The 288,358-nt window shown below is 40.6% G+C and overlaps 17 protein-coding genes across 22 annotated transcripts; 8 read left to right on the top strand and 9 right to left on the bottom strand.

Annotated features, from left to right (window-relative positions):
- Positions 1-2,453: 2,453 nt before the first annotated feature.
- Positions 2,454-6,754, bottom strand: LOC129103952 (synapse differentiation-inducing gene protein 1-like). Its single transcript, XM_054614601.1, has 3 exons — positions 6,329-6,754; positions 3,450-3,587; positions 2,454-2,807 (listed from the first exon to the last, which is right to left on the bottom strand). The coding sequence occupies exons 1-3, from the start codon at positions 6,752-6,754 to the stop codon at positions 2,649-2,651; spliced, it is 723 nt and encodes a 240-aa protein (XP_054470576.1). The 3' UTR covers positions 2,454-2,648.
- A 16,776-nt stretch (positions 6,755-23,530) lies between these two features.
- On the bottom strand, positions 23,531-39,021 carry LOC129103122 (RAS guanyl-releasing protein 1-like). The gene is made up of 17 exons (XM_054613414.1): positions 38,857-39,021; positions 38,082-38,257; positions 33,020-33,125; positions 31,423-31,485; positions 31,204-31,335; positions 30,353-30,506; positions 30,001-30,174; positions 29,081-29,197; positions 28,722-28,997; positions 28,230-28,310; positions 27,465-27,569; positions 27,188-27,297; positions 26,610-26,754; positions 26,416-26,452; positions 25,879-26,010; positions 24,748-25,067; positions 23,531-24,642 (listed from the first exon to the last, which is right to left on the bottom strand). The coding sequence occupies exons 1-17, from the start codon at positions 38,991-38,993 to the stop codon at positions 24,505-24,507; spliced, it is 2,403 nt and encodes an 800-aa protein (XP_054469389.1). The 5' UTR covers positions 38,994-39,021; the 3' UTR covers positions 23,531-24,504.
- Positions 39,022-41,484: 2,463 nt separating this feature from the next.
- Positions 41,485-45,879, top strand: exd1 (exonuclease 3'-5' domain containing 1). Its single transcript, XM_054614412.1, has 11 exons — positions 41,485-41,951; positions 42,094-42,162; positions 42,258-42,291; positions 42,377-42,453; positions 42,567-42,640; positions 42,806-42,892; positions 43,005-43,109; positions 43,199-43,279; positions 43,376-43,519; positions 43,605-43,796; positions 44,991-45,879. The coding sequence occupies exons 1-11, from the start codon at positions 41,822-41,824 to the stop codon at positions 45,702-45,704; spliced, it is 1,707 nt and encodes a 568-aa protein (XP_054470387.1). The 5' UTR covers positions 41,485-41,821; the 3' UTR covers positions 45,705-45,879.
- Positions 45,880-66,483: 20,604 nt separating this feature from the next.
- On the top strand, positions 66,484-73,125 carry LOC129103293 (delta-like protein 4). Its single transcript, XM_054613686.1, has 11 exons — positions 66,484-67,008; positions 67,108-67,359; positions 67,729-67,786; positions 68,255-68,518; positions 69,208-69,268; positions 69,655-69,785; positions 69,907-70,076; positions 70,336-70,555; positions 70,667-71,408; positions 71,551-71,659; positions 71,775-73,125. Exons 1-11 carry the CDS (start codon positions 66,955-66,957, stop codon positions 71,778-71,780), a joined length of 2,067 nt encoding a protein of 688 aa, XP_054469661.1. The 5' UTR covers positions 66,484-66,954; the 3' UTR covers positions 71,781-73,125.
- Positions 73,126-74,154: 1,029 nt separating this feature from the next.
- LOC129103752 (glutathione-specific gamma-glutamylcyclotransferase 1-like) lies at positions 74,155-75,812 on the top strand. The gene is made up of 3 exons (XM_054614342.1): positions 74,155-74,595; positions 74,761-74,796; positions 75,128-75,812. Exons 1-3 carry the CDS (start codon positions 74,425-74,427, stop codon positions 75,545-75,547), a joined length of 627 nt encoding a protein of 208 aa, XP_054470317.1. The 5' UTR covers positions 74,155-74,424; the 3' UTR covers positions 75,548-75,812.
- A 12,102-nt stretch (positions 75,813-87,914) lies between these two features.
- On the top strand, positions 87,915-89,006 carry LOC129103835 (rho-related GTP-binding protein RhoV-like). Its single transcript, XM_054614446.1, has 3 exons — positions 87,915-88,173; positions 88,250-88,308; positions 88,385-89,006. The coding sequence occupies exons 1-3, from the start codon at positions 88,014-88,016 to the stop codon at positions 88,832-88,834; spliced, it is 669 nt and encodes a 222-aa protein (XP_054470421.1). The 5' UTR covers positions 87,915-88,013; the 3' UTR covers positions 88,835-89,006.
- A 597-nt stretch (positions 89,007-89,603) lies between these two features.
- LOC129103726 (zinc finger FYVE domain-containing protein 1-like) lies at positions 89,604-98,859 on the top strand. The gene is made up of 11 exons (XM_054614313.1): positions 89,604-91,038; positions 91,139-91,643; positions 92,479-92,693; positions 92,960-93,066; positions 93,174-93,282; positions 93,409-93,506; positions 93,726-93,843; positions 93,973-94,143; positions 94,367-94,547; positions 94,662-94,775; positions 96,606-98,859. Exons 1-11 carry the CDS (start codon positions 90,529-90,531, stop codon positions 96,836-96,838), a joined length of 2,361 nt encoding a protein of 786 aa, XP_054470288.1. The 5' UTR covers positions 89,604-90,528; the 3' UTR covers positions 96,839-98,859.
- Positions 98,860-99,228: 369 nt separating this feature from the next.
- On the top strand, positions 99,229-115,504 carry LOC129103507 (zinc finger protein DPF3-like). Its single transcript, XM_054614007.1, has 11 exons — positions 99,229-99,260; positions 105,168-105,328; positions 105,946-106,053; positions 108,237-108,364; positions 109,020-109,115; positions 109,814-109,874; positions 110,787-110,828; positions 111,251-111,391; positions 112,011-112,124; positions 112,319-113,092; positions 113,497-115,504. The coding sequence occupies exons 1-10, from the start codon at positions 99,229-99,231 to the stop codon at positions 112,477-112,479; spliced, it is 1,044 nt and encodes a 347-aa protein (XP_054469982.1). The 3' UTR covers positions 112,480-113,092; positions 113,497-115,504.
- A 21,670-nt stretch (positions 115,505-137,174) lies between these two features.
- Positions 137,175-172,413, bottom strand: LOC129102972 (regulator of G-protein signaling 6-like). 2 transcript variants are annotated; one of them, XM_054613203.1, is made up of 17 exons: positions 172,319-172,413; positions 169,412-169,504; positions 150,006-150,105; positions 149,176-149,226; positions 148,953-149,059; positions 147,542-147,593; positions 147,036-147,100; positions 145,707-145,783; positions 144,897-144,978; positions 144,441-144,515; positions 143,593-143,694; positions 143,277-143,449; positions 142,881-143,006; positions 141,987-142,173; positions 141,028-141,117; positions 139,589-139,648; positions 137,175-139,300 (listed from the first exon to the last, which is right to left on the bottom strand). In XM_054613203.1, exons 2-17 carry the CDS (start codon positions 169,490-169,492, stop codon positions 139,250-139,252), a joined length of 1,479 nt encoding a protein of 492 aa, XP_054469178.1. In that variant the 5' UTR covers positions 169,493-169,504; positions 172,319-172,413; the 3' UTR covers positions 137,175-139,249. The 2 variants fall into 2 exon arrangements, with proteins under 2 accessions (XP_054469178.1, XP_054469179.1); XM_054613204.1 differs by lacking the exon at positions 139,589-139,648.
- A 3,286-nt stretch (positions 172,414-175,699) lies between these two features.
- LOC129103447 (signal-induced proliferation-associated 1-like protein 1) lies at positions 175,700-209,382 on the bottom strand. Of its 2 annotated transcripts, none has more exons than XM_054613924.1 (21): positions 209,208-209,382; positions 192,584-194,303; positions 192,311-192,441; positions 190,522-190,710; positions 190,226-190,400; positions 189,349-189,452; positions 188,924-189,081; positions 184,813-185,392; positions 183,464-183,738; positions 183,091-183,351; positions 182,836-182,979; positions 182,616-182,752; positions 182,414-182,496; positions 181,770-182,188; positions 180,642-180,833; positions 179,532-179,694; positions 179,178-179,379; positions 178,749-178,898; positions 178,448-178,565; positions 178,092-178,170; positions 175,700-177,677 (listed from the first exon to the last, which is right to left on the bottom strand). In XM_054613924.1, the coding sequence occupies exons 2-21, from the start codon at positions 194,043-194,045 to the stop codon at positions 177,534-177,536; spliced, it is 5,166 nt and encodes a 1,721-aa protein (XP_054469899.1). In that variant the 5' UTR covers positions 194,046-194,303; positions 209,208-209,382; the 3' UTR covers positions 175,700-177,533. The 2 variants fall into 2 exon arrangements, with proteins under 2 accessions (XP_054469899.1, XP_054469898.1); XM_054613923.1 differs by lacking the exon at positions 209,208-209,382 and adding an exon at positions 209,041-209,097.
- A 2,089-nt stretch (positions 209,383-211,471) lies between these two features.
- gpx2 (glutathione peroxidase 2) lies at positions 211,472-212,573 on the bottom strand. The gene is made up of 2 exons (XM_054613677.1): positions 212,352-212,573; positions 211,472-211,825 (listed from the first exon to the last, which is right to left on the bottom strand). The coding sequence occupies exons 1-2, from the start codon at positions 212,571-212,573 to the stop codon at positions 211,472-211,474; spliced, it is 576 nt and encodes a 191-aa protein (XP_054469652.1).
- A 645-nt stretch (positions 212,574-213,218) lies between these two features.
- Positions 213,219-218,562, bottom strand: LOC129103579 (ras-related protein Rab-15-like). The gene is made up of 7 exons (XM_054614109.1): positions 218,379-218,562; positions 215,885-215,945; positions 215,731-215,791; positions 215,574-215,651; positions 215,363-215,452; positions 214,388-214,453; positions 213,219-214,263 (listed from the first exon to the last, which is right to left on the bottom strand). The coding sequence occupies exons 1-7, from the start codon at positions 218,500-218,502 to the stop codon at positions 214,102-214,104; spliced, it is 642 nt and encodes a 213-aa protein (XP_054470084.1). The 5' UTR covers positions 218,503-218,562; the 3' UTR covers positions 213,219-214,101.
- Positions 218,563-219,907: 1,345 nt separating this feature from the next.
- Positions 219,908-224,969, bottom strand: LOC129103251 (protein max-like). 4 transcript variants are annotated; one of them, XM_054613612.1, is made up of 4 exons: positions 224,783-224,969; positions 222,689-222,796; positions 221,374-221,512; positions 219,908-221,265 (listed from the first exon to the last, which is right to left on the bottom strand). In XM_054613612.1, the coding sequence occupies exons 1-4, from the start codon at positions 224,816-224,818 to the stop codon at positions 221,057-221,059; spliced, it is 492 nt and encodes a 163-aa protein (XP_054469587.1). In that variant the 5' UTR covers positions 224,819-224,969; the 3' UTR covers positions 219,908-221,056. The 4 variants fall into 4 exon arrangements, with proteins under 4 accessions (XP_054469587.1, XP_054469589.1, XP_054469588.1 ...); XM_054613614.1 differs by having other exon boundaries at positions 219,908-221,241; XM_054613613.1 differs by having other exon boundaries at positions 221,374-221,497.
- A 1,783-nt stretch (positions 224,970-226,752) lies between these two features.
- On the top strand, positions 226,753-231,880 carry LOC129103859 (hepatic sodium/bile acid cotransporter-like). The gene is made up of 6 exons (XM_054614480.1): positions 226,753-226,830; positions 228,814-229,250; positions 229,371-229,575; positions 230,024-230,202; positions 230,957-231,156; positions 231,605-231,880. The coding sequence occupies exons 2-6, from the start codon at positions 228,862-228,864 to the stop codon at positions 231,664-231,666; spliced, it is 1,035 nt and encodes a 344-aa protein (XP_054470455.1). The 5' UTR covers positions 226,753-226,830; positions 228,814-228,861; the 3' UTR covers positions 231,667-231,880.
- Positions 231,881-232,119: 239 nt separating this feature from the next.
- Positions 232,120-238,840, bottom strand: LOC129103508 (sushi domain-containing protein 4-like). The gene is made up of 10 exons (XM_054614008.1): positions 238,616-238,840; positions 237,895-238,028; positions 236,853-237,044; positions 236,422-236,613; positions 235,850-236,041; positions 234,625-234,816; positions 234,247-234,441; positions 234,027-234,159; positions 233,527-233,921; positions 232,120-233,446 (listed from the first exon to the last, which is right to left on the bottom strand). The coding sequence occupies exons 2-10, from the start codon at positions 238,010-238,012 to the stop codon at positions 233,421-233,423; spliced, it is 1,635 nt and encodes a 544-aa protein (XP_054469983.1). The 5' UTR covers positions 238,013-238,028; positions 238,616-238,840; the 3' UTR covers positions 232,120-233,420.
- Positions 238,841-239,019: 179 nt separating this feature from the next.
- fsip1 (fibrous sheath interacting protein 1) lies at positions 239,020-265,585 on the top strand. Its single transcript, XM_054614589.1, has 10 exons — positions 239,020-239,163; positions 239,257-239,326; positions 239,408-239,577; positions 239,686-239,767; positions 239,873-239,962; positions 240,518-240,657; positions 240,897-241,016; positions 243,636-243,797; positions 256,547-256,699; positions 265,322-265,585. The coding sequence occupies exons 1-10, from the start codon at positions 239,020-239,022 to the stop codon at positions 265,427-265,429; spliced, it is 1,239 nt and encodes a 412-aa protein (XP_054470564.1). The 3' UTR covers positions 265,430-265,585.
- A 2,797-nt stretch (positions 265,586-268,382) lies between these two features.
- LOC129103143 (thrombospondin-1-like) lies at positions 268,383-277,184 on the bottom strand. Its single transcript, XM_054613445.1, has 22 exons — positions 277,044-277,184; positions 276,860-276,943; positions 276,013-276,572; positions 275,816-275,894; positions 275,615-275,704; positions 275,405-275,514; positions 274,942-275,067; positions 274,419-274,515; positions 274,155-274,322; positions 273,884-274,060; positions 273,614-273,787; positions 273,244-273,524; positions 272,941-273,159; positions 272,724-272,831; positions 272,167-272,326; positions 271,938-272,056; positions 271,325-271,559; positions 270,949-271,176; positions 270,590-270,861; positions 270,397-270,494; positions 270,152-270,291; positions 268,383-270,056 (listed from the first exon to the last, which is right to left on the bottom strand). The coding sequence occupies exons 2-22, from the start codon at positions 276,921-276,923 to the stop codon at positions 270,049-270,051; spliced, it is 3,513 nt and encodes a 1,170-aa protein (XP_054469420.1). The 5' UTR covers positions 276,924-276,943; positions 277,044-277,184; the 3' UTR covers positions 268,383-270,048.
- Between the last annotated feature and the right edge of the window lie 11,174 nt (positions 277,185-288,358).

The raw sequence follows: 288,358 nt of genomic DNA, 5'->3' as shown, positions 1-288,358 counted from the left end.
TTTGTATTTCCACTGCCTTTCAGATTCTTTCTATTTTGTTTCAGCCCATTCATCTTGTTTCTCAGCTTAGTTCTGTGTGCGAGACTGATTCATTTTCTTGTTTTCTTTTTGTCATCTGCTAGATGTGACAGGTTGGGGTATGACTCGACAAAAAACAGACTGTTGGTTAAATTTAGATTCAAGGATTATATTTAGAAACTCGTTAGGGGTTTATATTTCCTTTCAAACAAAGACCTGCGTTGCCCACATTAAAAGTGCACTAACATCCGTAATGATATATTTGCAGATTTTTGCAGAAGTTCAGATTCAACCTGCTGCTGCCTCTTGGAAAGTTTTTATTCATGTGGGGGTGGATGACTAATAAAATCAGTTTGCTTCTGGTGATCTGAGCTAGCTATAGATTCTGTGTGTGTGTATGTGTGTGTGGGGGCGAGCAGGCGTGGGTGAAGCTCCCTATCTATTGTGGGAGAGAAAACACATGCAGCACAGCACTCGCTCACTGAGTGAGCCCACTTCAGCACCCCATACAGCTCCCATTGATGAGAGCGTCACTTTCGCCCCCGTCTAGCCCATCGAGCCACATTTCATGCATTATAGACTTGCTTTAAGAGAAGCTGCAAAAGAGGAGGCAGACACATATAAGAGAGGTCAGGCTGTGCAAGCTTTGCTGTAAAACTTTCTTACCTTGCCATCTGCTCCATTTATTCTGGTACAGTGAATGATGGGGTTTAAAGGTGTATTGGACATTTTCTCCCCTGCTTCTTGAGCTCAGTATGTGGCCGATGCTGTCTGCAAGTTGAGCCTGAAGGGCGTTCAATGTTTAGGACACTTTGGCTCTGGAGGCCCATGTTCTGATGAGATGCCAGGTGGGGCAAGAGAACGCAACGCGCATGATGGTCGTTCCAAGTCCCGGAGTGGAATAAAGTCTCATTTTGTTTCGACATTCTGACTTTAGAGAGCAGACATTGTTGCTGATACTCACAAGCAGTCTGGCAGATAAAGTCACCTCAAGACACCGCTAGACAGTGAGCGATGCCAAAGACGGTGAAGAGCCATGGCAGTTACAGCAGAGGCTTGTGCCAGCAGTAGGAAATTGTCAATATAATGGTCCTTGGTTGACAATACGCTCTGACAGGCTACTCTAGTCACACAATCCATGTCTGGTTCACTGGCTCCTGATGTACTACCACAGTCTTAGTTGAGCCCCTTCAGCAACCGAGGCCTTCATGTTCCAAACTAACTGTATGTATTATAAACTGGATGTTTTATCTAACATGATTACCTATATAAAAGTGGATTTTGCTGCAATATTGTTAAATACTATCAAATTGTTACTGGGTAGTTAAATGTGCATGTTTATGCTACCAATTGTTGAAGCAGAAACTAAGACATCTCAATTAAATTCAATTAATTTATACCTTACTGTGAGTTATTAGTTTCACCTGTCTTTCCTTATTTTTAGTTTACCTGTTCAACTGTTTATTCCCTACTTGAAACTAACTATTTCAACTTTTTATCCATTATTACTTTTAGATAACTATTTAAACTTTTTTATCCATTATTACTTTTAGATAACTATTTAAACTTTTTATCCATTGTTAGTTTTAGATAACTATTCCAACTGGTTACACATCTTACATTTCAGGTATTTAGCAGTTATATTTAGTTAATTAGCTAAACATAGTTTTTATAATTTATTACTTGAAACAAACCATTTCAACAGTTTTGCTATCCAATTCTCTACTTGTTTGCTAACGGGTTTAAACACTCTCAATGACAACAGATCAGTCAGTTTGTTACACCTGCCTTTGGTTCACAGATTCTATTTTCTGTTGATTAGTTGAGCTTTCCACTCAGCCCCTGGCGACTGCAGGAGTATCCCCTAAAGTGAAAGCACCCCGTGTTGCAGTGCCAAAGAAACAATGAATAAGAGATGAGAGACAGAGCAGATGATGTTTCATTATTCATGCCAAATGTATTTATTGACTCTATTTACGGTACACAATAAACACAAATAACTCTCTTGTCCACCGCTCAGCAACTTTGTGTACACTTTTTTTCTCTTTGTATTTAAGGTCCACTTCTCTCTGTTTACTGACGGGATCAATTTCCGACATATTCTTTGAATAAACAATCACATAAAAGCACACTGGCTTAATGTTTTTTTCCAAGAAATTAATTTACAAAGTGGACAATATACAACCTGCAATAGTGTTGGCAGAGAATACAGCTACTATAAAGGTAAAATGAAACTGCTGTAAACGACTAATGTGGTAAAAGGTAGGTAGTTCTTTACTGCTATGTTTTAACATATTAGTACAGCACAGTCTTTGTGGAGGAGGTGTCATCCTTCTCAGCTTGACGTGGTGGAATACCTTGGTGGGAGTGTTGTTTCCCAGAAAGATTCAGTCCGGATCAATATGCAGTCCAAGTAACACTCCATCCACGCATCTTGTTTTTTTTCTTCCTTTCTCTGTCTTTTTGGTTTAGTCTTTTCTCTTCATAGAGCTTCTTTTTTTCTGCAGACAGCCAGGCAGCAGCACAGACACGCGCCTTCAGGAGAGGTGTCCGACCTCGTCTTTTCCCTTCCTCCCATCTGGATTCCTCTTTCTCTCTATCTCCCCTACCAAAACGAGCCGGTCCCAGTGCTATACGTGTCCAGGCTTGGACAGGTAGGCTATGAGGGCCACCACCACCCCCACATACATCCCTGTTCCAATGGTGATGGAAAGAGCGGCCAGGAATAGGGCTCTTCTGGAGCTCATTCCTGCTCTGGAGAAGTCTCCCTTAGAGATGGCCTTGCCTGTCTGACAAAACAAAGCAGAGAGTGAAATGAGCTTACTCATCAGCACAGAGTGGGTGAGTAGGTGTTAAGCCACAGTCAAAAGAGAGAAAACAAGAAATCCACTTTGGGAGCCATTAGTTACCATGGCAATTAGGTCATTATCCCTCTGACAGTGACAAATGTGTTATTTGGGTGTTTTGGTTTCCTATCAAAAAAATAAGTCTGGCCTTTATTTATTCTACTGACGCATTATATTCTGTCCGATATAATTGTCTCTGCAATTATTGTGGAAGATGTCGCAAAACCATTAAGATGTGCTGTGCTTTGCTTGAGGTTGCAGGAAGATACTGACAGTAGACTCAGGTCACAGCTATGGATGCAACCACTTAAAAATAATGTAATAAAAGTGCACTGCTGACACATACATACTGCAGACCGAAAAACTTCAATGTTAATGGTTTCCTAAAGTGAATACAGATGACTGACAAGTGCTCCGAACTTGCTGAATTTACGTAGTCAATCATCTGAAACAACTGCAAAGGAGGGTCACAGGCAGGAAAATGGGCTGTGGTAGCACTTGTCTGAGTGCTTGTGCTCGCTGACCTTAAATAGAATGCAGTGTAATCAGAGTTAATGACGGGCTCGAGGTCTCTGGGCCTTTTACCTTGTGAGAGTAGTAAAAGGCAACGATGCCCAAGGGCCAGAAGCAGCAGAGCATGGAGAAGATGGCTAGGCCCAGGTAGTCCCGAGGGGGCAGCACAAAGAAGTTGTCTTCACTCTCACTGTCACTGGAGCTGTCACTCTGGAAGACAGTGGGTTGATGAAGAATAATTAAATGTCAGAAAACGAGAAGATGATGCACTTTTTACATGACTGCTTGTACTTCCTAACACAATTTGTGAGACAATCAACACAATGATAAAAATGAGACAAATGGTGAGTGCAGTGATCTTGAGACTGACATCTAAATAATAATGAGGTAAGGGTGACATGTGAGGATAGTCGGATGTTCTTTAAACATGTTCATAGTGGTGTAGCTTGACAACTCCTGCCCCCCCCCAAGGCCAGTGTATCTGCCCTTGTTCCACTACCACCCAGGACATGATGTGCTCAGCCAGCCAGAAAGGATTTGGTGCCTCTGTCAACACCCATGAGCGGGCTGACAGATAACACGGGATTAACGGATTGTTCCATCATTGCAAAGTGACAGGGGAAACAGCAAGAAGGCCGTTTCATTTATGTGCTAAATTGCTTCTACAGCACGAGAGACCTCCACCGTGTCCTCAATACACCAGGCGTCTTATGAGGCAGCAAGTGTCCAACAGGTTCTCAATACTGTGTCTCCATACCCAGGGCCACAAGGGCTGAGTGGGTTAATGAATGATGGATTCGAATGCCACTCAGACTACATCGGCCCAACGCGTCTGCAGCGAGGATGGCAAGGCGACTGCATGGGTGACCTTTAAGTGTTGCTGTTCTCCTCTCGGCTGTCCCAGAGACGTAGTGGATGTTTGTCTAAATAAATAGCCCCCATAAGGAGCGAGTTTTATTTGTTCGTCTTGCAGCCTGCAGGGATCAATCAAAGCAGGGAAAGAGAAGGCACAAAATGAAAATCAATATGTAAGGCAGGAACGGAACCAGCCATTTTAGAGGTAATTAAAGAACAGTCAGGGAGGCGTGCGGAGAAGAAAGGAGCCGTACTCGAGTGCTGTGGACCAAGTTTTTTAGCATGTGCACAATTTTCCTTCCTGGCTTCTAATCTGATCTACATTTACCAAACACAATTTTCCTTCCTGGCTTCTAATCTGATCTACATTTACCAAACTACAGAATCTGATTTAATTATTTTGTGCTATTTTCAGGACGTTTCCGTGTAGACACCTTAGGGGCTACAGGCAAGTGGAGGATAGCAGTGCTGTACTATCCAAACAGTTTCAGCTACCTTCGCCAAGAGAAGATTACGAAGCTCCCTGTTATCTGTTTTATGAACACTGTCCACCTGGACAGCCGGGTGTGATCCATCAAAACAGCAGCTGGTCATAACATAATCTGACATCACATGAATAAACCGGTGGGTACAAACAGCAGTAATCTGCTTTTTATCTTTGTAGCAAGACCTGATTACAGTTCTGAGTGACTGGTGTATTCAGTCCTACTGACACCGAGTCCGGCCGGCTGGGGACACACTCCCAGTCTGGTCTGATGCCAGTATAGCTGATGGGCCGCCTTGGAGAACCCAGTGCCTTTAACAACCCTGTCACTGCGCTCTCCAAGGCCTCGTTAGAGTCTGGAGGGGACATTCGGCTCCACTGACCCACAGTGGCATCACCCACGCGCTCTTGTTACTCTATTACCTGCAATTTATATTTTCTCTGTCACACAGATGTCAACTGCTGATGAAAACTAGCTGTAGTTTCTTGCAGTAACAGGTGCAGACTCTATATCCTGGAATTTTGGCATGTATTATTTTGTGTCTCCATAGCTGGAAAAGTCCTCTGAATGTTAGATTGTCACTGTTTGTTTGTGTTTTCATGATTCACATGAATCCTAGCGCACACACACACACACACACACACACACACACACACACACACACACACACACACACACACACACACACACACACACACACACACACAACACAGGAGGGGAAAGAGAAGAAACGCAGGAGCTGAGCAAAAAGTCTCATATTCCAGCTGCAAGCCCGACTTTCATCCGAGCACTGTTCATCAGATTAATTCTTTCGCTTCAGGCTCACCTGCTCCTACAGCCAAGCATCAGCGGAGTCCTGCCTAATACCCTCACAGCACAACATTACTTATGCCGTTAATGGCAGTCGCTGCTGCGTCTCTATCTATCTGCCAGGCCTCCGAGTGAAAAGAGCCGGCTCGATCATCAGCCCAGTTAGGGTGCTATACTTCTTCCTCTGCCAGCACGGAGCCCTGGGTACTTCACAAGTGTCCCTGGATGAAATTAGATTTTTACCACTTCTGAAATGACTTTGCTCTTCTCCTGTCACACTTTTCTTTGGAGAGTGAAGTCCTAAAAAAGCAATAGCCTGGAAAGATAAACTAAGATGTGTCATTTTCTTAGAATGTAATTATTTTAAAAAAGGTGTACAATTATTCTGCACTAGATCTGAAAGACTCCAGCAAATTGACAATTTAGAGAGAAGAAATGAGAGAAATGAGCATGAATCATACTCTGTCTATTAGAATGGTAAAGGGAATAATAAGCATCCCTATTCACACCATGGCTCACTTTCTGCTGAAAGATGTCCCTGTCAGTTACAGTATGACTAAGTGTTAACTCCTTTTAATTTCAATCTCTAAACACAGCTAAATGACTCTTACTTCCATCAATTTGCTCTTTAACCGGTGGTGTTACAGTAATTATTCCCATTTAGCATGTAGCAGGGGTGATAAACTTGTATAATCATGTATAAGGCCCAGTATACCAGGCACCTTCTCGTAATAAAATACCACTAAAGCATTGCAAACTGCCACATATGCAGAAAACGTATAACTTGGTGTGCCCTCTGACCTCATACTCAGGACCCTGCTCCTCCTCCACCTCGTACGACACAGTCTGGATCTTTGCATCATTCTCTCCTTGCGTGCTGTCCAGAGGGTTTTCTGCAGAAACTCCATCCAACACCGTGTCCTTACTCTCTGTGAAAGTTGTTTCAAAGCTCTCGCTCTTGGAGTCCTTGCTGTGAAGGCTCACGTCGTCTTTGTACAGGATAAAGTTGGGCCCGTAGAAGGCCTCCACAGCCAGATGCAGGGATTTGGCGTCCAGGAACTGTTGAGTTTTATGCTCGCTGTTAGTCCCAGTGTAATAGTAGCCAATGAGGCTGTCCTGATAAGGCTGGCTTGGGTAGTCACACTGGTAACCCTGGTAGTCATTTTGCACCACTTGTCGGCTGGTTTTGTCTAGCAGGGGGTTCTGGAGCTCACTGAGGCTTTCCATGATGGCAGGTTCAAATGTCTAGTGGATCAGAGGATGAAGTCCAAAAAAGATTTGCCAGTCTGGGAGCTAGAGAGATAAGTTAATTACAATTAAATAGGATTCATAAAAACTTTAAAAGCAATAAATGACCATCCGTTCAGTTAAACCAGGGCACATTCAGTCAGACCAGCCATTGGGTTTTTAGTATTGTAATAATATAGAACATGAATTCAGTACGGGAAAGATTTTCTCTTGCTTTGGAATCAGCATTCCTCTCACAAGCTCTCACCAGTCTGGGCCATAAAATCACCATCTGCTGTATGTTCAACTGTTGCATCTCACACCCTCGGATGCAAACATTTAGAGAAAAAATATCTTCCACATGTCACAGCTGCCTAAATGAAACCCAGGGAAAGTGCATCCGGCTGTACTTTGCATTGCACACTGATTACTGTGGCTGTCTGAACTGGTCTTTCTTAGTCCTCCTGAATGTTTTTAATGAGTGGAAGATCAGTATAAAATTAGTGGAAAATCAGTATAAAATTAACGTTTATGGAAAAAAAACCAACAACAACACACTGCCAGGAGAGGCAGTCACTAAGGCAACACATCAGCCAATGAGAGGCTGAGGGATCTGAGCATGTCCAGATTTGAGACAGCAAATACAATACTTTGTTTTACAAATCCAGCACCAATAGTCAGATCCTTTGGGCCCAAAAAAGACTTCATCAATCAAAGTAATCGTTCATCCTATGTGTTAGGATGAAATAAGGTGAAAGCCACAGAGGCGACTGAATCATACTTTGGTATTATAGAAAGCCATTTCAGTGTGAAATGAGCCACAGGGTGGAAATAGACAAGAAAACATAGAGGCTTTTCACACATTAGAAAACAGAGGGCCTGATTTATGAGGTTTGGGAGGCGATTGAGTTGCACAGACCTGAACACAAACAACCTGGGCTGGGCAAAATGAAATGCCATCTAGTGCAACATTAGCCTCAAGGATTATATCAATGCCTCTGACAGAGTCTAAACAAACACTATAAAATAGGAACCCTCACAAAGCTGATATTTATTATTATAATGAGTATTGCATTTGTTTGCATATATTATTCGGCATTGACTTCCTGGCCCACAGAGAAGACTTGCAGCAGACCTCTGGCCTCTGTGACCCCTAGAGAACAAAAGCTCATGCATTCAGTAGGTTTCAGAGCTGTTAAGAGCGGAGAAGCGAGAATAATGTGGGCCAGTGGCTGAATCTGAGCCCACACACACCAAAGACTCTGTGTCTTCAACACTGTGTCCTGCGGTCTCCAATCTCACATGCTTCTGAGGCTGAGCCACTCTCCAGATAACAGGGAATTCCATTACACACCACATTAGACAACAAAAACCACATCCCACATCCACAAATAATTCATCTCACACCATGAAGATGTGCACTTAGCACATGTGAGTGTGTGCTGGACTCCACAATTATTAATGACCATGAGCTATACTCTATCTGCTTTCTCTGTCTACCACAGTGTATTCATATATGTCATATATATCGCTCTCTCTCTCTCTCTCACTCTCACTCACACACACAAAATCACAATTTTCAATATTTTGATGACATCACACCTTTTTTTTTTTAACCTCGTCAAATTTAAAGTACTTGATTTTCAAATTTCATATAAATGATCATGAGGGAAATCTTAATATTTCCAAACCCTTTTTGCCCGTTTCCATTAAAGCGAGATCTCCATATCTACTCTGGAATAATAGGCGAAGAACATTATTTGGATACTAGTAGCTTAACATCTCCGAAAATCATCTTACCTGTGGTGGAAAATCCTCCCTCAGCTTTGCTCAGCATCGTTCCTCGGCGCAACTGAGTCGAGACGGACGGACCCACCTTTCTACTTCACCTCATCAGGTGATCCTGCCATCGCAGCTCCACGTTTGCCATCCGATTAAAAGGAAGTTATTCCGTGTGTGTGAGAATGGACTTTGCTCGCTGAGCGCCGCCTGCCATGGCACCGCTGCTGCTGCGTCTGGCAGGTAGATCTTTACGCACAAGTATCACACTGAGCCCGGGCTCCAAAACAACTCCGGCAGAGGCTGAGCTGACTCCAGCCGACTGATTGGCTGCGTGATGCGCGCTGCAAACTCTACTAGTGACCACGGATTTGACATTTCCTTACTGGAACCACTTTGCCTGGGCGTCCTCCCCCCAGAGGTGCTGTTTAGCCTCCTTGCATGAGCAGTGAGTCCTTTGGAAACAGGTTGTTAGCCCACTGAAATATACTTCAGATCACACGAGCCAGCAATCCCACTCTGCAGACTCATAAGATTTGTGTCCTTGAGTTACTGCATTGCTTGTTTTACTGGCACAACTACGTCGTAAGCTCTTTGAGTGTTGTTATTCCCCTCTGAGAACGCCCACAAAATGTAGGAAACGCAAAAAAAAACAACACAAAATCTTTTTTTATAAAGCTTTTTTCTGCTGCATGAATTTCAGGATTCTCCTTCATCGCATAATTTTAGATTCTATTGTTGTTTTTCCAAAAATGTGCCAATTTACCTTCATTTTCTTGCTGATGTCACTGAATGGGCTCCGAATAGCTCAGGGGTAAGCCACTATTAAATTCATTGCACATTTATATTTGATTAATATTTTAAACAAATCCCATGCATTTATCATGAGCCTGCCAATTTGGTGGAGCCTTTAACCCCACTCTGCTAAGCTGCTTATGATTCCATGCCACGATTTATCATTGTAAACACTGTTTACATAACATTAGTATGGATGTATTTCCCATGCAAGCAAATGGGTGACATGCGAGATCCAAACAGCAAAACTAAGACTAATTCATTTGGATCCCACTGGAGGATAATTATGACATAACTACAGTATTTACAGAGACACGGTCTGTGGTTTGGACTCATGTAAAAACACACTAAAATCAGGGCTTATCACAGGCTGTAATGCTATGCCAAAAACTAAAAGACTAATATATAGCCACTGAATACGGGGCACATATCTTATTCAGAAGGAGCACTCTGTTCCACAGGCCCATAAAAATGTCTGGAGTTAATAATGTGCAAGCCCAGGCTCTGTCACTTTCACTGGGAGATGCATTAAGGTGCTGATGGACACTTTATGGGGGAAACATGGAGCTGAATTTATAAGACTGGGCATACACGAGCTGCGTCTCTCCCAGAGTCACCTTGTGTTCACATGCGTGAGGCGATGTGGCATAACCGCCTGGCCGTCTCCATGATGGATACCTCTACCTCAGGAGATGAGTATATTAGAAGAGGGGGTGGGGAGTGAGACCAGAATCTGTAACCACTTGTCCATTACTCTTCTGTCTTACTCTCTCTCCATCAGTGCTCACAGCAGCATTCAGGGTAACATTTTCTAATGAAGATCTGTGTGAAAATGGCACAGGAACATCTGCGACACATCCAAATCTAGAATGAGGCACCATGATGATGAAACCAGAATAACCCAGTGGTGCCACATTAAGCATAATTTGGGAAAAGGGAGGATTTCTCCTTGGACCAGGCTTTTGCCAGCCTTCTGTATGGACTGTGAATATTTATGGTCCTCGTTGTGCCCCTTTCTTCTGCTCCATTTTCCACTCTATATTTAGGCACGGTGTCACTACATAGCAGATGCACAATTTGTCAAGCATTTTCTCCCCAGAGTCTTGTAATTTCAAGAAACAAAAAGATAATTAGAGCTGCGAATGCAGGTGTTCATGTGCAGTTGATTGACAACCAGCAACACTAAATCAGAAAATGTTTTTACAGTAACCTCTTATTGACTTTCCTCCACCCCTGTTTGATATGGAAGCCAACTCCTGACACCATGAACTTTCCTGATGCCCATTAACCAGCTTTAATCATTTAAACACTTTTGGGAATTAATCACCCTAATCCGATTGGCAGAGAAAGTATCAAACCACTTAATTTGATCTGGCCTAGCCGGCTTTTGCGGAGAATGGGGAGATTTAAGCAGCTTTTCCCACAAGGCCCTTGTGTGCATTAAACATTGTAACAAGGCGTATGCCAATAGAGCACCTCTGACCTGCCAGAACAGTCCATGGGCTGTAGAAATGCACAATTAAATCAGTCTGGATACTTGGAAATTCACATTTGCAGCACAGTTTAGACTTCTTTTAACATCAAAAGGAGTCAACCAATCCATACATCTGTGGTTATTTTTATATGATAAACAGTTTTTCTGCTGCTAGTGTTCATTACAGACATCAGGTGTTGAATCCTTTTGGCCAAAGAGGTCAGCTCGTAGGAAACAGTGGGACTCCAGTCCCTGCGGTGACAGGTTCAGGTGCAAGAGCAGGAGGACGGGTGGCAGTAACAGAAGCCCGAGCTTCTTCCAGACCTGGAGGCATACTGCAAGCCTTGAACTAAAAACTCACAGTTGGACAAAAAGCACAGATAAATACTGCCTCCCATTCACCACCTGACTCAGGGTACAATGAGCTGGCCAGGAAGCAGATGACAGCGTCATGTCCTGTTGTGGGCAGAGGGAGAGTATGTAAATTAGAGTTGGTGATTAATAAGATAGTAGGTAGGTGGGGAAATAAATAACAAATCCAGCTGAACGCCTTCAGGCAGTGAATATTTTTCTATCAAAAGAGCAAATTGAGCTTAAGAGCCGGCATGCACAACAAAAGCCCTTTTTTTAAAGCTCATTTTCTTTACCGTAAACGCTGCAGAGAGCCATATTACAGTTACAATTATTTGTTAAGGTCTGATAGTAAGCCAGGCGATCTGGATAGCATTAAAGTAAATTGATTTATTGCCCTCTTACATCCAGAGAAAATGAAAATGAGTTTGACTCCCACAGTAGGTTGTCATAATAAAAAACATAATAGTCGGTGAATGCCAACATTATGAGAAGCAATTCCATTAAAGTGTTAGAAAGTTGCACAGTATGTGACTTTTCAAGGTTCTTCCACAAATGTCCAATCAGAATATTAACAGTATGTGTCTGGAAGTTTGCCCACGTCTGTGTGTCGGTGCAGGAGGAATGGATGTGTGGGGGAGTCCCGAGGGACCAGCAGAGGCTTTTTGGCTTTGCGATTATCTAACACACAAATGCAATATGTGTCGAATTAGTTGAAAGTGCTCCATCAGGAGGGGAGAGGTCGGAGTCTCGGACACAAGCACCACTTTGTGGCTCTACCCCTCTCCTATAAACACATATCCCTTTAGCAGTGCATGGAAAATGCAAAGTGTGCAACTTGGGAGATGATCCAGTCTGGAGTTGCAGTAGTTAACGTCAATCATAATTGGGCCTCCTCCTACAGAAGGAAAGTGAACGAGGACAGTGGGGAGCTTCTCATCTTCACACAGCGTTCCACTCTAGAGAAACGCTGCGTGCAGATTAATGGCATCCTCCGTGGCGAGATTTGAAAACTTCCATTAATGGAACACCAATGATAATTTATTTGGACAGCCGAGCTGCTTCTCTGTGAATAATGAAGTGGCCTCGGGATCATTAATATGATGGATTCCCTCTAATGTAGGGATGCTGTGCCAGTAGTCCTAGCTGTAAAAATAAAAGATATACTAGCTGTGTACATTGTTTGTGTTATTGATTTGACACGGTGTCTCACTTTAAGGGGATTGAAGAGTTTTTTTAATAAATAATACCTCAGAGGATTACCATTTGAAACAATAATAGTCCTCATGAACACACATTAATCCTATATGCAGGTATGCCAGGTGATGAGTCAGTCGGGCATGACAGTCTGCTGTGCGACTTGCAGGGATATGGTTTTATTCATAGTCTATCCCATCATTCCAAAAAGAAGAACTAACAATTAAATGTGCCCCACGCTGCCAGAGCTACCATCCCTGATGTATCATGGGACCAGCCAACATATGTCAGAGCTCCCTGCTCTAAGATTTTCCATTAAACCTATTAAAGCATCTATTAAACAGCAGAGCATTATGCTTTCAATATTTTGAGCCAAACAGAGCAGAGACGAAGCCAGATTTCCCCTTCAGTCTGTGGTTGTGGGACTGCTGTGGAAGGCTTATAAATAGGTAATGGTATAGGAGCTGCTGCAGGTTAAGCAGGGGAGCTCGCTGAGGGCCGGGGTGACTCATTGCCCTGTCTCTTTGCATCATGTCAGTAACCTGGAGTCTGCACCTGCCACTGGTACCCCCTACCACCACCTCCAAACCACAGACTCACACACACAAATAAGAGCCTCTTGGACTATACAAATATTTCTCCCAATTTATTAAAGTCCCTATAATCAATATTTTTATAATTACAATGAATTAAATGATATCATGTAATGTGAACTGAGTCAGTCTTAGTGACAAAACCATAAAGAATGATTTGCTTTGTAGTTCCCCTAAGCACTAATTAGCGTCTTTCAATTGTTTTGTTTCATTCTCATTGAGTCAAATTGATCTCAGAGAAGCTATAGAACCCACTCTATGCACCAACCATAGTAGAGCTTTTTGCAGCTAAAGGGTCAGACATTTGATGCAGAGTTGATGCAGACCAAAACAGAGCGAGGGAATATTGGAATATTAGACTCAATAAAGGTGCGAGACTCAGAGGATTAATATAGCAGCAAACAACCATTGAAAACCATATTCTGCGGAAACAAAAAACTAATTATTTTATTTCATGAAACTTGCATTATGTAAGAACGTAAAACTCCTCATCTGCCTCCCCCTCTGTTTTGAATCAATAGCCACACATTCACCAATGTTCCCCTTTAATGTTCTTCTCTGAGCTGTAATTTCAGGTGGGTTTATTATCTGAGCCTCGACGGCTGCCGTTTGTGCCCTTATTTGAAAAGCTATTTTTAGTGCACACTGCCACAGTGGCTGATGTTGTGCCTAATAAACAATACAGGAGACCCTGGGATTCCTATGGGTGCCAAAAGGTCAGGAAGGACTACTTGTTTCTGTGCCATTCTGCCTGTCGTTTTCAAAAGCCTCTAATGGACCCAAAGGAGTCTTTCCACGCTGACGGAACAAACTGGACATGATTAAAGCACTGCAAAAATCTATGATGCCCTGCCACACGATCGTTTTCTGTGTCAATTGCCGCTCACAACTGCTACGCAGGATATGTGTTGACTTGGACAGCCTTTCAAGAGAATCAATGCTCACATGTGTAAACCCCTGGGAGGGTAGTGATCATCAATATGTAAGATAAGGAAAGATTTCTGTAGCTGCTCATCTGTTCCAGCACTCTGGCCCAAGGCTCTTTATATGACCAGTCCGCTCTGCCAAATCAGTCTGGTCATCCATCCTTGCACAGCTGTCTGCTGCAATAGAGTCATCCTCCTGTCTCATATTTTTCAACCCTAAATTGTCATGACGTTTTCTTATTTCATGACAGCAATTCCCATGCTCAGTAACATAGGAGAATACCGATACAGTTCGTAGAAAGCCATGAAACAGGTGATGAGATCAACATGACAGTTGCTGGGGAAAAAACCCACCATGTGCGAAAATGTCTGTGTGAGAATGGTTATGAAATATTCTCCATGAGCTGATCTGACTATGGATGATTCTTGACAACATTGACATCGCTTTCCCTTGTTAGGCTGAATAATAGATGCCTAGCTATGTATAATTCATCTGAAATGCAATATTTGTGGACTTTTTTTTATGAGTTCAAGGTTGGAGTTTCTCAGCCGCTGTTGTGTTATTTTTTTTCACCATTAAGAAAGACTGAGGCTATCTGCAGGATGTAGGCCACCTGAGAACATCACAACCACAATTGGAGCATTGTCTAAAATTAAAAAAACTTTCACGCTTGTGCCATGAATACATGCACAAAATATCGACCCCCTAAACATATTCACAAGGTTCATGACAAACTAATTATGTCTTCAGAGATGCTGGACATTGACAGAAACTAAGTCAGTTTAACACTGGGGACTGCTGGAAGTATACATATTTTATTGGCATATCCATATTTTATTGAAGCGCTCATTATGTTGAGTGATGGCTGGGATGGAGATTTAATCAGGTCCTTTTTAATCTCTCATTCATTTCATAATGACCTATTTCTCATTTGACATTGAGTCAGAGGTGGACGAGCTGTTTTACTGAAAACTGTCAGCAAGAAAGTTTCTTGTAGATTTCCACTGCAAGCTAGAAGTGAAAACCTGATGGAATATACTGATGTTTTTATTGACAGCAGCATTACCCTAGGACTTGCCTCTTCATTTCAAGGACTGAAATTGAATAGAGACGAGACAAATATCAAGATGTCTTAGTCGGATAATTTTTTTATTTGGCGCAAACTGAAAATATAAGTTAAACTACACTGTTTTATGCCTGATGTCTGATTTGATCCTTTTTCACATAACTTACACCAAGAGTATACAGCCAGGTGAGGCCCTTTTTGAGCTTTACTTATTTAAGCTAATTGCTAATGCCAGTGAGCTTACAACAACACTTCTAACATGTTTATGTTTACAATGCTCACCTGCGTTCTGCACACACTGCAAGAGCACATTTACGATCACATTATGCGGCCAGATAGCAATAGCCTGCCTATGGTGCGTGCATAAACGTGTTGTTAACTTAAAGTTCATCACTTTTGATTGTGATCCTGATTCTGATTTAGGGGTGTGAAAATATTCTCACCCTAAACCAAACATGTCATTAATTTTGCACATACTTTATTCAGTTGTACCGCAAGTATCACAGGTTAAAAATGTTGCGCTTACAGTGGTGCTCAATGAAAAGTTAAGGGATCAACAAAGTCAATGCAACTCATCTTCATTGGGACAAATACCAAATTTCATGGCAATCCATCCAATAGTTGTCAAGACATTTCACTCAAAATCATAAATGTCAGCCTCATGGTGTTACTATAAAAAGTTATCACCTAAGAAGCAGTGTATCATTCTCTTCGAACAATAAATGTTAACTGAAAAACTGTACCAATCCACCCTGCAGATGTTGAGATATTTCACTGAAAATAATTGAAAACTTTGACCTGTTAGTAACACTAGAAGAAAAGTCAGGGGATCACCAAATACATAAGGTTTCATGCCATCCATAGGACCACACTGTTAATACAATAACAATTGGTTGGTAAAATAATGTACATGTAAACCTCCATTTCACTTCTGTATACCTATCTTAATGAGTGAGCCAATATAATATGATCTGGTGCTGTATTTACACTTCATGTGCTATAAAGAGATTAGCACAAGTTAAACATTAACAAATGAAACTTACAGCATGACAAATAGAGTAGCTTCCTCCTACAAGGTGTGTTGTGTGGTATTCTATAAAAGGTATGACAGTTTCTTAAAATAGGTTGGCGATGTGACACCGAAGGCAACCATGGTTACCAAGTATGAGGAAGGGGGAGGGTGTATCTGTAGAGGAAACATATGGGTTATCTTTGTTAGTAGCCTAAAGCTAAATCACTATAGAAAATGCCTGGAGATTTTTCAATATTTTCTATACGACCAGTGAATGGTATATAATGTGTATGAGCATGTGCATACATCCAGATTTGAAGCAATAAACCTTTGCATATTGTCACAGCAGAGTGTGATTATATAACAATTAAAGCCACTAAATTGCTCTGTGTCATGTCAAGGTTCCTGTAACTGCAGACTTGCTCGCCAAGTTAAACTGGCAAGCAAATAAGTGAGAAACAGGAAATCACATAGTCATGCAGGGAAGAGCCACATTTTCATTGGAAGAGTTTGATTTTTTTGCAGTTTGCTTTGGTTAAAACAAGATTAAAAAATATTAATATTAATATGTTATTGTTTTTTTTTAAATCAACATCATTTGCAAGTAGAAATCTCCCCACCGCAGGTATGACTGTTATGATATTTTTTGCTGGATGTTCTCAAATTGTGCTGTTCATATGTTTGTTTACACCACTAACCAAACAACACTTGATCTCAGATCCACAATAAAAGAGGACAAATAAGTCTATTATTTATCAACAGTACACTCTATTCCGGCAACATCTGTTTTTTAGACATCTCTCAAAAGGTAATAACTTGTACCGAACGATAAAGCAGAATTAAAACGCATACTGGGGTTATTAGAACTGTAGTAAACAACATAGGTTCATAATGTGTTGGAAATGTTAAAAAGTAAATGTCTACAGATGAGAGCTATCTAAAAATATATTGCATGTAGTTGGAAAGTGACTATCCAGTGTTGTCTGTAGCGATTTCTCAAATGATACTCTGGACTGTGGCGGCTGCACTGTGACCTTGTTTTTGCTCATTATTTCTGTTATTTCTTCTCTCCCTGTCCACTTCCCACTCCACTTTTAACTGTAAGGAACTCTTGCAAGTAATTGCAACACTGCTCACAATGCTCAAGTCCAAAATAGCACACCTTAGATATGGTTTTGTGCAGCCTGCTATTAAAAATTTACTGGACAACAACTAAAAGTACTGCGGATTGTATATGCCCACATATCCATACTCCTCAAAATACCCACAACTTCCAGAGTCAACATGGTCTGTCGCTCGAAGTGTGCATCATATTGCAGTGCTCGCTGATTCCACTGGGACATGAGAGTTTGAGGCTTTCTGTCATGACAGGAGTGAAGGCGATGTGATGTATAAATGAAGAGCTGTGGCTGCACAGGTCGGAGCTGTCTACTCACATTATCAGATGGCTTCTTCCTCTCATGAAGTCTGCGAGGCTCGGGTAAGGTCAGGAGGCAGATGTATTTCTGGACCTTGTGGCTCGATCGAAAGATTGTGAACGTCTCCCTGACCAGAGCGGTCATTACCTTGGTGCAGCAGTTTCACAAAAATGGCGTGCAGTAAAGGTATGCCTCTGTTTCGTCTGTTGTCCAATCTATTCCAATTTTAAACATCGAAAGTCAAAACAGGACCACCTTTCACATCCCATTATCCTGTTCTGAAGGAAGTGGCTACAATGCTAATGGTCACTCTCCAGGGACACCTGCAGGGTGGAAAGCCTTCAATCACATTAATCCGAACAGTTGGCCGCTCCCTGTGGGTTGGCTGCTCACAGATGGTGTAGAGTTGTATGTGATGTGTTAAACTTCTCTCAAATTGACCCGAATTAAGCTGTGCCTTCAGATTACTGACTCCAGGGATCAGCAAGGTGATCATTAATGATTACAGTAAAAAATAATGGTTGGATGTCAGTCAACTAATTAAACAATACTACAGGTAAATGTCTAGTGTCTATGGGACAATTTTTTCTTAAAACTTGTTAAATATCCAAATGATTCATCCATCCAAATTGTTTGACTTTTTGGGAATCTTATTGTATTTCTTGCCAGGAGGTAGACGATTGATACCACTTTTCCCTCTGGGAGTGGTATCGATCTTCTCAACTCTTGATAGATGGGATACAAGACATACAAGTCTCCTGTTATCTCCTGAACAGTAAGTAGCTGTAAGTAGACAAATGTTTTGCTCACGTACCTCATTGTGAATTAAATTTGCTGTCAGTACAAATTAGCAATTAAATCAAAGCAGCTAGTTCTTGAAAAGAAATTGTGCCAGATTACAAACCTGTTTTTCATCATTAACTGATCACAGAGCTTCAATTTTTCACTTGAAGCTGTCTGACCTTCAAAGAGAATACAGAGTTGAGGTTGAGGAAGGAATGATAGAACCATCTCTACGTCTGACCTTTTCAGTGATGTATTGCTGCTAAGCATTAAGTGATATCAATGGTTTCATGTCCTTATGATGTGCCAAGTACATATGTCAGTGTGCCTGCCTCCAGGCATTTCAGGTAGAATGTGCCAGACACAAGGACATGTCCTTATGTCCAGGGTCATTGGAGAAAGCAACAGAGGATGGCGGACCAACAGCAACTAGCAGACACTCAAACAGCATGCTGGCCTCCATTAAAGCCCTGAGGCTATTTCATGCAGCCATTACGGGGGTGTGTGACTGATGGTGTGAGTAAATGGACACTCACACTATCGCTTTGTGCTATTGCTGCAAAGAACAACGTATCATTATACATGGATGCACCGCTCAAGCAAACTGAAGCTCCATTTAACAAATTATCAGCACTTGAGCAGAGTGATTGTTTTTTCAAAAGCCCTGAAATCTGAGATTGATACGATTTGATTATGGCATTAACGCACCATGTGCTGGAATGAATATCACAAGGTCATTGAGGTTCCTGGTTTAAAAGGTAAATCAAATACCTGGAAATATTGGCCCACTCCAAACAAGGGCCTAATTAAAGAATGAATCCATCAGGGACACATAACAGCATTCCATACGCAGCTTGCTTCAAGTGTGTATCCTGTCTCTAATAGTATAGTGTTTCATCTAATTTGAATTTTCACTTTTTATAGAGGCACAGTCAGTGGACATGCAGCAGTTATTAGAGATGATCCATTGTAAGTGCCATCATTCTGGGCACGATGTATTAATGTAAAAGTCATTGCTCCGGTTATTACATCTGTCCTCACAGTTTTTATTTTCTGTCTACTTCAATGAAATCCACAATGAATCGGCTCTTGCTGGAACGCTATATATTGGAGCAAATAATGCCTGTTTGGAGATACACTGTGCAATCATACCGGCTGGAGTATGCAAACAAGGTGCAGCAGCTGCAGATGTCTTGCCTCAAGGAAAACAATGAAGTCCTTCCAGAAACAGAGAAATATATGAGAATAGAATTAATTCAATGTTGAAGTCCTCTTATTAACAGTGCATGACTTGGCAAAACGTGAAAGACGAAATCTTAAAGCTTTTACATCATTTTTAGTTCACTACTTTGGACTGAAATATCTCAACAGCCATTGGATGGATTTCTATTCAATTTTGTACATGTGTTCATGCTCCCCGAGGATGATTCCTACTGACTTTGGTGATCCCCTGACTGATCCCCTGAATATTTTGGTTTATGAGCAACTATCTGTAAAACTATTGGCATTCCCAGTTTGTGTTTAATGCTAATTAGCAAATGTTAGCATATTTACATGATATGCTCAAGTCAAGTAGCTAAACTAAGATGGTGAAAAGTACACATTATACCTGCTAAACATCAGCATGTTAACATTGACTTTTAGAGCATGTTAGCATGCAGATGTTAGTGTTCAGCTCAAACCACCCCTGCTGGTGTGCCCGTAGACGTCTTTGTTATATGCACATTACAGAGCATTAGCAATTTTAAGCTTATTGTTCAGCTGTCCCGTCCATAACCTCACTGTGAAAAGCTCTAAAAAAACAACTGTATCTAGACTGCTCAGCACCACACAGCAAACAGACACAGTTAGCAACTAGATAGTGAACATAGCAAAGCATTTAGTCGCTAAAAAGCCAAATTTCTCTCAAGAGTTGGTAGAGATCAAAAGCAGTGCTAAAACCAGAGTGAGTATTGGATTGCTGGTTTAATTATAGTCCATACTGTAGACCTAGTATTTCTTTTTTCTCGTATTCATTCTATTATACTTTCTGCAGTTCTTATATAAAAAGTAAAAATAGCTGTGATTAAACTGTTTTTGTAGCACCTCAATATGTATTAGTCAAATAAAGATCAAATAATCTAATAACCACTGGTTTTAATGTTTTAAATAATATAAAAAGTTACATTTTAAATTGTTGTGTTTAATAGTGTATCATTCTTTATTGAGGATTCTGCAAGGCATGAACACACAAGTGTTAGAAAACAAGCCGTCCACCATACCACCACGGCAATTTCTGATTTCACTGATCTGTAAACTCGTTCTTTTTTTGTGCTGGTGTAAGCAGCAGACTGTGGTTCCTATTAGGTGGGGTGGCGGAGTCCAACTGTGTCCCACTGCTTGGTGGAAACAGGAGATGGGTAGTTTAGAGGTTTCAGATCCAGTCCGGCTCAGACAGGTTTGCTCTGTGTTACTCATCATCATCATCATGAATTCTCACTGGGGTTTAACTCACTCTCCTCCTACTACTTCCTCCCCTCCTTGCTTTATATCTGCTCCTTTGCTGCAATGCTTTGCATCACTTTCCTTGATCTTGGCAATGTGTTGTTTCAGAGGGTTCTGCTGATCGTGGAAAGCGCTCCGGTTGCTCCAGCACCGCAGCATCTGCTCCTCTATCAGCTCTTTTCTCTTCAGTTTTTCTTCTTTTCCTCACCCACCCATTTCCTTTTTCATCTATACATCTTCCTCTTCTGCAATCTGTCTTTGCAGTTTTGTGCTGTTACATAGCATATAGCCGTCAGTTCTAATCATGAGTGAGTACTTTCCATCAAATGCCATAATGTGATGTGGCATCTTCATGATGAACAACTTCTTTGCTAAATACCACATAAAATATGAAACAAGATACTTTGACAATCTGCTCTTCAATGCAACTCAAATGTAGAAAAATGTTCACCTGAGACATTTAGAGCTGGTTTTCTGTTTATTCTGCCATCACTTTCCACTAAAATACACCTTGAGGAGCAATAACAGAGAGTCAATCATAAATCATTATGAAAACTGCACCGAATTGCATATTAACATATAGCTTACATTATCTCAACAACATGTAACTCCAAGCCGTATACAGTGTCCCTTCACATGATGTGAATTATTCATAGTAAGACTAACAAGTCACAGGAACAAACAGTCAGACTCTGACAGCACACACAAACAACCCTAAATAAGGGATGTGTTTTTGTGAGTGTTATTAAGTATGCTTCTTTGTGTCCAGCCAATATATGCCCTAGCCAAACCCAATGGGGAGCCGTTACTACAAGAAGGGAAGTTTCATTTGGTAAGCCAGCAAGAGGAATATTGAGAAGACACTAAATTGGATATTTACAGGATATATGTGTCTGAGCCCATAGATTGCTTTATGGGTGTACACAGCCTTATTGTGAGGAATTCAAAGCCAGGAATGTCAGCTGATGTTTCTCTGTTGATACTTTCCCAGTAAGTGTTGCCCTCAAATTCATTACCCTCTTATCAGCTTCAGGCGTTGCCTCTTCTCTCTCTATTCTGCATTTAGAGGCTGATATGAGTGGATTTATTCTGTATTATGAAGCAAAAACTACATGATTGTTAAAGGCCAAAGAAGAGACACAGCTGAGCAATGATGTTCCTGCTGGCAACTCCTGTACAGCCCTTCTCTTGTTACACACCTCCGCTATCATCAAGGTTAATTAAAAATTTTCACCATGGCTTCACACCGTTTTCAAGCCACCTCCGGAAAATTTCCACAAATTGTGTCTTTCTCTCTTCTCCCTCCATCTCCACTGCAGTGTCTCCCTCTGCTCTCCCACAAGGGTCCTTTGGCCATCGTTCGAACTTAATGAACTCAGTTTAATAATCAAAGGGAATTAGTGGAGTTCGGCAGTGGCGTTGCCGTTTCCTGCAGGCGTTGTTGCGCTGTGCTCTTCCTTGTGTTCGAAATGAGCGTGTGTTAAATGTGTTGTGTTCTTATTGTGTTCCCTGTGTCCCACACTGCTATCAGGAGGACATAATGGGATGTTCCACATCTTTCCCTAATTAGTTTCAGAGTGTGTTCATTAGACTTAGCAGATTTAGTTAACTTATGGCTATCTCACAATGGCCCAATTCCCCCAAGTACACTGATATCTAGGTGATAAATCATCTGTCTGCACACTATAATGAGGCAGACTCTGTCATAGTTTGCTCTCAATGTATGGAGACCTGAGTTATGCACGATCAGTAAGCCCACATATGTTTTTCAATTTCCGTCTGGCTTAAATGCACCACAATTAAAGTTGTTTACATTCTCTGTTGGGTTTGCAAATGGATTTTTAGACTGATATATTTATCTTTATGATGACTATATTTAACATGACAGGGTACATTCCTCCTTTAAAGCTTGTTTTGTAGCCCTGATGGATAAAAAGCAGCCTTTGCTGGTGCATCGTCCCTCGAGTTTAACACATGGTCTCACTGTCACTTTCTCTCAGCCAGCCATGATATTGGAAATTATTCAGCATTAGTGTGCACAGAGCCTGGTAGACTTGGGGTGTTACTCCCTTTCAGTGGGGGGTGTCACATTCAAATAGAAGTAAATTAGCTGTCACCAAGGCTTGGATTGGGAGCTGCAGCTATGCCTCAGAGACGATCCTTGTTCACCGGGTCTCTGCTCACTGCCAAGTCGATGCAAGGCAACAAGTCATTATAGCTCCAAGAAATAAAGAAGCACAATATAATTTGAGTCAAATGGCTTTCGTTACCCAAGGATGATTTACCACAAAAGACATGCACATACTGAGTCACAGCACTGGTGTAAATTCACCTGCTGTGTGCTTAAAGAAAGCTGAAGGATTACGTACTCCAACGGAAGACAGTTGCCCTCTCATTATCTACGGGCCAACGTTATGTGTGGGGAGCTGTACTCATTACCAGCAGCAATGCCCAAGGGTCAGGGCAGATTCGCACAGTCTCCAGACAACAGAGTGACAAAGCCTGTCTTTTACGGAATATGTCTCGCAAATTCGCCAGTCCACCATTTCATAGATATAAACAGAACAATAAACTGATGATGATTCTTAAATATATCTCTTAACTTGCCTCTTATGAAACACTGCTTTCCTAATCTTGAATTTACAAGATGTTTTTTATAGTATGGAAAGTGGAGAAAATTATCCAATTTTTTTGCTCTTTAATTTGATAAAAGTGCCTACTGTTAAAACACAGATTAGAGTGCAACATTTATAGAAGAAACCTAGAGAGTCTGAAAACTCAATAAAAGTCAATAATCATCAGCAAGACCCTGAAGAAATCTAATGAGGCTTTAGTGCCCCCCAGTGGTCAAACTGAGTAACACAAGCAATGATTTTATATAGAATACAGTATTTATTATCACAATAAGAGAACAATACTGAGAGAAAGGATGAGCCTTGACTTAATTGAGCTGGCACTATGTATACTTTGTATTTACAGATCATTACACGCATTACAAACACATGTAGCTTGACTCACAGTACAACATTCCCACCACGGGCCACAAAACAATAAGGTAACATGGCTCCACAATGAAAATAAAAAGTCAGTCAGTAAGATGCCAAGTAACACACACAAGCATAAATAGTTTCACTGAAAGTACCAGTATGCTGTACAAAATGCTCATTTCTGTCACTCCCTACATGACCTGTGTAGTGTTTGAAACAATAAATATCAACAATATTAACCTTCATTCTACTGCTATAATCAGTGGGCCCTTGTGTTTGATAATAATAATAATAATGATGATGCACCTTTGATAATCACAAAAGACGTCTTGTTTTCCTCCGATTTCCATTTTATGTTTAACATAAATATATAGTCTCATTATTGATCAAGAACTGATCAAACACATTTTGCGCTATTTTAAAATACTGCACTCCTTCATTCAATATTTCTTTTCTATGTTTACCTTAAACATAGGGAACTCCTTTTCAGCTCCTAATGGCTCACTAAAAAATAATGCTCATCGCAACAGTCATTCTTCTGTAAACTGTACAGCACAGTAGAAGGGCTCCTTCACCCAACTTGAAACTTCTTTAAATATTACACAACAGTATTGTTATGACATTTTCTGCACTATGTATGTCAAAAAGGTTCTTTACCTTGTTATTGGTGATGGCTTTTAAGTTTGACTGTATAGCATTAGCATTTTTGACTAGCTATGTGCATTATATCCTACTTTACACCACCTTAAGCCAAAATTTGTTGGGTCAGACTTGTAAAATACTTGCCCTGTCATGACCAATAACTTATTGGATCCAGATTTATACATGCTGCCATAAGGGGGCAGCAGCAGTCTCCCTTGAGGAGGTCCCGTGTAAGTGTGTGTCTAGGAGGAGGAGGAGTCCTCCTCCACAGGATGGAGAGCGTGCCTCTTGAGCAGTGTCTTTAGTTTCTCCACCTCCCGCTCTGCCACCTTCAGCTTCCTACGTAGTGTCACATTGGCTTTCTGGAGCCTCTGGTTCTCCTGCAAAAGACACAAGAAGATTTGTATTATGTATAGTAACTGTGGTGCATCTAAGGACTGTGCCTTTTGTTAGGAGGAAAAATGAAACTTGGTCCTGACACTCACTGATTCCAGAGATTCATAGGTGGGTTTGTTCTCATCATCTGGCTCTTTAGGCTTTTGTGCAACAGATGCTCTGTTTTCCCACTTGGCACAGTGTCTTCTCTGGGGCACCGGGCTGGGACATGAGGTGAGTGTGGGTGTCAGTGGGACCAGAAGAGAAGGCTGAAGGCAGCTGGCCTCAGGGCCTGTAGAGGGCAGTTGGAGTCCTTCTGTCTGGGTGGCACTATGGACCCTCCGAGGCCTCGAATAGGAGGGGTCTGGTGATTCTGGGCTCCAGTCTTTGCTGTCATCTGGCGGGTAGGGGAAAGGACATTCTTCCGAACCTGGAGACAGGGGCAATATCAGTAAATATTTGAAATGAGACAAATGGAAAATGCAGATTGTTATCATGACTTACTGAATGTGTCCACCCTTTTTTTTTAAAAATCCTTTTATCAGAATAATGTCTTAAATAATAATAAGCTCAATAGATCAAAGCAATCAACGGCCACAAAAAAATGACTCAATTCAGTATGTACTGAAACACAAGCCAAATAAACCATATGCCAAAATAGCACGTCACAAAGACTCATTTGAAGAGGGGCTGTGTTAATAAAGCCCCCGTGTTTTTAACATGGTTAGTGTCTTGGTGTGTCAATCCTCCCTCAGTAAAATCGAAAGTTATTCTGTTCTGAATATAGTAGCTTTCTCATGGCAGGTGGGAAGCTTCAGTATTACTGTAAGTGAAACCGTTCCTAATGACAGCTGGAGGGAATTCACCCTGACAGTAGACCCTGTGCTCGAGACTTGTTTTATTTAAGCTGCAGCACACTGAAGTGAAATCATGTAAATTCTGACTTTTATTGTTTTCTGTACAGTGTTCCGGGCAGTGGTTACAGGAAATAAACATACTTAGTTGATGAACATGTGCCCTAACTCTCAGCCACCAGATGGCACCTGTCATAAGGACTCACTTATTGCCGCCATGTTACATGCATGTTTATAGTCTTCACAGGTGAGAGTCGGGTGAGAGTCGGCATCTGTGGGAACTTGTGTAAAATGAATGTATTTGTTTTGACTGTGTGTGTGTGTGTGTGTGTGTGTCAGTCAATGGGACTGTTTATGCAGATAATTAATCAAATCACTCAAACCCACCCTCTGAGGTGCCTGTGGTGACAGGGGTTGAGCTCGGTGTTGGACTGTCGATGGCGTTGGTCACTTTGGCATTCTTCTTGCACTCAAACGCCACCTGGTCCTTGCACTGCTTGTGGCAGTTCATCCCGCAGTCTGAGCAAGCCAAAGAATGCACAACATGTCAGAACAGGAACTAGCGTTAGTCTTACATCTACAAACTGACTTCTACTGTCTTTTCTTTGAACACCATCTCTGCTGCAAATGCAACTCTCAGACCTTTGCATGCTTACCGTCAGGCAAACAAATAGCTCTCAGATCTATTGAAGGACGGGGAGGGGAAAAAAACTGTGGTTCTAGCTGCAGATTTCTTTTTTTTTTTTTTTTTTTTTTTTCATGTTCTGCAAGGCTCAGCTAGCTGTGTGTAACACAGAAAACCACACTGCACCATCTTAAGATAGCTCCTCCTCACCTGCTCCCCACAAGACAATATGTGCACCTAATTTTTAAGCCTGATACTGACTGACTTTTTGGGGGGGTAAAAGATATAATTATAATCACCTTTGCATCTGTAGCCTTGCTTGATGACACCCCACAACTGTGAAAAACAATATGAAGAACGTTTTCACAGGACTGTAGCAAAAGCAAAACTAAAAACAACATTACACATTGGAGGAGAATTTTCTTTGGCTGTGACATAGCAGTTAAGCAGTTTTCATTATTTCACCATAAATTGAGTTTTTGTAGTGACTTACAAATCCTGAGCAGTTGTCACAGAAGGTTGGTTTCATGTAAGTGGTCTCCTGGAAGTTGTGGACAAAGCCAAGACCCAGTTTGGAGCAGATGACACTTGCCCGCATGAAATAGGCTGTGATCTCCTCTCTGCTGATGAGGCCTTCCCTGGACAATCACAACACAAACACAGTGTAACTTAGAAACTGAGCTGTATATGAGCAGTATTTATGGGAATCAGATTGTGTCTTAACTTCATATCTTAATGTTTGGTAATGTGTGATCTGATTTATTTGTCTGCACCCTCCTCTGCTACATGTGTTGAATACTTAACCACTTTGTCATTGTGTCATGTGAAAATATAACCATCAACTATGTTTTTTTATTACGTTTAAGTCTAAATTAGAGTTCACCTGATATTCTGTTGGTTCTTCTGGACAAGTGTGAGAAATAAAACAGTGAATATTTAGTGGTTGGTGTTATGGTTAGTTCAGCAGCATTTTTATGTTTCCTGTTGCTACACTCATCACTACAAATACCCCTCTCTTCTGAATTCACAAATGAGCTCAGAGCGTGTGCGTAACCTGTCAAACAAGCTCACTTCTCTTTGTCCATGACACAGAAGGAAAACGGAAAGCTAGCTGCAATTTTCTCAAATTCCTCTTGAGAGATGAAGCCGTTCTCGTCGTGATCGTAGTTCTTAAACACGGACTGTGAAAGACAAGAGGCAAACATCATTGTTGCTTGACTGTTAGGGCACAATAGCTGTAAGAGCAGGCTGTCAAAGTGGTAGCATCCAGAAGAATAGTAAAAAAAATTGATTATGGTTATATAACAGAATTGCTGAGTAGCTACAATTGAAAAGAGGAAGTACTTACATCCACCATTCTCTGCACATGTTTGCTGATGGTTCGGGGATCGGGTTTGGGAGCCACTCCTGGTGCCCAGTCCACAACCACTGAAGGTCTAGAGGGGGTGGCTGGCTGATAGAAAAATGAATAAGTCATTAAATAAACAAGCCTGAGTACGCTGATAAACATATAAAATATTATCTGAGCCATTCTGTTACACTAAATCTATAAATGTCCTTCAGAAGCAGAAGCAATGCTGGCAAACTATTCTTTTAAAAAATGAGTAATGCTTTGAAATACATTTATGTATTTCGCCATTTTAGGAAATCATTTTCTTTCTTGCAGAGAGTCAACTGAAAATATTGATACTGCTCTCATGTTTGTAAATATGTAGCTGTAGCCAGCAGCCGGTTAGCTTAGCTTAGCATAAAGAATGGACAATCGGAAAAGAGCTAGCCTTGCTCTGTCAAAGTTTTACACTTTGATTTTTATAAGGAATATACATAGGAGATATTCCATGTTAATTGGTGAGCATTAGAGCTGCTGGTACTTGGATTTTGTTACCTTTGGACAGAGACAGGCAAGCCGTTTTCCCCTGTTTCCAGTCTTAAGCTCAGCTAAGCTAAACAGTTGCTGGCATTACTTTTGTTTTAATTTTAATTTTTTTATTTTTAGTTGACAGGCTACTTTCCAGAATTTGGGCTAAGCTATCTGGTAGCTTCATATTTAGCAAACAATCTAAAGTGGTACCAATCTTTTCATCTTGGCTGGTAAACAGCTTCTATAACTCACAGGTGCTTTACAGTTCCTTGGTTCCCTGGTGTAGGACAGTTCATAGATCTCATCCTCAGTGTAGTAAAGGTCCAAGGACAGCTGGAGGGAATGAGAGAACACATGTTAGCACATGGGAGGTTGACAGAAAAAGTAAGAGCTCTCTGTATATCTAGATTTTTGTCCTCGAAACATGTTTTGCTGATGGCAATATTAGGTCACAGGGTAACAATTATCTATTCATGGCCATTCTGTCGTTCAAGTATGATTAAAGCACTGCACACAGATGGCACAACAATATAGCAATCTGAACTCTCTCTCATTCACACTCAGTTCGTCACCCACACACTCATAGATCATAGACTCTCATCACACCCACACAAGCGCGGACAATCCACATGCTGTAACGGGCTCATTTGCATCTGTGCTTTCGTTCAATTTAGTGAATCACATGAAGCTACATATCAGTTTGAAAATAATCAAAATGCAAAGTTGCATTGAGCAGTGCACTACCGTCAACAGATGGACCAGGTCCTTGTTCACGTCCAGCATGGGAGGGATTTGCTGGAGCTGGATCAGGTCATTAATGTGGCTGTAGAGTGCCTGGAGCTTCTGGACATTCACCTTGTTGTCCTCCACATAGTCTGACATGGCCTCGTTGACCGAAATCAGATCTTTGAGGTGAACGCCCAGAATAGGGATTTTAAAACTAGTACACCTGTTGTAAGCTTGTCTATAGTTGTCATAGTTTCTGCAGGAGGACAGCAGGTCTGTCATCTCATTCAGTACCTGGGGAGTGAATAGATTTCTTTTTGTGAGGATGTTTTGAATCTAAATATGAACTGGATCTTATCTTGGTAAGTGTCATTTACCTTGGTGACCTCACTCGGTACATGTGAGGTGGTGTCCTTCAGTCTGGAGATCGAGCTGTGACAAAGCCCTCCCACCACCGCCATTAGTGTGTTGTAATTGTGCCTGAGATGGAGATTCTGGTGGACGCACACAAAAAAGCACACATATCAGTCCATCCGCACACACACATAAACACGCACAATTAAACTTGTTCCAGGTAGCCCTGGTTATATAATCCACAACACTGCAGTTACATAAGCCACTTAAATTGTTGGGCTTTTCTTGCTGTGATCTGATATCTCACTCTTTTTTGGAAGTGCTTTCCCCTCCTCTTTTCAGTTGTCTTAATTTGAGCTGTCACTGGAGCATTATGGTGTGAAATTCGTTTCCACACCCATGGGTTCTGAGGTTGACAGCAGTGAGCAGCAGCAGACTGGTGCATTAGTGTAACCGTGCAAGAGGTCCTCCAGAGTACAAGCCTGCCTAACTGCTCCCTTGCCAGTGCATTGCTTCTCAGCAGGTCGCAGGCAGCTTAACATTGGAGTGGTTTTAGAGGCAAGTTTTACACTCACAAGTCATTTCTGTCTTTTCCACTTCCAAAACTTCATCTGTGTCGAAGTGTGTTACACTTGACAACTCCATTAGTTTGCATTCAGTTAATAATTTTCTATTGGGAAAATCTTAGGATACGCTAAAAGCCTGCAGCAGAGCTGTTGAGAATCCTAACCAGCTCTCAGTGAATATGCATTATGCAACTGCCAATTATGTAGCATCTATAGTGCTGTTCAGAATATGACAATAGGCTGTCCTTAGTTGGATTAAGTGCATGAACAATAGCACGTAGATGATAGCAAAGAGGAAATGTGTTAAAGTTACATTGTCTGCTAAACCAGGAACAGAAAGTGCAAGAGTAGTAGTGAGAGGTTGATTAAACCACTACCTTTGCCACGTGGATAAACTTGGTGAAAACCTCAGCTCTCAGCTGAGCTGTCGGCCTGCTCAGCACCATCAGTTGAACCCACTGGGAGATACCATTACACAGGGCGATGGAACGCTCCATCACGGGGATGTCCTTCATGCAGCAGCTTCTAATGTAATTCTGATAGTCTACAAACTGACAGAGAGAAGAGCATAAACTGCTGCACGGAAACTGCAAGGCATTCACCCGTGGAGAGGAAATACTTACTGGTTTTCAGTTCACAGAGATGCATGTCAAATAAACAAATCATCAACATGATGACAACAATGATGAGCCATATATAGTTGAATAGTATTTTAGTGTGTATACTCACTGATATCCTGCAGAAAGACTTGAATTCCAGGAAGGTGAGATGCTCAGCCAGCTCAAAGGGCTCCAGGTGATCAAAAAGAAGAGAGACCTTCCTTTTTTTACTGCTGTTAGCTTTGATCTTCTGGCTGGCCTTCCACGACCAGTCCCGTTCATTTCTAGAACACACCATCGAACATGCGCAGCAACATTTACAATCAGAAAAGGTTAACGATAAGCATGACTTCATAAATTGTAAAATTCCAGCTTTAGACGTTGTTGTGTTTATCAGTACAGTCTATGTTAATGTGCCGGGGAATTTCTAATTCTTTTTAAATGATAGTCAAGAAGCAAATACTTCCAAAATTCCCAATATGCTGAATTGTATATACATTTTGGAAATAACTATGCAGTTTGGATTTAAATATTCAAAAAGTTATTTCAACAATGGTGTTTCTGTGGTAATAACATCTCAAATGAGAATATATATAAATATATCATATACATTTTGTTCTATTATAGTAAATTGAATGTCCCTGAGTTTTTGGTAAGATATTGAAGACATTGCCTTGGGATCTGGGAAATTGTGATGGACAATTTCCTGACATTTTATAGACTAAAGGATCAATTGATTAATTGAAAAAAGAATGGGCAGATTAACCGATGATTGTTAGCTGCAGCCCAAATAGTCAAGTGTGGCATATAGAAGACAGAAATGTGTATGTGATGTCAAACTGCGTGAAAGCTACATGAGCAGCCTCAAAGTCATACTGTTCTAAGTTCAAAGTCTGTATTGAGAATCGTGACTGAACAAACCACTGAGTGTCGTGTAGACCTAATGTCTCAGTTACCAGCTGGTCAGAGATTAACACTTACATCCATTTGGTCTCGAGTAGAGAGCAAAGATGCTCCTGTCCCTGCTCTCTGATCAGCTCCCGAAACTGGTCCAGGCTGTCTGGCAAGCTGTGGTGCAACCGGAACATCATCCAGAATTCCTGTGTCCAATACCTGCAAGGCAGAGATGATGCCATGAGACTGATACAGAATATACAAATAAAGTTAAACTCGTACAGTAAGTCATTGTGTTAAACTTACCTGATGAGGTAGCATATCCTCTGGCACTCTGTTGGCTGTTCATTGTCCAGCGCTGTTTTGAATGTAAGGGCTTTGGTTAAGGAGCTGATTTGGACTTATCGTGATTAGCAACCTAAGTAAAGATTGGCTTTATTATCTGAAAGTTAAAGCTGGGATTCACATCAGGTGTCAGTAGCGTTTAAGTCTTTACAACACTTTTGTTTTGGTGAAAATAGCTTGTCGGTAAATCGGTGGATCATTGAAATTGTACAACACAGGTACGTTTTGAGTAAACAATGAACATATGTGTATTTGGACAGCGGGGGTTCTTTCGTACAAACAACTCATTAATAAAAACTGCAGCAACTAAAGCAAAAGGCGAACAGAAGTGGCATTTGGTAATGTGGGAGGAGGCGACTACATGAAGCAAAACTCTGATGAGCATCACTGAATGAATCATTCTGGCACACAGAAGTAAGTGAATAACAAAAAGTACAAAGTGAACACACAATCAATGCCTCATATACTGTCGAGCAGCGGTTGATTAATGTGCATTGTTTAGTGGTCGGACTCTGACGATGTATTTATCAAAGCGCATGAGAATATTATTATTTAACATGGTCGCTCCTGCTTCCGTTTTGCACACGTTTACCACAAAAACACTGTCCTGTCAATTTATATATAGTACACACACAAAAGCATTTCCTTATTATACTAAGCAGCTCTTATGAACAGACTGAAGCTATAGCTTTCAATTGGCAGAAATCCGCTTGAAATGATGCATATAAAAAGGCTAATTGCGTCATGGGAGCAGAAGATCTGCCCACGCAATCCCAAGGCCAGACTGCGATGAAGGCTGTTAATGGCCCCTGTGTCTCTTCCCTCATCCTTACCCACACACTGAATTTATTTGATGTATCCTTTTGGGTCTTCGGCTCAGAACGAGAGGGTTAAAAATAGCAGAGGGGCATTCGGCGTTGCATGCTCTGACGTGGGTTTGTGTGAGCGGGGCCTCTTTAAGCAATAGAGGGTCTGTGTTTATATATAGTTGAAGAGGACCTGAATGTGAAAAAGGCAGAGGTAATTAACACCTGAAACCCAGAGGCTGCTCACCGGGGCCAGTAGGCTCCTCTGAGAGGCTTAGTGACGACACTGCTGTTTTTCGTGAATGGAAGCCTAGATTACAGGCCCTTCACTCAAGTCATAACACTACCAAAAAAAAAACATGCTTATTTTCAAGATGTGAAGTGGGGAAAATGAAACGGACAGAAACATACAATTTAAAGGGATCACATACGTGATGGTAATAGACTCCCTGTTATTGAATGCATGAGATGCAGGGCCAAGAGTGAAGGGAATTTACACAGACAGAAATGTAAAAGGTCTACAGCAACTGACAGCAGGAGTAAACATGAGCTGCCATCACATTTTACACTGACAGCTACAGGCTCCATCGTAAGCCAAGTACAAGTTTGATTGCCAGTTGCTGTTGACAACAGAGCTAGTGATCTGATCCCGAAGTTACATTTTGTACTCAAAATTGGCCAGTGCATTGTTTGAATCATCTGTCTGTTTGAGATAGCGGTTACAGCTTTATGTCAGACTGTTTGAAGGATATAGAGTGGTGAGTTTGTCCAGCAGATCACAGGAGGAGATGTGGATACGATGCATGGTCAGGGTGATGTTCAACAGGTGGCTGCTTCCACACACAGCACCATCAGAGTCTGCAAGACAAAATGCACAGACTTAAATTTACCCTCATTGCTACAAAGTGGAGAGAAACAAAACACCTTATGCAAGTCAACATGTCATCCTCTGAAAATAAAAGTTGCATCAGAGGTGATACAAGGTTTCCGTTTAGGTGGTATGACACATCACATTTGTGTTTAACTTTACTTTAAAGCCATCATTGCTCTGCTTTTACAAAGTAAATTGGTTTATATGAAATTCAAGAAACATGAATCAATGTAGAAAAGAACAGACTAAGCAGTCAACTTTGAAGAGGATAAGGACGGTGAAATTCTATGTCATTCTCTTTGCCAATAATTCTTATGTCACAAATATATACTTTCATTTTTAAGAATGGCTGAATACATATTCCTTAAACACTTTTTAGCAAAAATTACTCAAACAGGAGTAAATAGTATTTTTGTTTAGCACTACTTTCAGGTGAGGATTAATCCAAAATTGCTGCTCTATTGAGTATGTTGTGATAATAAGAACATATAGTATATTACAGCCTTATCCTTCAATTACTATTTTCTAAATGAAAGGCAATGATGGGTGGACCACTCTTTGCAAATAAACCAATGTCTATGGATGCAGTGCTGGATAGATTATTCTAGATAATTCCTTTGATTACAAATGTCTTTATTATGATCCTTTACTCTGAATAACCCTCAAGCATTACTTGTGAAAACCATGACATAAAGATGTTCCCATCATTGAACAACAGAGGGTTAGGTAAACCTGCTAAAACACCAACTGAATCATACACTGTAACACATTTTGTCATACTATCCAACACAAACGACATTTGTGAAGATTTGCCTCTTCCTCTGATTGTGTGAACCTCTGCAGCACGCTAGTCTCACTACCTTTTTTTCGCTTCCTTTTTCCTCGTGTATATCTCACTTCCTCCCATTGTGACCAGACCACCTTTTCTTATCTCAGTTGTATGATGCTAGGTTACAGCTGACATCTTTAGACCCATGGAGTTATAAACTCTCTTGTCAACCACTTTAAAAAATGAGCCTACATGTACAAAATATTACATAACATCACAATGCTAGGTCCGACCTTTAATTGCAGAAAACACATTTTTCCTGCCCACTTAAGCATAGCAAAACACCACTTATCCCTAAAACCAATGCTACATGCAGTGAATTAGCAATAAAGAAGAAGAGGATTTAATACAATCTTGAAAATAATATCTATAAATCATGGTACATTTTAGGCTGTTTACATCTCCCTTCGACAATCTGTAGAGAATGAAAACATTGTGCTGAAAATGTGTGAGTTCTCAAGCTGAGAATTGTTTCCCTTTAAGCTGTACCAGTATCTTGACACCATCAAGGACATCAGGCATCTGTGGACCCACTTTTAAACCATATCACCTTGGAAATACCTCGGACGCCATGGCAACATGTTTTCTAATCTTTGTTATCTGTAAGCAACTCACCACTCCAGCTGCAGCTGACTAATCTAGCCCTCATATCCTGCATGGGGTGTGTTTCTGTTTGTAACACGCAGCCTCTACCAGCCAAAGCCAGTGAATATCAATTACCTCAACGGTCTAGTCAATAAGAGAGGAAAAAAGAATAAGCGTGAGAAAATTGCGAGCAATTACAATAGCATGGCTGGTAAAGTACTAAAGCTTTGATGCAAATAAGACATATGTATAGAAAGCAACACCCATCTATTCTTCTTGACATTCGTGTTAAACTCAGGTGAAATCCTTTTTTACTAAAATGATCAGCTCACACTCTTATTTTAGTTCACACTCTGGATATAGGTATCAGGTTTGAACCAGCCAAAGTAAGACCTATGGCAAATGCACAACAGGAAATCATGACTCTCCATCAAGTAAACAATTGCTCCATCCTATTTTCACAACTTTCCAACCGCTAACCCTCCCTGTGCAGGGTTAATTGCAGGAGGAAATCCCCACTCTACTGTCTGTTCCTGAATGGAAAATTAGGAAAGCTGCTGCCCGCTATACTGGAACTGTGTGATACTGTATGGTGATAAACACAGCCAAGGGCACGCAGCGCCGGGCCCACTTTTAAGGTTATCTTACACATTCATCAGTGGCTCCAAACCTGCATGTCGCTTTTCCTTGTTTTGACAGAGACTATCAGACTGGATGGTCCTTTTGTTTTAGAGGATTGCAAATCAGATGCAGGATGATGATTATGTCTCTGTACTCTGAACAAACAACTCCAAAATGATCAGGACCCACAGTAACTTTATGGACTATGTTTTGAATTTAAACTTTTGAGCAGTGATGTCCTGTAACTGGTACTTGCACAACAGGGATTATCTCTGCAGTTGATCATTTTATTGAATAGAATTTCATGATTTAACTTTAAAAATATGTTTATATATAGAAGAGTGTGTGAAAACTAGTTAGCAAGCAAGCAAGGAAGTAATCTAAAAGCAATGGATAAATGTAAAAAAAATGAATTATAGCTAAAATAAATGGATAAACAGTTGAAATAGTTAGCCTAAAGTAATGGATAATATGGCTTGAATAGATAAAAGAAATAGACAAATGGTTGATGACTACCCCATAGACATCTGACTTATGCGTTATATTGATGCTCTTCTTGGACTATTATACCTGTACATTGTTTTGGAAATCCTGCACAAAACTGTACAGCTCTCTCATTCGTAAAAGAAAAGGTATATTGTACATATTACACTTATACACTACATACTAGAGTTAAATTGTACAATTGTTGTTGTAGTACATTACATTACATTACATTACAGTCATTTAGCAGACACTTTTATCCAAAGCGACTTACAGGAAGTGTATTCAACATAGGTATTCAAGAGAACTACTAGTCACCAGAAGTCATAAGTGCATCTCCTTTCTTAAACAAGCATCTGAAAGCATAAACCAGAGCAAAAGTATAGTGCAGAAGCAAATTACTACGAAAACAATAATTGCAACAAACTAATACGAATACAATAAGTGCAACGAACTAATGCGAATGCAATCAGTGCTACGAGGAAGGCTCAGGGTTTAGTATTATTCATAGTAACTATCACATATTTTTATTGTAATTTATCTATTCTATATTTATGTTCTTGACTTTTGCAGTACTTTGCCTGTATTTTTTCTTTCCTCTTATTATATTTTTTGAAAGAACCAAACAAATAATTAAGTTGGCAACAAACCTCATTCTGATTCTGAAATAGTTAGCTAGAAGAAATTATTAAATGCTTAAACAACCAACTTCTCCTACTCCAAGTGGTAGAAGTACGAATGCAAACATTGACAATTCAATTGTATAAGAAAGTTATTGAAACTTACTATTATATTTACTTATATATCAATAATTGTTCAATGAAATCCACTGCAAAATCACTTCAAATGAACACATTTGGAACATGATAGGGGGAGATGATGGAGTTGTTCATCGAACATGTCCGTTTGAAAAAGAAGGTTGGGAACCACTGCTTTAGAGGTCGAGGGCTTTCTATATGGCCAACAGAATAGTTCTCCATGTTAGAATCATATGGTTTAATGTCCTACATATTTTATAAATGATATCTAACAAATCAGTTGAAATACGAATTACCTGTCAAATTAAATGTAATATATATCAATTTAAAGTCGACATTGGGCATGTTCAGAGCATGCACTGTGGTCAAGAGAGAGTGATGATGTCAACAGCTATTGATCCACACCTCACAGTGCTCTGCATTTCAAAGGCTGGTCAGCATCTGAGGACCACTGCTAGGGGAGCTGACCTTTCGGCTCAGCCAGGCTTGAAGCTGCCATCAGGTAATCCTTCAAATAGCTCTTACGTGCACTCTCACATTTGAAAAGGTGGCAGGGCTAGTGGACCTTAGGGGTTCGCCTGTGATGTGGGCCAGGAGGAGCAGGACTATGTTCCATTTTATCAGGAGAAGCTGTTCAAGGAAAACCCCATTCATAACACTGTACTCAGTGAGATGCCATCTTGAGCATGTGCGTGTGGATCTCACATTTTGAAGGGTTTTTTGTTGTTGTTCAGAGCATGCATGATACTGCACTACTGGGTTCCTTAACTCTTCTTCTTCTGACTAATTCAGTTCCTTTCGTCAATCTGAAATGAGCAGCAGGCTGTCATTACTGCCCGCTTTTACCTCTCCACAGATAAATGTAGTTATGGGATGTCATTTTATGTGCAGCCCATTGTAACGCCTCTCCATTGCTCTTGCTCCATTTGTGTAACCAAGCAACGGCAATTTGAAAGCGTGTCTCTGCAGAGACGCAATCACCATAACTCTGGGAGCACTCCTGACAACTTGATGAAGCCAATGATCATTGCTTGATTGATCCAGCTACAGCCCACTCAATCACTGCTGCTCTTTTTCTTTTTAAAATATCTTGCATTCAGTAAAATAATGACAATGACAAATACAGTGCAGTCTACGACTTTAGTAACATAAGAAATATATGATACACGTAATCATCCAATACTGTTTTCCTCAAAATGTTAAAATGACATGAGGCAGAAATAAACTAAATCTGACTGGCAAGCATCCATAGGATGGTTTTCATCTTTAAAAAGTAAAACCCTACATAAAAAAACTGTATATTCAGCTGTGTTAAGAAAATCCATTTCACTTTCAAATGCCTACTCCATTTTTTTTTTTAGAGGCCTGTCTAAACTTGTTGGAGTTTTGCAGCCAGGAAATGCAGGAAAAAAGGTGGGTAAAACATAGACTTCTAAGGAACAACAACAGCATGTGATCACTCATAAACTAAGACTTATTGTTTCCCAATAACAGAGACAAGTACTGCAGAAAAGCATGAGTCAACTTAGACAAAACATTCACAAAAGACTTCAGTGTCACACAAACACAGACCACACGCACACCAGTGCTCATGCTTTGCATCTCAATGCAGTATTCCACCAATTCAAACCCAACACTGGTGGCATGGCAGGTCAGCATTAACTCACCAAAGCACTGCAGACAAGCCTGGATGAGGTCCTCCCAGCTCCCCCCTTTGGTGAGGGGACCCAGGGACATCATTGATTTTGTAGGGGCGGTTTGGGCTGGGCTGGGTTTGTGGAACCTGTGAGGGCGGCCTGGAGGAGAAACTCTAGACTTGGAGCTGCATCCTGGAGTCGCTCTCCTTTGAGAAACACCAACACAAGAAGAGTGAGGGGGAGGAGGGGACAGGAGGGCTTGCTGCAATGAAAGTCTATGTGTACACGTGTTTCAAGCCATAATCTTGTGAGACCACAGATGATGACACACAAAACGATCTGTGCAGTTGTCACAAGAAATTGCAGCCATTGTTTGAGTTTAAGAACACCCCTGGAATGTAGCTATTCATTGTTCTCATTTCCTTCCTTTAACTTGGGGGAAATACCGGTTGATTGCGGACATCCAGTTCAAAATGTTGAGTGACCGGTAAACAAGACGGAATTTGTTCGAAACATATACAGTTTAGGTGCAGCAGGTCAGAAAAGTAACACCGGTTTATATTTAAGAACCTGTGCGTAAAGTAGTGGGTAGCCTAACGTTAGTTGTTCACGCATCGTTTAGGCACAGATTTAAAAAGAAACGATTGTTTATTTACCACTGATTACAGTCACTAACCAAACCCTGATAACTGATACAATCACGTTAGTGTCGAATATGTACGCACATTTCCGCAAAAACCACACAAGAAGCTCCACTCCAAAAAAAAAAAAAAAAAAAAAAACACGAATAGATCATCTGACTTACGCATCGTCCTTTCCCTTTTCGTCCGACGTTATACTTTCGCTTTGGTTGTTTTCTTTTGATTGGCATCCCATGGCGAGGTACTGGGCGACGAGCGGCTGAACTAGGCTGTCCATCTGTGTTCTCCTCGATGGGAGCATTTCATCGCTCTGCTCGGCTCAGTGCGCCTCCGCGGTCTCAGCAGCATTGTGCTGACTAGTCAGTGAACGTTACACAATTAAGTCACCCAGCTTGCCTGTGAGTGGGCGGCCGTGGTGCCTGGCCTGTCACTCACACAGAGCGCGCTCCCTAGGCTTCTTCTTTATTTTACAACTTTTATGGAGTTAGTTTGTTCGTTTATGTGAAGAGCAAGCAAAAATAAAATGCAGTTAAATCAGTTTTCTGTCGTCTTACTCATTTGAATCTGTCAAAAAAAAAATTGGATCATAGATTTCAGGTTCCACCTTTATGTTCAACATGAAATCATATTCATAACAAAATCACTATAGGTTCACACAAAACCAAAGTCCATGTCTTTTTGGGGACAATAATAGATTTAGGAGAATCTCTGGGATGTGATCCCTCTTGTAGTTTACTAAAACGTTTTTGTTTGTTCAGACTGCAGAACAGGAACAGGGTGGACCTTCCTCTAAAGATAACAGTGGTTGTAGGTTCCATGGAGACTTTTATGAGGGATAAAGTTATTGTGACTGTAGTAGGTGGTCCGGGGATGAGGTTTCCTGAAGTCTTTCAACTGCTTTAAGAAGAGTCTTATCACACTTATCCGGGTGGAGAACAGAGCTCTGTGAGAAACATTCATGTTGATATTATGCCAATGAATAACAACACAGTAAGTCGGTGAACATTTTATAGTTAAGTGACACCTGAGGGCCTCTAAAAGATTTATTTAAGGAACCAAACATGATTATTCAGAACATTTCTTATAACTATTACAAATTCTACAACTGGTGTGTTTTGACATAATTTCTCAAATAAGTAATTATGTGCAACCACACTCGAGTTGGCACTGTGCTGCAATAGATAATGTGAAAAAAACTTTATAGGATATAATTGGAAATGCTATTAATTACAGCTTTTCTTTGACTATAAAACATCAAGTCTAAGCAACAAGGAAAGCTGTTAAATTAGCTATGGAGCTTTGCGTTTGCCCTTTTTCACTTGAATTTAACTGAGCTCAGATGGAGCAGCACACTCATAGCAAAAAATAATATAAGGTGCACACAGTCTGTGATTAAATCTGAGACAGCTCTGTGCCTCTTGCACCCCAGAGTGTCCTCCCTTTGATGAGGTGCCTCCCTGTGTGTTGTCCAAAGACCAGCAGTAGTTTGAGTTCATGAGTTTCCACAGGCAGACTGAAGTCAAGAGAATCTGTGTATTAGCAGCTGGCTACTTCTGATAAGATAGCCTGTCTGCACCCTTTTCTGTGTCAATGCTGTTATCAGACCAGTCAGTGAGGCCTTAAGCCTGCTGCCACGCGGGACGTCTAAATCTGATTTCAGTTTTTTCTGATAATATTCAAGCTCCATACTGTTGACAGACATGAAATAAAAATACAAACAATTGACAAATTGTGTATGTTTTGTATGAAGCATGGTGTCATTCATTTATTATGAATGACACCATGTCAAATTAAAAATGGAAAGAATTCTTAGGAAGTTATAATCTCTGAATAAGTGGGCAAAGTTTTTTGGTTGTTGTTTTCATGTATGTTACTATTAGACATACAGTACCAGTCAAACGTTTGGACACACCTTCTCATTCAACTACTTTGAAGAATCTAAAATATAAAACATATTCTGGTTTGTTTACCACATAATTCCATATGTGTTCCTTCATAGTTTGGATGTCTTCAATATTAATCTACAATGTAGAAAAAAAAATAAAAAAAAAATAAAGAAAAACCATTGAATGAGAAGGTGTGTCCAAACGTTTGGCTGGTACTGTATTTTCATAACATTTGCATTTATTTCAAAATATTCAAATATTTCAAATTTCAGCATGCATCAACTACAAATTATCTTTATTTGCATTTACTATTATAAAGGTAAAATATAATATTTGTTTACTCTGCACACCTGCTCATTTAACGAAGATCAGGCAACGGTTCAGGCATCAGCCCTGTGGTCAGACATTGCTGCACAATATGATACGTGGCCAATTAGTAGTCAGCCAGTCTCTGCTGCAGCCAGCTGCATAGTGATTTATGTCTCAAGGGTGTAAACTGAAATATAATTGAATGAGGATCAAGATCTTATTAGAATATATTCAACTTTTTGGGCCAAAGTGTTCCTGTTTGGAGGTTGTAACATACTGTATAGTTGAACACAGACGCATTTATAACAGTCATACTTTGTAATGTGGATGAAAATACATGACTGCTTTATAAGTTAAGGGTTTTTATCAGATTTAAAATAGTCAGATTTCTAAGAAACTAACTCAGAAGTCAGAAGAGTAAAATACCTGAGACTAACAGCAAGCAGCTCAAGAGGTGGGCTGTGACCTCCCCCTGGTGGGCGTCATGATATCGTTTGAGTCACTGACCACCTGGGAACCTACAGACCTTCCATGGTTATGGAACATTTATTGAGAAATAGATTATTCATAAGTTAAATCATTAATGTGCGGACGGTACTTACCGTAAGCCTATGGGTATTGCCTCCTCCTGCACCACCACAGACTCATATGATAGTGTGAGCCACACAGACATCATGTATGTCTTTGGTTAACCAAGGAGGAGGAAGTGAATGATGAGATTAACGAGAAGCTTTTGAACGCAGCATTGACCTTAACGCTAGAAGAAGAAGAAGAACACAAACCACGTGGATGAACCCCTGGCCCTCTGACGTCAAGTTAAATAAGTTGTGGTGGTTAATGTCAATGTAAAAACCTTCACAGCCTTATTATATTAAACCAGCAGCTAGTCTGTTCTTCATTGTTTAAAACAACTCATAACTAACACCACTTTAAAATGGCTGTGGACGACGTCCAGTTCCTGAATATCCTCAAAGGAAAACGCATCAAACTGACCCTGAAGACTTCTTCATACTTTGGCGTCGTCCAACGCATCAACCTCAATAAAACGCTCATTTTGGCGGACGGTTAGAGAAATGTCCTCCTTGTGTTTTGTGTTATTAGTATTGCATTGTGTAGTTCACTACCTGGTATGTGGAAACATTACACATTTACTACCCGTGGGCTCTCTGACGTAACCCCTGCTTTAACCTTTGTGTGTTGTTTCAGTTGTTGGAGGCAGTGATGGCTGTCCCTGTCCTGGGTCAAAAATGTTTTTCGGGCACGAGATTCTAAATGGTGAGTTCACACATGGACAGTGATATCTGAAGTGAAGCTGGACTTCAAGTTTTGACATCTGACTTTGCGTTTTTGTATGATTTTTTAATTAACAGTGGAATTTACCAATGAAGCAAACACTGGCAGTGGGTAAGTAATCAACCAGCAATGTTGTCATTGTTGTGAATGCACATTCAGCTGGCCCTTAAAGTGCAGCATGCAATGTGTTGCACAGAAACATTCACGACAACAGACTTGAAGAGCATTTAAATGTGGAAAAGTTTCAGCCGTACAGGAAGACAATCACATTGTGTGAGTATGATCATGATTTGGTGTATTTGCTTAATATTCATACTCAAAATTCAGCTTCAAATTCAAATGGAAATGATTGGCCTACGCACTATTGAGAGGTTCCTTTTTCATAGATGGTGATGAAGATGAAGAGGAGTATGTCAACTTTGTAGTCATTGATGAATTTCATGAGAAGTTTGGCTCTGCTGTAAGTAGATTTTTTACTTTCCTTTTCTCTTGCATGACTCACTTAAATTACACATTTTTCAGGAAACAAATCTATGTTGACAGAATGTAATGATGGAGACATGTCTTTACGGAGACCTGCTGTGTTTAAAAACTCTCGATAAAGTTCTGAGATCCCATCCATCAGGTGATGCACATCAAGAAGCAGCATGTGATAGGTGTGGGAGCCGATGGCGTGGAAGCATACAAGCATGGGAGACTGTGTTGGCTGCAGGTGAGAAGTTCTGCATTCTGCTGTTATGAGTCCTTCCTTCGGGGCTTTGCTCCTCTCTCTCTCTCTTCAACTAAAGAAAAAAAATTACTTTAACTGTTCTTCATTCATCTAGATTGCCACTAAAAACAAGATTTACCTGTTTGATATCCTGTTACTCGGAGCTCGGGCCTTTAAGAACGGTCTTTCCATGATCCTGGAAAATAAGCACATACTGAAGGTAAGCATTGTAAACTAGACTAGAAATATTGCTCAGTCACGATGATGATTGTTACCAAAACATCTATGTTGATTGTACATATTATTCAGGTCATTCATGACTGCAGAGCCGTTGCTGGATGTCTGACTGCTCAGTTTGGAGTAAAGCTTACCAACGTCTTTGATACGCAGGTACACGTGCAGTATTTTCGGTGGCTAACTTTCTCTCCTGTATGTTTAGTTTATCTTTTAATTATTTCCTGCGTTTTTCTTTCTGCATGTGTTTAGGTGGCAGATGTCATGTGCTTCTACTCCGAAACAGGAGATCTACTACCCGACAGAGTCAGTACTCTGCAGGAGGTGGTTAGCCTCCATCTGAAGGTGCCCTCCTCTCAACTCTTATCCCTTCAGATGAAGTCACAGCTCGCCAAGGTACAGTCCACAGTCTCATCCAAGATGTTATGTGCTGTACAGTTGCATCTGTATGTGCTGGAATCACCGGTTTGTGTCTTTACAGGAAGGAAGGGAGTTGTGGTACAAGCGGCCCTGTCCAATACCCCTGCTTAAGGTGATGGCTCTGTCAGTGATCCACCTTCAGCCCCTCAGACTGGTGCTGCTGGATACTCTTATGATAGACTACATGGCCCTGGTGGATTCATACCTCAACAGCAGCTTCTACGAACCTGATGAATTAGAGCATGTCAGCATGGTGAGTAATTCACAAACGAGCACTCTTCCAGGGCATATAGTCTGCCTTAGATTGTAAAATGTATCATTGGTATATCAATTAATCAGGTATTGTGTATTTAAAGTATTTTTCCATTTTGAAAGTTTGGCCTTGCTAGCCAATGTGTACGCTCTTATGACCAATCAAGTGAAATAAAAACATCATCTCTGTATCTAACAGGCTTTTGAAGCAGCTGTGTAATTGGCTGACTGTTACACTAGTCTGCTTCTTATTTTTCAACCCAGAGGGTTGTTGTTGTTTTTGTGGGGGGGGGGGGGGGGGGTTCTGTCCTAATGGGGTGAACCAACACGTTTGCATTCACGATTCAAACAAAAGCACAGATTATTTGCATTTCTGTACAGGTGTACAGGTAGGACTTGGCAATATATACTTATTGTGATATGATATTGCATATCCTGTTAGATTTTGGAAGTTGTAATATGGCAGAAGTGTTGTCTTTTCCTGGTTTTAAAGGCTGCATTACGATACGCAATCAATTTCAACTTACAACACTGTTCTTGCTGTTCAATTATATGCCTTTACCTACTTAGCCTTTATATCCACATTAGTGATGATTATTTACTAAGAATCTGAAAGCAACAAAAGTCAACCCTACAATACCCTCGCAATATCAATATCGAGGTAAATATATTGGTAAAAAGAATATTGTGGTGTTTGATTTTCTCCATATCGCCCAGAACTATGTACAGGTGTCTTCTGTCCCTCACTGAGATTAGTGAGATAGCTGCCGTGCATTGCTGTTATTAAAAAAAACACCTGCCGGTCTGTTTTAAAGTTTATTTCAATACAATAATCACATGCAAGTATGTACTCTGAAACAGTTTGTTGTTGTTGTTCCTCCTGTCCATACCGGCTGCCAAGAGATCCATTCCTGGCGTGATTCTCGTGCAAGTGATGGAGGAAAAAATCTAAAGGGAAAGTATGGAATTTTGCGCCAAAAACTGTTACTCTGATAGATATCCATTTGAAATACATTTTCCTGCTCAAGTCTCACATAGGCTTCAGCTGAACTATCAAAAATTGTGTTAGGAAAGGATCTCTTTACAGCCAGGATGGACGGAAAGAACAATAGCAGCAACTAAAACCTGGTTAGCTGATTGTATTGTTCCAAGACAGACATCTGTCTACAAACAGTCTACCTGTTTGCTTTCTCAGGAGAGTGTGTTAGAGTTGCCCAGAGAGCTCAGGCAGCTGGAGCAAATGCGTCGTGAGCGGCAGCAGTGGGCTGCCAGCCACTACCCTGTCACAGAACAAGGTCTGCTGGATCGCTTCAACCCGCTGACTAAGACTCCATCCCAGACCTCCCCTGCAGCAGAGGAGCACTGCCAGCAGCGAGCTACTGAGGAATCACCTTCACCAGCGGACCCTGTCCTACAAAAGTCACCCAGGAGCCCTCCAAGAGCCAACAATGTGTTGTCTGTGGATGTCTCTGCCTCCCCTGACTCAGCAGATCAGGCTCCAGTTCCAGCCACTGTATCAGAGCTCAGGAAACAAATGTCTGTCAACAGTCCCCCGTCTCTAGGTAGAGGGCGCGCAGAGATACTGATGGACACAACAGGTAGAGGAAGGCCCTTAGGGAGAGAGCAATCGTCTGTCCCAGCCTTACATGCTTTCGGAAGAGGCTTCCTTCTCCAAATATCACAAGATCAGATCCCCAGAGAGAGCATGGGGGACGTAATAAATCCTGGTAGGATGGGGGCGGCTCCTTTGGGCCTCAGCCATGCACCTGTGCAAGAAGCGACGCCCCAGCCTGCCCCCAGTGCTAATGACCTGCCAAACACTTTTGGAACATCAGGGGAACATTTTACATCAACACATGAGTCCATCTCATCTTCACTCGTACAGTCATTTAGGTCTTTCAGACATTAAAAGATGTGTTATAAAGCCATTTAAGTACAGTATTCCAGATGATGGCGGTTATAATGTTTGTTACCGAAAGTCTCCACTAGATGGCAGTAAATATTCTGTTTTGTGCAGAGGTTTGTTTAATACCAGGTGTTGGTGAAAAATCTTTAGAGGAGAAAAAGATTGTTTGGACGTTGGATGCCAGTTCACTCAAATATAATTCCATTGTTTGTGACAAAACGTGTGCCTGTCTGTTCCTTTATTTTTGTTGTATTTTATAAGCGTTTTGCCTCTAAATAATTCTCAATTTAGTCTTAGTTTAATTCAGCCTTGGTTGTTAAAAAAACTAACAACCACGACCAACAACAGCTCCCCATGCCCATTAAACTATAATGGGCCTAGCATGTTTTATTTCCAGTACAGCTTGGCTTCTGTGTTGCAGTTAATTGATTGTGAAAAACAGCGACTGGCATTGATGGATCTGCTGTTAATTGAGCAAAAACATTGTTAGCTGACGTTCCTCTTGATTACAGATGACCAAAGAAAACCATTAGACTTGGCACAGGCTGAGCAGTGATCCTGACTCTCTGCAGCCTCAGTCTGTGCTGCAGTTCAGATGTGCATGTTCACAGGTGGCCGACACCTGCCATGTCCTACAAAAGCAGATCTTATCCATCTAATTTGCGGGTTGAGGTGCCATGCAGGCTTTGAGAGAGGCACTGCACAACCTTTTTTTGCCAGGATCATCAGAGGTTGGTGCCTGGGATCAAAATGAGGCATTGACACAACAGCAGGGCATTGCTGTAGCGCCAATGGGGGGCCCCCCATATCAATCACATCTTATTGCTATGGTTATCTACATCCAGAGGCTTGGGCCTTTTCCAGAGTTTCTTAATTGAAAGCGTGAAACAGATAAAGTAGGATTTTAATTAACTGGGAGGCAGCCCTGCACAAAGCCTTGCATCTCTCTTAGCAACCGGCTCCTCCTCAGCTTCTGCTAAACACAAGCACGATGGATCCTACCCATATGCCTCCTTTAACCCTTTGAAAAGCTGTTGTTGCTCAATCTGTATGTGGGTGTGTTCAGCAGGGAACAAAAGGTTTAGCAAATTATTTCAGAGCGGATTCTGTTATCTTTGAGCTGCTGCACTCAAATCTTTCATAAGTTGCCTACCTTCCCATGTCTTTTTATGTGAACATAACTATTGACTTGCTCCGTATTTATTTATAGGATTTATTACCCAGAGAAGTCTTGCATGGTTACAGCTTGTTTTATATATCTGCGTCACTCAACAGTTAAGTTGTGGAGGAGGCTACGTGTTTCAGTGTGTTTGTGTGTGTGTGTGTGTGTGTGTGTGCGTGCGTGCGTGGGGGGGAGGTCTCTGTGGGGCTGTGGAGGACAAACTCCTGTCATTGACAACCAGATTGGGGCTCTTATTTTAGAGGACCTTGCATTTCCTCTCCGTCACAATAATGCCTTATGTGCAGCACTTCCTGTTTCTCAGGCCTGGGAGGAAGGAACAGGGAGCTTGTCACACAGTAGTCACCGCTTCCCTCCCTCCCCCCCACTCCCCCTGCTCCCAAACTTCAGACAGTGTTGTGTCCTTCAGAGGGGAAAGATGACTGCACCTTCAGCATCACAGCAGGATGCTGCCGAGCTATATTTAGACTCAAGTCGGAAAGGTAGTGCACAGACATAAACACAAACTTTAGGATGTCCAGCTGTGTTGATTTAGCATCCGAAAATGGTGGTTCAACTGTGTAAGGCCAATTATTGTTTTGACTGAGCTGTGGGAACCTTAGGGCCTGCTGTTTGCTCAAGGTGTAATGGGAATAGATCACCCATAAACAGTGATTATCACTTTTAAATATTGCACAGGTTTTCCTGTACACACAAAAGTATAGACATTTTGCTTAATTTTATTTGCTTAATAACCAGACACGTGCAAGACTGCATTATTGATTTCCTAGGCTTGTGGCACCCTTCTGACAGCACCCAAAACAAATGCATTGTGTCCTACTCTCTACTCTATCGCCTTATTTACTTTCCACCACATTACTATCATACTGCAGGGGCTCCAGTTACCGACAACACCAAAGCGACAAGGTATCCAGAACGGGTCAAATATCCTAGGCAACCCTCCCTCCTCTTGATGAGTGTTAGGCTACAGATTTGTTCATAATTAATAGGCTTTTGTTAATTATTAAGAGCGGAGAGATAATTTACAAAAAAACACTACCTTTAAATGGCACCTTGTTAGGGTTGTCATGTTGTTAGCTGGTTTGCACTCCTAAGCAAGTCATTAAAATTCATCGCTGAGTTTGCCCACTAAGTGCACATTCAGATCACGGTGCATTTCTCTGTTAATGCCGTAAGCAGTGGAAAGCTGAACACACAGTTTGACCACTGGACTGTCAATAATGAGATTGTTTGTGAGCTTTTTAAATTCATACTCATGATTGAGTCCTGCGACGTGGGCATTTCTTAGCTAATTATTTGCCTAATTTCATAGGATAGCTGCTTTAGGTGGCAGACTTGGCCAGAAGTGACCTCTTTGATTGGCTTGTTGGAAGAACTTGATATGTCGGTCTTACCCGAGTAATGCTGCACAAAGAGACAGACTGATGGGCAGTATTCAGCCATTCACAACTGTGGCACAACAAATTAGACGCGTGTCAACAAAATAATCTCGATTTCATTATTCATGTAACCACATGTAATCCCTTTGTGTTCGTGAGCCGGGAGGAATATAATCAGATATCAGGTTCCACTGTGACACTGAACTATATCCGTGCAGCCAATCTTCCATCTGTTAGGAAAAACCTATTGTTGAGTCCTGCTCAACCCCCACCCCCAACCACCACCTCTCCCTCTTTCTCTCTCTCACATTACAAAATGACCCTTTTTTACTCTCCCCTGGTCATATTCAATGAGAGAATTAATATTTAACGTGAGAAAGGCTGACCTATCCAGATGGCCTCTCAAGTATGGCAAAAATGAGAACAAAACCCGGCATCAATATTTTAGCCGGCCTTACTAACGGTATGTATGTATCCCCGCTGCCAGGAAACCCAACTCAGGAAGAGACCCCTCAATATGCACATATTTATTCAAACACATGCATACACAGATGGAGGCACACAATATGCATCTTTATGAACTGCTGCGCCATGTTTACTCAGGCAGCGTGGAGCATCGGGACCTAAAGGGCCTCTCCACAGGAACCAGCCTTATTGTGACCTTCAGCTGGGACGGGCCAGCTCAGATCGAGGATGAGTGACAGGTGAGGGTGCAGAGGAGAATGTGTTTGATGCAGCGAGAGCGGGCCTTAAGAATGCAGTCTTCAGCTGGTCGTGCTGTGCATGCATAAGTACACTATTGAACATTTTTTTTAGCCACGCTAGCAGCTCGACTAGATGGATGGCAATGTTGGACTGAAATATTTCAACAACTGTTGGATGGATTGCCATGACATTTTGGACAGACATTCATGTTCCCCTTAGCGTAAATCACAACCCCTTACTTTAACTCCAGCGCCATCATCGGCTCAAAATTTAAATTTACCCAATACTGTGTTGTTGTGACTTGACACTAGCAAAACTGCATGACGTTCCCTTCAGCCTCAGCTGTACTTTGTGCTTAGTGCTAATTAGCAATTGTTAGCATGCTAACACGTTAAGTGATTAGGGTAAATATTACCTGCTTAACATCAGCATGTTAGCCAAGTTGTCAGTGTGAGCATGTTAGCATGCTGTTGACAGCATAAGATCAAAGTAGAGCCACTAATAGGGTCGATTTTTTTTGTCTTGTTAATGGTAAATGGACTGTACTTGAATAGCGCTTTTCTAGTCTTCCGACCACTCAAAGCACTTTTACATTACCAATCATTCACCCATTCACGGCCATTCATACACTGATGACAGGAGCTACCATGCAAGGTGCCACCTGCACATCAGGACACTAACTAACATTCATACACATACATACACCGCAGGAACAGCCTGCGGGAGCAATTTGGGGTTAAATGTCTTGCCCAAGGACACATCGACATGGACTGCCAGAGCCAGGGATCGAACCACCGATCCTCTGATTGGAGGATGACCCTGCTCTCCACTGATCCACAGCCGCTTAATAACTATGTGTCTTAAGAGAGCCGAAAGTGAAGCCGAAGTATTTCAAAGATTTTGAGTTGATAGTCCATTCCTTCTCCTGTTTGTTATATAATGTGTAAAATAAGACCAGAAATGACTCGGAAGCAGGAAGAGAGAAGTTTGGATTGCATGCTCCAATACTGAATTCAAAGCAATTTCTTGTTGCAGGTAGTTGTTCAGCCACCAGAATACTCTAATACTCTGCCTGCTCTTTGTATAGAAAAGGTTTGTCCTTTCAACCACAAACTTAGCTCAGAGGGGAGAGTCTCAGGACGCAGCAGGAATTTAACCACAGAAAGTCGTCATCGCATCAGAGGAGCAGCTGAATGCTTCTGAGCATTTTGGATGTCACTTAATCAACCACAGAGTAACTGGCCATCGTCCCCGGGGCTCAGTGACTGCACCGCCATTCAGGGGAGAATATTACAAAACGATCAGGATGTTTAACGACATGTGCAATGAACATGGACATGTGTCAAGAACAAGCATGCAACTTAATGATGCATACCCACCATCATCAGTTGTTTTTTGAAAGAATGAGGGTATTAATGTTGCCGTTAATATCTTATTTTTTTTTTACTTATAAAAATGTCCATGTAGCTATGATTAATCTTCTGCAACAACATCAAGCAAAAACTCTCCTCCAGATTTTCTTGAATCGGTGGCTTTGAGAGATTTTCAGGCTTTGCTTGATTGAGAAAGGCCACTGTTGGTCAAAGGAAAAAAAGGTGTTTATTCATCAGAAAACTCTGGTTATTAGAATATTGGCAACCCCCTCAGCTACAAATGTCTTTGATTAAAAAAGATGGGAGATGGGATTAGCTTTTGGCGAGTTTGTCATAATTAAAGCCGTGTGTGTGTGTGTGTGTGTGTGTGTGTGTGTGTGTGTGTGTGTGTGTGTGTGTGTGTGTGTGTGTGTGTGTGTGTGTGTGTGTGTGTGTGTGTGTGTGTGTGTGTGTGTGTGTGTGTGTGTGTGTGTGTGTGTGTGTGTGTGTGTGTGCACAGATGAGGGGGTAGTTGCAGCCACAGGGAGGGTCTGGAAGAAGAAGGCATGGAGGGGGCTCCCTGTGGCTGACTGAATTAGTGCCCGCTGGTTTGCCCTGGCAGCTGCTCTCTGAGCCTGGCACACTGACAGCCTGGCACTGTGGTGGTGTGTTGTCAGGGCCAACCAGCAGACTGTTGTGGAGGCGGTAACGTCAGGCCCACCAAACACAAACTCTTTTACCATAGAAGGCTTTGTCTTCCAACCATACTTGTTATGGCAATATCATTGGATTAGTATGAGATTAAGTTGGGTAATTAAAAAGGGCAAATTACAATCATGTCACAAGGGAAAATGTAAATGTCATCCTGAACCGGTTATGAGATTTAGCCATGATGAAAAATGTGACCATTATGCTTTTTTAAGGAGCGTTCCAAAATAGTCAGGTGTCACATTCACTGTGCTGTGCTTTGTCCCATTGCCTGAAGTTTAGACCGTGTCTGTGTGATTCACTTAAGTGAAATTCAATTTAACTTAAACCGCTTTGTCAGGAGTGCTCAACAAAAGCCCTAAATGATAAATTAAATGTGATACACAGAGCAATGCCATCTGTTTTAACACATACTTGTTACTGCACGAACATAAAACCACCTTGTCAACAGTAAGCATTTCATGGATTCATGGAGCCTTATATGATGATGATGATGATGATGATGATGAGACATTTTTGATGCCTTTTTAAATTACTGAAATGTTTTAAACATAAAATATGTACAATATTTTAATCTAAAGTGTCATGCCTGAGATATTAAAATAATAAGCCATTTATCCCCGCTATTTCCTCACCATTGTAGTGACATACTGAAAGTGTCATCATGTGTCTGCTGCTGACTGCAAAAGGGTGTTTATTGAATCATAAACAACCTTGTGTAGAGGGTGTCACTGGTGGGATTTGGGTAGATTCTGGGCCCGGCTGGGCCTGCCTTGGCCCAGATGCAGCATCTTCTGTCCAGGCATGGCACAGGGATATCTGTGGGGCCCAAGCACACCAGCTGCTATCTCCGTGTCACAGACAGCTATATCTGAATATTCATACAAAGCGTGGATTAATGTGTGGTTGTTTGGCCCCACATGGCACGCCGTCGAACTGGCCAAAGTGTGAAAATGCCCCAAAAAAGTAATAGGTGTAAAAGCACGACATCCACTATAGAGTTAATGGAAAACTCCTACAAACCCTGAACCTAACCTCTGGCTTAGAGAGAGGGACAGGATCACAGGAGCATTGTGGGGTGGATCATGGTTGATCAGGTCCACACAGCAACAAAACACTCTATACAGAATCTATACAGTTCAAAAACACATTTTAGCCTCTGTGGCATGTTTGCTCGTTACTTATGTTTATATTTTGGCCATTTCATGTCGGGCTTTGGGAGGGCCGGAGAGCAGCTGCCCATCTTCTTAACCAGTGGCTACTCCTGGGGCTGTAATGCCTCGGTCCAACTTCTCCACATTCAAAGCAATGGCAACCTTGGCCTTCTTTGAGATTTGTTTTGGAGGGAGTTTAGGTGGGTGGTTGGTCAAATAATCTGCTGGCTGACTGCAATAGAATCTGTGAATGTGTATTAGTGAGTGTTTGGAGACCGGAGTATAAAATGAGCAGATGGTCTTTACTTCTCTGCTTGAATAGCTGGAGTGAACCAGTGGGCACATGGAGGGAGATTTGTGGGTAAACTGTTTTACCTCCCCTCTCTTTGTGTTGTAATGGGGAAGGCAAAATGGTTGCTAACTGCTGACGGACAATAGCCCGGCCCTAATGAGAGAGAGAGAGAGAGAGAGAGAGAGAGAGAGAGAGAGAGAGAGAGAGAGAGAGAGAGAGAGAGAGAGAGAGAGAGAGAGAGAGAGAGAGAGAGAGAGAGAGAGAGAGAGAGAGAGAGAGAGAGAGAGAGAGAGAGAGAGAGAGAGAGAGAGAGAGAGAGAGAGAGAGAGAGAGAGAGAGAGAGAGATTTTGGTGCTGCTGGTATAATGAGGATGAAGTGGGGCAGCTAATTATTGCAACCATCAGTATCCGAGCCAGACGATCCAATATTTCACGTCCCACATAATGCAATACAATTGTTGTTATTGTCCACTACTTTCTAATTCACCATTCAAATATTGTTTGTCTTTGAATCACAGAATGTAAGATGGCATACTGTGTGAAGGAAGATGTAGCTACTCGTTAACTAACTCGTCACTACAGTGAGCAGTCTACTGTATGTTAATCCATCACAGGATAGTAAAACCATTAGGTGACTGGGTATATAGTTTATTTGTTCAGGCATGTGTGCTACAGCCCTTATCTGCTGTCTGGCCCCATGCTGACCCTGAGAACCTGTTAGACACAATACCGGTAACACAAATTGTAAAACCCGCTGGTCGTGAACCCCTCTATTCTTACTGGCGAGGATCTTTGTGGCCGCCATGTTTGTCTGGTGGATGTCTTGGTGATTTATGGAGGAAATGGTGTGTGGGTGTTCCTCTCATTCTACCCATTTGCCCCACAGCTGGATCCCTTTCTGTCTTTCAAGCACATCAGAAATTATTTTTACACTCAATTAAAAGCCGTGCTTTTTAATGAGCCACCATTTTATTGCAAATCTCTTTATTTTGTTTTCACTGTGCTGAATTCCATTTTTCTATTGTAATTGCTCTCTAAAATGAGCTTGATTTTGATGATTAACCATCGGTTGATTACAGAGTGGGTTATATCCTTGAATAAGCAGTATGCACTCTCATCAACAACAAGGTCGCAGTGATTGCTGGATCAATGCCTAGGCATAATCAAACTGGATGGTGGTGATTGTCCTTGCAGAGTGGGTGCAACACATAAACGCAACATTTAAAAAGCAACAGGGGAAACATAAATGAGCTTTTTGGATATTAAGTATAGACTAAGGGGAGACAATCACTTTGCATGACAACAAGGCAAAATAACATTTTACACAGAATTATATTCTAAAACATTTATTTGACTCACTTTAATGACTTCAAATGCTTGAACTGTATCAGTTTCATGTGTAAAAACAGTCATCTCTGATGTTGGATGCATTATCATGGGGCAACATTTAGAATCACGCTGATTTTTTTTATTTTTATTAATTCATAGAACTAGTTCGAGTTGACTACCTCCATGAGAAGTTAGGGCTTTTTAGACTCCGGAGGCCACTTTTTTCATTCTCTCGTACGTAGAATAAATACTTTATATTGTGTAAATAAAGATAAGAGCCACATGCTATTTCATCTATTGAAATTTATGGTTGCAGAGTGTGGGTGTAACAGAGCTCACAGAGCCCTAAAAGGAGACATTTTTGCAGAGGCTCACAGTTTCCCATCAAGCCTGTGCGTTTGCTCTCGTGGCAGCAGGCAGGGCCAGAGCACTTTCCCGTCATAATGAGGGCTCCAGAGGAAAAAGAGAAACAAAATGGTTTCCAGGTTTTACTTTAATCTGAAGAGGGAAGGGAAGGGGGGGAAGTGGCGGGGGGGGGGCACAGGTAGCTCCGTCAGAGAGACGCAGGACTGTGGGAAACCCGGAGAGGGTCACAGTGATATGATTCATATAAGAAAGTTCTTCACTGCCTCATCCTGCACAGACACACACACACACACACACACACACACACACACACACACACACACACACACACACACACACACACACTGAGCACACATTTACTGCATTTCGTATAAATGAACATATTTCACTACTCAGAGTATCAGTCGTACATGAGTCTTTCATGCATTATTCTCAGGTTGTCAACCAGAGGCAGCCATTAGAACAATGAGCATTGTGATGTCTGACAGTGACATACCCCCGCAATTCTATGAGTTACACCGGGGGATGACACCCATACTGGGGGGAAATGGGTGTAGAGAAGGAAGGGAAATGACACAATGTCCAAATTTCATTGTGTAACAGGGAGAACCACAGCAGGGGTCCTGAGTTTTCAGTAAGTTTCATGTCAGCGGGGTTTTTATAGCGTTGTGACATCATTGTATTCATACTTCCCTTTTCTCAGGTTTATACCGTAGAGATAGATGTATGTCTAAATGTATTCAATTAATCACTTCTAAAAGGCATGTTCTTAACACGATATCATTTTAACTTCAATTCAGCATACTCAGCAGGCCAGCTCGTCCAGCCGGAGTCCCACATTGTCCCACGACTTATTGTCTGAGGAGGAGCCACGCTGTCTACAGAGGGTCCCATTCTCTTTTGTGCCCTGATAGGTTTTCCAGCAGCAGCATAGAATAAGGAGTCACTCTCTCCCACAGGACAAACAGGAACCAGCCTGAATGTGGCCCCGATGCTTATCTGTTTTTCTCATGACCACTGTCTTTGCTTTGGGAATATAATGCCCCAATTGCTATATTGATAGTCCTTCCATTTAGACTGTTTAACTCAGAGCCTATAAAGCAAGAAAAATAATAAAGAAAAAGTTTTGGGGAAATATGCTTTATTTTTTATTAGAAGATTTAGCCGTGTCCCATTGTGGCAGGCTGCTAGCTAGTGTTAGCTTCATATTTAGCATACTGTACAGACACGTGAACAGTATCATTCTCATTCAACTCTTTTGGGCGTTTTTACCAAAATACTTTCCTATTTTTTTAAAATCTGTGAACAACCAGGTGATGAAATGTAGAAAAGGCACCAACATTTCACAATGGCCAAGCTCGATATTTATCAAATTTGCAATATGTACTTTATCGAGATTTTGCACCTGCAGTGCTCGTGATATCTGTCCAGATCTAAAGCTTACAAAACATCCACCTCACACACTTAGGAAACTAGCAGTCCGGATCCATTTGAATTTGTTTGTTTCTCAAACAGATCCACCTGCAGCAAAAGAGTAAAAGAAAAACAACAAATGTTTTGCGGGTTACAAGTGTTTGTCCTGCATCACACAAATCCTCACCAGCTCTAATGTTCTCATCCTGCCATCTTCCCCTGCAGAATACTTGGTGCCATGGTAACAGTTTTTTAAGAAGATTGATGATGGGACAAAATTGAAATGGCTGGATGGAGCAGAGAGTGACCATCGCCTGCCATCAAGACTTACAAGGGACATTCTGTCTTTAACGGTAAGTTAAGTTTATTTTCTATGAATGTAGACAACAATGTTTTACTGAGTCATGATTCACTGAGCTGGTTGAGATATGACAATTTGTATACTGTCCTTGCTTCAGATAAGGGTTTGTCTCGACTATCTTCATATAGTATGGAGATGAAACATGGGGATTTAGCCACATTCCAGACCGAGTCCAACAAGGTTATTTTTATGGCATTTTATTTGCTTTTAATTGACAGTAGAGAGTGACAGGCATCATGGGAGAAAGACTCAAACTGAGGACATCAAGGTTATATGGTGACTGCTAGACAAATAAAAATACAAGTGAAAGCCAAAGTAGATTAGAAAAGAGCCAAGAAGTACTGGATCCAGAATACAGTATTTATCTGTTGATGAGCTTTGATTTGTAGTGATTTTCAAGCCCTGAAGGGTTCATTTTTGGGCATAAGGAAATCAAGAGATGCATAGCTAAACAAATGCACACTCATTCCAAATGAGGCATGCAGTATTTGTTCCTGTACAAAAATGGAAGCACTGATACATTGTGACATAATTCAAGCAAACATGCTTGGCTTTGCATAAACAATCAAAGCTAGAGAACAATCCACTCTCTTATAAGGGAGGCACTTCCTGCTTATTTCCTCTACACTTGCAGGAATACTGTTATTTTACAGCGGGGGAAGTTGTTTTGTACGGAATCATAGTCATTTTTCACGGTCCTCATGACTGCCATGGTCCCCTTTTCCCTTGCCTTGCAACGTTTGGCTATCAAAGTAATTTTGTAAAACTGTTACTTTTTTGGCCTTATATCAAAAGGCGTGTGAGGTTCTGTGTGTATCAGGGGCTGAACTCAAGGTTGTGTGCTTAAGTTAGCTGGTTCCCAGCATAGTTCAGCCTGGCATGAGGTAGCGGGGAGCGACCCAGCTGCGAACAGGACCTCATGTGTGACCTGCCCTGGCTGTCCAGGGGGAATGACTACAGGCATATAGTTTCGGGTGGGGGGTGGTTCCCATCTCACAGCTAAGGGCATGCTGATGTTGCGGTCCTACTTTCCAGCATGTTTTTATTTTGTAATCCTCTGACAAGCGTGACTCTTCAGAGACCTTTAATCCTGGGTCCCTCTCTGCTCACTGTCAATCTCGGCATCCCCGGCGGTCATTCCTATCCATGGGAAAATTGGTTGTGAAAGTAGGACTCCCAGAGGGGATGGTACAGGGTAGAATGTGACATCACAGTGACGCCAGAAATGCATAGTTTGCAGTTAAAAAATTCCCTGCTGCACTTAAACTGGGGGTGGTTTGACGTTACTGTGGTCATTTTCGTAAAAGGATTAGACTCTATGCCAGCCTTTGGCTCCCTGTATGGACAGGCCATGTGCTCCTAGGGAGTAGAAGGATGTGTCGACTCTCCCTGGAATAGGTCACTGCAGCAGGACCTTGATGATATAGGTGAGAGCAAAAGGGCTGATTAAGGGCCAGGATGTGCGTGAGACATCCTCTGATGTTCAGGAATTCCCTCATTAAAGAGGGTCATGTTGATGCTCAGTAGGACTCAGGCTGCGGAATAAACAGGGGAGGTTCCTCCAGCAACTTCAAATAAACACACATTTTATTCAATCAACATGGAAGTGGTTGTCAAAAGTTTACATTTCTTAAATGTACCATTTCCTTTGTGGTAGGCCATATCCATATATCACAACCTCTCACTGTAGATCATCTTGTCACATAAAGTGATAAATATGGAAATGCCATGGCATTGGCATGGCGTCAAGCATTCTGAGTAAAGCTTCAAATTAGAAAAATTCTTCCAGTTGGCCGATAGTTAAACGTTGTAGATAAAAACAATTTTTTAATAGCCTGAATTGCAGCAATTACAGAGACCATTAACATATCTGTTCAGTGTACGGTTCAGTGCTGGGGCCACATCAGGGCCCTGATTTTGTTGTTGTTTCTTTCCCTTTCCTGGCTCCCCCCCTTCTCATGTCTGACAAATCGTTTCCAGCTAATTTACGATGGTCAAACTGCAGGAGAACAATACCCCGTGGACGTAACACGCCGCAAGCTCTACCACATGTCCCAGAGAAGAGCGAGGTGCTCGCAGGAAACACTTGCTGAGATAACAAGATAGTAAGGAAAGCAGGGCCACTGAAAGGCCATGCAGAGAGTTGGAGGGTGGACTGAGTGTGGAAGAAAATGTCCATCGAGAGGGTCTCGCTTTAGACTGACCATAATAATGCACACGTCCTTAACCCTAAACAGTGAAAAGGATGTACAGTCTAGATACCGCTTTACTGAATCATAACCTAGCTGATTGAGAAATTAATTTCTGGATATTGTCCTTGCTTTAACGAGTCACTTGGCTGACCATCAGAGTCTGTGACGTCTGACCAGCTAAAGCCATGCCAGGACAGATAGATCTCCACCAACATGATGGGACAGCTAAGTTACGCCCCTAACAACCAAGCAGAGAGCCACTGCCGTTCGGGTGCATGTCTGTCTCTGTCTCACACACACAATGCTCAGCCGTGCCTCCTGGTGAGAATAAACATTTAATAAAAACAGTTTAGATGCGCATCTGCAGAGGTTGATTACATGTATTTAGCTTAGATAATCATTTTTGGATCTCTCGTGCACTATAATTACAGACAGCACCTGTGCCTGGCCCACCTGCAGTCGTTTCCACAAATGCCAAGCAGCAATTTAACTGTAATTATATCAACGGGGGAAAAAAAGGAAACGTTCAGCAGCAATACAACTCAACAACTTTACTATTAAAATGCCGCTGTGTGGAGAGGAAAAGCACTGTCTCAACAGGATTCCTGGAATAATCAACCTCCAGCAACCGGTGCATGAAAACATTTAAAAACCATTACCCCCCCAGGCGGATCAGTGTGTAAATCTTGCCAGCTGGGTTAGGGTTGAGCAATACAGGTGACACGGAGGACAGCGGGATCAAGGTTATCAGTCAGGCTAATTGATGAGTTTACTTGTTTTCTCTGAGCCTAAGTATAGGCATGAGGAGGAAAAGGAAGACAGTCTTCAAGGCTGCCATGTTTGTGTTGTGAGGACAGAAGTGAGAGGTCAAGCAGAGCTTTGAGCTTTTAGCTTTTTAAACCGATCCCTCTGTTTGTCAGTGAGCTCCAGGTAACGTTTCTACTCTACACAATCATTCTGGTGGGAAAGGAGAAACAGGGAAGTGGCAAGCCCTCTTAAGATCAATGAATGTGGTGGAAAAGGGAGTGGCCCAGGGTAGCCAATAGTGGCCGGGCGACAGGGAGCCGCGGGGAGATAACGTAAACAAGGAAACCACCTGATGTGAGCAGGGTCAGATAAATGCTCGGCCCTCCGCACAGGCAGGTGCTTCCTGAGTCCTGCTCTCTCAATCAGTTGAGTATAATTCATAACATGACGGCAAGGTTTAGGACCAACCCACAATCACTGCCTGTCGTCTTCACACCAGAGCTAAAGGCAAACACTCAGGGACAGTAAAAAGCAGAGTGCTTTGAGATTCACTATAGTGATGACAATCATTCAGGCAGTAAAGATAAGAGCAGCTTGCTGTCACTAGGATAACATACAGTGCATATGGGTAAACGTGTTTTGCAGGGGTCTGTGTCTGCAGATAAAGGCCTTTCACCTTTTAAAAGGGGCAGTCAGGTGAAAACTGCAAACTGCAGAGACAATCTGTGTTTCCAGCTCCAGATACAAATCCTGACCTACTGAGAATATCTCTTCAAATACAAGCTCACCTCTCCTACTGCTCTCTTTCCTTCTCTTTCTTTTCTTTTCAGCTTTGCTGGTTGGTCTGGGATTGTTTTGTGCTGTCCAATGAGGAAGGAAGTCGGTGTGAGAAAGTGCCTGTTTTTTTGGGACCAACAGGAATTGGCCTCATCACAAGCGGTTCCTTTTTTTGCTGCTGGAACAATGCACTGGCGTCACACCCCTCGACTGGACCTCGGCATTTCACATGGAAAAATGTTCCCAGAATTCCGCTCCCAGGCTCAGGGTAAGGCTGAGGATGGGGCGAGGGTGAGAGGGCGGGAGGTGGAGGGTGGAGGGTAACGGCTGTTAGGGGAGCGAGTGACAGAAAGTGACCAGTCACTTGTCACTACCACAACCAGGGAAAGTAAAGTTCAACGAAGAAGGCAAAGAAATCATTAACCACTTATGGTCCATCACAGAATCTCAAATTACATTCTAGCTTTAGCTTTTCAATGTAACCCTACAAAATACGTTTATGATCACTACCGTAGTCTCACGAACATTTTCCTACTGTCTCCTCCTTAAATTACATGACACATTAGCAGACCTGACCATGTAGCGTCAAGGCAGGGTCTGACCACACAGAGGCTCAGTGCTTAGTATTGTGTGACATGTCAGCTGAATGTACCACAGCACTACTCCATAGTACTCTAGTACACTAGTACTCAATAGACTGAGTGCTTGTTAGCCTGTTAGCCTGTGGATACTATTCCTGCTGGCTGCGAACTTTGTCGAGACTAGCGGTTGCAGTTTGGTTGATAGGTAGACAACCTTTAATTGCATTATTGATTTAAATATTCTTATCATCTCCGGAGTAGCACTGCTGAGATACATTGTCATTTCCTTTATGGCAAAACATAACTTTGACATGACGGTATTGGGTGCTTCCATAGACTTGAAAACACACACAACTACTACAAACTACATAACTCTATGTAATCTGGTTGATATCACAGTATTGCACTTAGCTGATTTTTTGCTCTGTTTCAACAGCGTAGGGCTGCAAAACAAACAACATAGCCCCCGTTAAAATGTGCTGGGTCTGCACTTGTACTATCAGTGTCATTCATCACCCCGGCTAATAAATCATCACGTAGTGTATGAGAACATAAACTCTGAACAGAAAGATTAATATGCATGGGGCGGTTAACAATTCATCTAAATCCATTAGAAGTGCTCCAAAGAAAACATCAAAAATCCATATGTGTGCATCGAGGAGCGGCATAACGAGCATCGCTGTGTCACCACGCCATGAGGGATCACTCCTCTTACACATTCATTTTCCACACTTTTTTCCTCATAAGGAAGAAATGTGAGCATTGCGCAGTGGGATGCATTTTTTTGAAAGGAGTGAATATTAAAAGTATGACATCCATCCTGTTAGTGTGATCTTGAGAGCACAGAGTTCTTGAGAGATGTCAAACATTGGACAGAGACATGAAAATTGACCATGAGAGCCAAGTCAGCGGGGTAACAACTGGGGCAACTTGGGACTTGCAGGGTCAAGTTGGAACAACACTCCACGGCTATTAGGCCTGGCAGCAAGGGAGCTCCTCCTGGGCAACAGGGCCAACTTCAGGCCGAATGCATCAGCGTTTCAGTTCGCTGGTTAGACTCTGTGAGAACATATTCATCACTACAAACACGCAGCCCTTCAACACAGTCTCATCTAAAATCCAACCTCAATGAGCCTTTACTAGACAAACAGGCTGCAGCAGACTCCTCACCACCGGGCACCCACTGAGAGAATTAATCAAACCCCATCCAGTCAGCAGTCCCTGTTGTCTCAGTACGAGGGTGGCTAAGCATGGAGAGAGTTCTAAGTGATGTTAAACATGGCATGAATCCCATTCACTCGCTCATTGGCTGCAGGAACACAAACTAACCGTGGAATCGTAAACATCTTCCATATGTGCGCTACACTGCTGTTAATATCATGACCAGGCCTCAGGTTGACTTGGGTAACAATCCATCTACACAATAAGGATTTGCATCTGCTGTTTGTCCTGTAGAGTGGAGATGAGTTTGTGTGTATGTACACAGTGAGCAGTTACGATGTCATCTGCAGTTCAGCTGGCTAAATGGAATACAAACAAAAGGTCACATTTCACGCAGATGACTCTTGGTAGGGCAAGGAAAATTGGTTACGTGAGAGCCCTCTCACCTTAATATACACACATCCTCATGCATTACTCTAAAACATAACAGTCCCACACACAACGGCAGCAGAGCAAAGTCCCAAGAATATCTGCTTCCCAAGAAGCAAGGAAGCTGCTCGGGCATAGACCAAATGGAAAAGGGACAAATAGGAATTTCAAATCGTCAAAGGAAATAACAACAGAACCTCCGAAAATACCTCTAGATCCGTCTCCATAAATAAACAATAATATAGTGTAGTGTGCTGTACAGGTCATGGGCCCATGGTTAGGAAGTGGAGGGGGGGAAAAGCAGATAAGAGATTAATAAGTCTCTGGATAATTAAACCAGAATCACAGGCTCTTATCACACCAAATCACAGCATCTAACAGCATGGCTAAGGTGAAATTACTCTTATCATGTTGATGTTGTTCAGTGATTATGTTGAATTTCCCCTGTGGTAACACTTAGGCCAAAATCTTTGCAACTTTGAAGATTAGTATTGGCTATTACTTTGATGAAAATATCCCCTGATTCACAAAGCCAGGAAACTTCATATAAAAGACAATTAAAAGGAGCTATTTCAAACTCTCCTGTGGTGCATCTGTGCTGGCAAAACCACTTGAGGGCACAGAGATCCCACTTTGCTGCACATAAAGGGATTGCACCTGTTCACACCAAACGCTAACGGGTAGATTAGTGTGTGAATTGCGGGTTATTGTGGCTTGAGGGGTTCATAGTCTCAGGCTGGTCTTCCTGATAGGCTAACCGGTGTGGGTTTTAACAGCCCTCTTCACACCAGCACGCTCTTCCATCTCCGCCATTTATCTCTTTCCTTTTCCTGCTGTGAGGTTTTGTCTTGTGTGAAGCAAAGATGCTTTGACTCTGGCGAGGGAGGATTTCCTCAAGGCTACAGTAGCTTCTTCCACACACACAAATAGCCTGGTAATCACTCAAGAGCTTGCTCGGGCACAAAAACATGTTTGGCTTTCATGCCTGGGAGTGTCCTTCACGTTTTTATTTTCTAAGTGCAACACAAACTGCAGCAACAGGGGGAGAATAACAGAAAAACAGTGTAAAATGTAAGTGAATCTTATAAAATGTAGAAGGACATGACAGCAGGACATGACATCATTCTGCTAGAATGACAGATGTGGGCATGCCTACGGCCCCTGCTGATGTCCATGTGTCAAAGGTGGAGCTGGTCTGTTAGGATCAATATCAAGTATTGAAGGGGTGGTTGGGGTATTCGCAGCCTCTGCCTGGTTTGAGCGAGGTATGTGCTGCTGTCTGTTGGCACACTGGCACACAGACAGCTGTTACACACATGGCCTCAGATCACCCGGGCCTGAAAACTTGTGTTGAGCTATAAAATATGTCGCAGGCATAAATGATAACCTGATCCTACCGCCCACTCTCCTCAGTCTCTTTACTCAGGTGAAGTGACGCCTACGTGCATCGTGACCTGGTGTCAGTGACCAAAGTGTGTTGTTGGTTGCATTGTAAGGGTAGAAGAGTGCCGACATGGCTGTGTTTTGTCAACAGAATAGCAAGAGGGTGGCTGGAAAGTTCCACAATAGACCAGGACTCTTCTTAGAAGGCTACCTTAATGTCAGGGTGTCTGATGTCAGCTGAAGGTTTGAAGGTTTAAACTGAGTGCAAACAGACGGCAATGTGAGAAATCACTTTGAGGTCCAACAGTGACAAATTTGATAAATATGCCTCATATTGTCAAAATGTTTTCTCCTTGACAGCAACATTAAATTCTATATTTAATCATTGGCTAAAGCATGTCAAGTTTTCTAGAAATTCTCTTTACACCCTGAACTTCCACACACACATTTCAACAATTTGTCTGTAACAAATAATCCCCCCCCCAAAAAAAAGCTATGGAGAAACAGCGTTTGTGTATCTGAAGGCAGTATTAAGTTAACACAGGGCAGCACGGTGCTGTGAGGGAAGAACACCACCCCTTGCCTTTCTAATTGCGGCAGCAGGTGATTTCTCCTCCCAGGGCGACATGCTCAGATGCCTCAGATCCATTGGCAGTGCACATCAAAAGCCCCATTGATTGGCTGGACAGATTGGGGCGTAGAGATCAAATGCCCTGTAAAGAAGTGTTAAACTGCTCTGCATTAAACAGGGCAGATTTCTGGACTAAAAGGGGCCATCTGTTAGCACTGTAGCTAATTTCCCATTGCACTCGCCCAGATTGTTGATGCTATAGGATCAGTGGCCAGACACCATCCAAATCAGGCCATGAGGAGGGCAGATAAAAATAAGAACAAGTTCTGCCCAGTTTGACTGCATCTAAGGAGCAGCACAGTTGTGACATTTAATAACATAAAACAATGTTTTCACCTATGAGAGAATGTCAGTTGACTTTTCACTCGTGTCATCAGGTTTACTGTTTTTGTCACACTCTGTCCAGTACAAATTAACAGTAAATATGATATAAATAAGTATCAACAGTAAACTGATGTTTTAATTAATCGCTTACATTTGGAAAAAGCCCAGTCCCAGATTGAAAAGAGCCAAGCATAACCCTGAATGGATTAAATTAGTAATATTTTTATTAATGAGAGTTCAAACATCTTGTTTATATCTATAATTTATAAACACTGCTGAAAAGGGGAGCTTTCCTTGGAACAAACATTAGTCTGCCAAAGAATCAAACAACTGCATCAGGAACCTTCTTCTTAATAGCAACTTGCTGAACAAGTCCAAATGCACTTTCATACCTCTTCATTTCCCAATCAAAATGTTATTTTTGGGGTTTGGATGCCAGCTGTAAAGCTATCTAACGATCAGCTTTATAAAACACTGTCAGAAAGAAAAATGATGTCCTATACAAAGCTGAGATAAACTCTGGTGGGCCGATGTCTGTTTCCAAGGCTGTATAGAGCAACACGGCAGAAAAGAGCTTTTTATGTTATTGTTTGAATTGGCCAAGAGCAAATACAATTAAAATAAAAAGATAGATCAAATCTGAAAATGTATATTTAAATGTTGATAAAGCCTGATGTGTACATTCCCGGAAAGGTGCTTCAAGCCAGTGTTTTCCTTCATGCTGCACCAAGAAGATCCAATCCGAGCATCACTGCTTGTTCAGCACAGTCCAAAGCTTTACAAGGAATTGTAACCTGAGCTACAGTTAGGATACCTTAACCATGGTCCATCAAATATTAAAACAAATGGATGTTTTGATGTGTATGAAGGGAGGACAGGAGCACCCTTGCACTATACACTTGTCTCTACAAAAGAGATTGATGGGGCTCCAGAGTCCAGTGCAGTCATATAAACTAGTGAGATCTCTCATATATAAGTGCATTGAAGTCCATCTTTTGCTTAACACAGAACAGCAGTACAGGATTAAACCACTGAACAGGGCTGCACTGGTCGTCCACAGGATCTGTGTGTGATTCAATCAATGGTGGGAACGCCAAATGCTTCAATACAGCAGAGCTTTGAGATGTCCGGGCCTCTTACTCACACTGCTCCACACTCAATAGTCCATTGTCTCTGCCCCTAAAGTGGAACTTCAAACCTATAAGTCAAAGGTGGGGGGTTTGAGATGAAGTCATCTCGGCAGGAGCGCTGTTCAGCCAGACACCTTCATGGCCAGGGAACAGGTCCTGAATCCTGTTCCCTCACTGTAAATCCTCCCAGACAAGTTGAGCTGTTGCAGGGGTGATAAAGGTAACAATGCCTGTGCCCAGCATGAGTTTCATGTGATAAAAATGTATATGGCATTTGGATTTATTTGCTTAGCAGCCTCTATATACTGTTTTGAGTTCATTTTCATTTCCCTCTTGGAACAATTATACATACAGATGAAAGGAGAAGAAGTTTTTTTTCAAATGGCTCTCGTGTTCGTTAGATCAATAAACAGTGTTACCCTACATGTAGGATACAATCTCAGCTTCAATTTATACAAATGTGCTTTGAATTGAGGGCATTATTAGTTTTGATGCTAAACAAAGTGCCTGAACAGCTGGGTGCTTGCACTTGTTATGGTCTTTTTTATTAAGCATAATAAGCAAAGTAAAATAGATGTTCTCTCTTCCTTTCCTTCTATATGCAACACAGTTTGTGTGTGTGTATGTGTGTCCTCAAAGAAGCTTTCTAAATTACTAAAACTATCCAATTATTTAAAAAAACATAATAATGAAGTCTGTTTGGGGCATGTGTGGCAGATCTGTAAATATGTCCGAAAGAAACATTCATATTAGTTTAAAATATATACACTAGGTATTGGACGGACCATCTTAGCTCATTTATGCGCCAGATTGTTTTTTTAAACGCGGGTTCCTCATCTGATTTATGAGTGAGACAATGTGTTTGCAATAAGAGTCCATTGCGTCCGTGCGCGTAAATACGCACAAATAATCTGTGATACCTCAAGAATTTATTTTTGTTTTTCCTACAGTTTAGTCTTCTATTGAGCCCATGCTATTGGTAGCCAAATGTGAATTTGTTGACCTTGTTGCCCTATTCTAGGTTTTAAGTTACCTTATATTTATTTTACATTATGTTTTTTTTTGCAATATACTGTATTTACTTTTTTTTTTTTCTTTCTGAACCAGTTGAGGCGAAAGAGCATCTCCAAAATGACAATGAACGATGGAGATCTTCTAAGCAAAAAAGAAGAGTGGAGAGGACAGGGGGCGGTGTTTATTGACTGACGGAGGCAGTAATGGCACCACACTGCGGTATATAAGCTGGGAGGGACGTCAAACAGCCCTCACTGGGAGTCACTATGCGCTGATGCTCCGACACATGCTCGCATCACTGTCGGCAACACAAGTCTCGCATCAGCACAGCAAACTCAAAGCACGTCTGACCGGCACGATGGATGGGCAACATAAAGACCGCAGACAGACTCACTTGTGGATATTGACGTTACTGATATGTGTCTAACCTCTAGCACTGGATAACTCGTTTTTTTTTTTAAACTTCTTCTTCTGGATACGGATTGTGGAGCTGGATCTCTTCCTACAGGCTGTGCAAGAAGGATTATATTTATTCTGCTTACTTTATTTGTCTTCACTGCGTTTTCGCCATCACCACTTGGAATAGGAGCGTTTTGTTGGAGGACAAACTGATTTTTTAAGGATACGCACATCAAATTCTAAAGAATGGCCGTTTGGTTCACCCTTGTCCTCGCAATTGTTGTAACTTCATTTACTCAGGTAGCCTGTTTTCCTTTATCTTTTCATATTGGGAAATGATTATTTTTTAGAAACAAGCGTTGCATTATTCTGTTGTGCTCACTTTTTATATCCTTTTAGGTTCTGGGATCAGGTGTGTTCGAGATAGATCTCCATCACTTTCAGAATACTAAAGGTTTGCTGGCAAATGGACTTAGTTGCAGCACGACTGGCTGCAGGACTTATTTCAGGGTTTGTTTGAAGAACTTCCAGACGGTGGTGTCTCCTGGAGACTGTTTATTTGGCAAAGTCACCACACCTGTTCTGGGCACAGACTCCTTCAGCATCCAGCAGAACGCGAGGCTGCGTCTGCCGCTGAACTTCACCTGGCCGGTAAGAGCACCTGCCGTTTGTCCTAATGGCTATCAACACTCTAATGTGCTGAAACCAATCACATTTGCACAAACTAAATTCAAAATTATAATTTAATTAATAAGTAATTAATTAAATAAAAGGGAAAAAAAAACTGCCATTAACAAAAACTACAACATATATATATATATATATAAATAATAATAATAATAAATATTTTCAGTTTTGAATCTTTGTGGAAAATTAAAGTGAAAAAATACCATTTTATAATGTTTGAACCCTTACATCAGTATTTCATAGAAACAAAGTGAAATACAATACCCATTATTTTTTTGTATATTTGTAAATTTGTCTTTTTTGGTAACGTTTATTTCCTCATTATTTCCACAGGGTGCTTTCTCGTTAGTTATTGAAGCCTGGTATTCTCCTGCAGCGGACCGACCTGGAGGTGAGGAAACGTGCACTGCTTCCACCACCAGAGGGAGACATTCCTTGTGTAGCTTAACTGACTAAACTATTCCACATTGCATCAATAACCCTCACTAAACGTTCTGGCAAAGGCATCTGGCATATTCCACGTCACGGATGCGTGTGTGCTAGGATACCCTAAGAGTCACACGACAATTCTTCACAATCAAATCTCTCCAACACAATTGCACTTCCCTTGTTTTATTTTTGGCATGCATGGGAAAGTGTACAGGCTTGAGGGAGAATATGAAGCCTTGCCAAAAAAAAAAATCCCATGACAGCCTTTTTCCTGGATTTTACACCTTTTTTGTTAGGTCCCTCATAATGGTAGAGGAAGAGGACATGTCTGTGTGCAGATTGTGTTTATGTTACATAAATCACTAAAGGAATAACAACTGTTTCTGCTTTAAATGAATCATTATTAATCTGATGTTCTGTTCCCTCACAGATACCACCAACCCTGAATTCTTGATTAGTTCTTTTGACATCCAAAGACAGTTGGGAATAGGGCATGAGTGGTCCCAGGAAGTGCCGAGGAGGAATCAGACGGAGCTAAGGTACTCATACCGGTTCATCTGCAATGAACATTACTACGGGGACACTTGTTCCAAAATATGCGCTCCGAGAGACGACCATTTTGGCCACTACACCTGCAAGCCTGACGGGCAAATAGCCTGTCTGCCGGGATGGAAGGGAGCATACTGCCAAGAACGTAAGCAAGAGTAAAGACACCATATGGACACTTCCTTTCCTTTGTTTGTGAGAAAAGGTCACAGGTCGCAGATTTTAGGCGTCATTGCTCCATAAGGGAGTACAATTAAGACGCAGGTCTACTGAACAACCATGCAAAGTCATATGTGCCTATTGTACATTTCAATAGGCCTGAATGACGTGTAGAGCCGTCACAGTCTTAATGACCTGTTACGTCATCACAGGTGTGTTTTGTTTGTTAGAGAGGAGCTGTTAGGGTGACATGTGACGACACAGAGCACGCTCTCTCTCTCTCCGGCGCGTGCGGTTTAATCCAGGGGCGGTGGTCGCCCAGCAGCGCGCGCGCCGGGGTTAATCGCGGCATTATCGGCCGCCACGCGCCGCTAAATTGCGGGCTCTATTGTTAAAGAGCGGCGCGGGGCAGCAGCTGCACGCGGGGCTCGAACTGCCCGCCGGTAACAATGGGACAGCTGTCCTGCTTCTTAGAGAACAAGCATCTGCTCCGCACCAACCAGCCGTTTAACACCATAAAACCACACATACAGCACAGAGCAGGCGTGTTTATCAGTGACACGTTCAGGGAACAAGTTTTAGTGTGCGACAAAAAAAACCAAAACCATTTAAAAGTCTTTATTAGGAGCTTGTTGTAATTGCTAAATTATAAACCTAAATGTGCTTGTTTTATTTCAGCAATCTGTCTCGAGGGGTGCAACGAAAGGAATGGAAACTGCACATTACCTGGAGAGTGCAAGTGAGTATTCACTTATGGATATTCATAAAAGACAATAATAAACTTTTACGACAATAAAAGACAATAATAAACATTTACAATGAATGCAGAAATAATAAACCGTTGAATAATCTATCCGTGCCTAATTATGTAACAAAAGGGTAACATTGTATTTTATTTTAAAATGCATTTATTTGTCTTTTCAGTTTTAAATAATCTCTAGGATTATCTCTATGATAATGACATAGAGGATCAATAGATTACAGTGTGCAAATAAAGTCTTTTTTTCATTAGGTATTCGCCATGAGTGTGCTAAAGAGGCAATGAGTAGGCCTACCAGGGCAGAACATGAGTGTTCATTTGTGTGTGAGCCAACCTTCATGTTGTCCTGTTTTATGTGTGCACAGATGCCGAGAGGGCTGGCAGGGACTCTTTTGTGATGTGTGTAAACTCCATCCATCCTGTAAACATGGTACCTGTAAAGAGCCTTGGCGGTGCAACTGCAAGGAGGGCTGGGGAGGCATCTTTTGTGACCAAGGTGTGTGACTACTTCTTTGTACTCAGTAAATAAAAGAGTGCTGCTTCAAATGTGGTGCCTTTTTTTTTTTGTTGTTGGTACCATTACAAACGTTTTCATCCATTTGTTTGGTTTTTTGCAGATCTGAACTACTGCACCCATCACAAACCCTGTGCCAACGGGGCCACGTGCATGAACACAGGCCAGGGCAGTTACACCTGCACCTGCATGCCTGGCTTCAACGGGGTTAACTGTGACTTGGAGGTCAGGGAGTGTGACAGCCAGCCCTGTCGCAATGGAGGCCACTGCCTGGTGAGTCCGGAAGTCTCTCTCCCTCCTTTCCCACAACACAGGCTTTCCTGTTTTTGTTTTTGCCTCACTCTATCTGCTAGTCCAGGAGGATGCTATCGATTGTCAAGTCAGTAGATGACCCAGTTCACAGAGTGTGTACTGTAAATAGAATTCAAACTAAGGATAATGGGGTTCGTCGGGGCAGTCGTGAACAGGATGTGATAAAGAAAACATCTGACAGGGAGCTTTTTGATAAACTTTATATCTTTTTCCTCTGCAGGACTCTAAGAACGGCTATAGGTGTGCGTGTCCACAGGGGTTTGAAGGGACACACTGTGAACACAGGATGCTGACTTGCGCAGATACACCCTGCTTTCACGGTGGCAAATGCAGAGAGAGGAATAATGGAAACACTTATATATGCGAGTGTCCAGCAGGCTACACTGGACTTAACTGTGAGAGGAAAGTGGACAAATGTACCTCACTGCAATGCACCAATGGTAATAAATCATTCTCTCTACATGAAAACCATTCTTCTCTTTCAGTTTATTTGTTTAAGAAATAATCTGAATATGAGGGAGGCTTCTATAATATTGTTTTGTGTTGAATAGGTGGACATTGTGTGATAAACGGTAACCTCCGACTGTGCAGCTGTCGCTCAGGCTTCGCAGGTCTGCGCTGTGAGATCAACATCAACGAGTGTGCCAGGAACCCCTGTGCAAACGGCTCCACCTGCATAGACCGCATCAACGACTACACCTGCACCTGCCCCCCAGGGTACACGGGCCGCCACTGCGACAAGTCAACCGACCGCTGTGCCTCCCAGCCCTGCCTGAATGGTGGGACCTGCACCACTGAAGCCAAAGGCCAGCCTACCTGCATCTGCCCTGCCCATTACAGCGGCACCCAGTGCCAGTCCAGCGACGTGCCTTTATCAAACACTTCCAGCCCCCACATAGGCTGGGAGTCGGGGGACCAGTTAAGCTTGGCAGCCATCTGCTTTGGCGTAGGCCTGGTGGCTGTTCTGGTGCTTCTCTGCATGGTAGTGGTATTAATACGTCACGTCAAGAAGCAGAGAAACAAGGAGCAGGACTCAGAGACCATGAACAACCTCTCCAAGGTTGACTTTCAGAGAGAGAACCTCATCTCTACTCTAGAGCTCAAGAACACCAATAAAAAGGTGGATTTGGAGGTGGACAGTCCCAGGGAAAAGACTAATCACAAATATATCAACCACTACCACCTGGACTATAAAACCTCCATGGGGTACAAGGATGAACTGTCCCTTTTGGACAAAGATGAAAACTGTGAAAAGACAATAGAAGAAAAAAAGCATTTGAGTCGAATGTATAGGTAAGGAGTTCAATTATTCTATTATTTATGTTTGTGTGGCTGTGTGGAGGTTTTTTTTTTACCAGTAAGATTTGAATATGATGATTAGAAAATAAATTCACTGACGATAATCTAACTAACATGGCATCTCTTCACTCCACAGAGAAAGGCCAGAGTGTAGAATATCAACAATATGTTCCTCCAGAGATTCAATGTACCAGTCTGTCTTTGTACTAGCAGAGGAGAAAAACGAATGCATCATTGCTACCGAGGTAAGTTTATTTCATAGTGAATACATTTTTTTTTTCTTTTCGTTAGAGCATGACCTTTACTATTAACAAGACCACATTTGAGTCATTAAGCTTTTTCAATCTTCTTCTTTTTCAGGTATAATAAATGGAAATTAATATTTACTGTTAACGTTGGATTTCTTGTGGACTGTTTACAAGCGTGGAGATACTGGGATTTATTTAAATGCAAGTTGCTGCTCTTGAAAACTTGATAACTGGAAGGAGCCGGTGTGCTCCTCGAAATCAAAAGAACTGAAGCTACTAATCTCGGTGAGAATGTAAAGACTGTAAAGACTACAATCAATCAGCAAATCTTACTTGTGGATGCGCCTTCAATGTTTTTGACACAAACCCTTGTTTGCCTCGTCCAAGTTCATCAGAAGGGCAACATGCCAAGATGTTTATGCCTGTGTGTTGATTAGAGGACTATCTAGACGTTCTTCTCTCCACCTTATTGCAGTAATCAGCAATCAACAAATCAACTTGCTGCCAACAAGCCTGTGGAAGGAGCAAGCCTTTTCCAATTTTTTTGTGGCCTGCAATGTGCTATGCAAACAAATCAGCATTGAGCTTAATCAGAAAGGGACAAAAAACTACTGAAAACGGTTCATTTTTGAAGGATATAGGGTTATCAATTTGTAAATAAATTTTTGTATGAAGAATGTATGCAGCCTAGATCACAAAGCCTTATATATGTGTATAAAACCTTGTGCCCCGCCTTATCTTGAGTACTTTGCACAGCAATATGAATATATGAGATCAAAAGATGCAATATGCTATAGTGCCATGCAGGGAAACTCATGATTTGGCCTTGTTTGACCTTATGCAAAGAAATACATGAAGTGACTATCGTACCAAGGACGCCTTCAAAGGAAATTACTGAACCGTTGACGTAATTTTGTAAGATTAGTATTTCATTAGTAATTTAAGCATATGAAGCACTGATCATTCTCCTTCTGTGTTTTATAAGATTATTTTGTATATACTGTATATTTATATGTTGAGATTAGAAGTATGGATTGTACATCTGTTTTTAAGTTGATGCCCAGAAAAAAGGTGAATTTATTTTTAAAGTGTCGTTGGTGTTTTATTTGTATTATTTTTTTGTTATAAAAAGAAACAATGAACACATATCTGGTACACTGTTGGTTTGTGAGTCCTCGATGGTCGAGTGTACTTGTGGTTGAATAGAGATCCTAATTTAAATGTTGAAATCATCTAGAAACTTTATTTGTGTCAGCCGCCGTCGAGGTGGCTTCATTGTCTATAAACATAGTCATATTTGGCCTCTTAGCATTTCTAATGATTGTCCACGACGTCTGTATCAGTGTGCTGTTAAATCATTGTGCTAGCAGGAGGAAATAGGCTAAAAAACTAAAAAATATATATATTTACAAAAAAACATCTGTAAATGAAAATAAAGAGTCCTTTTTGTCTTTCTACCGTAAGTAACTGCTTTTGTATTTTTGAACATCGCCGTGAAACAAAGCAGACTAGATATGATCTATGGTGATAAACTATCTCTTATGGCTGCGAGCTGAAAGGGGGAGGGGATGGAGAGAGATGTGAGGACCCTTAAAAAAAACTCGACATATGCCTGCACATAGGTCAATGAGGAAATCTGCATATGCCCTTTCACTACTGAGCACAGCCATCAGAGGCCCCTCAACCCAGTCGCTGCCAAGCCCCAATGAGGCAGACAACCATAACAACCCAGTTAATGACACTGCCACTTTGAACATCTTACATTTTATTCACCTGAACTCCTGCAGATAATATTAAAGCATTGGTTTTAAGTCTCAAGAGTGGAGCGATGTCTGTCACTACCACTTGGGGGCAGTGAGCTTTGTGTGAAGTTCCAAGAACTAGTTTCTTTCAGAACCTTACTTATCAAATACCAAGCAGAGCAAATGACAGGCAGAGGACAAGTGATCTCAGTTCAGCCTGTGCTGGCACAGTAGTGTGCTAGACCTGAGCAGAACACGGACACATAATGAGCTTAAGAGAGCACGTACATAACAATCTCAGCTATTTATAGGTAATGTGATTACCATCTGGACTATCACTAACTGCTTGAAGCTTAACAATGTTTTTAATGAATAAAATAAGTGTGACAAATCAAGCTTATATGGCTTTGACCATGATGTGAAAAATTAAAAAAAAAAAAAAAAAAAAAAAAAAAAAAATCAGTGTCATGTCACATATGAAAGAAAAAAGAAAGAATTCAGTACATTTAGTGACCGGATTTTAATTCCTCTGTTCAAACTGGAAACTTTTTTTTCTACATTTACAGTAAGGGCAGCAGCCAATAGGGGTTGAAGAAAATATGGGCTTTACCAAATGTACTAGTAAGCGCTGCTATGAAGGGCTCCAAGTAAAAGCATCCTGATTGGTTTATCCGTTAGCTAAGCCCGCCTCTCCGGCGATTTAATTGGTCGAAACCATCTCTCTCTGACGTGCTCTGAACAACAAATACACGTGTTTGTACATCAGCAAAAGAAACGCACAGTGTGTCCAAACGGTGTTTCTGACGATGACAATATAATAGACTCGACGCTTTCTCTAAAACTGCACTAAGATTTGGGAATATCTGCATTCAGCACTTTATAATAGCGACTCTCAGATGTGTTGGAATGTATAGGACGATAGAAAAGAGAAAGGAAACAGAGAAGAGCAGCTACTTGTTGACAGCAGTAGCCACATAGAAGCACTTGTCTCGTTTTTCCAACGCAGCCCAAGAGACTACAATGAAACCTCAGGACATTATGAAAGAAAAGAGCAACCTGTGGATATTTGGATATGGCTCCTTGGTGTGGAAACCTGATTTTGCATACAAGAGGAGCAAAGTGGGCTTCATCAGAGGATACAAAAGGCGCTTCTGGCATGGAGATACTTTTTATCGAGGGGACAAGGAAAAGGTGAGATTTCTTGCCAAAAGACTGGTCTCTAACATTGATTTACAATTATATTGTTTTGCCCTCCAACTGATTCAAATATTTTCTGATCATTTTAGTTGTTTATTTTTTCAGTTTTCTGTTTATCTTGTATTGTTTTTTCATTGCCCCTCTCCTTGCTCTCCACAGCCAGGTAGAGTGGCCACACTGGTGGAGGATCAGGAGGTAAGTGTTAAACTGTTATGTATAACTGTTAGCTACATCCAGTGCTGCTGTGGAAAGATGTGTAAACCCATAACCTTAACCTTTCCTCAAGAGAGCTTTTCCTTATACCATTCACAACAGTGTGATACAACATGCATCCTACTATCACTACTCCTGTGATTTTTTTCTATAAAGTTGTGTCATTAAACATTTATACCAAGTTTAAAAGGTACCTCCCAGCTGTGAATGAACTAATGAATTAACTTGTATATGTTTTACTTGACATGTATAACCATTACATACGGTATTTGTTCAACCATTAACATTCCTCCTCCCCTTGTTTTCCCTACAGTCTTGCACATGGGGAGTGGCATACGAGGTGACTGACTACCAGATTGAAGAGTCCCTTCAGTACCTGAATATGAGAGAGGTTGTACTTGGGGGTTACATAACAGAGATGGTGGATTTCATCCCTAAGGAGAAGGGTCAGAGTGCTCTCTTGGCCCTCGTCTACATCGCTACTTCTGACAACCCCATCTACCTCGGCCCGGCCTCAGACAAGGAGATTGCTGCCCAGATTGCCACCTGTAGAGGGAACACGGGCCACAATATCGAATACCTGGTCCGCCTGGCAGAATTCATGAGGCTCTATTGTCCCGAGGTAGAGGATGAGCATCTCTTCTCTATTGAGGCGGCTGTTCTGAACACTTTTCACGACTGCGGAGGGATCAGACCCCCTGACCAAACGTGCCTTCTGCTGGGAGTTACATAAACAACTCCATAAGGCACTCCATCATACTTTATCGTACAATTGTTAATGTTCTTATACTGGGTGAAAGGGAAATTAGTTATTTTTGACTTGCTTTCAAGGAGAATAAAGCAGTGGTGACAAGTTCTGTGGCCTAATTTTTTAGGTCGTAACAAAACCTTACAGAGTTATGACCTTTTGAACTTCTTACTTGAAGTTTTTCAATGGTTGAAGACAGAAAATTTGTACTGTGTATATTCAAACATTCTAATAAAAACACTGAAATCTGCATGAAGCGAATGGTGTTTCTTTTTTGCGTGGCTCATGCTCCGCCCACCACTTGAACAAGTCTCCTATATGTTATGGTTTGCAGTCGAATGCCTTGCCTCATGCTCCCTCATTACATGGCTGAGGAATGTACAGCTGTAGGCTCTCAGAAGAAATGCTGACTGTTCCTGTTAACTGCACAGACCTACCAGCTTTTATATATATTTTACACTGCATTGTTTACATGCTTTTTTCTGGATGTTTTGTAAACAACAACAGAGTCCATGTTGATAGAAAATTAAAAAAGCCAGAAGCTCATCGGGGGGGGGGACATTCACACCAGAATAAATAGTTTCCACATATTTTGTCCGATACAGTTTTTGAGTTAATGTCACAACAAGCAGGCTATACAAACATTTTTCTTTGCCTTAACATCTTAAAGTCAGCCAGGCACAGTGGTGGGTCCGTTTTTTAAAAACTCCTGTTGTGCAACCAAGCATTCCTCAAACACATAAAACTTTACTTTAAAATCCCAAAGTTATCAGATACAACAAATATGCATGCAAACATCTGGAATATTTGCATTTGATGTAATGGTGATCCCAGAAATCAAGCATAAATCATGCACCACTTGTCATGAGTACTATCTAGTTGTGCTGGTGTTGACAGAAATCTGTGTAATAAGAGTAGAAGCAGCTAGCTATAGAAGAAACCACGAACCATGGACGACAGGCAGAGAGTATAAGGGCTGAGCTGGGAGGTGGGGGCAGATAGGATTTATTTATCTGTCTGGACTTTAATCAAGTTGCATAACATGTGCACATGCCACATGTCAGACTTTAAAAAAAAAAATAGTTCCAACCATGGACAAACATGCCCACTCTTTAAGCCCACATATATGTGGCTCTGTGGCTCACTCTTCTACTTTTGTAGAAATCATCCCGGAACTAGGTCAAAGGTTTGATATTTGAGAGAGCCCGGGAACATACAGATCAACAAGAGCTGCCACGTACAAACACGTACTGATGAAAGACATGGACAGAAAGTCTCAGAAAGTATCCTGTCATTGCTTAACTAAAGCACTATGTCCAGTGGTTTTCCTTTTCCAGGAAACAGTGATAAAACTGATACATCACAGAACAGTTTATGGCCCCTGCTGATGCTAAATCAGCACTGAAAATCTGTTTTCTGCCCAAAGCAAATCACACCGAGTTCTTTGTGCCGTCTGAGACACAGTGTTTTGTTTTCGAAAACTAATGAGTTCCAGACAGACAGCAATGAGTCAACAACACCCATGTTGGACTCTGGCTTCAGACAACATGACAAGGTATGATGTGGTGCATGTTGTGCAAAACATAATTATCTGACTCAGTGCATTTGATGTACTGTTTGACTCTTTGCCAAAGCCTACATTGTATTTGTTCTCTCTCATTTATTTGTTGTTGCTTCTTTTTCTGAGTCACCAGTAAGATAATTCACCAATCTCATCTCGGATTTGCTATTAAAAAAAGTCTCTGGTTTAACAATACTGTTAACTTGATGTTAAATTCTTTTAATTTGATTAGTTTTAAACAGTCCCTATATTGCAATACCAAGGCCAATCATCTCTCCACCCACACATCTTGGTACACTTTAAAGGCTGTTTTAAATGTGGTTATGAAGTCAGAGACAAGCAGTTATTTTTCTACTTGCAATGAAAGTTAAATTATGTTGCATTAGAGCATTTTGATTTACAGCTCAGTCGAACACTTCTCATTTGGAGTTATAACAATAAAGATAAGTAAATCAATAACGGCCCTTACCACACTGTTAGGGCTCTTTGGAGACGTGCAGAGGGAATATGAAACCCTTAGGTCACCAAGTTAGAGGATGCTCTTTCAGAAAGAGAGGAGCAAAACATTTCCCCATTACTATATCTATTATTTGTGCAGCAGCATTGAATATACTCTGAAACCACATAAAATATCACCATATTCTATTGACATCAAATTAAAATGTACAATACATCTACATGGATGCACTCTCCTCCTAATCACCCCTAATCAATATCATCACCCTTCCTGAGGTCACTTGCTCTCCAGGAAAAGATGTCAGCCATTATACTCTGAACAAAACGCACACTGATTACACACACAATACCTCAATGTGGAGGTTGAGGTCATGTCCTGAGGATGTGCGTTTGGCCTATCACGACCCAGAATAGTGGTCACACTTCCCCAAAAACGTTATTCCTACTGATGCATTTCGGAGCTCCCACCTGCATGCTAATGTGTACCTAGCCTGAACCCTGACCCCTGACCTTGGCTTGGTCAGTGCAGGGCTGAAGGTCACCCTGGAAGTGTGTGTTAAAGAGAAAGTGATTGTGCCACTAATGGAGTCCATCCGCTTTAGAGCCCTATCCCTCTTGTATTGGGAGGTCAGCTCTGTCTGCTGAGGGTCACCTTACCCCTCGTTGGGTTTCTGCCAGTGGACATGAGTGCTGTGCGGTCAGGGAGGCCACTTCACCACAAGAGGAAGACCGTCCATTAAAAAGGCACAAACAATGGCTAATGATTTGGCATTAAACCATATGCCTTCTCTGAAACCTCTATCAGTCATCAAAACAGAAACAGAAACTAATGGTCCTTAATATTTTATACATTTTACTTGAAGGGGTTGCTTTGGAAACCCTTATCTGGACCCTATTTTCCCATGTTTTTGTGTCTAAGTGTTGCCATAGAGACTTTTATAGTGGGAAAAACAAGCACTTTTAGTAGACATAAATTGACGATGAGGAATTGCCCCGAGTGATTACATTACAGCTTGTTTATTCCGGCTAAATACTGGACAGAATTCAAAACTGGTTGTCACCCGTGGTCACTTAGACATAAAAACACAGGAATATAGGTTGAAAAATACCAAAGTTATCCTTTGTGCTTTCTGACTGGTATATCAAACGACCGAATCTGGATTGTGGTTTGAGTCGTGAGCTGCTGCTCATCTTGTTTGACAAAGAATACAGATTAGTCTCATCCATCATCCTGCTATAATAAACACCATTCTTTAATCCATTCATCATCTGCAGTGGTTGATGTAAAAACTGTTTATTCTCATTCAAACAGAACATGACTCACACCCACTGGATCTTTTAATACAATCTGTTTGGAGCAGGACTGGGGTTGAACCAGGCTTGACAAAATTAAATCTCAAGCCAGAGAGCTGCCTCCTGCTTCATTAACCTGCTCTCTCCCCAAGGAATAGCACTTTTCCTGCTCTTAATTAAATTTCCTTAATCTCTTTTACACTCAAACCCACCACAGCTGCCTGCCCCTGGCCGAGGGGTGTCAGGCCTTGAGGGGAAATTAATCTGCAAGATCATCTGAGTGAACTTTTCATAATTTTTAACTTGAAACACAAGTATTTTAAAATTGTACAAATTCTATGTTTTATTGTCGAACATGTGCTGAATCTTCGTTGCTCTGTTGGGAATTATAAATAGTAAAATACCATGTAGTATGCCAAAATTAACACTCACAGTTGCATGTGATCTGTATGTTATTTTTATCTGTGTGTTTGGATCCACATGGTCTAAAGAATCCTCTTCAGAGATGTTAAAGCAATACGAAACTGCGTTGTTGAAATGCTTTTTGCCATATTGGACATTGTTCCCAGTGTTTTATTAGGAGGCTAAGCTTCTACGCTATGTTTGCATTCTTAGTTGTGTTAGCGTGTTTCGCTAATTCGCTAATAAGCACTAAACAATCAATCACATAGTTATCCAGACAATTTACTTCATCATCATCATCTGCAAACTGCAATGAGGCATATAAGCAAATTCTAGTCCAACTATTTCTTTAAATTCAAACTTCCTCGGATGCTGTCGTGACCAAAATAGTGGCAGCTTCTTAAGCCAGTGTGTAGCATTCATCAGGGAAATATTCGTGTGGCAGGGCCGCATACTTTGAGATTTTCCCAGGGGTTTATCATTTATTAAAAGCATTTGAGCTGACAATGGCATTAAGGGAGGGAGAGGTATCATTGTCTGCCTTGCAGGAATGCCGTAAAACATATTAGTCCAACTCAGTTAGTATGCAAACCTCTTTTGCTTCTGCAGATGGCTGAGCATGAGCATCCACAGGTGCAGAATGTGTTGTTCAGTGTTGGCCTGCTTCACTTTGGCAGCATGCATGGCAGCAACCAGAGTAGTTATTTCACGATGTGAAACCAAATAAACCTTGTGCGGTATTCTTTGTCAAGGCACAACAATTGGGTGAAGCAGGTGGGTTTTTCCAGTGCCAAGGGAAGTGCCACAGTGACATTTGGCAAACAACCACCCACAACTGAGGATGGAGCCTGTTTTCTTCCCCCTCCAGTAACATTTTGAAGTCCTATTTGTTCTTTATTCATCTCCTTAATCAGTCAGTTCATATGTTTTTTCTTTTAATTGTAAGCCAAAATAAGGGAGTAAAATAGTAGAACTAGTGAAAATACAATGACCTAGTAGTGGAGTGGTCACACTCTGTGCAGAGAGAGACAGGTGCTTGTTTTGGTAAAAACAGCAACCTTGTTTGCATTGTAGCCCGTGCCACAGAATGATTGGCCAACTTTTTTCTATCTTGATGTCAAAACATGCCATAAATAAAATGATTGCACAATAATTCCCCTCAAAAGGCCAAACCAGAACTGGGTAGAGACATTGGCAGCTGCTAAATATAGACAGTGAAAGCAAGGGAACAACCAGGATGTCATGAAACTCTGAGGGAATATTAAGAGGTGTGGTTTACTTCTTATTTTTAAGTTGTAAATGCCATACATGCCTCATGCCCTACATTTGATAGATTATCTAAGACAGTCATTCCTAAAGACTAGGTCAGGACCCACAGGTGGGTCACAGGATATTTTATTTGGGTCGCCAAATAATTTAGCGAAATTTCTTCTATAGTCTTTTATCTAACATTTATATTTGCAGTACACCTTTGAGCCACATGAGGGAACCTGAATGTTCATATGGTTCTGATGTTTGTAGCCTACTTGTGAATCTAAAACAAAAGGCTGGCATCCATTCTGTTTGTTTCGCTGATGACAGACAATACAAATAATAAGTTGCCTGTTAATTCCCCCAAATGCATTTATTTGGTCTCATTTATAAAGTATTTAACATGCATATGTTTTCCATAGCAGATGCATTAAACACTGTTGTGATTCATCAAACATATGTATCTCTTTCAAGATAATATATAATGTGATGTAGAAATTACAGTAAAATGGTAAAGTACATTCAATTACACAAATTTGCTGTTCCCACAATTTAAGACAAGGCCTGTTATGTATTGGGTCATGGTGGTTTTTCATGGTGTGAGTACCCAGAAAATAGTTTGGGAAACACTGATCTAAGGTTGTTTATTTCACTTTAAAATGAATGTAAGCTAGAGTAGAAAAGGGAAAGTGGGAATAGAGCTGTGTTTTAGCGGAGAAGGCCTTTAGTGGTAGTAATACAGATGAGGGACGAGGCTCCAGCGCCCCCTGCAGATACAAGCTGTATTTGGAAAGCAAGCACAATTTAGAAGTTACACTTTCTTACCTACTGCTTGACATTTCCCTCCTTAGATGACCCTGACATTATGAGGACTCTAAGCTCTCAGGTACTCTGACTCACTTTCTCAGCCTGAATCAAAAGGCCCTTGAGATTTCCTGCCATTTTTCTCTGGAGTGTTTTCTCTCAAAGAGCAGGAAAGGCCGCTCTGTTTCCCACACACTCACAGAGGTTGGATATCAATGCCATTTTACAGTTTTACCACTGCAGCGCACAATCAAGCAGCTGCAGAGTCATTGTGAGAGTCTCACAGACTTTGTGCTCGAAAATCACACAAGTAATGATGCCGGTGTGTGTCTTTCAGAGGGAATAGTCTTTGCTACTTTTTTTAAAATAGCCTCTATCTGCTTGTGAATGTCTTTTAGCACTGAATGTAAGAGCAGGTTATTTTGTTAAAACACAATCTGTGTTCTCACTTCATTTGTTGTTTCATTTGAGTCCCTTCAGACTGAGAATTTTACCATCAGAGCCTTTAATCTTCTGCCCACTCCCTCTCTCTGGAACTTTGTGTTAAAATCTAGTTACTCTCATGCAATAAAAAGGCACTTTTGTAATCAATGAATTAACGATCCTATCAACATAACCCTGAAGAAATGTTTGTGTTGACGAACATAAACTTAGCTTTTCAATCACTTTTTCGTTTATCTTCAGTCTTAGTCAAATGCTTTCTTAAGTGTGTAATGGCAAGTAATGATGCTTTGTGTTTGTTTGGAAAGTTTTATCCCTTTGAAAAGATTGTGTTCTCATGTTAATCAGCCAATTGCGGCAGAGTTTCCTGTTTAAATTGATTCTAATCGGGCTCTGCAAGAACATATGCTGCTGTGTGGATTGATGTGGAGCCAATTGAAACTAAAAAGAAGAAGAAAACACAGATGCTTCAAAGGCCAAAGGGTGAGAGCCCTGGAGATATTGTTATCAGTTCCCTGGAATGCATGGGATCAAACATGCTGATGTGAATTTGCATTTGTACTTGGAATCATCTTATCTTGAACAGCTTCCAAAGAAAAATGTATTTGATTCTTGTAATGCCATGTATTTTTTCATGTAGCAAGCTTTTTATTGAAACTATAACACTTCTCTTGCAGAATGTACAATAAATAAAATGACAAAAACAAATCACAGCATCACATCTGATAATCTGACCTGGAAAAAATTATACGGTCAGGTTTTTCCATGTAATGTCAGTCAGCATAACAGAATTGTATTGTCACAAGCTATGTGTGACCTCGACAAAAGGTGATGAAGTATTTAAGATAACAATGTCCTGATAGAAGAGATTACAAATAGCTCCACACAACTAAAACATGAGATGTTGTGAAAATTATACAGGTATGCAAAGACGCGTAAACATTATTTGTGGAAATCCACACTGTTATTACTCAGTTTGGTGAAAAAAACAACCCAGAGCCGGGAATGCAGTTTACTTAATTTTTTATTTGCTGCAGAAATTATAGCTTTGGGAAACCACTAATTTTTAGTTTTAATTTGATCTGCATTCTACTTATTGATAGGCTTAACAACATTCGACTAACTATAATTATTATTATTAATGGAAAGCTCCAACATTTTGAGAAATAAGATTTCTTGCTAAGAGAAGAAAAAAGATTGAACTACTACTGAGCTTAGCTTAACATAAAGACTTGAAACAGTCCTTTTGCTTCACTCTAATCACTCAATCATTCAATATAATTTTTATTATTATTTGAATTGATGAACAAAACATAAGACCGAAATCCAATGTGACTGGAAAGGTTATTTCTGTGGGTGGTTCGATCAGATCTGATTGGCAGTGGCCTGACAACATATGCAAACAAATCCATAACACATTTTGTCACATTTTGATTAACGTGGAGCACAGCATGATATGATATCACTTTGTCCAAACTAGCCCTAACCTCTTAAAACCAGTGAGTAGGCCACAGATAAAACAGTACATACATACATCTCATGTGAAATAACCAAAACTGTGACAACTTTGGCAGAAATGTAATATCGTTCATGCAGCATCCCATTGCACATCGTTGGAAGGCTATTGAGAAAATACATTTCAGAGCTTTAAATGTGTTTTCAATCAATTTATGTATTAATTTAATGGTCAGACACTTGTTTGACTGTTTTGCATCAGGGCCACTGTATATCCCATGAGGCATGGAGGACAGACTCCCTGTGATGCTTTTCTGGAGGGTAAAGTAGGATTAGTCCGCTGCTTCTGGACCCCTGCCAGGGTTTAATGGAGCAGGAGTAACTAAATTGACAGGTCTGCTCGCTGGCCAACAAAAGCCCAAAAACGCTTAGGCTTTACTTAGAAATTGGGACATGCTTACTTACTCTAAGCTGGTTCAGATCAAAATGCTAAAAAAAATGGTGATGATATTAATTCAGATTAACTGCAAATGCTCTTATCCAACTAAAAAAGGCAAGGCATGTATATCCTCATTCACACGATGGCATGATTCACAGATGTAGTTTATGCTTTCCTGAAATAACTGGCTACAAGTCAAGAATGCGGACCACAGGGGTCAGCCGAGAGGTAGGGCAGGGTTGGGGGAGATCCTCACAGGTCTGAATTCCCATGAATCACTTGGTGCAGTGACTATAAGGTGCTAGAATTCGAGTTGTCCTGGGAAGGGTGTGGTATCTTGCTGCTAGTAAACTGGAGAGCTTTGCGGTGGTACGACTTTCTCATAACGCAGACACCCCATGCATCAAACCAGTGCTTTGGGCAATATGAAACAATGGTATGCATTTTTAGCCCAAGGCTGAAATAGCTCAAACGGCTAATGAGTGGATGGATTGCTATCAAATCTGGTACAGGCATTTATGGTCCTCAGATGATGAATCTTAATGACCTTGGTGATACCTTTTCCTATAGCAGCACGATATAGTTTATATTGTCGTTATTTCTCAAGTTTCAACAACTATCATTAATTTGTAGTTTTTCAATAAATTAAATAAAACATTCATAGTCACCTTGGGATGAAATGCTAGGACTCATCTAGTGCCATCAAGTCAAAATTTGTATTTGTCGAAATACTTTGGTAAAAACCTGAAAAACTAATGATATTCTCATCAGCTTGAGTTTATCAGCACTTTGTGTTTAGTACTAATTAGCAAATATTAGCATTATAACACGCTAAACAAAGATGGTGAATAGGTAAACATTAAACCCGCTGAACAGTAGCATGTTAGCTCTGCCATTGTGAGCATGTTAGCTTGCTAACATTTGCATTTACTACTACTACAGCCTCACAGAGCCGCTAGCCTGGCTAAAGACCCTTCTTTTTGCTCTGATTGCATACTGTTTACATCTAAATTGTGAAACTTGTTTGGAAAATATGTCATTTTCAGTTGCCCATTTCATGTTAAGGAATATTTACTGGCAGAACATACAAAATAAATGTCTTTGTGCATCAGTAAAGGGGTAAAAAATACTAAAACTGAGTGCATATCCTCAATGAACACAAAACAAGTGAATCCACCACAGTCTATGTTTTGTGTCAAATTCAACCAAGCAGGTCAGGTCCCTTGACATCAGGATGCAAACAGTATCACAGAGATTATGTCAAATATATATTTAGCAAGTGACAGTGTGTCCCAGCCGTGACCCTAAAGTCACACCTAGGAACTAAAGAAGACGGGGGAATGATTTCCATTATGAGAGGTCTCAGTGTGATGGAAGCACCCATCCTGCTCTAATCCTCACCACTTAAGAGCCTAGCCAATATCTACTTAAAGACACATTATGCAGGAAATGTTATGCAAATGGTTTGTTTATTGCTCCATCTCCGTGTCAGCCACTTGTTTTGTGCCCTGTCTACAGTGTGCCGTGCTGATCTCTGGCTTAGGGAGGAGCATAATCTTTTAACACCTATATGGCAGATTTCTCTATTGTTGTCAGATTTAAGATACACCAGGAATTTGAAACAATAGTTAGGTTTACTTTTTACCAACCAGATAAATAGTTCAGGGAAACAAGAGGGGCATTTGAGTTTATGTTATTCTGGCATTAATTCATGAGTCAGTCAACATGAGAGAAATTCATTTTCATGCGTGCTGTGTGTATTCTGGGGGCCTCCGTAATCTGCACACATTGAGTGACACTTACTAAGCAGATTACCTCTATAAATGTATGTCAGGCTGCATTTCTGCATGTCTTGTCATGCAGAGAGAGAGAGCGTGAGAATGCAGAACCAAAACAGGTTTATAGTAGCATCCCAATTGACACTGAGCCACTGTTAATTTCATGAGAACGCTGCTGACATCTGCTGCAAAGGTTAAGATACATGCAAACACATTTGCGTTTAGTAGCACGGTGTCTTTGTTTGCATTTGTAGCACTGAAGAGCAGCTTACTAGTTGATCTATGATGATAAAAGTGGCTGTTACAGGAAATATAATCTTTGGATGTGGAGATATTTAAAGACCGTTTCCTGTGTTTGACATTTACCTTGGCTTAAGGAACACAAGCATTGTGACTCACAGCTGCCAGAGGTGTAGCATGGGAGCCGAGCTGGCAACATGACGTGTGTTAAGGGGGGGGACCAGATGTTGTCTTCCTACCATGGGGAATAAACTCTATCACTCACAGCGCAGGTGGTGGGAAAAGGGGTAGAGAAAGGGAGAAAAGAACGAGTGAGCAAGAACCAACGGCAAACAGGAAGCAGAGACCTTACAACACAATGCACACAGAGTTTCCTGCAGGCTCAGACAGATAAGGAACAACACATTGTTTAAAGCTGTATTTTCACCCACAAATGTATACTGATCTCTAAAACCACATTGTACCTTGCTCTTACAGTTCTTCTGCACTACAACTGTGATAATGAGCATTTTGAGTCTTTTAATGTTTACACTCAGCTCTAATATCTCAAAACGATATAACTGCAGTACTGAGTTTAATGAAGGCAAAATACAGTAGGAGAATGTTTAGTTACCATTATAAACATTGCTATTAATATCATTATGACGATTAAAGCCTGCTTCATAAGGTCAGGGGGCAGACACAAGGATTGCTGTCCAGTGATGATCTGAAGGCTTGTTCATTAGCATCATTACCTTCTCATTTATTATCTTCATGAGCACAATCAGAATTCCTACACATTTGCACCAAATGCAGTTCCAGGCAAAAGAGGCAGTACAACTTGGAGTACCCACCTAATAATGTCAAACAATTAATAAGTTAAGATCTACATCAAAAATAACAGTGCAATATCAGCAAGAATGCCAGTAAAGCTGTCTGTACATATATATAAACAGGGTGTATACCTGAATATAACATACATAGCTTATTCTGGACTGTATTGAGGTGTGACTGCCTGAAAAAGAACAATTAATTCACCTCCAGTCTAACACGTCTACTTGTACATTGTGTGCTGCACTAGCCATTACACCTAATGATACATTGCAAATTATCATTAGTTATTATTATTATTAAGATTGTATTATTAGTATACTTTTGCAGCCTAAACCACAAGTGAATGTTTGATGGTGTGATTGAGGGGATTTTATTTTCAGTTAAGTTGGAATATTATTTGGGTGTATTCATGAACCCAGTCACCCTGAAAGAGACAGGATGAAACATGGCACATGCAGTTTCTGCCATAAACTGCAGCTGGTGACAGTCTAACAATGCCCCCTCAGCTGTACCCTTTACCCCTTTTACACATGAGAATGAAGCTGCCTCCAGAAAATTTAATTTATAGATTAGAAACACATGAACAACAAACCAAGTCAGGGAAAAAAAAAAAGGGATACCAAAGTCACTGAGGTGTGATATGACAGGGAGCAGATCAATCTTGAAAGCTGCGCCAACAATTAATAGAATTAATTAAGAAATTAAAATCTGGTCTTTTGTGAAAGATGGCAATTCTCTGTCCCACTTGAAGTCCCCAAAAATACACTATACATTAAACACAAATAATCAACAATGTGTCTGATTTACCGGGTAAACTCGGAAAGTAGTAATCTGTTCATAGCAAACTGAAAGCAGCGTCACGATGGAGCACAAGGTGGACGACAACATCCAAAAGCCAATTCTGGGACAACACCTCCCTCTATGGTCCAATAATGGCATTACACTCAATTGGTGAATACATTTAGTAGGCTGCATTAATAAACGACGAGACTGCGCGAGGCAGAAGCAAATAAAGAAGCAGCACGAGCTGTGAAATAATAACACAGTAGCCAGAAAATAACTTTTTCCAATTCCTTAAACTACAAAGTTATTAACAGCAGAATATGTATACAATATAGATATAAATACATACTTACTTGAGTTAACTTAAAATATTCTTATATCTTTTGAAAATATTAACATTAGACTATTACGCCTAATAATATTCTCTCCTGTGACAGTCCGAGTTGTCTATAACTCACTGTCGGTACATACAGCTGACTTTACCAGCGGTCAGACCCGTCACGTCTCGGTGGGAGTGACTATGTTAACCAGCATCAAATGGAAACAGACTAACTGCTGGGGTATCACTCATTTGATTGGATGCCTTTGTTCTTTCAAATCGAGGTGTCCTCTCTCCTTTACAGTCACCAACGGGCCCCTGGGGGAGAAGACATCTTTTACAGTAATGCTGCACTCCTGCTTGGACTTTGAAACTGCTGGGGAAATGGAGTAGCCTCATTATATATATAAGGAAAGATGGCCTGTCAGAGACATGATGGACCAAACAGGCAGAGGGAAGAGCTGAGCTGCATGCTGGTTGGTGATGGAGCTGTGGGGAAGACGAGCATGATTATCAGTTACATCTTCAATGGATACAACAACGAGTACAGACAAACAGCTTTCGATGTTTTCACTGGTGAGTGAAGGTTATTCTTTAAAGGTTAAAGCCTGCTTGACTCAGCAATAAAAACTGGTTTCTATTTGACTTACAGGTTTGGTTCGTGTGAATGGCATCCCAACTCGTATCAAACTGATAGATACTGCTGGACAGGTAAATGTTCCACACCACAATGTGATTTATATTCAAGAAAAGCTAGTTCCTTATCTCTCATTCATTTATCTGACAGGAGGAGTTTGGCCATCTTCGCTCTCTGTGCTATGCACATGTGGACGTCTTCGTTCTCTGCTTCAGCTTGGTGAACCCTGTCTCCTTCGACAACATCACCTCCAAATGGATCCCACAGATCAGAGCGGGCAACCCAACATCTCCCATCCTTCTGGTTGGAACTCAGTCAGACCTTCTCCACAATGTGGACATCCTTATTCATCTGGACCAGCGGAGCGCCAAACCAGTGCACTTCAGCCGGGCCAGAGGGCTGGCACACAAGATCAGAGCTCATGGCTATGTGGAGTGTTCTGCTCTTACACAACACAACCTCAAAGATGTGTTTGACTCTGCTATATTTGCTGCCATCAAGCACAAGCACTCAGGAAAAACGTCTAAAAAGCTCAGCCTGCTCAAACGTGTCAAGACTTTTTGTGATTGTGGATGGAGGAAAATCTTCAGATTCATCTAATACGGGGTCAAATAATGGATGAATGAATTGTGAACTTTGCTCAGTGGATCCTGTCTGTTTGGGGAGTCTTTGACGTATTTTCTTTCAAATATTTCTCCACAGAATGTGAATTGTGCAATGAACCAACATAATGTATGATCCTTGACAACCTGCATTGAAATGTGACAATCTTTATCCAAAACTCATTGCAATGAGTAGGCTACATTTTCTGTTCTTTTTTTAAGTCTTCTCTGTCCTTTCATTCATGTTTGATTTCTTGCTGTTGTTCATATTTGTGTGTGTGTGTTAAAGGTTTGCAATAAATGCACTATGCAACCAAATATTTAATTGCCCGTTGCTGTGTGTCTTTTAATTGGATTGATTAGAAAACATACAGTCTGAAGACCCTGCATCGGAAGGCAGCCTGCTGTTAGTGAAGAAATGGAGGGAAAACACAAAGTGTCATTTAAGACAAATGGTCACCTGCTGATACTTTGAAGTGCTACTTTACAAGACAAAAGCCATTTAAATCCATCCTCTGTTTGAAAGCTTATTCTCAGGCATGTTTGAGCACAGTTACTTTTAAAACAGCCACCCACTTGGACATTTCTCTGATAACATAATGATCAAAGATGTACAAGTTCAATTCTTTGACAAGTTTCCTTTTTTTTTTATGAGCGCATGAAAGCAATTTCGTCAGCTGCGCAGAAAGCGTCTAACAGAACTACGTTTCCCATCATGCAACGCGCGTCGCCCTGCCGTGCCCCTGTGACTGGAAATAATCTGATCAGCTGATCTGACCTGGCAACAAAATAACATAGCTAGAGAAATCAGCAGGGGAGGGGGCCGGAGAACAAAACAATGACACTGCTCTGGAGGACTGAAACACAGGGACACTTTGAGAATACTTTTAAAACGGAATAGCGCGGATTTCTCTCCCGGTTTAAAGCCAAACAGCCCGCTGATACCCGAGCCTCTGGCATCGACCGGGTTGTTTTTGTTGTTGTGTTGTTGCAGCTCTCTGGACACACTTGAGGCTATCTGTTCGTGTGCACTGGCTTGCTGGCCCGCTAATTACAGCTTTGTTTGTGTGCAAAAAGTTAAAACTATCCAGTGCAACCAGCTGGTCCTTAGATGATTTAATGACAGATTGTATCAGAGTTTTACTGCGGGTCCTTTTACCAGCTAGCCTGTTAGCCTCAACATTTGCACATTCATCCTTCAGGGAGAGCTCATTGTCTCGGTCGGTACTGTATACCTGTAAAGCTACATGCTAATGTTGTACCTGTGGAGTTTTGTTGGTTAACCTTCCTTGTAACTTATGCAGTGCTGCAGCTCAATGCTAACTTTGGTTCATGAGCTGTTAGTGGTAAAAACACCTCTTGTGTAACTCAAGGAGACAGCTGTCTGCTCTTCATTGCCTCACTATCTGTTGCACTAAACAACATTGTTGATTGCATTGTAAGTGTTTGAAATCCATGCTTTTATAAATAGTGTTATTTTTGAGAGATAGTTGTTAGAGTCAGTGTATCACCAGCCCTGTTACCATGCAGCTGTTGTAAGTTCATTTTGTTGTTGTTGTTGTTGTTGTTGTTGTTGTTGTTGTTGTTGTGTGTTGCACAATTTTCATTAACGCCTATTGGAAATAGCTGGTACTGTTTTAAAGCTGTTACAATAAGCACTGCTCTGTTTTCAAGTTTACCGCGTAAGAAACGATGAGTGGGCATGGCTCGTCTTCAGAAAAGGGAGTTAATACTAGCCTGATATGTCAAGAGAGTTATGCCTGTGGTGGCTCGGAGGAGGCTGCATTTGAGTGCGTTGAATGCAAAAGCTTGCAGTGCGTTCGTTGTGAGCTCGAGCTCCACAGCCAGGAGCGTCTGAAGAACCATGAGCGGGTTCAGATAGGACCTGGGCATGTCCCTTACTGTGACAACTGTAAAGGAGGTAATGGAGACAATGGCAAACGCCATAGATCTGTGGTCCGCTGCCAGAACTGCAAAGTTAACTTGTGCCAAGACTGCCAGAAACGCACCCACAGCGGAGGCAACAAGAAGAAACACCAGCTCATATCTTATCCTCCACCACCCAAACCTGCTGAGGTCAACCCTGCCCCGATCTCTGTACCGCCCGCTGTCCAAATAACCGATGAGACCAAATCTCTGAGGGCAAAACTTCTGGAGAAGATTTTCAGTTTTCTCTTGGTTGATGAGAATGAAGAAATGCAGGTGAGTTGTGCAAGAGTCACACTTGTCATGTATAGGAACAGAATCAAAATAAGTAAACAAATAACCAAATGTTCACTTCAAAATTCTTGTTTCTCCAAAGATAAAAGATGAATCTTCATTTGTAAAGAGCCTCAGCTGTAACCCTGACCAGCTGCTGAAGGTGGTGTCCATCTTTGGCAACACAGGAGAGGGCAAATCTCACACCCTGAACCACGCATTCTTCATGGGCAGAGAGGTGTTCAAAACTTCTCCCACACAAGAGTCCTGTACGGTGGGTGTATGGGCCGCGTTTGACCCCTTCCGTAAAGTAGTAGTAATTGACACAGAGGGGCTGCTTGGGAACAGCTCCAAACAGGGCCAGAGAACCCGTCTCTTGCTCAAGGTGCTCGCTATCTCCGACCTCATCATCTATCGCACCCACACTGACCGACTCCACGATGACCTCTTCAAGTTCCTCGGGGATGCCTCGGATGCTTACTTGAAGCATTTCACAAAGGAACTGAAAGCCACAACAGCCCGCTGTGGCCTGGATGTCCCTCTGTCCACCTTGGGCCCTGCGGTGGTCATCTTCCATGAAACAGTCCACACTAAGCTGCTTGGTTCAGGTAAAATATCTAAACACTTCTGTTCCTCTCAGGTCACAAGAGTAATGGGTGGAGTGTCATTACTTCATCGGTTACACATTTATTAGACGAGTCAGAGCTGTAAACAACATTTAATTGGAAAACACCCAATAAAACAATACTTTGTGACTCATCACTGTAAGGGATGAGGCTTTATAAGGTTTAAGCTATGCAGATAATTACAGCTTTGGAAAATGTTAGTGTACAGCCCGTTTTAAGGTCACTTGAGCTAGCAATCTGCATTCAAACTTCTTGTGAAATTTGGAAACACTTCTTTTTTGTGCTAAAAAAAAAAGCTGTGCATAGTGTATGAAGTCAGAAATGTCACATATTTATAGTTAGCACTTGACACTTGAAAGGCAATGGCAGTTTTTGTATATTATGTTTCAGTCCAGTTGCTACAACTCATACTTTACATAGCTGTCAACCATTTTCCAATTTATACAATTCACTACAATTTAAATGTAGTCACTGCTTATGAGGGAGAAAAAACACATTCAAAATATGGTAGGACTTGGGGGGTAAAGTGCAAATGATTTCTAGTATCTAAAATATGATAGAACATTGATATGAGCCTTCAAAACATGTATTTGCTCATAGATTTTCCTAAGTATGTGTTTTCTGGGAGTGGTGGCTGATGCTGCAACATTCTTGACACTTAAATATTTAATTTAATAATTTTCTCTCACATATCATAATTGGTACATTAAGCACAGTATTCTAAGAATTGTGTTATGTATCTGACGCAAATGCTGATTATCTACTGTACATTCTGATAACAGTCTATAGTGACCCCTCTGTCTGTGTTTTGTTTTAGATAAGTCATCTGAGTCAGTAGACCGGCTGTTGACGGAGCGCTTCAAGAAGCTCTCCCGTTTCCCAGAGGCCTTCAGCTCTGTACAGTACTGGGGCACGCAGACTCTCAACCCGCCGACTGACTTCCGTGGCCTGCAGAATAAACTGGAGCAGCTCCTGGATAACAACGCCACCCGTTCCCCACGCACCCCTGTGGTCATCTTCAAAGCCCTGCAGGTAGAGTTCAACCATCAGCCAGCTTCCGGCCTGCTTCGGACTGGCTGGTTGTTGTTATAAAGCCAGCGTTGAACTGAACTGACGCATCATTTGCTGATAAACTGTTTCCTAAGTTCAGATACAGATGTATTTCAATCAGCACAGCTCTGTTACTGTTTATTAAATGCATTAGTTGTTTCTATCCATATCACAGTGTGAGGTAGAGGTGAAATACTTTGTTTCGTCCGGCTCTACCTTATTTCGGCTGTACCTTGATTCTCTTACAGGCATTGAGTGAGCGCTTTAATGGAGAAATTACAGGTGAACTTGTAGCACATAGCTGCTTCTTTCCTGATGAGTACTTCACCTGCTCCAGCATGTGCCTCAGCTGTCGGTAAGAACCTTCCTCCCTTTAAAAAAGAAGTCTAACAACTATAACTTCTTCTTCAATCCCTTGCCTTTCTTATTGTTAAACATTCTGGTGTTTTACTTTTGTCCCAGATCTGGCTGCAAGAACAGCATGAACCACTTAGAGGAAGGAGTGTGCCACGAGGCAAAGCATCGTTGTCGTTATTCTATTCAGTATGATAATCGCATTTACACCTGCAAGGTAAGCGCAATTGTTCACCTATATACTTTAGCTTGATCAAATTCGTCTCTCTATACCACTGACTGTGTAATTACTCTTGTTCCATGACCGATGAGTTTAAAGTCATTGTGTGGCGCATCATTTTAGGCTTGCTATGAAGGGGGGAAGGAAGTGATAGTTGTCCCTAAGACCTCAGCTTCCTCAGACTCTCCATGGATGGGCCTCGCCAAATACGCCTGGTCTGGGTGAGTAGCGGCTGAATTACCTGCAGGGTAATATATTACAAGGCTTCACATAGGCTTATGTTACCTTTTACGGAGCCTAATTTTAGCTCTGTTGTCCAAACTCTGACCTAAAATCTAATTTTTCTATTCAGTTAACTTACATTTTCAAGTAATACCACAGCTATTTACATTTAAATTTTCACAGAGACTTTTACATTTATGTGTCTGCTCTATGTTTAGGTACGTCATTGAATGCCCCAACTGTGGAGTAATCTATCGGAGCCGTCAATACTGGTATGGGAACCAGGACCCTGTGGATACAGTGGTCCGCACAGAGATCCAGCATGTATGGCCAGGGGTAAGAGAAACAAGCTATTTGATTTATTATTATGCTGCCTTAACTGTCTGTAATAATACAGATCTAGAATTATGTCTAGAGGCAACCATTTATCTACTTATGCAGTAAAAACCTGTCTGCTTTTTGCAGTCGGATGGCTTTTTAAAGGACAATAGCAATGCAGCGCAGCGTCTTCTGGATGGAGTCAATCTAGTGGCCCAGTCTGTGTCAGAGCTCAGTGTCAAGCCTGCCAAGGCTGTCACCTCTTGGCTGACAGATCAAATCGCCCCATCCTACTGGAAACCCAACTCCCTCATCTTGGTGAGTGACACACAGCCCGCCCTCTGCCACCCGCCACCAACAGCCAAGTCAACACTTTTGCGTCCAGAGCTATGTTTACTGTCTGTGGTGATCTTTGCCTATTACGCAATATATGTTTGCATGTCAAAATATAAATCATAGATAGACACAGATTGCGTCCTCTTCCCTCTAGCTCTCGGTCAATAACAGCTTCTGTTGTTATTGTTTTTTTTTCTTGTATAAGGTGTGCCATAAGTGTCAAACAGTCTTCCAGGACAACGACACCAAGCATCACTGCCGTGCCTGTGGAGAGGGCTTCTGCGACGGCTGCTCTGCCAAAGCTGCACCCGTCCCTGAGAGAGGCTGGGGTCTTGCCCCTGTCCGAGTCTGTGACGTCTGCTATGAACAGAGAGCTTCATACGCAGGTACACGCTCTCCCAATAATGTCAAATGTTATTGGTCTTTCCTCTTTTGTTTGCTATGCAGCCAAGTAACATTTGGTGGAGCGGGGCTTGAGCAAATATATTTTCTCTATGCAGAGCTGCTTGAGGCAGAGCTCGAGGAGGAAGAAGGTGGAACCCTGGCCAGGAAGGTTGGGGAAGCAGTCACCAACACTTTTGGGGTTGTGGTCACTGCTATTGACATCCCACTTGGTGAGTGTTGCCATTATTACTAACATAAATAATGACCCAGTAAATGTGAGTCAATGGATACAATGCCCTCTGGTGGCAGAGGTGTAACCTGCTTATTTACAGTAAGAAAGAAAAGCATAGAGGCCTTGTTTCTAGTTTGAACTCTCAAATATGTTATGCAGGAGTCTGACCGGCAAAGCCTCCATTATAAGGATTATAGGATGCCCGGATGGCCTAATAGAGCTTGTACAATTACTAAAAGCTCACCATCCAAACAGGGGGAATTGGTTCCCATCAAGCCTAGTGTGCTCTACGGCTTCAACATTATGTATTTTTGAGTAGACTCAGATGAGTGACTGAAATTTTATGTTTTAACAAAGATTCAAATACGGAATTTGCATTTGTTTGTAACTTATTCCTGCCTATAAAAGTTTTTATGGACTCCAAATTTAAAATCCTCCCACACACATGCTCGCTACAGAAGCTTAAACTGCCTTTGACAATCTCTTGTTGAAATGCTTTAATATAGAGGTGCTCTGCTACCTAATGTTTAACATTTCAGTTCTTCTATTTATTGTTTAGTCTTACTGGAAAGGTGAGAGAGATAATCAGTTACCTTGTTTATTTGGTTTCTTTTTCTGCCAAAAACCTTTGCTGTATATTTCTTGGATCAATCATATGAATGAATGCACAAATGTCTAGGGTGCACTTTGGTCCAACCTCTTTTATAACAGCTTATATGACGGGTTTCTGTCAAGATAATCCAAAATGTGTTTTAGATTGAGAAAACTGGCTCTGCTGCACAGGAAGAGATAGCAAAGACTTGGCGAGAATAAATGCTGTTCTCACTCAAATACACAGTACAAGTCATATCCCCTATTTTCACTTCAGATTGTTGTTTTAAGCATATCTTCAACATACTGAGAGAATATAATTATTTCATTGAAAGCATTAGCTGTAAGATTATCAATGTCTATTGTGCTGCTACATAAGCCAGCTGTAGAACTATATTGACTGGTAAAAGCCAAATATTCTTCAGAGCAAGGTCTGCGCCAATAGCAGCAAAAAATACTTACTTCCAAATCTTGTTTCAAAGTTTCCATGGATACCCCAACTAAGACAGATAAGGCTTGAGGTTATGGTGCACTTTAAACAGTATTGAGGAAAAAATAGGCATTGATAAATCTTAAGTTTAGCAATGGTAACTGTGAATTTAACAGTCTGGTATTTTAATTTCAGTATGTGAATTACTTTCAAATTAAAGGATTGGCTCAACTTTTTGGGAAATTTATATTTTTGGGGGAGGTTATGTTCCAAATTCCAGAATGCTGGACTTCTGGAATTTCTTGGCCTGGAGCATTTGCCAAGCAACCAGCAGAGATTCCAGGAAGTCATTGCTTCCTGCCAAGAAAAAGGCCCAGGACATTACCCCCCGTAAAACCACAACTTACTGCTCTTACACTTTAGTTTTTGTACAGATAAACAAAAAAGATATGATGTTCATTACTTAGCTCATCAAGGTTATTCATCAATGCCCTTTAGCAGTAAATATAATGTTGGTCTACAGTATCCTTTGGAGAGAGTTAGGCTCGCAGTTCACTTCTGTGTCCAGTATTCATGCTAAGCTCACCTAATAGACGTGACAGTGTTATTTATCTTCTCAGCAAGGAAGTGAATAAGTATATTTCCAAAATGATTGCGCTGTTCCTTTTAAGGACTATAAAGCACTATAAAGTTCAGAGTGACTTAAAGTTACTACCATGTGTTTTGCAAATATAAAAGTGCTACCTTATACTAATCTGATACCTGCTTCTGTATGTGTGTGTACTTATGTTACGTGTTACCCCTTAGGCCTAGTGAAAGATGCCGCTCGTCCTGCCTACTGGGTGCCTGACCAGGACATCCTGTCCTGCCACAACTGCCAGCGCGAGTTCATTGCCAAGCTGTCCAAGCACCACTGCCGTGCCTGTGGCCAAGGAGTGTGTGACGACTGCTCCGCGGAGCGTCGGTCGGTTCCGTCGCGGGGCTGGGACCACCCTGTGCGCGTTTGCACCAGCTGCAACCAGAAAACTGGAGAACTTTAACAGGGAAGGCCTTCCTTCCTCAGAGCACTGGAGAGAACCACTCACTCACTCAGCTCGCAGTCTGTCACTGCTTTACCTCCGTTAATCTAATGGTTCTGTCTTGTTTCTGTGGAAAGGAAGTATTTAGGCATACATATAGGACGTTTAGCAGAGTTCCTGTGGCCTTTGTAGAACAGCCGGAACACGTGAGTTACTTGACTGAGTGTGAAATGTACATGTCCACTCTGATTATTCAGAGTGAATATTTTGATTCTCATTGACACAAGTCCCTAATTTTACGTTAAATAAGGCTGTTGAGCTATTTTTCTACTATCAGAAAATATATAAAAAAATGTATCATTTAAAGAGTATTAGTTAGTTGAGAACCCTCTGGGGTTGGTGTTATTCGTTTCTTATTATTGAGCATTGTTCTTTGATGTCGCACGTGTAATGGCAAGAGTTATTTTATATCCATGCAGGTATAACTGCAGGTCCCATTGCATGCTGCATTGCAACATTTTAGTTTTTGCACTAAGCCTTTTTCAGCTGTTATAGGCTGTTGCTTACCATGGCCAAAATCCAGATATCCAGATGATCAACTAGTCTGTCCCAAACTGAGCTGAAATCTACCACAGTAGGTCTAGATTGTGGATATCTGATGTGCCAAATATCATTCAGGTCACTGTGTCTGCGCTGGTATAATGTTTAGTTTTTATCATGTTGTTGGTTGTATGAAAACATAGAACTATGTGGGACATTTGAAACGTTAAAAATTATTTATGTATTAAAGATAAAAAGAAAACATATTAACACTCTGGCATGCATGACAGTCTGAGAGATCCATGGCCTTTTACTTGTTCAGAGGATGGTCTCTGAATAAACCTCACAATCTCTTTTACCAAGTGGCAATTCAGTGTATCCATGTTATAAAAATGTATGTATTTCATGTTCAAATTGGTTTTCTTGACACCTCGATTTTAATTGTTTTTTAAATATTTACAGTTGTTTGTTTGTATGGACATTGTTTTGCAGAACTAAAGAATATTCAAAATTGTCTACAAACCAGCATTACATGTTACACTCACGCCAAGGACAACACATTTTAGTTTTAGCTCTTCACAGCTTGTTTTTCCGTTATTATAGCTCCGTTATTGATGATGTATATTTTCCTTTTCTGGTTTTTGTTTGACATTAATTACTGTATGGATATTTATAGACTTTGTAGCGACTGTATACAAACCACTCTTTCCCCCCTTTTTGTCATTTGTCTTTAAGCATTACACAGAAAAATTGATGCTTAGTTGTGGCAATGATAAGAAACGGAACCATATTTAGTGACTGAAAGCTTTATATGTGGATATAATTCAAAGCACAAGGTGATGCCTTTAACACATATGCTTGTATTTGGTGTTAAAAATTTGAAAAAAAAAGGGTCGATTGTAAGCTTTGTAGATAAAGTGAATTCTCCCTTTGCTCCTAGCTTTGAACTCTTTGGGTCTGATGAAAAAATGTTTTGTCTGCCTTGTCTAAAAGTAGATTTATTTGTCTGAATGTTGCATCACACACACACACACACACACACACACCCTCCTTGGAGTTGCTAATGTTGCACAGTAAAGAATAGGAAATACATAATTTCACATTACTTGTGCTGGAGTTCATTCCCGTGCAAAATGTTATCTTGCGATGACCAGTTTTTTTTCTTGATTAGGTTGGATGCTATCATCGACACTCACCTACAGACTACAAATCAAGCAGGAATGATTGATACAATTTATGAAATGTTGTGTGGATACTAAACTGATGGAAGATTTGCATAAGATTAAAGTTGTATTGGCTCCCATCTGTCAAAAAAAAAAAGATCTGGAATTGCCTCTTTGTCTTTAGTGTTTGTCTGTGTGTTTAAATATGCTTGTGTCGAACCACTTACTGTACTGTATGTGGGAGGAATAGATTGTGTGCACGGCTGTGTATTATGAGCTTTGCTTCCACTCCTTTCCAACACTGCCGCTTCAGATAAAGTGAGGGAACAACTATTTGCTTGGTGCTTATTGATGATGATAAATGATTTAGAATTATTTTAATAAATAATTAAACACAAGCTTCCATGTTGATATTCTGTGCCACTTGCACTGCATGTTTTCAGTACGCCAGGAGGGGAATTTCACTTGATACATATCCAAGCTCCTGTAAGGGTCTCTTTAAAAGTGCTGTTATTCAGTTGTGTACAATACAAATACAAGGGAAAACCCTTTAAAATAATTTTGACAGTTTACCCCATGAGGCCACGCCCCGTTCGCGTATGCTGCAAATGTATTGGTCCACGATTTCACCCCGAGCTCTGATTGGTCCATTCCCCTAGGTTTCCCTCAGAACTGCAAGACGCCGATATTGCGTTACATTGTAGCAAAATGGCGGCTGTCATTCAGAATCCACTAAAAGCGTAAGTAATTAAAGACATTTAGGAAATTGTGATGAATTAGTTTGTTGCCAACTTGTACCTTAAAACTGTCCGTGCGTGCGTGTGTTTTTCAGCCGTGTGCATGTGACAGATTAAGCTGTCCAAATTCATTTTTGTGTACTTCTTGCACGGCAAAGTAGCCTCGCATAGTTCTTTTATTCCACAGGATTTTTATTTAGTGCTTTTTTTTTTTTACATTTAGTCTTAAACATGTGCGTCTGGCTGTCTGGCATATCGACTGCATTAGAGGACCTTTTCCTCCGCACGGCTCCAACCCCAGAGATTGTCGTCTTTCCTGGGCTGTGCATGTATTTCTAAACTGTCGACAGCGTGCCTCTGCGCTGCACAGGATCACTAAAAGCTGCTTTTCTTGGTGCTCGGTCGGGCTGAGCACAGGGGGAAATATCATCTGACATTCCGAAAGTCCTTTATAGTTGGTGTGAATTGTCGACATGTCAACTTTGGCTCCTCCGAGCGCAGACGTGGTCAGGACCCGGTAAAGCAAAGGGAGGAGGCATTTTGTATTTGCATGCTTGCTGGACGAAATGGGACTAAAGTGACAGCGATCTGAGTCCGTCGTTGGGAGCAGTCTTGTCACTCTTGTGCTCGGATAGCCTGTGCTTTAGTCGTTTCCATCCTTCAACTTCAAAGAAATGCTCCACCTTTTTCTCCATTTCCCCTTTGTTCTGCTGTATCCACTCGTTACCATTTCACTGTAAGCCTCCTGCTTCTTGTCGTGTATATATAGTTTATATTTGCAGTGGTAATGTGTGCCTTTTGTTGACGTGCACATCCAGTTGGACGTGACTAAAGCATTCAGCATGTACTGGTGTGTTATCATCATCATCATCATCATCATCATCATCATCGCGGCTCTTCGGGACTGTGGAGGCAGAGCAGGCGCTCCACTGCGCCTTTAAGTGGAGGAGTGCTGGAGATTAGCTGGGTCCAGGATCCTGGGCCCATCTGTCAGAGAGATGCTCCGACAGAGAGGAAGTGTTGGGCACAAGCAGGAGAACCATCTGCTCCTCCATAGAGGTACCCTGGCACCTCAGTGGACTGTGAGCAGGAGGAGTGGACCACACATCACTGGCACTGTTATCCATTGTTATTATGACATGGTTACCACATAGGGAAACATAAATAATTATTTTTTTAAAAACCTGATTATCCACTTTAAACTCCTTTTATTTCCATTGGACCATTGCATTTTTCTGCAGAGGATAATCTTGCACATGTCCAGTTCGGAGATGAGTTACTCATAATAATAATGTAACTGAACATTGTCTTTAGCAAGACAACCTCGCAGCTGCACCCTCATTGCATGATGCTCTGGATGGTGGTTAATGCAAAATGTCTGTTGAATCTGTGTTTTTTTAACATTAGTTGACGGCACTTTTCATGCAATGGCTTGCCTCGCAGTTTCATTGGGAATTGCCCCAATACAATCACAGTATTCCTCCCTCTGTTGGCACCTGAACAGCTCAGTGAAGCACTTGATGTTGAAGTGCTCGATGTAAATGTAAGATTAGCAGGATTATTATTGAAAAGGACATTTCCATTATTGCATTGTTGGACTATTTCCCCCTCTTGTGTCCCAACAAGCTTCAGCGCACGTCTGCTGTCAAGCTGCTGTTTCATCTCAGCCACGCTTTAGCATTCTGATGTGGAATGTCTCCTTGCTATAAACTGTGCTTAATGAAGTGTTTCAATGTGCTATAATTAGCTTCTGTCTCGGGTTTCTGACTTCATTTCACACGTTTGTCAGATTATAATTAGTCACACTTGACACTAATTGGATGTCGCTCCCATGGACCATTTTGACCTTTTTTTTTTTTTTTTTGTATTAAGATGATTCACTTCAGGGAAATGAAACGCTGGTTTGACTTTGTTGTAGAGTGGCGGATGAAGCTGCGGCGTGCAAGCCTGTGCACGCCTGTGTGAGGTCTGTCCCTCCTATGAGCATGGGAGGACAGTAATCTCCCGAATCTGCTGATTAAAATGGAGCCGGAATATTTGATTAAAAAAAGAGGCTCACAAAGCTGCTCATTAAAATTTTAGCCACAGCTGGACTTGGACACATCTTCCAGCAACAGCTCTCCTGACATTACATCGGCGAGCTCCTTCCTCATTCTACAGCTACCTTGTCATTGGCGCTGAGTAGACTTTGAGTGGAAAAAAGTCAAATTCCTTGTATATGTACAAAAGCTGATTCTGATACTGACTTTGAGTGAGTTGGGGCTGCTGTTTATTGGCCCTGCAGTGTGGAGGTGTATGGTCTGGTTTTACTCCTGCCCTCAACCAGACTCTGTTGTTCTGATTGGTGTAATCAGCGGTTGTTGTCAGGATGCAGTCGCTCTGACGGCCCTCCTCCTCCTCCTCCTCCTCCTCCCCCTCTCTTGTTATGTGGTGGCTCTAGCTTCCTGTGAAGGAGCAGTGCACCTGCAAATTTGAGAAACCTCCTGAAGAGAGCTGGAGGGACTGAAGTTGTGTTTGTAGGTTCAATTTTTATTCTTATTTATTCTTCACGTCAGTCATATCTCTGGAGTGCTGCTGGACCATTTTGAAGTAGACACTGGAGTTTATTCACGTCTGTCATGATCACTTTGCCTCTCTGAGCTATTCTCGTGCAAAGTAAAGTTTGTCGTCAGATATGCAAAATTAGTGTTGACACATGCTCACATTACAGACGCAGCCATGTGACACAACGAACCGTTGACAGGAACACGCTGATAGCGGAGGCCCCACTGGCCACAAGAGTTGCTTTTGTTCTTCACCCTTATGCACACACACACACACACACTCACCTTCTCTGCTCAACTGGAAGATATTGAGGAGGTGTACATACACATACACATACCTCTGAGGCACCTTTTGAAGCCCTAAAACACATGGGAGTGTTTCTAGTGCAATTTGCCACCTCCAGGCAGAGCAACATTTTACAGGATACTTATGATTTATTACAGCTTGAGTCTTGTATTTTAAATATCAGTTTCGGGGGACTGGATTCACAAAAGTAGTTGTGATCTGGGAACACAGGGAAATCACGAGAAAAATGTCAATGGTGCAAGATATGAGCATTCAAGCAATCAGACAGTTTGTACACGTTGCCAAGATATTATCTAAACCTCTGGTTCTCGACCTGGGAGTATGGACCCCTCATGTGGTTGCAAGATGTATTTAAGGGGTTGATTAGCAAAAGAGGGAAGAAGACTAATATATATTTCTGTTGCACAATGTTCTGCGGATTTCTTCGTTTTTGATCGTTCTCCAATCTTTTAATTTTTTTCCCTTTTAAATTACATTTTACTTCTTGTGAAAAAATGCTTAATTTGCAATTGGCGATGACGGTTTGAAAGTCAACATTGTTTTGTTTTAAGGGGTCAAAAAGGGTCCCCTGATCCAAACCACTGGATTTGAAAGTGAAACTGAAAGAGAGTTCACTTGAAATGATGGTCATAATCCTTCATGGTACAGGAAATGGTGTGCATGCACATCTGTAGCAAGTACAGTAGGTCAAAGTGAACCAGGAAGCTGGTCTGTAAACCTTGATGGATGTTTACAGCAGACAGTTTGAGTGATAACTTCACTGTTTGCCTTTGTTTTCATCTGCAAGATTGTCAGATTGCTTGTGTTTTTTTGACTCAAAAAACAGGAACATGTGTCACAAAACAGACAGGAGGGGAGAAGTTATTTGCCGACATAGGTGCGTGCGTGTGAGACACACTCTCTCCTCTCCTGTGTTGTTGGATGTGTGGGTCTCGTCACTCATTGCCAGTGTCAGAAAGATCTCTCACCAAAGCCAGTGCACCTGCTGCTCGGGGCAGCTGTGATGGAAAGCATGTGGATGCAGAGCAGACAGAACCCTCCAGAAGACTTTCACCACTTATTTGTTCTCCCCTCACTCCCTTCCAACCATTCCCCGCACATTTCATATGAGACAGATCTTCATTCTCTTTTGTTTTGCTCAACTCGGGTAATCTCAAAGTCAAGAGATTCTTGGCACTTTACGGTGTGTACCCTTTCAGCGTCCACTTTTACAGCTGGTCTGCTTTTAGTAAACTGATATGTCACACTGCGTCTCATTAAAGCTGCGTATTGATATCAGGGAATAGCACTGAAGCAAACAGGTTAGTTTGATGGGGATTCACTGTTGGAAATGACAGACCACAAAATTGTACAGATTAAGATGTTTTCATTATTTATTATGAGCCAAACTCTTATCTTTAAAATAAATCCTTGAGCAGGCTACTTGTGAAGATGTCCGACATAGGAACTTGTGTATTCAGCATTGTGGCCAATCTGTTTTGAGTAAATCCCTGTGTGATTCCTGTTGTAAAAATTCCTATGTCTATAGGGGGGAGAAGTGCCGGTACATCTCAGAAACTGCAGGGCAACATCAGAAGGCAGAGTGTAGTATTGATATGATTATTAACTACAATAAAGCTACTATCTCAGTATGATTGTAACACAAGGAAGGAAAAACAGAGTCCCGTATTGTGAGTCATGATCTGCTTGTTTGCTTTTAACCTCCCTTTATCACCATGTTGCCTTTTTGAACCCTGTCGTGTTTTTATTTTCTTCTTTCCATCATCTTTCTCACACCTTTCCACCGCTCCCTGCACTCGCTCTGTACCTGTGAGTGTTTACTGTTCTCAGTCACACTGACACGAAGCCCTCTCTTTCCCAGAAGCCTCAGACACTGTGTCTTTGTCTGAACTGCAGAGCAGTGGGCTTTGTGCAGGACAGCATTCCTAACATGGCCGTTCGTCTGCTGGCCGTTGTCTCATCAAGGGGTAGAGGTGAAGACGGAGAGAGGGAGAGACAGTGGGACCTGAAAGACGCTGACAAATTAGGCTCCTGCCTCCTCCACCTCTAGTTTTAAGATTCCAGGCTTGACTTGCAGCCCGCAGCTCATTAAGTTTCAGTTCAAAATGGCGTTCTTCTTAATGTAATTGAGAACACGTGGAGGAACTTCATTATGTGGCTGTGGACATGTTCATACCAGGAGAACAAGTAGCTCTAATTTGCCCTGCTGCCCCTGTGATATAACAGCAGACTGTAGAAATCACATACAAAGTACCTTGCCATGATTTCAGAGTTGCAGCATTTACCCCCATCTTTGATGTAGTCAAATTAGAACCTGCCCTTGTGCTAGGCACTCTACTGAGATTAATTAAGTAGGCTAATTACCATACCAGGCGTGTGGCAGCGATTGAGGGCTTGAATGTGAAATACCCCCCCATTTCACTCTGAATATTAACATTGAAGCCCTGAGGGACTGCCAAAATCTCAGTGGCGCTAAGAAAAGTGGAACTAAAGTGGGAGAGTCTTGGCTGCTTGCTGATCGGAACAGTGACTTTGTATCAGACACCAGATTCTATGTTTCTGTAGTGTAACTCAGTCAGTGCCATCGTAGCTCACAGCCTATCTAGAATCAGATCAGACAAAGAGCCCACAGCGGTAATAATATGTTTAACCTCAGGAGTGGCGTTGTAACTGGGTTGCATTGTTTATTTCTTTCCACAAATTCTTCCCCGATGGCACGATGTAAGAGGAGAGAGAAGCTCAGCTGTCGGTTTGAGGCTTGCATTGAACAAGGCTGATTAGAAGTTTGAGCAGACGTTAACGGCATTATTTGGGCTGAGAAGTATTTCTAAGGGATACAAATCTTGTAGCTGCGTCTGACTCAGCTCACTGATTTAATGATCTGTAAGCAGCAAAGCAGCAGGCCATTATCGAGGCGGCATACATGCATACGTGATAAAAGGGCTCATCTGCACATCAGAGATTCTGAATGTGATCATATTATGGTACTTCAAAACCACTGTGTCAACCTCACTGCCAGTATCACTGACCTCTGGTGTTAATGTCACCCCCCCCCCGCAGGTTGGGTGACCAGTTCTACAAGGACGCCATTGAGCAGTGCCGCAGTTACAATGCTCGCCTGTGTGCTGAACGCAGCGTCCGCCTGCCATTCCTGGACTCACAAACCGGCGTGGCCCAGAACAACTGCTACATCTGGATGGAACGACATCACCGCAGCCCCGGTGGGTAAACACACGCATGCGTAAGGGGTTAAGAGTGTTTTTTGTCCAATAAGCTTATAAAAATGATGTCTTCATCTGCATTATCTAAAGCTATTGACTAGGGTCGCAAATAATTATTTTCATTATTGATTAATCTGGTGATTACTTTTTTTTTAAATTAATCAGTCAATCATTTTGGTAATTCAGTATTAGATAATAGTAGATCCTCAAAATTTTAACAAAGCCCAATGTGACATCTTCAAACTGCTCAATTTGTTCAACCGACAGTCCAAACCCAAAAGATATTCAGTCCAAAATCACAATAAAACTAATTAATCATTTGGAAGGCAATTATGTTCAAGCGGCCTCTGTATAAATCTCAGTTATGCCTGAGAAATAAAAAAATTGTCAAACTTAATACAGATATCTCCCCTACAAAACAAATAAAAAAAAATCAACAGTCATAGTGACAATTTTACTCGAAGATGTGAGGATCTTCCCCTCTTTTTTTTCTTCTTTCTGATCTGTAATGCGTGATCAGGTGTTTCTACATTGCAAAGATCCTATAACTTTTTAAATTATCAATGTGTTTCAGCTCAAACTGTGTTGTCGGCATGTTTACAACTGTTATTGTACAGGGGTCGCAGCCGGGCAGATGTACACGTACCCCGCCCGCTGCTGGAGGAAGAAGAGACGGCTGCACAACACCACGGATCCGCGCCTGGGCATCTACGGTCTCAAGCTCGGTAAGAGCCTGTAGCCTCTTCTCCCCTAACTCCCCCGTCTCCCATCCACATCCACCACCTCCTTCAGCTCATGTGATGATCTGGAATAATCTGGCTCAGAGCCTGTGGTCAGCGCACTGAGCAGAACAGGCTGCCTGTCATTTTTCAGAAGATGAAATGTGTCTGTGTTCATCCTGGCTGGTAAACTTGTTTTGTGAGAAGTAGAACATGTAATTAGATTTGCCACTGCTGGGAGCAGCGAGACACAGTTTGTCCACTGCAGACACTATTTAATAAATGTTATGGAATGAAGTTTGGCCCTCTCTGGCTGCCACTTTAAACCACTCACTCAACACATTTACCCTCTCCTCTATACTCTCTCTCTATCTTATTTTCTCCATAGCACCTCCCTCGCTGATTGGTTTTGTCTCTTTTACTCTGACAACTCTTTCATCCCTCCATCCCTCCCCGTACTGTGCAATGCATTCCGTGTCTGGTTTCTGAGTGGTACTGATCCCGAGCTCAAGAAAATGGTCCATTCTGTCCCCAAGGCTTGCAAACCCACTGGGATGTTGCACTATCCATAGGAATGACCAGGAAAGAGGAGATGATCTCACACAGAGTCATTGTTACATATTTTACAAGATTGAGAAATGGATTGTGTTATGATAGAAATCTCCATGATCGTGACGCTTTTGTTCAAAATTATTGTCTGCATATCACGGTGGTAAGACAAATGTTCGGAAATTTGAGAAAATAAGAAAGATGGAGCGGGCCTGGAAAGAGAAATCAAGCTTGTGAGACAGCATGTGAACCGAGCCTTTGTTTCCCAAACACATCCCACTGTAGCCCATTGTTTTCCACTGAGCTCATGCTGAATAAGACCGCTCCGCTGTCCCTTCCCTTCTCCAGCAACAGTGGATTGAATGTGCTGTCTGCCAGTGCCCAGCGGAGGGGAACCATACCCTGATTTAACCTGGCGTCTCTTATGTGGAGCACGTTTTGCAGCTGGCCAGAGGTGGCCAGCACAGGGCAGCAGCCAGAGTCTGTCTCGCTGGCTCGGCAGGCTAACTGATGGTGTGCTAGAGACGGGGGCTGCATGCAGAATCAGCTCCCTGCTGCAGGCTGCTGCCGGCTCTATTTTTAGCCCCCCAGCTCCCATGGGTTGGGAGGGGGGGGGTCTGTCTCGTCGCGGAGAGTTGAAAGTCAACGTGTGCAGACACAATGGTGTGGGGCTGCCTCCGCATGGTGGAGGGGGCCCATGTTAAAGGAGCTTGTTGTATCTGCTGCTCACGCCTATCTCCTATATCTCTTACCTATGCAGTCTTCTGTCGCTTCAGCACTTCATGTTCAATATTCTGCAAAAGTCTCTCCGGTGGGCGCAGTGGTAAGATGAAGGGCTGATAGAAAGCTGGAGTCAGGGGGCTTTGAAGTGTGTCCTCTTTTCAAACACCCACAAAGATACTGGATGATCGTGAAGCTGTCTGTGGAGAAGAGATTGTGTAAATAAGATCTGCAGATCTGACTGACTGTCAAAGCTTTTGTTTGCTCTGCTTTGTCTGCTCAACCTGCCTGCTTCCTACACTGTTTGTTTGAATCCTCAGATGAACTGTAGGAGGAGATATCTGCATGATGTGTTCAGGTTAAAGCGATAAGCCACTTAACTACATTGTACCTCAGAGATTCCTGTAGACAAAGTCAGCCTAATGTCTGCATAGTGCAGCATCACTGAGAGCTCTCCAATGACGATGCATTCTCTTTCAGGATGAAAGTAGTCATTCTTTCAGTAATATAGTGCTATTAAAATAGTTGTGAGGATGCATTTTGTTTCAGGCAAAAAAGGTTGACAGCCACTCTAACAAACAAAGGCTTCAGCAATTTGCCACATGCTTTTATTAGGTCTACTTTGAGTGGAAGAGAAGAGACATAATGCAAATGAATGCGGATAGAAAGCTGCTCACACATTTCAGAGACTTAAGCGCCGATGCTTCTTGCCACAATTACAGTTCTTGATGGTGACGAAGGGGAAGAAACAGCAAGCTAGAGTACTGTAATATATCGCAGCTTTGGGATCATTTGCGATATACAGACTCCATTGCTGTGATTTTATACCTGTGGAAGTGAACAATAGACATGTGTTTGCATGACCTTAAAGAACATGGTTTTGATGATTCATCATGTTGCCTGTTTTTGTCTTTGTGCAGACGGCGGCCTCGTGTCCAAGGACGCCTTGCCCACCCAGAGCACCACGCTGGAGGCTCTGCTACGAGGAGAGGGTCTAGAAAAGAGGAACAACTCTAAGAACGACGAGGAGAGCCTGCTAGAGATCCAGGTGAGTTCAGTGAGACAGGTCGTCTTAGGCGCTCGCTGTATGTGTGCACATCTTTGTGTTTGCCAAACGTTTAAACTGTAAATCACTCAAGTGATTGGGGGGCCTGGCACTGAGAGTGGAGTGTCGCGCCCCAACTGGTTGTCAAGGCAACTTGTCCAGTTTTTTTTTCCAGCAGACCTGCAGGGCTCGTTAGCTGACTGCTGTCTCACTGCGAGGCATTTTGGGCGATTATTATACATGGTAACGATAATAAGATATGCCCACATGATGATGTGTTCAGTAGCTCTGTGGTTACCACTGCTGCTCTCTGTTGTTTGTCATATCCAAACACAGTTTACAAAAAGGACAGACAGAAAGACGGGTCTTGAGATGAATGACTCATCTCTACTCTCGAGACAAAGAATTCATTTTTATAACTGCATGCTCCTGGTAATAAACAAAAAACTGCAATAAAGAAATAATTCTGGTCCTTTTTAAGTATGATCTGTCCGCATTTCAGCATGTGTCAAAAACACAGATGGTGTGAAGAACTCTAACAAAATGAATTGATCTTTCCTCTCTGTTGTTGCTGATCAGTGTTTTTTCCGGCAAACTGGTGCTTTAATCAGAGCTGAGTGTTGAAATGGTTTCTCCTCTCTCTGTCTCTCGGCCTCAGAGGGTTCTGGAGGCAGACGCAGCAGAAGATGCTTTCAATGATGATGACGACTATGAGGTGGACACTCCCAAGAGGAGACATCGGGGCAAAGGAAGAGTAAGTGCCCACATTACCCGATGTGTCTTGAACTCCGGTTTACTGTAACATGAACAGTAGTCAGGGCTCCACTGGAGGTTTAAGTATAATTGCATTATCAGACAGTTAATTGAACCGTTTAGTTTCTTTATGAAACATATGTACATATACATAAGTAGTGGCTGTATTATACATACCTGCGAAGCTGCATCTAATATGTGCACATTAAAAGCTCTTTGCATACATTTCTTTATCGGTTAAATGTTGGTAGAGCGCACTAGAGGTGAAATAATTTGAGTTTTTGTCTATATGTCAAATATCCACAACTGATGTAGAAGAGAATGGAGACCTTTTGATGCAGTTGGAGTTTTTATTAATGTTTGTGCATGCTGCAAATAGGGCTCTTATTTAAATAATTTATTATTATTATTATTATTATTATTATTATTATTATTATTATTCAGTGGGTTTTATTTTCAGTTATGTTATGTATTCTATTTCTTATTTTATCAAGTGTGATTTATTTTCCATCTTATTTTCCCCGTTTATATGTTACTATTATATCTATCTTCCGTTATTCTGAAGCATTTTGTTTTATATTTCTTGTTGAAAGGTACTATACAAATATAGATGATGATGATGATGATGATTATTATTGTTTTTATGATGCATATTGTTATAGTCATAATGCTAATTATATAATGACCCTTTTTCCTCAGGGTCGGGGTTCAGGCCGCAAGAAGGCAGATATGGATGACGACAAGCCATATGTCTGTGACAGTAAGTAGATATGAATTCTGAAGCATGAGGTTTGTTCTTGTGTCATATCCTTTTTAATTGGTAAATGTGAAATGCTGAGATTACAATGTGAGTTTCTGTATAATCTGCTGATTTCACAGGCAAATCGTCTTAGTTTGAAATATACTGTATCAAAGCAAAATCTACTTTTGATTTTGTAATATTTTGGAGCAAATTTCCTTATCAGCTCTTCCTAAAGTCAGTTCCCTCTTGATTGGATCTAAAAGGAGGTTTTCTTGTCCATATTCAAAAAAATAGTAAAAGCACTTACTTTTTATGGCAAACTGTACTCCGACATTTTATGACTTTTTTTGTTTATTTTGACACACCATTCTATGACTACTAATACTAATATTTTTGACATATACTGTGACATACTATTCAATTACTTTTTATGATATTTTAATGACCTATTATACTGACCTGTTTTTTCGACATACTACTACTTTTTTATGACCTATTACACATTACTTTTTATGACTTTCTTATGAGATATTATACTATGACTTTTTTACATTTTAATGACATACTATTAAGCATATTTTTTTATTAAGAACCTGTTCTAAAAGAGACCCATTGTCTGATTTGTCTTCTTACTTTTCAGCTTTGTACTGTAGGTTTATATGTATAGAATATCCACAGATCACAGTCACAGCTTCTGTTGTCAGAAAGTCAAACCACTGTTACTCAATCACCAACTGTTTTTTTTTGATGGAACCAAAGGATGAAACAAGGTGAACTAGTGTCACTGTAGTCTTGAGTATTCCTGCACATGCAAGATGTATGTGGGAACTCCAGGAAGGGGGTATTGGATGTTGTGACTCGTCTTGAAAGACTCGTACTCATGCTGTTTTCACTTTCTCTCTTCTTTGCTTGCTGTTTTCTCTGTTTCAGACAGATACAAACAAAAGCAGAACTCGAAATCTTCGGCTTCAGGTACCTAGATTTGTTTCCTTTTTTGACTGTATTTCTTTCTGGATATTTGTTTATATAGATTGTTGAGTGGTAGTGTCACAAGTGCTGTGATTTATGATTTAGCCCCATTATTATCTTACTTTTCTCCAGCTGAAAAGTGCCCTCTGGGCTGTTAAACTGAGACATGGTTATTAAGTTGTTTGTGTTTTATTTGACTGGCTATTATAATCCGGTCCTAAATTGCTCACTTTTTCGCGTCAGAAGGAGAGAAGTGAACTTCATTAGACCCTTTGAGTTATGTTGCTTTATAACTAAAGCCATTGACACTTTTTTTTCCAAACACCAATCCTGCACTTAAAATTGCTGTGTTGCCTAACACATTTTTAGATACTGAAATGCAACCAGTCGTAGGAGTAGGACTGAAAATCTGCCCTCTGTTTCAGTCAGTGCGAAGCGCTACAGGAACCGTACAGGACTAAGCTACCACTACACCCATTCCCACCTTGCAGAGGAGGGCAGAGCCGGAGAACGAAGCTCAGTGGCGTCTAAATCCCCCTCTGCACAACAGACTGACAGACACAAGCGTAAGATGTCAAACTGCTGCAACTGTACTGAATCATAATTGGTTTCATCAAACAAACCATCACTCATCATTACATACCATATGTCTCTCCCATTAGATTGCTCCACTCTAATGCTGTGCTGACTGTTGCCATTTCATATACGAAGTTTGATATGAATGCTTTGTCATATTTTAAGTTTGACTCGTGATTAGTTTGATTAGATTTTGACTTTTTTAAATAATGATTTTATATTAAACGTTTTTTTGAGGGGCATTTTGCCTTTTCATTGATTGTATAGATACAACAAAAGGGCATTCGTATAATTTCGACCAGGTATTATAAATCAAAGAGATCAACCTGAGGCCAATCCAAGGACACCAAAGCCATGTCCACATAATTGTTAAATCAAGAAGCACAAACCAGAACAATACTGGACAAAAGTCAATTAGAAAACATTTTATAATGAAATCAATTTTAAAAAATCAACAAAATACAAATGTATATCTACACAAATGATGCTTAAAATAATTATGCTTTTGTAGTGATACCAGAATACTAGTATTTTATTGAAAAAGTTTGACATGCTCAGCCATACTCAACTGGAAAATCAACTGTCCCTAAAACTTAAACTTTTCCTTAGGTCCAAAGGGTTCAGGTGGGACCAGTATTCCCAACAACTACTGTAATAAATGCCAGGGCTCAATCAAGAAAATGGGTAAATCTGCGTCTCCCTACTCAACTTGCCAATGCAAAAGTAAGTCCTCCAAAGAATATTATAAATAAAATACATGTTTTTGTCCAAAATGATACTTCAATGTGTATTGATTGGTAGAATCAGATTGTAATGTATGATGGGAAGAAATGGATGGTCTTGCTTCATGATGCTGCTCTGGCTTGTTGTCCATCACCTGTGCACTGACTCTGTTCCTCTGCCCTCCTGTCTGCCAGCTGACTGTGTAGAAGAGAAGGAAGATGGAACTTTTACTGGAGCAGAGGAGCTGTTCGGCACCACCTCGGAGAGCGACACCTCTACCTTTCACGGCTTTGAGGATGATGAGCTGGAAGAGCCCGCCACGAACAGCAACGGAATATCCAACAGACACAGATAGAGTGAACCGTTCAGATCTAAAGAGACATTTTTTTTATATGGATTAACCTCTGGCAAAAATCTGCTGCTTCTTTTTCAATGTTTTTTGTTTGCAGAAAGCACAAAGTGATAATTTCAGGACAGAAATGCAAGTGGTATTTTATCTACTGAACATTGTTGAATAATTTATGAACACCTTTTTTTATATATAAATATATATATATATTAACTTTCAAGGCTATGAACGACTGTCAGTGTTTCTTGACAAGTGACTTGGTCTCTTTGCAAAACAGAAGATGGAATGGGATTTTTGTTCCCGTCACTGGAGCGGAAGGAGCATTCACGTTATGAACAAAAAACACTGGAGAAATTTGAACAATTTAAAATAAGGCATAAATGATACATTTGGGAGATGATTGAATGTCATTGCAGACCCATACTTGAGCTACTTGGTGTTTTTGAATCAGTAGTGGCGGTGACTATGAAGGTCTCTGCTTCTGCTCTAACTCTGGATTAAACTTGTGTGAAAATGAAGGAACCAATGAAAGGACTGCCACAGGCCTCTGGACATGCTTGGAGATGAAGAAATCTTTAAATATAGTTTTTACAGATATGGAGGACTAAATTAATGAAAGGTAAGCAACAGGTTTTTTTCCTGTTATAAATCTAAGAAATTCTTCAGATGCTTGATTAGAATATATTTCATTATGTCTATATTCATTGTATATACATTAGACAGTCAGACAGATTTAGTGTAATTTGGATTCGCAAATGAAAATGACTAAATCTCCTGCACCATTCTCATGTTAAGTTAGGGGTGGAAATGTTGGACTCTGTTGGTCCAAACTAAATTATTTTAACAAATACAGGATTCTTCTTCTAAACATCAGCCTGTTAGAATGAGTATGTTGGCATGCTGATGTTAGCAGTTGGCTGAAAGCACCTCCTGGCATATGTACAGCCTCACCTTATGACTGTTTATTCTTTTTCAGACATACCAAGTGTGAGTCTAACCCATATGGTCTGTTCTATACCGTAGGAGCACCCAGCACATTGGTATGTGGCCCAAAGGTGGGGATGACCAGTGAAGAAGAGGATAAAACTCTGGAAAAACTAATGAGCCTTCATGTCCCTTCTGATTTGGGCTGAAAATAACTGACTGAAACAGATGAACAGACATCCACCACTTCTACAGGCCATGTGGCTTAATTGAAGCAACTGGTCCCTTGATATGTATTGATCCCTTCTGAACATTTGAAATGTGAGTAGATCCAGCTTCATTTCATCACTTTCTGCACTGTGCTGGAGCTCCACTGAGCTATGGGAACACTAAAGGCCAGACCTTCGGACTGTTTGTGCCCAACTGGTACATTTGGGGCCCCGCGGCCAACCCTGCCCACTCCTGCTCTGTGACTGTGTGTCTGCCGTGTGATCCGATGTGACACTAAGACGTCATTATCCCCATCACTGTGCCAGCCTGCCGCTCTGCACTGGAAACCAGCTCTGACAGCCATGACCCTCCAACCTGATTGGACCAGTGATCCCCTGACCCCAAGCCATAAACATGGTGCTCAAATCCACCACTATTACATGCAGACCTCTGGACTACTGTATTAATACCCTGACATGGACACAAAGGTTTTTATCTTTCTGCCTCTGTCCCTCTGTCTGTTTTTGCTCTCTATTTCCCAGGCCTACTTGATCTCATTCAGACTCGAATGCGTCGCAGTAATTTAGCTCTTTTTTTTTTTTTTTTTTGCCTCTTTTCTCTGTTGTATAATATTTCTATGTTTTGATCTCTTAAAAGTTTTATTAGTATGACTTCTTGGGTTTGTTCAGACTGTATTGATACCTCTGTCCTGATCAGGTGCACAATAGCCACAACTACTCAGGCATCCTTCATTTCCTCTGCTGTTGATTGTTCAGCAACTTAGTCCTGATTCATGTGATTGTATTCAGTTGGCAAGGAGGGACAATAACGCCACACCAGGATCCCATTTTAATCAACTCCTACGAGGGATTTTGGATGCTGCAGTCTCATGCTATAGGAAAACACTGCAATAACAAGCTTCAACTTTGTCCGGTCTCTGCTGATTTTACCTGGTGTCACACTCGCCATGTAATGTTCCGTTTGAAATCTACTGTCTCAGCAGACTGAGTGACGGCAGTGAGAATCATCTCAGAGTCATTTCAAAACAATATTGTTGCTAGAGAGACATAACTCTGCACAGATCCACATACTTAGTGAGAAGAAAACAGTAAATCAACGTTATGTGACATTTCCGTTGAGTGCTTTAGAGGGCCTAATTGCTTTATGACATTTAGAAGGTGCTTGCAGTACTATATCAAAAAGCCTTTTAGGTCCATAGGTTGCACACACTGTGTAAGAGGTCTGTGTCTTTCCAAGTGGTCATTCAGTATCGCTACAATGTAATAATAGCCACTCCGTTTTTGAAGTTTACCATTAATCCTATGTGTCTGGTGTGACTTGCGAAAATGTTTGCGCATTCAAACCATCTTTCTTCACTTCCCTCAGGGACCCTTCACACAACAGTTTATCTCCTCTGGACAAAGAATGGATCTGAGACTTCTCAATTATCTTGTCTTCTCTTGTATGTGGTGTTTTTCACAATGAAATGGGTCATTGTGTCTTTTATCTTCCAAAGTCATGCCAGTAAGTGAAAGCATGTGCTCATCAATCATAACCTGCTTAATGTTACCTGCCGTATATGAACAGGCCTATAGTGTGGTGCAGTTCTGAACAATAGGAGAAGCTCCTAAATGCAAAAGTCAGTGATGTCTGCTTCGAACTATGTGTTACCAATCATTGAATAGCCTGTATACCTCGTCAAAGACACAGCAATAGGCCCCGATACTCTTGTCAAAGCCTGCGGGGGGTGGAGAGGGAGGATCGGGTTGGAACGGAGCCAAGAGGAGATGAAATGGACATGACTGGGCGTTTGTTTCATCTTCAGCTGTAAATACGAGTTGAAATGGAGAGAATGAAGAAGTCTTTGTTTGTTAAACTATTTTTATTGTTCTGAAAAAATAAAGAAAAATAATAAAGAATGAATGGTAATGTTCTATGCTGTTTTTGACAAAGACCAGGGGACGTTTTGGGAATGCGGCTGATAGACAGAAGAATCCCAGATTATATCCTAGGATCAATAGGTTGGAGTGACCCTCAGACTATGAGCAGACAGAGAGGGGGGGGAAAGCCCCACTTGAGTTTGTGAGAGGAGAAGTACAAAGAACGACTAAAAGGGGCTCCAGCACAACAAGCTCTTATTGATCTTTAGTTACTGCTTAAGAAATCACAAGTAAGTCATGTATGAGTAATATAGTCTTCCTGCAGAGAGACATTTACTATTGACATCATATAGGATCTGAAAGTTAACTGCAAGTATAAGAGAGGAAGGGAGGGAACATCCACTTGGGCTCAAAGATGAACTGTTTAGATTCACTCACAAAATATGTTCTAGACAATTTAATACAAATAATCATTTAAATGATAAAGTGATGACATTTTCCGCAGACATGGATCTAGACTCCAGCTTGACCGGTTGGTGGAGGCATACAACTGCGAATCTGTGACATTTGAACATTTATTTTTATTATTGAATAAAATGAAATTATTATTTTATGTATTTTCAACATGCTTTTTACTTTTCATGACACATAATACTATGACTTTTTTCGACATACTATACTATAACTTTTTATGACTTTTTCGACATACTATACTATGACTTTTTTCGACATACTATACCATGGATTTTTTCATGACTTTTAACGACATACTATACCATGGCTTTTTTTTTTTTTACACATACTATAATATTACTTTTCTATGACTTTTTTCGACATACTATACTATGACTTTTTTAGGACTATTTTTTAAGACATACTATACTATGACTTTTTTTCGACATACTATACTATGACTTTTTTATTACTTTACGACATACTATACGATGACTTTTTACGACATACTATACTATGACTTTTTTTTACGCATACCGTACTATTACTTTTTTCGACATACTATACTATGACTTTTTTTATGACTTTTTTCGACATACAGTACTATGGCTTTTTTATGACTTTTAACGACATACTATACAATGGCTTTTTTTTACACATACCATACTATTACTTTTTTATGACTTTTTACGACATACTATACTATGAATTTTTTATGACTTTTCGACATACTATACTTTTCTGACTATACTTTTTATGACTTTTTTTTACTATGACATACTATACTATGACTTTTTTATGACTTTTTACAACATACTATACTATGATTTTTTTATGACTTTTTTCGATATACTATACTATGACTTTTTTCATGACTTCGACATTATACTATGACTTTTTTATGACTTTTTCGACATACTATACCATGGCTTTTTTTTTACACATACCATACTATTAATTTTTTATGACTTTTTACGACATACTATACTATGACTTTTTTATGACTTTTTTCGACATACTATACTTTTTTATGACTTTTTCGATATACTATACTATGTCATACTTTTATGAATTTCTTCAACATACTATACTATGACTTTTTTATGACTTCTTTCGACATACTATACTGTGACTTTTTCATGACTTTTTACGACATACTATACTATGACTTTTTACGACCTACTATACAATGACTTTTTTATGACTTTTTTCGACATACTATACTATGACTTTTTTGTGACTTTTTTCGACATACTATACTATGACTTTTTACGACCTACTATACTATGACTTTTTTACGACTTTTTACGACATACTATACTGACTTTTTTCGACATAGTATACTATGACTTTTTTCAAAATACTATACAATTACTTTTTTATGACTTTTTTCGACATACTATACTATGACTTTTTTACTATACATACATACTATACTATGACTTTTCTATGACTTTTTACGGCATACTATACTATGACTTCTTTTATGAATTTCTTCGACGTACTATACTATGACTTTTTTGTGACTTTTTTCGACATACTATACTATGACTTTTTACGACATACTATACAATGACTTTTTTATGACTTTTTTCGACATACTATACTATGACTTTTTTGTGACTTTTTTCGACATACTATACTATGACTTTTCTATGACTTTTTTTGACATACTATACTATGACTTTTTTATTTTTTCGACATAATATACTATGGCTTTTTTTTATGACTTAACGACATACTATACCATGGATTTTTTTACACACTATTACTTTTTTATGACATACTATTAATTTTTTATGACTTTTTATACATACGGCATACTATACAATGACTTTTTTATGAATTTCTTCGACATACTATACTATACTTTTTTATGACTTTTTCATGACTTTTTATGACATACTATACCATGACTTTTTACGACATACTATCCAATGACTTTTTTATGACTTTTTTCGACATACTATACTATGACTTTTTTGTGACTTTTTTCGACATACTATACTATGACTTTTTTATGACTTTTTTCGACATACTATACTATGACTTTTTTTTTTTCGACATACTATACTATGACATACTATTTTTTCAAAATACTATACAATTACTTTTTTATGACTTTTTTTGACATACTATACTATGACTTTTCTATGACTTTTTTCAACATACTATACTATGACTTTTTTATTTTTTCGACATACTATACTATGACTTTTCTATGACTTTTTTCGACATACTATACATACTTTTTATGATACGACATACTATATGACTTTTTTATGACTTTTTCGACATACTATACTATGACTTTTTTATGAATTTTTTCGACATACTATACTATGACTTTTTTATGACTTTTTCGACATATTATACTATGACTTTTTACGACCTACAATACAATGACTTTTTTATGACTTTTTTCGACATACTATACTATGACTTTTTTGTGACTTTTTTCGACATACTATACTATGACTTTTTTATGACTTTTTTTACGACATACTATACGATGACTTTTTTATCGAAATACTATACTATGACTTTTTTATGACATTTTTTCGACATACTATACTATTGACTATGACTTTTTTTTCTATGACTTTTTTCGACATACTATACTATGACTTCTTTTATGAATTTCTTCGACATACTATACTATGACTTTTTTATGACTTAAGTTTTCGACATATTATACTGTGACTTTTTATGACTTTTTACGACATACTATATAATGACTTTTTTATGACTTTTTTCGACATACTATACTATGACTTTTTTGACTTTTTTCGACATACTATACTATGACTTTTTTTGACATACTATACTATGACTTTTTTATGACTTTTTACGACATACTATACTATGACTTTTTTTGACATACTATACTATGACTTTTTTATTACTTTTTTCGACATACTATACTATGACTTTTATGACTTTTAACGACATACTATACCATGGCTTTTTTTACACATACCATACTATTAATTTTATATGACTTTTTTTTTACATACTACTTTTTACTATTTTTTTGACTTTTTTGGACATACTATACTATGACTTTTTTATGACTTTTTACGACATACTATACCATGACTTTTTACGACATACTATCCAAAGACTTTTTTATGACTTTTTTCGACATACTATACTATGACTTTTTATGACTTTTTTCGACATGCTATACAATGACTTTTTTATGACTTTTTTTTCGACATACTATATACACTTTTCATGACTTTTTTATGACTTTTTCGACATACTATACTATGTCTTTTTTTATGACTTTTTTCGACATACTATACTATGGCTTTTTTTATGACTTAACGACATACTATACCATGGCTTTTTTTTACACATACTATACTATTACTTTTTTTATGACTTTTTTCGACATTCAATATTATGATCTTTTTCGACATACAATACTATGATCTTTTTCGACATACTATACTATGAATTTTTTGAAACTTTTTTTTCGACATACAGAAAAGCACCTCAAACCCACTGTGAAGTATGGTGGCGGATCTTTGATGTTGTGGGGCTGTTTTTCTTCCAAAGGCCCTGGACATCTTGGTAGGATACATGGTATCATGGACTCCATCAAATAAAAGCAGATAAACCCCATAGAAAATCTGTGGGATGAGCTGACGAGGAGAGTCCACAAGCGTCGACCTCGGAATGTGAAGGATCTGGAGAGATTCTGCATGGAGGAATGGTCTCAGATCCAGTGCCATGTGTTCACCAACCTCATCACGCATTATAGGAGAAGACTCAGAGCTGTTATCTTGGCAAAGGGAGGCTGCACAAAATATTAAATGAAGAGGTGCCAATAATTGTGGCACATATATTTTTGAGAAAAATATTTGTTTCGTGATAAGAATTTAATGTTTCTTTCAATTATGTTACTTCAGTTAAAGGTTAGATTGTTGTGTATATTTTGAATGAAATATCATGAGAATAAACAATTAAGACATTTTTTCGCATCTCGTTTTATTCATTTTTACTAAAGGGTGCTAATAATTATGTAGGGCACTGTACTATACTATGACATTTTTATGACTTTTTTCGACATACTATACTATGACTTTTTACGACATACTATAGAATTACTTTTTTATAACTTTTTTCGACATACTATACTGTGACTTTTTTCATGACTTTTTTCGACATACTATACTATGGCTTTTTTTATGACTTAACGACATACTATACTATGACCTTTTTTTTTTACTTTTTTCGACATACTATACTATGACCTTTTTTTCAACATACTACACTTAGGCTTTATTCGACATACTATACAATGACTTTTTTATGACTTTATTCAAAAGGGTGGCTGTGGCACGCCAAGTAGAGCGCTCATCCCGTAACCACGAGGTTGGTGGTTCGAATCCCTCTTCAGTCAACATGCAGAGGTGTCCTTGAGCGAGACACCTAACCCCCAGTTGCTCCCACTGCTCCTCTGTGATGGGTTGAATGCAGATAATTGTAATTTGTCATTGTTGGACTAATGAAGGCTTCATTAATATTAACATACTATACTATGACTTTTTTAAGGCTTTTTTCGACATACTATACTATGACTTTTTTATGACTTTTTTCGACATACTATACTTAGGCTTTCTTCAACATACTATACTATGACTTTTTTCAACATAATATACTATGACTTTTTTTGACTTTTTTCGACATACTATACTATGACCTTTTTTTTGACTTTTTTCGACATACTATACTATGACATTTTCATATCTTTTTTCAACATACTGTACTTAGGCTTTCTTCAACATACTATACTATGACTTTTTTTTTTCAACATACTATACTATGACTTTTTTTGACTTTTTTCAACATACTATACTATACATTTTATGACCTTTTTTTCAACATACTTTACTTTTTCAACATACTATACTATGACATTTTCATATCTTTTTTCAACATACTGTACTTAGGCTTTCTTCAACATACTATACTATGACTTTTTTCAACATACTATACTATGACTTTTTTTGACTTTTTTCATACATACTATACTATGACTTTTTTTGACTATACTTTTTTCAACATACTATACTATGACATTTTCATATCTTTTTTCAACATACTGTACTTAGGCTTTCTTCAACATACTATACTGACTTTTTTCAACATACTATACTATGACTTTTTTTGACTTTTTTCAACATACTATACTATGACATTTTATATCTTTTTTCAACATACTATACTTAGGCTTTCTTCAACATACTATACTGACTATTTTTTTTTTCAACATACTATACTATGACTTTTTTTTTTTATGACTTTTTTGACATACTATACTATGACCTTTTTATGACTTTTTTTCAACATACTATACTTAGGCTTTCTTCAACATACTATACTATGACTTTTTTCGACATACTATACTATGACCTTTTTATGACTTTTTTTCAACATACTATACTTAGGCTTTCTTCAACATACTATACTATGACCTTTTTATGACTTTTTTTCAACATACTATACTTAGGCTTTCTTCAACATACTATACTATGACTTTTTTATGACTTTATTCGACATACTATACTATGACCTTTTTTTTTTGACTTTTTTTCGACATACTATACTATGACTTTTTTCAACATACAATACTATGACTTTTTTATGACTTTTTTCAACATACTATACTATGACTTTTTTATGACTTTTTTCAACATACTATACTATGACCTTTTTTTCTACTTTTTCGACATACTATACTATGACATTTTATGACTTTTTTCAACATACTATACTTAGGCTTTTTCAACATACTATACTATGACTTTTTCAACATACTATACTATGACTTTTTTTGACTTTTTTCGACATAATATACTATGACTTTTTTTGACTTTTTTTCGACATACTATACTATGACCTTTTTATGACTTTTTTTCAACATACTATACTTAGGCTTTCTTCAACATACTATACTATGACTTCTTTCAACATACTATACTGTGACTTTTTTTGACTTTTTTGGACATACTATACTATGACCTTTTTTTTTAACTTTTTTCGACATACTATACTATGACCTTTTTATGACTTTTTTCGACATACTATACTAAGACCTTTTTATGACTTTTTTTCAACATACTATACTTAGGCTTTCTTCAACATACTATACTATGACTTTTTTATGACTTTTTTCGACATACTATACTATGACTTTTTCTGACTTTTTTCGACATACTATACTATGACTTTTTTATGACTTTTTTCAACATACTATAATGACTTTTTATGACTTTTTTTTTACTATGACTTTTTTACTTTTTCAACATACTATACTATGACTTTTTTTGACATACTATACTATGACCTTTTTTTTTTTTACTTTTTTCGACATACTATACTATGACCTTTTTTTCAACATACTACACTTAGGCTTTATTCGACATACTATACTATGACTTTTTTATGAATTTATTCAAAAGGGTGGCTGAGGCACGCCAGGTAGAGCGCTCATCCCGTAACCACGAGGTTGGTGGTTCGAGCCCCTCTTCTGTCAACATGCAGAGGTGTCCTTGAGTGAGACACCAAACCCCCAGTTGCTCCCCAGGCATCCCACTGCTCCTCTGTGATGGGTTGAATGCAGATATTTGTCATTGTTGGACTAATGAAGGCTTCATTAATATTAACTATACTATGACTTTTTTAAGGCTTTTTTCGACATACTATACTATGATGACATTTTTTACTTTTTTTTCAACATACTATACTATGACTTCTTTCAACATACTATACTGTGACTTTTTTTGACTTTTTTCGACTTACTATACTATGACTTTTTTTTAACTTTTTCGACATACTATACTGTGACTTTTTTTGACTTTTTTCGACATACTATACTATGACCTTTTTATGACTTTTTTCGACATACTATACTTAGGCTTTCTTCAACATACTATACTATGACTTTTTTATGACTTTTTTCAACATACTATACTATGACCTATTTTTTTTTACTTTTTTCGACATACTATACTATGACCTATACTATGACTTTTTTTTTTTTTTTTACTTTTTTCGACATACTATACTATGACCTTTTTTTCAACATACTACACTTAGGCTTTATTCGACATACTATACTATGACTTTTTTATGAATTTATTCAAAAGGGTGGCTGAGGCACGCCAGGTAGAGCGCTCATCCCGTAACCACGAGGTTGGTGGTTCGAACCCCTCTTCTGTCAACATGCAGAGGTGTCCTTGAGTGAGACACCTAACCCCCAGTTGCTCCCCAGGCATCCCACTGCTCCTCTGTGATGGGTTAAATGCAGATAATTGTAATTTGTCATTGTTGGACTAATGAAGGCTTCATTAATATTAACATACTATACTATGACTTTTTTAAGGCTTTTTTCGACATACTATACGATGACATTTTTTACTTTTTACATACTATATTTTTTTCGACATACTATACTATGACCTTTTTATGAATTTTTCGACATTCTATACTATGACCTTTTTATGACTTTTTTTCAACATACTATACTTAGGCTTTCTTCAACATACTATACTATGACTTTTTTCAACATAATATACTATGACTTTTTTCGACTTTTTTCGACATACTATACTATGACTTTTTTTTGACTTTTTTCGACATACTATACTATGACATTTTCATATCTTTTTTCAACATACTGTACTTAGGCTTTCTTCAACATACTATACTATGACTTTTTTCAACATACTATACTATGACTTTTTTTGACTTTTTTCGACATACTATACTATGACTTTTTTATGACTTTTTTTGACATACTATACTATGACCATTTTATGACTTTTTTCAACATACTATACTTACTTAGGCTTTCTTCAACATACTATACTATGACTTCTTTCAACATACTATACTGTGACTTTTTTTGACTTTTTTCGACTTACTATACTATGACCTTTTTTTTTTTTATAACTTTTTTTTCGACATACTATACTATGACCTTTTTATGACTTTTTTCAACATACTATACTATAACCTTTTTTATGACTTTTTTTCAACATACTATACTTACGCTTTCTTCAACATACTATACTATTACTTTTTTCAACATACTATACTATGACTTTTTTTTAGACTTTTTTCGACATACTATACTATGACCTTTTTTTTTTTTTTTTTACTTTTTTCGACACACTATACTATGACCTTTTTTTCAACATACTACACTTAGGCTTTATTTGACATACTATACTATGACTTTTTTATGATTTTATTCAAAAGGGTGGCTGAGGCACGCCAGGTAGAGCGCTCATCCCGTAACCACGAGGTTGGTGGTTCGAACCCCTCTTCTGTCAACATGCAGAGGTGTCCTTGAGTGAGACACCTAACCCCCAGTTGCTCCCCAGGCATCCCACTGCTCCTCTGTGATGGGTTAAATGCAGATAATTGTAGTTTGTCATTGTTGGACTAATGAAGGCTTCATTAATATTAACATACTATACTATGACTTTTTTAAGGCTTTTTTCGACATACTATACTATGACATTTTTTACTTTTTTTCGACATACTATACTATGACCTTTTTATGAATTTTTCGACATTCTATACTATGACCTTTTTATGACTTTTTTTCAACATACTATACTTAGGCTTTCTTCAACATACTATACTATGACTTTTTCAACATAATATACTATGACTTTTTTTTTTGACATACTATACTATTTTTCGACATACTATACTATGACCCTTTTTTCAACATATCTTTTTTCAACATACTATACTTAGGCTTTCTTCAACATACTATACTATGACTTTTTTCAACATACTATACTATGACTTTTTTATGACTTTTTTTGACATACTATACTATGACCATTTTACCTTTTTAGGACTTTTTTTTCAACATACTATACTTACATACTTTCTTCAACATACTATACTATGACTTTTTCAACATACTATACTATGACTTTTTTTGACTTTTTTTCGACATACTATACTATGACCTATTTTTTTTAACATTTTTTCGACATACTATACTATGACCTTTTTATGACTTTTCTTCAACATACTATAATATGACCTTTTTATGACTTTTTTTCAACATACTATACTTAGGCTTTTTCAACATACTATACTATGACTTTTTTCAACATAATATACTATGACTTTTTTTGACTTTTTTTCGACATACTATACTATGACTTTTTTTGACTTTTTTTTCGACATACTATACTATGACCTTTTTATGACTTTTTTTTCAACATACTATACTTAGGCTTTCTTCAACATACTATACTATGACTTCTTTCAACATACTATACTGTGACTTTTTTTGACTTTTTTTTCGACTTACTATACTATGACCTTTTTTTTTTTAACTTTTTTCGACATACTATACTATGACCTTTTTTTTTTACTTTTTTCGACATACTATACTATGACATTTTCATATCTTTTTTCAACATACTGTACTTAGGCTTTCTTCAACATACTATACTATGACTTTTTTCAACATACTATACTATGACTTTTTTTGACTTTTTTCGACATACTATACTATGACCTTTTTTTTTTTAACTTTTTTCGACATACTATACTATGACCTTTTTATGACTTTTTTCGACATACTATACTATGACCTTTTTATGACTTTTTTCAACATACTATACTTAGGCTTTCTTCAACATACTATACTATGACTTTTTTCAACATAATATACTATGACTTTTTTTTTGACTTTTTTCGACATACTATACTATGACATAATTTTTTTTTTTTGACTTTTTTCGACATACTATACTATGACCTTTTTATGACTTTTTTTCAACATACTATACTTAGGCTTTCTTCAACATACTATACTATGACTTCTTTCAACATACTATACTGTGACTTTTTTTGACTTTTTTCGACTTACTATACTACTATGACCTTTTTTTTAACTTTTTTCGACATACTATACTATGACCTTTTTATGACTTTTTTCGACATACTATACTATAACCTTTTTATGACTTTTTTTCAACATACTATACTTAGGCTTTCTTCAACATACTATACTATGACTTTTTTATGACTTTTTTCGACATACTATACTATGACTTTTTTTTTTGACTTTTTTCGACATACTATACTATGACCTTTTTTTTTTTTTTTTTTTTACTTTTTTCGACATACTATACTATGACCTTTTTTTCAACATACTACACTTAGGCTTTATTCGACATACTATACTATGACTTTTTTATGAATTTATTCAAAAGGGTGGCTGAGGCACGCCAGGTAGAGCGCTCATCCCGTAACCACGAGGTTGGTGGTTCGAACCCCTCTTCTGTCAACATGCAGAGGTGTCCTTGAGTGAGACACCTAACCCCCAGTTGCTCCCCAGGCATCCCACTGCTCCTCTGTGATGGGTTAAATGCAGATAATTAATTTGTCATTGTTGGACTAATGAAGGCTTCATTAATATTAACATACTATACTATGACTTTTTTAAGGCTTTTTTCGACATACTATACGATGACATTTTTTACTTTTTTCGACATACTATACTATGACCTTTTTATGAATTTTTCGACATTCTATACTATGACCTTTTTATGACTTTTTTCAACATACTATACTTAGGCTTTCTTCAACATACTATACTATGACTTTTTCAACAACATATATATACTATGACTTTTTTTTAACTTTTTTCGACATACTATACTATGACATTTTCATATCTTTTTTCAACATACTGTACTTAGGCTTTCTTCAACATACTATACTATGACTTTTTTCAACATTTTACTATGACTTTTTTTTTTTTTCGACATACTATACTATGACTTTTTTATGACTTTTTTTGACATACTATACTATGACCATTTTATGACTTTTTTTTCAACATACTATACTTAGGCTTTCTTCAACATACTATACTATGACTTCTTTCAACATACTATACTGTGACTTTTTTTGACTTTTTTCGACATACTATACTATGACCTTTTTTTTTAACTTTTTTCGACATACTATACTATGACCTTTTTATGACTTTTTTCGACATACTATACTATGACCTTTTTTATTTTTTTCAACATACTATACTTTTTTCAACATACTATACTTGACTTTTTCAACATACTATACTATGACTTTTTTCAACATACTATACTATGACTTTTTTGACTTTTTTCGACATACTATACTATGACCTTTTTATGACTTTTTTTCAACATACTATACTATGACCTTTTTATGACTTTTTTTCAACATACTATACTTAGGCTTTCTTCAACATACTATACTATGACTTCTTTCAACATACTATACTGTGACTTTTTTTGACTTTTTTCGACTTACTATACTATGACCTTTTTTTTAACTTTTTTCGACATACTATACTATGACCTTTTTATGACTTTTTTCGACATACTATACTATACCTTTTTATGACTTTTTTCAACATACTATACTATATACTATACTTAGGCTTTCTTCAACATACTATACTATGACTTTTTTTTTATGACTTTTTTCAACATACTATACTATGACCTTTTTTTTTTTACTTTTTTCGACATACTATACTATGACCTTTTTTTTTTTTTACTTTTTCGACATACTATACTATGACCTTTTTTTCAACATACTACACTTAGGCTTTATTCGACATACTATACTATGACTTTTTTATGAATTTATTCAAAAGGGTGGCTGAGGCACGCCAGGTAGAGCGCTCATCCCGTAACCACGAGGTTGGTGGTTCGAACCCCTCTTCTGTCAACATGCAGAGGTGTCCTTGAGTGAGACACCTAACCCCCAGTTGCTCCCCAGGCATCCCACTGCTCCTCTGTGATGGGTTAAATGCAGATAATTGTAATTTGTCATTGTTGGCTTCATTAATATTAACATACTATAATGAAGGCTTCATTAATATTAACATACTATACTATGACCTTTTTATGAATTTTTCGACATACTATACTATGACCTTTTTATGACTTTTTTTCAACATACTATACTTAGGCTTTCTTCAACATACTATACTATGACTTTTTTCAACATAATATACTATGACTTTTTTCGACTTTTTTCGACATACTATACTATGACTTTTTTTTGACTTTTTTCGACATACTATACTATGACACTTTTTTTATGACATTTTTAGGCTTTTTCAACATACTATACTTAGGCTTTCTTCAACATACTATACTATGACTTTTTTCAACATACTATACTATGACTTTTTTTGACTTTTTTCGACATACTATACTATGACCTTTTTTTTTAACTTTTTTCGACATACTATACTATGACCTTTTTATGACTTTTTTTTTTCGACATACTATACTATGACCTTTTTATGACTTTTTTCAACATACTATACTTAGGCTTTCTTCAACATACTATACTATGACTTTTTTCAACATACTATACTATGACTTTTTTTTTGACTTTTTTTATACTATGACTTTTTTTTTTTTCGACATACTATACTATGACTTTTTTTGACTTTTTTCGACATACTATACTATGACCTTTTTATGACTTTTTTTCAACATACTATACTTAGGCTTTCTTCAACATACTATACTATGACTTTTTCAACATACTATACTGTGACTTTTTTTGACTTTTTTCGACATACTATACTATGACTTTTTTTTAACTTTTTTCGACATACTATACTATGACCTTTTTATGACTTTTTTTCGACATACTATACTATGACCTTTTTATGACTTTTTTTTCAACATACTATACTTAGGCTTTCTTCAACATACTATACTATGACTTTTTTATGACTTTTTTCAACATACTATACTATGACCTTTTTTTTTACTTTTTTCGACATACTATACTATGACCTTTTTTTTTTTACTTTTTTCGACATACTATACTATGACCTTTTTTTCAACATACTACACTTAGGCTTTATTCGACATACTATACTATGACTTTTTTATGAATTTATTCAAAAGGGTGGCTGAGGCACGCCAGGTAGAGCGCTCATCCCGTAACCACGAGGTTGGTGGTTCGAACCCCTCTTCTGTCAACATGCAGAGGTGTCCTTGAGTGAGACACCTAACCCCCAGTTGCTCCCCAGGCATCCCACTGCTCCTCTGTGATGGGTTAAATGCAGATAATTGTAATTTGTCATTGTTGGACTAATGAAGGCTTCATTAATATTAACATACTATACTATGACTTTTTTAAGGCTTTTTTCGACATACTATACGATGACATTTTTTACTTTTTTCGACATACTATACTATGACCTTTTTATGAATTTTTCGACATTCTATACTATGACCTTTTTATGACTTTTTTTCAACATACTATACTTAGGCTTTCTTCAACATACTATACTATGACTTTTTCAACATAATATACTATGACTTTTTTTTTACTTTTTTCGACATACTATACTATGCCCTTTTTTTTTTACTTTTTTCGACATACTATACTATGACATTTTCATATCTTTTTTCAACATACTGTACTTAGGCTTTCTTCAACATACTATACTATGACTTTTTTCAACATACTATACTATGACTTTTTTATGACTTTTTTTCGACATACTATACTATGACTTTTTTATGACTTTTTTCGACATACTATACTATGACCTTTTTATGACTTTTTTTCAACATACTATACTTAGGCTTTCTTCAACATACTATACTATGACTTCTTTCAACATACTATACTGTGACTTTTTTTGACTTTTTTCGACATACTATACTATGACCTTTTTTTTTAACTTTTTTCGACATACTATACTATGACCTTTTTATGACTTTTTTCGACATACTATACTATGACCTTTTTATGACTTTTTTTCAACATACTATACTTAGGCTTTCTTCAACATACTATACTATGACTTTTTTTTCTTGACAACATACTATACTATGACTTTTTTTTTATGACTTTTTTTTTTTTTTCAACATACTATACTATGACTATTATTTTTGACTTTTTCGACATACTATACTATTTTTGACTTTTTTTACTATACTATGACCTTTTTTTTTTTTACTTTTTTCGACATACTATACTATGACCTTTTTTTCAACATACTACACTTAGGCTTTATTCGACATACTATACTATGACTTTTTTATGAATTTTTTACTATTATTCAAAAGGGTGGCTGAGACACGCCAGGTAGAGCGCTCATCCCGTAACCACGAGGTTGGTGGTTCGAACCCCTCTTCTGTCAACATGCAGAGGTGTCCTTGAGTGAGACACCTAACCCCCAGTTGCTCCCCAGGCATCCCACTGCTCCTCTGTGATGGGTTAAATGCAGATAATTGTAATTTGTCATTATTGGACTTTTGAAGGCTTCATTAATATTAACATACTATACTATGACTTTTTTAAGGCTTTTTTCGACATACTATACGATGACATTTTTTACTTTTTTCGACATACTATACTATGACCTTTTTATGAATTTTTCGACATTCTATACTATGACCTTTTTATGACTTTTTTTCAACATACTATACTTAGGCTTTCTTCAACATACTATACTATGACTTTTTCAACATAATATACTATGACTTTTTTTGACTTTTTTTTCGACATACTATACTATGCCCTTTTTTTTTGACTTTTTTCGACATACTATACTATGACATTTTCATATCTTTTTTCAACATACTGTACTTAGGCTTTCTTCAACATACTATACTATGACTTTTTTCAACATACTATACTATGACTTTTTTTGACTTTTTTCGACATACTATACTATGACTTTTTTATGACTTTTTTTGACATACTATACTATGACCATTTTATGACTTTTTTTTCAACATACTATACTTAGGCTTTCTTCAACATACTATACTATGACTTCTTTCAACATACTATACTGTGACTTTTTTTGACTTTTTTCGACATACTATACTATGACCTTTTTTTTAACTTTTTTCGACATACTATACTATGACCTTTTTATGACTTTTTTCGACATACTATACTATGACCTTTTTATGACTTTTTTTCAACATACTATACTTAGGCTTTCTTCAACATACTATACTATGACTTTTTTCAACATAATATACTATGACTTTTTTTTAATATACTATGACTTTTTTTCGACTTTTTTCGACATACTATACTATGACTTTTTTTTGACTTTTTTCGACATACTATACTATGACCTTTTTATGACTTTTTTTTCAACATACTATACTTAGGCTTTCTTCAACATACTATACTATGACTTCTTTCAACATACTATACTGTGACTTTTTTTGACTTTTTTCGACTTACTATACTATGACCTTTTTTTTAACTTTTTTCGACATACTATACTATGACCTTTTTATGACTTTTTTCGACATACTATACTATAACCTTTTTATGACTTTTTTTCAACATACTATACTTAGGCTTTCTTCAACATACTATACTATGACTTTTTTATGACTTTTTTCAACATACTATACTATGACCTTTTTTTTTTACTTTTTTCGACATACTATACTATGACCTTTTTTTTTTTTTTTTTACTTTTTTCGACATACTATACTATGACCTTTTTTTCAACATACTACACTTAGGCTTTATTCGACATACTATACTATGACTTTTTTATGAATTTATTCAAAAGGGTGGCTGAGGCACGCCAGGTAGAGCGCTCATCCCGTAACCACGAGGTTGGTGGTTCGAACCCCTCTTCTGTCAACATGCAGAGGTGTCCTTGAGTGAGACACCTAACCCCCAGTTGCTCCCCAGGCATCCCACTGCTCCTCTGTGATGGGTTAAATGCAGATAATTGTAATTTGTCATTGTTGGACTAATGAAGGCTTCATTAATATTAACATACTATACTATGACTTTTTTAAGGCTTTTTTCGACATACTATACGATGACATTTTTTACTTTTTTCGACATACTATACTATGACCTTTTTATGAATTTTTCGACATTCTATACTATGACCTTTTTATGACTTTTTTTCAACATACTATACTTAGGCTTTCTTCAACATACTATACTATGACTTTTTCAACATAATATACTATGACTTTTTTTTTACTTTTTTCGACATACTATACTATGCCCTTTTTTTTGACTTTTTTCGACATACTATACTATGACATTTTCATATCTTTTTTCAACATACTGTACTTAGGCTTTCTTCAACATACTATACTATGACTTTTTTCAACATACTATACTATGACTTTTTTTGACTTTTTTCGACATACTATACTATGACTTTTTTATGACTTTTTTTGACATACTATACTATGACCATTTTATGACTTTTTTTTCAACATACTATACTTAGGCTTTCTTCAACATACTATACTATGACTTCTTTCAACATACTATACTGTGACTTTTTTTTTGACTTTTTTTTTTGACTTTTTTCGACATACTATACTATGACTTTTTTGACTTTTTTTTATACTTGACTTTTTTCGACATACTATACTATGACCTTTTTATGACTTTTTTCGACATACTATACTATGACCTTTTTATGACTTTTTTTCAACATACTATACTTAGGCTTTCTTCAACATACTATACTATGACTTTTTTCAACATAATATACTATGACTTTTTTCGACTTTTTTCGACATACTATACTATGACTTTTTTTTGACTTTTTTCGACATACTATACTATGACCTTTTTATGACTTTTTTTCAACATACTATACTTAGGCTTTCTTCAACATACTATACTATGACTTCTTTCAACATACTATACTGTGACTTTTTTTGACTTTTTTCGACTTACTATACTATGACCTTTTTTTTTACTTTTTTCGACATACTATACTATGACCTTTTTATGACTTTTTTCGACATACTATACTATAACCTTTTTATGACTTTTTTTCAACATACTATACTTAGGCTTTCTTCAACATACTATACTATGACTTTTTTATGACTTTTTTCAACATACTATACTATGACCTTTTTTTTTACTATGACATACTATACTATGATTTTTTTTTTTTTTTCGACATACTATACTATGACCTTTTTATGACTTTTTTTTCAACATACTATACTTAGGCTTTCTTCAACATACTATACTATGACTTCTTTCAACATACTATACTGTGACTTTTTTTGACTTTTTTCGACATACTATACTATGACCTTTTTTTTTACTATGACCTTTTTTTAACTTTTTTTCGACATACTATACTATGACCTTTTTATGACTTTTTTCAACATACTATACTATGACTTTTTTTTTGACTTTTTTTTTTCGACATACTATACTATGACCTTAATTTTTTGACTTTTTTCGACATACTATACTATGACCTTTTTATGACTTTTTTTCAACATACTATACTTAGGCTTTCTTCAACATACTATACTATGACTTCTTTCAACATACTATACTGTGACTTTTTTTGACTTTTTTCGACTTACTATACTATGACCTTTTTTTTAACTTTTTTCGACATACTATACTATGACCTTTTTATGACTTTTTTCGACATACTATACTATAACCTTTTTATGACTTTTTTTCAACATACTATACTTAGGCTTTCTTCAACATACTATACTATGACTTTTTTATGACTTTTTTCAACATACTATACTATGACTTTTTTTTTTTTTACTTTTTTCAACATACTATATTATGACCTTTTTTTTTACTTTTTTCGACATACTATACTATGACCTTTTTATGACTTTTTTTTCGACATACATACTATGACTTTTTATGACTTTTTTCAACATACTATACTATGACTTTCTTCAACATACTATACTATGACTTCTTTCAACATACTATACTGTGACTTTTTTTGACTTTTTTCGACTTACTATACTATGACCTTTTTTTTAACTTTTTCGACATACTATACTATGACCTTTTATGACTTTTTTCGACATACTATACTATAACCTTTTTATGACTTTTTTTCAACATACTATACTTAGGCTTTCTTCAACATACTATACTATGACTTTTTTATGACTTTTTTCAACATACTATACTATGACCTTTTTTTTTTACTTTTTTCGACATACTATACTATGACCTTTTTTTCAACATACTACACTTAGGCTTTATTCGACATACTATACTATGACTTTTTTATGAATTTATTCAAAAGGGTGGCTGAGGCACGCCAGGTAGAGCGCTCATCCCGTAACCACGAGGTTGGTGGTTCGAACCCCTCTTCTGTCAACATGCAGAGGTGTCCTTGAGTGAGACACCTAACCCCCAGTTGCTCCCCAGGCATCCCACTGCTCCTCTGTGATGGGTTAAATGCAGATAATTGTAATTTGTCATTGTTGGACTAATGAAGGCTTCATTAATATTAATATTAACATACTATACGATGACATTTTTTTTGACTTTTTTCGACATACTATACTATGACCTTTTTTTTGACTTTTTTCGACATACTATACTATGACATTTTCATATCTTTTTTCAACATACTGTACTTAGGCTTTCTTCAACATACTATACTATGACTTTTTTTTTACTTTTTTCGACATACTATACTATGACCTTTTTATGACTTTTCTTCAACATACTATACTATGACCTTTTTTTTTTAACTTTTTTCGACATACTATCCTATGACTTTTTTCGACATACTATACTATGACTTTTTTATGACTTTTTTCGACACACTATACTATGACTTTTTTATGACTTTTTTGACATACTATACTATGACTTTTTTTATGACTTTTTCGACATACTATACTATGACTTTTTTCGACATACTATACTATGACTTTTTTATGACTTTTTTCGACACACTATACTATGACTTTTTTCAACATACTATACTATGACTTTTTTTCTGACTTTTTTACGACATACTATACTATGACTTTTTTCTGACTTTTTCGACATACCATACTATTACTTTTTAGTAGTACTCCTCCGAGGCCGCAGAGTCTGGATCTTCAGTCGGGTGGGTGGAGCGGGTCTGGAGGAAGGGTTCCTCGGCCCCGGACGACCAAGCTTCACTGTCTGACTTGGGGGCCTCCTGGATGTTTCTGGCCGGGGTCTTTGTCCTGGAGGGCTGGTCCGGGTGCTGTCGAAGGAAGTCTGCGATGAATCGATGGTCATAAATGTGACGAGCAGGGACCCATGACGTCTCCTCAGGACCGTATCCTTCCCAGTCCACCAGGTATTGAATGCCCCGACCCCAGCGGCGAGAGCGAAGCAGGCGATGGATGGTGTAGACAGGTCCTCCTTAGATGAGATGAGGAGGCAGAGGAGGAGGAGCAGCTGGCATCAAGGGGCTCTCCCGGACTGGTTTCACCTTGGAGACATGGAACGTGGGATGGATGCGCATGGACCTGGGAAGCTTGAGACTTATTGCCACCGGGTTGAGTACTATGACTTTTTTATGACTTGTTTCGTCGTACTATACTATGGCTTTTTTAATCTTTTTTTTCGACATACTATATTATGACTTTTCATGACACACAACACTATGACTTTTTTCGACATACTATACTATGGCTTTTTTAAACTTTTTTTTCGACATACTATATTATGACTTTTCATGACACACAATACTATGACATTTTTCGACATACTATACTATGACTTTTTTATGACTTTTTACGACATACAATACTATGACTTTTTTGAATTTTTTCGACATACTATACTGTGACTTTTCATGACACACAATATTATGACTTTTTTCGACATACTATACTATGACTTTTTTTATGACTTTTTTTGACACACTATACTATTACTTTTTTATGGCTTTTTTTGACATACTATACTCTGACTTTTTTTTATGACTTTTTATGACATACTATACTATGACTTTTTTCGACATACCATACTGTTACTTTTTTTATGACTTTTTTTGACATACTATACTATGACTTTTTTATGACTTTTTTCGACGTACTATACTATGACTTTTTTCATCACACTATACTATGACTTTTTTATGACTTTTTTCATCGTACTATACTATGACGTTTTTTAAACTTTTTTTTCGACATACTATATTATCACTGTTCATGACACACAGTACTATGACATTTTTTGACATACTATACTATGACTTTTTTTATGACTTTTTCGACATACTATACTATGACTTTTTTTATGACTTTTTTCGACATACTATACAATGACTTTTTTATGACTTTTTTTGACATACCATACTATGACTTTTTTTTGACTTTTTTCGACATACTATACTATGACTTTTTTTCTGACTTTTTACGACATACTATACTATGACTTTTTTTTGACTTTTTTCGACATACTATACTATGACTTTTATGAATTTTTTCGTCGTACTATACTATGGCTTTTTTAAACTTTTTTTTCGACATACTCAACATAAAACAAAAAGTTCGGAAATTTGTGTTTGGTAGATTATTTCTCTGTTGTAACAATGCTTCTTGGCAATACATTTTATACCGTTGGAAAGCCTGTTCATTTCCCTTTTAAAGGTAAGGAACATGCATTTGTGGGATGAGCAGCACAGCTGAGTATGTGGGTTGCGCTCATGTAAAATTTGCCAAATCTTCTCTGCTAATGCAAAACTCCAGTTCCAGTGCAGGTGTATGACTTTTTTATTTTTTTACTTTTCCATTTTTTCGCTATACTATGAATTTTGTGACTTTTTTCAACATGCTTTACTATGACTTTTTCATGATTTGATTTGTTACATACTCTATGACTTTTTATGAAACTTTCACATACTATCCTATGACCTTTGTATGCATTTGTTGGCTGTCCTAAAGAATGCCATTTTCATGACTTTTTTCAAAATACTATATATATATATAATGTCAGTATTGTATGTCATAAAATTACAAAAAAGGGCCATTAAAATGTTTTAAAAAGCCATCATAAAACTGTAATTAGAAAAGTTATAGTATAGTATATCATTAAAAAGTGGCAGTAGATTATGTCATAAAATGTCATAGTTTAGTATGTTTAGTAAGGTACCAGTATAGTGTGTCATAACAAATATGTATCAATAAACTCATGCAATTAGAGACAACAAAAACTAACTAAGAATACATCCCCACTAATTTGACAACACATGGCCAGCTTTTAGGTAAAATGCTGCAAATAGAGAAAACACAACTTAAAAATACACCAGATCTGTTGTCATCTGAGGAGACACATTTGGCTTCTTTTGTTTCATGACATAGAACAGCAAACACCAACAACAGATTGGCACAGAGGAGACAGGTCAAGAGTTTTTTATTATTTGGTACCCATGAATAGATAGCAGGTGCTTGAGTGTTTTGGAGTGCCAGTAGTCATATTGCTGATTGAGAAACTAAAAGCACAAAATGCCCTGAATATGTAACATGCATAGTAATGTGCCTATATTATAATAAAGTGTGCTTTTGGATAAGGAAGTTTAGCCAATTTACAACTACAATGCACCCTGTACATAGTCATTGTGTTTGTGCTGAGAATAATATTTGGTACATCGACTCAAGTTAAGCATCTCTCTACCTTATAATCAAGAGGTTATTGGTTTGTGATAATAACTAATATGACCTGTACAGTTCATTGCAACGGGTCTAATAGAAAATAATAGGTGATACACTCATCAGTCACTGGCCTCATGGGGGAGCAAGGGACCGACCTCTCCTCATACCAAGCGCTTTCTGTCTGTGTAAGAAGTTTGAAGCCACAGTGGTCCACAGTAACCTTAACGTTCGGTGTGCGGCGCCCATGACAGTTCAAGTATTGTTCCCAGTTGCATTTCAGGGCTTTTATGTCCGTTTGCTGAGGGGTGTTGCTTCAGTTCAGGGCTATTCCTTGTCTGTTTGTTGTCTTTGGAGAGTCAAACCATCTTTCCCCAAATTCGTTATGGTCCAATAACATGCACCATTTTCCACATAGTCATTAAAACACATGACAATTATTCGATGTAGAGTAACAGTATACAATTTGTCAAACAGAAGTGGGCAGGTTTCATTGTTTTGAAAAAAACAAAAGATGAGATATTCATGCAGGAAATAAGCAACAAAACATTAATGATCCCATATTGGGCTGCAGGCCTTGTAATACTGTATATCCGTCATCGGAGAACAATTAGGTTTGACATCATGATGTCTGTTAATACAAACACAGTTTAATACAGTCTTGTAACACTCAGTTGCTGGTCCTGTGGTTTAACCACCACTAGATGGACCCATGGCACTGGAAACTTTTAAAGCTACACTATGGTGGAAGCCGAAAAAGCATTTGTGACTAAAGTAAAAGCTCAAACAGCTGGGATTGACACAACCATAGGGGCCATGTTTGTGTTTTAAGCTTCTCAGTTATTCATACAGACTTTTGGTATTTACTAATTTGACTGTGCAGCCTGAAATGTTTGGTAGTTGGAGGGTGAAAGTTCAGTAAAACCAACTTGCCAACTGGAGTAAATTACTCTTTCCATAAGTCTCATTACAAAGCACTGTTGTACAAACAACAAATCCTCAACAAAGACATGTGGATGAAACATGCAACGGTGCAGTGTGAATGCTACATTAAGCCCTTATGCCAGATTTTGGAATGTAATGAAGCATGAACAGTTATAGTTTTAAAAGTCTATATTGTAGATGTTGTTAAATATGACTTCTGGGAAAAAACGTTGCATTCCTGATTACTGCCAATACACAATTTAAATGATATGTCATGTGCTTTATAATAAACAGATATAATAGGAATTTTAAGGATATAAAAAGGATATATTTCCCCCCCCAAAAAAGGTGGTCTCGCACATAATTTATTGCTGGCTGCCTTGTGAGTACAGAGACATTTGTGAAATACTGTAGATTTGTGTCTATTGATATGCCTCTTAAACCTCCTTGGCCCCGGCTGTTTAGGAAAACTAGTCAATTAATTGCAAATGCTGTGGCAGATAGCTTTTAAATGTAGTTTTTAATCAAAGAATATTGGTGCAACAACACAGATGTGCTTTTAATATCCAATAAACATGTATATAAAAATGAAATGAAAACAATATAAACTTTAACAAACAGCCTAACAACTAAATTGCTGATAAAGTGATCAAAAGAGGGCAGCCCTAGTCTGAATGTGCTTATTCTGTACGCTGCATGCCATGTGGTGTGTTTTGGCTAAAGTTCCCCTTGTCAGCAATGTCTTTTCCTCAGTGGTTTTGTTTGGGTTGTTCACCCTGGCAGGCCCAATGCTGCACTACTAGTATGGCAGCAGTCCTCGGAGAAGTGTATGAGAGCATCCACAGCAGCCTCGTCCAGCCCAGCTCCACTGTCTGTGGCCCTGCCGAGGCCCCTGTGTAGCGGTAGCCCCTCCAACAGGGTCTGGCTTTGTCAGGATGACTGCATCAGGCCTGTTAGTCGCTTTCCTGTCAATGACTTGCCCTAGAAGGTCAATTAAAACAAAAACACATTTCTGGACTGAGATGCTGAAAGTACAAGTACCTAATAAATCACAGAAAAATCCCCACCAACAAGGTGCTCTTTTATCTAAAATGCTTGGTTGGAACCATTCATGTGACTAGCGTGTTATCTTTTTCACAAAATACACATCCTATTACAGGTGTAAAGAGCCATAATGGAGTGTAATGTGGTTATCGTTGCAAAAGCCACTGATAGTGAACCAGCCAGTGTGGTTTGTGATATGAACAGCCCCAGCTCCAAATGACTTACCACACTGCGCGTGAACTTCTCCAAGGAGGTGCGGCGGCCCTGTTCAGTGTCTGCTGGCTGCTGTTTTGGGAGGGGGGAAGCAGGGTGAGTGTTTGGGTCAGGTACGGGTGTTGAGGGGGAGGTCAGGGGGTGATGTAGTTAGTAAGGGAAAAAAGGGGCCAAGCATTGCAAAAATGAGGGCAGAGGACAATGCGGTATTTTTTTAGGAAATTGAGTTGGGGTCAGTGACAGGCCAGCAGAAGGAGCAGTGTCCAAACGGGAGGGCAGAAAGGCTAGCATGAACAGAGGCAGCTGTGATTTGCTGAAAAAACCCATATTACACAATAACAGCTAAATGACTGCTAATTGTTTAGCCGTGCAAGTCCTATACATAGCACACAGATAGCACAGAAAGCACACAGGAGGTAGAAATTATACCATAAAGCTAACAAAATCACCATCACTACAACATTAGGCTGCATCTGTCACGCACATATACTTTACTCTTCTGACTGCTTATGTTCTATTTACAGCATGACTGTTGTCCCTCCTTTATACAGCGGTTTGCCTGTGTTTGGCATATGATGTAATGTTTTTGAGACTGTTCCCTTGACATTTTACATAATTTAGCAGTTTCCTTGCACCTGCATTTTAGGCACAGTAGTTTTGCCTTTAATGGGCTCTGTTAGTAGCCTCATGACAATATCAAACTGCAGAATGCCATACCTTGTTAAGAACTACCAAATTACAATAGAATGAACCACCTTTGTAGCATTAAAGTGTGATCAGATTACCTTAAAGTGCAAGTCCTTCAATTGCTTTTCCCATGAATATCTCAAAATGAACTAACAAGTAGAAGAAGAAGTATCCAGATATTTTACTCACTACTACTTACTAAAGATCTGAGTAAAAGTAAAAGTCGTACATTTTAAATTTTAAGCAGTATTAGCATCAACATATGCTCAAAGTATCAGAGGTTAAAGTGGCAATTTTTGAGGCGACGCAATGTCCAGCGTAATAGTACATAGTTAATAAACTTTGAATTCTATTAAACATTCCAGAGTCAGTGCTTCTATATCTATACATTTATATCAGAGATTTTTAGAGTAACTTTTGTTCTCAGTTAATTTATAGTGTATGATAAGCTTCACAGTGATGGACTGTTTCAGAGCAATGGCACACGGGATGTGACTGGCTGAGAGAGTATTAAATAATTATCACACCTCTGATATATATATATTTACACTTCTCCCAGCCCTTTTGCGCTTTGTGCTGCTGCAAATATATGAACCAATCAAAAGCGTAGGACTTGCTGTTACTGACTAAATGCATAAAATAGATATGAACCTGAAATATCTTTTAAATCGGTAAAATAATCAAAACAATATGAGAAATGCAATAAGAGCGACAAATTTCAGTAAAAAGTAAAGGTGACAAAGGGGTCAGTCAGTGCAGCTCACCTTCTTTCTGGCTAACAGGAGATCTTGGTAGATGTTGGATCGCAAAAAGCGTGCATAGCTGTCACTTTTCATTAGCTTGAATATGTGCTCCTGCAATAGAAAGAAAAACTGATGAGTGTGTGTTGGCCCAGGACAAAAGGGAGTGTAAAGGGAAAAATTAAGAGAAGTGCAGAGTAATAAAGGAAGTCGGATTATGGTGGTGCAACGCATGCATGTGTGATTCAGAGTTGGTGATGCAAACTGAGCGAGCTAACTTGAACAGCAGAGTCCTGAAAGACACAGCTGAGTAATATTCTGCCAGTGAGAGACGTTCCACATCACACATCCCCAGACCATTTTGAACCAGAGGAATTCATGGTGAACCAACCTATTCATGGCATTACTCGCCTTATTAGGCCCTGGCACAAACACACTCGAGTCATTCTCTCCTCTCTCTTTCTGTTCCTCCTTGAACTCTCATTCATTCACTTGTGTAACATGAGTGGGGTGGAAGGGTTCAGTGTTTCCTTGGGCAAGTGGATGGTAGAGGAAATCAATGGCTTTAGTGTGTGTGTGTGTGTGTGTGTGTGTGTGTGTGTGTGTGTGTGTGTGTGTGTGTGTGTGTGTGTGTGTGAGCTTATACGTATGATATATATATATATATATATATATATATATATATATATATATATATATATATATATATATATAAAAAAGATAAAAGAAAAAAAAAATATATATCTTTGTGAAAGCTACAGTTTCAGCGGTCTTTACGTGCCACTAAATCTCTTTCTAGAAGTAATTTAGTGGTGCGATAGTGGTAAGCAGAAGTATTGGCTGTAACTATGTGCACAGGCACAGGTGTGTGGTCAGTCTATGTGTCTGGAGTTTATTCAGACTTGTGTTAGTGTGTGTCCATGCGTGTGTGATCATGGATAGTTATGTGAATTCATCCATGAGGAAGAAACAACACGGTCCACCTGAGCGTCCTCGTAGCTGTATCTGCCAGGGTCTTTGAGGTTCTGGCTGGTGCGCTCGAAGCTGTGAGAGTCCAGGTTGATGGAGCTCGGCGCGCCCTCGGCCAGAAACTCCTGCCAGATCTCCTGTGCCCTGGTGGACACTTCCTGGAGCGGCCGCCGTTTCAGATCCTGCACTGCTAACCAGAACCTACAACAGCAACACATCTAATCAATAACTACTTCCCCGAAATATGAGATAGTGTATGAAAAAATGAAAGTCCAGCTGCCTGTCTTGTTATATTCACCCTTATGCTGACGATGCCCTTTATTGTGATTACTTATTATCGTATTAATTAGCATATTTATGAAATATGAATATTTCTATAATATACAGTATACATAATATGCATGTTTAACATTTTTACTTGCATTAAATTAGTGTCTGCATATATACAAATTTGATAAGATTTCCCTTTCCATAATATACAAGGTTTTATATGTAAAATCATTTATATGCAAAGTAATGGTAAAATGTAGTGGAGCAGAAGTACAAAGTACATAAAAAGGAAATACTCAAGTACAGTAAATACTCAAGTACAGTAAATACTCAAGTACAGTACTTCAAAACTGTACTATGTTACTTGATTAAATGTGGTTGCCTACACTGTGGATGGTATTAAAAGCATCTGTGTATCTGAAAATATGAAGGAGTTATAGTTATCATAAAAACCTTAGTATCTATTCAGAAAGATGCCCAAAATCTAATTAGATCATCAACTTTCTAGTATTGTTTAGTTAATATATTGCATCATTAGTGACACATTTCACAGACAAGTAATCATGTGATTCATTGTTAATATAAAAATAATGATTATAGCCACTTTAAGAAAGGCATAGGTAAAATGTCATTCTCACTTCAGGTTCTCTGAGCTGAACTCTGACTCGAGGAACTTCAGGAACTGGTCTCGTCCTGCTGGATCTTTCAACGCCTCCTCCAGAGAGAAGCCCCATTTCTTCACACGCTGCTGGCTGGGGTCACGACTGCTCAGAATAAAACAGATTAGAAAGAACAGAATAAAATGGGTCATGTTTCGTCATGGTGTACATAGAGCAGAGGCCAGAATGTCACAGTAAACCTTTGGGAATGACAGCAATAATTCTCATTTAAGACAAGATAGAAACAGACAGATCCCTCCTTTAGTTATAAGCACCGAGACCTCTACGCTTCACCTGACCTCAGCATTGGTTTAGTCATCATCAGTCTCCTGTGAACTCTCACCTTACATCCCAACATGGCCCCTCCAGCCTCACCTTGCCTCAAACTCCCAGAAGGTAATGTCATCACTGATCCAGGGGTTCGAAGGCTCAATGGCCGACACAAAGGGGTCATATTCCATGAACTGCTCTGTGTAGCTCATCAGACTGTCAGCCACTTTGGAAACCTTCATACAGTGTCGGTCCAGTTGGATGTTCAAGAAGCTAATCTGATGGAGAGGGAGAAAGAATAATGAGGAAGCTAAATAAGGTAACAGCTCATCAGTCCGCGTCGCCGACTGTCATTATGATGGATGGTGGAGGCGGACTGGTGGTAATGACCTATGGAGAAGACTTTCACAGCGTGATTTACCTCCTTCTGAACGTCCTCTCTGGTGGTCTTCCTGGTCGGCTGGGAGCTGATGTGGATGGGACTTGGCTGGCTCTGGCCGTCATCTGGAACCCCATAGACCGACTGAAGAAGTCAAGAGACATGTTGTTTTGTTTTGATGCCTTTGTTGTTGTTTTGATAAACCATGACAGATCAGGGACTCTAGATAGTAGTTTGATGAATGTCAGGTCATTATTGTGATCATGGCTTCGGTTTTGAGTTTGGGAATTGGGGGCCTGAAGAGGAGATTTGATTTATATTTACACACAGATCACACATATGGTGGGTTTGAAGAATCCGTTGAGTCTTTGGATCTTAAGATTTGTTTCGCTTTTATACACAAAAATGTGTGTATTTTTTGTAATTATTTGAAGTACATTATAAATACCTTTAAGGGAAATAATCATTAGTATATATAAATGTTCTGTAAATAATTGTATGTTTTATACATATTATAAAGTATGATTTTTGTTAACATTCAAAAGTAAATCAAAAACATATATACAAACATTGTCATTTGATATTCTTTTAAAAAATATGATTATTTTTTATTATAAAACGACAAAAATCAGATTTTTTTTTGCCTTGTAATAAAAATATTTGTATAGTTAATTGTGAAGATTATTTTAGATGTTTGGCATTTTGTAAGACCGGAAAGTCAACAAAAATAGTTTTTATATAGATTTATATAACATATACATATATATCAATACAGATACAGATACATATTCTTCAAAAAAAAAAAGTAAACACTGTGGAATAGGGCCTTGAAGCATTTAGGGAGATACAATTTACACAAAATATAATTGAGTAGTTTTTTCTCTCCTCACCTTTTTTACCCTGTGTGGGTTCCTCTCTCTCCGGCACTTGCGGATGTCCATCTCTGTGGTGTTGACACAGCCTGGCTGTGGGAGGCGACAGGAGACAGAGCATGTTCCGAGGTCAGATAATGGTGTTTCTCCAGCATGCATTGTCTGCGCCTTTCCTGCTCACACAATATGAGGCTGTTTTTCTATTCAGCAATGCCACACTCACAAAAGGCTTGTATGCAAAGTGACTGGCACCAAATATGACTCTGCTACCAACAACAAAACAGGGCTCTCAGCTGAAGAGTGTGTGGAGCTGAATCTGCTCTTTTCAGGCTTTAAATGCTAAAATTGTCCACCCACAATAAAAGGCCTCTTTTTCTTTATCTCTTCTTTGTTCATTTCCATTTTTACACTGTTGCAGCATCTGACCTCCCTTTCATTTATTTTCCTTTTGTCATGACGCTGGCACTAACTCACCACTGGTCGATGGACGTCCCAGAATGCCCTCTCCTGGCTGTCCAGGATCTTTCTATCTGCCTTGTCCTTCTTCCTGTCAATCCTGTCAACGAAAGAAACAGGCCACTTATATACAGAACACATACCTCTGAAATATCAGGTCAAACACAATGAATCAGGCCCTGTAATTTAGTCACACACTCTCACAAACACACACACACATAGCCAGCCACATACATTTTTATACCAGTTACAGGGCAGACTAGGGAGCAGAAAGCTAGTGTGTGGGTCTTGAACTGTTTGCAGGCCACACAAAGTGCCAGGTTTTGCCGCTGGTGGGGCCAAGCTTTTACATAACTGACATTTACTGATCGTCCCTCGCCTCGCTGTTTGTACAAAACGGGCCAATACACAATGAGAAGATTTTTGTAGACAGGAGAAGAAGGCTCTTTCCTTCCAGAAAAGTTACATGAGACATTAATGGTGTACTTACAAATGCAAACCACCAGATGGAAGTCTTACTAAGAGATAGAAGTTAAAAGGAATTGTGTTTGTTTAATTCCATAGGGGGATGCTTGATGTATTTAAACGCATGTAACCCTGCAGTCAAAGCATGGCATGAAAACAGAGCAACTAACACTGCAAACTGAAGCATTTTCTCTTCCTAGGGGAAATAAAACTGGAATTATGCATGTAGCAAAAGGTTAGAATGAATGTATAAACCTGATTGAATCAACATCTCTCTATTTCCTGGTGTAAGTGTGTCACGTTACTAGACTCTGACGTCAAGAGGGAATGTGTTCTGGCTCACACATACACTCATCTACTCACTTGACTTGAGCCTCAGCTTGCATGAAGATAAATTCCCACTTCCGGGCGAAAGCCCTCTGCAGCCGGGCAAGGTTTTCCTGGGGGAACCAATCAGACACGGCATTAGGGGAGCAGGTCATTTGAATTCAAGGCCTTTATATGATTACGTTATCCATTTACTGTAATGGCCACAGCAACCATGACTTTGGATTACCTTTGCTGCCACTCTCACTAAGGTGTGAGCTGCTGAGCTGCTGATACCACACAGTATTTGGAGTTTCACACATACTGTAGGTATCGTTTAGGTATACACAATTACTCATTTAATCAGTGCGCATTTTTGGACATATGTTATTTCTTACTGAGAGTTAAATGAGAACATTGAGACCGCTCTTGTGTCTGTACTCTAAATATGAAGCTACAGCAAAGTGCCGGTTAGTTTAGCTTAGCATAAAAAGGAAATGGGGAAACAGCTAGCCTGGTTTTGTCCAAAGGAAGGAAAACTCACCTACCAATACCTTTAAAGCTCCCTTATTACCATGTTATATCTCATTGGTTTAATCTGTACAAAAAAGTCACATTTTTTGTTATCTCTGATGTGAGACCAAGCAGATAACAACAAGCAATGGCCGTGGCTCATAACACAAACCCAGGACTTAATTGAGTGTAACTGATCACATGATACATTTTGCTTGAGTAAAAGAGATGAAAGCTCTTTAAAACTCCATAATATACTCATATTAAAGCTCCCTATCAATTTGCATATCCTTAATAACACCACTCAAACAAGCATCTGTCAAATATACAGCACATGACCTCATTACAAAGACAGAAAAAATTCAGTACAAACTATCAGGCATGTTAACAGTGAGAGCAATGAGGCCGGGAGGCAAAAAATGACCTGAATAGATGTGGAAGGAAGTCTACTGGACAATAGTTGCAGAGTAAATTAGAATATGAAAGTGCAGTGTATTGCTATTGTGGGGCATTACTCTACAGCAAGAGTAATGCCCCTCTTGAGACGGTATTGATCTGCTGATGCAAAGCAGGCCTATAGATATGTATATTTGGGTCCAGTAAATGACTGCATTGTAGTCTGCCAAATGGTGCTCTTAAAAAAAAGAAAAAATTTCCCTTTGACAGATTTCTCTAGTCTATAATTCGATAATGGATTTTTGCTTGGATGAATGGATTTTGTCATTTCACGGCCCCAGAGGACACAGTTACAGATCTTTTGTTTTCCAGCCATGTGAAAGAAAACAGGAAATTCAGAGTGTCATCATATCATGGTCTCTGCACAATGAACTGAGAGCTTCCTGGCAATCGCTAAACAAAAAACAGTGTACTTACAGCCTCATAGTCAGCCAGCTCAAGCCTGGCCTTATTCTGCATGGTGCGCTTGCACAGGTAAATGGCTGGAAGGGGGGGAAAGGGAGAAATAGAGACATGTGAAGAGGGTAATAGAGTTAGCAAGATAGGTTGTCTTTTTTTAACTGAGGTCCCAACTGTGTGAACCAAAAGTAATGAATGTTTTGCTTCAGCAGACAGGCCATGTGTTGTCTTCGGAAATTACCAGCCTCAAGTCAATGCCATGCAGAGAGCCGGAGATGTGGTCATATCAGTGACCATCACTTTATTTTGTTTGGGTAATCTTATACCACAGGAGTCTCTGTTGTGGGGGTTCCTCGGGCCAGATATATATTACAGGGAATGATCCATGTGGATCAATCCTCAACAGTGTCAACAACAGATCTACAGTGTGAATTGTGTATGAGAGAGAGAACTGAAAAGCATTAGTAAGATCTTACTGGTTTGGAGAGAGAGAAGAAAGACATTTGAGACAGTGTTTGACTCACCATAGTCTGTGTTCTCAGGCTCCCAACAGTTTGAAGGCCAGAAGTATGGAGACTGATGAAAACAGAAGGGAATGAAACAGATAATCTAGGCAAATAATCAGATTGATCTTCTTTTCTTGCCATAAGTGTCTAGATAAACAATAATGTTCTCCAATATGATCGTTGGAATCTCATCTCTCCCATCACCCACGCTCCCTCTGCACGTCCACACAAATTCAAAAGAAGACTCATTGCTTCACGATGAGTCTTGACGTCCGCATGCTGCACATAACTATCTGGGGAGCAATGATAGCTATATTCTCTCTATCCATATTTAATTGTCTATTGCAACTGATATTACACATTCAAAGTTCATTCCCAAGTCCATTAATAATGAATCACTCACATATATCATGCATTCTTAATAACAGGACAGAATTAGAAGTTGGTGATACTCAACCACATATTTCATTCCCATTATTACTCATAACGGTAATTAGCATAAGAGCAAATGGCTGACGCTGATGAATGTGCTTGTTTGAGTGTAATGAACAAAAAGGTTAACATGCATGCTCATTAGCACTATAAACCTCAGAGAGGATAAAGTTGAAATATAAGACTTCACTGCATTCACAAAAAAAGCAAATTTGTAGACAGTTTTCATTAAATATGGGTTTCCCTCATAATAGTATCTATTTAAAGAGTAGCAAACAACTAAATCCTCTGCCATCACGCCTTATAGCACAGATTTGGAGGCCAGCCAATGCATTTCAAATGCACCGTGGACTCCTTTCACATGTACTGATGACGTGGGCCTGTTGCATCACGACAACATCAGAGGGAATATTTTTAGCCCTCGCTGAATGAGCAAGTGTGACACACGCTGCCCTCCCTCTGCAGCCACAATAATGGCTTTTAATCTTGAGCAATAGAGGTGAAGATAAATGCATACAGAGGTAGATTGAGGAGGAGGAGCAGGGGAAAGATGGTGACAGCGAAAAGTGCAGAGCCAGTGTGCAGCCGGCTCAGTGCTTCTCATAGGGGAGTTTGCCCTGTGTAGCTGGCCTGGATTAAAATGCTAATGGCCCAGTCACAGTAATGAATCATGGTGGTGCCCGTTAGCAATCAGAGGGACCTGTCAAAGTTCATGCTGGATCAGATGGAGCAAAGAAAAAAAACACTCCTCTAACAAGCTGCACGGCCGGCCCGTAGGCCCTGTTCTGCTGCCCACCTCCTGCTCTGACGCAGCGTCCAGCAGGGATATACAGTATCGACCTTGGTGTGGTGAGTAATAGGCTTAGCAGGGATTTCTCTCATTAGCATCACACAATAAACATATCCCTCTGATAAACTACCATCATCTCTTTATTCTATATATACGGGCCTCACCACATATCATATAAGGATACACCCATAGTGGAGCTTCCTGTACCTGAAAGCGATAAAGGGTTCCATCATCTTTAAGTGTCAGGACGTGGTCAGAGATCGGGAAGATGTAGCCATGGGCAGCGATAAGACTCCCAACGTGGATGGCTTCAGCTGTGGACATGAGAGAAAGCCCACAGATGGGAGGGGGTGCATTTGAAAAATTGCCTTCCTCTTCAATTGAGCTCTAATGTGCTTACATGTAAGGACAGACTTCTCAGCAAGCTTACCTGGATCCTCAATGGAGAGGTTTTTCATCAGCCACTGAACAATGTCCGCCCCTGGCATTCAGAGAAGGACTTTGGTTAGAAGTGGCATCATAGTTCTACATGATCAATGGTTTTTTGGACAAAGGCTGCAAACACAAATGAGCTATGAGGAAGTCTTCGTGATTCATCTCTGTTGAAAGCTGTGTGTCAAAGCTGAGTAGGTGTCTGAATATAATATAATGTTAACAGGTTTGCAGTCGTGTCTCTCTCTCTGCTCTTGGACAGCACAATATTTGGCCCGTCTTTGTGCATTGGCAGAGGCTGCTGAGAAAGCACAAGAGGCCATTGGGCCTGGGGGAGCCATGTGAAGCAGTGACTCCGACATAACCTTTGGGAGAGCTGCAGTGACCTCGCCGTCCAACACTGGTGACTCATGTCATACACAAGCACACACATACACAAACTCACGAAGGACCAAGTGCATACACACAGATGGATAAAGACACAAAGGAGAAGTAGAAAAGTGGGACAGGAGCAGCGTCTCAGTTGCCTCAGTGGCTTAAGTCTTCATCTGCTTCCATCTGTAGAAGCAGCATTTTAAATGAGCCCAAAAGGTCATATTTGCTTGACTGAACCTGACTTGTAAGTTTTTTTTACAAACAACAAAACAAACACACACAAACACAAAATCATCATCACATCAAGTAAGTCAAGCTCTTATTAAGGAAAAAACACACAAGGAACTGCAGCATATGTAAATGTACAATCATTTACTTTGCATTTACAGACGCAGCCATATACAGTAAACAGGAATGTCCACTCCATACAGGCCTACACACACAAACACTAACCTGACACCACACTGGGGATCTTGGAGAGGAAGCTTTTGACAGTCCGGATGGCTACACCTCCTGCTTTCTCATCTTGTATTCTTGTAACAATGTCTTCAATCTGTGGAGAGGCCAGAGGGTGAATGTGTTAGAGAGTCAAACAAAGAAAGAAAAATAAATCACATTATATTTTCTACAGCAGCCATTTCAAATGCCTCTAACTACACAACTGGGGTTATAGTGCTTTTTTATTTTTGGAATTAAATATCCAGTGTAAGGATATTTTTACTCCTTTTTAATCATAACAGGAGCTACTTAAAGTCAAACGTTTGATAAAGGATTGAGTTAAAGCTGCATCAACTGAAATTGTGCACACTTGTGTATAGCAGAACAACCTGTATACCCATTATTTACTTTTTATCACTTATCAATAGTTGCTAAAAACATTTTTTTTAAAAGGTCTGCGCGCTCCGCTTGACCTTCTAGTACTCTGTTGGTTCATTACTATGAGTAAGACCTTTCACAGTAAACCAAGTCATCTGATCCATTATTAACATAGAAAAATGAATTAGTGCAGCTTTAAATTCAGATTTTGTAAAAGTCTCATATAACATATGCAGTTTTGATAGTAATCTAAATTGACGCTCTGTGGAAAGCACTTTATAAAACTCAGACCTTAAAGATAGAAGGTTCACTAGATTGAATAGTTTACTGATGCGCGCGCACACGCACACGCACACACACACACACACACACACACACACACACACACACACACACACACACACACACACACACACACACACACACACACACACACACACACACACACACACACACACACACACACACACACACGCATACAATCTGTAACAAGGGCTTCAGTCAGAAGCTTTGGCCAATTGAAAAAGCCTGTCACAGCCATTCCCCAGAGGCAGAGATAAACATCACACCTCCGACGCAGCCAGAGCCGCAAACACATCACACATCAGCCACCTAAAATTAGGCTCTGCACAGCACAGCCTGCCACTACACAGGGGAGAGCACATACAGTAAACAAGCGAACATCCAGTCACTCAAGGATATGGACACACCTGCAGAAACACACACATACATAAAATCCATATACAGTCTTGAGTCCTTAACACACATACAGAAACAGGTTACTTGTTTTAAACAAGTCATTTGACAGGTTGTTTATAAAGCATACTGGTAAGCAGTCAGGTCAGGTCCTGTATTGATTTGTGAAGTCAATGCTCTTTTGTAGAAATTTTGCACACTTGCACAGCCAGCCATATGCAGTACAGTAGCCAGCTACTAAATTCTTTATTGCTCCCTAAGCATCTGTCTAGTAAGTAAGCACACTCAGATGCAAGTACGTGTACACACTCACTGCTACAGTATGACAAAGCTGATTAGGTGAATTTCAAGGGTTTAACTCACAGGCTCGGCACACTCCAGATTTTAAAAATCCTTTTCTCTTTTTCATCCAAACCACGATACATAGTGTGTCCATCACTTTGTTCCAAACTGAATCTCTACAACTACTGGATGGATTGGCATGGACTTTTGTATGAACATCTTTGGTCACCACAGGATCAATAGATACAGTTTGATAGATCTCATCAACATGTCCAATATGGATTCGGGTTTTCAAGCCTTTGTGTCAAATCTGTATATCACTGTAAAATAGGTTTGCGCTAGCATTTACATACAGTCTCTTATAATTTTTCCATTCTTAATATACAATATTGTCCCCAACCTATTTCTTGATATACTTTAGTTCTGCAACATTTTGTAGCTTTATCACCAAAACATTGAAAACATCTATTGGAAAAGTGGATAATAAGGGAGAGAGAGAATCAGAAGTGGAGACTAGTGCAGCATGCTACAGCACATTTACTAAACCCCCATTACAATCAAAGGTAATCATCTTCCCTGACAAAGCCTTAAATGGATGATTAATACATGCGCGCCCATAAATCTACAACAAAACACCCATATGCATATGGATGTAATAACACACACAATGCAGAGTAGAGAGGAGGGAGAGAGCACTGTGTGACAAGACAATTACCAATCTTTCACTATAAGCTTGAGAGAGTGTCTTGGAATTAAATATTGAACATCCACTATGGAGAATTACTGCCTCAACTCTTATTGATAAATCTCTCACAGTCTGGGAGGGCAGGAGGAGATTTTGAACAGAGCCTCGGTATTTTAGGTCTGCTTTCGCCTTCATGTGAGCATAAACAGTTCTACATGAGCACAAACAGGGGCACGACAGATTAGCACCGACACATCACAATCTTTCCTTTGAAGACAAACCTTCCAAGAAAAACAACAGGGAAAAAGCTTTGAAATCAGCTCGGTGTGACCGAGGAATCCTCAGATCCCCTGAGACAAAGCAACATGCAAATGATTAAGTTCTTTTGTTCTCATGTAATAATGGACCTTGGACTGGAAATAGCAGTATGGAAAGAAGAATTCATTATCTCCCTATAGGAAGAAAGCACACAAGAAGTACTTGGCACAGCTACAGAAATTGCCCATCGTATCTCCTGGATGTACAAGCTAATGGTGTTTGTAGCTTGGTGTCGAGTGTTTTTAAAGGGATGAAAAATTTCTGCTAGCATGCGATAACAGCACTTTGGCCTTCTCCACCAAGCTCTATAAATGATTATCAGGAGAACACTTGTGTATCTTGCCACTGTATGTTTGCATTTGCTGCACACGTACACATACATGGCTGTGTCTGTGTGTGTTTGTGCTGTTCATATTATCTTTTATGGCTTTGAGGGCAGCACTAGCACTCTGTATGGTACATGTAGGAGGGTAAAGGTGTAGGGAGAATGTGAGGGAACAGCTAGAGGTGAATACCATCAACTGAAGCCATCAGTTAATAAAAAGCATTTACTCTACATTGATGTCAGGGAAGGCCTGCACGCTCTAATGTCTAAAACAAGATCATTACTTCCTGTTACATGCTTTTGTAATTGGGTTAACTTAATGAAGTGAGATAAAAACCTAAATGAGAGCGTCAGCGACATAAATAACCATCAAGTAAATGCGACATGTTGAACTAAGCGCGGAAGCATGCAATACTCCTACTAATTGAAACCACGGACCTTTTTTTTCCAAAAATGGCCAGAGATGAAGCTATTAAAAACTGTCCCAGTCTTCAGAAATGAGACAGCTGCTAAAAGATGTATCAGGCGGTAATAGCGCCATTAATGATTCAGCAGTCATCAGTGGGGCTCAGGCACACTTGTCATTGTGGAAAGACATTCGGGTCTGTGAGGAAAACGAGTGACGTCCAGTAAGAGCTGGAAAAGTTTTCAAGTTAGCCAAGTCATTCTCAAACACATGAAGTAATCATGTTTTCTGGTGTGTAAACACTTTGTTTGAAATGTACCCAAGAGTCATGTATTTATCATTATAACAGAACATCCTACTCCATATTCATATAATAGAGCATAACAACAACACAACCACATTTGCATTAGGACTGTATTATTTTATGCATAATGCTATTATAAATGAGAGCATCTAGCTGGATTTCACTGCTCAGTGGCAATACAGCAGCAGCATGACATAATAATCCTAATATTACAGAAGAAGAAGAAGGCATTCTTCTCATTATTTAAATCTGGAAAAAAATGAATAACTATATTAGGAGACAATTCTAAATAAGCCTCAAGTACTACAGTGACATTCAAAATTATTTCCAATTACTGGATTAACATGTATTTTATCTACAGATTCTGCACTGTAATCCTCTAGGGGCTGATCATGGCAGTCAGACATGTTGGAGGCTATTGTACTGCAGACCTGAACTAGGAGCTCCTGCTTCACACAGAGTCCTTTGCTGTCCTTCCCTCCACTGCAGCTTCATCTCTCACATGATCTAAGGTGAAGACTATGTTAGCCTCCACGCTGACATCCTCTGAATTTAAAAAACAAATTTAAACAAATTCACTATAAGTATACAAACATCATAATGCCTATATTTGAGAGACACCCTTAGGCAGCTGATTTTAAGTCTGACTGGATGTAGCACTCGACCTTTAATTTGGAGAAACAGCAGACTATTTATGCTATCATTATTGTTTCTTTATCATCCCTTAAGCTGCTACTGTACTTTACAGTATGTCAGTTGCTTCGCAGTTACAGTGTCAATTAACATAAACGTAGACGAACTTTTCTGCATTGCCCTCCCTCATATTAACTGCTTTGTATGTTTTTAAGTCCTACCTTGCATCAAAACACCATTATATTGAACACTTTGGTTCTGTATATTGTTGGATGTCTTACTGCTGCATAGCACTGTCCAGCCAGACTTTGAGTCTGTTCCTTCACACTGAGCTCATTGTCTAATAGAGCAGTAGCCTTCCCAATGCATGCTCACACCTTTAGTGTGTTGTCATAAGCACCGCCTTTTGCAGTATTTATTTTTCGAGATACTTGTGGGCTACTAGGACACCATCAGCATAGTAGCCTTCCTTGGCAGTAAGCCAGTAGCCTTCTCCTTTGTTTCATATGTACATATTGTTCCCTCTAACTTCTGACTCATTTTCTGACATTTTTGCATACGTATTCTTATAGACAACAAGGGAAGGGAAGGAAATTGTTTGAAATCTAACAAATTGAAGATACTTTCTTATCAAGTGACATTTTATTTCTATAAAAAAAAAATGCTTCAGCTTTCTGTGTATTACTACATTCCAAAAACATATTTCTCTCATTTAATTCTTCCTTTAAACAATCAAGGGCACATATCACAACAAAAATCTGGTGTTATATCTAGTTGATGAAGTCCTTATCATTGCCAATAAAATCACGTTGAGGTCTCATCAAAATTCTAATCTCAAATTCTCATCATTCACTTGTACCCCCATTTACAAAAAGGACACACGCCTCATTCTTCTTAATAATACTAATATGTTCAGGTTTAATGCTTATTTTGTCTTCAGGCCACTTAACTCTGCACATTTGAGTTAATGCTCACACTTGTACTCAATTTGATAATGTAATGACTGCAAAACACAAAGCAATCGCATATTTACTCATTGCACACATTCTGTCCTGTCATATAACTAACCGGTTATTATGGGTAACTTCTCCAAAGCACACAACCTGTCACACAACACTTTTTTTGAGTGCCATTTTGACCTCTGCGCCATGCCGTGCTCATAATTAAGTGAGATCCAGCTGGTGTGTGCTGCCCTGGGGAACGAGGTGAGAATAAAGCCTGCTGGAGAGAGAATATCCGTTTCTTCTCTCTCTCCGTCTCTCCACCCCACTGCCACCACTATCCAACTCTCTAAGCATGCCAAGTCATGATGAGGAAGATGCGAGAGCCTCTCAGCTGGATCTGACACACCGGGGACAGACAATCCCGCGCAAGGAGCAACACAGCAGACTGGAAAAGCCCTGCCAACTGAGCGTGATAGTCGGAAACTTATACTGCTCTGAAGAACTGTGAATGAATCACACACTTGCACATACTCGATCACACACTGACACGTAACCACAGTCATGTGTGTAGCATGTGCGTATAAAACACACTCACAAAGATGCTTCAAAGCTCTTGGGGTCACCATCAAGAACAAATCACCTGCTACATCTAATATTGCATTTCAGTGAGGCACTGACTTTTTTCTGAAAGAGACATATTCACTTATCCATCTCACCTCCAAATTGCCATCTCCACAGGAATGCCCTGCAGGGAAAGGCTTTTCTCTTCTGCAATAAACAACTCTTTTCCCATTATGTCCTGTTGCTGAAAGAAAATGGCTTTTACACTCCAGTGAAGCCATTTTCCCTTTTGCCAATACCTTTCATGTGTAATCCCTGTAATCATTAGTGGCGGTGGATTTTGAATGCACTAAGATTAATTGTTTGAACGTGGAGAAAAGGAATCCTCTTCACCTGCAATCTAGGCTCCCTGGGTAACATCAATTCGCCTGCTGAAGGTTAAATGTATGCTAGAGCACGTCTTGGTATTGTTCTGCTAAATGGCTCCTTTAGGGTTCCCTCAAGGGTGAGGTAACACATTGAGAGCATTAGGAATCAATGCATTTCCTCTCAGTAAACTTTTAAACAAGCCATTGGAGCCATTATTCCTGCGAACCAGCCCCCACAATTAAGTCACAACTTTCAGTTAAACTCTTTCCTTAGGTCAGGTGTTGCCCTGTGGATTCATGTGTAATTTAATCACATACCAGGCATTAGCTGTCTCTTTAGCTCAAGTGACAACAACACAAAAGAGACCCTGTCCTGACAAAGAGACCCGGAGGTACAGGACTGAACGAAGAGTCCAATTAGCTGCTGCTTCATTTCCCGACCAGCTGGAGGCCCCTCAGGGAAACAGGCCGACATCCAGCAAAAGTCCAACTGTGCTGCTGCGCTTCACTTTGAACCGAACACACCCATGTGTTGGGACGGAGAGTGTTGATGAGGATGGTTCTCACTTGTTCGGGCCAGTTGAAGATCCCTTATGGTAACTGATGTGGGTGGGAGGTGGAGATTTTGGAGATGAGATAGGTCGGTTAGCGCGTGTAAGCTTTAAATTCTCCATCTCCACGGCAACGCAGTGGCGAGAAGAGCCAAGCAATTAAAAGTTTGTAAAGTTTCTCCGGCATGGGCAGGAAGCCAGATTGAGTAAATTACAATTACAGATTGTGCTCTTTGGATGGAAGGGATACTCTTGGTATCAGTGCTTTCTGACCTTCTCTTTTTTCCTTTTTTTAAAAGGGGATTAATAAACTCTCTTCATGCCCCCCAAATTAAAAGGAGATACTGAAAATCAAAGCTTTCGAGTTGGCACAATTTTGCGATCAAAATATAGATGTAAACTCTGCTAAGCTAACACTGGCTATACTCAAGAGAAAATAAGCCTACTCACAAATCGCAGTGACTCACCAGGTCACCTTTCTGTTGATGAGACTCAAGGAGGACAGAAAAAGATCATGTCCACTCTTGTGAATGTCTGTTGTTAGATACTCCACGGGTTGCTAAGGGCCTGAGTGCAGGGAAAACAGGAGTCGGCTGCTTCTAGAACAGATAGTCCACTCTCAAACAAAGTGGTCTGTGCAGATACAGAGGCGACTTTTAAAAGAGACACCATCTGAAATGAAGGGGCATCAGCAGCCACACATTCAACTGGCTGCTTTTACAGGCCGGTTTTGCTCTGCCGATAATGAATCTGCTTTTATTACACGTCAAAAATGAACCCGAGCTACAACAAGTCAGAAAAGGTCATTTGCTCCGGGGAGAGAGAATCACATTACCTGCATTTCACTCCTCTGCAAGATTTACCTCAGAGATCATTTATGAACAGTAATTTACATGCAGGGAAGGTACTCTCACTGCAAACACCTCTCACACCATCTGCATTTTGAGTGCCTGTGGGACTCTGTAAAGGTTTGGATCCTAATAAGGTTCAGTATCCTTACAGCCACTAGTCTGTAATTAGGGAAGAAAAGGAAAGGACAGCTATTGGCATGTGGAGTTATGAAAAACAACAGAGACGAAGAGGTGAGATGCGACAGCTCGGTGTGAAGAAAGTGAGCAAATTGTTCGGTGCAAAAAGCATCTGCTGCTTTCTTCCTGATTGTCAGTTTTCAAGTAGTTCTTTCCAGAGAGGGTTTTCTATCATTTATCAGCTTTTTTTCCTCTCAGTCACAGAAGGAAATATAAGCCTTGCCTCTAAGTCACAGCATGAACACTGTTATGCAAGACAGGGGTAAGCTGCTAAAATGTAAAAGTGGAAATCGACAATGGTGTGACAGTGTTGGGTGAGTGGCGATGGATAACACTGTGCTATTCTGAGGATGTGGGTGAGGATGCTCACCGCTAAGAGCCCCTATGGGGGGCCTCAGACTGGGCACAATTATGTCTGCTGCTGCCAATTTAGGAGCTCAGTGGCTCATAGAAGCTACTCTTACACAAAGGTGATACTGAATTATTGCTCAGTTTCAATATTTTCCACTTTCTTGATTTATCTTAATTTTGGCTTCATATCTGGGACACCGCACCAGCTAATCATTTTATAATACCTGCAGGAGATTGGTTTGAGGTGGTAAAACCTCGGGACCATCTGTCTGTCTTTGATGTTGGCATCGTCCCCTGCCAATCCCATTCCTTAAGGCCTGCTGGTTAATTAGGTTACAGAGGAGAGAGGAGAGGAGGCGTCATCAAGCCTGGGTTTGCCTCGACCCTCACTGGACCCACAAGCCTGTTCTTGATGTTTGAGACACAGGAGACAGTCTCTGACATAGCATAGTTGAGACATCTCCAAGGAGAGGATGGAAAGGAGAGGAGAGGAGAGGAGAGGAGGGGTCGACAGCATACGTCTTTTTTTTACACCAGATTCTAGCAGATTCTACATTCTACATCTTCATTGTGTCCTTCTTATTGAAACGCTGATGCATGACACTTGATAGGCCTGATGCGACCACAAAAGACATGCAGCCAGTATCTGAGGAGCTTATTTGAGATGACAAGATCTGATCTCTAGTAACAGTAAAATGTAAGTGGTGGGCAGGTCTCCCCAATTTGCACTCAGCCCCATCCATTACAACACGTGCAGATGGTTCTCTAGTCTGTCATTAGTGATTTGTTGAATGGGTAATGTGTGTACGTGTGTGTGTAGCATGTAGAGGCACTTCACAACCAAATGATGCGTCACATCATAATCCGCTTAGCCAAGTGTTATATACAGGAATGATTTGTTTGTTCTTTTTCATGTCATCATTCTATAACACCATCTGCTTCTAATTCCTCTCTCCCCATCTCTCTCTCTCTCACACACACACACACACACACACACACACACACACACACACACACACACACACACACACACACACACACACACACACACACACACACACACACACACACACACACACACACACACACACACACTCGTGTAGCGGTATGTTTCAATCCTCTGTTCATTTCATGCCTCATCTCAAAATGATACTGTTCCTCATTTGCTCCTATGCCCACAAGCGATCAGTGAGTAAGAGTGGACCTTGACCTTTCAAGATGCATGGATTTCCTGTCATGGCTCCTGGTATGTAAAAGGGTTTTTATAGCACCGCTGTGTATCATTAAGCTCCATTCCCTCCACCGTCCTTTCCACCGTGGTAGGACTGTCACTGACATACTGCTACAATTGCAGACCTTGCATACGTATTACCTGTGTTGGTTCTCCCCCATGAGTATGGGAATGCTGACAGGCTTATAGGGGCAAGACATGTTACTGTGACAACAGAGGGACTAAGTGAAAAGGGCTGTGAAAGAGAGAGGAGGCGTGGTGGAGAACAGGGGGGGGAACGTGCCTCTGGTCTTTCAAAGATCTTAGGAAACTCACACAAGCTGAGGCTGCAGTCAGACAGCAAGCAGCACGTTCGCCAACAGCTCTGTGTGTAATAAGGAGCACAATCAGGATATTTTTCTTGGAGCATTATTTCAGGTCTGGTGAGGCGCTGTTAAAACCACTCTGTTCTCGCTGGGTGACAGATTTCCAATGCCAGCAATAAAGCCTTGTTACTTCTTACTTGCAGGTACAGGTAATGAAATTTTGGCAGCTGGGCAGACATGTGGAGGGAAAACCTCGTCTCACAATGCCACAGGGCAACAGTTAGCGCCACACACTTGTAATGTGCTTTACCGCCCTCAGTCCCAGCGGGGTTGACTCCTTTTCTTTATAGGGACCTGCAGAGAACATGTCAGCAGTGCTCTCCCTCACACGCCACTCGTCCAATTTCTATCCTCTAATCGTCTTTTAATGAAGCAGTTTGAGGCCTGAGGTGGCCTAGGGAAGCTCCTACACTTGCATCAAAGGCAAAAAACTGTGTTTCAGAGCTGAATTACCTTAAAAGCTGATTGACTGACTGAATGATAGAATCAATACAAACTAAAGCAAGAGCACTACAGTATGTGTTTTAAGGCATCAAATCCTTACTCACAGCTGATTGATTATCTATAATGTCGACAGACCATCTTCAGTGCTGGCTAATGCATTGCCAGGAAGCAACCAAATTTGTTCATAAATCTTTTATTCTTTCACCTCAGGGGAGTCAAAAATGAACCATCTATTATGCCCGAAAAGCTATAATTTGCAACGTAACCAGCACCCCCCCCTAGAAGTATTGAATAAGCTTCCTAGAAAAGGGACTGGCCATGCTTTGTGATCTAATATCCTCTCAACATATTTCAAAGTGAAGTGAAGTGAAGTGTGCTTTTCTGTTTTCATTCCCGGCTGTATGCTATCTGTGCGTGACAGTTGGCTGTAATTTAAGGGTTTGTGAAGGCAATCTGCAGAGCCACACCTGCTTTGGGACTTTGCACATCAGAAATGACTAGTTATTTCCTCCACAACTGCAACTGCTAAAAGCACTTCTTGGACCTGAGTGTGGGATAGTCCTATCATAACCTATGAATGAAATATCATACAGAAAGAATAACTAAAAGAATGCCTGCAGAAAAAGAGAGAGAATGGGAAAATATATTAAATTCATTGTCTCACCACAGCAGGGAGGTTTGCAGTCTTCTAAAATCTTTAAAATGATGTCTGTTTTTGAAAAGCCAGGACACTCTTGACCTTGTATTATTTAGACAAAATTCAACAAAGCACAAGACATTGATTTCAGAAAGGTCCATGACCTCTTTTATAGAAAGACTTAGCATCTGTTTACTGTCCTTCCTTTATAATTAATGGATAGTGACGTGCAAAAAAATCCTGATAAAAACTAAAACCTTTTTTTTCCTATTGAGGCTGAATGTCATACTTTAGCTCAAGAGCGACTGTGGAAATCTGATGTCTGCACAGCACAGATGATGAACAAAGGCATTAAAACGTGGGTCTTACAGGTAAAACACGAGACTGGTGTAAGCCGATAGAGGAGGTTAGTGTGGGGGCGGACGCTCTGCTGGTGAATAATACATTTCTCATAGTTGTAGGTAAGGTGTACTGAAGAAGAGACATCACTATTATTCAGTGTTTATAAAAAAAAAAAACATGAACCAATGACAAATTAATATACCTCCTCAGAGTCAGTGCATTGTGCTGACTGAAAATTCTGATTTCGGGGACAGCCCTAGCAGTATTCACACCCACAGCCTACACTGGAAACAAATCACACATTTATGAATGTGCATTTGCTCCTTGCTGTGCCTCCGAAGCGTGGGAATAACCATGTTAGCCTCCTCTCGTGTTACCACCCCACTGCAGCATCGTCACCGCCTCACTCTCACTGTTGCCTGAGCCCGATCAATTCTGATTACTACAAGCTTAAAAAGCCCCCTACTCCCTTCCTACTGTCATTTCCGTCAGTGAGGACCAATTTCCATTTAAGATTCAAAGCTCGGTGTATTGGAGTGTCTAAATAAATTAGTATCATGTTGCCTGACACGTGTAAGGAGGAAGATGGGATTAATAAAGGTCTGCCCGCTTTGGTCTAAGATATAAGATACTTGGTTCAGAGGATTCTCTCATGTGACATCTGAACAAACTGTATTTAGGCTAAACATATGTGTAAATTGCTAATAGAGCTTGCCTTTAGACCAACGAGTAAGAGCAAGTTCAAGTTCTATCATGCCAAGCTTAAAAAGAGTCCAAGTTCAGCATTACTCGTCACTTAGGCTTTCCTCTCACTCAGTATGATGAAAGTAATCACGGCTTTGTTATGGATGTGGCCTCTACTTTATGAGTTATTGACAGAGCAATTTAGTGGAAAGGGGAGTAGGCACACATCAAGGTCTCCCACAAGGACATATCTATTATTTTCAAGCCGAGGAGGAAGAAAGAGGAGAATCTGCCACTGATTATCTAACTCACTCACATTATGTCAAATAGTCCAGCCTCAGTGACCTCACAAATTCAGTATGAAATCTCCCTGCGCACCAGAGGATGACACTGTCACTTTTGACAAATGGGTTGCTTTGTGACTGAGGCTGTGATTAAACCAGACAAACACACAAGGACACCTCAGTCATTTGTCCAATTAATTTTTTCTAAAGGTTGGGGAGTTGTAGTGACAGTGTCCAACTTAACTGAGGGGCCCCAAGAGGCAAAGATACAGAGCCGGGGTGGTCTGAAGTGAACTGAGGTTGGGGATGTGGTCTTGGGGGGGTGCAGGTCCATGCTCTGGAGGGAGGCCAAATGGTCTGGTCTCTCCTCCCAGGGCTGTTTAGTCAGACCAACTGGCCATAGTGATTAACATTTGGGGCCTGCATGATTCATCTTCGCTTCAGCCTCGACCCAGAGACAATAACATGGAGTCACACCACTCCGGCTACAGACACTCCATCATTACCTCTGGTTCAACAGTGCACCGATGACACTCTGTCCCTCTCTGTCTGTCTCCCACTCATCTGAGTCAGACCTTCTATTTTAAGGGCAACTCATTCCTACCTATCAGATGTGGCTATTAACAATTCAAACTGGAGCGTTGGCGGATCATGCTGCGATTACTGTACATTTGTAAGGTTGTTGGTCAGCGTATTTAATTGACGAGCTTCTTTGTGTGACAAGCTGCTCTATTATGCTCTTTGTCTTTTTCAGAGGTAATCAAAAACCATTTGAATGTCACGTATGAATTTGTGTTATTTTTCATTCTGAAGACTTCTCTTAGTTAGAGTAGAGAGAGAGAGTGGTGTAATGAGGCACCCAAAGATTAAAATATAAAGTCTCTTGTAATCGTGCAAGCGCCACGCCGCTTTTGTTCTTCAGAGAACCATACGTCATCGGCTGTATTTAGCATATTGAGGACATTCTCATCGCTGTCTGTTCTGCCAAACCGAGGACAAAATGTACCATCAACAAAAAAGAAACTGTCAGCAGTGACAAAATGCTCCTTTTTCTTTGATTAGCGGTGTAGTCAGAGGGAAAATGGGACATGAGGAGGAGCACTTCTACACAGGATCCCCGGAGGTTTGAACAAGTCGGGGTTAAAGTTGCTGCTGAAATTGAAGCATGAAGAAGATAGAGTTGTAAAAGAAGAAGAGTGGCGCAGTTTCCAGAGGCAGGGACAAAATCTGACCCATATCATGGTCCTGTAGTTAGACACAGGCATGCCTCTGAAAAGTGTCACTTAGTTTTCACTAAATGTGGGAACTCTGAGGTTCATTATCTCTCATCCTATTTCTTTTTAATGCTCCTTTAAAGTTGTTACTTTACAGGATAAAGCAACCATCTGCTCCGCTGTCCTTAATGCTCAATCAACTATTACATTTTCATCAGCCGAATTGAGTAGAAGCAGACTTGTGGCTTATTCTGAGCATACCCTGCACGTACATATGATTTGGTTAGCCACTTTAATGACCTGTGCTCATCAGCCTTGAATGCTACTGCACCCTTGAAAACTAGATCAGTTCACAAAGTTAATCCATCTCCGTGGCTTAATGACGCAACACCATCCGCTAAAAAATTAAATAAATAAAGAGGGCAGAAAAGCTTAATACAATTTCAAAGTAAACCTCCTGTAAATAAGCTTTTGACAATATTAAAGGTGTGTATTAGAAAGGGGTTGAAGGTGCATAACTCGAATATGTCTTTAACATTAAATCATAACAAAAAGTTGTTAATATTCTTTACTAAGAAGATCAGTCCTGGAAAGTATTAATGCCTTTTGCTTTGATACAGTTCATTTCAAGCTTTACAACAACATTCAGCCAGATGGTGATGCCATTATAATTGACTGCCTCGTGCACTTTGGGCTTAATTCTACTTTTTTAAAATAGAATTTAAGATAAGTGCCGTGCAGGTATCTATATCTATTGTCTCTGTGTCACTGTGAATGCATCTTTTTAAAAAGTGTGACAAAACCATATGGGACTGTAAGAGCTTGTTCTCTTTTTACATCCTATTTTTTACTAATACAGTGTGTCAGCACAACCACAGGGCTGCTGTCTGTCCAGCGAGTCGCTGCTGTCAGACTGTCAAGAGTTTCACCCCAAGGCACCAAGGACCAGCAGCTTTTTAACACACTAACGTCAGAGCTGATTCCAATAACCCATTAGTATTTACTGTATGTGATGACACAAGAGTTTACTGTTTATTAGCATTATCTACAACAGTTTACCTGGACACCAGTTTCCTATCTGATGCTATTACAAAACCCGAAGACGGTTAATGGAAAAATTATCCGATGTGGAAATCCTCTCCAAGTCAATTGCTGTAATTGTGTCCATATTTCTAGTATTTCATATAATCCGCTCTGTAGGGGTGCGGTGGGCTCCTTCAGTGTCCTGAAGAGATGCCAAGAGCCAAGCACAGAAGGAGGCATTTAAGGTGGTCTCCATCCCTAGTGTGATTCCAAGCAGCCTCTTCAGCATGCGATAAGTGGGAGGCTCAGGGGGGTTTGGACGGCATTTAGAAGCGGGACACAGTGGTGCCAACCACAAAGCTCCCTATTAACATCGCCCTACGCATGCATATGCAGCTTTACACTTCAGTCCCAATACGAAGCACAGTAACACTGGCTGCATTATTAAATGTGCTCATTTAAGAGCACACTGTCAGCTATGTGCAAACAGGGAGGGAGACCAGGAGAGGCCACTGGCACAGGAAGGACTTTCCTTACTGGAGAAAAGCCTTTTATTTCAGTCACAGTGATTCTCTATGGAGGAGGTCAATAATCACACAGTCTGCAGGCTGCCAAAACACTCTGAATTATTATCCAATTATGATTTTTTTTTCAGTGGGCTCCAGGATTTTCATGTGTTCGTTCTTCTGCTCAACTCGAGAGAAGAGACAGGCCAACACATTAAACAATTGGTTATGTAAGAGCTTTACACTGTTACTGTTGTATTATCTTATTGACCCAACTTTGAAAGCAACCCACACTGGCACTTAGCATAAAGGCACACAGGCTTCAGCGTGACCCTGATAGCCCATACCAGCGCGTCAGATAAAGACTCCCATGATGCAAGAGGAGACGGTGTTAAAACTGTCATACATGATAAAGCACTGGAAGGACCTGTCCTTATAGCAGTATCCAGAGCGTTCGGCTGGACTGCGTTATCTTAAGTGCACACAGGAACAGCAAGTAGTGGCCCATAGACACCTTGGATGGAGGTTAGACTTAAAAGAGGAGAGCTATACCCTCCATGCGCCCCAGGGGCACTTCAGAGAGAGGAGAGAGTGTGACTCATAGAGGCAGCAAGAGAAAGACAGGCAGTCAATACTCCTTCTGGACAGCAGAACTAGAGCAACGCAGTCCGATCTGCACTTTAAACCAAACCAGCTTCCAGTCCCTGCTGTGGTAGGCGAATGGATGATATGGGAAGTTGCTGTAAACAGTAATTTCATCTTCTCTTTTCACTCAAGGGAGACTCTCTCCCTGGCAGTGTGATTGCTGTAATTTTATACATATTTCCAGTATGTCCAGATCATCCGCATTGTAGGAGGAGTGGGGAACTCCCTCTGTGTCCTGTCTTTAAATCATCCTAAACCCAGCCAGCTGACAGTCACTGGTGCAGACAGTGAGAGAGCTTAAGGCTGGCATTGACAGTAATTTCTTCTTCCCCCATCAATCAGGCTAGGTTATTTTCTAAATCTATCCAGTCTGAAGGAATAACACAGGTGTGATGATAACACTATCATGTATCACAGCTTTCTAATGGTCATGCAAATATGAATTCAAAGATCTGTCCAACTGCCTTAGAAACTGTGTTTTGCTACGGCATTAAAAGCCATCTTTTCTTTATATCCTTTGTTTTTTTCCCCCTTAAGCTATCCTCTCAACATTAAGAGGCACATATAGATAAAAACAGGTGATGACGAAAAAAAAAATATGCAGGATATCAATAAATGAATGGGGGGATATGATCAGATATTTTCCAAAGGTGGAATGCTTGAAATGAGCTTCAATTATTAATTAGCAAAGAGCAGAAGAAAGGAAGGAAAAAGGAAATGGTGGGGGGACAAAAAAAAAGAGGAAAGGTATTAAAAAACAAAACAGCAGCTCTGTGTAGTTGTATTTAGCCAAAGCGTTGCTTTGAACTAAATGCTTATATCAGACTATCGACTGCAATCTTGCATGGTGGCTTGCTGCTATCAGTGTGGGTGAATAAGAGGCGGGTTGTTGAGCTCTTAAAAAAAATATACTTTATAAATACAGTAATTTACCATTAAACGATGACACGGCACGGTTGAAAAAAACCCACTTTCTGCAACCTTCATAAAGTAGAAAGGAGATGCCTGCCACTGTCAGAGGAGCGCCAAACTAATTAGTATTCATCCCTTGATGACTATTCTTATAAGTAGAAATTTCATGGCAAAAAAATATTCCCTGTACCGTTTAATCTTACAGATGGAGATTTTAGAGCACCACGCTTTACCAGTGGAGAAAATTACCAGTGTATTAAGCTAGAACATGACGCAGCTGCAACTCTCAACCAATCTGTACTCTCTGCTAATAGAGTGCCAAAGCTTACACACACCCAAAGGCCACTGGCACCAAGTAGTGCCTTTGAACTTCCTAGCATGGTACATTACTGATATTTACCCATTAATGGCTCCTAACACTCATCTGGATAAAGGTTTTGTGTGATGGTACCACTATGGCTTTAATACCCGCCTTCAGGTAGGAGTTGACTGCCAAGAATTATCCAACCAAAGATTTAATAAAAAATATGAAGAGGTGGTTCAACAGGAATCCTTAACTCTCCGTGGGTAGGACGGGAGTGCTTTGGTCCCTCGGCATCAATTAACTACGTGTGTCAAAAACTAGGCAGCCATCACAGCCCCCAAGTTACAGAGGGGAAAAAGGGGAAGACACACAAACACACTCAGGAGAGAGAGATGTTAGCTATCAATAGTTTGTGAGCTTTACCCCAACAGAGCAGTAAAGTGGACTCTCTCCTTAAGCTTAATTGCATTTCCCAGCACAGTAGCGCTTCTCATCAATGGTTTGAGTCTCTATTTTGTGTGTCTCTTGGTGCCAATCCAATTCCGCTACCATTCCATATTCTGTCTGCTAAGCACGCCAAACATAGCAAGAAAAAATTACAACAACCAGTACGGGCAGTGTGCATTAAAGCGGCATAAAGCTTGTGTTTGAGTTCCTGTGTGTGTGCATTTACAGTATGTGTGCAGCCTACTTCTGTTAGACTAAAAGTTCTCGAGGCAATAAGACATCCTGCAGTTATTGGATTGCTTTGCTTCACTTCCTCTTTTCGTGGGAGGAGAGAGACAGAGCAACATAGTACTGCAGCACCTACACTGCATGGACGGAGACAACCTCCTCCCCTCCCAGGCACTCAGCCTCTCTAACTGCTAAATACATCACATTCACCTTTATCTAACTGCCTACACAGTTAACTTAACAGTTTAGCAACAGATATGGCCATATAAGTGAAGGTGCTTTAACCCTTACTCTCCATACATTTCACAAAGCTGCTGCCCACACATTGAAATATTTGTATTGCTCTGCTAAAACTACACTAGCCTTTTGCTCCTTGGAATAAGGTGCTGACGTCCTCCAGCTGACAGGGGCTCGGGCCTTTGGGGATGAAGCTGCCAGTGTTTTCCCAGGCGGCTGAGCATATTGGTGGCCATCTGCCCCTCTGCAAGCAGCGCCTTCACACTGCGCCAGCCTGCCCACCCACAGAGTCCAGGGGCCATGGACGCTCTGCCCTCAAAGACCCAGCACCCCTCTATCGCTTGGCCTCTGACATCTTCAGCTACTGATTGGCACCCAGGTAAAATATATAAAACTAAATTAAGACCCTATACTAAGACAAATATTAAGTCTCAAAATTATATTATTGTATAATATTGTTTCATTGCATGTGAAAAATGCCTTTGCTTAACAAGCTACTTCCTCAGCTTTAATCCTCAAAAGCTTCAAATAAAAAATTAAAAAATCGCATTTTGGAAAAAGGAAGGGGCAGATAAAGCCTGTCACTCTCAGAATCATCTGTCTGTTGTCACTGCGTATGACTAAAACATGAAATGATGTATATTTCCTCAGGCAGCATTCTGACAAGCAAAATCTAGCCTCTTAAATGTGTTGCCTCCAGGCATGTGTAGCGTTACATAATAAAGCTCTGCCATGATATCTATGAAGATACCCAGTTTTACATCGGACTACACAACGTTCTCTCTGCAGCGTGACAGCTTCTTAAAATACATGGAGGATAATGACGAAATTGAATAAACAATGAACTAGACACTTACAGACCCACATGCAGTACACAAATACTTTTGACAGCAATGTGACGGCTGTCATAAAATCCTGGCTTCAAAGAGAAAAGACATTTCTTCTCATGACGGTCATAATTCTTACATGATTATAGGTTATCACACCTGGCAGAGACTTAAAGTGACTGGAAATGCCCACTGCTACCTAAAGGTAGAGTAATCTTCAGTGGACAAGTGAATTATTGCTGGCAAAGCACTTTCGCTACCTTTTAAGCAGCCAACTGCTGTCAACTCTGTTCAGAGTACATAATCACAGTAGCATCATTACCAGAAGTAGCGTGAGAGATTTATAAAGGTTCTGATGTCCAAAAAGTCCTGACAGTTTTTTTCCGTGAGCTGCAGACTTGAGGTGTTCATTACAAAGATGGGGTTTTGCAGGAAATTCTTCAAGTTGCCACCAAGCCCTAAACTCCGCGGTGGCACATGGTTAACGACAAGCATGAAAGAGACATTTTACCACTGACGCAGCCGCTGTCAACAATTATTTCACATCCTGTCTCGCCCATCTCTCCACTAATCTGTTTATAAATGGACAATCATTAGGAGCAGGATGAAACAACAGATTTGGGACAGTGGGACAGGATCTGTCAACTGCGGCCTGCTTATGGAACACTTTTTTACCCTAATCAAGACAGCAGGCTCGGGGATAGCAGCGGATCCCGGGGTTTAAGTCTGATCAAAAGAAGCTTTTTTTTTTTTTTCAAAGTGGGCTGTCAGAGGACTGGCAGAGAAATAATGAGCTATTCGTCGGTTGAGGAGGAATAACCACCCCCTCATTGGTCGTTCCCAATGCCGGCCCTCGAGAACCAGCTTCTTCCCCTCAGCCGAACATCCACGTAATTAGCCACCAATACTGCTCACCCTCTCCTATCAAGCAGCAGCTATTGAAATGTAGGCACCTCTGGGACGAGGTAATTACCCTTGACACTGAGAGGACCTCTCACTGCCCAAACCCCTCACTGATGGGACTGACAGCTTATTAAAACATTGGAGGGCTGAATGTTTGCCAGACGAGTGATAGTACAGTACAGCGGAAGGAAGAAGGTCCTGAGAGAGAGGCCTCCTGACAGTTGAGTGTCCGGTAGATAAGAACCGACACGCACCAGTGGGCTGTCAGGAGCCTGTCTACGGGTAATTTCTTGCAGCGAATGTTTCTCCATTAATATAAGCCAGATACTGTAGCGCACACACACATAGTCAGCCTTACCTTTCTGTAGACGATCATATTGGGGGAGTCCTCCTCTGAATCAGTGGTGCCCACTGCCTGGTCTTTGGACCCCTCCGCCATTTTCAATCAGTCCTGCCAAAGAAACAGATAACCCACATCACCACAGCATCCACTGGACTAAGGAAGAACCCAAAATGACGACTCGATAAACATCAGTCAGCATTTCTATTGCCCCCTCAACACCAAAATTCCTCCAGTTTATTATCGTCATGACATTCAGCTGCCAAAAAGTATGCTGCTGTCTCAGAAAGGAGACGCCTGTCAGTGTGGACAGATAAGAGAGCTAAGGTAGGCTGATGCAAGCTGAATATTAACTAAGCTGCAAAGTCAAACCTTGAACATATAAAACAGCAGTGATTCCCAACCATGCATACCTGTGGGGCTCTTCTGCATTTACCATGAAAGACTGTGGAGTAGCTCCTGAACACATGCAATTTAGTGGGAAAAGGTGTTAGCATGAGCAGAGAGGTCAAAACAGTTACTATTAGAGAAATGGTTAATTAGATAAATAGAATTAATAGATACAAAGTTGAAATATAGATGAAAGTAAGGGAAGATGTTTGAAACAGTAAGCTAAAAGTAATGGATAACTATTGCAATAGCTTAAGCAGGGTTGGATAAATACAAATCTAGATGTAATAGCTAAACTTAACTGGATAAATGTAATAGTTAAATAAAGGTAAGGGATAAATGCTTGAAACGTCTGCCACTCCACATGATAGTAGTCCAAATGCAGACTTGACCACATTGACAGTTAAATTGTATGACAAAATCTTTGCAACAGTATCCACTTTGATATAATCAAAAGTGTAAAATAACGTCCAATTAGAAATCAGTTCAACTGAAATCAGGTTGGGCACATCTGCAGTGCAGTATCAGCTCAGGGAGTCAGGAAGGCAGTAATTATGTATAAAGCACAGATGTTTGCCGACAACACAAAGTCAATGTGGCCTTGAGGAGATGAGTCATCTTTCTTTAAAAAAAAAAACCCAACCCACTGAGGTGATACTGATAGTTTAAAGGTGGTCAATGTGAGCCACTACGTTGATGTTTGTATGTTATGCGTTAGTAGGTGTGGACTACATTGGCTGCAATCATATGATGGTTACCTCAAATCTGCCAGCCTGAGTGTAACGCGACACGGAGCTACAGTGGATAGTGACTTGCTCAACGTGCCAAAAGTTGCAGATTGATTGATGGATGGTTTTATGATATTGCTGGTATGAATTGGTTGGTATACGTTTATGTAAGCATATGCCATATTTTGTTTAACAGGAAGAAAAGATTATAGTATTTTGCTACAGAAATACAAAGAAATCGATTTTTTGCATATATTGTTTAATAGGTGCACAATATGGCATATTTCATTTAATCTAAATTTTAAGGGATTTATTTACAACCCGGACAAAGTCCCCATCCCTTTCTCTTGGCTGTCACCCCTCTCCCTCCCTTCCTCCCTAACTCTCTCAGGAGAATTAATTCTGCTTAACTAAGGATTTCCATAACCTACACTGACGACTGGGCTTCAACAAGCCCCCTTAGCCCCGTCTACCCTTTGCCATCGAAGGCTCCTGTGTGTATTAAATGGGTTAAACCTTTCATTAGTCCTTTAATCGTGCTGAGGAGAGAGGGTGAGGGGGTGGATTACACAGTTCGACACATTCATAAATTTTCAGTACTTAAAAACACAAAGTGCGGGAGGATAAAGCTGCCAGGGAAAAAAAAATAATAATCACATGGCTCACTGGGCCTCACTTTTTACTGTAACAGCTATTTGTGTTTGAAAGAACTATGATGAGTTATTTAGGGGAGAAAGCACTGAGGACTGAGATAGTACTTCACGACAGGCACACATGAGCGGGCACAATATGAAACCTTCATACATTAACTGAATTAGTAACACTGCGTCTTGCCGAGGGGCAGCCTCTAGCAAAGGGATTTGGAGTAGTTGAATTATGTAATTGTAGGCGTGCAATGTGACAAGTCTGAACAACTGCAAATAATGGCTCTGGTGGAGAGAGGGGAAAATTGAAATTGTTAAAATTCAGCATACCAGCAGCTTGAACAACAGCAGAGGTGTACCGTAAGGTGGCTTTGTCACCATAGTTGAACACTTTAATCTATTAAAGCACAGAGCATGGTGATGCGTATGAGTGAATAAGTAATCATCCGCTCTCGCCTTACTGTTTGTTATTGCCACCAGAAGTGCGGAGTGCAGCACTCCCCACTGGCTAACACGTCTGTGCTCTTTTTAGAGTCTGAGCACATTAGACAGCTAATCTTTGCGTCCGTCTCAAGGGCCGTATAGAAATGCAGGCAGTATGGATTGCGTGGCACCTGCTTAAAGAAAACAATAGCAAGCCAATAGATCCCTTGTGGACAGGAAGCTAGAAAACAACTTCCTCACAATTGGGTTGCTAAAGCATACACATTAAACTCCATAGAGAGGTGGAGAGATGTTAATTGAAAACTTGTGTCATAGTGTAACGGACAAAATACTGACAGTTGCTTAAAGGCAGCCAGAGAGCAATAACACGCCCCCTTGTGCAGTGCATGTAATTGTCTTTGCACATGCACAACCTCAAATCCAAGCAAACACCAATTTATGAGGAGACAAACACAAAAGGACACTGTACACATATTCAAAGGGCAGAACCCCCCCACCGCAAGGGCTCGAATAAACAAGCCAATCGACACCCAGCCAACTGAAACAAACTGAATAAACTGCCAAAGAGTTCACACATTAAAAACAAACCGTGCTCCAGTTACACTGAGAACCACACTGTGAGTCCCAAAAAATGTTAAATCTCAGCAGGCGAACAGCCTAGTGCAATGCAACATCGTTCCGTGACACTTGACAGTTTGCATTACTGAAGCATTCATTACCTTAGAAACAAAATAATGCCTCGTCCACTCTGCTCCCCCGGTTGGCTCCCCCTTAGCAACAAGCAGCAGGCAGGTTCATGGTATAATTGGCAAAGGGGGAAGAGAAGGGGATGAAGAAGACAGGGTGATGAAAGCAGTGAAGCAGCGAGAGAAAGGGGAGAGAGAGAGAGAGAGAGAGAAGGGGAGAGAGAGAAGCTGGCTGGTCACTGCAGTATTCCTCTATTCCTCCTCCTCTTCTTCTTCTTCTCTCTTCACAAGTCCTGCCTTGCCCCGGCAGTTCAGGAGATCCTCACATGTGTGCATCTCGTTCATCCTCCCTCTCCCTCTGTCTGCATGTGCTTGAGCCTGAGCGAGAGCGAGAGCAAAAGAGTGAGTGTGTGTGTGTGTGTGTGTGTGTGTGTGTGTGTGTGTGTGTGTGTGTGTGTGTGTGTGTGTGTGTGTGTGTGTGTGTGTGTGTGTGTGTGTGTGTGTGTGTAAGAGAGAGGGAGAAAGGGAGAGATGGGGGGAGATTCTGTGCAACAGAGAGCAGATCAAGTTGAAAAAGGGGGAGGGATGAAGGAATTAGAGAGAATATAAAGAGGAAAATAGAGGGAGGAGAGAGACAGACACAGCGAGGTGTGTGTGTGTGTGTGTGTGTGTGTGTGTGTGTGTGTGTGTGTGTGTGTGTGTGTGTGTGTGTGTGTGTCTGTGAGAGCAGTGGATACACAGCATAGAGGAAAGGAGGACAGAGAGATGCACACTGCAGCAGCGCCCACTGATGCTGAAAATGAGAAACATTTCATTAGGAGGATATTGAAATGCTAATATAAAAACAAGTTGCTTTTTCTGAGCACAGACGCTGATGCAGGCTATAAATATATATCCCAGACTCTTTGAGCAGGCAACCTCAGAAATAACACTTTTCAATTTTCCATTTAAAAGCTTGTACATCTATTCACATTACTATAAGTTCCATTTTTGTGCTTGAGGATGTGAAACATGCACTCTATTTCCGTCTCCAGCTTCTCCCCTCTTGCATGTCTATGTTCTTCTCCTTCCATCGTTTCATGGAAGCTCTGGAGTCAGTCAAGCTTAAATGGCAAACTCCAACGAATGAACCTTTTTTTTTTTTCTACAATAAATGAGATCCCAAAAGCCCCCAAGCAGGATACTCCAGAAATACATGGCATGTACAATTTGTGAATGCATGCATGCAGAGCGAACACACAAATACAGATGTTTGTGTTGACAGAACCAGTTCACCAGTTATCAGATAACTCTCCTGCTTGCTATTCTCCACCATGTGTTCTTCTCTCTTTCAGGAGTGTGCTGGTATCTTAGCAAAGGTCCTCGCTCTAAAGCCCCCTCTTTAGTGCTTTTGAAAATATTTGCGGCGCTTCAAATAATCCTCACACACAAAAAAGACCTTGAATGAACAGGATTTTTATCAAGCCAAAAGAGAAGAAAAAGCCCAATTTCCTTCAGGTCAAAGCAGATGAAGTTACAAAATTCAAAACTGCTGTTCTCGGTAAATGTGGGAAACTGAGGTCACATACCCGCGTGAGTGGCGGCGTGCCCATTAGAATGTGAAACCGTTCGTCGGCCCACGGTCCTGACCCCACACATTCCTCGAATACTTTTCAGGAGGAAAGAGCAGGGACTGTTTATCATATCGCACCATTCCCCATATGGTTAGAGCTCTGCTATCACAACTGCACGTAGGCTACACCTCACATGTACCATATTGCAATAGGACATCACCACCCATCCCCCCTGATTACAACGAGCCACACGCATGACCAACACTTCAGTGACCTGCATACCTTACTGTCCCATGAGCTGCTCCGGCATTAAGGAATACCATCATTAACAACGTGACAGACGGACAGACGGACAGACGGGCAGACAGACAGGCAGACAGGCAGGGCCTTCTCTAATCTGTTATACGGGGGCAGCCCTGCTATAATCTGCATTAATGCTAAATTATTGAGCGGCCTGTTCACAGCTTCACCACTGTGGGAGAGCAACTCTTTGCACACCTGACATATGGAGGTATTCTTTATTAAGGGAATATATGAGTTTACAACTTTTCAAGTCTGTTTAACGACAGTGATCACATGTGCATTTGTAATGACAGAGATATTCAGATAGTCAGGGACCACCTTTTGACACGTTTTGAGATGAGAGGAGGGACATAAACTCCACATTCTTCATTCTGTGCAGAAAGTGAAGTTCAGTCAAAGTTAATATGAAGCGTCAGCGGTCTAAATGATATCTTATTAATATAATATCCCCTCTTTTTGGCCATGCTGGAAGCGTGGCTCCAGGGACAGCAATGGGTCAGTCAGCGGAAATACCTCATTAACTGTTGGATGATTGCCATTGAAACTCGCAACAGACATCCCAGGCCCGTAGAGGATACATTCAAATTCACCATTATCGAGCTGAAATTGAAAAACAATTGTAATGCCCAAATACCTCAGCAAAACGTTGTATTTAGTGCCAACTAGCAAAATAATCAGAATGACAACAGGCTAAACCTACAGTCTATGGCCTAAAATAACATGGTAAATACTATCATTGTGTTAGCATTGTCACTGTGAGCATGTTGGCATGTTGAAGACATGCTAATTTGTTTATCTTCCTCCTATGGAGCCCATTAAGAAAACACTGTGGGGGACTGAAATGAGGATTAATCCAACTATGGGTCTAACATAAACTTTGACAAATGCATTATTTGCACATAACTAGGAATATAGATTTGCCCCACATCTCTTCCATTGGATTCAACCAAAAATGGATCCACTTGGACAGTAGGTGCACAGTCTAGCTACCAACACCTCCATCAATGTAGCCTGCATGTGTTCCTGTGTGTATTATTTCAAGGCAGACGTGTCAGCCAATTGGCTCCAAATAAAAAATAAAAAAAACAGCTTTGCAGCAGAGGAGCCATAACTCTGCAAGACATCACACTCCAGTAATTTCTTGGGAACCATTATCGTTTATGTCTTCACATTGGCGTCTTAGAGGTTATCCTCATCCATCAATCTGTCTGATCGAGTCCCGTCTGTGTCAGGGAGACCACCTTGTGTAATCATAATCATGCCTAAGTGGAATAACAGCAGCTCTGTGTTGACCACAATACAACAGGCAGTCACCTCCTGCCAGGCCACTGACAGATATCCATTTACTCCAGAACTCACCTCAAATGTCCCGAGAGGTGACATTACTTCCTGTTTTTGTCTTTGAGGGTTTTTCTTTGGGGGTGGGGGGTGGTGGTCTGTTTTGAAATAAATATTAAATCGTGTCTGAATCACATTATATTTGCCATGCCAAAAAAGACCACTCTGTGAGGCAAAGTGTAATTCAACAAAATATCTTTAATAGATATAAACATTTTTTTTTACACATCACAGCTCAATGGAAAGGATCACATGCTGTCACACATGTTCATAATGAAGGTGGCAGGGGCCGGTCTGCTGTGCTAAGGGCCTGTGACTCATTCGTCTCGAGTCCGGCTCATGGTCTTTGTCCTGTCTTATGTCTTTGTCCTGTCCTGTCTTATGTCTTTGTCCTGTCTCCCCCCTGTTTATCTTCCATATAGCGCCTTTCATTCGCCACTCTATCCCAGCCAATAAAGCAGAAATACATAAAAAATAATCTTAAAAAATAAGACTGAAGGTGCAAATTCTGATGAATATCAAACTCTCCTTATATACAGTTGCACAGTATCTGAGTAGAAAAGTAACAGTTATGAGGCTTAAATAAGGACTTTCTGGGGTTATCTACAGACCAAATTCAGGTCTGGTTTACAAGCAGATTTAAACACTACAGAAAAACTCTGTAGCTGGAATTTTAGGATTTACACATTATCTTACTATGGAATCATATACTTAACAGTACCGATTTATTCTATTGAGAGAATAAGGATCAGATTGAGGCATTGAAGCATGCTATGGATGGAGGGCATGTTGTCAACACTAGGTGGCGCTTTCAATCAATCCACTGCATAAACTGATAGACATAACAAAATTTAGTATTTTGGATCCAAAAAGTAGCTTTCTCCAGTTTAAAACTCTGTTTTTGTCTATATCTATATATATATATAGATCTATATAGATCTATATATACACACACTGTCATATAGGAGACTGGCCATTATAAGTACATGCAGATCTCTGACTGCATATGACTGTTTTCTTTTCTTGGCAAACATCTTTGTCATAAATACTCTACATATATCAAGGGCAGAGGTGAGAAAATAAATGTTAACATCATATATTTACAATAATCTGAATAAATGACACTGAACGGAACATATTGTTCTCTGATTTTACAATACATATTCTTTTCATCAGCTTGTGACCAGTAGTCCTTTACAAGTATTACTTTCTTTTAACCCTCTAGAAGTTAAACATTTGATACACTTCTTATTACAGTGCATAGGCATTACAGACTTGACCTTACAGTGTTTACAGTTATGTGCTATGCAGAGGGCCTGTCTGTCTCGGTCTGTCTGTGTCTACCTACCTACACTGCTTCCCAGAAAGCATAGTGTCTTATAGGGGACAACGTCTCCCACCATCCCAAATAGCTTTTTTCTTTTGGTTAGTAATACAAAATAATCAGTGTTATCACTGAATTGGGGAAATTGATAATTTACAACACACGGTCACTTAATTCTTAGAAAGTGTAAAGCTCTATCAGAGAAATATAAGACTATTTTCACCAACTCAATGAGAGGAACACATTTTAAATTGTGTTGGGGCTTTTTAATTGGAAATCTGTTCGCTTGTAATTAGGTTTGCTGGGGAGATAAATGGGGACAGTGACTTTAAATCCCTCTAGGTTAGTTTCGACATCTTGCTGTCTCTGACATGCAGGGGTACCAAGAATTCATTAGAATAGACACAAAACATCATATTTGTGAAATTCTAAGAAGGGGAGTGCATGCTGATCAAAACGGACACACAGTGGCACCACTGCTCTCTTTCCTCTATTCCCCTGTTCTTTATCCAAAGTCTTTCATGGTGATCCTACCATAGATCCACAAGGCTGATAATGGATGATGTGTAAGTCCATGTTGGCACTGGTTTGTGAAAGCTTGAGAGTAAACGTTCATGTTGAGAGTTTTTATAAGTAGTTCTGTTGTGGGTGCAGCACTGAACAACCAAGTTTCAGATTAGCTTGAGTAGTGGTCAAACTCCTAAGGTAGAGCAGTCTGCAGCTGTGTGCATCAGTTCATGTCGATGGTGTTAAAGACCCACTCTGTGAACTTCTTGAGCTTGGCTGAGGCGCTGTAGGACTCCTCCAGGAGACGCTGATTGTCCTCTCGCAGGCTCTGGATCTGTACCTGCAGTGACGCCTTGGCATCCTTCTCCTGGTGGCGACAAAGATGTGTGTGAGCAGTGTGATCTTAGGTTTGACTCGGTTCAACAACAGACTTACGGGTTCCCACTTTTGATGTGATTTTATTTCATCAACAGTGTTTGAGTACGAAATTGGCAAGAAGATTATTCAAGTTATTCAAAGCTTCTCAGTTCTACACTGGCTCATAACAAAACCATGTATGGAAAACAACATTATAAGAAATGAAAAAAACAAGCTTTGAAAATGCAATGTCTTTCATCTTGTTTTTCACTAAAGCTGTCTATAGTTAAACAGCTGCTTGATATATACTTATTGTATGTTAAAGCCACATTTATCTGGATTTTGACATTAAAATAATTAAATCTGATTTATCACATCTTGTCAGTCTAAGTCTGTGTCTCACTCTTATTGAAAGATGACTCACTTTCTTCAAGTCCTCCTGTAGCACTTTCACCATCGACTCCAGCTGGCTGACCTTCCCCATCAGGCAGGCCGGGGTCTCCCTGAGGAAAAGGACAACCAGGACATTAGCTGGAACGAACACTGAAACATCAGAGTGACTTAAAACTGCGACACAATCATTTTCAAGTCCTGTGGAGGTTTAATTTATACACTATAGTTAATGATTTTACTGTTTAGTATGGAGTGAACCAGAACGGAGGACTAATTAGTGATATCAGCTGCTGTAGGGTTTCACCGGAGTGAGATCTACAGGGTCTTCCATGGCACAATGCTGGACACCAGTGGATTAACACTGGTCCCAGGCCATGAGCATCTTACCCAGGCGAGGGTTGTCTCAGCGGGGCTGCCTGAGGCTCAGCCTGCTGGGGGCTGGTGGCTGCTGCACTCTCAGCCATGGAGCTCTCCTCTTGGGCTGCAAGGAAGACCAGCCTCTGCTCTGAATTAAAAAAAGAGAAAGAAGACGTATTATTAGACTTGGAAAAGGAACAAACGGAACAGACTAACACTGCCCTCTTCTGGTGAGGATCAAGATAGCAGTTGGCCACACCTACCACTGAAAAGTAATATCAGTCATTAACCTTCACTTCCAGAATTAAATTAAAACCCAACGTGTGCCTACCCTCAAATGCCTTGGCAGCGTCTACGAGGTGGGCCCAGTCCAGCGGGCCATCTGCCCCAGAGTCAGGGAGTGGCATGAGGACAGCGTCCTGTAGCTGCTGCCTCTTCCTCTCCAGCTCCAGGTCTGACATCTCCGGGGCTGAAAGGTCTCCTGTGAAGAAGAAACAGCCAAGTTAAACATAGTGGTAAGAAAATAGAGACATTTTGCAGACAACAGTGATGCTACATTCAAAGTGAGATTGTAGGTGATATCTAGTCTTTGGAGGTGTCTATTTTAAGTTTTTGGAGATTTAGTTTAAAAATCTTATTTACTATGTATTGCAAATCATATTATCCAACTTCATTACTTTTCAAACTACAAACAAAGATTCACAAAAGTATGCATCACACTGCCATCTCCTCTATGATCAACTACAAACTGAACATTCACCCAGGGATTTGTGTGATGCCCGCCGGGTTGGTCCATGGCGAGCAGTGGGTGAGCGGGGTATGGTGGAGCAGCTGAACAGAAGGTCAGTAGGCGTGTCGCGCTGTCCACCGGAGGACGGCTCCCTCTGCCCGCTGTAAATACTCTCATCTGACAGGGTTCTCTGGAGGGAGCGACGAGTGGGCGGAGGGCCCGGAAACAACGGCTTCAGAAAGGAATGGAAACAAGCAAGTGAAAGGACACAGGTAAAACAACGTGAAAATATTCTGCAAATGCACCGTTTTAATTGGTCAGGAATCACCGTACTACGTTGCTAGCATCAGTATGGACAATTAGCCCACAGGCTTTTGTCAGTACCTTCTCTTCACTTGTAGTAGGTGGAGGGCTGTCAAGTGTGATGAGCTTCTTCAAGTCTTCTTCTAGGCTGGACTTGGCAGTGTGCCGCTGGGGCGACTGGGAGCCCCGGAGATTGGCCCGGAGCTGCGGCTGACCACCGAGCAGACCATCACTCTGGTGCCGTCTGGAGACAAAAGTAAGATTTAACTCAGAGAGATACCTCTTAAATCCAAATAACAAACAATGCTGTATATAGCAAATCAGTTAGCAAAGGTGATTGAGGTGATGGCCAGGAACAAATTAAAAGCATTCCTGTAATCAAAGGTCAGCTGTTCAAATTCTCAGACTGGATGGGAATCCACCACTGCACGGTGGTGCACTGTCGCCTCACAGCAAGAGGGGCCCGGGTTCAATTCCCGGGCTAGACAACCTTCTGTGTGGAGTTTGCATGTTCTCCCCGTGTCAGCGTGGGTTCTCTCCGGGTTCTCCGGCTTCCTCCCACAGTCCAAAGACATGCAGGTTAGGTTAATTGATGACTCTAAATTGCCCGTAGGTGTGAATGTGAGCGTGAGTGGTTGTCTGTCTATATATGTCTGCCCTGTGATAGGCTGGCGACCTGTCCAGGGTGTACCCTGCCTTCGCCCATTGACAGCTGGGATCGGCTCCAGCACCCCCGCGACCCTTAACTGGATAAGCGGTAACGGAAGATGGATGGATGGGAATCTGTGAATGATAATGAGCTGCTAAACTATTCTCTACGGTGTTAAAATGGCCTTGACAAGACACTTAACCACTAAATTGCTTCACACTGAATATCTTTGGTTTGATGAACAGCTGTAAAGTGTGAAAACAGCCGTTGCCACAAACCACAAATGATGCAATCGCCCTTTGGGCCACACAATGAGACATATCCTGCCTTGAATGAATGATAAAGGGTTTATTATGTCTAGTCACACTTCTCTGGGAACCAAAACATTTTGCTTAAAAAAACAAAACAGCTACACCACATGGTGGCGTTGTTGGCCAAACTATAAAAGTATTATGTGAGCAGTCAGTGAGAAATAATATACCAGCACTGAATGATCATTTTGTCAACATGCAGCATTGCAGGGGACACGGTTTCCATCTTACTTGCGAGTGCTGCCAAAGTCCACAGAGTTGACGGTTCCCCCAGGTTTCCTCCATCCAATCAGGTACTTCGAGGTCGCTCCTTGACGAGGGTAGAAACTCTTGCTGCCCGGTGATGTAGGTGAGGTGGCTGCAGCAGCCACCTCGTCTTGCCCCTGGTCCATGGGACTCCCTGAGTTTCCAGAACTGAGTGTGCTGGAGAAAAAGGGAGGGAGGTGAGACAAACTATTAGACTATTTATGTTAGTTTTTTAGTGATTAATTATATTTTGCCTTGCTTCAGTAAGCATGATTGATGAAGCTCCAATATCTTTTTATTTGGCTGAAATTTAATTCCCCCAGATGGACACTTTCCTCCTAGTTCAAACTGTCATAAAATTTTAGCAGTTGCATGTAGACTTTTTGCGTATATAAACAAAAGATAACAGATTTTCTTGAAAACCATAAGTCAACCTGCTACCTCTGCAGATGGAGTCGACTGATAACTTTAAATAAAAAAAATAGGACACAGTGTCTTTTCACTTCAAATAACATTTATCCATACTTTAAAAATAAAAGCTTGAATTTTGAAACAGCAGGTTTTGTGTGTGCTGGCGCGCCTGTACGTGCACATACTAGAAAACAATGCTGCCAATGTACAGGTCTGGTGGAGCTGAGTTATTTCTGGCTGAGTGAAGAGGAGACGGAGGAAAGCTTTAGTTGATTCAAAAGGAAGTGGGATTTAGAAGAGGGGGAACAGTGCTGAGCTCACAGTCTGCATTTCTAGCAACTTCAAGCACTTCCTTTATATCATGGATACCAGGAGAGGGAGATACATGCAAATGCAACACACACACACACACACACACACACACACACACACACACACACACACACACACACACACACACACACACACACACACACACACACACACACACACACACACACACACACACACACACACACACACAGTTATTTCATTCTCTCTCCCTCTATCTAATGCCAAACCGCAGAGCTTTGGACTTTTGCATTCGGGGGAGGTACAAGATATGTGTGGACTACAATAAATCATTCTGTTTAATGAAACATCAATGCAGGGATACAAATGCCTTAGCTGCCTACAGCTGACTCAGACAGAACAGAAGCACACCTGGAGTGGGAGGCGGCATCACTCTGACTGTAAGGAACACTATCAGGTACTAGTGGAAAGGCCGATGGAGTCTTCGCTGGGATCTCACTGTCTCCGATGGCGACAAGAGAGTCTGGGGTTGGAGGTGAAGAGTCTGTGGCCGTCTGGCTGCCTGCTGTGTCATCCTGCCATGGGCTTTTGTCTTTGGCCCTGAAGGCACCAGTGGAAGAAGCTGTGCTGCTCTGTGTGGCGGTGAAGGAGGTGGCATCGATGCCGCTGTCAGTGGAGGTGCCCTGCAGGTAGCCGTTGAGCTCGAGATCGCTCCGCACTCCTGAACGGGAGCCGACTTCGTACCACTTCTCGTCGCTGTGGGCGGAGCTGGAGGCGTTGCTCGAGAGTGTGTTGCTGCTAGACTGGCTGGATGAATACGGAGCGTCCGGCTATTCAGAGATGAGAAATCAAATCAGCATTTTCCCAGTTTATACAGTACATATTTCATATATTCACTATTATTACGATTTTTCAAGCTTACTCCACTGTCATTATTTAAAGACTGTACACATGTAGCTCTTACTCAAAAGAGCCTTCTCTATCAACTCATAACTTGCCATCACATAGGAGCAGGAAATTTGCTTACAGTATTGTGCTTATTGATTACGGCTCACCTTAGTGCTTTTGTTTGGAGACAGGTGGCTGCCCTGCTCTGATGACTGGAGTCGAGGAATCACAGCTTTGGAAACCACTGTGTCTATGGAAGGGAAAGACTTATCGGTAATGAGTTCTGTTGAGAAGTGGCAGCAAAGAAAAAGTCATGTAACATTTAATGCCATTACTAATGCTGAGACCAGAGTTTGGAGTTCCTCTCACCTGCACTGGTTTTGTCCCTCTCCCCAGTTCGGGTCCATCCAACACCAGAGCTAGAGCACGCTTTGATCCCATTGACCCCCTCACCTGCCACCTGCCGCACAGATGACACAGGGGACTGGCGGCCGTTGTTATTAAACCTAAAGGGGAGATAAGGAAGGTCAGCTATGTTGCCAGGCAGTGCGGCAGGCCAATTTAGCATGTGGGGTGCAGAAAAACTTACCCATCAGGCATAGATTTCTGCCTCCACTGGTTGGAGCTCATGGCATCCGTATAGGGGAGGCTGGAAGGAGAGTTTGTGTTGTGCATTGTGCGGCCCATCACAATGGAGCAGGCCATGGCGTAGTTGTCGTTCCCTGGGGAGTATCTGTGACGACACATAAGTATGTCATTAAAGACTATCTGTGGACTGCAAGCAGGCAGATTTGTGCTCAGTGTTTCTGAGAGTTTCATAACAGCATTATATCTATTTTGTGACCTTTTGGGGTTGATGGGTCGTCCGTCACTGGACACACTTCGGGGAATAGCAGCAGAGTTGCGGTCACTGAAGTCTGAAGGTGGGGCCTTGATCAGTGTTCCCGCTGAGCCAGCAGCGCGTGTTTGAGGGCTGGATGAGGTGCGTGGCCACTTGGTATTGTTGTTGTTGGTGGGGCGGAAAGGGAACTTTAACTCATAGGGCATGCCCTCCTTGTGGTTCTTGTAGTCCACCAGCGGCATGTGGTAGATCTCTGAGCAGCCTCTGTTGGCACATGAGGTATTCACAGTCAGAATGGGACAGCCTCAAAAAGCCACAGACAACTGCATTTAGCAGAGTGTCTCTCACATCTATAGATCATATACTTCCACTCTACCTGCGTGGTGTGGAGTCCTCATGTGGGGGGATGATAACCACCTTGACAGTGACAGAGGTTCTGAGCAGGTCGATCATCTGCTCGTGAGACAGCGAGGCCACCGACACCTTGCAAATCTCCACCAATCGGCTGCCCTGCCTGAGCCCAGCCTGCCAAGCATAGCCGTAGGGCTCCACCTCTGCAACAATTCCCTCAAAGTTAACATGAAAGCCCAGCTGGCCCAGGGCATTACGGCGCAGGGTCATCTCTGTGGTCTGACTGCCCTTGGTCAACAGCTACAGAACAGAGTGAGGGAGGGAGTGGAGGTGTAGAGGGACAAATCAGAGACAGAGTAGAATACATGCATGATGTATTAAACAATTTACTAAGTTTGTCTTTTGCAGATAAACTAATAAACCTTCTTCAAAGCAACCACATCTTTTAAGATGCATCTGACACTAGCTTTAATCCCACCCCAGCTGAGGCACACATTTCAGTCACATACTTTGAATACCAAGCACTGAAATTAAATTATTCGGTACACGCCCATGATAGCTGACTACCATTAGACACCCTGTCTAGCTCTTCCTCAACCTATGGGCAGTTAACTGAGAAGTAAATAGTAGTAAGTACACGGAATAGAAAATAGTAAAAATAGCAGCAAATCACAGAAAGGACAGCGATACCGCTTTATTCCTTATTTAGGGGAAGGGCGTGTGCCAGTACTGGTAGCAGCAAACAGTAAATCTGTACTTTGTTTACAGCCAACTAGAACTGCAGAGTCAGCAGAATGATCCAAGTGCCTCATCAAAAAACACTGCCGTACCTACACAACGTTTAGGAACCGCAGTAATGATATCAAATCACCAAATTACTATGTATTGTGCTTAGCATGACTTATAATTATAGAGTCAACACAACAGCTGTGGCATTTTGGCGACTGTATAATTTGAGGCTACACCCTTATGTTGCTATAATAACATCAACAATACTTGGTTCTTATTTTTTCATACAGCTGTTGTCAAGGAAGCGGAAAGAGGGTTTAACATGCCCTCACACATCAGGTGACTGGTAATTGATAGCACTGAAAAACTTCCCTGAGTGCTTCACTAAGGCCCTGACCTCTGTACTGACTGACGTTGGTTACTTGGTTTAGCAATGTATGTTTATTCTGCAGTTTTAGTCATTGTTCTGTGTATTAGATAAGAGTCACATAGAACTAGCCAAAATGTAAATATAATGATAAAAGTACAGTGTTGCAGTGTTGCTCAGACTTGGGGTGCTTGGCTCAGTGTAACTTCTTAAAGCTACAGCAGATGGTATGCGCTAATGAGATGTACTGTCATAGACAGTAGTGGTGCCCCACTGACCTCCAGTCTCTTGACAACCTCTCCGAAGTCTTCTGTGTTGTTATTGATGGAGCGCAGTGATACACTCTCACCACGCTCATAGTAGATCTTCATGGAGGCGGGGCTTCCAGTTGACCAACCGATGACATCACGTGTGGCACAGTTAAACACGACAGCTTTGGCCTCCTGATCCAACAGGATGATGAAGTCATTTGAAATGGCCAACAGGCATTCGCGTTCAGCACCGGCTACCTGATCCTCAGCATGGACCTGCCAGGTCACGGCCCCAAGGCTCCGCAGCTCCGCCCCACTGTACGGACGCACCTTCTCCCGTCGTTTGTGCGCCAAAGAGATGAAGGGGAACTTCCCTGTGGGTTCTACTGGAGTACTGGTCACATGACGCTCTGCCAAGTCTCGAAGATACTCCTGCCGTGTACGCGTTGCCATGGCACCAAACTTATCTGACTTGTGGGCTGCGTTCTCAGCGTTGATGACTTTGCCCAACAGGAAGTCCCTGAAGACAGTGGACTTGGGGAAGGTCACGCCCTTGGGGATTGGGGGGCCAAAAGAGGGAACGTCCTGGGAACGGGTGACCGCCACACTGCAGAAAGGGAAAAAGAGGTGGAAGGTTTCAAGTCACTGCAATAGTATATAAATAAACAAACATCATAATCCACACGTGGTAAACCACTTTTTATAAGCCTTTGCAGCAATGTATTTTAAAAGTATGGTTAGGTTTGATTCTGTCATAATTAAATCCCAAAACATTTTTGCAGAAATTTAAAATGCAAACAATATGTCTAAAGTCTGTATATCTGAAGACAAATACATCAAAATAGAATAAACATAAAATATGAATAGCCTGAAACATAACAAGATGAAACAAACAAAGACTTAAAGTTAACATAATTGAATTCCATGATAGTCAAATAAATGGGGGGGGAAAATTACATTTCAAGGACGAACAGCCCATGCATAGGCTTGTTAATCAGCATAGTGGAGACACCTTTATATAGTTTCCTCTAAGGTGATGTTGCCTTTGACCCGTTTCCCTTTTAGTATAAAGAAGGGTGTAAGAGTTCCTATTGGTCAGGCTCTCCTCTTGTTACCCTCTTCTACTCCTATTTCATTTGCAAACAATGGCTGTCCTTGAATAGGATTACTATAAATTAGTTAACAGGTGTAGGTATTGCTGCTGTCATTGTTGCTGTTAATAAGAACATTTGCAGAAAAGTGTGGAACAAATTCAGCAAAGTGTGTTTGTCTAACATATTTGGATCAATTTACCATTTGGGACAACATACTTGGATTATCAAATCAGTTGGCAGTATGTTTATTTGTAGTCTGGCTGCATAATTGGAGGCTATAAGTGTACAGATACATTACAGTCAGTAGCATATACACTAAGACCATTAGTGCATGAAAACCGAGACATGGTCTTGGATAAGCTGATGGGACAGTCCGGACAAATCCTCATCCAGTCTATTTAATGGATAACAAGTCGTAGCCTTTAGCAGAACATTTGTAAACTTTGCCTGACTTCACCCGGCGAATGAATACTATACATCCAATCACAGTTGACAAGCCGGCTCCCCAGTGCTGACACCCTGCCACTCTCTGCTAAATCATGGTATGAAGAAGCAGTGCTGTGGCTAGAGCCAGCAAGCACAAACGGCCTACGTTCCCTAAACAAAGGTCTAGTTATGCAATCCGCCTTGCTGGCCCTGTGCGACTTTGAGGCAGCGGTTGAAAGCAGCAGATTAGCACCCCGCTGGCCCCGGGCCACTTACTCCTCTAATGCTCTGGTCTGGCTCAATATGACCTGAGCATTATCCAGAACTCAGCAGCAGGCAACAACAGGCTATTAATAACTAAATGACTCAAGAAATCATAAAATACTCTTTACTTCTATAATCCCTCTTAAAAAACGCATCCCATGCTCACTAGATATGAAGACACAGACATAAGACAAGATGGCAAAAATATAAACACACAATAATATCTTTGTGGGGAAACAGGTTTCGAGAATTTTGTGCGTGTTTGTGTTTATGTTTGCTAGAGTGTGATTGCGATAAGCTGAAATCCATGGAGCTTGGAATTCAGTGGCAAAGTCAAATCACAGCATCAACTACTCTGCATGGTTTTAACAATAGCAACACACCACAACCTGCCAATATCAACACAAACACCTGCAGTGTATAACTTACCTCTTGGTGTCACCAAAAAGCAACCATGTTCTTACTGAGTATTACCGCCTAATATCCTGAATCTATGTTGCAATCAATGTGAAGTGAATCCCTGTGTCGATGATAACTAGATTCTCCTCTGTTGATACAATATGACATCAAGATATTCCACTCGATACGGTGTAGCAAATCTTTGTGTCCTGTGTTCGCTTGTCCGTACGCTAAATCTTTTCCAAACCATCAGGGAAAGGAATCTATGGAAAGACTTGTGACAAACAGTCAGGAGTGAAGTCTTAACATTTGGTGCCTCAATCCAAGGAATAGGAGAAGAAGCCAGAGGCTCGGAGTGTGTGAGTATCTCTGGGTGGGGTAGAAAGATCGTCCTCAAGGATTCGGTGTCCCGCGCCTATACATTTCATCCATAGAGCAAACCAGGAGAACCAGCATCTCAGCCGTTCTCTTTTCCCAGAATTTAAACTAAAACATGGCCCCTTTAGGCAAAAGCAAGCAGAATCAAGGTGTCCACTGGTCTATGGTATGGAGTAGCTGGTCCGAAAAAAAGGAACCAGAAGGCAAAAAAGAAAGGCTCCAAATAAATTAGCCTGAATTTGACGCGGGTGCGAGCTGAGAGACAGAAGGCTGGCCTGACCCGTCCACTCCTGAGATGGACTCCGTGAGCTCTGAGGGACTCTGCTCTCAACAATCCTCCCCGCTCACATGCATGTCCAGGCGAAGAGAGAGCACTTCATGTGCATGGCGCTAACTCCTTCAGACCATTCTGGCTCCCGCTGCCCAAAGGCAAAGTGGCAGGGAGGGAGCGAGGGGAGGAGAAGAAGGGGGAGGCTTTTATTGTATGGGTGTGTGAAGAGTGAGCCTTTGAGTGAATTAATGTGCATGGGGGGAAAGTGCGTGCATGTGTCTTTAACCGTGTGCAAGTGAGCATGAGAACGAGGTAGAAAGGAGAAACGGGAGTGAGAGGGAGCAACTATGTGTGAAGTGTGTGTGTCATATCTGTGCATGCAGAGCACAGAAAGTGTGTGTGTGTGTGTGTGTGTGTGTGTGTGTGTGTGTGTGTGTGTGTGTGTGTGTGTGTGTGTGTGTGAGAGTGGTGGGGTAGTGATGCATGATTGTGAACTCCAGAGTTGCAGTCTGATCATCACAAGGCTAAGAATCAGCCAGCAGAGGAGAAGAGGGGGAGGACTCCTATCATTTGGACAGCTACTACAGGGCCAATCTATTCCATTTGATCATAATCAAACTAATTTATTCTGATGGAGACATGCAGAAGACATGACCATGCACAATCGGGAGCGACAGGACAGTCACGCAACAGGCTTTTATGTTTGACCCATGCCTCCCAGTCAATGCTTTTGTCTTAATGCTACTGTAGCATAAAAAACACGCTGCTGGTAGCACTGAAAGTGGTGTGGAGCTTTCCCATAAAAAGGGCCCAGTGCTGCAGTGAGATGGCAGATAAAACCAGATATTTTACAATATTGGTACACGGTTGGGTCAGTTTGACCCACTTAAAATTGTCATGAGTTTCCTAAGTCTCTAGATACAGTCATATTTATCCATACCTAGCAGCCTAACTGGCATGCTTTTAAGGTTGTTTCATATTTGAAGGAATTTTATATTATTTTATCTGTGCTTCCATGCCACAAGCTAGACATCTGGATGCAGACTGCTTCTTTTTTTAACTTAACCTCAGTGTGAGTTGCAGTTTCATATTCGACTGGAAACCTTTCCAAGGCTGCTTTTTTTTTTTTCTCCCTTCCTTTCTTTCTTTGACAAACCACATAGCATGAATACATGTGTAGAAGAAAGAAAAAAGACTTGGCCATGTTTGCATTGTGATCCTGACACATTTACTGCACACCTCAATGGGCTGTTCATTTTGTCGAGTTTAGCCATTATTCTGCTGGTCAAATAAAAAAGAAGCCCACCTGTAGCATGTGTTGTCAGAGCAGGGATCGTGCACCCTTACAATGATGAAGACATGTTGAAAGTGAGAGCGGATGGTCTTCGGGGTAAAAGGGTGAGCGCCGGGCTCCTGGAACACGATGGTCACAATGTCGTTCCCTATGTGGCGCTTCCTCAGCAACTAGACATCAGAAAACAAGTATTGGACTTGAATCTGAAAGCAAAGTCCAATCTTATGGTGCATCTCATTTAATCACATGGAAACAATAAAAGTTTCTTAAGAATGAAAGTTGGATGAGAGTCAAATCTGATAACAGAGCCACGAGTCATATCATGCATTTATCTAAATGATACACCCTTCCTTTAATTTGTATTTATTTGCAAATAAAGGAGTTTTCCTAAAACACAACTAATGGTTTACCACAAAGGCTGGGCTCTCCATCTTTACCTGCTGTTTGTTGTTGGGTGTGTAAGGCAGCAGAGTCGACACATGGAACATGATCTCATAGTCCTTGTAAGTCGTGTACAGGGAGTGAGTGCCGGTGGAATCCGCTGCAGGGGAAAAAAGCAATACAGTGTTGAGGCCCATGCACAATTACTGCCATCCATCTCTCTCACATGTGTATTCTGTGAGCTCCTTGGTTTCTGTGAAAGACAGGATGCAATTTGACCGTAGCCCAAACAACTAGACAATAGCGGACTGTGGATCGATGTCCGCCTGGATAAGATGACTGTCAAAACCAACACTCGATCAACTGTTTTAGTGTCAACCTGTAAGTGGAGCCCTTTCCATTCTTTTGTCACATAAGTTTCCAATACAATGGACAGTGTCTGAATATTTCAATCACTTTCATTCAATGTTCTTTGGAACAACAAGGCCATAAACCAGAAATCATAAACCTTTTTTATTCAAATCACCAAATTTGTTCGAGTCAAGTCAGTTAGATTAAATTACAGCACATCTATGCACTAACACCGCTGAGTGGACACACCAGAAAGAGAAGGATACATGAGAAGAGAGATTAAAAGAAAAGTAAAGTGAAAGGTGGGAGAAAATTTCCAGTGAAAGGAAACATTTGAACAAAAGCAAGATAAAGGAGCAAAGTACAAGCACTATATAGTATAGTGTAATATGAAACTGAAGGGAAACTAACTTACAGCAGGACTGTTCCTAGTAATAAAATAAATGTGACCAGGCTCAACTCAACTAAAATAATCGGTTGCTTTAAAAGATGCATCACAACCTCAGTCACTTATGAATAAAAGTGAAAGGTTTTGTGTGTGTGTACGTGTGTGTGATCTAGAGGTGTGTTGGGAGTTATTACTTTTGGTGTCCAGCTGGGCTCTGTACTTGGTGAAGCCCTTGAGGCGAACCTTCTCCCCCAACAGTTGGAGGAACTCTTCCAGGGCGGGACCGGCCATCTCGTTGTTGTACATCTCCTCCTCTGTGCTCTGGCCCGCTCTGCAGTACATCACCCCCACCTTCACTTGAAAGCTCAACTGGGTGACAGCAACAAAGCAAACATTTGTCGTTAACAGTTTGTGTCAGGACAGAGCACAGAGTAAGAACTCACAAAACGCTCTTTCTGTACAAATCCAGGCAATCTATTGTTCCTCCTACCCCTTGTTCATCCAGTTTCATCAGCTGCTCAGTGACTTTGGGCGTGTTGAGAGCCAGTCTGAGGCAGGACAGATCCAGCTCAGGCAGAACGTACTCCAGTACCTCCTTGATGGGCAGCCCCCGGGTGGTGCCGTGCTTAGAGGTGGAAGGCACTGCATCCTCCAGGACAGAACCTCGAAGAGTGGTCAGCTGAATGGAGGGAGACAGAGAGGAAGGGATTACAGAGAAGAGTTTGAGAGGAGAAAGAATGCCTCTCGGAAATCTCATGGAGATTGAACAGACTGATATCAAAACACGCCTGCCAAGACCACAAAAAATGATACAAGTCTCTGCAGGTTTTTAACACAATACCATCCTCTTACTGTACCCTTAAAGAAAGTGATGTGAAATATCAAGATAATTAGGACTCAAGACCTCGGGTAAATAAAGAGTGGAACTGAGGAAGAAGACGTGGGAGGGCTTGACAAAGTCTGCATTGTGCTGGGCTATGGGAGTGAACTCAATCACTCAGCTATCATAAGCAGCTGGAAAGGACCAAGACTTTCTCTCCTACAAGCTGGAGGCCGTGTTTACAATGGACCTGTGTACTCCATGTTTGCAGGGTAGGATGAGGGGCGGGGGTCTTGTGGTACTTCAGTGTAATGTGTGGGGGTTTTAATCACATCAACCTGTCCTACTTTAGCCCACAACAAACAGCCCCAAGCAGGTGCCTTTACCCTCTGTCTGGAAATGTCCACTCATATAATGAATCCTAAAACCAAAACACAGAAGACTGGGAGCTAACATTGCAACTAAATATGACAGTCTATTTTTACTGAAGCACTCTCCACACAGTGGTTTTGAGGTTGTTGGACCTTGACAGGCCTTGGAGGCTGGAAGATGAGTGCACATCCTCAAGTTCCTTTACACATTGCTGATATCGGGAGACAGCTGAATAGTCCCAGGGCTGGTTGCATAACAAGAAACAAGGACTGAGGCTGGTTTTGCCTCGGGCTGGTCTTCCTAGTATGTAGCAGGCATAGTAGCAGTTGAACTATACACACCTTCTAACATATAAATATTAGGCATGCATCGATTGCAACTTCCTTGGCTGACTCCAATCTTCCTTCTTTCTAATGACTATAATTGACAGCATTCCCTAGCATTTTAAAAAATTTTCTTCATTGGAAAATTAAGTTGTATGTTTATAAATTATACGCATGATATGTAAATACTCTTTACATATATATATATATATATATATATAGGTCGGTAGGTGTTTTGTATTAATATATATATATATTAATACAAAACACCTACTGACTGTGCACAGCGTAAGAGGAGAGGAGACCCTGCACTGTTGTTAGTAGAAAAGTCGGTCACTATGATTACTCTGAGCAGCATGCACAGGAATGAATTACAAAATAATAACCTATATCTACATTTTTTTACTTTTTCCCTGATTGTCTGAATAAGTTGCCTTATTTGTCGCCAGTAGCTTTTTATAAATAGCCTTAATCGCTCAGAGGGTCCGGAAAGTCTCAACATTATGCGTGTGTGGCTGTAATAATAGTCTTAGCAAATTTGAATGGCACAGAATGTGAGACTGATCAGCCGGTCAACTGTGATTCCAGTCAGTCAAGGGCAAATTTGAATCTCTACTAAGTTTAGAAGGTGTACTATAAACTGGATATAAAATCCGAGCAAACTAAATGAATGTCTATTTTCACAGTCAACCAAAAGTTTCACCCCACAGCAGGAAGGATTGATGTGATGTGGTGCTGAGGTTGAGGTTGGGGTATAGGCTGACCTCGCTGGTTCTGAAGATGAGACGGTAGTTATACTGCTGGCCCTGCTCCTTGTCCTCTTCCAGCTTCTCCCTGCGCAAGCTCACTGCCACTGGTCCCAGTGCCTCGTCCATCCCAAAGTAGTTCCAGTGATCTGAGGAGGAGGAAGTGGCAGAGAGACAGGCAAAAATCACAAAAAGAAAACATCTGTTAGGTAATATCAAACTTTACTGCTTTTAACAGCACACATTCACATGTTAATGAGTACGTAATGAAAGCACTTAAATTAATCTTACCCCTCAAGTAGAAGAACTTCCTGTAGTAGTAGGCTCCCAGGTCCACATGCTCTACAATGTATTGTTTGCCCTTTTCGCTGAGCGTGCTGGGGCCTTCCTTTGGTCCCTCTAGCACTGCTACTCCAGCGTTAGTGCAGTGTGTGCTCACAGATGTTTCGTACAAGTTCCCTTCCCCACTCAGGGTCCCCGAGCCACTGTGACCTGCTCCACCACCCACAAGCCCGTGATACCCTGGCCCACCTATTCCCAATCTGCGCCTCCCATTGCCATCAGCACCTATCTCGTTGCGGAAGCAGGGGCAACTTAGCAGAATTTCGTTGCTCTGTTCATCCCCCGCGTCCAGACCAGGACTGTCCCTGGAACTGAGGTCTTCCTGGCTACCACCCGGGGAGCTGTAAGACAGGCTGTGTGTGGACGAGAGGGTGGAGGTGGCCGAAGCTACAGCAGCAGCAGACGCCCCCGTGGTCGTGTTTTTCCTCTTGCCTGCGATCTGCCGCAGCTGAGTAATTTCGTTGAGGTCAAACAGCATGCTTTGTACATCATAGTGGGCAAAGCCTTTCTGACACAACCAGGGCTTGAAAGCGGGTCCCATGTCCTCCGTCCGACTATCCTCTATGTCAGACCCTGCTCTAGGGGAGTCCGACTCACCCCGCACGCTCCGAAGTTTACGGAATATAGACTCACCCCCTGTCTCGGATTTAGTTCTTCTCTTTGGGGGTTTATCCCTGGCTTTAGGAGGCTGGCTGTCCACAACGTCCTCCGGAAGATCAATGCTGGCCTGCTTTTGCCCAACAATCAGCATGTCCTCCAGTTTCTCTGGAGCAGGGCTACGCTGGTCAACTTTGTCCTCTTGATAGGCCCTAAGCATTTCAAAGAAGCTCTCTCCAGTTGCTCCGTGCTGATCTATTGAGGAGGTGCTACCGTATTCGCGATGGAGTGGGGACCATTTGGCTCCCGATGCTGGACCCCAGTCCTCTCCACTGTCTCCACTGCCTTCCATCTCACTGATGGTCATATCACTGTTGCTGCGCTGACGGATGCGTCTCTGTCGCGGGTTTCTATGTGCAGGGCCTCTGTAGTCTCCTTGGGCTAGGTACCGGGTATCAGGGCTATAGTTGTTGGCCTGGGCCTGGGCTCGATTCCTCAAAGTATTGTGAATGTTACGCAGCATTGATGAGTCCTGAGGGCTCATTATAGAGCCTAACTTAATGTGACTTTTTCCAGCAGAGGGCACACCAGAGTTCTCAGGCTCTGTAGCTGAGGGCCACGCAACCCCTGTAAAGTCTTTCCTTGGGGGCCAGTCGGCCACACGAGCCCGTACACCCATTTTAGGCACTCCTGTGCTCACAGTGGCATGGACATTGTCTGTGCGGGTGGGCACAGTCACTCCATTGACTATACGGAGGTGGCGGGTGTAAAACTCATCAGTGGCGGGGATTGAACCCCCAACGGTGCGCTCCATTGGTGGATGCTTCAGGCTGGTCGTGACACCAGTGCAAAAGGCTAAAGGCACTTAGCAGAGAGACATGGCTGCAACTGGGATGGGATGCTGCTCCCTGACTTCATGAGCCGGTTGACATGACCATGTCTGGATTGACAAGTAAGGAGGCAGAAAAAAAGTGAAAGGCCAAGCCCACCTCTTCAGCATTCAAGCCTTCATACTGCGTCCTTAACTGTGTCGTCACTGCCACCGCATTCGTCTTACTCCAGACAAACTACCCTGAAAAGAAAAGAAAAATCAGTTAGTACATACATTCAGAGTCTGGAGAGAAGATTATCACAAATACATCTGTTTCCTGAATCACATCACTTTCCCTCAAATATATAAGACTGGAAATAAGAGAAGCTGGGTAGCAAGCCTTGAATTAATAAGTTTTGGAAATAAGATCCTTAGTATTGGAAAACCAGATGACTTTATACCTGATTGGCTGTGATCAGAGCTCAGTTTTACTATCCTTGACATGGGAATCTCCCTGCTTAAGCTAAGCAAATATCTCAATGTTTTCACTACTTAATAACATTGTAGGGCATCCAGCCATACTTAAAGATATTCTATGTTCTGTTTCCATACATCAGGGCAACTTTTAATGCAACCTTTCCTACGAAAAAGTGTGAGGACATCTTTACAAATATGCAAATATCTCTGTAGGAAATGAAAGAGATACATAAGGAATTTACAAACTGAAGAACTGAATGTGGATGTGTTATTTTCCCCTCTGACGGCTTTTTAAGAGCCAGTGAAAAGTCACTGACATGTTCAATTTCAGATAAGGGGGCCTACCTTTAAAACCAATTTCAGAATAAGCACAGGAAAACTCAGCCGAATTCAAAATGAGTTGACAACAATGTGTGTCGTCTTTTTTCTTGAAAGTCTTGGTAAAATGATGTCTTTGCCCTAGTGACTTAATGCATCTAAAGAGAACGGTCAAGATGACCTAGTTTGTATTTTAATAGATCTTCAGTCATAAACAATATTATAAATAAGGGAGAGAAAAAAACATCTCATCCCTAAATCACTGACTCTTGGCTTATCACTTGACTGACGTCTCCTTGCGTGCCCTTTTAGTAGCCAACATTGTGAATTGTGATGCAGAGCTGCAGTTTGTTTTTTTATCAAATATCCCAAGCTGCACATCAAAAAGCAAAAGGGCCCTTTGAAAGTGGGCGATGATCCTCTGCCTGACAAATCGGGCCAATTTAGCAGTGAGACACTGGGAGAGATTAAGGCTCCACTCGCAGCCCTGCCTCGCTGCGGCTGTGATCACATTAGCCACCAGCAAACATTACACTGTGACGGACCTCCAGCACAGCCACCTTCACACTGCATCCCAGCATCAGGGCCAACTATATGCTGACTGAGACACATACAGTACTTGGTAGAAAGAAGACCTTTGCTTTCAAATAGTGAATAAATAAAATATGTACTATATAAATACAAGTATATATAAGATGTGTATTACATAATAGGAGTACATAATACCATGTGAGCAAGGACATTACCACAATGGCACAGTCATCTGAGAGATGGCTCAAATGTTCCCTAGACGATGCAGTTTGTTTGATATTATAAACATCAATTTACAAGTCAGGAAAAAAGTGCAAGAGTAAAACCTCAAGGCTGTGGAGATGATTCAGTTTTCAGAGCGCCCGAGGCAAAGCATCCCCAGCCTTCAAAACATAGGAGTGTTTTCTCACAACAAACATCTAAACCTGTGCATATTCTACACCCACTCTGTTAGTCCAATATCGAGCGAAAAATGCTGCAAAATAAAATATATGCTCCTACATTTCTATGTTTTTCCTTTTTTGAACCACAAACACAAAGCAGTAGTGAACAGGGTCCCCAAGCAAGACATTCATTATAGAGTGTCTCACAAAGAGCCTGGTAGTCAGATAATAAGCTGATCAGAGCAAAGACCATCAAATGGAAAGGGGCATTTTCAAGTTCAAACCATGGCTGTCATAGCTTCATGGTTACATGACACAAAATCTTCAGCCAGAAGAAATTCAAATAAGATGAAAGAAAAATATCGCAACTCTTATCTTACATCTTTCACATAAGGAAGGTTCCCAACTATACACTCCTCTAATGAATGGGAACCAATTATTTGGGGCAGTGAGTGTCTGGAGCAGATTTATAAAAACTAATTAAATAAGATAAACTCATTCATGGCCTACTAACACGGTTATTTCTCTGAAATGAACAACATAACGCTTCTTCCAACATATCCTGCCATCCCCTATCCACTACCTGCTGAATTAAACCGATTTTTTTTCCACAGATCTGTGGGGCACATCCAGACAGCTTGAGCTTGTTGACTAATTTAGGTTAACTTCCTGTAATTGGGGCTCCGACCTCCCAGCTGGTCTGCAGGCTCGTGAAAAGATGAGCAACGAGCAGGTGCAGATGCAGATGAAGGGCTAGTGATGTCACGGCACACCTCTGAGGTGTTACAATGTGTTGTTCAAGTTGTAGGGACGGGTCTCGACACAAATGGCTGCGCTCTGATTGAGTAGCGTGCCATTATAAAGACTAAGCCAGCCGGCATGCGTTACAGGTGACTCAGAAAGTGGGCCTTTCACATACACAGACACACACAGACACACATTTACACACATCAGTCAGTCAGCAGATCTTTACTGTGACAATGAATCACAACATAAACATAGGGTCTGAGATTTTTAAATCTGACTCACAAATATCTGAGCAATTTAAGCAAAGACCTGAGTCACCATCAACACGCAGCATGGGGTGCTAGACAGTCTCAAAGACAGAACACCCTGGAGGGGGATCCCTGTTAAGCTTAGCTGGCTTGGCTAGCTGGTGTCCCCAAGAGAAAGGACAGCATGCTGGAGTTGAAAAACTCTTCGTCCTGGGTCTCAAAACAGAGAGGGTATGAAGTTTCCCAGTGGACTGGGCAAGTGTTTTCAAAGCAGAGACAAAGGAGCTAAAGGATTGCCCTACAAGCTTGTAATTACTGCGTGCTTGAACGGGGCTAAGGGGCTGTTTGGCTGACACCATTGGCTTTCAAACAGGCACCCTACCATTTAGTCCATTGGCTCGCCTTGTCCCCTAATCTTCCCCTGCTCCAAGGGCCGACTGGGATGTTGGGCAGCAGGCACAAAGGTCCCTCTGTCCCGGGCATGACTGGGGCCCCATTCCAACATAGTGAAGTCTTTGAAAATTGCCTGGCACGGGAGCCTCACTGTGGCTGTGTATATGAGGCCTGCCAGGAAAACCAAACGAATCAGTTGCAAGGGGAATTGGAGGAATAGAGATGAAGCAAACACTGAACCAGAATTTGGAAACAATCGAAGCATCAAAGAACTAGAAGGATACATTTGTGATGAGCAGAGGAAGGCAGAGTGAGGGTTCACCTGTCCAGACAACTAGCATAGCTTTAAAAAAAAGCAGAAAATGATCTGTTTTGTGTTTTTTTTATGAGTGTTATTCGCTGCTGCGACATATGAACTGACAGATGACTGAGATTTGGGGAAGTAACATGGGAAAAACCTGATGAAAGCTACAGACTTCAGCCAAGTTGTTATTTTTAGGTTATTTTTCCACAGTGAGCAAGCTTTCCCACAAGGTAGTGCACCAGTCAGACAGAGAATTTAAACTTCAGAGGAGAAAAATCCGGCAGTAATAATAAATCCACTGACTCCTTCACAACACCATTTCCTGTCAAGAAGGAGTTTTCAGGAGTGCGTGATAAACTGAGGTCTCCTCACATCCACTAAGGTGTAGAATAACCACGGCCACCTGTAGCCAAAACAGACGCACAGGAAGTAACAAAGCATCTCAACCACTCCCCCGTCTCCCATCTGCGTAGCTCTTGTTATTTTTTTGACTATTTTTCTGTTTACTCCCTTCCTCCTATATGTGCATCTGGCTGAGATCCAAGCACAAACCTGCCCATCTGATTGAGCAAACCTGAGAACCTGACACCTTCAGAGGAAAACATGCAGGCCCCGCTGGCAGACAAACGATACTAGCATCATCCAACCGCGAGCCGACGTCCTGGAATTCCACCAATTTCAGTGGAGGAAATGATGAACGTCTGTGTGAGGGGGGGAAGAGAAGCAGGGCATGTTTGGGCAAATTCTTAAAGAGTGCAACACTGACAGCCACAGTGATAGTCGGTTATAAAACACTTTAAAGTCTGCCATCATTTTACAAATACAGCCTTCTATCTTTTCAACCAAGTTGTTCTGAGAGCCTTGATCTATGAAATACCAGCTCTGGATGAAGTGGAACGCCACATTAAACGAGAACTGAACCGACGAATTGTTCAACCGACCACACACGCAATGCAAACTCTGCGTGTAGTTGGGAGCACTTCAAAAAACCGGTGGCAGTGTATCCACATTCATCATCACCATTGTTCCGTGATGTGCTGCTGCTCTGCCCCATCTCCGGGCCCCTCGCTATCACTGCAGCACAGCTCGGTGAGTAATGGGCATAGCTAACCACTGGCAAAGTGAATTTCACTCACTGCCTTACACAAGAAGACAGGTCTGGAGGAGCGCCAGGATATATTCATTTCTATTATCTACAGCAGGGTGTCCTCGATCCTTCGTCTCTTCTTATCCAGAAAGTACTCCACCAGGGTTTTCACATTTGACGTGGGCGAGACAGCAGGATAAATAGACACTTGAAACACTTGTCCATGTTTATAGTTAGAAATGGTAAACCCGGGAATATCTCCAATGTCATTATCTGGGTGGGCCAGGAGTAGGACAAAGACAGCCTTTGTCCAAATCCTAGAGGGTCATTTACCTCTAAATCAAAGCTAATTGCACTGCCAACAGCTTAGGTGGTCTGCTTGTCCATAGTAGAGAAGGATCACTATTTCTTATACAAAACATAAAAGATGAAAAAGTCAGGCTTGTATTCAGTTGATTAAGTACATCAAGAGAAACTTTACAACTCTATGGTCCGTAAATACATTAATCTACAGAGACCGAGCCAGAGTTGCTTTAGTGCCTCATATTTGACGGGATTTTATTGATGACTTGTCTTTATTTAGGAGGTTTAGATTTAAGCCTGTCAGCTTTTAAAAGCTGTGCATTTTAAAGAGCAATGGAGAGGAAGCGGTGCGCTGCTGCCTGAAGAGGAATGTAAAAAATTCTAATGAGAAGGCTGCCTGGCTGCTGCAGCAGTTGGGAGCTGAGGTTTAAAGTGGAGGTCTGCTCTAGGCTGCACTCTCCCTCTCCCTGCCCTGTCTGCCCGGCTCCATTGCTAGGACTCCATTAGAGAGACAGGGAGCTCCTGATGCATATGGACCGGTACACACAGAGACAAAGGCTCTCACACATACATGCATGAAGCAAAACCCTGAAAATAAAAACAACAAATTCTACTTAAACTACAAGAACAAAAAAAAAAGCTGATTTGGCTCATGAGAGTAAACTCATGGGGCATTAGGTATTTGTGAATAAGACAATTCAAACTGCTTCTGTTCCTGCAAACATCAAAGACAGAAATGTTCTGTCTCATGTCAGCTCGAAGAGATGCTATTTCTGCAATACCTGTCTCTGACTAAGATTACCTTTTCTTGGAAATCACGTTTAAAATGCAAGTTATGGTCGCTGTTAGAGTCCAATCAGGGCTGCCCAGAACAAAATGATCAGCCCAATCTGTCTCATAACCTCTCTAGATGCAAGAACAATAAAACATATAACACATGCAAATAAACAAAGTGGCCATGTGTAACTCTGAAGCTGGGTTTCTGGCTTGATTGAGTGCCAAAAAGTGCCCAGCAGGAAGTGCTAAGTGTCTTAGGCTGAATACTTGGTTTAAGGTTAGGGTAAGGTTAGTTTTAGATAAAGGTTAGAATTAGGCTGGTAGCAGTTATGGTTATTGTTGAGTTAAGTCTCCAGTCAATTAATGTATATTAATCTAATGTCCCTAAAAATCAAGAACACACAACTGTGTGCCTGTGTGTGTGGCAAAAAGTAGTTCCAGACACAGGTCTTGTTCATTATTAGCAGCAATGAACATGGGTTTTGTGAGTGTAAGTAGCAACAGACTGATGGAGCACCATGAACATAATCCTAGAAAACCTTGCCAAGAGTGCACTGTGCCAAAAGCTTATGAGTCAAACTCAACATTCACCCTGTGTACTTTCACTCTGAAAAGACTCAGGTGCTTGATACGCACACTCACATTGTAATACTTGTCATTTGGGGCTTTTGCTACTGTGGATAAGGGATAAGTGTTGCAAATAAGCATCCACTATTAAACCTATGATACTTGCATTGGACAGCTGTCTTCAATTGTTCTATCTTATATCTGTCCCTTTCAAAAAAGACTTAAATAACTATCCAAAACATGGACAGTCCCCTCAGATAATATTTTATGTAATTATGCAGCCCAGGTACACATACTTTTGTGAAGAGGCAGAAATGTGTAGATTTAATACAAATAAATTCTATACAAGATCATTTTTGAGCTTTTGTTTATATATATATATCTTTGGTGATATATCAATCTGAATTCAGCTTGCTACCATGTTACTGGATACAGAATAATCAGTGTCATCAGGAATATCTGCTGAGGTTCACTGAAAAGACATACATACTTTGGTATCAGATATGACTGATAACGCAGGAACTTCAAAAAACAATGAATCTGGAATATGACAATTCCAGCTAAATCCTGCTCTGTACAGAAAACATACTTGCAATTGCTGCTCCCACACAGGCACACTGCCAAACAGCACACCAGTTACTACGGGTGAAAAAGATTTGTGATTTATATGGGAATGTTTTCCGTGTGACTTTTGAGAGAAAGAGCCTCGGATTTCAAAACTAACCCCAAGCTCTTGAAAAGTCTCCTTCACTTACTGTTTCTATCTACAGCTCCTATGAGAGGCTTTAAGGTGACTTCCGCCTCAGTGGACATTCATTTGATTTTTAACAACTTTAGGTTTATTGCTATTATATTGGAATATTTCCACAAGGTAGTAAAAATGCAGCCATAACTTGTGTTTGACCAAATTTCTGCATTGCTGAAGTGAGCAACCAGGCCTCTTGGACTAAACCCCAAATGCAATGGGAGCATTTCCCAGCAGCGTGTCTTGTTAAACAGGGCAGTGTGGGCTTGAGGTAAAGAGGTGTTTATAGGGCCACTGCCTTTCCTCTATTTGCCCGAGAAAAGGTATATATCCCCTGCTTAATATCTGAAAAGCTGTGAATGTCTTACAAAACAAATACCCACAGCTCAGCATGGGGTTTGCACACACTTTTGTGTGTTCTCAAGTGTGTGTGCTCTGTTGGGATGAAGAAGTTTCCATCAATTGAGGATTAAAATAGGAGGAATGCGGGAGTAGCAGCGGTTTAATTAACAGTGATGATGCGAGAAGGAGGGCTGAATAGTTTGCCATCTATAATTCAGCCTCTCCACGTGCCAGAAGACTGGGGATGATGTGGGTTCAGCCATGGGGGCCTCCAAACACTTCCAGAGGCCTGCTATTACTTCACTCTCTGAACACAGGCACTCACAAGCCAAACAAATCAGGGTAAGCCTGCAGTGCTTCTCACACATCGTATGTATCTAGCATGTTCAGATTCATTTTGACTGCTCTACTGGATCAGTGTCACATTACCGCCAGTGGCATCAGAGTTGTGGCGCTGTAGAATGTTTGAACAGGGGATAAACAGAGTGGGTCAATCAAAATGTCAATTACATCACGGTATTGTGATCGTGCGAAAGCTGGTGCCGGAGATGGGATATTTTCAGCGTGTGGCGTGCACAGCTGGCGGCTGGAGGCTGGGATGCTGCATGCCAGAGAACCCTGCTTTGTGCATGCGTGTGCCCATCAGTGAGTATTGGTCATTCGCCCCGTGCCAGTCCTAGCAGAGCCATAGCAGTGGAAATAAAATGGACGCAGTCAATAATATTCCTGAAATGATCATGCTTAGAGACAACAAGCGTGCACGACACATACAAATCGTTATTTAAATACCAATAACGTGGCTCCAATGTTCCAAAATGAAACAAACTAATCAATGCTAAAATGTTTTACGGCTCACAGGCTGATAATGTTGGTGGCCTGACTGGGTCACATTGCTGTGGTAATGTATTTTATTCTTCTTAGCTTCCCTTGTCTTTGATCGGTGAGCCTCCAGGTCCAAATTGCTGTTACTTGCTTGAAAGTCTAGATTTTTTATCTGTATAACTGTATTTCAAACTGCAAAAGGTGAATAAGATTGTATTCATAAGGACGGAGCCAGTATGAGAGCACTTAAGTCTTAGTACAACTGTGTGTGAGCAGCAAGGTCAGTTGACAGCAGCCTGACGGATTCTCAAAGCAGAGGGGTCAATATGACAGATGTCTGTGATGTTTGGAAGTCATCCACTGCCCTTGTCCTCTCACATCCTCTGCTCTGCCTGATCACACAGGTAGCAAACTAGCCAATTCACAGGGGAATACGAAGACAGAATCCTGATTAGCCCACCTTTACCACAATACAGTAAAGTACATTTTAATTTATTGCAAACTTAGAAATCATCAAGCGTTTGGAGTGAAAATGAAGGCCTGAGTGCCCATTCAACAACAACCTTGTATCTGTTGCTCAAACACAGATACATTAACAGGATGCTCAGATCAGATAACAGTCTGGCAGGAGAAAATAATGAAAACTTTGTCAGCACCAGAGAAATAGCTCACAGGCAACATGAGACTCACAATAGGAACCCTTTGTGTTGCTGAAATAGCATTTTAAAAATGGAATGACATGTTGGTTTGTTCTTTGTTTTGATAGTACTGTCTGGACAGGTTGTGGCAAGGTGATGTTATGGAAGAGTTGCAGTTGTGATTGTTTGATTAGGCACTTTGGGAAGGTTCACGACCCTGCTGAGCAAATATGAGAAACATGAGCCTCACTGCAGCAGCAGCAGCAGCATTGGCAACAGGCTATTTAAAAGCCCCCCAGAGAATGCAATTAAATCCATCATAAGATGCTCTACACATCCTCAGAGTTCATTTTCTCTGACAACCTGATCTATCAATCGATCAAAAGCTGCTTGGCCAACAAATACAATGCAGCAATCGAGATGAAGCGATTCATCTAATTTAATAGCAGAGATGAATAGGGGCGGCCATAATGGGATGCATTTCAACTGCACAAGGATTCCCCACAGACTGATAGGTGTGCTGCTAGGAAACGATTGTATCCTTAGCTTACAGGGCCGCAGTAAAAAGGAGAACAGAGGCAGCCGTCGTGGAAGGCCAGAGTCAAGGTGAAATCTTGATTAATATCCCCTCACATGAGCCAAATAGCTGCTGTGCTGTCACAAGACATTAATTGCGTGACTAGTGCACAAGATCTTCTCTGCAATTTAGAAGGATGCAGGCAGAAACATGAGAATAGGATCTTGCCAGGTAAGCAATTTAACGAGGTAACAACATGGGTTGCAGTGCTGTGGACAGGGGGGGGCTTAAGTGTGAGTTGACAAGAGGACCAGCACAGTGAGGAATTATTATCCTTGCAGAAAACCTCAGGGGGATTCTCTGCCATGTCTCTGGACAAGCCTGGCAAACTGCGTTGTCCCCGACAACTTGGAGGGCAGCCTAATTCCCCAACTGCGAACTCAGTGGGAAAGCTCAGGTGTGCCTCAGTAATCAACGTTATTCGTCAGAAAATGGCAAATAGTTTCTAAATGTACAGTTATTGATGTGGAAAGGCTTGATGCGGACACAGAGTCCACAACAACAACGTAGCAAAGTTATACGCGTGAACCAAATTGATTTTGGCACGTGTCCAGCACGTAGCCCAGTGCACTTCCAGTCCAATTATAAACATTCAGGCCGCAGGTTGATCAATCCATACAGAGTCATTTGGACTGTGATAAGTCGGCTAGTGTTGCATAACGGTGGTGCCCTGCTAAATCAAACCTGCACAGCGCTGTGCTGCTGCTGTCGCTGGCTTGCACTGCACTGCACTGCACTGCACTGACTGGCAAGTGTTGTTAAACATGCATGTGAGCCAGTTCTATGAAAGCCACATCTCATGTTAAGCAGCAGAGGGTGCAGTGTTTTCAATACTTTTGTTCCCATTAAACACCAATGCAAAACCCCACAGTATTGGAAATACATGACAGCAAAATGCAAGCAAATTACCATCTGCTTTATTAATCAGACAACATCCGACAGTTGTCCCAGTAATTCTGCTGTTCTAGTCTTAGTTCGTGGATACAGAGTGAGGCAGAATGCAATTAACATGCCCCCCCCTTCCTCCCCCTTTTATTCCCCCCGGCTGACAATAATCAGGACTTTGCATCCCCATAAGTCACAGAGAAGAAAAACATGCCAGTTCTGACAGTAGCTCTCTGTGAGTCCCCCATTCGCATCTATCATCATGATTGTCTGCGTACCAAGTGTTGTGTATTTTAACACCTGGCTTTTTAGGGTCAGTTAAACATGGTAAACCAGGATGTGTACAGGTGAATGTTTTCTCTTTCTAGTAGCAAACATCCACTGGGGACTTCCTCCTAATTAACATTCAAGGCAAGTATGAGTGCCATGTAAACACAAACAAGTCAACAACACTACCACCTCACCTCCTCCACAAGCAGAAACAGTAATGATAACTGCTGAACTAAGCCCGAGCACTCACGTGTCAATGTTCAACTTTGCATGCTTGTGTTATACAGGCATGGTATCCTGGAATACATCAATGAAACACACAGGAAGCCGGCAGCGAGAGAGGAAAGGCTGGGAAAGCAGCCATGTTTGTTATTAGCCGGGCCCTATCTGCCCTTTGCACCTGGAGCGACTTGGGAAAAGAGACTTTGGCCTAATTCATCAGATAGTGTTTTGTTATAAAACTGTATAGCCTGATTATTTTCAATATTGTAATATAGTAAATATTTTTGTGTTCAACAGATGGGGTAATAAAACAGAACTACATGGACATACTGCAGGAATAGAGAGACATTTTCCGACTAACTTCACTCAGTAAACCTGAAGCTACGATTTGTTTAAAAAGTCATCTGAATCCAGCAAAGGACGCCTTTGGTTCACAGTGGTCTCATTCTTCCCTCTCAGCCTGGCTAAGAGCAAAGCAGGAACTCACTCTGTGGAAATGGACTCCCTGGTTCCAAAGAAAAGGATGTGAAATTTTGCAGCAATATGAGGAAAGATTTATTTCGGTACAGGAAGCAAAACACATACTACAGAGAGATTGCTTTGACTGTCTTAGACAACTTGAAGCAGCTCAGACACTGTTCAGAGAGTAGTGTTTTGCAGGGGGAAACCTCACACTAGTGTAATGTTGTGCTAGCATTCCTGTTTTACTACAACTCACATGGTAAAAGTGGCACCTGAAAGTAGCAAAAACAGTTGTAAGCATGCAGAGGAATGACAAGCTGAACAGACCTGTCTACGCATTGAGATCTGTTTTGAGCTCAGCCATGACCAAGCCCTCACGCATTCCTGCCTGCTTCTCAGATTTCTGTCCACAGGAGGGACAACAGCAAAAAAAAAAACAACTCTCTGGTTTTTGAATGTAGAATCATTTTTCCACCGCTGCTCACACAGGCTCTGCATGGGGCAACGGGCCTTCAGCTCTGCTTGTTTTGATTCTTCTCCAAAGCAGAGTTCTGTAATCCGTCCCAGGGAGAATGTGCAGGCCGAGCACAGAGACAGTGCAGCAACTGGCAGACATGTCGAGACAATACCGAGCACGTCATCTCTGTGTGGCAGCGGAGATAGCCTTCAGCAACACATCATCATCATCATCATCATCAGAATTCCCGATTTTATAATGGAAAGTTTATTTCTTCCCCCTTCTCTCACGTAAAGTTTTTCTTAAGTGGTAGTTTGTCAAACTTCTCATGTTTTTCTTCCCCATCTTCCGATCTTTACGCCATGTCGTACTATTTTCGGCATGCGTGAGGTTGGATGGGAGCAGAAAAGGGGAATTACACAGCGTCTGATCTCTGCATGACTGTGGGTTTTGGTTTGGGGGTTGATAGTTGAGAGTTGGAGGCAGCATTACAGAAACCAGGCATAGAGAGGTTGCTTTAGTTCATGAGCGTTTAAGTAACAGACAACCGAATGGACACGCAACTGTTAATCAGGTCTAAGGTCCAGACCAGTCAATCGCAACACTTTGCACCTGTCCCAGTACTAAACTCCCTCAGTACCGATGAACCCGTTAGATTCTCTTGGACAGATAATTACAGTGTCCGGTAAAAACTCCCCAAACTTTGTGGCAAGTGGGGTGAGGAAGAGGGGAATTTTCCTTTGTCTTCATGCATTTTCTCTGTGACAGTGCACTGAAAAGGGGATTACATCATCACTATTGTAGCTTCCGAGCCCTCTGCTTTCCTCCATTGGCCGGTATACAGTGGACTGTCCGATCCAGACAAAGACGGAGCATTCCAACAGTTTAGCAGGCAGGAAACACAGACCCGTAGTCACACTTCATTACAATCAAACTCATCAACCCCCTCAGTCGCCAGCGAAAAGACACTCCCATGGAAAAAACGCTGGAGGGCATATTACCATCAAGTCACTTGACTTCTGACTATCAGTGACTCATACCGGCAAGACACATCACTCATCTTAAAACTGTGGGAGCTTCTCTATTTTTCTAAAAAAAAGGGACGGATTTCAAAATCAACTGAAGGTTGTGTCAGAACTGATGAATACATGACTCATTTTTGTGTCTGCCATAGAATAAACAAGCATTAAGTAATTGGCCTTGTAGCCCCACTGGTGCACCAGATCATCCAGGGCCAATTCTGAAGGTTTGTTTGATTTGTCGTCTAGTCTGTCAGTAACAGGCAGCTTAAAGTCACCGAGGCACAAGCTTGACAGCAGCCAGTAGATAGATAGATATAGATATTCCTGTATTGATCCCCATGGGGGAAATGCGGGTGTTGCAGCAGCTCAAGTACAGAGTAAACAGATTAAGATAATAAATAAAAGATATTGCACAATAAAATAAAATAAAAATACTGGATGTATCCAAAAGATGAGCTCAAGAAGTTTGAAAAACTATGCAACCTTAAAGCTCTGTGAGTGAGCAGCACATCACTGGTCAAAAACCTACTTCATACATTTCAATCATTTAAACAATAAAGATAAATTAATTTCAACTTGATAATCAATCATAACAATAATCTCATTATTCGTTATAAAAAATGATTTAAACAGTTAATTTAAGCATTTCATGATGGCCACTTAGCATAATTGCAGCCCACACATTCCAGAGCGGCAAATTATAAAGCAGCACAATGCTCCTCTTGTCTTTTATCTTTGCTCGAGCTATTCCCTTCGAGCCAATGCACAAGACACAATAGAAACATAAGCTCAATTTAGCAACAGGAAGCATCCCTCTGTGCACGTTAGAACAACTCTACCACAAATGAAGCACAATAACTATTGTTGTAGTAGTGTGAGAAGTATGATGCAAAATAGTGAAAATAGAAACACCGTCCTTCAGTAATAAACCAGGGGAAGGACTATTTATGATGGTAGACGTGAGAAGCAATTGCCTTTTTTCTCAAGGACGGATCACATTTAGAGTTTGCATGTAGCATTTTGATGAGAGCAGGTATCACAAAAACAGCTATGTTTTATCTAAACCTTGAATGGTATTTTTGTCAGCAGCATTAAAACACACACTTGTTGGCCCATTGTTGCAGATTAAAACAGAGCATGCATGAGTGATACAAAGCTCCTGACACTGCATACGATTATTTCTCCATAAGAAATCCCATCAGAGAAAACAAGAAGCAGTCCAGTGTGAATAATAGCTATGATTTAGATGGGACAAAGCTGAGATTAGACTCCCTAGTAAAAAAATTGCAGTGCGGTGTGTGATCAGTCATGCCCACCGCGCCGCAGGTCAGCTAAGCCTATTAAGAATGCTAAAAATCCTTGATCCTTGCCACAAGCTAGACTCCAAAGCTTCCCCTTTTTTCCACCGGACTCATGGCCAAGTTATCCAACTCCAACAAGCTACAGGAACGGGCACTATGATCCAGCTAGAGGGGATGTTCAATGTCCACACCTGCATAGCTGTAACTGGTTTGATACAGCTGACATTTTCTAAATATGCTCTTTTAGACACAATACTGCTTATGTTTGAACTTTGAAAGGTTGGCACCGTTTTCCTGCTTGTTACTAATTAAACAAACTTCTGTTTACCTTGTTGCCCTGCATTGCCAAATATTTCTGTATGATACATCTATTCCAAAACTTTCTATACCCATAGTTGACAAAGGAAGGCTGGTTTGCACATTATGCATAAATAAATCAGCAAATGGAAAGTCTGATTGGGTAACATGTGATCAAAGTGGCATGGGGGGGACGACAATGACTATACTAGTCACCCCAGTTATACAGAATTTCACATTTAACATGGTTTGGTTATTAAGATTAACCTGCATGAAATCAGCTTAACCTCATCAGAGGCAATAAACAAATCAGAGCTGTCGGGTGGAGGCAGATGTGGCACAATCAGGAAATCACCTGCCTGAGATCCGTCCTCCCCCATGCTGAAATATACACAGATTATGTTAACATCTACACAAAGAGACATCCTATGTGTGGTGGTGGTGGTGGTGCACGATGCCACCTGTACATCCTCTGGACCAGAGGGGTGCTGGGGAGGACAATGCCCTTGACATCCAGCCTGCACCGACAGACGGGTAGGAAGGGTCCCCCCCCCCCACCCCACCCCGTCAGTCCAAATACAAACCACTGGCAGTGATTGCGCACTGGCTGCACCTCCACACAATGACCCGCTTTGTGCGCGGACAGATGTTGTGCGTAACGTTACGGACAGATGTTGTGCGTAACGTTACGGACAGATGTTGTGCGTAACGTTACGGACAGATGTTGTGCGTAACGTTACGGACAGATGTTGTGCGTAACGTTACGCACCGTGTGCCACAAACTACACCCCACACGCGACGGAGCACCGCGTTCCCGACTCACCTCGTCTCTCCCCTCCGCCTCGAGCTTGTTCGGATGTCGCGCAACACGAAGCAGGGGAGAGGGGGGGAGAGGGGAGAGAGGGGGGTGTTTCCTCCTTTTTGTTTCAACTCGTACCGAGGTCCCTGTAAGTCCGACACGCGACGCCGCGCAGCACGCGCTCCCCTCACCTCTGCGCGTAACGTGCTCGCTCCGGTTCGAAACCCAAAAATGCCCCCGTGACGTCCTCCGACGGGCTGCTGGAAGTTTGATAGAAAAGTTACGGGTTTGCCTGGCTGCGCTATGCAGCTGCTGGAGGGATGAGATCATTCAAGCAGCCTCTCTCTCTCCCTCTCTCTCACTCATTCTCTCTCATTCTCTCTCTCTCTCTCTCTCTCTCTCTCTCATTCTCTCTCTCTCTCTCTCTCTCTCTCTCTCTCTCTGCCCTGGAGTCTCGCGAGAAACCTTGGTGGGCAAAGCAAACGTTTCCGTGGAAACAGTGCTCACCTGTAGCGGGCAGACGAGGAGACAGGAGTTGAAACGAAGAGCTCTCACTCTGCTTTGAAAACATATGTTGTACATCCTGCAAGATAATGCGAGGCAGCACTCCAGTTTTTGCTCTGCACGTTTAGTCACACCCTTGTCCCTGTATGTCCCCACTCTTTTATGTTTATTATGTTTAGGTTTGGTCAAATCTGTGTAAAGTTATTTCAGAATGTAACTAAACACATCTTTCTTCACAAGATCTACATTTCCAAGTAAGATCTGCTGAAACCAGTGGCCTACACAGCAGAAGGAATGCTTTACTACCACAGTGACACTGAGACACTGGGAGACTAGTCCTAAATCATGCATTTAAAGGAGTGTCCACTGTGTAATGAGCTCTTATCCAGCTTTCATTTTCTATGCCCAGCATGCATTGTATTTAAGGTCTGCAGATTAGCTGTGGGTTTTCCGCACATCCACTCACATCGAGCAGAACGCATTTAACTATTGTTCGGAAAGTAGCAACCGTTGACCTACTGCTGCAAATGTCCTGTTTAAAAACATATAAGTCAAGTTGAAAAAAGCTGAGAGAAAATTGACAGCAGTTTCTAAAGCTGTCCTGAAAATGTGATAGTTTTATTCTTTACTTTTATTAAGTACCTTTGAATTTCGACAATCCAATTGAGTGATTCATCTCTCAACCTGAAACGATCTTTGGTGGTATTTTTCTGCAAGCTGAGTGTGCAGGGGAGCAGTGCAGAGTGTGGAGGAGAGGCCCCTGGTATTCCTCCTCCAATATTTGCTGTTTCTAATAGGCAACGATACTGGGCTGTAAGCCACAGACCAGTAGGCTTGTGGGGAATGTATTAATCAAATGTCTTTGTGTTTTACGACAATACAAATATTTAAATGTGATATGCAAAGACAGTGAGTCAGGCTATCTACAAACATCTAAAACAGTGTCACATGACTTTCACTGTTGTCCCCGCAGCAACCTGGCAAAGACATTAAGGCACTGCCTGGCCTGTGTAGCCTGTGGCTCTGACATCATCAGATGATGTGGATGTGAGTGGATGTGCAGAAAACCCACAGCTAATCTGCAGACCTTAAAAACAATGCATGCTGGGCATAGAAAATTAAAGCTGGATAAGAGCTCATTACACAGTGGCAAGGCCGACGCTCCTTTAAATGCATGATTCAGGACTAGTCTCCCAGTGTCACTGTGGTAGTAAAGCATCCCTGCTGCTGTGTAGGCTACTGGTGTCAGCAGATCTTACTTGGAAATGTAGATCTTGTGAAGAAAGAAGATCTCATCAAATGTAGACTGAATCAGCAGAGGAGGATGCATAATGCAGAGGAATGGCCTGTGAGCTTTTAAATGTGCAATGAAAACATGCATCACAATTCCACACCCTTCCCACTGTTTTTCAATCCTCATTACTAGCTATGCCTGCAGAGAGCTGTTTCAGACATGACAACATCTATTTTTGTCAACATTGCATCAGAGTTACACATCTTTATAGGAGGTGCCTCACTGGTAACATGGTCTGATTAAAAGAAGACACCCATCAGTGAGAGAGATTATTGGTTCTTAGGGTTTTATTCCAGAGCAAACATTTTGTGAGGGTGTGTGTGCTGAATGTTAATTCATAAAAGCCTGACAGGAGTTATCTACTTGTATCATCAAATCAGTAGCACCATCTGCTGGCCAGGCTTTGAAAGGACAAGGGGCAGAATGACATGCAAAAGGAAATAAATACCCTGCTTTTCAAGTTTCTATATTGTAGCATTCATTTTACATGTATCAAATATATTCCTTTATTACTATTAAGCACTTATAAGGCTTCAGATAATATTCCCTCAGTTTTTCAGAATATCACCGTCATTTAATAAGGCTTAAAAGTAAGGAGGAAGGAATATCTGCTTTGACTGTGATTGATGAGAAGTCATTAAGAGGCGGAGGCTATTCTTAGGTTTTGGTTAATCTTAACAGTCTTTGAATGTCAGGCTCAATGTCAATGGTGGGGAACTTTTTGCTGTATCTTTTAAAGGGCTCTCCCTCCGGCCCGATGAGAAATTTCTCAAAGTTCCAAGAGACGTCAGTCCTGCTGATGGGACTCCAAACCAGAAACTTGGGGTCCTGCATGAGGGAGGTGGGGTCGTCGTCAGGATAGGGGAGCTTATCTTTAAGATAGGCAAAGACCGGGTGTGTGCTTGTCCCGTTGACGTCACACTTCCCAAAGATGGTAAAGCTGGGTTGAAAGCCGCCGCCTGGACGCACATGTTGCAGGGAATTCAGGATCTCACCATTGCCGCAGTTCTCCTGCAAAACAGTGTTAGTTTTTATGTTGTCCAGTTGTTTTATACTCCACAGCAATATCGTAAAGACTTTAAGGTCAAAGTTCGCTTCTAATTCTGGTGATAATAGTAGCAAACAAGAACACTCGCTATACGAGTGTCAGGCAGATATTTAAAATCTAATTACAGTATCAAAGTAACAGCTACAGTTTTCACACTATGCAGTCATGCTGTTCTTTTGTATTACTTTAATGACGAATATAATGGGAATCATTCTCATTGGGTATCGCACACAGAGGTACAGTTCATAAAATAGTGGATTGAAATTGACTTAACATCTGATGAAATAAAGGTGACCAATTTAAAAATATATATTTTCATATCCAGATAAAGCACTAAATTGGGTGAAGTTTTGTATCGACAAGTGAACGAATAGGTTTGACGTGAATAAAAAGCCATCATCTGCATATAAAGTCGTGTAATGGGAATTTCTGGACTTCCAGTGTATCTAGAACAGATATTGTAAGGTCAAACCATGCTGCTCAACTGACCTGATATCCAAACTGGTTACATGGAAAACCCAGGACCACCAGCCGATGGGGGTACTTGCTCTGAAGCTGGTTGAGCTCGCTGTAGTCCCGGGTGGTGGTGCCTCAGAGAGAGGCCACATTCTCTATCAGGACTACCCGTCCCCGAAACACGTTGAAATCCACCGAGTCTCCCTCCAGCGTGGTGGCTCTCAGGTCGTAGAAGGTCTTGGCGATGAACGTCATCTCGACTCCTGTGCTTTCTCACTGGAGGCAGATGGGATCTCAACCTGTGACTGTATCCAACTGCTTGGTCACCTGACTTAATTAGGGCAGAAAGCTGCCTTTCATAGGTGTCAAATGGCTCTGCAGGAAACTGATCTACACCTCACAAACAATACTCTTTACAAGTTTCAGATAGTTTGATGTAATGGATTGTAGAAATACATTAAGTAGGTTTCGCATGATTTACAATGTAAACGTGAGTTATTCTATTTCAGATTAACTTTGAAAAGTGTTTACATTTTTGAATTTTCTTTGAACCTAAATGTGTTGGTAATCATGGGAATTACTTTTAGTGATTGAGTGTTACCTTGGGTATGTATCGGACATGTTCATGGTAAAGCAAAAATGGGGAAATAGCATGTTATATGGCATGCTTTTGAGTTTGGTATCTCTATGACATGTATCAGATTTCGCAGTCCTTAAAAATTTAACATGTCTTTCACTGCAGGTGATGAAAAATAAATGAACCTGTCTGAACTCTCCGTGGACCTAACTTTACTCTCAATCCAAAATGTAGTGACTCAGCAAGACTCATATACCCATTCCTTTTGTTTTAAATAAGGACATTTACATTTATTAACTTGAACATGATTGATTTTTGCAGCATCCTTGAGTTTTATACATAATGTTAAAAATACATATTTGTGGCACCTCAGCAAACCCTGACAAACATTATTTGAAGCAGTTGTAACACTGCTTAAATGTGTAACATACAGTAGGCAATGAAAGTCACATTCATAACACAAACTTACATATACATATATATTCAGGATGGTAAACAAACATGCACTGCATTCAGAAAAGGTCACTGAACATGGCACAACACTGTCTCCCTTGAGGAAATAAGCCCATTGTGTAAAAGAACCCACCCCTGCTTGGTTCGCATTTTGAGGTTTAAATAATTCAACTCTGCCCTCTGGCTACCTTGTTGTATATAACAACTCAAAAGCAAATGCCAGTAGCATTTCATAAAACAAACCATGACAAATAGTGCTTGACAAAAAAAATTCAGCTCCAACTGGCAAAGAGGAATCATGTGTGAAAGGATAAACTGTTAAAAACAGCCTGCGTATGTCTGCTAGACAGCAGTTACAAGATCATCACGGACCAGCAACTTAACAAACTGATTTCTTGGATATGGATCCACATGTCACCAATCAATTTGTACATGTATTGTGCATTTCACAAGGGAACATAAAGAGAGCATGTGCATTGTTAGTTTTGATGGAGCAAATACACTGTAGACATACTCTTCACTGGATACAGGGTCCAGTGATCATGATCAGCAGAAACAGCCCTCTGCTGGTCGCTGCTGCTAACTGCATTTACCATTTCACCTACTTACTAAAAGTGAAACCAATTGAGCACCCTTCTGGCCAACAGGTCACAGTATCTACGAAGAAGGCGGAAGAGGGCTGAGTCAAGTCAAAGTGGGGAAAATATGTCTTAAGTTAAAGCATGAGTCATAGTACTGTGATTGCCCCTCCTTCTAACAGGCGCAGGTCTTCGGAGTGTTATTGTCGTCGGTGTTTTCGATGCCTTTCTCTTCTTCTAAATCGGCCTTCTCCAGATAATCATCCAGAGAGCCCAACAAGTTATCTACGTCTCTCTTGTGAGCCTGCAGCACCAGTTCTGTCACGCGAGTGAAGGCCTGAAGGAAGTGAAAAATAAATACACAAGATAATAAATGATAGTGTAGCAGGAATTCCCTGCAGTATTTGTGCACATCTCGTATGTGGCAGACAGTTTCTTTGGACATGAACCCGGTATCCTACCTCTGTAATGTTTGTGCTGGTGGAAGCACTGGTTTCAAAGAACTCCATCCCATAGGTTTCTGCTAGCTGCAATATCCAGGTGGATATGGTTAGAAATAAGTACAACAAAAGCATTTCTTAGCTTTAGTAATTTTTTCTGCAAGAAAATAAATACTTGGTTTAGGAGACTGGATGTTAGCAGTAATTAACTTGCCTATCAATTTGTTTTTAAAGAAATATTCATACAAATTAGCTGATGTGCTGGGTCCACTTTGGAAAAATCACATTCTGTGCAAGCAAAGACAGTGACCATGAGAGCTACATTAAAATCCAGTATTTCTGTACAAGACTAGAGATGGGATGATGTAGGATTTGATCACAGGTCACAATAAAAAAACCTTCACAATAAGCTGATCATGAAGAAAATCCATTATCTGGATAATTGTGAATATAGTCACGAGTGACTTGGAACGGCTGTCTAGCTCGCCATCATGTACAGAAGTAAGAAATAGACCCTGATTAAAAAAGGAAACATGTAAATAGAAAAAGAATCACACAACGTTTTACCTATAGATCCTGTATTTGTGCAGGGCGACCTTACGATTCATGATTACCTTATTCAAAATGAATTGGTTTTCACAATAAATGACTCTCACTAAAAATGTTGGTGTCCTATCTGTGATTCATTAAAAGTATTAGCTCCTTAACTAAATGATAGGTAAAGTGATTTCCATAAGTGCCATTTTAAGAGTTTTAAGCATATTTTGATGACTATTGGGATAATATTGTGAAATGCAATAACTTTGACCAGCATCCTTTTTGTGTGGTACCACACCTATACCATAGTCAGTGAAATACCTGCCAAACAAAGACAAAACTGAGATTTAGCTGTGTATCCTTTAGAAATGTCTGCTAACTATTTAGTAATAGTACTATCTGGTATCTTAAATCACTGAATGATCACCTAATAAAACCCACAAAAAAAGTAAATCAAACCTTGCTTCCTTGGTCCTTCGTCACCTGCCTCCTGAGCTCCTCATCAGACTTGTTTCCTACCAAGATCCTCTGCACCTTGTCTGGGGCATTCTGCAAAACAACAACAAAAAGACAAGACAGATAGCTGAGAGATAAGCAAACTCATATTCTTGTAACTCACACTAAGCTTTAAGGTGTGGAACAAGCATGATGAGAGTGATTATTGCCTTACTTCGTCCACATCACTGGCCCACTTCATTAGGTGCTGAAAGGACGATTCGCATGTGACGTCGTATACAAAGATGATACCCTGGACAAGAATCCACAGAGGAGGGTGAGAGAATGAATGCTACAGTAATGAAGGTAACTTGTTTGTATTGGGGGATCACCTGTGCACGCCTGTAGTACTGTTTGGTGATGGTCTGATAACGTTCCTGACCTGCCGTGTCCCTGCACACAAGACAACACACACATCAGCAGCAGAAGGTTACACAACATGCAGGTCAGCATACTGTAAATGCAATAAAGTTAGACAGAACTTACCATATCTGTACTCGCACCTTGATGCCATCTAGTTCTAGTGTTCTCATTTTAAAATCAACTCCTAACAAATAAAGGAGAAAAAATACATTTAATTTCACAGAAAAGCTGGGTCAACGACAAGTACAATAAGCAGTTTGCTTTGTGTTATTTAACATGGGCTGTTTTGTGTTTGTGAGCACTTAATGAGTGTTGCTCAGAGAACCTAGTATCCCTATTGAATAGTATATCAGGCACTGCATACCTGGTCTCCACAAGGGAGTGGCAACTGATGTGAACTAAAGCTGTGTTTTTTTTCTGGGTAACAGGACAAGAGAGCTAAGAAATGTGTCAGTAATTCTCATTTAGTTTTTTATGCTGATTTCACACTAAAAAGATTAATTTCCGTTGTTCATGCTACATATTGTCTACAATTGTACTGGTGTATTGCAGGCATTATCTATCCTAAATATACTATGCGGTATATTCATTTAATTAATGATTCATCTGATGATTATTTTGCTTCATTTGATCTAAATTTGCCAGAAAATTCAGCAAAATAGCTACCCAATAAACAAGCTAACGTCTTCATTGCTTGTCGTGTCTGACTACCAGTCCAAAACCCAGAGATTTACATTAAACTATCACATACGAATAAATAAAATAAAAGCAGAAAAGCCTCAGAGTAGGGATAGGTCTGGGAATTAATTCAATATGGCAATCTATCAATGGTATCGTACATACTAACTCTAATTTCTCAGGAAATAAAAGTCATTCAAATCAAAATAGAGTCTTATTCTGATAACTCTGTAATTGTGTGCATGCATGTAAACATAGTCAGTGTAAATAGCTTGACATATTTATTCATTTTTTAAGTATTTCTTCTCTATAATTAACTTTAAACTTTTTTTGCATACATTTAATTCACACAGGAGTATACAAAAATATGCTTTACCATTTGGTTATGTCATATAGACTATATATTTATGAAATTACCGGAAAACAGGATATATCGTTATCGAGATATGAAATGACCTATATCGGTATAGAAGATTTTGGCCATATAGCCCAGATAATGTAAATAATTACTTGAAAAATAAACAAAAAAATAATAATAAAAAGGAAAATAAATGTCGTGGGCCTTTTTTCAGCAGACTTGTCATAGCAGGAAAAGCACATGTGTTTAAATACATTGACAATGGCACTGTTCCATTCAAGTGTCCCAGTGAGCTATAGCAGTGTCAACTAATTGATTAGTTGACTAATGGTCTCTGCTCCACTATACTACGGTCCATCCAAATACATTTTATTTGAATATTTCTAATGAAATCAGAAAATGTGCTTTCTGTGCATCTCAGTAAAATGATATCAACAATCTAATCGTGTACCTTTATTCACTCTTAGATAGTATAAGATGAGATGAGATAACTGTGTTGGATATTTGGTTTCAGGAGGTACTAGTTTAAAGTCAATTGCATTCTATATAATGCTACAGAAACAGTATTTATTGTTGCGTTTTACCTTTCAAACAGTGCTTCTTGAGGAACCGAAAGCCCTTTTAAACACCTTGTTACTGATGGAAGCTTGTTTATTAAAAATGTGCTTCACTTATGTGTGTTTATGAATGATATGCAAAGCCGTGCATACAACAGGTTTGTTCAGCCCGCATGTCAGCGGCTCCTAGTTCCCACAGACAGCTCTCTGAAACACACTGTGCTCGTGAGAAATACAGATGCAGATCTGGAGGGAAGCTGACTAATGTTTACCAATAACAACTACCATCATGCATCTAAAAGCAAGGAGATTTTACATACAATGCACTTTCTAAAATAACTGGCATTAACCCCATGTAAAGCTGTGAGATCCAGCTCTCCGGCTTGCAGTTCACAAACCTTTTACTCTGAATTCACTCAACACTACAGCAGTTTATTTTACAGTCACACCAATAAAGCCTACCATGGAAGTAAGTGTTGACTGTTTTTCTTTTGCTAATGTGGAAATTATTTACTCTATTGTGTCTATAATCTACACCGCTTCCCACCATCATTGGTTCATCACACAGTCTGAGCACTAATGTTCAAATCAGTCTGCAAATGTCCTTTTCTGAATAAATAACAGGAAATGAATCACTTTGAAAGCAGAAATACCTTCTCTCCTCTGTAAACTTTCCTTTCCATTGATTGGAAATCATGACTCTCCTGCATCCTTTAGTATATTTATTTAGGGGCATATCTTTAATGGAAATGATGAATATATTTTAAGGCTTTCTAAGTACTGACCACAGGGCTGTTATGGCCTGAGGCACTTTCTACTAATCCTACCAGCTAAGTAGGCCTGCTTATACTCTGAACAAGAGGTAAAACTGGCAATTGTTTTTGAAAATTCAGATAAAAAGATCAACATTCATACTGTAAAAAAAAAAAACCAATTAACTGATGTGTATCCGGTTTAACCTGCAGCTATGACACGGAGCCATGGGATGAGTTTTCAAACAGGTGTCACTTTAATTCAAACTTACCGATGGTGGAAATATGTGTAGGATCGAAGTCACTTTCCGTGAACCTGCGCAGCATGCACGTCTTCCCGACCCCCGAGTCTCCGAGCATCAGCAGCCTGAACAAAACGTCGTACTGTTTAGCCATGACACAAATCTAAAGTATAGAGGAAAGCATGCCTCTTCCATGGAGGAACACTGCTGCTGCGTGCTGCCTTCACTGCGCCTCGGAAAACCCTCAGATACAAGTAAAGTTCTAACTCACAACTCGGACAAATTTATAAAAAAGCATTCCAGTTTATCGGATTAGAGACTAAAAACTTTAGAAACATTAACAATGCTTTACGTTTATTTAATCCATACAATGTTTTAATTTCCACTATATTCTCATTTACTCGTTTATACTACGCAAAAAAGACTAAATTGTTTCATTTGGTGTTTACGTTCTTTTGTTTTTAAAACATTTCTTACGTCCCCTGAAGGCAGCACACGACCTGCATCCTTGAAGAGGCTGCATCTTGCAGTGGGAGTGTCAGCTGGGACACATCACACATGAGCTGATCCCAAAATCAATATTTAAACAAACTACATATGCAGAGCTACAGCCAGGTATTAGATATACTGAGTTCATGAGACCACATTGGCCAAATGTAAACCCACCCACCCCAGAACATTTTGTCTTAGTTAATAGTTAAAATAGTTGTTGTTTTTCTGTCTGTAAATATTATATTTCAGTTATTGTGTTTTTCTACTGTTTTTATTGCTTATTTATAATACTTGTTTTTTATTTTTCATTTTTATCTTGTCTTTCTTTACTATGTCTCTTGTGTGCACTTTAACTCTATGCTGCTGTAAGCCTGCAAATTTCCCCGCTGCGGGACTAATAAAGGATTATCTTATCTTATCTTATCTTAACACCCAAAAATGTTTTTTATGTTTTACATTTGTATAAATCGTAAAAATGATTTGTAAATGTTTCTCCACGGTGCCGGTGCGAACTGTTGCTGGAGAATATCTAATTTAAAGTCATTCATTATTATTATTTTTCTTACGTATGCATAACAACAATCCAATCTTACAATTTTTAGACTAAAACTTTAAGAATCCAGCTTTAAAGAAATCCAATGAGTAAAATTAATGAAATCCCTCAATGTAAACTTTTGTTGACGTAAAGCCCCGAATTCCCTGAAATATTAATAACTATATGTCATCTGTGTCCTCAATAGTAATCTGAGTACAAGCACGTGTCTCCCATTGTCTAGTTAAAGAAAAACAAAGAAGCCGGAATCTTCTTTGTACATGACATCATTCATAAGTGATTTGGAAACATGTAATATCCTCAAGAGTTCACTAAATGATTCCTCTTGATTGCTTTCTATTAGCAGCCTCTTAAATTTGATTAAACATATCTGATTATTTCATTAACTGGGATTTGAAATGAGTTCACTCAGCCATTTCCCTCAAACCCTAAACACAAAAAAGGAGTAACTTAGGAAGCGTAATGTACAAACTTGTCAGACGTTAATAAAAACATGTTGAGTCACAAATACATCCCAAAAGGATAAAATAGTTTTATTTATAGTCTCATAATAAAGGTATGCCTTAACTTGCAAGACAACCGTTGGCAGTATGTACAACATACCTGTAATTTCCACGGAATGGAACAAACAAATATTGATTACGTACACACTAATTTACCTCTGCAAAAAGGAAAGAAAAGAAAGAAAGATAAAACGTTCCCGGCACAGGCAAGTATTTCAAGGGAAGGCTTTTCTTTGCAGAACTGACACCATTAAATAGTATACAGTGTTATATACACACTGAAAAGGACTTCCAATAACAAAAATAAAAGGTCACTGCCCTTCAACTGCATTGTATAACATTCAGTATCCAATAGGGGATTTTTTTTTTGTGATACTCATTTCATCTGATATAATAAAAATAGAGGAAAATAAATAGTTGAACCTGTGGAAAATCCACTAAAACAGAAGGTCAACTTGTTCATCCTCCTGTGCTCTCTGGAAAATCTCAAGCCAAACATCGGGGAGATCAGACAAGAGGGTAAGAAATCAATTTCGGTGCGTCACTATAAATAGAGGGATTCTTTGATTACACAGACATTTTCAAAGACAAAAACTTCAGCCACCTACACTGAATAAGGAGGGTTGCATCTCGCATAACAAACATTTTTTTTTTCAAAAGCAACTTCACATTCTTTTCTGGAAAAGTATGAATATTAAAAAGGTAAATTATTACCTAATTACCATTTTGTCAAATGTCAAAAAGTCTCACAACTCCAACAGATTGCAGAGGTTGTCCAAAACAACCATAGGAGAAAATAAAAACATTTTTGTGTAGCTTTACTAAAGCGTCATACCTTGTCATCTCCACATTTGATTATGAAAAGTTATCATGAGGATAAAAAAAAAAAAAAAAGGATAAAGTCCTTCAAAACTGCAGAGCTGCCTCACTTTGGGGGTCTTAAAAGTTGTTGCTGGGCAACGAATGGAGTGACAGGATGCTTGCCAGGAGGAAAAAAAAGAAGGTAGAAGCGTTTTATACATAATAGCATCTCTCTCACACAGCCTCCACCTTGTCTCGTGGACTGGCGTTAGAAGGCAGCACTTAGTGCGGACAGGTGAGAGGAGTCGGGGCTGGTGGGCAAAAACAGTCTGTTTGGAGAACCGGAGGTCGGCCCGGGTCTAGCTGGGCTCCACGCGCAGCTTCTTTCTGTTGGGCGGCTCGTCCGGCTCCGATTCGGAGCTGGAGTCGGACCCGCCGTCGAAGGCGGACACCGCGCTGCCTTTACGGTTTGTGTACAAGCTGCTGTCAGAAGAGTAGTTTGTCTGGAGCTGAGTGTTGCCCTTCGCCTTCTCCAGTGCACGCACTACAATCCACAAACACAAATAGCCTGCAGTAGATCTTATCAATTATGGCTTATTGTAACTGAAAGACTACGTCAAACTCTGTCGTGAAAAGACAACAACAACACGAAGAATTGTGCAATTCCTCCGCTTACCCTGCTGCTCCAACAGTGCATTTTGCTTCTTTAAGTCGTCAATGTCTTGCTGGTGGGTATGGTTTTTTCGCCTCATGTACTGGATGTACTCAGTGGCTTTGTCTAGAATCTGTGCTCGGGAAGCCTGTTTGACAGAACTCTGTCAGCAAAAATTTCAGAGAGCCATGGGGAAAAGCTGCAGTTTCAGTTTTTTTTCAGGCAGAACAACAATTGTGCAAAAAACAGTTATGCAAAGATCACAGTATTATACATGTATGTTGCAATTATTTTTTAATACATATTATCAAACAAGTGTTTAAAAAAACAGGACTATTCCAAGGGGTCAGCAACCTTTGGCACATGTGCTAATATTGACACACCGCAGAATAGTTCATAGCACTAAAACAATAACTTACTCAATCTTGATCATCAAACACCTGCATACTGCACTTGGATTACATTTGAATGATTTACTGACTAATAAAATTGTGGATACAAACATATCTTTTGTATATGTGAGCTAAAATGCTAAACGGTTACAGAGCAGTTGCCTTCCAATCTGTAAAAGTACACTGAAGACATGAACTGGACAATCTCAAATTGCATAATGAAGGTATCACTTCTTTGGAAATGTTTGACACATGTATGTCTTTGCTTGGCAAGCCATCCCTTAAAAAGAACCCATGATTCTCTCATTATTCTAGTTAAGACCTCAAAGAGAGCTGTCCGAGCAGATTACAATGGAATATCATTAGATTTAATGGGTACAAACAGGAATAATGTCCGATAAGGTGGTTGAATATTATGGTCTTAGAAACGAGCTGCAGACTGTGGGTGGTGACCCCGCTTGCAGAGCGATGACAACAGTCAGAAAGTACAGCAGTGCAAGACGGGAAAAGCTGCGTTATCACTTGCTGGTCATCTGTACCAGAGAAATGCAGCTGTCTCTTGAGCTCTATACTGCTTGTGCTGACAATAACTGACAGTTATCATGCATTACAAAGGGGCTTTGCATATGCACACTTAAATACAACCCCTAGGCAACAAATTGATGAAAGGTAAATAAGAGCCAATGGTTTCATACTGACTGTTTGGCATCTGTTTGTTTTCCTGGCTCTAAGGACATGCAGGTCAGATTTACGACCACAGTTGGCTAGTATTAAGGCAGATGAATGGACGATCACACTTACAAGAAAGCCTTAATGTGTCTCTTTATGTGGATAAGGTTGCTGCGCCCCGAGATAGACGGCTGACATAAATCTAACCTTTAAAAACGATTCAGCATCTTTGCTGGAAGTGTTATGGAATGTAGAAAATGCATATCATTTCCTCTCACCTTCTCCCCTTGTAATGCAGGCACAGAATCTCGTAACCCGTGAAAGCTGTCTTTAATGTGGTCCCTGCGTTTGCGCTCCAGCGCGTTGTGATGGGCTCGCTTGTCTGCCTGCAAAGGGACAGGCAGATACAGTTCATACTTAAAATGCATGTCCTGTACATTAAACTGAGGAAGTCACAAGAAATGTTGAGATTATTTAATATATTAGAAGAAGCGAGAGAGAGAGAATTTAGAAGCTGCAATATGCAAAGTTGGATAAGTAGCAATCTTATCTTTAAGAGGGTCCCTGATTGTACATGTGTACATTTGTTTACAGAATCTGAATTGAAGAAGTGCTGTGTGCTTTCAGTTGCTTAAAGGGTTGGACCAGCATGTCCTGACACTTTGTCCAACAATTGTCCCTCGCAGGAACTCAATCTCAATTAAAACGTTTAACTTCCCTCTTCTGTTTTAAATGGAATGAAAAGGACCAAAAGATGCCAAAAAAAATCTAATCTTAGGCGCAATAGCTTCCAAAGCTAAATAAATGCATGCTTATCTGGTGCAGGAGTTAACCCACCTGATGATGGCTTGATTGGCAACAGAAATATACATGATATAGATCTGTCTAAATGTTAAAGTTGCACTAGTCGGTGGGGGAAGTTTTCACAACCTAAGCCTTATATGGCTGAATGAGGCAAATAAACCTGAATGCATTTCTTGATCCTCTCATAGTTACTATTATACAATTTGCCATGTCAAATATTGAAAAATGTATAACAATAGCACAAATGTAGTACAGGATAAGATTTTTCATGGGGGAAATTGCTATACATATTTTTCATTGAGTTGTATGTCATTAATAAGAGCTGTCAAATATAAACAGATATATGACATGGAAATTATTTTTTCCACATTAAGGTTTGACTTATCTTGTAACATTAGAACTGTTCAAAAACGTAGGCTTAGCAGGCCTATCAGTGTATGTATACTATGTTAAGAGGATCTAAAGCAGGAGATCCCAGCTTAATCAAACGGGGGGAGGGGAATACATGGCTCTGAGAAATATGTGACCAGATGGAGGATCTGACACAATTTCGTAAGCATGAGCAATTAAACAAAACATCCCATTAATGTGCAATTAAATGCTGCTGGTTTGTAAACCATGGGGAGTAGAAATCAGCGTGCACAGTATGTTTGATCTTGCATTTGACAAGTATGTTTCAAATGCAGTGTAAAGTCCTGCAGCAGCACCGGATGCTTGTTGCAGGAGAGAATATTTTGAAAAAGGTTTTTGAAAGCTGCAGGGAAACGGGAGCTGAACTTGGCATGTCCGTGATCGACAAAAACACGAACACATCCGTCTTGTCTATTTGCACAGGCGCCGTTTGGGTTTCGTTGCGCGTGTATTCGTGCAATTACGGTGACACTGCGACCAAAATGGACGTTTAAAGTCTCTCTGAAGACTTGAATAAAGTTGACCTTACGCCAACAATAAGACGATATTGAAAGATATAATTAAATATAAATACACCTTTTCATATAACAAGAGGCAGTGGCTCTCTGAGCAGAAATCACTGGGATTTTTGGCAAACCAAATTAGAAAACTGTTGTGTCGCTCTTCAAACAAATAAGGGACTTGTCTATGCTTTACAAAAAGTATTTACATTTTTATAAAAATATAAAACATACGATATCATACTATTTATCGTATTTGAAAGTATATATAGTTGTAGCTAAGTGGTGTGTAATACAATACTGAGCGAGTCTGTCTACGTGTTTGTTTGGTCGCTCCCAGCACCCGTACCGTAACTACACGAACAGCTGCGCAACACCGTCCAGACGGTGGTCGCGCAAACGACGGCTGACTTGACAGTAAAACCAGGCAACCTAGTCAACACACGCATGTGCCCCGCGTTCATTAACAGGCCAACCATCCAGTCAGCGCCTCAGAAACATTTATTTGTTCTCCACATAGCTCACTCTCGGTTGGTTTCAGGTATGAAGCCCAGCTAGCTGCTAGCTCAGCAGACGGCTAAAGGCAGGAATGTCTAAGCTGCTGTCGGCTAACATGTCGGCTAACCTAGCTACTCCAGAGCAAACTGAACCACATACATCGCTGTCGACTTCGATGTCATCGTTTTCGCTCATCCTTCGGTAAACAGGCACGAGAAAAGAAAACAAGCAGCTGTCAAAACAAAGTGCAGCGACAACTGGAGGCAAATCATAAACTCTATCACGGGTCTGTGCTACAGCAGAGACATGACGATCCACGGCTCCTCCACACGTGATTCGCCTACACATGGACGGGGAAAACACCGACAGCGCATGCGCGGCGACACTGAGGCATTGTGGGTAATGAAGTCATTTGCGAAAATGCGCCCCGGTGTTCCTCGGTGGTGCTCGTTTGATGTGAACTACATTTCCCAGGAGCCCACGGAGTTGGATTCGCCCACCGAGAAATACCGTTATACCCTACAAGTTGCAAACACGGCAGTCTCAGGAGTTGTAGTCTCAAATGGATCATACTGTGTTGTAAAGTTAAAAATACATATATAGTTGAAACAGCATTGCATTAAAGTGGCATAGATAAATCAGGATTGCTTAGAAAGACATGCATTCATATTCTCTCTAAATATAGCCTAACTGCCATGAACACAGGACTGATAAGGACAATTATGCATTGTGCTAATGTCTGCTGTTTCAGTGATTGTCATTGTCAGCAGTGCATGCCACAATAACTAGGCTCTCCTCCCAGCATATGATTATGAGGCCAGATGGTGGCCCAGCTCACTATGGTTGCCCTCCCCCACTCACCATTCATGGCTGCACACTTGCCTCCATAGGACATTTAAATAGCTTCTGCAGCAAAACATCCCTGCGTATACACCTACTGCAGCACCATAGTAGTGCTTTATTATCAGGAATTTGTTTCATTTGAATAAGTGGGCTAAACAGGGCTGTCCTACATCCTTAAAAACAACTTAATCAACAGCTTGGCGTTTACTATTCCATTTAATATTTAGAGGGTGTCTCTAAAACATATCAGCACATATAACCTTCATTGTCACTTTTAGATGGTGATTTTCATAAAATGGTAATTACAATTACTATTCAATTTTTTTATTAAATGTAATGGTGCTTCGATTGTCCTCAGTTGCAGCTGTGTTTTGGTCATTCTATAATCCATTCCTATGGCAACAGTTCACTTTTTCTCCATTATTCATTCTTCTCCTTCTTCCAGTTACAAACCAGCTCAGCTTTTTATCAAATGGAAATATCTTTATAAATACTTAGAATTATACCTTTTTTTTTTTAAAACGCTTCGATCATCCTCAGTCCCTCACAAAACCTTAAACAACACTACTGTTTACTCATTTTCTGATTCATTCTTTCAGCAAGTTTAAGAACAAGTTGTATTATAATTTGTTGTATAAGATCCAGGACTTCTATGCCTGTGGAAGAACCAAATCACAAAACTTAAACTGTTGTTCCTGCAATATTCAATTGAATATCAGCATGTGAGGTGAATTAAGGTTTTGGCCCCTTTAACTTTGACCTCATCTACACCATGCTTAGTTATCAAGGCAACAACATTTTAGACTTGTATAACGTATCACCATCAGGTCTGTGGGTTGTAAATTAAAGGTCCTGTTGGACAAAGCTGCCAAGTCTCACAGTAAAAGAGGGCCCCTTTTGAAAAGGCTGATAACTCAGCCAGGCAAACTGAATCCTCTGCCTGGTTGCATAATATTAATTGAGGGTCTGTAAACACATGCAAGTGAGGCCAAAAAAAACCACATCTACAATTGCTTACAACATTTCTGAGCCATCGATGCCAAACTTTCTCACGGTGCCCTAAAAACAAGGAACTAGGGGAACAACTCAGTATGGATAGGAGCTGACTTTCAGTAACTCTCAGTAAAATCCTAGAATTCTGTTTAACACAAAAATAATAGTAGCTGTGCAAGGAGTTGAGCGTGGTGTGGTTGCTACTGGAGTTGATTATCAATGTAACACTACTTCTATGTTGCCATGAACCCATGTGATGGAGAGGGGAGGGCAGGGGGTCCAAAAGGAGTTAGGCGCAAGAATGTGAGAAGAGATGGAAACAAGAGTGAGAGCGAGCACAGCAAAGTTGCAGAAGCTGGATGGAAATTAAGGTAAGAAAGTGCTTTTATTTCTTAGCTTATCCTTCCTCATCTTTCCCTTTTAAAGGGTAAGACTGCCACTATTTTGTATTTATATTGTCAGCAGCTATTTCAACGAAAAGACAAAAAGAATAATAAAAGGATAAAGTATTGTGAACTATCTAGATGCAGCATGCTTGTACATATAATGTAAAATACTAGTGCCATCAAAAAACCATGACATTAACAGAAAAGAGCCATGTTGTTGCACTGTGTGATACATTGTGCAATTATTCAACTCTTGTGTTTTAAATAGGAGACATTATTTGTATTTTCTCGTTGCACAACATTCTTGAGTATTACTGGAGGATTACATAATGTCAGATTACACCATCTACATGCAATCAGTTTTGTAGCAGCTTTATTGGATTTTGAAGTTGGAAGTCGATGGGGATGTCTACACCTGCAGGTGGAAACCTCTGCTTCTGTCGCTTTTCTTGCCGATCAATGGTGGAGGTCAGATTGTGACAAAGGTCTGAAAACTGCTGGCATTGTGGCTGGCTGAGTTTCACATCAATGATTTTGTGCATTATAGTTAGTGAAGTACTTATCAATCAACACTGATCAATAATAAGATGTCTTTTTGTTGGAATTTTTGTCTGTAGAGCATTAAAACAGACTGCTATCCCCTAGTTTGGAGTAAAGCTTGTATTGTATCTGTCTGCAAAACTGAATGTGGAGGAAACCACTTCAATTCAATATTAAGCCAGTTATTCAGTAACATATCATGAGACAGGGTTGGATAATGAGTCGCATGGCAGTTCCACCTGTGCTGCTCTAATCCATATTGGTTTTGGGCCACAGGTTAATGATTATTCAAATCAAACACATCAGCAAAGAAAGTACTTATTAATAAGCACTTCCACTTATTATGGTTACGTTGTCTCTCTTATGCAAGCACAACAACAAGTTAACATCACAAATTAACTTTATTAAAATTAAAATGGGCACTGTAGTTTATTTCGAGTCTATCCTATTTACCCTGTCATGTTGCTAGCTCACCTAATCTGCCACTAAAAGTAGTCCCCAACCAATGCCCTATTTATTTATGTTTGAGTTATATTGCCCATAACTGCTGTGCCCAGGTGTAGTGTATTGAGCCTTTTTTCTTTTATATACCTATTGGCATATTTTTAAAATGTGCCTGCAGTAGAAACAAATTGGCTTAATGCTAAGTACCACAAACGGGCTGTGGAAATCGGAAAGTATTAAGAGATTGATTAAGGTGATGATGTTTTTGATCTTTTATTGGAATTAGTTGACAGTAAAACAAATGTGGAATATTTAGTGCTATGTATCAATGTCTACAGGAATAACATTGATGCTTCATTTTCTCTTAGGGAACACACAAAGGGCAACTATTAGAAAATCTGAAACGATATTTGCCTGCAGCAACTGCTGTTTTTACTTCTATATTTTCAATAGGAGATGATGATTGTAGATAACGGCTTAAAACCTCATGATTTGGACATTTGCAAGCTGCAAAATGTGAGTAGGGTTGTGTGTGAGTTATATGAAAATGATATGACATGGATTACATAACAAAACCTAGAAGTTATAAATAAGATGTACTCAAACTTCCTAACCAAATACTAAAATAAAATGTAAGTAACTGCGTTGATATATGTGTATAAAAATCTAATTATTATATTCCTTTATTGATCCCCATGGGGAAATTTCAAGCTCAACTGTTGCAGCAGCTCATACTATACAACTACACAGACAATAAATACACATACTATACAACTACACAGACACAGACAATAAATACACATACTATACAACAACAGACACACATAAATACACAGACAATAAATACACATACTATACAGCTACACAGACACAGACAATAAATACACATACTATACAACAAAATAAAGATAGAAATGACAATAACCTCATAGTGCAATTGCTTTGCTGTTAATGTATTTGTATCGTATTTGCTTTGTGGGACAGGTGAAAGCCGCAGCACAGTAAACACACCGTGTTGGGATCAGCACAACAATGAACGTGACAGAAGTCTACACGGGAATAGTTAACATCTATACCCAGGGAAATGTCTCTGGTAATGGAAGCATGGGGGTCCTGAACATCCCCCCCTCCATAAACCAAGCCATTAATATATTCACCATCGTCATCCTCTTCATCACCATGATTTCCCTTGGCTGTACGATGGAGATTTCCAAAATCAAGACCCATCTCTTGAAGCCTAAAGGAGTAGCCATTGCACTGCTGGCCCAGTTCGGCATCATGCCCCTGACCGCTTTCTCTCTGGCCAAAATGCTGCAGATGGATCCCGTCAAGGCCGTGACTGTGCTCATCTGTGGCTGCTGTCCGGGGGGAAGCTTATCAAACATTTTCTCCCTGGCCATTAAGGGTGACATGAACCTCAGGTAAACCCTCGTTGATGTATTGATTCCTGACAGAAATGTTCACATGTACCATTTGAGACATTTACATTTCAGGCATTTGTCAGTCTACTAATGTTTCCCCTCTCTCTGACATCCTCCCAGCATCGTAATGACCACTTGCTCCTGTATCGCGGCGCTGGTTATGATGCCTTTGCTGCTCTACATCTACTCCCAAGGCTTCACCGGTCTGGAAAATGCCGTGCCATACGTGGGCATCATCTCTGCTCTCACGTTCACCTTGTTGCCTTGTGCCGTTGGCATTGGCATTAATCACTACAAACCAAACTACGCATCACTTGTCAAAAAAGTGAGTCACCTGAAATGTGCTTTACACAAATATAATCTGTTATAGATAGCGTTTTTTCACAGCAGGCATTTTGACGTGTGATAGGAGGATAAACAAGCATGCACAACACCAGGACCCTGAAGCTGAAGCAGCTGAATGTAATTCAGCTATGATTCATTTTTACTATTTTCATCTGTGCTTTAACTAGTATGACAAATCATATTTTACATGAAAAGGACCTGTTCCACTGCTAGTCAACACATGGCGTGGGTGTTATTTGTCACCCAAATAAACAGGAAGCCATACTCCTTCAATGCGAACTAAAAGCAGACATTGAAGTCTCCACATGAAATATGCAAAACTTAAATATATTGGAAGGAAGAGACACGTTTCATGCTTTAATGCTGAGATTCAGTCCCATTAGAGGAGATACTTTGAAGTTTGTAACATGTTTTCACTTCCTCGACAGGCTGGCCTCAGCATCCTGATAATCTCCGGCATCATAGTGTTCAGCCTGTCTGGCTTCGTCGTCAAAGACATAATATGGATGGTCCTCACACCTGATGTTCTGGCCGTGGCTGCACTGATGCCACTAATTGGCTTTATGCTGGGATATATCATGTCTGTCATATGCAGACTCAGTCCACAGTAAGTAAAAAAATGCAAGATTTAGCTTTCTAGATATTGTTCAGTTTAGGGATTTATTTTGCCTGAAGAGGTGAAAATATCAAGTAATTCATGAGAAAAATGCAGTCAGAAAGAAATAAAGATCATTTTCCGAAACAGAATATGTTTTTGTTTGTTTAAGCCTCTTGTGACCCATCAGTTTAATCATGGGACCTCCTAAAGAACTGACCCCCAGGCTGGGAATCAGTAGGGTTTAATACTGGAATGAAAATTTCTCTTTCATTCTACGTTGTATGTTTTAGGGGGAAATAATGTACTTTTTATTCCTATACATTTGTGACAGTTTGTAATTACTATGTATTATTGTATTACTATGAGTTTATAAAATATTATGCAGTTATGGATTAAACTACACAAAAGTAAAAATGTAGAACAGTAAAATGCGAATTACACATAATACATCAGTAATAATCAAATAATATATTACTAATAGTCAAACCCACAGGAGCCATTTTTTCTCTTTAATGAATACTTTTACTTTTGATACTTTAAATACATTTAGCTAAAGAGTTACTATCTTCTTTTACTTAAGTAAAGGATCTGACTACTTCCCCAGCTTTCCCATTTTCCATTTTTAATGATCTTTTTGTGTTAAAATAATCTAAAGTAATTTCAAGTTATCTTTTTCTAATAGCCATAAAATTGGTCCATTTTGGTATGAAATTAAAAATAATAAAGTGTCAAAACTAATGACAAGCTTCGCTCCTCTTTTTAGATGCAGCAGGACAGTCTCCATGGAAACGGGGTGTCAAAACATCCAGCTGTGCGTCACCATCCTAAAAGTGGCCTTTTCACCTCAGGTCATAGGACCTATGTTTCTCTTCCCTCTGATATACTACACATTCCAGTGTACTGAGGCTCTTCTCCTGACGCTGTGCTTCAGATGTTACCAAGCATTCAAGCCACCAGCTGAGGGTGAATGTCACAGCTGCATGTGTGTTGTTGGAGAGCGAGGCTGGGAGGAGGGATGAAGGGGTCACATGAACATATTCACTTCCTTCCTGCTGCTGTCAGGCTGCACAACCAGCTCTGCTCCCAGCAGACCACATGACAATAAAAACACTGTGCAATAATAGTTAATATAGTTTTTTTTTTCTGTCTGTAAATATTATATTTCAGTTATTGTGTTTTTCTACTGTTTTTATTGCTTATTTATAATACTTGTTTTTTATTTTTATTTTTCATTTTTATCTTGTCTTTCTTTACTATGTCTCTTGTGTGCACTTTAACTCTATGCTGCTGTAAGCCTGCAAATTTCCCCGCTGCGGGACTAATAAAGGATTATCTTATCTTATCTTATCTTATCCACACAATTGAAAGCAGAAAGAAAGCACAAGTCTAACATCTCATTTCTCTTACACAGACAGTGCTGACATTAAAGAAGAGGAGTTGAAACAGCCACAGCCACAACCGTTTCCCAGATGACAACCCAGCGCTGGAGAGGGAAACCAAGAAGAGCTGCATTCTACCTAACGAGGACGCAGCGATTCAGTGCCCTCACTGTCTCCATGTTGTCTATATATTCTTCATTTAAGCCTGTGATACTGACGGAAAGATTGTTGAAGCATGTGCTACAACTAATACTTGTATTATTGTTTACTTATTCAATTCTATGCAATGTATTACAGGCATTTCCTGCTAGCCAATGATTAAAAAGAATGACATTTTGTATTTATATTTTTGTATTTTGAAAATATGGTGTTCATTTTATAACTGACACCGTGATAATTAATGAGTTTTTAAAAAAATCTATTGACGTGCCATTTGCTCTTTTGGGAATGTATGCTAAATCAGACCAAAGAGAAAGGTCAACCTAAGATGTTCCAAAGATGTGAAGAGCGGTCTAATGAAAAAGAAGGAAATAGCCAATATGGTCACCTTAAATAATATTTAATCAAAATGGGCGTATGTTATATATACAGACTAAACTTAACTTAAAACTTTTTACATATATTAAAAATCCATCTTCACATAAACACAAAAGTCTAAGTCTACAAGCGAATTCAATGGACAGTCAAACAAAGTGAACACACTCTCCCCAACCATATTTACAGTGTCACATATAACGTGCCCGCAGCAGAATCTAAACTGAAGCGGCGAAGTGAAGAGACATACTTTTTTTTCACGTTTCCAAGAGTTGTGGAAGCATCAAAAAAAGCCATGGCTGATCAACAGCGCTCTGGGCACACGTGAATTAAATAAACATCTTAGTTCCCTGTTTCACTTATAAACATTACAATTATTTTACAATGTACAAGCAGCCTGAATAAATTAAGAGAATAATATTTTCTGGTGTACAAGTGATGTGTCTGACAAAGCCACACATTGTATCACTAAGCAGTGGAGGCATTTAACTGACATTCATTTTTAAAAGTCCTTATTTTACATATTATAGATACCTGTGCATAGAAGTGGAAAGCTAAGGCCATTGAGGACAAGGGTATGAAGAGAATACATCTGAACACTTAGCGTGAAAGAGTGAAATTTATCAAATGCAGGCCTGAACCAACAAGTCTCTTTAAATGCCCTAAATCCAATGAAAAACACAGCGAAAAAGGGAATCTTGGATGGACAAGCAGCCTTAAACTGTACAGTGGCATGTGGAATGACGCAAGTCATGATAAACAACATCTTAAAGAATTACTTATAATCACAAAAATATTTGAGGACAATACTGTAAGTGTGCATGACTTGGACAACAATCTAGACTACCTGGACTTCATGCATGGCGATGTGCGTCTTAAATGGTGCGATATGTGGTTAAAGAAAAGTTACAGTGACCAAGACACTTAAGAGATTAAGAGTTTGCAGCTTTGCCCCTTCATCTGAAATACATCAGTCATTTTTTTGTTCCATAAGCCTTTAAGACACTCTCCTTCAGGAGGGGCCTGTTCTTTCTGTTTCTGTTCTACATTTTCAAACTGAGCTTCAGACATTGGACATACATACATTGTGTAGGAATTCCTATAAAAAAATGTAAGCATGTATGTACATGTGAATCCCTTCTCTGTTCTCCTTTGGGATGGACCGAGGAACTATTCTGAGTAACACACAGCTACACTCAGAGCCTCGTCTGTGTTGACAGCTGTGTTGACAAACTCTCCAGAGGCACCCCGCTCACCAGTACAGGTCAGTAGCAACGCTGGTTGTCTTGGGGAGTCCAAAGGCTGCTGCATCTTTCAGGCCTCCTTCAGCAATGGCATATCTGGAGAGAACAGACACATTTGTATCAGTACACAGTGTGAATCTTTAAGAAAGTAAGTGTGTTTTTAAAGAGGGCTTTACCATCAGAATAGTCCATCTCAGAGTCCAGCGACAGGCTGTGTTGGTCGCTGCCTGCAGACGGCCTTCTTTGAGAGGATGATGGAGCTGCAGCACCTGCATGCTCCAGAGCCCAGATGGAGGATGAGGGTGAGGGTGAGGAGGAGGAAGAAGATGGCACAGGGTGCACGACAGCCATCTCTGACTGCTGCCGTTTGAGGGATGAAGGCCTAGAGGGGCCAGCCTCTGGCGCTGTGGCATGCTGACCCTCAGACAGCACTATCTGGACCCGAGACTCTGAGCTGAGAGGTGAGGCTGAGACCCCACTAGCATTCACAGCCTCATCATAAGAGGGCAGAGACACCTGGACTCCTTCCACCATGATTGACACTGGCTGGCCGGACACACCCTGATCCCGTCTAGGTGTGGAGAAACAGAAGAAAGTTAAGAATCGGTCAACTTGTTACTTGTCCAACTACTCTCCTGAATGGGATGTGCCTTCCATATTTTTAGGGCAGACTCACCGATGGAGAGACTTGAGTTTTGGCTGCAGAAGTACAAACAGCACCACCAGGAGCAGGATAAGGATCACTGAGCTGGCTGTGGATGCCACTATGGACAAGGCGGGCATCCCTAATGGTAAAGTTGGATTGCGGTCTGTAAGACAGATAACAATTGACACAGTTATCAATGCAGAACTTACTGTTATTATCTAATGGTTCAAATGTGTCATCTACTGCATACCTTCCTCCATGAGGCAGCTGAGCTTCATTCGGCTGTCCCACTCTCCATACTGACAGGTAAGGTATTTGTAGTCTCCCTTTAGAACGTAGCCTTCTTCACAGAAATACTCAATCACAGTGCCATGAGAAAGTCTTTGGCATGGGGCAGGGTGGCAGGTGTAGCCCCCGTTCTCTGGCTGAAATGGAGGCTGGCACACTACCCACGGAAAGACAGGAAAACAATAACACATGATTTCCAATGCTGTACACATCAGACTGTAAAAGAACAACATGCAGTGTTACCCACGTTTCCATTCATGTTCATTCTTCTGTTCAACCTCTACATGCTCCCCACTAGCTGAAATTATGAAAAAAAGTCTTGAGGGTTTTTTTTTTTTACCGTCACTACGTATACAGCGAGGAGGTTCAGAGGACCAGTGGCCAAGTGTGGAGCAGGTGAGGATGCTGGGTCCATCCGGCAGGTAACCAGGGTCACAGTGGTACTCCAGTACGGTTCCCACAGAGAACGAGCTCCTGTTGGTGTCTGTCAGATTAGTTGAGCCATGCTGCACTGTAGACGGTCTTATGCATCCTTAAAAAAAACAAAAAAACAGAAAACAGTCAAAAATACAGTTAATAGCTTTTTCCTTTAAGTGCTATGTATACAAAGCCGGCTTTGTATACATAGCACTTAAAGGAAAAAGGTAGAACAGAAGTTAATAGAGTAAAGAGAAATATAGTATAATATAATCATTAAAATAGGAAATCTGACATTAAAGTGGTCTGTGTCACAGATAAACTGTTGATGTTATAATCTGTTCAGAACACAATTTTATGTGTCTATCGATCTACCTTTACCTTGCTCCATGAGGCAGCTGACCAACATTAGGATGTCCCATTTCCCATACTGACAAGTACAGAATTTATAGCCTGCCTTAAGATTATAACCTTCATAACAAAAACATTAAATCATAGTGCCAAGAGAAAGCTTTCCACATGAGAAGGGGTGGCAGCTGTAGCTGCTGATATGGAGTCTGACATACTGTCCATTGAAAGAAAGGTAACCAATAAATACATAGACTAGTGTTGTAGTGTGTGTCACTATGTCTCATCATGGTGTATTTGTTTGTAAGAAAAACATTCTTTGTCTCTATCAAGGGATATTCTGAGTATGCTACAATCTGAGCAGCATGTTGGTCATAATATGTCTGTTTTTGTTATTGCAGTTGCTGGATGTTGATTTTAGACACAAATGTGTCTCCAACCTCTTGTGGAGGTGGTTTGTAAGATCAGAGCCCCAATATGTCTCTGACGGCATTTACAGGAAAACCTTAACTTGTTTTTGAAAAAATCCACAACAATGTTATGTATGTAAACAAACTGTGGGTGTTAAGAACACAGACGTCAATTGAAATACAAACAGAAGACACTTAAAGTGGGTTTGAAAATGAAATACATATTGATAACTGAATTTAAATTAAAAAATATGAAAAATAATGAAGAATATCAAACTAGAATACACATAAAGCAGATCATATCTGTTCATTCATGTTACAGCACATGTTGATTACCGGTGTTAAGACGGTCAGAAATGTAAATGGTACTATGAGGAGGTTCGTCCTTACCATCACTACGTATACAGTGAGGAGGTTCAGAGGTCCATCGTCCCAGTTTGGTGCAGGTGAGGATGCTGGGTCCGGCTGGCAGGTAACCAGGGTCACAGCTGTACTGCAGCACTGTGCCCACAGGGAACAAGCTCCTATTGGTGTCTGTTAGATTAGTTGAGCCATGCTGCACTGTAGAGGGTCTTGTACAACCTGAAAAAAATGACAACAGTCAAAAGTACAATTAAGACCTGTAAATTTTCATAATAAATATAGGTTTTGTTTATATAGGACATGTATGTTTCAAAATGCTTTACAGGTAAATGTACAACATAGTTTGGCACAGATATAAGAGCTACAATAAAACAAGAAATGTACCAACAATTAATTTAAAGAAAAGGTTATTTGTTATGAAGAGGGATTAAATGAGGACAGTAAAAACTTCAAACAGCTGAGACTATTGATAATATGGAGACTATCTCTATGTGGACACATTTTTCCACAAATTTTGGGGGCGTTATTTTGATAATAGGTGGGTGTTTAAGACCCATGTATTGTCCTATTGCTACATCTGAGTTTGAGGACTGACCAACCTTGGCTAACACAACTGATCTGCATGGGGCCATCCCATTGTCCATCCTGACAGGTCAGGTAGTTGTAATCCCCACTGAGAATGAAGCGCTCATCACAGAAGAACTCAATCACAGTGCCATGGGAAAACATCCGGCAGGGGGATGGGTGGCAGGTGTATCCCCCATTTTCGGGTTTTGAGAGGGGTAAGCATGCTGATAGGAAGAAAAAAAAAAAAAATGTCAACACGTATAAAATTCTAAAGGTGTGTTGTGTTGTTTTTAGTTAATATGTAGGCAAAATTAGCTAAAAAAAAAAGCCACGCAAAATTCAACATAAATATAAAGATGTTTTTACTTATGAATAAGGATTTTAAATAAGGTTAGCTGCTCACAACGGTCATAACTCATTGCTTGACAGATCAGAAAAGACAGTCGTGGACAAAATGTCTTACCACCACTGCGTATACAGTGAGGAGGTTCAGAGGTCCAGCGTCCCAGTGTGGTGCAGGTGAGGATGCTGGGTCCGTCTGGCAGGTAACCAGGGTCACAGCTGTACTGCAGCACTGTGCCCACAGGGAACGAGCCCCTGTTGGTTTCTGTGAGGTTTACCCAGCTGTTCTGGACCATATACGGCCTCACACATCCTGGTAAGAGAAGACCAAAAAATAGGAAGAAATTCTGTGAAATTGCTCAGGTTTTTCAGAAGAATTAATACAACAAATATTTTGAGCCTTGTTTGATACACGTGTTTCTAGACATAGACATAGAATGGTCTATGGTAACCATCTGTACTAGAAAGTCTCTCTGGCGGCACCACATGTGCCCAGAGAAATGTCATGGCAGTCCTCTGTGAAAAGTTAAGGAGTTAAGGTCAATGGGTCACCACAATCAGTAGGAATAATCTCCTAGAGATCATGAATATCCATGGAAATGTTTACAGCATTAGTTTTTGAGAAACATTGTCATGGTGCAAAGTGTGGATGGGTGTAAAGAGCAACCAACAAACAAACTATTTGATGTGGATTGGCAATGTCATGGTGTAAATCAGATTTGCTTTTAATGTATTGCACAACTCTAAAGCTTTAAAAGGTAGTTTGTTACATAGTCACATTAAATATAAGCAATAATGAGTATATGAAACCATACCAAAAAATAACACATACATGACACTGACATCATATCAGCTAATTATAGGGCTGTTTTATTAGGGCTGTACTATTAATCATAATAAATCGCTAAATAAAAGCTAGAATAATCTGGCATATGTTTAAATCAATGTTAGGAGGCAGTTGATTAAGTATGGCATGTGCAGTAGAACAAGTGCCACATCCTGTCTGTGTAACGACTCCTTGACATTCACCCAATTGGTCTGTATCCCAACAAAGACTATTTGAAAAAAAATATTCAGCAGAGAAATTAGAGTTTAATACAATACAGACATAACACATTATGTTTTGTATTGAAGGAGAGTGCAAGCACAATGTTGGCTCTTACCTGATGCTTGCCCAGTGGACACTGCAGTCAGTGTCAGCAGCAACAAAAAGATCCGCTCAGTGGCCGAGATGTGGGTCCAAGAGGCTTTTGATATTGACTCTGTCATTCCATTGCACATCTTGAGTCAACTCAACCTGGTGTGATCAGAAACATAGTAATCAGAAAAACATATACATGCATCATGATGGGGAAAAGCAAACCCCTTTGTATGCTGCCACCTCTGCAGAGCTTGGGCAGCTGCCAGTGAAATGGGTGTGATTGTGGAGCAGAGGCACAATGACAGTATGAGAGGAAAAAACACTAACAATGGTTCAATCACTCAGCAAGCTAGTGTGTACTACAAACCAATGCAGATTCATCTTTAACACTGTTGAGCATGTCAGACTTTAGCTAATGACATCTCCCACATATAGAACATAACTGAATGGATGATCTAATAACCCTAACCCTACACACCCATCTGCTGTGTCCCATTAGCCTCTACAGCTCGGTGTGATAACGCTATAAAACAACACATACTCCACTTACACCCCCACTGCTAGAGGGTTGATGGTGACTTGCTTGCAGCTCAGTTACCACCACGAACATATTCACATCAGAGCAGAGTTCAGCTGGTGTCAATTGTTAGCTAGGGCAGCGACCTGGGACAATAAACATTAGCCTTCCTGGTGTGCTAACGCTAGCTACACATGAGTCTGTCTCGTCGGGTGTCGTTACCCACCTCTAAAACACGGCCCCGAATCCTCCACCCCCGCGCTCTCACACTGCAGACATGTGTCAACAATATCTTGGCAACATCGACGACATTCAGAGTGACTGCCGACACGACGGTGGTGTGATTTAACGAGCCGGGACCGCTAGCTAGCTAGCTCTCTGCTGGCTAGCTCGTTAACCGCTACGCTAGCTAGCTGCATCGATCGAGGCACCAGCTGCGCGCGGCCTCGAGTTCGCCCAGTGGCCATAGCAACAAATGCATATTTCCATAGTTACGACATCCGGGACTGTTTGCGTCCATAGTTACCAAATAAAGGCGGACACACTTTGGAAGGTTTCTGTTGGAAAGTGGTTTTACTTTAACAGTTATTAAATATAATTTTGTTAAAATACAGCTTAAAAAAAACAACTATGGAAATCATCAAAGGTAGTTTAGATGACATTTCTCGACCTGCATCGAGTGTGTCGCGCTTGACGTTTCCTCATAGTGACAGAGTTGATCCCACAACTCCCTTTTCCCTTGTTGTGTTGACCAGAGATGCTGCTGATATTCAGGTAATTAAGTCAATGCAATGCAGTGACATTACAACATGATGATTGATTCACTATTGGTTCATTGCCATAACGTTAGAAAACAATTCACTGCAGAGCCAGAGCAGCTTTGAAGGACCTACAGTCCACTCCTCAGCCCACTCCTCAGCCAGAGGTCCTGACAAAAGTAAGTACACTAATGGAGTGGCTGCACACTTATAGGATCCAGTGTTTATTAAGCTACATCCCACTATTTCACCCTGTTTAGGTCAGTGTCACGTTGAAGTACCTGATGACGAGGATGAAGATCCCCTTCTACAGAGAGCTACTGAGGAAATGAGAAGACTTGATGAAATACTGTCTGCAAAGATCTGCATGGAAAAGGAAGTCAAGCGTCAAAGGAAAGAACTTCAAGCAAAACTCTGGCAAGAGTTCCTGGTACACATAGTCTTTGCAATCACTCCACTTAAATGACCAGTTCACTATACCAGTACTGTTTTGACTTTAAAAAGTTGTGTGATTTTATATTGTGTGATTTTTCTGCAGCAGAATAAACCTGAAGGTCACTCTGAATGTGCCCAAGAAGCAATGAACACACGGTTGTTTTTGGCTCTAGAAGCACCCACTGGTAAGCCTGGGCAGCAGTATACAGAGAAGCAACAGTGCTGAAAAGTTTAGGTAGTTACTGTGAGACACCTTAAATATGTTTTTTTTTTTTTTTTTTATCTTAAAGGGACAGAAGAGGAGGATGACTTTGTGTCTGTGTTTGAAACTCAAGTTCCTGACAGTGACCACAACGGGGATGGACAATACTTGGAGCAAAGTTAGTTTTCAAAAATCAAACGCAAAAGAAAAAGCAGCATACATTTTTCCATGCTCTCAGTTGTAATGCCCAGAATGTGCACTTGAGGGCGCCATGACTTCATGAATATAGATGTTGTTATTCTGAAGCACATAATAGTGTGCTAACTCAATTTTCCAGAAGTGAATGCATAACAGTTTGCCCACTCATGAACACTTACCCACACAAGATCTTGTGGCTTTTTATGATATTGATCCCTTTGGGAAAAAGGTAAAACTAGCAGCCCAGGAACTTTGTGGAATTCATTGTGTGTTTCTCTATTTAGAGACATTTCGGCAGGCTTGCTGCTTGTTATCATAGTCTTAACACCCACTATGCAGCCTTGCAGGGCTAGCAGTACAATAGTACATTTTATTTCTTTTTTAATTCCACTCTTTAATCATGTGGATCGGATGATGGAATAAGAACTCATGGTTGACTTTTATAGAAATCCTGTGTTGTTCTATTATTACTAGAGCTTTGATGTACTTTTTCAATATTTACCTTTTGGTATTTGAAGTGTAGCTTTCCTGACAGGTGAAAAGAAGCCAGACAGCTGGACAGAGTCATCTGAACTAAGCCGTGAGGATACTGGGGAAGAGCAAATTGAAGGCAGCCTCTGTGGAGCTTCCAAAGGCAAGAAAAAACAGAAAGACTTTGTCAAGAGAAACATTGAGGTATGTCAAAGTTCATGTTGGGCCAAATGCAGATCTGGGGTGTATGGCATGACTTAGAGCAATTCTCTTCACTGGTTTTTTTTTTCCAGTGAGGAAAATATTCGTCTCTGGTTCAAGAGAAAGATATATTTAAAGTCTAGGGGGGCCCTTATGAAAATAATAGAAATGTTGTGCAAATAATGTTTCGATATATGAAGGATGAATAATGACCACTTTCTTTTTTTCCCCAAATACAATAGCTAGTAAGTGGTGAAGGGGACCAAGTGCTTTTGACTCAGGCAGAGAAAGAGCGTCTGGCAGAGCTCTTGCAAGGAGTAGACAAAGAGGAAGAGGACAGTGCCAGAGGCGCAGATAGCGAGGTAGGCTGACATGAAACCCTAACAGACAACATATGCTTTAGGATGACTCTCTTTTTCAAGTTCCTTAATACTTCCCTCTCATGTCCAGAAGTCTTATGGGAGTATCAGACAATCCAATCCCATCCACTTCTTCTGCCAAATTTTGGATCTAAAATTTACATTCACAACATAGTATTTTAATTATAAAGCAAATATTGCTTCCAGTGTCACCAATCTTGGCAGGAATAAAATTGTTATTCCATGATATTATTTGTTGGAATGTGTGTCACTATCACATTTTGCCTTTTGAATGCTGCTATTACACAAATGAAGTGACTCAACCAGACTTTGTCCCTCAGATCTGCACATAAAGTAACATTGGTCAGACATCCATGTTTTGATGACTGCTTGGCAGCTCAGAAGGCCTCTGGGCAGAAGTTTCTGACTCCTCACAGCAGTTCAGATTACAAACCAGATGTCAAGTGCCTTATGCAACACAGACTGCTGCTTGTTATGAAATAAATATGTTTTTTTATAATAATTCCCTGTATGGTTTTTATACGATATTCAGTGGCAATGATCTTTCATAAAGCCCTAACACTGCTACAGTTGCACTCATAGCAAGAGAGTACTGGTAGAGATTAAGGCAAAGAGACTGAGGCCTCTTGTTTTTCTTTGATGATTCATCTGCGACCCCGCGTCACCTGGAGCAGTAGACTATTTCACTTCGAACCCAACTACACCATCTAAATCTTTTTTTAAAGTTTTAATTTGCTTTAATAGCTCCTTTGGTAGATGTGAGGCCAGTTTGGGGTCTGATGGGATAAAGCCTTTTGGGAAGTTAGCAAGAGCATACTTACCTTTCACAAACGGATCTATTTAGCTTGACCCCGACAGTTCTGCATCCGTGGGACAGCTTGCCAGAGCTTTTTTTTTTTCATGTCTTGCTCCTATATTTATGTTTGCCTTGACTTTTAAAACAAAACTGCAGTAATTGTGGTGGCAGATACCAAACTGAGGGGAGCGCAGATGCTCTTTTTTTTATTGGCTGGAGGAAGACTTCCTGTTATTGCGAGGGGTCCTATTATAAATGGCCATAACGGAGCAAGCACATTATTCATGTCACCAGGACTTTGGCAGCGATTTGTCACACACTTTTTTTGATGTTATGGACTCCTAACAAGTTCCACAGTTTTGTTTGGTACCCGAAAGGAAGTAAATAAGTAGCAGTCAGTAATCAAGGAACATTTCGGTGCTGCAGCAGTGGATGTAATCTCTTGCTTTAATCACAGTAAAAGTTGGACATGGGTAATAAGCTGATTTGACTTCTTGTCAATAGTTGATGAAAAGATTGATCTCTCTATTTCTCATGCTAAAAATGAATCTAGAGCCAGGAGATGATTAGCTTACTCTAGCTTAGCATAAAGACTGAAAATAGGGCAATAGCTAGCCTGGCTCTGTCCAAAGACAACAAAATACTTACACAGTAGCACCTACAGCTCACTAATAAACCATGTTACATGTTGTTTATTTATTCTGTAAAAAATATCAAGTTGATGGGGAGACAGACCAAGTCTTTCTGCCAAGCTAAGCTAACCGGCTGCTGGCTGCAGCTTCATATTTACTGCACAAATGATTAGTATCAATATTCTCATCCAACTCTTGGCAAGAAAGAACATAACCGTACTTCCAAAAGTGTCAAACTATTCATTTTAAAATGGAATTGATTTGTTTGACTTCACAAAGAATGAGTTTATTTCTTCTCAATAATAATTTAGCTAACATATCAATATCAATCAGAGTGGAGCTGAGTAAGGGGTGAAAAATATGACTATAAAGCACTAAGGCTATGCTTTACATATTGTCGATGACTCTTACTGTGTCCCATTGAAAATTAAGGATTATATAATTCTGTACCTCACAGTATTATGTTGTGTCTGTTTAACAACCCACATTTTCATGCAATGGTAAAAAGACGTGCCGATAACACGAAGGACAAACCGAAGCCCTGCCTGAAGTCTGGGATTGAACTAGTCTTCCATATCCCAGTAAAATGGTGTGACACACCAGATACACTTGTTTAAAAAAGATCTGCAAACATGAAACACAAAGCAGTCTCATAAGAATTTGTTGATCTCATTTGTTAAATGTTGGCGTGTTAAATGTGTGTTCCACCTAGTTGATGGACCCCTGTGTTTGCTGTTTTTTTTCTGCCAGTTGTCCTCTGCTCCCTCATCAGAGGTCACAGCTGTGCTCTTTTCAGAGTTGTGATCTTCTTTGGCCTTAATACCTTAGTGCAAAATCTTATCCAACTACTGGGCTGTGATGAGCTCACCACCATCCCACAGTTCCCCATAGGACATGAGGAGAGTCTCACTGGGACAATCACTGTTAGCAGAAGGCAATGCAAAGCTTTGGCATTTGACTAGAAGAGTAATCAGCATCTTGTTCCCATCCAGAAGTGAATACCAAGTGCGAGAGTCAGACTTGTATCTCTTCCCTGTACCAGATATCACTGTCACAAATTTGATAAATAGGCGAGAGTTAATGTTTATCAGTCCACAATTAAGGCTGCCACTAAATGAGGCAGGCTTCTAACCCAGTGGGTCATTAATAATTTCAGCAATGACTGTCTTCCAGGAGGACATGTGGCCAGTGTCAGTGGTGACAGGCCAGGGTTACACCCCGGAGCCATCTGACCTGGAGCAGCTGACTGACATTGACTCCAAAATTTGCCTCCTCCTTCCCGTTGAAGAATTTCTCTCAGTGCAGCGCTCATATACAAACCTTTGCATGTCCCAGGTACGTATCCCACAGCACTACTATCTACATTACAACAGCAATGGGTTTCTATAGAGCACCTTAAAGTTTTCACTCATTAAGTCTTATTACAAGCTCAGTATGGCATCGATGGCCACCTCTTGTAAAAGCCTTTGTTACTGACCCTGAGGGAGACACTCCCTTATTCATAAATGGGGAAAACAGGATTATGTAAGCTGCTCTAACTTGGAACCGAGGGTTGCATCACTTTTCCATCCACTTTTCCATATGAAGGCTCTTGTGCATTATTTGCCCCTTGTAAATTGAATGTAAAGATTTTGCTATGACTATTGTTTTATTATTACAACTATTATTTTCTTTATCAGCAATTACACATTTCTTTTTATATTTCTTCTTTCATACCTTATTGCCTATTTATACTTTTGTTTTTTGTGATTCACATTATGTTGGCCATTCTCTGACTGGACTCCCTGATGCTCTACCCTTTAAATTCTGTACCTTGCCTGAGTTTAGAGTATAATCTATACATTACTACCACAACAGACAGTGGAGAACCAACTTAACAGATATTTGTAACTGTTAAAGTTTTCCATGCCTTGGTCCTGGGTCCGGGCCTGCTCCTAGACGTGAGCTCAGCTAGTTATCTCAGGACCTTATCTCACTACATTTTAAAAGGCCAGACGGCATGTTCATCATTTGCGAAGCCTCTCAATGGAAAAACTGTTTTTTTTGAAGGTCATAAAAACTTTACAACGCAGTTTTGCGAACCCAAGGTGCCTTTTCTACTACGACTACTGGATGCAGACAAGGAAAAACTTCAGTACTTAAATCCCACTGCTGGAATAGCTCATGATCTATGTCATAATGTCAAGAGCATTTATGTTGTTGGCCTTATTATTTCCCAATTTCCCGCTGCAAATTTACTAACATATTCACCCGATGTTGTAAGAAGATGGCAAAAACAAAGCTTAAAATTTTAAGTTGATTCTCAATATCTGAGTGGGATGCAGCCCCAAAATAGTATTAAATATGTATGAATTGATGGGGCATTTGGAGCTGAAATTAATAGATGAATCGATTGACAGAGAATTCAACACCAACTATTTTGATAATAGATTAAGCGCAAGTAATTTTGTTAAAACAAACCTCCCTTGTGCTCTCCCACACATGATGTGGAATGGATTTTAGCCAAATATTACAAAACTTTGTGATTACTGGGCAGATGGATGTTACTTTGTGCAACCTGCTTCCCTCCCTTCCCACACTTTAATCATCTTGCTTGGTTAAAAGAGTTTTGTGGAAAGTAAACCCCCCCATCATCCATCCATCATCTGCTCTCCATTAGTGCTGAAATGGCTAATGCAAGCATTCCTTTTTCAAATGATGTAAAACATAAATTAAACAATCAAACAACACTTTTGTCTCTCAAGTTACCCTTAGCAGATAATTCACCATTGGTTGACAAAGAATTAAAAATCACAGTATTTTTATGTTTTTGTAAAAGAAAAAGTGAAAGGTTGGTGAACCTCACACCTGTATTTCTTTAAAAGGGAGCTTTTTCCATACACTACCTTTATCCCATCTCACTGGTGTGGCACATATTAAAGATAGACTGCACTGACAATAAATCTCTGAGAGACATTCATTCCACATCAGTCCCCGTAAATCTTAAAGGTGGTCATAAAAGTAAATATGCTTTTGTTTTAGTAGCTTGCATAAGTCAGATTTCCTAACTGAAACCATTTGGACAGCAATCCAGAAAGCTGCTTGTTTGCTTGCTCATTCCAGGGCAGTCTCTAATGTACACAATAAGAGATCATCTGTTTCAACACCACTGAAACGTTTTTTTCCACATGATATTAAATCACAGCCTAGACGTCCACGTTTGGTGTCGTCTCTCGTTTTTCTGGCCATGTCAGATCTGTCACGTATTACATGGAAGAGTTATTATTCACCTCTCCCCAGTGAGCACTCCCTCATAAAGGATCAGTCAAGGCTTGAATCTGTGATCTCAGGACTTGGCGGCATCCTTTTCCAAAAAGTCGTGATTGATATTCAGAGTAAAAAGCGGCCTAGGCATTCCTGTGCAGTCACCTTAGTGTTAGGCTTTCTGGCTTAGCGTGTTGTTCGCTGGAGCCTGTGAGGGTGGATGCTGTCTTGTGAGGCCCGGCACCAGCCGAGATAGCTGCCACAGAGGAGACTCAGCTCCCCCATCAGATCCTAATTACAGAGCTGGTAGAGGTAGAGGAGTGCCAGCTCCAGAAAAGGAACAAGCCATTCCCTTTCATTTGGAGATATATATGCAGAAAGGTTTACTATATATACATTTAAGACTACTATGTACTATATATACCTCACATATTGCAGTCAATAGCAATAGAGCAGCAGTACATTTTTCTACCAAAATGTACAAAAGCATACTTTGTACATTTAAGGACAGGTGAAAATGTCTTTAACAGTCTTGCTCACCTGTGGATTCTAGGTTTTAGACATTTTCAGCGATAAAGCATACTGGGACCAACTATTTGTCTTTTTTCTCTGTCTATGTCTTTAAGTCAATGCAGTGGCAGGTGCACATTTTTTTTGCACTGACTGAATGATAAGGCACAGAAAAATCCCTCTCATAAAGCCATAAACCACGAAATTAATGTTTGTAAAAGCACGGTATCACTCATCATCCTGGCTGCTTTAGATTTCTTAATTTTCTCCCATTTTCTCAGGCTTTGAGCCGAAATAGACTTTCTTTCATTAAAAACATCTGTTGGCACATAGGATTAATGTACAGTACACCCCTCCTACTGTACCACTGTGTGGTAATGCCTGCACCACCCAAAGTTTGAAGCCAGAGGAGGGGGATTCTGTCATGAGAATAAGCTGGTGTTGGGTGTTTGGTGACATGGGTGTGTATGCACATGTGTGTGTGTCAGAATTACATAGGCTATTCTCTTAAATGTGGTTACAATGAAAATTAATGAATGGCATCGTACAAAATGGTTTTCCGTCACTGTCTCACGGCATTTGATTGCATCAGATCCTTCTGTGTTTGCATAGTAACTCCAGCTGTTTTTTTGTTGTGCATTGGTTGGCTCTATTTTGATGTAAGACTATGAGGTCACTTAGTCACATTGTGTGGTTGCTGATGAGCACCCATGATTTTAACTATAGCAAATGCTAAGTGAGGGAGCAGAGTTTTGGACAGAAAACGCCCTTTTGACCGACACAATGCGGTCAGCAGATACTTTGCAAATTTATCTTATTGGGTCCGGGTCATATAATTAAACAGCTGTGGAAAAGCTTTGGTCACGTTATATTCATCACAAATTTGGGTTAGTTCTTATTTTATATCATCAAGTGTAAGCTGTGTCAGACTACATGAAAGAAAGTAAGGATACCTGCTGACCTTAACATACTCATAATGAAATACAGATAGTATTCATGTAGTATACATCTTGGCGTACGTCAGAGACGTAATATTTTTCTCTTAAATAGTGATGACAGCAGGCAGACACAACAAAACATCTTATCCTCTGCAGTAAGGAAGAATATGTCCTCTCTGGAACATGTTCAAGTCCCTACTGAAATATTGGAAATATGTTCCATTTGTATGGTTCCATTTTTCACAATGGTAACCAACTTGCCAGTAAATAGAATAGACATGGAAATGTCAGAATTTTAATCTTTTGCTTATAAGAATCATCTTTGCAATCTTTTTGGCTATCATATCCTGCAGGAGTTTGTCTTAACAGCTGCATGAAGAAAATAAGATGTCAGGTTTGTCATATGTCATGCTGGGTGTTTTTCACAAGGTTAACTTGGCTAAAAAGAATAGACTCCACACCCTTCTCCACCCTATAATTCCCATGACACCCAGTTTATTGTCTTTTTTATAAACGCCTCTCCCATTGGTGTTACCCACAGAGGCAGTTGTGTTAAGTGGTTTAGAGTCAATCTTACTTTTGACTGTTCCACTCATAATCACGCACCATAGTGGATTATTCAGTCACAAAATCATCTGCTAACAGTAAATGATGCTTAAAATAGTCACCAATCTCCTCAATGATCCACATTAAAGTCCATTAAAACATTTAAAAATAGTATCGCAACTCACTGTTGTTTTTGTTTGAATACATTGCAGTTTTTAAAGGAAAAGTTGGAAATTATGGGAAACTTGCTTATTTGTTTTCTTGGCAAAATTTGGATGAGAAGACCAATACCACTCTCATGTCTGTACAGTAAATATGAAGCCATTGTCAGCAGTTTGTTGGCTTAGCACAAATACTGTAAACAGGGGAACAGCTAGCTGGGCTCTGTCGGAAAGTAACAATCTGCTTAAATGCACCTCTAGCTGTGTGTTCAGCCAGAGCTTGAAGCAACTTCTTAAGGTAGCGTGGTCAATGGAAAGATGCAATTAGCTTACACATTTTTTGGGGCAATGGGGATGGCTTGACTGATTGCAGGGATGGCACAAACTGCAATCAGTCAAGCAGGCAAATTAGTGAGAAAGATGCAAGGCAAAAATGTGCTACGTTCTCTGTATGAACACACTTTTAAGCTCCTTGTTATCGGACGCAGCCAGGCTAGCTGTTAGCTGGCAAACTATACTATCGAGCATTGCACTGGCTATGCTCACCACCCCATATATTATCTGTCATCATTGAAAAACACTTCGGTCAGATACTGTGCCTGAAACAGCATGGTGTCACTGGGGGACAAGAAGTGCAGAAAGATGCTTAACATGGTCTGCTTCTTAAGAGCTTTTTTCAAATGTATTTTGCCTGTAATTATTTGGCAAATACTTAAATTACATTATATTAGCGGCATGATGCTGGGTGGAGGTCTCAGTGAAAGCCATTGACAGATGCAAGATTTTCCTTCACAACCCAAGCAGTGAAAACTTCAAACAGATCAAACATTTGTCGACCTTGAATTGCTCTTTGGATTCCACTAAGATACTGAAAACACACAGGTGGTGAGGATATTTTAACCCAGAATCACATTCAGCATGCCCAGGAGGTTTTGATCTGTGAAAAAATGACAGCTCCAGACCACCCTTAGTTATGAAAAAAAAGTATAAAGTCCAGATGATCCACTAGTGAATCTTCTAATACTTCAGGAATGTTCAGCCATCACCAAGTCATCTAATACAGATCCAAAATACTAATGTAAAAAACTGAACTCTTGGGGAGGAAAAGACGACTCAGACACAAACAAATTTCATATCTGTGACATTTTTAAGATGGTGATATACAAACCCTCACATTGTCTCTTATGAAGCAGTAGTAGATACATTTTAGGTCTGACTTAACAGTAGGGGCAGGAGGAGGAATTAACAGTAAGCCAAGAGTTAGATTAAGCAAGGTGAGTGGTGCAGGATCTATTTGTATTAACTTGCTGGTGTGAGCGAGCAGGTAGGTATATAACACGTATGGCAGACATTTCTGTTACGGCACCTCTGTCTGAGAACTTGGCTGATGACTGCAGGTCATAGCTGGGCAAAATATCTGAGAGACGGAGAATACGGAAAAATGAGAGAAGTCAAAAGTCTCTCAGCAATAGCTTCCGAACAGCTCTCTCCCGAGCTCTCACAGGGAGTGCTCGTGGCAAGGCATGTGGACAGGCCTTGGCAGGTAGCCTGGGTCCACGTGGCACAAGCAGAGCTCCTACCAAACTTGAGATTTACAGAGAATCAGAGGGAGAGAAACAGAGGGAAAGAAAGGGAGCGTGCTGCTCTGAACGACACAGAGAGTATTTTCAGTATGGCTGTCTCCTGCTTCGTCTTATCAGCGCTGTTCCTTTTGCAATGTGTCGACAAGGGTTGTTAACAAAAAGGATTGCCCGCGTGTATTTTCCAGTCAATATGAATCAGTTAGTCTAAACAAATCCACAAGATCTTAGTTGGAGTGGATTTTCAGAGTAATGCAGTACAACAACACTACATTACCACTAACTGCTATACAGCATATCGTAGATTTGAATATGTACCTCGGTTATACTGGGAATTATTGCAGGGCTGTTGTATTGGATTGTATTAGATTACTAAATAACTCTTTGTATCACACAGCAGATATTTTTAGTATAATAAAGCCCCGAGAGTCAAGGCCAATGAGCTATTTGGTGGCTACTGCATGCTAATATAAACTGCAGTTTGATGAATTGTGGAAAAAAATGCCCAGGAGTCTATATTTTCCTTCCTAAATGACAACTTATCAATCTATTTCTGATTTAAGCTAATTCTAGGAAGGTACGAAGAGACCACATGTTGTACAAATTAGTTTGTTTGTATGCAGTAGCATTAATAATTTTACTGTTGACACATCCTTGGATTAGCTGCCTCCTGTTAAACTCGTCATCGAGTGTGTGAAAAAGATCATAAAGCTCACCCAGTGGTTCTTGGTCCCCAAACACCTAATGTAAGAAGGAACCTGAAGCAAATAGTGGGCTGGCACACTCTATTGCCATGTATATAAAATCCACATAGCAGCACGCAGTGTACCCAAAGTTGATATATATATTTATGTCTTGTTTTCTTGTCTTGTTTGCCTGATGCTTCTGAGAATACGTCCGCATGAGAGGATCCAGCTGTTATATTTGGCAAATCGCACCACAGATGCAATCCATTGGAGCATTGAATAATATCCAAGCTACCAATCTCAATGGCTCCCTCCACTAGCTAACTAAACTCATATGATTGACGTGATATGATTATATGTTCCTTTAATGGGAACATCAAGATGCAGCACACTCAGTATTTCTGAGTATTAGGCATCCGAAGTTGGTTTGGAATAATAACCATATTATAATCCCCGCAATTTTTCTTATCACAACAGCGGATCATCCATCAACTGCTGCAGCTGTTTCACACCATGACAACCACTGAATGGAATGTATTGCCTCCAATTGCAATCATACAATTGATCACATGATATCAATAAGCACTTCATGAATGTGAAAAGCATTCTTTTTTAACGTAACCTGATACAAATAATTTACCAATGATGGTTTTGCTCACAGCAATTGGCAAATTGTTCTTTTTTTCATATTGTAGGAAAGCAAAATATGTTCCACAAGGTGAAACAAGGACAACTTTTTAGGCGTTGTCGTATCATGCACGAAGGCCCTTTTCTTGTTTTAATTAACATCCATTGTGCATTCAAGGCACATTTGGCAGTCAGCGTAATATTTACAATGCTGCACTTCATATCAAACCATGACACTAATGCAGCATCAAAGTGCTAGGCATTTGGTATTTCATCAATTGGCTGACATATTTTTAAAAAGATAATTATGTTTGACATGTTTTTCATACTGAAAGAAAACAAAGTCTAGATCTCTGTGGCCTCCCAGCGCTCTTGTGACCCAGATAGCTGATGTGGTTGTTGGAGATCTTCAACAGCATGTCAAGTGGCTACTAGGAGGAGGGCCCATTACCAGCATTTTGCTGATGTTCAGATAAGCTGAACCCTCGCCTCTCTGTTTGGAAGTCACTCAGTCTAACTTCATATTGAGTTAAAGCTCTCACAAAATCCAGGAAAAGGAAACACAAATACCGTAATGTATTAAAACAATCTCTGGAGTATATTAAGGTCAAGAAACATTATTCCCTTAGTCTTCTCCAAGAACTGAATCATTACTACAACTTGACTGGCTACTGTCTATTGTTTATCCTTCCCAATTGAAAATTTATCAAAACGGGTTATAATTACTGCTTAATCAATAATACATTTAGAAACATTGTGGACAAAGTACTGCGAATAAAACGTTATATTAGTCTTCTTTGAAACAAAGACTGAACACTGTGTCACATTAACACATACGATCTTCAGCTGTCAGTTTTCAAAGCAAGTTCACATTCATCTTCAGATTTATAAGGTTGCCAACAATATCAAATATGTTTATCTTGGTGTTTAATGTCAAGCATTCAAACTAATGACACTGATATTCTAGGATTTTCCTTTGTTTAAATGTTTTTAGCCATGCTAGCAATGTGGCTGTAGGCTGTTTACCTTTAAGCTTAATTTTGGGCTATACAAAATAAATTGAATTTAATTGAAAATCTCAACAACTATTAGGTGGATTGCCATGACATTTTGAGACATTCACGTTGCCCTAAGAATAAATCCTAATGGCTTCTTAGAGATTTGGTGATAACCTGACTTTTTGTGTAGCATTACCAGCAGGTCAAAGTTCCACTTATCCTGTAAAATATCTCACATCTACTTGATGGATTGGCAGTACATTTTGTCGAGATATTCTTGTTTTCTAGAAAGTGAAGCATACTGACTTTTGTGATTCTCTGACTTAATCTCCAGCGCCCCCACGAGGTTGACATTTGTGGTGAAATATCGATTATTGGATGGATTGCCATGCAATTTATCTTTTTGTTACAGGCATTCATGTCCCCCTGAGGATGCTTCATAGTCACTTTTGTGCTCCTGCAACTTTTCAACTGGCACTATCACCAAGTCAAAATAAACTTTGGTTTATAACCAAAAACCTGCAAAGCTAATGACATTCCCATTAGTCTCAGCTGTTACTAGAAAGGTGTACTCAGTAGAGATCTCTGCCAGGCTGTATTGTGTGATTGAATGAATACAATCCACCATTAGCTAGCCCCCCCGTCTTGACACCACACTAAAATTCAAACTCAAAAACAAGCATCAATGTATGCGGGCAATCAGCTCAAAGTCGTTAAAACAAAGTCATACAATCTTACAAAAGAAAAAATTGAACTCACCAAGCTGTCTGCACGCTTAGCCGCTGTGGAGTTTTGGAGAGGTACAGCAGTGTGTATTAGTAGTTCCGTTAGCTGTTAGCTGTTAGCGGTTAATAACACACAGTACAAAACAATACAAGTGAGCCAACTAACAAGCCATGACGAACGCAACTAATTCAAATTAAACAATAAGCAGCAGTTAACTACACTTAGGTGTTCACACAAACAGAATTATTAGCAATTCAGGATTTCTGAGAATTTGAGTTAGTATGTGCTTGTTACTATTATTTTAGATGACAGATGAAAGACAATAAATCATTGTATTGAATACTCGCCCAGCCCTAATATGCCGTTCTCTTAGATTAACCTTTTTGTTATCGCCTCGTGGCTTCCCCTGGTAACCCTTCACAGCGCAATGAATTTAGGCAAAGGGAATTACCCACGGGCAATTCTACAGAAATGCGAATTTACAGAAAATTTGCAGAAAGGGCTCAAAATGTGAGAGAGCCCCCAAGCACTAGATGATTTGACAGTGGGACCGCCCTCAAAGTCTTTGAGTGTGGACATTGGGATTGGGCCCTTGTCTTGTTTTTATCCATTGAAATAAACAACATTATTTTGCAGATTTAGCTTGTAGAATCTGAATACTCTAATTGAAGGGCGCTTGATTTTCCTCTGTTGTAACTAAGCAAAGAATAAACTAAAGAAAAAGAAAAAACAAATGCAAAGATACAGTAAGGAGAAAGTTAAAGCCAGAAAAGATGACGTGTACTTTGACCATCTATCTTTGAAGTAAATAGGTTCAAATCAAGTCCACAGTCTCAAAGAGACTGTGGACTTTCCCCCTACACCAACCAGAAGTCATAGGGTGTTAATTTAGCCACAGTGAATTGGTTTAATAAGGAAATATGTGACATACTGTGCATGCCAAATACATTTTAAAAAGTGTTCACTGATAGCTTTATTATGTATCATGTTGTTAAACCCTGCAGACAATTTTAAAGTTTGCAGTCTAGTTGAAAAAAAGTAGGGCAGCTGTCATTTCCAAATTAAATAAACAGTTTCTCCCAAAGATTTGGGCTTTTTTGAAACATGCATTTAGTGGTGTGAGGATGGTGGAAAAGCTAGACTTTAATTTTTATTTTTCCTGGTTGGAACGCCGCGTTTCTCACTCTGGTGCATGACATGAGTCTGATCCAGTCGTGGTCCTGGCTTTTGTAGTCTGGGTGAGGGAGTCTTAACTGAAGGGCTCTAGTAACGACCACTTGAAAGAGGCTTCAGATAGAAGCTGTCATTATTCCCTATAGGGAGGCATGGGGCACTGGTAGGTGAGGCCACACACATTTGGGAAAAATCTGCTTGTTTTTGCCAAGATAATGTCATAGTTAGGCCTAAAATCGGTGTAAATGCAAAACGTGGTATTAGTTGAGTAGGAATGTCTGTTTTTCTTATTAACAAGGGCAGAGGCATTCATTCTTCTTCTCGACATAGTGGCTTAATTGAACTCCCCTCCTACCCAGGGTTTAACTAAGATTACATCCTATAATACATTTGTCAAGATAGATTTAGTAACTTATAGTTAGAGTTCACAATTTCTGCTGTGTCCTTCTTTCTCCGGTAACCTACCATTCAAGTCCCTATTGAGATGTCAACAATTTATGAAATATCTATAAATTTCAACATTATTAGATCATACATACTCCCGCCTGGCATGCAGACTAACCAAGAGAGATGGAGATTTCAACCACTTGGTGCAAAACAGCCCTGCGGTTGGCAACATCCTCTCAGACCCAACAATTTTTTTGACCTAGCTAGTGCTTTTATAGAGTATCTGTATTTTTAGAGGTCAAAATATGACCGTACCATGGGTCACTCCCTGGTCAGTTGAGACAGTATTCTCAATTTTGCCTTATACTCATAAATAAATGAATTATGTGTTGGGTGGAGAATGATGTGTACAGTTTGACTTATCTTTTGAGATTTGCCACAATTATGCTCGCTTTTCGGCACCTACGGTTCATCATACTACGTCTGCAGAAGCTATCCCTCCATTGTACATTACATTACAGTCATTTAGCAGATGCTTTTATCCAAAGCGACTTACAATAAGTGTATTCAACATAGGTATTCAAGAGAACTACTAGTCACCAGAAGTCATAAGTGCATCTCCTTTCTTAAACAAGCATCTAAAAGCATAAACCAGAGCAAAAGTATAGTGCAGAAGCAAATTACTACGAAAACAATAATTGCAACAAACTAATACGAATACAATAAGTGCAACGAACTGATACGAATACAATAAGTGCAACAAACTAATACGAAAGCAATAAGTGCTACGAGGAAGGCTCAGGGTAGTACTTCATGAAGAGGTGAGTTTTCAGCCTGCGCCGAAAGATGGGCAGCGACTCTGCTGTCCTGACGTCAGTGGGGAGTTCATTCCACCACTGAGGGGCCAGGACAGAAAAAAGCTGTGACCGGGTCGATCGGCCGCAGGGACCTCTGAGCGACGGGGCAACCAGTCGCCCCGAGGCAGCAGAGCGAAGTGGTCGGGCGGGGGTGTAGGGCTTGACCATGGCCTGGAGATAGGAAGGAGCTGTTCCTTTCACTGCCCTGTAGGCTAGCACCAGAGTCTTAAACTGGATGTGAGCTCTTACAGGGAGCCAGTGTAGAGAACGGAGAAGGGAAGTTGTGTGGGAGAACTTGGGGCGATTGAACACCAGACGTGCTGCAGCTTTCTGGACAAGCTCCAGAGGTCTGATGGCCGACGCCGGGGCTCCGGCAAGTAGTGAGTTGCAGTAGTCCAGGCGGGAGATGACCAGAGCCTGGATGAGCACCTGCGCTGTCTCGTCAGTGAGGAAGGGGCGAATCCTCCTGATGTTGTAGAGGAGGAATCTGCAGGAGCGTGTGACCGATGCAATGTTTGCTGAGAACGACAGTTGGTCGTCCAGGGTCACACCCAGATTCCTCACAGTCCGAGTTGGCGTCACCACGGCATCATCAATGGTGATGGACAGGTCTCGGTGCGGGCAACCCTTCCCCGGGAGGAACAGTAGCTCGGTTTTGTCCAGGTTGAGCTTCAGGTGGTGTGTCGCCATCCACTTCGAGATGTCAGCCAAGCACGCAGCAATGCGTGCCTCCACCTGGGTGTCACCGGGGGAAATGACAAGACCAGCTGGGTGTCATCGGCATAACTATGGTAAGAGAAGTCATGCGAGCGAATAACAGAACCCAGAGATGTTGTGTAGAGCGAGAAGAGAAGGGGGCCCAGAACTGAACCTTGTGGAACCCCCGTAGTCAGCATGCGTGGTTCCGACACGGCCCTCCTCCATGTCACCTGGTAGGATCGACCTGTCAGGTAGGATGCAAACAGGGAGAGTGCAGAGCCTGAGACGCCCATCCCCTCGAGGGTGGAGAGGAGGATCTGGTGGTTCACCGTGTCAAACACCGCTGACAGGTCCATTGTAGCCTAGCATTATTTTTTATATAATTTGTGATTGAACTGACATCTAAATGTGTCATTTGAATTTGATGTCTTTTCTGTGGTCGAGCCCAAATGAAAAACATCCATCCTGTGGTCAGATAGACAAGCTGAGGATGGTCCTCCAGGCGTGACTCTCCCGTTTCCTCCTGACCCATTTTCAAAGTTTGCCTTGGATGCAGCTTGAAGTCCATTGTGTCAACCCAGCGCACATGTTTGCTATAAATGTGTGATTTATGTTGGGGCCCCATGTGGACTGTAGCTGTGAGGTATTGGGCTTTCTCTGGTCTGATAATGTGCTCTGTGCTTAGAAAAGCAAGTAAGAAAGATTGGTTTTCATCTATACACTTTAGAACAGAAAACAATGATGACATTTTAACAGACATAGGCATACTGTAACTCAAGAGTCTTGGACGAATGGAAAACCCTCACTGAAATTGATTGTGATGAACTGTTGATGTGATTTTGAGCCCTTTTTAAATGTTTCCTAGTGAAAGCCATAAGCTGCGATGGCAGCTCTAGGAGAGAACCCAAACACGTGAGATGAGATGTTTGCTCGCTGTGTCTGTTGTGTGTCAGGGCCGTGGCTCAGAGGTTGGTTGGAAGTGTTACGGGGACCTGCAGCCAGGAGAGAAGGTCCTGCAGGATATAAAGGAGAGGAGAGGGCAGGAGAGGCGCCTCCAAGAGATCCAACAGCAGCTGGAGATCCTGAACCAAGGCCAGGAGATGACTGTGAGTTCAAAGCAGCTACATTTGTTCTCACACACGCACACAGACACACACACACAAACACATGCTCAAATTCACACAACTACTTGCATCCCAACACTGTCTGTGTGCATTATAACACTCCTCAATGCTTCTATGCGCAGACACATGTGTGACAAATTATTACAAGTGCACAGCTCATTCTGTCATTCTCACAAGGGGACAATGAAATCTCATGCATTACTCGTGTCTCTGCAGGCCCATATTTTTCCTCTTTTTCTCCATTTTTCTTCTCTCTTTGTATCCCTAGCCAGGGCCGGACTTTAAGTGTTGCCAGGTTGCCATTGGCAACTATTTTGATATATGAGCAGCCAAAGCTTGCCCTTTGGTTGCCATCAGTGGCAATAACGTTTTAACCTATAAAAGAATAGGGACAGCACACAGCAAAACGTGCACCCGAGTCTCTTCAGCAGTGTGTGGGAGTGGATTTGGCTGCCTAAGCAGAATCAAGACAGACTAAAGGTCATCTCATAAAGTAGAGATGATGGACAAGCTGATGTTGTTGTCACTTGAGGCAACCACAATCCAAAAGGACCAATGGATCTGTGGTGGGAATCAGCATAAAAGTCCCAAAAAACTAACTTTGAAAGGGAGAGAAATTATGAACAAGCAACCAGTGACTTGCTGGATTCACTGTTTAGGCGTCTATAATGAACAGCCATGTCAACAGCTGCACTACTGGTATTTTGTATACAAGGAATTGAGGGTAAACACTTTAACACTCAAGATTCACATTAAAGTATGAGATTAAACAAACAACAAAGCATTTTGTTTGGTTACTGTAGCTTTTTTTATTTCTTATGTTACATATTCATTATTAGGCCCACATATAACTGCATAGTATCTTAATTACAAAAAATATAAGGTGACTAAAAATGGCAACTATATTTTCGGTTTTGAGGACCAAAAGCTGAGGCCACTTTTAAAAGTTAGTTTTGAGCCCTGCTAACATATTAACTTAACAGTTGTGTATCAAATCTTGATTTACGTTTGTTTTAAGAGAGGAGTTAGATATCTTCCTCTGCTTTGCTTTGTAAATGGGTTTGATTCAAGGGCAAGGACGGTCATTTCATTGCTTTAAAGCATTCTTGGCTTAGATTGATGTCCACCCTCCACAGTGTTCCCTAGAAACCATTGAGCTCTGTCTGGTTTTAGGAGCCACTGCAGAGTTACAACCCCAGAAGTGTCCTTCTTTGCCCAAACCCTGTAGCTAAAGGTACAACACAAGAATGTCTCGAGAACAAAAGGTGGATAGTTCGGATTTCTGATTTCTGTGACATTTATGACTTTATATTTTGTGGGAAAGAAAAAGAAAACATTCGAGATAGATTTAGTGGTTTGCCTTTGTTATTGTTCGAATGGGGTAGCTTGTCCCAGTCAACAAAATACCTGTTTGCTTCTTCACAGCGCTGGTTTTGATTTAAATGTGTTAACTTAAATTTACAGACACATCAGTTCTCTCATTGATGAACCACAACATAATGCATACATGCCTAATTCTAAGATAAAGATGCTGACAAATGGCGAAGTAATAAAAACATTAAGTGGCAGCCACACCCTTACATCAAACAAGGCACCATGCCATGCAACCTTAAAGTTGCATGGCATGGTGTTAATTAAGGAGACACAAATGGAATTCTTGGCTCATTAAGCCAAGCTCTGTTTGAGGAAACATATATCTCATTATGATCACAAAACATCAAAACCACCAGTCTCTTAACTTATGGTAGACACTCTTTGTATATAGCGGTGTCTCACTACATTTTACGGTCACTAAATGATTGAACCCAGCGAGTGACGGCAATGTAAACAGCACACTCACTGTGTATATGCTTAGTGCCACCGGGCTTGTTTTGTGGTTGGAAAAGATTTATTTGAACGGAATTTGTCCAGGAGGGCATTCTTGAACAGTTTCACACAGCTCCAGTGAACTCATTAAGTTGATTTGTGTCACATCCGTAACTCAAATGTCTTCTCGCAGTCTTTTCGCACCTGAAGTGTGAACCAACTGTGCAGGCTTTGTGCATAGTTATCTGGTGTCATATGAGCATGATAACCAAGAAGAGATTTGTTTGTGAATAGATGAGTTTTTGTGTTGAATTGCACAGTTAACTTAAAGTTACTCCAAATGCTACAAATACTAAAACTATTAAAGTATTAGATCATCATTTTTAACGATTTTTTTTATCTTCTTCCTTTCTAGAAAACTTAAAAAAGATTTAGAAAATCCAGTCCAAATAAAATATGCTTGTATATAATCTTGTGATACTGTGGTCCAGATAATACTATTTGTTTCTGGTGTATCAAACCTTTTTAATGATGATGTGAGGAGTTAAAACATAAATCCTGAATTCCAGAGAAGAAAGCTAAACTAAAAGTGTTGACAAGTACAAAATAGAAAAACTCTACCAGGATGGATTGGGTCTTATGTTTTCCCTTTGAATTGGAAGTTTGCTGCTCAGTGTTAAGTCTGGCCTGCTGTGGGAGTGCAGCACCTTTATAAAGGCTGAAAATGTTCAATGTAAGTCTCATACATTATAGCGGTGACCACAGATTCTCTGCTCTGCTTCAGTTTGATTGATTCCAGAGTGTGAAATTAAGAATTTAAATGTTTGTCTAGAGATCTACCTGATTTACCTTTTAACAGTGATTTATTTAAACAAAAGCTGTCTTGTGTCGGATTGAGATCTGTGACTTGTAATTGCGTGCGTCATCTCTGCTTCTCCTTTCTCTCTATCCAAACAAAACCTCCATTCCAGCAAAATGTATCCCTCTGCCAAAGTATCTCTTCTCTTAGCTTTCTTTTTCCATTTTTTCATCTTTTTCTCTCGCCATTAATAATATTTGCCTGTGCAGAAAGGTCCTGCCTTTCTTCTAGAGAAAGGTATTACTGGTATGATTGTATTGTATCGATTAATTGTTCTCTGTAAATGACACATAGAACTACAGTAAAAAATCCAGAAAGAAGAGTTCAGCAGGGTTATTTTCAATTGTTAAAGCTAAATCTGTGAACTCAACAGCTGATCCGGTGCGAGTTATCCTGCAACCTCATTTGGCTGCATTCCTGGATCAACTGCAAAAGGAAGGACAATCCCAACATTTACAGTAAGACTGGATGGTTCCTGCAGGGAAATCTTGATCTAATCAGGCCGACATCATTAATCATACACTCTTTTTAATGTTAGAAAGGATTCCCTAGACTAACAAATGGGGAATAGAAAGTATTTAGTTTTCAATTGTTGATCTGACTTCTTCAAAAATCTCTTAGCAATGTGAGAACCATAAACCCCACCGTGATAGGTCAAAGTTGGCCTGAAGCTGTGAGGTTAAGTTGTGCCAACACTGCAGTTTCACAACACTTCTTCCACAGGAGGCTGGTCAGCTTTGCCAGAAAAGTGATTCTTTCTCTCAGCCACTCTCTACTCTTCATTCCTTCCATGGCTGCTGGCTGTTAGTTTTTAGCTTGTTACACTGTCTGCTCTCATTTTACACTTTATGATCTCCTGAAACAGAGACAGTTTTACAAAAAGGGTTATCCATAGTTGATTCTCCTTTTCCTGTGTCACCATTTCTAATGAAAGACTAAGCGGTTTCCCCACTCATGGCCATAGATGTTTTTTGTTATAAAAGATGGCATTTGAGATATGTGCATTGGTCGTTGTAAACCACTCCATCAAAAGTGCTGTTGTTAAACCTCTCCTTAAAAAATATATTAGCCGTTAGTTTTTTCAATTTTTTCAAAAAGGCGATAAATGCTTTTTATTTAGATTCATCATAGCTCTGTGTAGTCAACAAGCCCTGGAAAAAAACATCCCCCCTTTTCAACAGTTGTTAGCCATCAGCAATTTAGGATGACAATTTACAAAATGTTCTGCTATTAAGTTTAGATTCCACTCCAAAAGTGGAAGATAGCATTCTAGGCCAATTAGCTTTTACTCAGAAATGGGAAGTAAATTGCCTAGTTTGAACAGCTATGAAGTAATATTGCCTGAGCTAAAGCTGTAAATCACCTAAAAATGGACAACTGCATTTCTTGTCAGGCTTCATTTAACAGCGCAGTCACAACAACAAGAGCAAAGTGTAAGTCACATGCACAATATTTTCATTCATACAGTAGGCTTCATATGGAAGGTGCCGTGTGTGAAATGACGGGGTAAAATGAGGCTATTGGGATTCAGCCAGAAACTACTTATATAGATTGACATTAATGAGTTACCTCAGAAAGTCTCTGGGGCAAATTATTATCTATATTATCCACATTATCTGACATTTGACAAACTTGTTTTTGTCTGCTAACCTCGATGCATTCGGTGTCAACAGTGTGCTACAGCAGAATGTATTGCCAGCTTGCGGGCTCAACATCTGAATGGGGAGAACACAATACAGAATTCCTCCCTCCGTTAGTGGAGAACTGGCTCATGAGTTTTTGGCCGACAAAGCTGAGGTATGTGACTGATGTCGGTGACCTTGAAAGCTGAGCGGCCCACGCTTGTGGTAAACCGGTCCTACACCCTGTGTGTACAGGAGCCAACAGTGAGCTGTACAGGGGTGGTGGTCCACTGCAGGACAAATAGCTGGAGGGCTGAACAGTTCTGGCTTTGTCAGATTCACCACCGGGTGGGAAAATGATGCGGGACTGTGAGCAGGAACCTTGATCTTTTACCAAAGGTTGGAGGTTTGCCCACCCTGCCATTGTTTTTTGGGAGAGGAACTGGACTCCTCCTGTCTGGAGGGCAGACAACACACTGAACTCCCCGTCACTATTGGGGAAATTCAGATTCACAAGGGAGAGGACTGGAGTGACAAATGGCACAGTACAAAGTAAAAATGAATACACTGTAAAGAGTTGCTAAACAGGGAAGTTACAGAGGTTTTCCCTTACGCTTACTTTATCTGCACATGGCTATAGGTCAGACTGAGGCTGACAGAATAAGCCTGCTGGGTCTGGATAGCAGGTGGGAAAGCAAGAGCACAGGGACCAGTATGAGATGTCTGGAGCTTTGATATTGGCATTCTGACAATAACCTCCAGACATCTTGGGCTTGGGGATTTATTTGACTCTAACTTCGTCTTTGCCAAGACTTCCTGACTATAGTGATGAGCCAGTCGACAGCCGATTAGCCTGCAGCGAAGGCTGTTCTTATCATTTGTGGAATCACTCATGGGTGGAATAAGATAATTAAAATAAATAAGTGTCGGGTTCATGAGCAGCCACGTCAAAGCCATTTCCTCATTGATGCTTTGTTGTTCCATCTCGAATCAATCAAAAATGTTCACAACAACTCTCTGAGCATCAGGGAAGCAGTGCGGGCAGTGAGTGAGAAACATCACTGTAGGGGGAGAAATGTGTGTTTGAATGCACTTTAACAAAAAGGTGATTATAAAACAGAACATTGTTATCCTCATAAATATGTATGGTCTCCTTTCTGTTTATTTCATTCTTCCATTTATATTTATTTCTCAGTATGTGTTCAGTTATTCAGTGTCATCATAACATAGGCTATAGTGTTCCGTCTTTCCATAAAGCTGTCAAAGGCCAGTAGGAATTGCCAGCGGTACATCAGTCTATAGATTCTACACCTCCAGCTTGTATTTCACATGTTTAAGCCAGAGGATGTTTGTTTGGGAATAACTGAAAAAACAGCCTCAAGTGTAGCAGCTCACACTGCTTCACACTTCCCTTGACTTGGAGTCGGCAACGGTTACCACTGAAAAAATACAAATGTGTATGTATTGACATTTTCTCTCACAGTGTGTTGCTCTCACTAAAGACACTCAAGGCTGCTTAAAAACAGAAGCTTGTCCAGTTCCGATAAAGGTTTTATCTTTTCCTGCTCTATACATACATTTCCTTGTGGAATTGGTCTGATGATGATGCTGGGTTGACAGACTTACAACCAGGTTCAAAATTGTTGTTCCTGTCTCAGTGATAACCAACTGTGGGTACTCACCGGAAGCAACTCAATGTGTATTTCTTTGGACGGCCGTTCTGTATTTGCACCGCTTAACTTTGCTGTTTACTGAAATGGATGTGGTGTCGACTGGAAAGATGACTGTCAGGAAAACTCCTATCTGACACCCACAGACACCCTTGGCCTCCCTACTATTAAGTGCAACTGAGGTCAACCACTTTGAAAGAGTCACAGCATTTTGTCACAGCCATAAAAAAACACTTTCTTTCCTACATCTCTTTTTTTCCCTCCTCTCTGTTGGAAAGTTTAACTTGTAGTTCCCATCTAACCGGCTGGTACTGGTTAAAGGTATTCCTGGCCATTAATACTCCAGCCAGTGGGGCACTTTTTTATTGCCCCTTAAGCACTCAAACACTGACAGGCCTGTAATTGACCAGTGTTGTGGTTTTTTTTGTGCCATACATTTGAAGTTGAAAGTAATGGCTCACTTATGTTTGTAGAAATTTATGATACAGTTCCAAGCAAATCTTTTTTTTTTTTTCTGTGGGTGGGTGTCAGTTTTACCTATTATAAAAACACAGAATAAACCTGGAAGGTAAGCTTAGTGAACCCACAATGTCACTAAGTGTGCTACTAGTGGATGCACAAACCATGGATATAGGATTTTTTTTTCTTGTCCCCTTTCACCATTTTAGAGGTGAAGGTCAAGTCTACAAGCAAAGGGCCATTTCTTGCTACATGCATGTCAAGGAAAAAAAACATGCAGCGCATTGAGGCTGGAATGTGTCCATGGTGCCTGTGGTCTCCTGTCCATTGGAAGGAGAAGACTTTTTAACTCCTTAGTAATTGCAGGGGTCATGAATGAGTAACATGGCCCAACCTGTCACGACCTAAACGATGTCTGTCGTTACATTCTGGAGGACTTTGAACATGGACAGGATTTGTCTGGTAGAGATATCTATCAGCGACTGGGTCCTGGCGAGTCTCAGAGGGTGGTCTGGTCTGAAGAGGAATACAGATGATCGATGAAGAGTATTAGCTTCAACTAATGGGGATAGATGAGACACAGGAATGTGATTTTTGTCTCGAGTGATTTGTGGAAGAGGTAAAAAAAACAAAACTGTATGGCCAGTGTGGTGCCAGGCTAAATGCAGGGTTGTTTTTGAACTTGTGTCTGTGGATCTGATAACTGCACTAATGAATACTTTTATATTACATTAACAATTTGACATTATGGGAAATACACTTCAATACCACTATTAAGCTACAGCTTATTGAAGTTTAGCATGAAGTCTAATGGTACACCGCTAGCCTGAGTCTGTCCAAAGGTAATAAAATGCAACAACCAGCTCCTCTAAAGTTCACGATTTAGCACATTGTGTCTTGTTTGTTTAATATGTACAAAAAAAGACAAAGCTGGCGGATTCCTCATGCTTTGTGTCTTGGTGCTAATCTAACACAGATTCACAGCAGGCAGATGTTTTCAGGAAAGAGGCTCTGAAAAACAATCAGTGGTCCGTCCTACCTGCCTGCAACAAACACAAAGTTAGTGATTTGCTGGTAAACAACAACAGGAGCCAGATGTTTCCCTCTGGAATCGATGAAGACCAAAACAGATAGAGGACATTGGACTTACTAAAACTATTCAAACTTTATAAATTGATGACATGTCAGTGTTGCCTTTATAGCTTGATCTGCTGCCAAAAGAATGAATACTTTCTGCCCTGTCTGGCATTAGAATTTCATCTCTGATTTAAGGCCAGGGACATTCTGTTCGGTGTGTGATGACAGCTAGAAACAAAAGTGCACATGCGAAAAGAAGAACGACAATGATTAGCTTACTTTTTGACTCAGAGATTAAGGCCTGGCTTTACTGGACACGTGTCTGGCATACTGCTAATGTCACTGAAGGCAATGAGTTGATATTATTGGAACAAATTGACTGTTGGGTTGTTACAGCTGTCTACACAAAGTACATCATTCTTACATGACTAGATGGCAACTGTCTGTGAGCACTTGTGCTTAGCTAAATAAGTCATGCCTCACCTTATTATTATGATAAAGTTATTAAATGTCTACATTGTCAATAGGAATATGAAATCAGAAATGAGTTGCAGCTGCCAGGTAAAACATCACTTCCATGAATAAGTATTGACATGTATTCAAATTCTGAACCCTTTGCCTCCTGACCTACTTAAAGAAGGTTGGCTTCTCTCCTTGAACTCACATGCACTTCCAGAAGGCTGCCTGTGAGGGGTCTGACTTGTCAGTAGAAAAACAACAGTTATGTCTAACTGGAGGTGTTTTTCCCCGGACGACTTCCAACTAGGCCCAGGGAAGGAGCGCAGTATTATTATGAACAGCCACTGTCGTCACAGTTCATGCATTCATTCAACACATTATCAAGAACTGAGTTTTAAGACAAATAAAGGATGTTCATAATGGGAACAAGACTTTCTGGAAGGGGCTGATACGCTGATAAATATTCTGTCGTTACTTCTGTAATAAAAGGGCCATGTGACCTCGATGCTGCCAGAGGTTTACTGTACATGATTGGTTGTAAAAGGCTTCTTTGTGAACAGATTCTTGACATTGTTTTTATTTGACCCTATGGTCTAAAATCATAGATATGTTTCTTAAATCAGACATGCATTATATTTGTGTCTTCCTGCAGAATGGGCCACCAGACCTCACTGAGGAGCAGTTACTCAGTCTGCTGGAGGACTGCGAGGTGACGGGGAGCGGGATCCAGGATCTTGAGTCGGATGACACAACAACATGAGACCCCAAGACATACTCGATCCATCTGAAGCCCTGCTATCATAACGCCTATCAAGATGCAATGTGATTTCACCAGTAGGCTACTAGTGGGATTGTGAGAGACAAATTACTGGATGTAAACATATTGAATAACCAGAATATAGCCAACCCTATCACAATAGACGTTTTCTATTTATGTAGATGTCAGTATGTGAAGAAAAGCTGTATTTCTAACTTTTGGCAAGAGGTTGAAAGACTAGTAGAATATTATAGTCCAAAAGTACTATTACTTTAAATACCTTTGACTTGATGAAAAGTAAAAGTACTTGTGTAAAAATGTACTTAAGTAAAAGTAAAAATAATTTCACTAACAATATCAAATTGGGTGCATCAAGACACACAAGCAAAATAAGAGGCTGCACACGTCACTACGTTGCTAGGCAACGAAGTGATTGTTGACGTCGGAGAGATCAGCTGTGTGTTGTTGTTGTTGTTGTTGTACTCACATATCTATATGGCACTGCGAAGTCCTCGAAAGTCTTCTCCACTCAGCTTAATACAACCAGTCCACTCAGCATATCTGTCCCAGTTTAACCAGTCCAATCGCCCCTCTGGTCCCAGTTTAACCAGTCCAATCGGCCCCTCTGGTCCCAGTTTAACCAGTCCAATCGGCACAGGTCACCGCTGGGGGATCCGCACGAGCTCGTTAGCATTTAACATGTTAGCCAGCTAGTTCACGAGCATCGTGCGCGTGTCATTAATATATATATATATGCAGCATGTGTTACTATGTGGAGGCACTGTAATGTTAATGATAACCACAGCCCATCTGTGAATCTTACATCCATGGTGCAGAACGTGCTGGTCCCGGCCCGTGAACGCACGCGGAGACAAATGATTTCCGGGGTGACACCACTCTGCACGTGCAGCTTCACCTGCAGCTTCTTCTCTGCTCCAGCTGCAGATTGATGCGTTTCTGCTGTTCCATTCTCACACAGTTCATCAGGCTGACCTTTCATCTGGCTCCTGTTTTTCCTCTGCAATGGATGAAATGTAGCAAAGTACAATACCTGTGATACATTACATTACATTACATTACATTACAGAAAGTCGCTTTTATCCAAAGCGACTTACAATAAGTGTATTCAACATAGGGATTCAAGAGAACTACTAGTCACCAGAAGTCATAAGTGCATCTCCTTTCTTAAACAAGCATCTAAGAGCATAAACCAGAGCAAAAGTACAGAAACAAACTAATACGAATACAATAAGTGCAACAAACTAATACGAATGGTTATGATAATAAATGGTAGCCTATTAAATAAAAGTAATATTACCGATATTTAAAGTACAAGTACACAAAGTCTACGTTGTTAGTGTAAGGAGAGTAAATGTAATTTGTTACTTCCGTCCTGAGAAACTGCTATTTTGTATCTTAATTGGTCTCATTGTTTTCAGTCTGCAGCAGGATTGCATCCCATTGTTTTTATTTGTGTTAATGGCCCTGCATGAGGAAACAGAGCAGCAGGGCCACCCTTTGTATAAACCTAAGTATTAAAGATGAGAACAGAAAATGACTGCCATTAAATGTAATAAGCGGGTACGGTGGCCGCAGAATGTTCTACTGATGCACATAAACACTCAGCTGATAGCAGCTGGTCCAAGGGGTGAAGTCTGAACACTATTTTGTGTTTACTTTAATTCCTCTCTTATGAAATATATATAATTTCTCTGTTAGTAATGTGTGGCTGTTAATGAGGACACAGGGGTGAAGTGTGCTCCACAAGAGTGAAAGTCAGATCCACTTTAGCGTTCCTGTCATTCCTGCCTCTATCGGTGATCTGCTTAAGAGTGGGTCAGATTATAAGGATCTTCTGAAACTGGACCCTGTGTCACCTCTTACCAGCTTCATTTTCATCGAAATAAAAACGGCATTCCACTAACAAAAGATGGCCAGCTTTGAGAAAGACGACTTTTGGTTTGTTTGGGAGATTTCTGAGCTGTTGACACGGTTCCTATTTGCTCCTGCTTTCACTCTGTGAGTAGCAAGTCTGCACCTGGCTGCTCTCGGCGGTCACATTCCTCTGGGCTGAAAACACGCCGTCCAGGTGAGCCTCCAAGGTCAAGCTGAGAGCCTGCTATCAGTGAAACCTGCAGCATTATCTGCCCGGGGATCATTACAGGTCCAATAGAGCACACGCAAACACTAGACTATCGACTTATATCACACATTTGTGATCAGTTCATAGATTCACATTCAGCATATGTATCATTTTTGTCTGTTTTACAAACACCATTTGTGATGTTGAACCAATAGATCTTCAGTAGGGAAGATATGCCGCTCATTTGGAGTAATGGAAACACAGTGAGCTCAATGTGGTAAGAATGAGGTCACTTCTAATGTAAAGAGACCTGCGGCATGCTGGGACTGTCTGGGTTTTCTGGCACGACCCTCACTGGTGCCTTAGATTACAGCTCTTTCAGACCATGTGAAACATCTAAATTAGCAGTCTGAATCCTGCTTGCTGGTGATGAACTGGCCGCACCACGGCTACGGATACCTTGGAATAAGTTTTATTAAGACATTTTTATGACACTGTGGAATTTTAATGCACATTCTTGCTGGCAAGAGTGGACCACAGCCTTAAATTTATGTGCCCAAAGAGAATTAATTTATCTAGAATGCAAAACGTCTTGTGGAGTTTTGATGTTTGAAGGGGTAGTTATATTTCATGTTGAGTTTTCCTGCTGTTGACTCCCAAGGATACTCCCTTTCTCCAAGGCTTAAACAGACTTAAATAATGGATTCCTGTCGCTTGACACCGCATTGGCTCAGTTCCTTTTCTTTTCTTTTCTAGGGAGAAGACCTCAATCAGAGTAGATATGACGTCCGATTATCATTGAGAAAGGAGTCTTGAGACTACTGAACTGTTTGTTTGCCCCAAAAAGACACCAACCGACCAAGATACTTTTTCAAAATGTTTATTGTTCACTTGGCATTACAAAATACCAGGTAGGAGTATAAACAGCACTTTGGGTAGAAACTATAGTACAAAGTTTATAGAAAAGCTTCACTAATATTAAAAAAGACATACAAAATAACAAAGACATCCTCATGTCAGTGTGCAAATAAGTTTATACAGACAGAAACGCTTCCATATGAGGCTACGCTTCTAGATAAATTATTTAAATAGCATATATCTACACAAATGAAATAACCTCAACATAAAACAAACATAATAATTTATCAAAACAAATGCACAGGAAATACATGTAGCAAAACATAGTCCAGATAACATTTCTTTAATCCTTTACGTTCCTGTTTGGGCTTCTACAAAAATATCTTATATACAGCATAAAAATGATACTAAAATCTTGCTTAAAAAAAAGAAAGAAGCCAACCAATTTATACTCTGATGCTAAGACTACTGATTCTTGTGCATTGCTGGCCTCAATACAAAAATAATTAATGAGGTAATATTTGTACATAAGGGTTTCCTTTGATTTTCCCTTGTCAGAAATGAAGGCCTATACACAAAAGCTCAGGCACACCAGTCATGCACACTGTATGGATATTTAGAGATACTGTAAGTGATCTTTACTTTTACTGTTTTGGTCAAAAAACAGGTCAATGCTTTATCTTTCCATTTGCGCATTTTGATTTCAGTAAATTGGAATAAATTGGGGCAAATCGTTAAAATGTAGAGATGAGAGAGAATTAAAGCCTCTATGATGACTAAGTACATACAAACAGCCATACTAACAATGGTTTACTCGAGATGGGAATAGACTGGCCCTCGCTGTTTACGTCACTTGACACATTCAGTAAAGATTAGACATCAACATAATATTTGCTAATAATTACTGTTCCAAAGCATTGTTAAAGTGCACCTGCTTCGGGGCCCTGTGCTGTCCTGAATTTTGTGCTCTCCTCGTTTCTTCTAGTGCTCTTTCCTGAGAAGATATTTAAATGATTTGGGCCAGCCCTAAGCCTTGGCTATATACGAGACCTCGTGTGTACAGGTCTGCGTGGGAGTGGGGGTCGTTAAAAAAAAATCTAAGTGAAAAAAAACAATGGGGTTGTCTTCATAACTATGCTTGTTGGGTGGCACACATGCACAAACACACAAACAACATTCACTCTCTTTGATAGTAACAGTCAGTCCATACTGTCCATGGTCCCTCATCAGTTCCTTCAAGGGGTATATCTACCCCAGCCTACGAAAAGTTCTCCTACTGCTTTCTTCATACTGAACAGTCCACAGCAGATGTCTATTAAACTCAAAAATAATATTTAAAAACATGGAACACTCTTCCCTTTGGTCCCTCGTCCACAGAGGAATACCGCCAACAGTTCATGTGTGCAAAAGCAATAAAATGCAGATCAGAGCAACAAAGTGAGAGGGCCAATTTCTTCTGAGCAGAGCTGCGCCCACAATTTGAGTTTGGTGGAGAATTGTCATTCAAATTTCATTTGGCTTAATGTCCTGAGGTCAGTTTACCTCACATTAACTCACTTGCTCGTCATTCCTCCAATGTGCAGTTCTCAAGAGAAAAAAGTTAAAGAGATGTCGATCCAGGTCTTGTATTATATATATATTCATACTGACGAACATTCTGCTAGAAGGCTCTGTGGTCCAATTATGTGTCTGAAAGAAATGATAGAGGGAAAACACGTTACAAATAAAGTCTAAGGTGATGGAGCCATTCTTTTTGAGATATCAAGTTATTGTTTTGTGCTTACCTCTGCATTCGTATTTGAGATCTGAGAAGTAAACCATCTCCTGAGAGAAGACGTACAAGCCTAGCCGCCCACCAGCGTACGTCGTGTCGTAGATGTTTCCAGAATCAGCCATGATTCTCTTGCCTTCATACATGACCACTCTAAAAAACAAGACGTAATCACATGAGCTCATTGCTACTGCGATATAAATTATGCAGATTTTTGTAGTGGAATGAAAGGGCATGCGTCTGAGGTTTTGAACTTACCTAATAAGTCCAGTCTTGGGTCTGTGGGTCAGATGCCATCTGTAGGCAGTGAAGTCCTTCCAGCCAATGTTCTTGGGGTCGTGCCACAGAGTGCGCACCTTAACAGAAAGAATTGCAATGGTTAGAATGAAAAAAGTGTCAAACAATGTGTTGAATGATGTCTCCAACCCTGAATCAATGAATCTACTCTCACCTGTCCTGCGGTGTCTCCGGTGTGCCACAGGGCGTTCCTCAGATGCTCACCGGGCCCAGTGGTGGAGTTTACCACTTTGATTGACAGGCCTGAGTAGCCTTGAGCTTTTGTGGGTGTGACGGACCAGTAAGTCTGTGTGATCTGTTTCCACATCACTGTGTAGAAGCGTGAGCTGGACTGGTAGCCAAATACGAAACCAGCGTAGTCGTCATCTCTGTCCGTGTTGACGAAGAACGTTCCGCTGAAGTCCACCGCGCTGAACTCATCGAAACCTGAATTAAGAGAAGAGATGGTTTAGCAGCGGTTCGCAATCACTTTATATCCATGCAGCAAGATATCTATCTGTGTGTGTTACGTACCAACAGCAATGCCGGGATCGCAGTTGACAGTCTGCACCAACTCCTTGCCCTGATGCCGGACCACCCAGTTGGGGTCAATCTGGGAGGTGCCCTTGGGGTCCAGAGGAACCATTTGGAATCTGCGGAAGTCTGTTTCACTGATGGCAAAGTTCTCCGGGCACACGTCGTGGATGTCCAGAACATTGTCTTGGTCAAAATCGTCTTTACACACATCACCACGGCCATTGCCTGAGAGGAAAACATGGAATAAGGAAATTACAAAGACGGACAAGGAGAAACAAAACTAAACCCAATTAACTGATGCACTATTTTTTAGGTAGAAGGCACCAATGTTTCAAAAGACCACATATGACACAACATTGGACAACTGACTCACCATCAGAGTCCAGCTGATCAGGGTTAAATGCCAGCCTACAGTTGTCCTTTTCATCGGGAATGCCGTCGTTGTCGTCGTCATGGTCGCAGGCGTCACCCTTGCCATCCTTGTCGTGGTCGGCCTGGTTGGCGTTGGGTATGTAGGGGCAGTTGTCCAAGTTGTTCTGGTGTCCGTCCTCGTCAATGTCCTGGTTGTTGTCGCACTTGTCTCCTATGCGATCTGAGTCAGAGTCGAACTGCAGGAGAACAGAATTCCTTTATGATGAGATTTCCTGCTCACACTGTAAGACCCTTGTCCTCACTTCAAATAACTCCCTTCACTGTTCTTCAATGTGAGAGGTGCTGCTGATTTAAATGTAGCCCCTTGTTCTCAGGTATGCAAGAAATGTCCTTTCAGACAAGTGTCCACTGTCCTTGCACACTCAGCAAAATTACACATTCATATTTGTTCCAAAGCTGGATGAATAAAGAGATATGGAGCAGTGCACTATTTTCCCTCAAAGACATCACATTACTCTCTGTCATTAAAGCAGTAACTTCTACATAGTTGCATGAAACATCGATCTCTGTTACCCAGAATTGGTTTGTAATGGACAGATGAGATCTGACGTTACCTGATCGGGGTTGTGCTCCAGAGGGCAGTTGTCACAATGATCTCCCACCCCGTCCCTGTCAGTATCTCTCTGGTCCACGTTGTAAACATATGGGCAGTTGTCGTTCTCGTTCAGAATGCCTGTTGAGACACACTTATTTTAGTTTACAGGACTATGCAAATGCTTGTTTAAGACTAAGGAAAGGCATTTAGAAATAACTTTGATGGAAATCGGTAAAAAAAACACTTACCATCACCATCAATGTCAACAGCACAGGCATCACCCTCGCCATTGTTGTCAGTGTCCGTTTGGTCTGTATTGGCCTCGAACACACAGTTGTCACAGCGGTCGCCAATGTCATCTCTGTCTGCGTCATACTGGGCAGGGTTGTACACTCTTGGGCAGTTGTCCTAAATTTTAAGAGAATATCAAAAGCACAATTAAATTACTAAAAAGAATCATTACGCATATAAACTATATCAATAGGAACAAAACTCTGCTTTGTTTTTTCTCTAAGTTTTGCAGGAATGTGATATTCCACTGCAAGCGTGCTGTTCATTTTTACCACAGCATTTTTCTTGCCCAACTTTCCAGATCCACACTAAGAATTATGGGCAACAAGCCACTTGGTGCTCAATTCTGGCTTTATCCTGTGCTACATGTTTTCCACTCTCTGGTGAAGGCACAAAAGCACAGAGATTTGACATTCCTACTGCCCAAAGGAAGGATGGCTGCTCCTGATTGCTATGTCTGGTCTCTGAGGAAAAGCACACTTTGGGTCTAAAATAAACTGTTGCAATGACTCACCCTATCATCGGGGATCCCATCATTGTCATCATCGTGGTCACATTCATCACCCAGGCCATCTTTGTCATGATCTTCCTGGCCAGAGTTGGGAAGGTTGGGGCAGTTATCCTGTAAAGGAACAAAGGAGCGGTGAAGGAGCCAATCATCACAATGATAGAGTACAGATGGGTAATAATGGCCTTCAGTATTTAAGCATGTCCATGTGGGGTCTGGCTACCTTCTTGCAGTGGTAGGTGGCGTTCTCCACACAACGCAGGTTGGTGTTGGGCCATCCGTCCAGGTCGCTGTCCTCTCCGCAAATACGGCCATTCCCAGCATACCCTGGTTTGCACTCGCAGCGGAACATGGACTCAGAGAAGACGCCCAAGTAGATGCAGTTTGCATTCTTATGGCAGTCCTGGGTCCCATCTTGGCAAGGGTTACGGGGTTTGCAAACCTAAAGAAAATGACACAGAATTAAAAGAAATGCAAGCCGCTAGCCTACTAGCCACACGCACAGTGAGCAAGTAATAACTCAAACCTGTTTTTTAGCGGTCGCCTGCTCCACTCCTCTTCCAAAGGGCTGAGGACCGGAGAAACGTGTAGGGCAGGGTAGACAGTTGTAACCGGGCTCAGTGTTCTCACAGCGATGCACTCCGTTATGTGTGTGGCAAGCATCGGGGACCGCTTTACATTCATCAATGTCTTTGCAGGCGATGCCATTCCCAGTGTAGCCAAGTGGACACCTGCCACACCTGAAAGAGCCATCGGGGAAGCTGGTGCACTTTGCTCCAGTGAAGCATGGGCTGGAGAGACAACCGTCTGTAGAGAAAAGAAATGGTCATTTTAAATGGGCAATTTGTTGTGAATGACTTATTTCTTTAATATTTTTTTAAATCTTAAATGCTTACCAATGGGGCACTCCTGTTTGTTGCACACTTGAGACACAGAAGCATCACCAACACAGTCCTTTCCTCCATATTTGGGGACAGGGTCAGAGCAGAGGCGTTTGCGGGTCTGGACTCCTCCAGCACAGGTAACAGTGCAGGTGTCCCATGGTGACCAAGGTCCCCACCCTCCATCGACTAAAAAGTATCATGAAACACAACATTCAGTTTGTTCCCTTGAATTCAGACACTCTGACATATTCTTTATACATTGCTACTTCATATTCAACTCACTAGGACAGGGTGACTGTTGGCAGATTTTCGTTTGACGTCCCTCTCCCTGGCAGTCCCTGCCACCCATCTGCGGTGTGGGGGAGTTGCAGAGGCGTATCCGGGTGATGACGCCCTCACCACAGGTCACAGAGCACGAAGACCATGGAGACCAGTGGCTCCAACCGCCGTCCTGTTTGACTGTGAGCAACGCATACGCAATTAGTCCATCGTGCTCTCAAAAGGAGAATATTTATCATCACAATGGCTGTCTAAAAAATGCTGAGAGACTTACAGCGTTTGTCACATTCCTGGGGGTAGCAGTCACGGGTCTGGACAGAGGTGCCCTCACAGTTGCTGTTGATGCGGTCGCAGGAACGTCCGCGCTGCTGGATGCCCCGACCACAAGTCACCGAACAATGGGTCCAGTCAGACCAGGGAGACCAACCATCCTCTGCATAGTCTAGGGGGGACAAAAGTTACCTCGAGGATAAGATATCGAGAAGGAAACAAAGACAATCCGATGAAATTAAACGGGCAGATTTTAAAAGAAGCTTACGTGTTCCACAGCGAGGGCAGCACTCTCCGTCTGGCACGGTGGCATTAGCACATGGGATCAGAGGGCAGGAGATTTTGCGACACACGGTAGCAGAATTCTGGATAAAGGAAGAGATGAATTAGTACAAGAATAATGAGTGAGCTGACTGGTCGACTGGCTACGGAGCTGGTGCTGTTCCAAGCCTAATTGCTCTATTTCACAGTGAAGGGATCTTTATCAGGGACATGGCACTCCTGCTGTGTTGATAGAAAACATAATCCTCACCAACACTCTCCCACCAACACCTAACTAATTACACAATACATGAGCAACCTTCACTAGAGGTTGCTGGTGAGAAAAAAAAAAAAAAAGCTCCCATGCTGCTTTGTTGCTAGTTGAAAAGAAGTGTCGAGTGAGATGCGGTTTTAAAGGGAGGTGCTAACATAAACACTATTATCACTTCCTTACAGCAGGGATACAGGAAAAATGGCAGCGTCTTTCCTCAGTAAAGGTTGCATTCCAGCAGGTGTGATATGACACTCACCTGGCAGGTGCACTCGGTGCAGCTATCCACGGTCCATTCATCTTGGTCCTTGTGCACGATGCCGTTGTGGATGCAAATTCCATTGTGGATGTTCATTTGATTTTTCAGCAGTGTGCTGTCCGCAGACTGGAGGGAAAAGAGAGAGAGAGAGAGTTGCTCAGGATGGAGCACGGAAAACTTTCACTTTGCCAAAGTTCCAATACAAATGAATCACTGACCGACACCGTGATTAAGACATTGCTTGGCTCTAGCGAAGCAGTACAAATGCAACCGACAGCCAAACATATTTGTGTATTCACATGGGTCTCATTAAGAACTTGGCCAGGGTCTGCCATTACAGCGACAAGTGGCTACGCACTGGGAATGCGTTAACTGGAAGCGGAGGGGAAGATGGAGACGGGAGGAAAAAAAGAGGGAGTGAATGACGACAAAGAGCAGACTCTGGTGGCCCCTTGGAACTTACCACTTTGCGGAGCTCATTCGACAGCTGTTTAACGACGACGCCGAGTCCCTTAAGCTCCTTAAACATGCCGGCGATGTCCTCACAAGAGAAACCGCAGACAGACTGCAGATCTGAAGACAAGAAAGAAGAATCCAATAAATTACTTTACCTCTTAAGAGCTTAAAAATGATGAGTAGAGCAGAGGCACACTTTGGGGAGGAGAGGTCTCACCTTTGGCTTTGTGGCCGGTGTAATCAGTCCTAATGGCGGGGCTGGAGCCGTTGACTGGGTTGTCCAGGGTCATGACATCAGTTAAGGTAGCTGCAGAAGGGAAAGGGAGAGTGGACACATTAATTTACGTCCACTGGAGCACAATGTGGCATTTTGCAGCTGAATAAGATTCACTCAGTTAACAACAGTTTTCAGACTTACCTCCACTTTGGCATCCCTTATTTCTTAGTATAGCATCGAGAGAGGTCCCAAAGACAAAGCGCACATTTTGAAGCACTCCCTGAAGGACAATAAATTCCAATTAGGAGACACGTTTCTATTAAAGCTTTAATTTCTTTCATGGCTTGATATTATTTTTCATAATTAGTAATTGTGTGAGCTAAAACACTAGAACTTACCATGAATTTGTCCCGTACAGATCCCTTTCCAATCCTGAGCCGGGCAACGTCTGCCACCTCCTGGGTCAGCACTTTGGAGATTGGCAAATCCATCTCTGATACATTGATCTCCTCACAGCCAACAAAAAGCTGCACCCGGTCATCCTGAACGAACAGCGTGATGTTCTTCCAGTGTCCGGTGGCCAAATCAGCATCCTCGATGGACACGACCTGCTGCTGGTTCATGGTGGAGTAGACCACATCCAGAGTGTTCGCCTTCCCGTTGGAGATGATCTGGAAAACGGGTCCGGATCCGTCGTTCTTCTCGATGGTCAAAAGGCTGCCCCTGGTTTTCTTGAACTGCTTCAGGTTGACCAGGAGGAGGAAGCCCCTCTCAGCCTGGATGGAGTCGAGGAGGTCCCTGAGGGAGCTGTCGGGCAGTGGGGGGATCAGGTCTGCGTCGAGGACTTTGTATGCGGGGCTGTTGGGATCTGCACCTTTGACCAAACTCAGTCCTTTGTTTCTCTTGTTTATCCGGACCATATCGAATAAGTCATACACACTGTTGTCGTCCCGACTCTCTGCGGTCAAAGAAAAGAAAAAGTTATTATTTTTTCTAATAATGACAGTGTGCATTAAAAATGTATTAAACCAAAGAACCCCCCCCCCACCAAAAAAATATATATAATATATTTAGTATTAACAGAAAAAACATTATAAGAAAGGTTTTTTTAATCACAGAATCCTGTTGCAAAAATACTTTAAGTCTGAAAAGGATCACAATTAAAGTCCCTGCAGTAATGCCACTTTAAATATGGAACGACTTCTAAAGATTTTACAGGTTTTAACAGACATTTTCCATTCTCACCTGCCAATCTGGCTCCTTCACAGCTCCAAAGCATCAACAGCAAAAAGATGCCCCACAGCATCATGTCCAAACCTCAAGTGGTCCCTGATGCAACCAAGAACAGCAAACAAACACGCCGTTACGGGAGACACATCTGAGGCATTAATACAAAACAAATATTAAAAAGTTATAAAAGTCTACAAACCTTTAAAATGAAATTCCCTCTGAAAATATATATATATATATATCAGGAAGAAAAAAAAGTCCTCGCTTGTCCGATTTTGTATCCCGTTTCTCCTCCTTTAGTTTCGGGTAAATAGTTGTCTCTCTGAGCTCCTGTCCGGGGTTTATTCCGGTGCTTTAAGTCTTACTCCACTGACTTCTCCTACCGACACAAGTGCTATTTAAACAGTTTGAGTACATTCCTGAGGGCCCGGCTGCACCAATGGGATGGATGGCTGCAGGAAAAAGAGGGCCGGACTCGTCTTCTTACCTCACAGCCAGTCACAGAAACATCCGCGACGCACACACGGAGGAGGGAAAAACGCATTCCTGAGCTGAGTTTCCATCACCGGACAAATATTTCATCCTCGCACCGGAGCCAGGATTTGGTCGTTTCCGGTCAAATGAAAAGTTTAATGATTCGTCGAATAGTCTTCATTTTTATTAAGTTGTCTTTTTCCATCAAAATATAAAAGACAAATAAATATATATTTAAATGATCCAAAATAAGTAAGGCCGATTAATTCGGTAGACTGGTTATGAGGGGATTTAAAAGTCATATAAAACATTAAATTATATTCCATAACCTTCAGTGGTATATTCATTTCAGCTCATATTAATGACATACAGAAGGCTATTTAGCTACTAGTCTGTGGTGTGCTTCTCATTTAGCTATTCCTAGTCTGACCACCAGGGGACTCATTGAGTAATAAATGTGTGCTGGGTTAAGAGGTTCCTTTATGTTTATAAAGTGTAAATGTATTTCAAGGGATGTATCACACATGCATGTTCACACCAAGCATGTTTTAAAGCTTAAAAGGATTTGTTGAGTTAAAATACTGAATGTATACATTTGTAATCTCAGTATTATAAGTACTTAAATGCCAAAGTAGACTTGAATAAGAGTGAGACAATCCAAATTATGAGTGGAAAAGTTATATGAAAAATAATGCTTACAGTAATCGTGCCTGGAATGTAGAGTAGTAGATGTATTAAGTGGTATAAATTGGAAATTGTACCTCAAAACAGTACTTGAGTAAATGTACTAAGTCACTTTTCACCACTGTCCATACATTTTAAATCGTTGAGACTGTATTTATTAGCATTTTTGTAATTCTTATAAACTCACATATTTGCTCAGATTCATTCCAAATCATGAGATCAGCAGCCAGATGACAGTTCAGGTTTATGGCTGAGCATTTAACCTGTGACCTCTTTCTCTCTCTCTCTCTTCTTTCCCAGACCAATCCTGATGACAGACTGGTGTCACTTCCCCCCTGACCAAAAATGTATTTGGCTTTCTTAGTATCATACCAGCACGCAGACTTGTGGATACAGATGAAAGCTGAAGAAACAGAAATAACACAGTGGTGCATTCGTGCTGTGAAATAATATTAGAGGGACTGCTTAAAATAGGTTATCTTTATGGACCTGACTGTGATGAGACACATCTGGATATCTGTTATTTTGCCAGTGTATACATACCACAGGAACTCAGACTTTTTATGATCTCTTGGACATATAGGACTAACAGCATGTAGAACTCACCTTTGAGAAACATAAACCTACAGGAAGTGATAGGCAGAAATGACACTTCACTTGTCAAACTGTCATTCAAATGGAAAATGGCTTCATGGCTGTGAAATGGGATGAAGGTGGGATACGTTTGGTCCTTTGGTATCATGGGAAAGATCCTTGGAGATATCATAGACAGGTGTGACTGGTCACATCCCTGTGGGCGTGACCGTGAGCTCACAGCGTGGGAGGTGTAACTGACAAGGCTGTGTTGGAGGTGAAGAGACTTGCCAAGCTCTCATGAATACCCAGTGAAGTGAGCCAAAACTACAGCGGAGACAGATAGCGAGTGTATCCCTTAGCGTTAGTTTCCAACTGGGGGCGCTTACACATACTCGTCAGTGAGTGGGAGAGTTCATTTATTTATGTTTAATCACAGATTTTCCCTGCTCCTTTCTGCATGGGCTCAAGATAAAACACCAAATACTGACAGAAAATAATGACCTCATGTGGTTTAGACTGTTTCTGTACCTCACTGGATCCGCTATGCGTCAGACTATGTTTAATATTAATGTAAAAATGTGATTATATTCATACATATACATTGCTGTCTGTCAAAGTCCATAAAATCCTTTATGTGCAATGTTTTATACACCTAGTACCAGGAAGTATATTCAGAGATGTACATGTTTATTGAAGCACCACCTGAAACAAGCCGGTGTAGGAAGTTTATAATATAGTTTGCATGAATAGTAACCATGGCTGCGCAAGCAAATAAAATAGCAATCTGCAGGGAAAAAAAAGAGTAATGGACATGTAACTTTCATAGAATATGTTCAACAAAATAGTTCGGGAAATACACATATCCACTTTCTTGCCAAGAGTTAGATGAGAAGAATGACACCCCTCTCACATCTAAAACGGGTAAACATTTTCTCATCCAACTCTGTACATGAAAGCAAATAAACACATTTCCCAAGATGTCAGACTATTCCCCTGAGCAGCAGATCTTCAGACGGTTTTGAACATGCTCAGGCCGAGTGTTTTTACAAACAGATCTGAGAGGCTTGAGACCTGGGATCTCAAATTAAACAGGGCACATCAGGACACATTCAGAGATAATACTCAAGCACTGTGTCTATAATGGGGATTTATATAATGTAATGAGAAGTCAAGTAAAACTGGCAACAGGTATACAGTCAAAACAAATCCAGAGGAATGACGCAGACGGGGCATCAATGAAGGAAGACCTCCATGGAAACGCTGACAATCACACGAAAAACAGTCAGAGCTACACCTTATATATACATAGGTGAAGTGATGACTAATGGGCAGGTGAAAAGATTTCAAAGTTATAACTGCCCTGTATTTAACATTGTTATTTTATATCGCCTCTGGCTTAAGCTGGTTGAACCAGCTCCTTGACGGATGTGCAACAACTGCAAGGTATTAGTGTCACCTTCTCCAAAATATGGGTTTGTAGTTAAGGGGATTTGTCTTTGCATTCCAGTGATAAACACTCGTTTGCATTTTTTTTAAATAATTAACATGCATATTAGAATTGTGATGTACATTATCTTAGTGACGTCTAATCGAAGTTTAAATCCCATAAAGAAAAAAATATTACACTGAAATAATAGAAAATGAGAGCAGGATGTAATGTTTTCTAAATGACAGCACATATTTATCATATAGACCCTTATTCATGTTCAATTAAAAACCTTATTTATTCACTCCGAGCCAATCAATCCAATGTGGGGTTTTTTCCATCTTTACAGCTTCATCAGTTTTGTGTTTATGACAGCATGGTAACAGTATGCTGAAGTGGAGCAACATGAGGATGGGCCGTTTATAGGGTTGATATGACGCAGCATGTCAGTGTTATCGAACAGACAGGTTAAGACTTTCTCCTGAAATGAACTATCATATGCAATGACTAATTCATCAGACATTTGAGGTCCGTGCCTCCATTAATCTGGAAAGGCTCCATTACAGCAGAAAAACAAGTGCGTTTTGCACAAAAGAAAGGTGTGTACGAAGGACTAGCGTGTATTAACAACTTCTATTTGGCAAGTGCGCCTTGCTAGAACGCATCACTCTAATCTGACACAAAACATGGCCCCGGGAGGGTCGAGGGGGAGCAAGCCTGTGTTAGTCATGTTTTTGGGTAATACAAATGACAAAGGCTTGAGAGGTATAGTGGAAAGTGTGAGTAAGAGGCCTATATGGCTACTACTCACAGATGGAACAACACAAGTCTCTGATAAACTATCAGAAGGCCACCAGCAAGGTCAACTGTGATCACTGATCATCTTTTGTTTTAAAACAAAACGAGTGGCTGACTGCTCTTCCAAGTAAATTTTTGAATCATAAGATATCATTTATGAAAGGAACTAAAGGCAGTTTGTTGCCAAACTAAACTATTCTTTTTTGTTATTCTTTCAGCCTTTTTGTTTTTGCCGATGCCAGAACACTCAAATGACTTGGACCCGTTGGCTGTAGTAAATCATTGATCCTAATCCATGCTTGGCCTCGGAGGGATAAAAGAAGGAAATATGGATATTACCAGTGGCTTTGGAGCTGGCGTGGCCTGGCAAAAAATGATGTTCTGTGAAACAGTATTATGAGAACCTGCTCTGTCTGTGGTAAAAGTACTCTGTGTGTTTGGACATATGCAAAAATACATTGGATTCCAGTTTCAGACAATCTATTTTGCTGAACACCGGCACAGCGAAGAACTGGAGAAGGATTTGAGCTTCTTGTGGTGGCATTAAGCTAGCTCATCCTTGCATGTATGCATGGAAGAAAATGATTAATTGGTTTCAGTAAGTCTGCTTGATTTCGGCAAGTGATGTCAGAGTCTGATTATGTTGGACAGGCGCTCTGAAAGCTTGTCTTCTCTGACTGTTTACAGACGGACACCAAGTCATCCATGGTGCTCCTCGCATGCCAGTTGTACAAGCACAGAAGGCTTTAAGGCCTGGTGAGCGATGGCGGTAAATGCTCTCTGCTGTTCTGTGACATTTCTCCTGCTAAATGTACACCTTTTGACTAATGAGCTGACAGACCGCACGCCACTCGACTGTAAGAAGAAAACTGTACAACGCAGGAATGTTAAAGGTTCTTTTGAAAGCGGCACAAGCGAGTGTTTGGTTTGTGAAGGAACTGAGGCTCATCATCCTGATGACCACACAAGTGGATAATGACTTTCTGGAAAGTGCATCTAAATGGTTCGACCAACTCTTGGGGCACGATTTAATTTAAGGAAAACTCAACTTTAAGACAACAATAAGTCAGACAGCTAATATTAGAGCCAGAGGCAGCTGCATTGTTACTGGTTATTTAGGAAGACTTTATGGATATATTTATAGAACAATGGGTGATTGTCAGCTTATAAAGTTATAGCTAATGTGTTAGCAAACAGTTGCCTATTGGGACAACATTAGCATTCATTTGTAGTCACATTTTATGACCAGTGAACAGTGATAACTAAAGCAAACTTGGACAAGTGAAGAAGCTCCAGGTTTTATCTCAATAAAACTTTAGTCATTAGGGGTCATGAAGATTCAGTCACAGTAAGCTGGTGACGCAACATTTACAACTAAATGTTCTGATGCAAAAATAGAAATATTAAGTTGCAAGTGACCGTCTTCAACTCAGTACAGTACGTCCATTTCAGTACAGATTCTTTTATCTGGAATCATCAGTTCTCTGGAAGACATCCGGTTCTATTGCAAAACAAAATATGTTACAAAAATTTCTTGTACTTCAGATTTTTTTCAGGAGGACCACCAGGGAATTGTGAATACTTTCAACACTTCTACTATGTGGCAATGGGTTCTTTAGAGGGAAGATATCCCATGCAAACCCTTTAAACTGAGCACCAGTGCAGCCCGTCTCTCCCACAATTCCTCAGTAGGAAATTGTAGCTTTATAAAGAAAACAGCTCACAATGATATTAGAACAAACTAAAAGGTAATGGCACTATTTCATCCTCACACACACACACACACATTTACAGCTTAGTTTGCTATTACACCCCGTTTTTCTTGGCCTTCTCATAAAATTCCACACCGATTTTAGGAAGTGTGCTCACGCCATTTCAACCCTGAAGGATATTAAAGTTACAGTGAAACAGCCTTCAGCAAAGGAAGCCAGGTGAGGCCAAAATTCTAAATACCGCCACCTTTTCAGCCATCAAACAGCCACTTAGGGCACAGTGCTCCACCGTGAGTACAGCGGGCCACTTTGCACCTTTCCCATGGCATCATAGGTTTGTCTAATTCTATCAAAATAACTTAATGGAGTTAGATATGAGCCCACAGGGAGCCTTGCTATGTTGGATCATTAAACACCTACAGTGCTTTTTAGTTGGATATTTACAGGACTGCCAAGATTGGGCAAACTATTAACTCCTTGATTACTTTTAGATTTTCAAAATACTACAAATTAGTAAAAAAAACATGCAAAGAAATATTTCTTCACTTCTTCAACCCCACTGGAACAAAGATGGGTCAGCCAGTAGAAAGTCCTGCAGTGCTTGTAAACTTTATTCAAACCCTCAGAAATGTATTTGAAACTCTAGTGGAGCGGAGATCCCAAAGTTTCCATAAATACCAAATATGGTAGAATATATGGGAAATGTGTGTAACAAAGTATCTTGAAGTCGTCATGTGAAATATTTTCATTGGATGTGTGCAGCCATAAAAAACACAGAGTATACCGTTTGAATATTTCACTCAAAGTAAGCATGGTATAGCTTGAATATAAAGTTGGAACTTGGCGAATGCAAGTGCAATATTCAATTTCCTTTTAGCTCTTTTTTGGTCCCCACCAACTCCTGAGAAAAAGTCACACATCTTTAGGTCACATACAATCATGTGGAGCAGCTGTACATGCGACATGCCTGAGCACTCACTCCTGTGTGCTTGGAGATAACAGGGTGTGAAGATCAAATAGAGAACATGCTTGAAAAACACAATTTCTCATGTATAGGATGAACATTCTTTGCTATTTAGGTGAGGAGAGTAGAGACGATCCCCCACTGAGGAAGGTTTGGGACATGAAACTCTTTCACTTCACCCCTTTATGATACATGGCACATGACTGACCTACTTTGAAGATTACAAAAAAAGAAAACTACTTTCACGATGCTGTTCGATTTTCTTTTTTGACATGAATGAAAAAAATTCGAAGTGCAGTGCTGAGACCCCTACCAGCTTGTGGGGTGCTCTTCAAGAGTCACACTGATAATCATCGTTTGTGTGCAGTAGGCACTGATTCAAATATTTGTTTATGATGCAAAATCAGGCAGAGTTTCCCTATCTTTGGAATTCCTTACATTCTTATAGGTGAGCAGAGCAAGGTATTTTTTTTTTTGTAGCTTTATTGCACAAATTTGCCTTAAGCTATAGGTTATACACCTAGTTGCCTCAGCTCGTACTGCACATGAGACAAGTTTGTCTCTCATTACATAACCAGATACGAGATGTGTACATATGGGTTTGATTGCTTTTTTTCCCTTTACCATCATATGTAGACTGCAAACCTTTTTTGTTTGTTTACACTTTGTGCCTGTCCAGACATTTGTATGTGAAGATTGAGTGCATGCACTCTTGCAATTCTGTGGCATTTACTTTGAGGGTTTTTCCTATTTGGCATTACTTTTAAAAAAAGTTCTGTAAATGTACCATGCAGTATTTACCGTTGATTCAAAACAGTTAGCTGTGCAGAGTAAGTGTCCACTGTGTTCTGGGGAGTGTGCCATCTAAAGCCATTCCACTGCTCTTCTCCTGGAAACTAATCAACAGAGTCTGTCAGTGTCACATTGAAGAGGCTAATTAATAGCAGCAGTTTATTTTATTATCTTTATGATAAAGACGTTTTTATTTACGGCTTCTTCCAGTCAGTTGCAAGACTTATGCCAAGTCTCACAGGAAAACTATCAAAAACACCAACTTTAACTCAAAAAAGGTTTCTTCTGACAAGTGGCCTGGAGGGACACAAGATAAACAAATAGATTATTTTCAGACCCCCTCACTTGAATGTGTGTATAACATGATAAAAAATGTTCTTACCTCCTCATCTATTCCATTTAACTCTCATTCTTTCCATTGATCACCTACTTGGACAACCTTTCAATTGTCCCTGTATTTTGAATAAACTTGGCGAAGCAGGCACAGTCTCAGAGCCTCACCGAAGTCACAGATGGTGTCCTGGACCGCTGCCTGAGAATGTACCCAACACAGATATTGTCTTCCTTTTTAAATTTAATTTTTTTTTATGTCCTTCAATTGTATCTGTTACCATTTAGCTTTGTGAATGCTTCAAGCTGCTTGGGGAGAACTTCAAGGCACTGCTGACTACTGTTTGTAGTCCTTACATCTTGAAAATCTATCACTGCACTTTATTCACTGTTCTTCCTACAGCTGCAGGGGGTTGTTGAGAGCTGAAGTTTGTCATCCATGTGCATAACATTAATATTCTGATGAGTTATTGCACCTGAAAGGTGTCACTTTAGTCATTGACTTCTGAATTAATACTGTAAATAACACATTCCACTTTGTTACAATCAACATTACAAACCTGAGTCAATATGCGTGTTATTTACTGTAATACCAACGGCTCACATATAATAACTCATCCAAACGTGAGTCCTGTTCAGCAGCAGCCCTCTGGTACTAGCTTTACATTACATTACATTACAGTCATTTAGCAGACGCTTTTATCCAAAGCGACTTACAATCAGTAGTATGTTACATATCATTCACCCATTCACACACTGATGACAGGCTACCATGCAAGGTGCCACCATCAGACTCTAACTAACATTCATGCAACATCCAGTCCACACCAATGGCAAGCCTTCGGGAGCAACTTGGGGTTAAGTGTCTTGCCCAAGGACACATCGACTGCCGAAGCCGGGTATCGAACCAAGCTAGCTCAGCCTTGTGTTGTCTTGGTTGCTCAGGATGCCACTAAAACAGACCACATCTGATTATTTTTGTTGTGGTTTAACATCAGTGAACCACCAAAGTGTTTAGAATACAGCAATGCAATAAATATATAGCTGATCACCACTACTGGGTAATCAATCATGTACTTCATGATCATTTTCTACAGACAAGTAGAGAAAATCTTAACTTCTATTTCTTTTCTTTTAACAGATTTCCTTCAGTGCCATACTGTTGCCAATATTTATCATTTTAGTATTGAGATTCCTGGCACTAACGGCAGGTGCAACCTGTCACTGTGACACTGTATTACTTTTCCCGGTGAAGCATCTCACTGGATTGCTGTTCTCTGACTGATCTAAACTCTATGTCCAAAAAAGTAAATGAGCATGAATTGAGGGATCTTGTTGTTATCAAGCCACAGAGATGACTCGTTTACCGGCTGCAATCTGGGCAACATGCATGTTGTGAAAACAGATTAATTCCAAAGTCCGACAACTTTTTTGCAGGTCTCAGTGGAACGTTGCATCACTTCCAGTAAGTCGTAGTATGGGACACGTCAGCACATGCAGATGTTCACAGCTCTGATCATCCTGTTCAAGATAACATAGCTTGATCTGTTTTTTTTATAATTGACCGATATCAAAACACTTCCAAGTTTCCAACTGAAACAGTGAATTGCTCAGTTTAAACACATCAGCACACAACACATATTGTGATACTCTAAGGATTTTATTAAATATTTCCAAATGCTTCCTCGAACTATAACTACAATGCATTTATCCTTAAATGGGATTTGTAAATATATATTTGCATTAAGAATGATTTCAAACGTCAGGTTTAAGTGTTGAGCTCTTAATCCATGTGTTTGCCACATGCATGGTCAGTTTCCCCAATGATCAGTCAATAAATACCTTAAAGAGATTTCTCCAGTTTATGGGTCATAATTGTGTGTAGCGGGGCAGGAGGGGTTTGGAAACAAACACCCGAGTGTGCTATAAAAAGAGAAGAGATTAAAAGAACATGCTGAACACCAAACCACAGTTATTAGAACAAGCAGGGATCGGAGGAATCTCCCCACACATTTTTAGTGTTTCGCCTCTCTGACAAAAAAAGGGTAATTTCTCAGAAAAAGGGGCTGAAATATCTCCCTTAAAGAGTGCCGGGAAACCCTTCCCCCCCTTATTCTTGTTCTAAACTTTCCATGCCCCACAAAGCGGAGGTTCCCTCCACTGCTGGAGTTATAACTCTTGCTGTCATGTCTGAGTATTTACGGTAAAGCAGAAGCATGCTCATACTATGCCTCTGGGGACCAAATGGAGACTCCACGTTTTTGCATGGCCGTGTCAAAGTGAGGTGAGGATGGATGCCACTAGACAAAAAGGCTATCTCAAACGATATAAAAGGAAAATGGGGGGGGGCTTATTCACCAAGTTAGGAATAGTGTTCTCTCTGCAGTGCTGTTGCAACTTAAGAACTATACCATGAAAAGAAGTACAGCTCAAAGAAAGTACAGCTCATACCATTTTTACTTAAAATGGAAATGTACAAAACCGTTATTCTTCCATGTGACAATTTAACAGCAGTAAAGCAGTTAGCAGTTCCTACAGGCAATTAGACCATCTCTGATGAACTGCCAACAACAAATGTCGGAACCTAATTTAGCTGTGTGATTTGTTCTGCACATGGGGAAAACACTACAACCAGTCACCAGACAGCTGCAAGCAACATTTTCCCTTTGGGAGCTTTGGCTGCTCGTACAATATAAACATGAATCCACTTTTAAGTCAGTGAACAGATTTGAGAGTCGCATGTGCATTTATTTCATTAGATCTTGATGCAGGTTGACGTCGGACGTATGTGCAGAAGGCCAGGAATCAGTGTAATCCCTGTCTTTTATTTTGTGAAAGGTCACAGATAGAGCTACTAAACAAAAACACATGCTAGACACATTCCTTTATTTGCCCCTTGACTTTGTGCTTATTTTAAAGGCTTATTCAACGTGATTATTCTGGCATATTAGGCTACAGTATGCATTAGCCACAGTATATGTTACTGTAACTCTCTGGTTTATGGCCCCTGTCAGATCACTATATGCGAATATATGTTTTCTGTCTTGGTGAACTCTACCAGTGAGTTTTATTCCACTCTGCAGCGCAGGTCCTTGGTGCAGCTTCATGGTCCAAATCCATTTCCAAAAAGTCTAAAGAGAGATTTGTTTAGCAGATGACTCCAGAAGGGGGAGAATAAGAGAAAACTCCATCTAGAGCTTTAAAAAATAGCAAGGGATGAGTAATGTTCCAAATCGTCAGAAAGGTCAAAGTCTCTTTCATCAAACTCCTCTAAATGCTGATGAAGACGAACTGGTGAATCAATCAGAGATTGCACCCTGCAGCACTGAAGCCTTTTTCTTTCCTTGAATACTTTACTCAGACAGCACTGATTGGACAAGAAGTGTGCCAGGAAATATCTTAACCCCCCGTGTCACTTATTGGGGATATTTCCTCTGAAATGTCTAGTTAATTTTGATAGTCACATCAAAAAGGCTCAGAGGCTTTCCACACTACACACCAGAACAAACATCACAGCTCCAGAATAAATCAGAGTAACGTGGTACCAAGCTCTGTGTGATTCAAGTAAACACTCTTGTGTTCACAGACATCTGGGCATAAGAGTATCGGCCCTGTGAGGTTATTTTGCAAGCGGCAACCTCTTGTATTGAGAAATGAAGCCAACGCTGAGTGCTGGTCAATCCCCATAGACCCAACTTCTCAGCAGAAAAATGTACAGCCTGGTACAAAAAACTTTTGGTCTGAATTTTTTAATAACT

This window comes from Anoplopoma fimbria, chromosome 15 (assembly GCF_027596085.1).
Source record: "Anoplopoma fimbria isolate UVic2021 breed Golden Eagle Sablefish chromosome 15, Afim_UVic_2022, whole genome shotgun sequence".
Classification (NCBI taxonomy): domain Eukaryota; kingdom Metazoa; phylum Chordata; class Actinopteri; order Perciformes; family Anoplopomatidae; genus Anoplopoma; species Anoplopoma fimbria.
This window is presented reverse-complemented; position numbering and strand designations above follow the sequence as displayed.

Coding starts and splice junctions, on each gene's coding strand:
- LOC129103952 (XM_054614601.1), bottom strand. CDS start 6,754: ATGGAAAGCCTCAGTGAGCTCCAGAACCCCCTGCTAGACAAAACCAGC. Junction 3,588..6,328: donor AGCAGGGTCCTGAGTATGAG/GTCAGAGGGCAC, acceptor ACTGTCTTCCAG/AGTGACAGCTCCAGTGACAG. Junction 2,808..3,449: donor CCTTTTACTACTCTCACAAG/GTAAAAGGCCCA, acceptor TTGTTTTGTCAG/ACAGGCAAGGCCATCTCTAA.
- LOC129103122 (XM_054613414.1), bottom strand. CDS start 38,993: ATGCTCCCATCGAGGAGAACACAGATGGACAGCCTAGTTCAGCCGCTC. Junction 38,258..38,856: donor GAAAAGGGAAAGGACGATGC/GTAAGTCAGATG, acceptor TGTTTCTCAAAG/GAGAGCGACTCCAGGATGCA. Junction 30,175..30,352: donor AGTCTTTCTGCAGGATATCA/GTGAGTATACAC, acceptor TCTCTCTGTCAG/TTTGTAGACTATCAGAATTA.
- LOC129103143 (XM_054613445.1), bottom strand. CDS start 276,923: ATGATGCTGTGGGGCATCTTTTTGCTGTTGATGCTTTGGAGCTGTGAA. Junction 272,832..272,940: donor CCACCTACCACTGCAAGAAG/GTAGCCAGACCC, acceptor GTTCCTTTACAG/GATAACTGCCCCAACCTTCC. Junction 272,057..272,166: donor TGTTGACATTGATGGTGATG/GTAAGTGTTTTT, acceptor GTGTCTCAACAG/GCATTCTGAACGAGAACGAC.
- LOC129103752 (XM_054614342.1), top strand. CDS start 74,425: ATGAAACCTCAGGACATTATGAAAGAAAAGAGCAACCTGTGGATATTT. Junction 74,596..74,760: donor ATCGAGGGGACAAGGAAAAG/GTGAGATTTCTT, acceptor TGCTCTCCACAG/CCAGGTAGAGTGGCCACACT. Junction 74,797..75,127: donor CACTGGTGGAGGATCAGGAG/GTAAGTGTTAAA, acceptor TTTTCCCTACAG/TCTTGCACATGGGGAGTGGC.
- fsip1 (XM_054614589.1), top strand. CDS start 239,020: ATGGAAATCATCAAAGGTAGTTTAGATGACATTTCTCGACCTGCATCG. Junction 239,327..239,407: donor AGCCAGAGGTCCTGACAAAA/GTAAGTACACTA, acceptor CACCCTGTTTAG/GTCAGTGTCACGTTGAAGTA. Junction 256,700..265,321: donor ACCAAGGCCAGGAGATGACT/GTGAGTTCAAAG, acceptor GTCTTCCTGCAG/AATGGGCCACCAGACCTCAC.
- LOC129103447 (XM_054613924.1), bottom strand. CDS start 194,045: ATGGAGCGCACCGTTGGGGGTTCAATCCCCGCCACTGATGAGTTTTAC. Junction 182,980..183,090: donor CGACCCATCAACCCCAAAAG/GTCACAAAATAG, acceptor GTGTCGTCACAG/ATACTCCCCAGGGAACGACA. Junction 178,566..178,748: donor CGCTGCCAAGGCATTTGAGG/GTAGGCACACGT, acceptor TTTTTAATTCAG/AGCAGAGGCTGGTCTTCCTT.
- LOC129103835 (XM_054614446.1), top strand. CDS start 88,014: ATGGCCTGTCAGAGACATGATGGACCAAACAGGCAGAGGGAAGAGCTG. Junction 88,174..88,249: donor AGCTTTCGATGTTTTCACTG/GTGAGTGAAGGT, acceptor TTTGACTTACAG/GTTTGGTTCGTGTGAATGGC. Junction 88,309..88,384: donor TGATAGATACTGCTGGACAG/GTAAATGTTCCA, acceptor TTTATCTGACAG/GAGGAGTTTGGCCATCTTCG.
- LOC129103726 (XM_054614313.1), top strand. CDS start 90,529: ATGAGTGGGCATGGCTCGTCTTCAGAAAAGGGAGTTAATACTAGCCTG. Junction 93,067..93,173: donor AGCATGTGCCTCAGCTGTCG/GTAAGAACCTTC, acceptor CTTTTGTCCCAG/ATCTGGCTGCAAGAACAGCA. Junction 94,548..94,661: donor ACAGAGAGCTTCATACGCAG/GTACACGCTCTC, acceptor TTCTCTATGCAG/AGCTGCTTGAGGCAGAGCTC.
- LOC129103508 (XM_054614008.1), bottom strand. CDS start 238,012: ATGTGCAATGGAATGACAGAGTCAATATCAAAAGCCTCTTGGACCCAC. Junction 233,922..234,026: donor AAACTCAAGTCTCTCCATCG/GTGAGTCTGCCC, acceptor CTCCACACCTAG/ACGGGATCAGGGTGTGTCCG. Junction 233,447..233,526: donor TGAGATGGACTATTCTGATG/GTAAAGCCCTCT, acceptor TGTTCTCTCCAG/ATATGCCATTGCTGAAGGAG.
- exd1 (XM_054614412.1), top strand. CDS start 41,822: ATGGCTGTGGACGACGTCCAGTTCCTGAATATCCTCAAAGGAAAACGC. Junction 42,454..42,566: donor CAGGAAGACAATCACATTGT/GTGAGTATGATC, acceptor CCTTTTTCATAG/ATGGTGATGAAGATGAAGAG. Junction 42,641..42,805: donor ATGAGAAGTTTGGCTCTGCT/GTAAGTAGATTT, acceptor CCCATCCATCAG/GTGATGCACATCAAGAAGCA.
- LOC129103507 (XM_054614007.1), top strand. CDS start 99,229: ATGGCGGCTGTCATTCAGAATCCACTAAAAGC. Junction 105,329..105,945: donor ACGACATCACCGCAGCCCCG/GTGGGTAAACAC, acceptor GTTATTGTACAG/GGGTCGCAGCCGGGCAGATG. Junction 109,875..110,786: donor CAAGCCATATGTCTGTGACA/GTAAGTAGATAT, acceptor TCTCTGTTTCAG/ACAGATACAAACAAAAGCAG.
- LOC129103293 (XM_054613686.1), top strand. CDS start 66,955: ATGGCCGTTTGGTTCACCCTTGTCCTCGCAATTGTTGTAACTTCATTT. Junction 69,786..69,906: donor AGGCATCTTTTGTGACCAAG/GTGTGTGACTAC, acceptor GGTTTTTTGCAG/ATCTGAACTACTGCACCCAT. Junction 70,556..70,666: donor CTCACTGCAATGCACCAATG/GTAATAAATCAT, acceptor TGTGTTGAATAG/GTGGACATTGTGTGATAAAC.
- LOC129103251 (XM_054613612.1), bottom strand. CDS start 224,818: ATGAGCGAAAACGATGACATCGAAGTCGACAGCGAT. Junction 221,513..222,688: donor CTGCATTACAAGGGGAGAAG/GTGAGAGGAAAT, acceptor TTTTGCTGACAG/AGTTCTGTCAAACAGGCTTC. Junction 221,266..221,373: donor TGCACTGTTGGAGCAGCAGG/GTAAGCGGAGGA, acceptor GATCTACTGCAG/GCTATTTGTGTTTGTGGATT.
- LOC129102972 (XM_054613203.1), bottom strand. CDS start 169,492: ATGGCGGAGGGGTCCAAAGACCAGGCAGTGGGCACCACTGATTCAGAG. Junction 149,227..150,005: donor GATCCCCAGTGTGGTGTCAG/GTTAGTGTTTGT, acceptor TCTGAATGCCAG/GGGCGGACATTGTTCAGTGG. Junction 139,649..141,027: donor TCCTGTTAGCCAGAAAGAAG/GTGAGCTGCACT, acceptor CTCCCAAAACAG/CAGCCAGCAGACACTGAACA.
- LOC129103579 (XM_054614109.1), bottom strand. CDS start 218,502: ATGGCTAAACAGTACGACGTTTTGTTCAGGCTGCTGATGCTCGGAGAC. Junction 215,792..215,884: donor AAGGTGCGAGTACAGATATG/GTAAGTTCTGTC, acceptor TCTTGTGTGCAG/GGACACGGCAGGTCAGGAAC. Junction 214,454..215,362: donor CGAAGGACCAAGGAAGCAAG/GTTTGATTTACT, acceptor TGGATATTGCAG/CTAGCAGAAACCTATGGGAT.
- LOC129103859 (XM_054614480.1), top strand. CDS start 228,862: ATGAACGTGACAGAAGTCTACACGGGAATAGTTAACATCTATACCCAG. Junction 230,203..230,956: donor ATATGCAGACTCAGTCCACA/GTAAGTAAAAAA, acceptor TCCTCTTTTTAG/ATGCAGCAGGACAGTCTCCA. Junction 231,157..231,604: donor ATTCAAGCCACCAGCTGAGG/GTGAATGTCACA, acceptor TCTCTTACACAG/ACAGTGCTGACATTAAAGAA.